Source organism: Cervus elaphus, chromosome 20 (assembly GCF_910594005.1).
Source record: "Cervus elaphus chromosome 20, mCerEla1.1, whole genome shotgun sequence".
Taxonomy (NCBI): Eukaryota; Metazoa; Chordata; class Mammalia; order Artiodactyla; family Cervidae; genus Cervus; species Cervus elaphus.
Window position 1 is genome coordinate 72,182,157 of NC_057834.1, and position 288,358 is coordinate 72,470,514.

A 288,358-nucleotide genomic window follows, 5' to 3' on the forward strand; every position below is an offset into this window, starting at 1 on the left:
TTTTTGCTCCTGTAAAATGGACTCTTTTAATCTACCTTCAATAAGGTACAGTTGTCAAGCTAATAGATACACTCAGTAAGAAGCAGTTTCACTGTCTTAAGTGCAACTAAGTGCTTATTTATAGAACTGAATTTCTGACTACAATGGTTAAAAAAATAAAAAACCTCCACTGGTATAAATTATAAAGTTATGAAAAGAGATGACAAGACTTTTTAACAGTTGTCCTATTAATAAACATAAACTTTTGTATTCCAAATGAAGACAGCTTCTTTCCAATATTTTCTGTAATAGGCAAAGGCTAGCAAATATATTTATATATTTTTATTTCAGGATTGAAGTTTTTACCAGTGACAGTCATCTGGATTGTACAAAGAAGATGCATAGAGACCTGTTTCTGAATCACGTGGTTTAGTTATATCTCGTTACTTAGGTTTTAAAATGTTAATAGTTTACCATTCAGCACTTGGGCTTTGATATATGTAAATTTTAAATTTTCAATTAGATTCAAGGTGGCAATAAATATTTTGTATAATGGTGAAAAAGTCCAGGACTGAGTTACATATTTAAAAAACAGAATGTACATAAAGGAAAGAAGAAATATTGGGAGAGGGATGAGTGTTTTAAAGCCATCAAACCACATTACAGATATTACTATTTCCTGAACTTCACAATTCAAAGACGAGATTACTTGCATTTTTTCATTGTAGAAGTACATGATATAGAACTGTCAATGACTAACATAGACACACTACTATGTATAAAATAAACAAGGACCTACTGTATAGCCCAGGGAACTATATTCAATATCCTGTATTAATAATAACTTAGAATGGAAAAGAAACTGAAAAAGAAAGTATATATATATAACTGAATCACCTTGCTGTACACCTGAAGCTCACACATTATAAATTAACTATATTTCAATTAAAAAAAATAAAACGGTCAACAACTGAAATATGGGCATAAAAATAAATAAAATACAGTTTTAAGCTTTTTCACAATTTTATAAGACGTTTAAAACTTTGTTATGCTCATATTTATGCATATAGATATATATAATACATAATTTTATTTTTTCATATGTGAACAGTGCACAGATTATTAACTAGTATAGAGATCAGGTTAATTTAAGCTTGTTTCTGATTAGTTGAGTAAGTCAAGTTATTTAGAATATGATATATGGCTTAGTTCAGACCACATCTGACTTGCCACATATTTTTGTTAATAAAATCTTATTGGGACCCAGTCATGTCCATTCATTTACACAGTGTCTGTGGCTGCTTTCCTTCAGAGTTGAATAGTTGGAGCAGAGACCCTACTGCCTGCAAAACCAAAAATATTTACTGTCTGTCCCTTTATAGAAAAAAACTTGCTGACCTCTGTATTTGGTGAATGAGTCAGATGGTGCACTAAATATTACACTTATTACAAAGTGTTTTACGTACAGGAATTCCCTCTTCTGCATTTTGACTAATGTGTCTAAAATAGAATATAAGACTGGCCAAGATAGCCTAAATGTCCATATTAGTACATGCATATTATATCTACCCATAGCAAATGTTTTGTATATATATATATATATATCTCATATATATGTAAACTCAGTATTTGTAACCTATTTCAAGGACTCATGGTTCCTCTGAAATTGTGATCTCTTAGACTTTATTCAAGTCTGAGCCACTCACATGGTTTTCAACATTTTGAATCATACTTCTTTTGGCTATGAGACAAAATAAATTTCATGGGAAGTTGTATTATAGTACTGAATGGCATTAAGAAGTAGAGGGAATATAAATAATCCACTGTCTTTGCCTTAATAGCTTTGTTTTTAGTCCTTAGTGCTTGAAATATAAAAGCATTGTATTGTTTATGGAAACCTAAAAGAAATCATGGTAACTATGGCATCACTGACACAGTGGACACAAGTTTGAGCAAACTTAGAGAGATAGAGAAGGACAAGGAAGGCTGGTGTGCAGCAGTTCATGGGGTCACAAAGAGTTGGACATGATTTAGCGACTGAACAAAAGTAACAACTTATTGAGCCTCCAACATGTCAGGCCCTGTTAGGCACTCTACACACATCTCATTTCATCCACATAAGTTTAAGAAATATGTTGGTGTATTATGCCTGTTTTACACATGAGGGCATGAAGGCTTAATTAAGACACTTGTCCAAGATCACACAACCAGTAATCGACAGAGCAAGGACTCACACATTGAACTGTCAGTTTACAAAATCAGGACTCTTGATCTTACCATTAAATAATAGGTGTTAGTATTTACGCACTTCAAAATACCTTCACATGTCTTTCAACATGTTGAAACAACCAAGTCAGAGAATATAATGGAATTACCTGGTAAACTGACATCTTCGTTTGCCCTCACTGGCAAACCTCCTTGGGAGTATCGTTTTCTGCTGTCATTTCTTCCTTCTTGGCTCATCTCCCTTTTCCATTCCCCAACACTTACCAACCTACATACATTGAAGTGAGTCAGGAAGTCCTGCTTCAGGGGTCTCAAGTATCTCATTCTATTTATAATCCTCAGCTTATAGACACTTTCCAGCTTCTGAAGCGTTAAACAAGAGAAGATGTTGCTATTTCTATTCTGGAAGTCACTAGTTTGAAAAGTGATTTATTACAAATGGGCAGAGATATCTGACTGATGGGAAAAGACAATAATAGCACTGAGTTTATAAGCCTACTGACTACCACGAGTCCTGGTAGCTAGTGTACTATGCCAGTGTAAAGGAGGTGGTGAACTCCTCTAGTTTAATCTGGCTTTATGACTAGAAGACTCAGTTACAAAGATGGGCAGACATTTGGAAATGTTTCTTATGGTGTGCATTTGGGCAATGAGTACAGAGATGGATAATGAGTGTTTCCTGTGATGAATTCTCTGAGATCTCAAAAGCAAATGGGATTAAATTCTTTCTACCTTGGTTCACTTACTTGAGAAATGGTACCATGACTTTATTAAGTATAATGCCTCTTATATTTGTAAGCACTGGAGTTTACTCCAGGAATGCATGGATGTTTCTGTAATTTAAAAATTATTGGGGGAGGAGCCAAGATGGCAGAGGAATAGGATGGGGAGACCACTTTCTCCCCTACAAATACATTGAAAGAACATTTGAACACTGAGCAAACTTCACAAAACAACTTCTGGCCGCTAGCAGAAGACATCAGGTGCCCAGAAAAGCAGCCCATCGTCTTCGAAAGGAGGTAGGACAAAAGATAAAAGATAAAAAGAGAGACAAAAGAGCTGGGGATGGAGACCCGTCCCGGGAAGGGAGTCGTAGTGGAGGAGGTTTCCAAACACCAGGAAACCCTCTCACTGGTGGGTCTGGGGGAAGTTTTCGAATCTCGGAGGGCAACCTAACTGGGAGGAAAAATAAATAAAACCCACAGATTACATGCCTAAAAGCAACTCCCAGCAGAAAAGTACCCCAGATGCCCGCATCCGCCACCAGCAAGTGGGGGCGGAATGGAGAGGAGCTGGCGGCATTGCTTAGGGTAAGGACTGGGCCCGAATGCCCTGAGGGCAATTGGAGAGAGCTAACGTGAGATAGCAACTTAAACTGTGGGATAGCAAGAGAGAGAGAAAATTAATCGGCCAGAACACACAGCTGGCCGTTCGCAGAACAAAGGGACTGAGCAATTCCAGAAAAGAGCTAGCCAGCGGCAGACCGGCCCATCCCCCACCGGAGGCAGGAGACGGGGAGAGGGGAAAGGGGCAAACTCAGTCCCAGAGACGGCACCCCCTACCAAACTGCAAACAGGCCTCCAGTTTCTAACCAAAGACTTCCTGAGATTCTGGAGGGTCGACATCCGCTGGGAGGGTCGCGGCTAGAGGCCAACTCAACAGACACAAGGCGCTCGCACCCAACTGGCGTGCGCGGAAACTGAGGCTGGAACCGCGGAGGGGATAAGGCGCACCGCACCCGGGGAGAGTGCGCTCGTCAAGCTCCTGGCTGCCTGAGCTGCTCGGGCGGGGAAGGCACAAAATGCAGGCCCAACAGAGTCCAGGCTTTTGTGGAGTACCCAAAAACTGGAACCACACGCAACGCAGGACACACTCCATATAGAGCAGCCGGGAGCCTGAGCAGTGTAGGCGGGGAGAGCACACACCCGTGGGCAGGGCAAACCCAGTGTGGCCGGAACACTGCGAGTGCTCCCCACACACAGGGCTATCTGTCTGCAGCGCCCCTCCCTCCCCGCAGCACGACTGAACCAGCAAACCTAAACAAGAGACCAATTCCGCCCGCCTGTGTCAGGGCGGAAGTTAGACACTGAAGAGACCGGCAAACAGAAGCCAAATAAACAAAGGGAACCGCTTCAGAAGGGACCAGTGCAACAGATTAAAATCCCTGTAGGTAACACCGACTACACTGGAAGGGGCCTATAGATATAGAGAAGTGTAATCTGGAACGAGGAGCTATCTGAAACTGAACCAAACCCACACTGACCGCGACAGCTCCAGAGAAATTCCTAGATATATTTTTACTTTGTTTTTAATTAAAAAATTTTTTTCTTTTCTTTTTTATTTTTTCTCTTTTATTTTCTTTTAAAATTCCCTATTACTCCTCCATTACACCTTAACATTAATTTTCATTTTCATATATTTTTACTATTTTTAAAATTAGATGTAGAAGATAAAATGGTGGAAATAAATGAAGCAGAGAGGAAAAAAGAAACAAGAATCAAAAGAAATGAGAACAACCTCAGGGACCTCTGGGACAGTGTGAAACACCCCAACATTCGAATCATAGGAATCCCGGAAGAAGAAGACAAAAAGAAAGGCCATGAGAAAATACTCGAGGAGATAATAGGTGAAAACTTCCCTAAAATGGGGAAGGAAATAGTTATACAGGTCCAAGAGACCCAGAGAGTCCCAAACAGGATAAACCCAAAGCGAAACACCCCAAGACACATATTAATCAAATTAACAAAAATCAAACACAAAGAACAAATATTAAAAGCAGTAAGGGAGAAACAACGAATAACACACAAAGGGATTCCCATAAGGATAACAGCTGATCTATCAATAGAAACCCTTCAGGCCAGAAGGGAATGGCAGGACATACTTCAAGTAATGAAAGAGAATAACCTACAACCTAGATTACTGTACCCAGCGAGGACCTCATTCAGATATGAAGGAGAATTCAAAAGCTTTACAGACAAGCAAAAGCTGAGAGAATTCAGCACCACCAAAACAGCTCTTCAACAAATGCTGAAGGGTCTTCTCTAGATAGGAAACACAGAAAGGTTGTATAAACGTGAACCCAAAACAACAAAGTAAATGGCAACGGGACCATACCTATCAATAATTACCTTAAATGTAAATGGGTTGAATGCCCCAACCAAAAGACAAAGACTGGCTGAATGGATACAAAAACAAAACCCCTATATATGCTGTCTGCAAGAGACCAACCTCAAAACAAGGGACACATACAGACTAAAAGTGAAGGGCTGGAAAAAAATATATCATGCAAATGGAGAACAAAAGAAAGCAGGAGTCGCAATACTCATATCAGATAAAATAGATTTCAAAATAAAGGCTGTGAAAAGAGACAAAGAAGGACACTACATAATGATCAAAGGATCAATCCAAGAAGAGATAACAATTACACATATATATGCACCCAACATAGGAGCACCGCAATATGTAAGGCAAACGCTAACGAGTATGAAAGAGGAAATTAATAGTAACACAATAATAGTGGGAGACTTTAATACCCCACTCACACCTATGGATAGGTCAACTAAACAGAAAATTAACAAGGAAACACAAACTTTAAATGACACAATGGACCAGCTAGACCTAATTGATATCTATAGGACATTTCACCCCCAAACAATCAATTTCACCTTTTTCTCAAGTGCACACGGAACCTTCTCCAGAATAGATCACATCCTGGGCCATAAATCTGGTCTTGGTAAATTCAAAAAAATTGAAATCATTCCAGTCATCTTTTCTGACCACAGTGCAGTAAGATTAGATCTCAATTACAGGAAAAAAACTATTAAAAATTCAAACATATGGAGGCTAAATAACACGCTTCTGAATAACCAACAAATCATAGAAGAAATCAAAAAAGAAATCAAAATATGCATAGAAACAAATGAAAATGAAAACACAACAACTCAAAACCTATGGGACACTGTAAAAGCAGTGCTAAGGGGAAGGTTCATAGTATTACAGGCTTACCTCAAGAAACAAGAAAAAAGTCAAATAAATAACCTAACTCTACACCTAAAGCAACTAGAGAAGGAAGAAATGAAGAACCCCAGGGTTAGTAGAAGGAAAGAAATGTTAAAAATTAGGGCAGAAATAAATGCAAAAGAAACTAAAGAGACCATAGCAAAAATCAACAAAGCTAAAAGCTGGTTTTTTGGAAAAATAAACAAAATTGACAAACAGTTAGCAAGAGTCATTAAGAAACAAAGGGAGAAGAACCAAATTAACAAAATTAGAAATGAAAATGGAGAGATCACAACAGACAACTCTGAAATACAAAGGATCATAAGAGACTACTACCAGCAGCTCTATGCCAATAAAATGGACAACTTGGAAGAAATGGACAAATTCTTAGACAAGTATAACTTTCCAAAACTGAGCCACAAAGAAATAGAAGATCTTAACAGACCCATCACAAGCATGGAAATCGAAACTGTAATCAGAAATCTTCCAGCAAACAAAAGCCCAGGACCAGATGGCTTCACAGCTGAATTCTACCAAAAATTTAGAGAAGAGCTAACACCTATCTTACTCAAACTCTTCCAGAAAATTGCAGAAGAAGGTAAACTTCCAAACTCATTCTATGAGGCCACCATCACCCTAATTCCAAAACCAGACAAAGATGGCACAAAAAAAGAAAACTACAGGCCAATATCACTGATGAACATAGATGCAAAAATCCTTAACAAAATTCTGGCAAACAGAATCCAACAACATATTAAAAAGATCATACATCATGACCAAGTGGGCTTTATCCCAGGAATGCAAGGATTCTTTAATATCTGCAAATCAATCAATGTAATACACCACATTAACAAATTGAAAGATAAAAACCATATGATTATCTCAATAGGTGCAGAAAAAGCCTTTGACAAAATTCAACATCCATTTATGATAAAAACTCTCCAGAAAGCAGGAACAGAAGGAATATACCTCAACATAATAAAACCCACAGCAAGCATTACCCTCAATGGTGAAAAACTGAAAGCATTTCCCCTAAAATCAGGAACAAGACAAGGGTGCCCACTCTCACCACTACTATTCAACATAGTTTTGGAAGTTTTGGCCACAGCAATCAGAGCAGAAAAAGAAGTAAAAGGAATCCAGATAGGAAAAGAAGAAGTGAAACTCTCGCTGTTTGCAGACGACATGATCCTCTACATAGAAAACCCAAAAGACTCTACCAGAAAATTACTAGAACTAATCAACGAATATAGTAAAGTTGCAGGATATAAAATTAACACACAGAAATCCCTTGCATTCCTATACACTAACAATGAGAAAACAGAAAGAGAAATTAAGGAAACAATACCATTCACCACTGCAACAAAAAGAATAAAATACTTAGGAGTATATCTACCTAAAGAAACAAAAGACCTATACATAGAAAACTATAAAACACTGATGAAAGAAATCAAAGAGGACACAAACAGATGGAGAAACATACCGTGTTCATGGATTGGAAGAATCAATATTGTCAAAATGGCTATACTACCCAAAGCAATCTATAGATTCAATGCAATCCCTATCAAGCTACCAACGGAATTTTTCACAGAACTAGAACAAATAATTTCACAATCTGTATGGAAATACAAAAAAACCTCGAATAGCCAAAGTAATCTTGAGAAAGAAGAATGGAACTGGAGGAATCAACCTGCCTGACTTCAGACTATACTACAAAGCCACAGTCATAAAGACAGTATGGTACTGGCACAAAGAGAAATATAGATCAATGGAACAGAATAGAAAGCCCAGAGATAAATCCATGAACCTATGGACACCTTATCTTCGACAAAGGAGGCAAGGATATACAATGGAAAAAAGACAACCTCTTTAACAAGTGGTGCTGGGAAAACTGGTCAACCACTTGTAAAAGAATGAAACTAGAACACTTTCTAACACCATACACAAAAATAAACTCAAAATGGATTAAAGATCTAAATGTGAGACCAGAAACTATAAAACTCCTAGAGGAGAACATAGGCAAACACTCTCCAACATAAATCACAGCAGGATCCTCTATGACCCACCTCCCAGAATATTGGAAATAAAAGCAAAAATGCACAAATGGGACCTAAAGAAACTTAAAAGCTTTTGCACAACAAAGGAAACTATAAGCAAGGTGAAAAGACAGCCCTCAGGTTGGAAGAAAATAATAGCTAACGAAGCAACAAAGGATTAATCTCAAAAATATACAAGCAACTCCTGAAGCTCAATTCCAGAAAAATACATGACCCAATCAAAAAATGGACCAAAGAACTAAACAGACATTTCTCCAAAGAAGACATACAGATGGCTAACAAACACATGAAAAGATGCTCAACATCACTCATTATCAGAGAAATGCAAATCAAAACCACAATGAAGTAGAATTACACGCCAGTCAGGATGGCTGCTATCCAAAAGTCTACAAGCAATAAGTGCTGGAGAGGGTGTGGAGAAAAGGGAACCCTCTTACACTGTTGGTGGGAATGCAAGTTAGTATAGCTGCTATGGAGAACAGTGTGGAGATGTCTTAAAAAACTGGAAATAGAACTGCCATATGACCCAGCAATACCACTTCTGGGCATACACACTGAGGAAACCAGATCTGAAAGAGACACATGCACCCCAGTGTTCATCACAGCACTGTTTATAATAGCCAGGACATGGAAGCAACCTAGATGCCCATCAGTAGACGAATGGATAAGGAAGCTGTGGTATGTATACACCATGGAATATTACTCAGCCGTTAAAAAGAATTCATTTGAATCAGTTCTAATGAGATGGATGAAACTAGAGCCCATTATACAGAGTGAAGTAAGCCAGAAAGATAAAGACCAATACAGTATACTAACACATATATATGGAATTTAGAAAGATGGTAATGATAATGCAATATGCAAAACAGAAAAAGAGACACAGATGTACAGAACAGACTTTTGGACTCTGTGGGAGAAGGCAAGGGTGGGATGTTTCAAGAGAACAGCATTGAAACATGTATATTATCTAGGGTGAAACAGATCACCAGCCCAGGTTGGACGCATGAGACAAGTGCTCGGGCCTGGTGCACTGGGAAGACCCAGAGGGATCGGGTGGAGAGGGAGGTGGGAGGGGGGATCGGGATGGGGAATACATGTATATCCATGGCTGATTCATGTCGATGTATGATGAAAACCACTACAATATTGTAAAGTAATTGGCCTCCAACTAATAAAAATTAATGGAAAAAAATAAAAATAAAATTATTAATATTATTTTATCTAGGGATGAAGTGGGGAAGTAGCCTAAAATATCAATATGCATTATACTTAGTGGATAAACAACACCAGAGACATCCTGATATAGAAAAACATAGCAAAAATACCTATCTCTACTATAATTTAACTACTATTCAATATTATACTAGAAATATTGGCTAGTACAGTTAAGCAAGAGAAGGAATGTAGAGGGAAAAAGCATGGAAACAACAAGATAAAACGACCACTATTTGTAGTTGAAACATGATTGTAAACCTAGAACCTCAAAGAGAATCACTGACAAACTGCAAATAATAAAAGACTTTGGCAAAATGGTTGAGTGTAATAAAATCCTAATTTAATAAAGTACACCTAATATCTATATTGAACTAGTATCACTGACACACCTATTGATATTGGTTTCTACAATAGAAATATTGTATTTCTACAATACAAAACTGACTATTTTGTTTGGATTTTCTGAAAAATCCTCAAGAAGATGTCCTCAAATCACCCAACAAAATCTTCCTGAACCAAAACAGAGACTATGATAAGCTAATTAAGCATTTTTTTCTAAGCAGCCTATTAAAAAAACTCAACGGAATTTTTGGTATTTTTATCATGTGAGGACTACCTTGGCTTGTTCCCACCCCTATAATAATAGTGGTCCTACCTGAAACTTTTCAATTTATGTGAATAGGGTCTTTTGAGCATTTTCAAAGAAAAAGCAAGGTTGTTGCAGCTGTTTCAATAATCATTGTGCATATGTCCACTTTAATAATACTTAAAATCAGATGATGCTGACCCAGTTAGAGCTAAGGATTAAAGAAATCTGCTTAGAACTGAATTGGATCCACTAGAGCAACTGCCAAGAGAAATGCATTCCACAGAATGCCCTTCAGAGAACCTCTCGTTAGCCAGACTGCAAACCTTTGATTTCTTTTCACTTGATATACAACTGCCTAGAATTCACTTAAACATGGATGTAATATATGTTCAAATACGTTCACAGCATATTGGTCTAGTCTTTCACTTTTTTTGTGGACAAAATATGTAGTCTCATGCAGAAATTAGTTATTTGCAGTTCTACCTTAAAATATAAAAATCATATAATTTTAATACAAATTGTATACACTCTAGGTATACCTTTTATGTAATTTTAATACAACTTCAAATACGTCAAATTCTGAAGATGTTAAAGCATTGCCTTTTAAACTAGAAGCACTTTTTCTGACTATAAACCTTTAATTTGAAATTCACACACAAAACAACAGTAACAACAGCAGAGTGTATTATTCTTCCCATAAACCAGATGTAATAGAACCTGCCCAGAAAAATCTCTGTGCTTTCCCTAACCTCTGACAATATTGTATTTATCCTTCCACCTATACATTTGTTTCTGCATTGGACTTGATGCTCTCTACCACTATTGTGTTTTGTCTAATAGGTATCCTTACTACTTGTCCTATAACAGATGTATTTACATCAATATTACCTATTATAGACTAAAATTCTTGGATGGGAGGATTTTTAACACCACAACTTTGAACCTTGGCTCTTCATTAAGACCACCTGGGAGGTTTATACATTCTGTCACAAGGATATTGCTTCTGATGAATCAGTAGATGTTGGGTGGGCCCCATACTTCAGTACTTTTAAAAAGTGTTATAGGTAATTCTGGTACATAGGTAAGATTCGGGAGGCACTCTTTTTAATATTATGCATAATTCCATCCATTGCACCCAGCATAACTGACCCACAGACAACCCTCAAAAACTGCTTATGATACAAACCCTTTTGAGCCAGGTTCCAACAAGGGTCCTCCTGTCCTGCATCACTCATACCAATAGAAGGAGACCGAGTTCAGTTTGGAAGCAAAGGAAAGCTTTGTTCTCCTTCTTTTCTAAAAATATTTATTTATTTGGCTATGGTGGGTGTGTCATGCCTTACTTGTGGCATGCCATTTCTTTCTTGCAGCAAGCGGGAACTTTAGTTGCAGTGTGCAGGATCTATTTCAGTTGTGGCACACAAACTCTTAGTTGAAGCATGTGGGATCTAGTTCCCTGACCAGGGATCAAACTTCACCCCCTGCGTTGGAAGCCTAGTGTCCGAGCCACTGGACTACCAGTGAAGTCCCAAGCTTTTATCAAAGACTGCAGAGGTGCAAGGTCTCACTCTAGTGTATACGCTCTCCAGAAAGACCGTTTGCACTGCTGCTTTATAGGGTTCTCCTTAGCGGGGCGGGGAGGTGATGGTGGTGCGGGGGAGAGAGGGACCGGCGGGAGTTCCTGCTGGTCCGGCGCAGGGGTGTTGCTCCCGGCACTCACGCCAGATGTCGCAGTGCCAGGCGCAGGGTCTCTGCACTCGGCCCGCGCGGCCACCGCCATCTTGAATTGAGGTGTCATGAGCACACACCTGCTGAGCTATGTCTGACGCAGCCATTTTGCACTTGGAACACTGGCTTGAAGCGGGACTCTGCATGCAGTACCCGGTGAGCAAGTGAAAGTAGAGGAAGCACAAAGAAAAAACAAAAGGTTAGACTTTATTACCCAGGTTCTGTTTTTATTTCCTGAAAATTGTTAATGGGTTTTGCCCGTGACAAGTCCCGCCTCTGCCATTTGTCCTCCTTATTCGCGAGGGGTGCTGAGAGGCACAGGTCCATCTTCTATAACCACTTTCTGCTGCTTTGGGCATCGTTAACCCAGTTGGAGGAGAAGAACTTCTCCCCAGCTACACTTTACTGTCACCAGACCTCAGTCCTGATGTTCCAATCTCTGAGCCATCACCAGTTGTCTAATCTTTTGGAGACGAAGGGCACCAGACAATTTAAGACACATGGTCAAATTGAGACACCAGACAATTTAAGACACATTAAGAATAATGCTCACATGTCAATTTTTTCCTGAAAGTGAAGGTGTCTAGGTCTTTTACCCATAGGCAAAAGTGTGCTCTGATGACAAGGCTCACTGCCGTGGCCCGAATCTTCCCAAATCACACTTTTCTTGTTTTCCAGAAGAGAAATTTCAGGTCAGAGAGAAGTTCCATGAGTAGTCAAGGAGGTTCATTGCCCCAGGTTGTGTCTCTGGAGGTTTGGGATTGCGGGCCCTCTTCACCTGAGTGTGATCCCTGCAAGTGCAGGGCAGAATAGGTGGTTAGGATCACCAAGCAGGATCTGTTCCACGTAGGAGTGAGCTGATCTTGTGAGCTTCTGGTTTTTCAGGTTTTTAGATAGACCCAGTTTCCTGGTCGGGTGCAGGCAGCATCTGGTTACCATATACCATGAGGGCTTTCATGGTTTCTCCTACCTGAAGGGCACACTTCAGTTGCTCTGTTTCAACTAGGGAGGTTAAGGGGATAAGATGGTTAAGGTGTCCCTTCTTTCAGGCTTGGGGAATGGGTCTGCCATACATGAGTTCACATGCACTTCACTTTAACTTATTCCTTGATGCTAACCACATGCAGAGCGGGGCTATCAGAAGCAACTTAAGGCAATTTTCTTGAGTCTCCTGACCTAGTCTGGCTGAGACTCTTGGCAAAGTCTGATTGAATCTCTACTTTACCTGACAATTGGGGTCTCCAGACTGAGGGGAAGGTCCATTTTTATGCCCAGGGCACTCATAATCCCCTTCATCACTTGAGACACAAATGCTAGACCATTACTGCTTTGGAGGGATATTGGGAACCCAAGCCTGGGGATTATTTCTTTTAGTAACACCTTAGCCATTTCAGCTGCCATTATGGTTCTAGCACAGAATACTTGTATCCACCCAGAAAATGTGTCTACTAGCACCCCAGGTGGCACTAGTGGTAAAGAACCCACCTACCAATGCCGGAGACATAAGAAACACAGGTTCGACCCCTGGGTCAGGAAGATCCTCTGGAGGAGGGCGTGGCAACCCACTCCAGTATTCTTGCCTGGAGAATCCCTCGGACAGAAGAGCCTGGCGGGCTACAGTCCATGGTGTCTCGAAGAGTCAGACACAACTGAAGCGACCTAGCACATGCACACAGCACCAAGAGAAATCTGAAATTTTCTGGTACTTGGCAATGACAGTGACATGTCTTAGCATGACAGTGAAATCAATCTGCCAGTCTTCTCCAGGATATGTCCCCCTGGTCTGAATGGGCCTTATCTGGAGGCCTCTGAGGAGTCTGGTTTTGAGGTTGTTCATTGCACAGGTGGGACAAATCTCAACTATCTGACTGATAATATTTTTCATGCCAGGAGTTATCATGACCTCAACTAACCAGTAATAAAGGGCTTGCCTCCAATAGTGAGTTCCTTGATGAGTTTCCCTGATGGCTTGACAAGTTGCACTTTGGGGAAAGAAATATTGCCCCTGTTCATTAACTAGTCACCCATGGCCTCCTAGATCTCCACTGAAGCCCCACTTCAGATGTCTAATTCTTGCTTTGTGTAGATTGGGGAGTAATTGGATGGATCTGGCCTGCTGGGTATGAGGAGAAATTGCCAAGTTGCTGGTTCTAGGGCCCACCCTTTTGGCAGTTGTGCCAACCTTTTGGTTCCCCTAATTACCTCCCCATCTCTCTTTTGGTGACTCCTCCCCATCCTTCTTTCGCTGCCACCTTTTGGGGAAGCTATACGGTTCCACAGTAGTTACTATGTATCCCACTGAGCACAGGTGGCTCCGAGTAAAGAATCTGCCTGCCAAGCAGGAGACCTGGGTTCAGTCCCTGGGTTGGGAAGATCCCCTGGAGAAGGAAATGGCAACCCACTCCAGTATTCTTGCCTGGAGAATCCTATGGACACAGGAGCCTGGCAGGCTATAATCCATGGGGTCATAAAGAGTCTGACAAGACTGAGCAACTTAACAGCAACAGCAGCATAGTGCTTCCAAGAGCTTCAATATGCTTAAGCCATGTTTCACCTGTTTATTCTCCACAGTAAATATACCCCCTTTATTTCCAAATAGCCCTGTGTCCATGTAGGATGCCAGATGCATATTCGGAATCTGTGTAAACATCTAAGATCATCCCTGTCCTGAGCTATATGGCTCAGATGAGGGCCATCAGCTCAGCCTTCAGGGCAGAAGTCCCAGGGGTAGGCATCTGGTTTCTATGACATGAGTCTGGGACGTTACTATGTATCCCACCAGCTTTTTCCTCTCCTGTGAAACTGCTCCCACCTGTGAACCATTCTTTGGAATTGGGAGAGGCTCACTTCTTAGGTTAGACTGACTAGAGTAGGTTGTTTTATAGACTCATGCTCCAGGGAGAGCAGAGTGGCAGGATTTAGCATGTAACAGGTATTTATAGCAGCCATTACTATTTAAAAGTCCAACATGAATTTGTATCTATCTTCTGAGGAATAGCCATTCTGTTCCCTTAGAACATACTAAGGCCTGAACCTGGTGTGGAGTCCATTATAGTGACTGGCTGACCAAATATCAACTTTCCAGCCTCCTTTAGCTGCTACTGGGCTTCCCTGGTGGCTCAGTGGTAAAGAATCTGCCTGCCAATGCAGTAGATGTGAGTTCAATCCCTGGGTCGGGAAGATCCTCTGGAGAAGGAAATGGCAATCCACTCCAGTATTCTTGCAGGGGAAATTCTGTGGATAGGGGAGCTTGGTGGGCTACAGTCCATGGGGCTGCAGAAATTGGATACAACTTAGCAACTACACAAGTAGCTGCTACAGCGCTTCTCTCTGAATGTAAAGGTCGAAATGATTAGCTAAATCTGGGAGGGCCCGGGCATGCGTCCGAAATCATTGTTTTTTCAATTATTGAAGGGCCCTTTTTGCTTTCTGAATTCCATTCAAAGGGATCATCATCTTTCAACTTTTCATATAGAGGCCTAGATCACACTCAAGGTTCCAGATGTGGCAAAACCTGGCCATCCCCAAGAAATCCCAAAGCTGTCTTCTGGTTTGAGAAGGGGTGAGGCTGCTAATGGCTTGTGACTCTGGGGCTAATGGAGTACAGAAAAAGGCATCTTTTAAATCTACTACATAATACCAGGTCCTGGTGGACAATAGAGTGACCAGCAGGGCTTAGGGATTAGGGACTACTGGATGCATTTTCTCAGTTGCTTCATTGACAGCCCTGAGATAGAATGGGGGTATTACAGCCCAATTGGCATGGTCTAACGAAGCCCTGGTCAATTAGACCCTGTATAACAGGGGTTATGCCCAATAAGGCCTCCCAACGGAGAGGGTACTGTTTTCCATTGAGTCATGTATGTCAGGGTTTTTTATGGACTATCACAGGACTGGCTTTTATAGCTCATCCCACCAGTCCCTGGGCACAGACCTCAGGATTTACTCTGGAGATATTGATTTATTCTGTCTAGAGAAGTTTATCTTTAGCCATTAATATTATCATCTTGTGCCCTTTGTCTAAGGGGATGCCAGTCTTCAGTTTGTCTCCCAATATGTGGATAGTAACCCCAAATTTATGCAAGACACCTCTTCCTAGCAGAGGTATAAGGCATTCAGGGACATACAGGAATGAATGAGTGATATGTATTGATCCAATTAACATTCTAATGGTTCTATGAATGCCCATTCTTAGACCTTCCCTGTTATCCCCCCTATTGTTTTATAACTCTTGTCACTGAGTTTGCCTGATCTGGTGTTCAGAATTGAGTAAGTGGCACTGGTGTTGACTAAGAATGCCTCTGTTTTTCCCACTATATCCATCAGCCAGGGCTCCTCAGGGTTCAGTTGGAATTTCAGCCTAAGAGTCTCCTGGCCCCATCATTCTTTATCTTTGTTGACTATCTACCTTCAAAGGTAGTGGTTGGGATCTACCATTTCTGTTCTCCTTCAGGAGTGGCAAGGGCATTCTTGTCCCTCTTATTTATATATGGTGAAGATTGGATCCTAGTTTCCTTGGCTTGCTAGCCCTCAGTGGGGCCCTGGAGTCACTCACAGGGGTTGAGAGTCTCCATGGGTGGTTAGTCCAGATTCCTGACATTGGAAGGCAACAGCCAGTAGGTGGGCTTGCCTCTGGGCCTTTTTATCCTCTGACTTCTCCTCTATGAAAAGTGAAAGTACAAGTCACTCAGCCATGTCCAGCTCTTTGCCATCCAATGGACTATATACAGTCCATGGAATTCTCTAGGCCAGAATACTGGGGGGTAGCCTTTCCCTTCTCCAGAGGAGTCTTCCTAACCCAGGGATCAAACCCAGGGTGTCTGGCTCTATTTCCAGTTTCTCAAGTTTATGTGCTTTGGAAAATGAAATATAACCTCAGGATTGCATTTGCTTCCAATGAAGGAAGGGTTAGTGATACTATAGATTTGGAGGCATCCCTTGAGATCCTTTAGGAATGCCAAAGAGTTTTCCATTGGCTACTGGTCGATTTCCTTTATCTTGTTCCAATTGACAGGATTTTTCCAGGATTTCCTTTAGGATCACATTTTTATAGTGGGTCAGACTCTGTCTTCCATTTCTTTCTTCATTATCTCAGTGGTCCCAGGTAAGTTCATTATCTGGGATCACTTGATTCCCTGGTCTGAAAATAGCATGACCAGTATTGTTTCTGTTCTGTATGTCTACTTCCTCTTGGGTTTTTGAGAAGACTATGGCATCTTCTTCCCCTCTTAGGAGTAAGTTGAGGAGATTAGCCCACCCATCATGGGGTGATGGATCTGAAAGATTCCCCTAATCACATTCAGGAACCCCTCTGGATCTTCTCTCAATGACTTCCTGTGACTTTTCCAGTTACATAGATCAGAAATGGTAAATGGAATGTATACTTAGATAAGCCCTCCTTCCCTATCAGGGACCTGCCTCAAATGCAGTACTTTTCCTGTTAATTAGCCCTGCTTCATATACTTGCTGGACCGGGTTCGGGGGGTTTGGGCCTGTAGCCCAAATTGGGATATATGAAGGGAAGAGTTTTGGGAGGGAGCAGTAGAAAGAGGTTAGAAAAGAGATCAAAAAGGTCCTCAGGGAGAGGGTCAAGGACTGGTATTACCTCAGTGGGGGAAGGCCCACATTCCCTTTGAAGGTCTTTGTTCTAAGGCTATAAAAAACTGGACATCCGATTTCTTTTGTCTCTGACGTAACAGGTCCAATTGTAAAATAATGTTGTAATTTAGAGACCTATCAGCAGACCAACTCCCAGTCAGTGTTTGGGGCCAGGCTGTATTACACGATTCATAGCTCAGGAAATTTTGGGAAGTAGCACCAAACTATTAATGGTTTCCTCAAAAGATCACAATAGGGGGTGTCCAAATGGTGTGGACGCTGATATAACTGGAGGTCCCCCTTGAGTTTGTAATGATCTGTACTTGGGTCAGAACATTCCTCAGAAGTTTCGATGGGACTAACTGCCCAGATCACTGAGGTGGTATTCTGTGCTGATAACAGGAGGAGTGCCCATGGAACACCAGTCAAGAATCACCCAATTTGCCTCATAAGCAGAGTGGGGAGAAGAGATTGAGGGTGGGTGTTCCCTGTTCTTGCCAGTAGCTCACAGGGCTTCCTGATCATGGGATTCCTGGTTCTGCGAGTGGCTCACATGCTCACCAGCTAGTTTCAGAGAAACTAACACTACCTGGAAGAGGCCAAGTCACAGTCCCTTACCTACCTTAGGACACTTTCACATTTGAGCATTGGATTGAGTGTCCTCATTCTGAGTTAGCAGGTGGTCCTTATTATCTGCTCCCTTTTCCAGTCTCACCTCTTGGCTCACAGGGCTGGCCACTTTCCCTAACCAAACCAAAAGTGACAATGGAGAATGCTACTGTTGACCCCCAGAGTTTGGCAAAGAAGCAGAAAGCCCTAGGGCAGCCACTATTGCCTTGTAGAGAGGTCAAGAGGACAGCATTACTGGCAAAGCATCAGACAAGACTGCCATGGTTCCCTCTCATCCACAGGTTCCCTTTGTCCCTGGGCTTCTGATACCATGAAAGGCCAGCCAGAGGCAGTAGACAGACAGGTGTGAGGTTTCAATCTCCAATCCCCAATGATTCTGTATTATGATCCCCTCAAGGGGGGCACAGTCCAGACTACTCTGGGAGCTACACTCTGTGTGTACCATATCGAAGTGTTGGGTTGCTGGGCTGAGTTGCTTTGAATTTGGCTGATGGCTGCCACTGTTCTACCCCATCAGGGTATACTGAAAGATCAGAGTCTGTCATCCTCACTGAACCTCCAAAGCCTCTGCAGTCCTCTGCAGGCAGTACCCCATGAGCAAGTGAGACAAGACTAAGTACAAAGGGAAGACAGGGATTAGACTTTATTACCCAGATTCTATTTTTATGTCCCGAAAATTGTTAATGGACTTTGCTGGTGATATTTACATAATTGGTGAACTGGTTTGACATAGAGCTTCACTTGAGAGGTAATTGGCAGTCCTAATATCAATTAAGTAAGTCAAGTAAGTCCAATGATCCCAAGTAAATAAAATACTGACAAAGCCATAACTGCACTTGTTTGAATGTGTCATTTGAGCCCACCAACTTATTGCCTTAACCTGGACAGACCTAACCTTTTGTAATTAAAAAAAAATTTTTTTTTTTGCAAGGAGATTCTGGTTGCCAGCAGTCTAAGTTTGCAGAAAGAATATGCCTTTGTTGTCATAAACAGTCTTTATGGAGTCCTTTTCTTTGAGCTAAAAATGAGTAAATAACCATGTGTTCAAAGAAGAGCTTCAAATAAAAGATCCCAGAGCTGAGTTATAACATTCCCAAAGATTTGCATGTGATTGAAAGTCAGTGTTACATTTTCTTAGTATAAACTAATTCCAGTTTTAAGTAGTTCCTACAACAGCAATTGGTTAGTAGTAATCCTAGTCATGAGACCAAATAAGACCTGGATGACAGTGTCTGAAGGCAAACCCTGGCACCCCAGTGAAAGGCTGGCCCATCTTTCTATTCTCTAGGTTGTTTCTCAAAGGCGAGGTGCATCAGAATCACCTGGAAACCTTGATAAACATACAGATTCCTGGGCCTTACCCCCAGAGATTCTGATTGAGTGGCTTAGCCACTAAGGCTGTGAATGTGTGTGTTTAACAGCTGTTGATTCTGATGCAGGGGGTGTGACGCCTATAGAAGGGTTGGATTGTGCTATTTTATTTTCTTGTTTTTTTTCTATTTCCAATATCTGATGGTAACTTGTGCAAGGGCTTAACAGACTATGCCATCTTGGGAGTTTTCCTGTGCTAGGCAGGTATTAAACTGTTTTTTGTTTTAATCTGTTTTTTAACAAATGTATTTGTATATATTCCTAGTTGAAATTCAGTCTTGAAGCCAATGTTTTCAAGTCTAGTGAATTAAACTGTCTCACCAAAGCAGTTGGGAATGTTTTACAAATCCTACCCTTTAATCCAAATGAAAATAGAACATATATGCTACTAAAACAACTACAAATATAATTCATAATCTATTCAAGAGAGAACACTGCTAAGTAATCTGACCCAATAGCAGTTCTCTAAAGTGCGGCAGCAGTTGGTAAACCATGTTGCAAAAGTACTCAGTTGTAATGATGATGATTTAGACTATGAAGCCTTTACAGTAGGAGAGGAAAGAAAAAAAGGAATAATGATACTTTCCAACTGTCTGAATACCGCTGGGATTTTCCCTATTTCGGGCTTAGGGACTGTGAGAGGGACCTGAGGTTAGCATGCTCCCCTTCTCTCTACCCTTAACTTTTCCTTTCTCCCTTGCTCTCTATTTTTGTTTTCCTTTCTTTTTTCTCTAGAGTGTGTGTGATGTCTGGGCCCTAGAGCCCATTGAAGGGGGTTATTTGACATTTTTAAAAGATGACTGGGTGATACATTGACCTGCAGGTTCTCAGTCAAAGGTCTCGTCTTCAGGATTGAAAGGGCACAACAGTTTGTAAAACCAACCCATTTTTTTCCTTTCTTTGAATGCCCACAGCAGTAATTAAAGTCTATTGTGATACTTTCTGAAACAGGGAGGAAATAGGAAATTAACATCCTGAAACTGAATTGGAATCCCAGACAAGTTGCCAACCTGTAGCTGAGTCACTAAATGATCTGGAAGCTATTTGCCATCTAGCGAGACAGAAGGAGGTTAGGATGGAAATCACTGAAAAACAGATGACTCAGTTTTCCTTTTTAGAAAACGTTCAATTCCAGCTGCCTGATTTCCCTGTTTAAATAAAAGGGATAAAACCCCAACAGGCCAATGGCATCTAGGATGGAGAGTAATAACTGCTACCTGCATCAGTATCAATCGAAAAGGCACTCATTGAGGCGTTGGGTAACTTTATGCAGAAGCTTATGACATTATGTTGGACTTCCCTGGTGGCTCAGATGGTAAAGAATCTGCCTGCAATTCTGGAGACCCAGGTTCAGTCCCTGAGTCAGAAAGATCCCCTGGAGAAGGGCATGGCAACCCACTCCAGTATTCTTGCCTGGAGAATCCATGGACAGACGAGCCCGGTAGGCTACAGTTCATGGATCCCAAAGAGACAGACCCAACTGAACAACTAACATACACACAATGATATTATCTACCAGCAAGAGGAGATATAAGTCAAAGGAAGATTCAACCACGTAGTTATTTCCTGCTTTGTCAGAGACTCATGTGGCAGGAAAGAATGAGAAGTCCTGTGTTTCCGTCCCAACTTTTCTATTTACACACTGTGTGACATTGGCAGGTCATCCAGCCCCTTTGAGAGTGTTGCTTCATCTGTGAAATGAGAATAATATCTGCATGAGAAGGCAATTGTGAAGGACAGGTGAGTTAGTATACTTGAGTTAATGTACATTTTCAGCCCTATAAAAATGTAAAGCATCTTTGTTGCTGTGATGGTATTTGGAGGGGTTGGCAATGGTTACTTGGTCACAGAAATAAGGTAAGAGAGAGGTCAGTGTACTGTTATTGCATTTAGAGAGGGAAATAGTGAGTGTTTGAATGAAGATACCCATTATCACAGATTTATTTTTATAAGTATGAAGATGACCTCCGTTTGAAAAGTTCAATTATATCACCTTTCATTTCAAAATATTAGGTAGCGAATGCATCAACAGTAGGCATTTCTTACTAAAGTAATAATAATAGCCATCATCTAATTTCTTTTTAGACTGAGCATAGTGATAACAAGCTCTTCCTTTTATACCATCAGACAGAGCCATAGCCCCAAGATGTAGGCATTCTCCCCAGCCACTGTAGACAGCAGCCCTACACCAATAGGTATTATTATGCCCACTTTAGGTATTATGAAACTGATCAAAATTAAATTTAAAAAAATTTCCCAGGGGCATATACCAAATAAGCAGAGAAGCAAAGTTTCAAACCCAAGTATATCTGACCCTAAAACATGTGTCCTTAACTACCAAAATCTTGGAGAAAATGGAAATCACACTGTTTTCCATTGAATTGGAACAGAAGTCTTGTCTCTGTGACAAGCTGACCTTGACTTAAGGTCCAGTCTTTGAAATTGGTACATGATGATGAGAGTAGCTTAGACACAGGCACACAAACACACACTCCTTCTTTATACCTGGCTCCTGTCAGCCATGAGTTTGTTATGAAGGAGACACGTGTTATAACTGACTGATAAAGAGCCAGAAAGCTTAGCTCATATTGCTGATTACCCATGTATCTTTGAATGAGTGATTTAAAATCCGAGCCCTAATATCTGCTTTGAGTGAAGGTCATAATGTTTATCTAACCTACCTCATAGGGAGTTGTGAGGGTCAAGTGGAATGGTGCACATAAAACTATGTTTAGATATTTAAGAAAGGGGAGGATGTTGTTAAGAGTTTCTCAACCGGTAAGAGATTGAAAGAAGGTTTGGTAAGTAATATATAGGGGAAAAAAAAAAAAAAGGAACCATTAATCCCCTGCAATAGTCACTCCTTTTATTTCCCATGCCACTTCCATCACCTCACAGAATGCTGCCTCAGTATATAATAGTCTGATTATCTAAAAAAACTGTCTCTCAAAGTATGGTGTGCCTACTGGTGGGACACAAGATTATTTTAAGAGGTACTTGAAAATGTATTTTAATAGTTCTGTTTACTAGAACAATATAGAATAGAAAAATATAAAAATACTGTGATTTCCCAAATTATTTTTGAGAATTCAGCTAAGTATAAAAAGTGAATCAATTTAAAATGAATTAAATATAATGAAGTACAAGTATTACACAGATCTAGCAAACATGGCAAAAGTAGAAGGCAGAAGATTTTAGGAAGCACTGACAAAAGTGCTCTATTTGAAAACAGTCTTATCTCAGAGGAGCTTGTTGGGGCTATTTCTGGTTGATCTCTGTTGATCTCTTGTCTTCAACAACAGTAAGAATAACAGTAAAGAGCTTTGTTGACATTCTCTCCAAAGCTCACCCCATATTCCCACCTTCCCTACTCTGGTTGAATGTACTTGCCCCACAAGGAAGGCAATTTGAGCCAAAGTATTGTTTTATTCCTTCTCCAAAAAATACACTTTTCACCCTACATTACACAGGATTCAAACCATGGGTGCACCTCTATACAGGGCATGAGTCTCTACTTTGAAAATAAGAATTTACTCTTAGTATCATAAACATACTTCAGAAAGAATGCCTAAGTGCTCTGTAAAGGTCTGTAACAGTCCTACTGGAACTGATTGCTCAGTGCAGGCCTTGAGTATTTGCCAGGCCCTAGCTGCATCTTAACTGCTAAAGGTTAAAAGCTAGTGACAACTCTTCTACTGCAAGGCTTATTTTGCAAGCCTTTGATGACAGGGCTTTCATTTAGGATGGCTTCTCCAGGCTTGTTGAGAAACCAATATTGACCTGATGTGACCTCAAAAGAAAGCAGCATAGTCTTCTATATTAAGGGAATTCAGTGAAACATGTTGGATTTTTCTCCAAATATAATCTAGTAACTTAAATAGCGATTGAAACTAAAATAAAAAAGCATCATTTATTAAGAAAAGAAAAATCCCTTCATGTATTTTCCTGAGAAGTTCCTGGTCTAATAGAGACATTTTCTCTCACCAGCAGTCATAGCTAAGGGCAGTCTGAGATCCAAACCAGGGTCTCTCTGGTTCCAAAGACGGGGACTTTTCCCCATACCACAGTCCTTTTACTCAAATCTTTATTGATTGATGTCAAAGAGTGGCACTTTGAAAATCATTTAATTTCATTAAGGAGAAAAGAGAATCAGAATTTAATTAAGCTATGGAGACGGAAATGCTTGCACAGCATTCATGGGGATTCCCGGGAGACTGTTGGGGAAATGCTGGGACCCCATCGCTGCCTTGGCTCTCTGTGTTAGATAAAATGACTAAGCCACATTCCCGCTGGGGCTGAGCTAGAAATGAGTCCAAAGCAGGGACGAAGGCTGACACACAATCTTTATCTCTGCGTGTGGATCTTTCCCCGTCCCCCGGCCCCGACAGATGTAAAGAGTGGAGGAGACGGAGGGCCAGGGGTGCCTTGAGTGCCTTGAATCATTAAGGCAGGGGGTGATATGGAGCTGTTTGAAGAGAGAGATTTCCCTCACCCGACAGAGGTTTTTCTCCCTTTGACAAATTTAGCTGAAGAAATCTGACAGCAAACCACAAGCTTTCTTTGTCAGGCTGAGCAGGCAAGAATCATGTGAAATATTTTCCCACGCCACTTCCACCACCTCATAGAACCCTGCATAAGTATTCAATAGTCTCCGTTTTCCTCCTGTTTTTCTATGCTCAAGGTCAAACAGTTACTGGAAAGCTGACATCGTTGTTGGCCGTTGCATGGTTTTGCCACTTGGCGGGTGAGTTGGAGCAAGCCCTTCCTCTTGGTTTGCCTGTGGTGAGTTGCCCGTTGCTGAGTTATGCAGACACTCTCGGCAGAATCTGCAGAGACTTGACTTGTTAACCTCCTGACAGCAAATTCCCAAGGAGGGGCACCAAGCCTTCCTTGGTGTTGTAAGGCAGACACATCTTCCACATGGGCACTCAAATTGTTGCTATTATCTGTCTCACGAAATGGATCACCACAAGGAACTTGTTCTGAACTAGTCCGGGTCCCTGAGTCTCAGTTATTTTTGGCACTGAAATACCTCTTTTCCTCTGTTCTTTAAGCTTATCCCTTGGTTGTGCTGCTTGCCTCTAGCTGGAGTCCTTCGGAATGTCTGGTTCTGGAAGCTGAGCTCATGATGCCCTGAGATTGCAGATTGGCAGGTCTGGCCCTGGGAGTGAGGTTACTCAGGTGTTATCAGACTCTGCCCACAGCCAGCAGCTCAAACCCCCACTGAGGCTCATGTGATAACATCCCAGACTAATGGTCTGCTATGAAACACTCCTCAGCATCCCCTAAAACTCTGTTATCTGACAAGCATTTTGTACTTAATTCCCAGAAAATGCGAAATCTCTGGGTTCTTGTGGGTTTTCTGAATGTCAAGTCAGCACAACTCTAAACAGCTTTTGAAGTAAGTGCATAGAATGTGCTTGGAATAGCAACCTGCCTCCTCATTTTTGATAACAGCTTGATTTAGTTTTACTTATTCTGTTAGAACAGAGTCCTTTATACTGGGGTAAGTGGGCTACCCCCCTCCCCCACCTCCAAGAGTCCTCAAAGACTTTCCAAAGATACCAGACCAAGATAGCTGACATGGATACATTTCCAGAGCTTCAGTTTCCACATGATAATTTCCGCAAATTGATCTGCCTTTGATGGAAATGAGGATGCCGGTCAGGCAGAAGAATGGGAAGAAACTCAGACCAACTCTACAAACATGGCTGGGGCTGGGTATCCAGGAAAGAGAGAAGGACTCTATGGAAGTCAGCGCGGCCTTGTGGAGCATGCCTTGAGGTAGAGGCGAGACCTAGGAACTCAGATCTTGTTTTCCCAGGGACAGCTGACCTTTCCTAGGGTCTTGCCCTCCTAGAGCAGAAGTAACTGTGACTGGAAAAGGAATTTCCAGAAAACACTTCAGTTGGTGCTGGTTATCGGTTTAAACCGTCAAGTTGAATTAATAACAAGACCCTACCTGTGACTTGCCAATTCATTAGGTGAATATAGTGACGAGTATGTTTGGGGAGGGGAGGGTTTCAATGAATAATTTCACCCCTAAGAGCTCTACACACTGTAGATCCGTTACTCTCCCTTTATAAATGGCTCAACATGCATTTTGCTTAACAAAAGCTTAAAGGAGGACAAAAGAAAGATGAGAAATAAACTTGCATGTTTGTCGCTCATTCAGTTCACAAGGTCTTTTCACATTATCTCATTTAATCCTTTTATTTTTCCTTTGCCGTGTTTAAGACAGACACCACTAGGGTGAGGTCCCTCAGCTCCTGGCCTCTAAGTGAATCTGCTCCTGTTCCTTGTGTATGGCAAAAACCACCACAATATTGTAAAGTAATTAGCCTCCAATTAAAATAAATTAAAAAAATTAAAGAATTGGAGAATAAAAAAGATCCTTCCCACAATGATTGTGGGATGCAAGGTGTCCCTGCCCCTGCCCAAGGCTAATTCTACTTCCTCCCCTTCCTTGGGGCCGCATTAATCATCCCCCCTAGCTTTAGCATCTTCCTTTCAAAGTACTCTTTTTCCCACATATTAACATGGTCAAATCTCTCCTGTCTTCAGGGAAAGAAAACCTGCCTAACCTGATGTCCCTCTGTCTCACGCCTCGGTCCTCTGCTGTCTGGTTTCTACCTCCTGTAAGACTGTTCTCTCAGAGGCCAGTCATCCAACCCAGTAGACAGCTTTCAGTCTTCATTCCACTCAACCTCCTTTCTTGAGCCATTTGGCACTTTGAACCAATTCCTCCTCCTTGAAACATCCTCTTTCCATGGCTTCCAGGGTATCCCTTTTTCCAGACCTTTTCCCATCATCTCTAGCTAATCCTGCTCAAGCACCTTTGTTGGGTTCTCTTTCTTCACCTGCTTTTTAAGAAACTATTATTATTGAAGTATAATATACACATAGAGAAGTGTACAAGTCCTAAGTTTACAGGCTAATAATTTCCAAAAACTGAACACACCAAAATAACTTGCACCCAGATCAAAACACTGTTTCCAGTGCCCCCAGAAATAGTGACAATCACCTTTGCAGCTGCCATGCAGCCAACTTGCCCCCTCAAAGAGTAGCCACCCTCCTGATTTTGAAAATCAAGTATGAGTTTTGCCTGGGCTTGAACTTTATGTAAATGTGAACTCTGAATGCTTTGTATCTGGCTTCTTTTGCTTATCATGTGTATATGGGAGAATTAGCCATCCCACTCGTTGCTGTATGAGCTTTGACTGAGAGAACACACCACAATTCATTTATCCATTCTTCTGTGATGGGTGTTTGGTGAATTTCCAAGGTTTTGCTACTAGAAGGCATGATAGCAGCAAAACACTCAGGTACCTGCTTTTAAATGGTGAATTCTCTAGATTCCCATCCTAAACCTCTCCCTATACCTTGTCCCCCAGAGAAGCTTGGAATATTTGAGGGGCAGATGGGCAAAGATGGCTTAGACATGAAAGCCAGTGTCCCCTCTCACTAAATAAGAAAAAAGCTGCCAGAAATATTTCACATAATTTTTTTCAATTATGATTTTTGAAAGTTTAAATTTATCAAGTTAGCCCAACAACAACCTGAATTCCAAAATTCTTATACCGGAGATTAAAGTAGTGCCGGGTAATGTGCAAGGGCTTCCCTGTTGGCTCAGATGGTAAAGAACCTGCCCGCAATGCAGCAGACCCGGGTTTGATGGAGAAGATCCTCTGAAGAAGGGAGTGGCTACCCACTCCAGTATTCTTGTCTGGAGAATTCCATGGACAGAGGAGCCTGGCAGGCTCCATGGGGTCGAAAAGAGTCGGACACGACTGAGCGACTAGGTACATAGGTAATGTGCAAGATTCTCATAGGAGAGATTAATTTAGAAAATATTATTTGCTTTTCAGCATATAGGGCCAGTGATTCCATAGTACTACTGAAAGCTTACATTCTGTTATTTTGGTCATTAGCTTCTACTCCACAAAAGTTAGCAGGCCTTGGACCTCTCGATGACACAGTGTAAATGTTCTAGCAAGGCACAGGAGACAGTGAGCATGGCGATCCTACTGCAGGAATCAACCAAGTCGAAGCAACATGTGACAGCTCCAAGTCACAAGGCTCACTGATAAGACCACGTCAAGGAAGAGTCAAATCGATTAATAGATGAAATTGAGCTGTAGATACTTTAGGTAAAACCAAAGTTCTGGGATTATACTTGCATCAAGTCTGTAACGGAATTTTTAATGTATTTTGCTACTGCTTTACTTGATAATTCAGAAATTATTTTTATTTTGATATAACCATTCTCCAAAAAAAGTCAGATCAAATCTAGTAGTATAATTAGCAATCCATAGAAAAAGATACTAATTTTATACTATCCTGAGGAGGTAGAAAAAAAAATCTCATTTTTCTCACTACCCAAAATTTCATGATTTGGTATTTTTATCCTCCAAATATAAGACATGTAGAGATTATTTTCTGAAGAAATTCTTTTACTCTGTGCCAAATGGTTTGGAAATAGTCATCGTTTCCCTCTGATGATAAACTATGTGGTATTGCTTCTACTTTTAAAAACAAAGAAAAAAATGTGTTTACAGTTTCCCTTTGAGGCTCTTTAGAAAGAATTCTTGTAACACTTAGTGAACAGTAAATAAATGTTAAAAAAAAAAAAAAGCTGGCTCAAAATTGGAAACAAATATCAATATCACACTTGATTCATTGGCCACCAAAGTATAATATGTAAAGAATCAGTTGACGTAATTTTCAGTTTAGATCAACTATGAAAGTATAGTCCCAGCTAAGAATTCACAATGGCTGATGTGCTTTGAACCTGCCACACATCTTCCCACTTGTTATGCCTGCACGCTGCTTAGCATGTTTTAAAAAATTGTCAACCTTTTCCTAATAGATAGAGGAACTGACAGTATTGAATATTTTGGAATTCCTTTGCTTTCTTAAAAGATCCTCATTACAATGTAGTTCTTTAAACTTGCTGCAATTCTGTTGAGTTTTCTGCTATATTAATATTGTAATCATGCACTAGCTAGGTACTTTATTCAGATACATCTCACAGGCTGCAAATCAGTTCTTGCCCTATGTCAGTGGTCCAGGTGATAACCTCTACTTGATTACGATAACTCATATTACTCAGGAGTTTTTTGGTTGCAAGTGATAGATGCCAAACTTGAGCTAAGTTAGGCAAAGTGGATTCTATTGGAAGGACTGGGGTGTCTTACAGCTAAATTGCCTGGAAGAAAAGCAGGAGAGCAGCTGTGTCCCGGGAACAGCTGGAAGCAGGGCCACAGCTGGAAGGAGGGCCACAGCTGCAGCTGAGACTGCTGCTCTCGGCCTCCGTCTCTCCTGTGCATTCCCGTCATTCCCTCTCACTACAGATCGGATTTCTGTCCGTGGTGGGGTGCACAGCCTTGAGGCCACTGCCAGTCCATGGCATGTGTATGTGCATGCAGGTGCCCACAGAGCCTCTCAGTTGTGTACGACTCTTTGCGACCCCATGGACTGTAGCCTGCCAGGCTCCTCTGTCCGTGGGATTCTCCAAGCAAGAATACTGGAGTGGGTTGCCATTACCTTCTCCAGGGGATCTTCCCAAGCCAGGGGTTGAACCCACGCCCTATAGCACTTTTGAACAAATTAGAAGGCGGAGACAGCTCCACAGTTGCATAGTTTGGTGAGAAGAGGCATCTTCGTGAATTGAAAAAGGCACACGTTTTTCTTGGATGCAACCAAACCAGGGCCCATGGTTTGGTCAGTAAAAGTAAGCGAGATTTCACCCACTCCACTCTTCACCTGCATAAAGTAGAAGCTGGATCTAATGACCTAGCATGGCCTCTAATTTCACTACCAACTTCTGTACTTCCGTAATGATAAACTCAAGCTTCTCTCAGGTTCACAATAAAACATTCTGTGACTAGGCTCTGACTGACCCAGTTAAGGTCGGAAAACCACTCGTGACCAATCAGCTCTGACCACGGACCCACAGCATTTCCTAGTCTACTGTACACCCTTTCCTTGGCATTAGGGTCACCCCCAGAAGAGAACAAGTCTGTGAGTCAGGCAGCCAATCTGTTGGCAGCTCCTACCCAGGTTTGGATATTTTTCTTTTTTTGGAGAAAGTTACATAAACTGAATTGTATTCATTTATTGCACTATTGGGGCTCCACAGGCAGTACTAGAAGTAAAGAACCCACCTTGGAGTGAGTTGACACGCCCCAATGCAGGAGAGTTAAGAGAACACAGGTTCAATCCCCGGGTCAGGAAGATCCCCTGGAGAAAGGCATGGCCACCCACTCCAGCATTCTTGCCTGGAGAATCCCATGAACACAGGAGTCTGGCGGGCTACAGTCTGCAGAGTCAGACTGGACTGAATCGACTGAGCATAGCACAGCACACTACACTATTACCTTATCAAATATTATTGAATAAGTTGAGGAAATGTTATTCATTACAATCGAAGGAGTTTGAGAATTTAACTGCCAATTATTTAGTTTTAAATCTGGTAGGAATAAACTCAAAGTTAGAAAGCAAGATATTTTCCCTTTTATCTTACACTGTGATGTCTCAAAACTATCTTTATGCTTATGACATAGATTCATACTACTTCCCACCCCACCTTTAATCGCTGTTTTCAAAGAAATATGTGTCCAATGATGGATTAGGGAAATATTCTATTTTCTTCAGCTTTTTTCAAATGAACGATTGTTTTCTATTGGTATTAGTTCATTATCAAATTTATCTCCACTCCAACATTACAGTGCTTCTGATTCATTTAGCTTACATATTTTCCTGAGTATTTTTTCCAAGAAGAAACTTCTTAAAATTATAAATTATTTTTCTCTGCTACAGAATTTTTGCAGAATCACTGGTACAAGTAATAAAATGTTTCTTTCTTGATGACATTGCATTTCAACCCTCAGAAATAGAAACAAAATCTTTAAAACTTCATCATTTGTCTTGAACTTCTATACTTCTGAAGATAAAATAGGTTGATATAGTTTGTCACTTAACTTCACAATTACCAAACCATGCACAATTCCCAATCCTCGTGTAGGGTCCTAGCATGAAACCATTGCATTCCCTACATTTACATCAACTCTAGATTTACCCCCAGTCAATTAGTGTTATTGGTGATAACTGTAAGATTAAAATGTGAAGCTATTAGCACCATTCTTGATTAACTAGGCATATTCTCAGTAGCATTTGAGAAAACTGAGAACATAGGATTTATTTTGACATAATTTTTAAACAACTATAGTTACCTGCAAGGAGTAAAGTGGGGGAATTACACCTAAATATAGCTATAATATTTAAAGAGTAAGTGTCCTCAATGTCACCAGTCGTTAGGGAAATACAAATCAAATCACAGGATACCATTTCATACCTGCTAGGATGGTTACTGGGCTTCTCATGTGGTGCTATTGGTAAAGAACCTGCCTGCCAATGCAGGAGATGTAAGAGACTTGGGTTCAATCCCTGAATCGGGAAGATTCCCTGGAGGAGGGCGTGTCAACTCACTCCAGTATATTTGCCTGGAGAATCCCATGGACAGAGGAGCCTAGCGGGCTACAGTCCATAGGGTTGCACAGAACCAGACATGACTGAGGCGACTTAGCACGCACACACAGGATGGCTATTATAAAACAAAACAGAAAATAGTAAATGTTGGTGAGAATATGGAAAAATTGAAACTCTTGTGCACTACAGATGGAATGTAAAATGACGCAGCTCTTATGGAAAACAGTCATTTTTAAGACAATTAAATGTAGATTTACCATTTGATCTAGCAATTTCACTTCTAGGTACGTATCCAAAAAAACTGAAGGCAGAGACTTGAACAGATATTTGTGCACCTATGTTCATAGCAACATTATTCACAATAGCCAAAATGTGGAAACAGCGCAAATTACTGTGGATCAATGAGTAATGAAATATTATTTTGCCTTGAGAAGGGAAGAAATTCTAACATAATGTTACAACATGGATGAACCTTAAAGATTATGCTAAGTAAAATAAGCCAGACACAAAGGACAAACACTATTTTTTACTTATAGTAGTGAAATTCATAAACACAGAAAATAGAATGGTGCTTGGCAGGGAAGGAAGGAACAGTGTTATTGTTTAATGAGTATAGAATTTCAGTTTGGTAAGATGAAACTCTTCTGTAAGTGTATAGTGGTAATGGTTGGACAACAATATAAATGTACTTGGCTCTACTGACCTATACACTTAAAAATGGTTAAAATGGTAAATTTTATGTTACATATATTTTGCCACAATAAAAGTAGTGTCAACATCAAAAAATATTTGTGTAGCCAAGAACATCAGTTACGTGGGAATAATGCCGCTGCAGTATCATCAGTTGACTTTAGCAAAGTGCTCAAAGTTTAACATTTTCTGTTGTAACTCAATGAAAAACAGAATATTTGTCTACTGTGACAAGACACAATTTACATAGCAGATATCTGATGACTACAACTTCTTCCCTTTGGGAATTTGAAAGGAGGCATGCTTCTTCACCAGCTGTAGCTCCCCACAGCAATTCCACACACTCTCCAAGTTTATCCTCCCTGGGGAATCTACTTAATCACTCCCAGGGCTTAATCTTCTGTTTATATGCTGATGAGTCCCAAATCTATGTCTCCATCTCAGAGCAGCCTGCTGAATACTTCCAGTCAGATACGGAGGTCATGGGGACCTCAAAGTTAATATGTCAAATCTGAACCCATCTTTTCTCCCACTTCCTCTTACTCCCCTAGGCCCTCCTCTGGCCTTCTCCTCCCAGTTACGGGCAACACCAGCTTCACTATACAGCCAGCCAAGCCCTAAATTTTAGTTACTCTTTCTTCTCCCTCCTTACCCACTTCCAATTAGCCACCCAGCCGTCTATGTCTCCCTTTTGTCTCTCCAGTCCCTCCCCTATTACCTGCTGCCTTTGCTCAGGCTTTTTATTTCCCCCACCACTCCCGCCCTACTGCCAGAGTGAATTTACCCCTCTTGGCAGCCACTGGATTAAAATCTGCAATAGCTTCCTGCATGATTAAACCCATACTCTGTAGCATGTAGCAATATCTTAATGATTCTGCACAGCGCCTGCTTCTGTTTGGGTGTGCCCTGCACCTGTGGACCACTGAAGGATCACTTCATGGGTGCTCAGGAAATCTCAGTCAAGTCAAAGGTACTCATCAATTTGTTGGTCTAGTTCCCTTTCTAGTTGCTTCTTTCAGCGTTTCTCCATCCACATCCTCCACTTCAGCCTATTGTACTTCTGGTTTTCCTGGGCAGGATTAAGCTAGTCCTGCCTCTCTGTCTTTGCATGGGGTTTAAATGAGATGTTCAGGAACCCAGCATTGTCCCTAAGCACAGTATTTAATCTTACTAGACTTCTTGTTCCTTGTCTCATAAACACCTACCATACAAAATTATAGTGAGGATATAATGAAATGACATATGCAAAAGTGGTCTGTAAACCGTAAAAATAAAATGTTATCTTGTAATTCATCAAAGCCTATCTTTAATGCTGCCACCTCCAAGAAACTTATTTGATATCCTAAGCAGAAACCAAAGAAATGATGCTTTTGTATTGTGGTGCAGGGGAAGACTCTTGAGAGTCCCTTGGACAGCAAGGAGATCAAACCAGTCAAACCTAAAAGGAAATCAACCCTGAATATTCATTGGAAGGACTGATGCTGAAACTGAAGCTCCAATACTTTGGCCACCTGATGCAAAAAGCCGACTCATTGGAAAAGACCCTGATGCTGGGAAAGATTAAGGGCAGGAGGAGAAGGGGATGACACAGGATGACAGTTGGATGACGTCATCAACTCAATGGACATGAGTCTGAGCAAGCTCTGGGAGATAGTGAAGGACAATGAAGCCTGGAGTGCTGCAGTCTGTGGGGTTACAAACAGTCAGACAGGACTTAGACTGAACAACAAACCAGAAACCATTCTCCTCTTCTTGGAAACCCCACCATACACAGCCTGTTTGTGTTGCTCATGGATTCCGTCACACTTCTTAACTTATCCAAGTTCATGTCTCATGTCTAACAACCAGATCATTAATTACATGAAGTCAGCAGCCATTCCTACTCTATGACTCTCCCTCCACCCTATCAAGGTCTCAAGGGTCTAGAGTCTTTAAAAAGAAAAAAGCAACTACTAAGATTTGAAACGGTGGAGAATAAAAGTTCCCAGTGGTGAAGTAGCAGAAAGTCTTCTGTGTGAAATGTTTGGGATCATGGATCCACCTGCAAATGACGAGTCCATCCACTGTGAGCTGGAATGATAGTAGCTTATCCACCCACTATCTCTTCTCAAGCCTAGACTGTGTCAGATATGACTGGCCAATCACAGCCTGTTCTGCTGAGCATGGAGTTTCCCAGCAACTTTTCCACCACAGCCCCAGGTAGCAACAACTAGTTGATCAATTTCAGCACAGGAGAAAAAAAACTTTACCATCCACTAAACTCAGAGATGCCTACAAATAGCTGACCTAAAGTCACTACAGAGCAAGATAAAGGTTTTTAAAAAGGAGAGATGACTTCAGATCTGGCAAGTGATCTGGCTGGGCTTTAAAGTAGTCGTCAGTCCTTGGGTGCTGGCTCAGGGCAAGCTATTTCAGAGGACACAGCCACCTTATACTTATGGGGAGAGATTCTGTTCCAAACCGAAAGGTCAGAGATTCCCAAAGGCATATCCCCTTCAGGAACTCTAGGAACCCCTTTGATGCACAGGGAGTCTGAGGGTCTTGGTTTCCCATGAAATGCCCCCACCTTGATTCACTTAGTGCTCAGTCACTCGTGTCTTCCCAAAAAGAAGCCAACAGAGTGTCAGCCTGCTTTCCTCCACGAAGGGCTTATGTGTAATTAAAAGGGATTATGCTTTGAAGAAAGTAGCCTTTAATCACCCAGTGAAGGACACAGCAGCCTAAGCTGGAGGTGCTCTGGGCACCATTTATGTCCATTGCTGCCTGTGAGCCCCTGTCATAGACGGAGGGCTGGGAGTGATCTCCAGTCTTCCGTGATCACCAGCATGGGCTTTGCCAGACAGATCAAGCTTCTGCTCTGGAAGAACTGGACCCTGCGGAAAAGGCAAAAGGTAAGAGAGGAGACTCTGTGGTCTCGGACTGAGGAGGTGTGGAGCAAATAGACAATGGAGAGAATGGGTAGGGTGGGAGCAGGGAGGGTGAGAAGCCAGTGCGTTGGTGGCTATTTGTCACCGAAGCAGCAAGTAATGTCTGGCTCCTCACTGTGCCTCTCTGACGAGTGTCCTTCCCAGGTGTGCTTCTCTGTCCTGAGGTAGCCGCCTTCCATCCACAGCCCAGCATGGCCGTACTACGAAGTCAGCTTTTGCCTGCCCTGCCTATGAATCCATTGCCTGCCCATCCCTCCCCTTCCCCTGGTTTTTAAGCCTGCCTCTCTGTCTGCATTCCCTTGTGCATTCATACTGTGTGGCAGAAAGAGTCCAAAGTCCTGAAAATCAGACTCAAAGGAAAACTACAGTTTCCAAGAGCTTCCCAAACCAATGATACTATATTTCATTGCTTCTAAATGGCAAACTTTTTTCACATTTCTGAAATCAAACTACAGCTCACAATCAAGTGATAGATTTCTTAGTGTGCAAAAATAACAACCCATCAAGAAAAGTAACAATGCATCTTAGAGTCGATGAGATATAATATCTTATCAGCACCAGAGATGTTTACTGAGCCTTCCAGTGAGCACGCATGGGACTGGGCTGGACCAGGGACTTAAAAGGCACAGATCCTACCCTGGACTCATTCCTAGTCTGGCTGAGAGAAACTGCAGTATGTTTTGAGACCAAGAGCAAGAAAAAGGAACACAGGCCAAATATCCCCTGAGAAGAACAGCCAACAGTCACAAGAGATCCGAGGACCCCAAGGGTGTACATGTAAATCCAACTGGCCTCTGTAAATTTTTCCTGGGAAAGGATACAGAGTGAATATAGAACTGTAAATACTGCACATTGCTGCGGCCTCAGAGTCATGGAAATGCTGGATGACCAAAGGAGTCAAGAGAAGAAGAAGCGGGGGAGGATTGAGTGGATAGGACAGAGAGAGAGCCAGGCGAGGTAGGGGGAGACAGCGAGGAAGATGGGCTGTGGGGAAGAAGATTATGGATCTGTTCCAAGCCTCGATTCAGAGTGGGTTTTTGTGGTCAGGACAGGGTTTTCGCGGGTATTGGAAAGGAGGCTGGAGAAGGAAGGGGCCAACAGATGGAACATCTGAGGACCCCTGATGAGTATCTCAGTCACAGTCCAGTCAGAGGGACTCTAATGGAAGGAGGCATTAGCTGGTAACCAAGCTGGTACCTGAGGATATAAAACAGCTCCAGGTGACATGGAGGTAGCAATTGCAGGATACAATTACCACCCCTACAGCCGAGAGAACCAGGGAGAAAGTGGGATTGCCAAGTCTTAGAAACACAGAGGTGTTGTCAGCAGAGCCGAAATGCAGATCTGTGAGGAAGGGACACAACAAGGCCTCAGGCTCAGACCCAAGAGGAGGAAGCCCTGGCTGACAAGAGGGTTTGGAGCTGAGAGATGACAGCTTAATAACTGGCACAAAAGGGAGCAGCAAGGGCCACGGTCAACCAGTGCCCCGATGATCCTTCCCATTTGTGTGTCTTGAACAGGCCTTAGGGAGACTGCAGGAGAAGCCAAGTTAGGACCCATTCCTACTGGGAGACACCACTGTCCTCAGGCTGCTTTCCTTTGTCAAAGCTGGTGTGATTTTCAAATTAGCACTGAAGTTATATGTTACCCCAAGAACCCTATGCTAAAAGTAATCAGTGGCTTAATCTCTATTTCCAGGAGCTTCCTTTGTAGAATGCAAATAGGCAAAACTGAAGCAGGCTCGTTATTAAATTCATTCATTTATTCATTTGCTCCTTCCGTTAACAAATACTTAGTAATCGACTCATTGGAAAAGACCCTGATGCTGGGAAAGATTGGGGGCAGGAGGAGAAGGGGGCGACAGAGGATGAGATGGCTGGATGGCATCACCGATTCAGTGGACCTGAATTTGAGCAAACTCAGGGAGATAGTGAAGGACTGGGAAGTCTGGCGTGCTGCAGTCCACAGGGTCGCAAAGAGTCAGACATGACTTAGTGACTAAACAACAACAGTAATAGCCAGGCACTTGGCCAGGTGCTGGGCACACAATAACAAACAAGACAACCACGGTCTCTGCCTACATGATGTTCAGTCTAGATTTTCACTCAATTTTACTCTCAATGTGCTCTTCATGGTCCTCAAAAAATGCACCCAGGGACAATAGCTGCTGGTCTGAAATGATTCCATTCCTGTGGCAAGTGTGTTGCTGTTACAGAGAATAACTCTATTCTCAAAAACCCTATCTTCAGTACCCTATTGGCCCAGAGGCCCTCACGGTCTCTGCTTGCTTTCCCTGGTGCTGGTGGTGGTCTCTGTTCAGGGATTCTATCTTCTCCCCAGTATGCTTCCTGGAGGTCACACTGCCAGCCCCTCTGTGGTGAGACAGGGCCTTTCAGGCTGAGGACCTTGGCTGGGGGAATCGCCCAGGATGCACATAGTCAGGCCTGACAGTCATTTGGTGCCATTGTGATGACGGAGATCGAAGTCTTTGTCTGGTGTGCCTCCAGCTAGCCTCTCCACTGCTACATTCCAGGAATTTCCAGGATGTCTGGGTATGATGGAGATATCTCCACAGCCCCCAGTAGCTCTGATAGGGACCTGTGGCCCCTTCTGTAAACTTTTTGGAAGCTTCTGCCTTCACAGAATGATGACTATAAGAAAGAAAAGAAAAAACTCACCCAGCCCAGAACCCAGCTCCTAGGTTTTTAATTCCTCAAACTTTCATGGTTTTGGATGTTTACTATTGTGGGCAGAGCAAGAGCAAAAACCAGAAACCACATTTCCCCCTTCCTCCTCTCTTTATCCCTTAAGGTCATAAAAGAAAAGTCTTCAGATCTCTGCTTCCCCCTCCCCCATCCCTTTGTTTTTCCTTCCTCTGTTGACATTTATCAAGTATTACTGAATGTCTGGCACCGCACTAAGTATCACCTCATTTAACCCTCACCTCAATTCTGTGACAGAGCCACCACTATTATCCACATGGGCATCAATGACGTCATTGAGTCTTTGGAGGTTAGTGACTGGTGGGGCTGGACCCAGGGCTCCAGGACAGGCAGACATGCCAGTTACCCCACACTGCCCCAGGTAGCAAGCCCTGTGTAGTAAGTTGGTCAGGAAGACAACAAAGATAGGGTGGCCATCTAGTTTATCATCCAGTCCAGGGTAGCTTTAAAAGTGAAAGGAGGCACTAATTATGGGTATACCTGAACAATTAGTGTAAAGTGATAACAGACCTGGGAAAGTGGGTTTTATGGTCACTATCTGTGACCTAGGGGCTTCCCTGGTGGTTGAAATGGTAAAGAATCTACTTGCAATGCAAGAGACTTAAGATCAATCCCTGGGTTGGGAAGATCACCTGGAGAAGGGGATGGCAATCCCCTCCAGTATTCTTGCCTGGAGAATTCCATGGACAGAGGAACCTGGCGACTACAGTCCATGGGGTCACAGAGTTGGACATGACTGAGTGCCTAACACTTTCACTTTCTGTGACCTATTTATCCAGTGAGTTAGATAACCCCTGTCCTCATGGAACTCAGAGCCAGGGGTCGAAGCAGGTGTCTGTGCACAACTACTGAGCAGAAAACCATGTGCAATAGTGGAGTGGAAGGTAGCATGGGGCAGGAGATGAAGATGAGCTCTGGGAGCTCAGAAGAGAGAATGGGGTTGGCAGGGATAAGAGCAGACTCCTCAAGGAGTTCATTCCCCAGAGTATGCATTTCCAGTGATAAGAGCTCTCCCAGTTCCCTAGCAAATACACACTTGTTCATATTTTCAATGGGGCAGGCACTGTGTTGAGTGAGTTTATAAAGACCATTAGGTGTGTCTCTTGCCCCTTAGAGCCCACAGTCTAGGGCCCCTTGGTGTCATCTCCCTGGTCCCAGCTTCCATATCAGGGCAGGATATTTGGGGAAGCCTGAGGGTTCATGGAGCTTCCCAGGTGGCTTGGTGGTAAAGAACCCGCTTGCCAATGCAGGAAACGCAGGTTTGATCCCCAGGTCCGTAAGATCCCCTGAAGAAGGATATGGCATCCCACTCAGCATTCTTTGCTGGGAAATTCCATGGACAGAGGAGCCTGATGGGCTACAGTCCATGGTGTTGCAGAGAGTCAGACATGACTGAGCGACTGAGCAGGCATGCAAGAGGATTCGTGAAAGTAGGGGGGTTATCATTTCCTGGACCCCAGACCTGGGCATCTGGTATATCCATGACCTTTGACCTAGGGTCCGGAATTAGGTGAGGAGAACCTGGCAGGTGTGGGGAGGCTGGGCAGCTAGTTCCAAAGCTCCTCAGGTCCTGGGGCCTACTCATTCAGGATGAGAATCCTGTCTCGACTCTCAGTGCAGAAGGGAAAATCATGCAGCTGTTTGGATCCTTGGCCACCCGCTTTCAAATTGAAAACAGAGTAGGAGGGAAGAAAACCTAACTGACCAAGATTTAAAACAACAAGCATGACTCTGCCCTTCCCTGTGACCCCCTCCTCCCCTAAGCAGATTGAGCGGTAAAGGGGGAGGATGGGGCCAAAAAAAAAAAAAAATAGAGAACAAGGAAATACCAGTTTGAGAAAAAAAATTTTCCACCAGCCCCTTCTGAGCTTCGGCTGGGCTTAATTAAAGTTACAGACATGTTTAAAGAGGAGGGGTGTGGGGAGCGAGAGCTGCTCTGAAAACATGTTTTTAATTACACTGTGGAATTTCTCCCTAGGGTATGCCCGTGCACAGCTGAGCATCAAGGACAAAGATGCCGCTCTGGGATGGGGGTGCTGAGCACATGTTCTGGGGTTCTGGGGGAGGGGACGAGGTTGTTGCGGGGACTTGTCAGGCTAGAAAGGCTAGAAAAGAATTGCCGGTGGTCTTTGTGCAGGAAGTGAAGTGTGAAATGCAGCCCTCCCTAAGCAAATGCTCGCAGAGTTGGAACAGTAACACTGACTTCTCCAAAAATGCTTTTCAAAGATTACCAACTACTACCTGGGCCAGTGGTTCTCAGTCCCAGCCACACACTGGAACTACCTGAGAAGTGTTAAAAAAACAAACAAACAAACAAATACCAAACTGATGTCCCATGCCAGGCACCCTGGTGTCACTGATGTGGGGCATGGCCCGAGCTCCCTCCAGATTCCTGCATTCAGCCATGTGAGAACGGCAGACCTAGGTTGATGAAGGTGATCGTTTGAGAGGCAGGGACTTTAGGTGGAAAATAGAGCCCCTAACTCAGAGATATGGTAAAGAGGAAAACCTGCAAAGCTGTACTAGTCCTCGCCCTCAGCAAAGGGTGAAGGAGGAAAGTAAAGTTCTGAACTGGCCTCCTCCAATGGGTGGACTTTCAAAGACCAGATATTTCAAAACTACAGGTGTGAGTGAGTAAGTAGGTAAGAGAATGTGTGACTTACATGACAAAGAGGGATGAGATGGACTAGCCTGGGTTTGGGAATTTTATCCATGGGACAGGTAGGCCAGGCTGGCTGACCCTCCCCTGGCCCAAGATCCTCCATGGAGTAGGGGACAGTGTGTGGTTAGTTTTCTCAGAAAGCCTCATGCTTCCAAACTGAAAACTGAGCAGTTTTGACTCCAGAAAGGGAGAAAAAGGAGGAAACGTGAATGTGAGCAGAGGGCAGACCTAGGACCTTGCAGATAATTTAAATTTTAACTCCTTGCTCTTCAGACTTTACAATGTGCTGTCACTTAAATGTCCCTGTGACCCTTGTGAGAAGTGAGGGTCAGTAATAAACGTCTCATGTCCATAGAATGTTTCTACATGCCAGACTCTGCTTCAGGTGTTTTACTCATTTCATTTCAACATTTACTCAACTCATTTCAGTCTCAGAACTGCTCTGAGGGGTAGGTCCTGACAGTACTCCCATTTTACAGATGAGACCCCAAGGCATGGGGAGGTCGAATCGGTTACCCGAGGTTGTACAGCTAATAGCAGAGTCAGCTAAGAACCCCTGGTGTTGATACACTTTAACCCTCAGTATAAGCTATAGGATAGAATAGGCCCATTTCACAGATGAGAAAACTGAGACTTGGAGATAAGTCAAGCCCCAAAGTGATTCCTAACCTTGGTCTCCCCATTCCCAAATCAGCATCAGTGTTTCATACACCAGCCTATTCCCAAGTAGGCATTGCTACATGGAAGGTGGCCGACTTACTAGATGAAAGACAACCAATGCTGCAAGTAGTTGTCTTAAGGAAGAGTCAAAGGTGTAGAATTTGGACTGGTTGTCTCATTTCCTTGGTGAGGACACCAGGAATAAGTTTTGGTTTCATAGCTTGCACCTGTCACTCGCATTACTATCTTGCAGAACTTGCTCTCCTTACCAACTGATGGGGACGGGTTGGAGAGTGGGTGGGATGGGGAAATTTGGGATGGAAGGTGTGAAGCCAGCATACTGTCAATGAGGGAAGCAGTTTGTTCAATTTGCAAACTGTTGTTTACCTGAGCCGCTGAGTCACCTCCACCTTTCCAGAGAAGGCTCCTAGATCAGTCTTGACAAAGATTCACTCATTCCACCAATATTTACTGGACACTTTTTATAAACTTGACCCTGTATTGAGTGTAGTGACAAGGATAGATGTGGTCCCTGCTCTCAGGGAGCTTATAGCTAGGGAGGGATCCACCTTCATGAAGGAGTAATGACGATGAGTGCCATGGGAAGCACTCTAGTGACCAGCAAGAATGGGTGAAACAGGGTCACTGTGGACAGTTTTTACCCCTCCACCCTTGATTTGTATGGCCTGGGGGAACTGCCAACATTTTTATGACTATCAAGTGTGCTTGGAGTCAGTCCTTTTAATACTGGGTGGAACTTGTCCGATTTGGTATTTTGCTCCCATTTGGGGGGAGAATGTATAGGAGAAATCTTGAAAACAAGTGGTTTAAGGAAGAATCTACTATTCTTTCTTCTTCCCATAATGTTTGTGTGAGTTTGTGTTCTAATACATCATCCCTAGACATATTTTGGATAAAAGGTTTTGTAAATGTTACAACAGCATAATCACCACCTATCCTGAACATTTTTTTTTTCTTCAATGTGTTATCTTTTTTCCCTCATTGACTTATGTTATGATTTGTAATAATCTGCTTGCCAGCAGACCTAACCAACAGAGAAGGAACAAAGATTTATTGAGCATCTGCTGTGTTGTCTACAATTCTCCTGAGAATTTAAGTACATTAGTCCTAACCAATAGAAAAGGAACAAAGGTTTATTGAGCACCTGCTACAGTGACCACCATTCTGCTGAGAATTTAAGTACATTTCTTTGGAAGGAACAATAAAGGGGTAAATTTAAAGCCACATGAATAGCCCCTAGCTGATCTATATAGGCTTACATTTCTATTCTCAGCCATCTGCTTAAATTCTGCTTTAAGTTTTAATGCGTTTCTGAATGGGGGTTGGGTGGAAGAACTATTACATTCCCCAATACATATCTCCCCCCACCAATAATCCCACACCTCCAACCACACCCCGACATGCTATGCCTTGGAGTGCACCTTTATTCATTCATTCAGTGACCACACATGCAAAGTCTAGTGGCACTATGAGAAGACAGGGCAGTGGGGAGGAGCAAAGCTCTGGGCCTGGAGACAGGAGGCTGGATTTTGGCTCCAATGCTGTACTGCCCATGAGTTACTGCACCAGTCACCTGCCCTTCCTGGGCCCCTGTTTCCTCATCTGCAGAAGGAGAGGTTATCAGGAGACCTTTACCACCTGCAGCATCAGCATTACCTGGGAGCTTGTTAGACATGTGAGATCTGATAGGGCCTTACAGAATCAGAATTTGCATTCATGTGCACAACAACATCCAAAAAGCACTGAAGCACTTATCCTGATGACTTTTGATGCACGTACTGTGCTAACAAAGTTTTCAATTGGGTTGGCCAAAATATTCAATTGGATTTGTCCATATTCTTACAGGAAAACCCGAATGAACTTTTTAGCCAATCCAATAAAATAGAGGCAAATTGGAACCCAGATGGACACCGAGTCTCGGGAGTCCAATGTATCAGAGTAGAGGCAGTATGGAAGGTAAGGTTTAAAAAAGGAAGTCCTGTAAGTATACTACAACCAAAGTCCTGTTGCAGAGACAGACAAGGAGATGAAGTGTGTCTGCTCGAGGTATGTTTCCTGTAATCACTTAGAATCACTGGTCTTTCTCACTTTGTGTTTTGTTTTTCCAGATTCGCTTTGTGGTGGAACTCGTGTGGCCTTTATCTTTATTTCTGGTCTTGATCTGGTTAAGGAATGTCAACCCCCTCTACAGCAAACATGAATGTAAGCATAACAGGGGTGGGGTAGGGGGAGCCTTGGTTTGCCCCGAGGTCCTATCACTTTGTTTAGAAAGGGTGTGGGGACTGTGGGCGCCAGGATCTGATCTGCTTGTCATCATTTCATGCCTAGAATGGAGAACACAGACGTTATGCAAACTAACTTTTAAATCCTGCACATTCTACGCAAATACTTACATGTGGTTACTAAAGAATTGTGTAATTACTTTTTGTTTGGTTGTTTTTTTCTACACCTGAACTCTTTGTACTTTTAAAGGGAACAGATTATAGATGAGTTCTTTGAACTATTAGATTGGCCAAAAAGTTCGTTCAATTAAGATGTAGATAAACCCGGACAAATTTTTTGGCCAGTCCTGTATTTTGAAGACAGTTTAGGGATATGTTAGGCATGGTGCCAAAGAAAAAATAAGAAGGGACATCGCCAGTCCAGGTTTGATGCATGAGACAGGGTGCTCAGGGCTGATACACTGGGATGACCTTGAGGGATGGGATGGGGAGGGAGGTAGGAGGGGGGTTCAGGATGGGGAACACATGTACACCCATGGCTGATCCATGTCAATGTATGGCAAAACCACTACAATATTGTAAAGTAATTAGCCTCCAATTAAATAAATAAATAAATAAAATAGAAGGAACAGAAAATAGTGTATTAATAATGTAGTATTTTTGGACCCCAGATGTGTCCTGGGACCGAGGATGAGCCTATGTGTGCCTCTGTTATACTATGCCCCCCAGAGAAAGCTTTCACCTGGTTTCTGGCCAGGATGACTTCTTCTGGCTCTTGGCAGCCGGTGCGGGATCCTCAGGAGTCATACCAGCTGCTCAGTCCCCTGTCCTGGCTTTCCATCCTCTTGTTGGTGAGTTTCAGGCCCCATATTCTGAATCAGCCTTCTGTTCATCAAACCCTTGCTTGTTTACCTCACCCCTCAAGGAGCCTATAACCTGCGCTCCCTCTTTAATGCTTGGGGGTAGATGCTCAATACACAGTTGTGGAAGGAATAGACAAACCTCTTCTCCTCCTTAAACATCAGCAACGCGTGGAGGCTTCTTGCACTAACATCACTCTACCCCTTCCATCTCCCCACGATACAGTGTCTTCTCCTCTGTTCCCCCGTCACACTTCCATCTATGCCTCTATTAGGATATGTTTCCATCTCACCGCTACACTGGAAGCTTGAGAAAAGAGACCCTATCTCCAGCACCACCACAGGGCCAGACATACATTAGATGCTTCTGCTTCTTAAATGTTGGTAAATGAAGGAAAGCACCAGAAGGATCAGGGTCCATCCTGCAGAGGCTCTGGCTCCTAGGACCTGCATCCTCCTTAGTGTCAATGACCAACTCCTTGTCTTCATTTCCTGTCTTAAAGGCCATTTTCCCAACAAGGCGATGCCCTCAGCAGGAATGTTGCCATGGCTCCAGGGAATTTTCTGCAATGTGAACAATCCTTGTTTTCAAAGTCCCACCGCAGGAGAATCTCCTGGAATTGTGTCGAACTATAACAACTCCATGTAAGTGCTGGGATTCCCACCGTACACCCTTTATTCTCCTCTTGCCTCGGGAGTTCGTGTATGTGCGCGCAGAGCATGTGCTGCTGAATAAGTGGTCTCATGGCTTGCAGAAACCTTAACTTCAAAGGAACAGGGCATGTTTCCACTCTGGAACATTCTATATCAGCTGTCAGGGCACTGGAGGCCAGAGGACAGAATTTCTTGGTCCTTATATCCCCAAGATATGACTAGGAGTCTGATGTCAGCAGCCTGCTGAAATGTGTCTACTGCCTCCAGCTCATCCATCTGCTCAAGCGGAGTCACTGGATGAGAAACACTCCATTCCCCTTCTGATTCCTCATGTCACTCTCCACCCTGGATCAACTCTGAGTGATCTCTGTTCTTTTAAAAGTTTTCTTGGACATCGAAAAGCTAAGAAAATTGTCAGGGGGACCTTTTGAGGGTGAATGAAACCAAGTTTACAGGGTGACATTTGCTTCTTGGAAGAAAGACAATTTCCAAATCCTCTGTCATAAATGCCATTAGTTCCCTTGGTTGGCCAAATCTTAGGATGTTGCTTGAGAGCAGTAGTTCTTAACTTGTAGGGCTGAAGACCGTTCCCAGAAGCTGATGAAAACTGATGGTCCCCTTCCCGAGAAAAACGAGGACACACACACCCACAGAACATTACACTGTGCAGATGATTTCAGAGCATTTGTGGACTCCAGGTTAATGACCTCTGTCCTGGGATTGAATTTCAAGTCAAATTCCATAAGAAGAGAGTCTGTATTTGGAATTCCCTTGAAGTAGATAGGGGGACTTGATGTAGCATGTTCTATAGTCAGAGGCTCAGGAATAAGGACACAGTTGTCCTTCAACCACTGGGCTGACCTCCAGCTGCAATTTGTGATGCTTACGCCCAAGGGTCACCAACAAGGGCTTGTTGGAGTGCAGGCTTCACCTACTTGTATAAACATCACGTCAGATGGAAACTGAGATATTGGGTTGCTCCAGTTCTTTCCTTAGAGGAGATCTGGATATAATTCCGCCGGGGCAAAACCACATTTTGACAAAAAGAAAAAGGACATTTGGTAATTCCACTTAATACTTAGAGGTAGCCATCCCCACTGGGAACAAAGTGTGACTGCTTTTGCCACACAAAGGCAAGAGTAGTTGTGACAGAGACTGCCTGGTCCACAAACCTATAACATGTTTGCTAACCTCTGGTTTATTGGAAGATAGAAGAGGGAACACAGAACACCCGTCTTCCTGGAAGACAGCATTTTAGCTGGGCTCCCCTGGCTGCAAACACCACCTGGAAGCTTTCATTTACAATTTGTACTTTCGGCTTGAGCCTCCTCGAGGTGCCTAAGAAGAAACACTTGCCTACCCAGAGAGATCCCATGGGTCGCATGACAGGATCAGGGGAGCTTTGGAGGTGTTTCAGTGGCAGCTCTGTGGAGCTTTGGTGGGACTGGCGCTGAGTGTCCACAGATCGAGAGGTGGAACTGGGGAGGGGAAGCGGCTTCGGACTCCAGCTGTGTTCCGCCTCTGAGCCAGGAAATCTGAGTTTCATGTTTCATGCACATAGTATGAGTGAAATGTTGGCTTACTCAAAATTCATTTGCTTGCAAGGCAGAGAAACACATTTAAACAAGTTTAAACCTCAGAGGGAAAGATATAACTTGGACACTCAGTTCAGTTCAGTTCAGTCGCTCAGTCGTGTCCGACTCTTTGCAACCCCATGAATTGCAACACGCCAGGCCTCCCTGTCCATCACCAACTCCTGGAGCTTACTCAAACTCATGTCCATCGAGTCGGTGATGCCATCGCATCCTCTGTTGTCCCCTTCTCCTCCTGCCCCCAATCCCTCCCAGCATCAGGGTCTTTTCCAATGAGTCAACTCTTCACATCAGGTGGCCAAATTATTGGGAGTTTCAGCTTCAGCATCAGTCCTTCCAATGAACACCCAGGACTGATTTCCTTTAGGATGGACTGGTTGGATCTCCTTGCAGTCCAAGGGACTCTCACCTTCTTAAAAGGCCAAGAACAGCAAGCAGTTCTCTGGGAGGGGGACAAGAACAGAAGAACCACCAGGAGCTGCTCCCTCCTGTCTGAGCCTACAAGGTCCAGCCTCTCCACCTCCATCTGGGGTTCTATTCCATCTGCCTCTCTCCACTGACCACTCTGCCCTGCTTCTCAATGCCTTGGCTGGTGCTAGTTGCCCAGTTCACGACACCTGGGCTTGGGCAGTCAGAAGAGCATCTCTGAGTACCATTCAAATTCTTGGGAGCAAATCTGTTTCCCCAGCTTTATTTCCCTTGTCCAATCAGCCTTGGCAGAGGTGTGTGTGTTCATGCATGCAAGGAGAGCTTTGTAGATTAAGTATGGCTCTTAGAACCTGAGCATATGAATGGCTGGAAGGGCAGGTCTCAGAGAAATGGGTACTGGCTGAAAAGAGCCCCTACTAATATCTCCTATAATCATCCTATCTAAGACTTCTTGGAGGAGAAAACACATAATGAAAAGAGTTGAGAAGTGACCCAGCCCTGCCAAAGTTGGAAGACTTTTGACAACAAATTGCTCAGAGCCCCTGTTATCTTATATGTATAAGGAAATAAAAATATCTCCTTTTGTCTTGGCAATATTGAGAGGATATATAATGTAGTTATAATGCAGCGGGGTCAAGCAGGTGGTATCTTAAAAAATTACACAACGTATTATAATGATGATGAAAATGACAGCTATGTCTTTAATGATGAGGCTCTTTCTTACAGCTTGGCAAGGGTGTATAGAGATTTTCAAGAACTCCTCATGGATGCACCAGAGAGCCAGCACCTTGGTCAGGTTTGGAGAGAACTCGGCACCTTGTCCCAGCTCATGAACACCCTCCGGACCCACCCCGAGAGGATTGCAGGTGAAGTGGGCTTCAGTGTTCTTAAGTATCACTTGCTTCTCATTTGCCTCCTCCACCAGACAAACTGAAAATATAGAATGGAATTAGAAGATTTGGTTGGAAAAGATACCAGAGGGTGTAGGAAGGAATCTAGAGACAGGAGGAGGCTTACCTTGGTGAGAACTCCTCTTTCTGCCAGGCCTGAAGGTGGGAAGTTAGGAAGGAGAGCAAGAAAGATCTCATCCTAGGTAAGTCATGAGATAGGAGAATGTGGAGAGAGATGTGCTCTGGAAGGTCTGAGGCCAGGTGAAGGGGGAGGAGTTCAAGGAGCCTGGAAGAGTTGTGGACCACATTCACAGAGTCCTAGAGAGAGAGCTACCCAGGACTGTGTAGAAGCAATGCCAAGTAGCAGTAAAGAGCCAGGAAGATCGGTGCACATGTTTGTTGTTGTTATATCTGTTGTTTAGTTGCTAAGTCATGTCTGACTCTTTCTGACCCCATAGGCTATAGCCAACCAGGCTCCTCTGTTCATGGGATTTCCCAGGCAAGAACACTGGAGTACGTTGCCATTTCCTCCTCCAGGGGATATTCCTTACCCAGGAATCAAACCCACATTTCCTGCATTAGCAGGTGGATTCTTTACCACAGAGCCACTGGAAGCCCAGAGCATGTGTTTATCACGACATAAATATCTATAGTCTTTCTCTTTCTTCTGGTAATATTCAGCACCCCAGGCCCTGAGGCAGAGCAGGTGCAAAGTTGGGGGAAGCAGGATTTGGGGTGGTAGGGCTGGTAGGGAGGTACCAGGGAAGGTCCAGGAGGCCAGGGGATTGAGGGCAGTGATCAGACTACACAGATAGGGTCCAGGCTGCACATGGATGAAGGAGAAGCCAGAAGGACTGGAATTGCCCAGGGGAAATGGAGAGGCAAAAGAATAGAGGCCTCAGAGGTTTCCATGACGCTGGTTACAGACTGAGAAAACAGCAGGATAGAAAGATTGACAGCTGTGGTCAGAATGTGAAATATGTGGATTCAGGATTTCAAAGGCATGCAGGACAAATGAGAACAAGCCCCCAGGTATGGCCATGGTGGTTGAAGTGGAGCAGAGGTGAAGGTTAGGTGATGGGAAGGCAAAGGAAAGCAGGCTGGATGGACACGGAGGTTGTGGGGGTAGGAGAGCCCGTGGAATCCAGGAGCGTGAGGAAGGAGGGGGAAGGAGCTCCCTCTCCCATGTTCCCCTCTCCAGGGGAAGAACTAGAAACAAGCAAAACCCAAACCCAGAAAGCTCCGAGGTCTCTTTTCAGAGCACAAGTGGATGTCGTATGTGGTTGTCACGTCCGCCAGAGGCTCCTCTGTAGGTTGTTGGAGTTACTGGCTATGGAGACAACCTGGGCGCCCGATGGACCACACCCCCTCTTCAGGGGTACATGAACAGCTGGAACGCAGCAGACTGGCCAGGACCCCAGGGGTCTGTGCAGTTGTGGGGGTGCAGAAAAGGCTGCCAGGGTGGGGAAGTTCGTTCAGGGATGGGCTCAGAGGCTATAAAGGAAGTGGTTTGTGGCTTCTGGGAAATGTCAGCTCTTAGAATGGAGATGAGGAACTGACTGTGAGGATGACCTTGCAGGATGACAAGGGTGAGGAAGGTGATGTCCAAAAAGACAGGAGGGGCTGGATAAAACAGCTTCTGCCTAGGGAGAATGGTACGAAACAGTCCGCCAGGGCTCCTCACCCATGCACGCCAGGCAGAGTGCTGGTCCCTGGTGAAGAGAGTCATCAGACCAGTGCCCTCCCCTGAGGGATCCCTGGGCAGAAGTGGAAGGCCCATGACCACACCCTGTGGGGGCTGCTGGAGGGAAGCAGGGGGTCAAAGAGCATAGGTGAGTCGGTCCAAAGAGAACCCGATCTTCCTCCCACTGGGCCACCTTCTCCCTTCTCTCCCCATTGGAGCAATAAAGCGCAGGAGTCTGGTCAGATGATGGTTAAGATTCCTTCATTACATTCTACTGCTTCCGAAATCAGTAATGCATATATGTTATGTCGTAAAACTAGATTACAGACACTACCTTCTTTGCTCCTCGGGAGTTTATTAAGAGTAAGGATTGAAAGAACCGCAGGGCCTCACAGGGTCTGAGCACAGTTGGCCTTTTAATATGAGGGAAATAAGGGGGAGAAGCACCAACAAGGCAGCAGTTTTTCCCAAGGTTAAGCAAGCAGATGAGAACATGGGCTTGTCCAACACCTGGAATGACTATCTGCCCTGTTCATCCAGAGCGCATTTCATTTTGTTTACTCATTGTCAGTTGGTCTGGCTGGAAGGAAGCAAAAAGGAAGTCATTTCAAACCACAATGTCTCTGTGGCCTTTCAAGCCTGTATATGAGAACCAAAATCACTGCGTACAAGCCAACACAATGCTAGTTTTGAATTGGCGTACAGGTGCTCCTTGTGCCAGCCTTCGGGCTATGGGGAACATTCCCTGCATGAGACCGGCTTCAGGGGAGTCTGGGAAAACAGCATTAGAGAAGGCCAGCTGAGACTGTCCAAAGGAATTTGGGGGCTGAGAACACAGATTCTGCAGAACCCCTGTCCTTGGGGGCCATGAGAGGAGAAAGCGGACCATCCCTAACAAAAAGGACATAGTGTCTGAAGGAATTTCTGGCCGAGCACTAAAGCCCACAGTCAGTAGTGAAGATAGTTTCAGAGTCTGTCCCCGGGCTCCCAGGACCTTGCTGGCTGTGAGCATTGAATCCTAAGCCCCAGGCTGCAGTGGAGGGTTAAGCCTCTGAAAGCGAGATGGGCGGCTGTCACTGGTGTGTGCTTTTGCCTGTCAGTTCCCCTAGTCACCTGGGAAAGTATGCCAACAGTGACCTAGGGCATTTTCCTTTCCTAGCAAACCTGTAGTACTGCATTCTCCACAGAGGAGGATTAATGGTAAAAAAAAAAAAAAAAAACTAGCTGTGAAGCCCCCTCCCCTCTCACCCCCGAGCAAGCTCTGCAGTCTCTCAGTCATCTTTAAACATTGCCCTCCTCTGAGCCTCACGCACGCATTTCCCTGGTCTCCCCACCCCCACCCCGGCCTCCTGAGCTCCAAGGGCCTCAGCGGCCCCCTCCCCCAGCCTCTAATCTTCCCAGGGAAGAGAACAAGAAGAACAACATTTTAAACTACATTTATTTTCTTTTCCTCAGGGCCCCCCAGTTCACATTTCTCCCTCGGGAATCCTGCTGTCTGGTATCGACCACTGCTTACATTCTGGGCCCCACATCTCCCTACAGGGCGGCCCCCACCCTTCCTCAGGTGTGCTGAACCAGCACGCTCCCTCCTGCGCCTTCTCCCTGGGGCCACTGCAGCCCAAGCACCTGGGTGGGAATCTGGGCCAGGGCAAAGTTGCTCCCAGTTCCCCTTGTTTTGTCCCTTTTCCCAAGCAAGATGTTTGTAGCTGTTTGTATGTAAGGTCAGGCGAGGGAGTTAAAGAATAATGAAGAGTTCAATAGTTAGATAGGGTCCTGACTCTCAGGTCAAGACAACAGTTATTTACTGGGTGTCTCCTATTACTCCACAGACATTCACCAAAGTCCTGATTCCATGTCAGGCTCTAGTGCTGGGTGTCACGTAGAGATGACTTGGAGGGCTTACATCTCTGTGCCCAGCTAGGTATGATGGGGAGTGTGATAAAAGCAGTATCTGTAGCTCTCTACTCTCAAGAGACTCTGTGTGTGTGTGTGTGTGTGTGTGTGTGTGTGTGTTTGGAGTTGTGTTGCTGGAGGTCAGAGGATATAGTATGATGCTGTATACAGAGAAATGATTTGGAGATGAACAGCCAAGCTGGAGCCCCAGGGGAAGAAAAAAAGGAAGCTGGGTTTGGAAGATAAGTTATTGAAAAGGAAAGAAACCAAGAAGAAAATAGAGCAGCCCCTCTCAGAACCACTCCTCTCTCCTGGGGTAGTGCCCCCTGTCCATGATTTCAGCTGCCTGTAGTCATCCAGTCTGAAAATATAAGTGAAAAATTCCAGAAATAATTAACTCATAAGTTTTAAATTGTGCGCCTTTCTGAGTAGCATGATGAAATCTTGCACTTACCTGCCTGGGATGGAAACCATCCCTTTATCCAGGTGTCCTGCCCATTAGTCACTTACTCCCTGGCTTTTCAGATAGACTATCAGAGTCGCAGTGTTTATGTGCAAGTAAGCCTTATTTGATTTAATAATGGCCCCAAAGTGCAAGACCAATGATGTTGTTCGGATATTCTCTTACTCTGCCTAGTTTATAAATTAAACCTCATCATAGGTATGTATGTATAGGGAAAAAACATAGTATATATAGGGTTTGGTACTATCTGCATCCACTGTGGGGGGGCGGCGATTCTTGGAATGTATCTACTGAAGATAAAGGGACTATTGTAGTCAGGTCCTCCTTAAGGATTTGGGTGACTCTGGGTTTCCTAGTGGTGCAACTGTCAGGGCCCTCCATGGTGGTGAGGGAGGTGTCTCTGTGATAGAACTTCAGGGTTGGTTCCCTGGCCCCAGTTGCATGGGCAGGCCTGTGGCTGGCCCATCCCCTTTCAAGAGGAAATTAGCAGAACATCAACCTGGAGGCGGCATATACAAAGGAAGTCACAACCTGAACATGAAGGGTGGCTGTCAAGCACTCTGGGAACTGGACCTCTTGGCTGCCTGGGGAAGGGAGGATTTGGGGAGAGAGCAGATGGGGCATTGTAGTATTAGAACCTGGAAGGAGCAGGGGCATTTGATGATTAAAGTTAAAGAAGAACTAAGAGATAAGCAGTCAACCAGGCTCCTGGCAAAGATAGGATGTAGAGATAAGCATTTTCATGCAACCCAAATACTTGAGTTCGACACAACTGAGCAACTGGAACTGAACTGAACTGAACTGAATGTTTTCATGATGATTTCATAAATATCTGGACCCTCTGCCATCTTCTCTGGCTGGTGCCTTCAGAACTGGAGCAGTGGCCAGCTTGAGACTGAAGGTTGGCCCAGGAAGCAGGCAGAGAAGGTGGGTGTGAATTCCCTGGAAGGGGTAAGAATAATATTAATGCATCAAGACAAGCAATTTTTTTTTTAAGTTGGGAGCTAAGCACTTTACATTCTTTATCCCAAGTCACCCCCACAACAATCCTAAGAGGCATATGTGGAAAATGCAGACCCAAAGAGGTTCAATCACCTGCCCCAAGGTCACTGTAATCGTTAGGAGTCCTTTTGGCCTCCTTATAAAGAAATTCTGCTTCCAGTAGGTTTGAGTGGAGTGGAAAGAATGTGACTGGGCTGATCAGGGCATGAAACTGCACGCCCAGGCAATAGACCCTCCCCTTTCCCCACCTGAAGATTTTCTTGCCCCAGACAGCCCCATCACTCTTAGTCCAAGCCCATACCCTGAGCTTAGAGCCATAGCTGATGTGAGAGAAACACCAGGAAGGGTCGTCTAGCCCTTGACAATGGCACTGTGGACAGAGCACGTGTCTCCTCCAATTCCACGTATCTAGGGTTTGAAATCAGTCCTGAATATTCATTGGAAGGACTGATGCTCAAGCTGAAACTCCAATATTTTGGCCACCTGATGTGAAGAACTGACTCATTTGAAAAGATCCTGATGCTGGGGAAGCTTGAAGGTGGGAGGAGAAGGGGATGACAGAGGATGGGATGGTTGGATGGCATCACTGACTCAGTGAGCATGCGTTTGAGTAAGCTCCAGGAGTTGGTGATGGACAGGGAGGCCTGGTGTGCTGCAGTCCACGGGGTCTCAATGAGTCAGACACAACTGAGCGACTGAACTGAAGGATTTTCAGCCTTAGCATTATTGACCTTTTGAACTGGATAGTTCTTTGTTTGGTCAGGGAAGCAGAGTTCTTCTGTGCATTGTGGGATGTTTAGTGGCATCCACTAGTACTTACCACCAGTATTTTCCAAGTTGTAACAACTAAAAATGTCTCCAGACATTGCCATATATTCCCAGGAGAACAAAACTACTCCTCACCCCACCCCATTGCCCAACACCAACTCTGCAAAGGATCTGATGACTCCACCACCACCTCCACCCCAACCTAGGTTTTTCCAGCTTGTGTGCCTTCTCACAAATTTTGCCAATCTGCTCCAGCAGTAAATGCTGTGACTGTGTTGGTGACAGGCCTGACCCTTAGGTGCTCCCATGGAGCCCCAAAACAGAGCCTTTCGCTGAGAGTCAAGTTAGAAATCACTTCTAAATATTTTCCCTTATTTGACCCATTTTCCCTTCAACACCCTGTTCTTTTTCTCTTTCATATGCAGGAAGAGGAATACGAATTCGGGATGTCCTAAAAGATGAGGAAACACTGACACTGTTTCTTGTGAAGAACATTGGTCTGTCTGACTCAGTCGTCTACCTTCTGGTCAACTCCCAAGTCCGTCCAGAGCAGGTAGGTGGATGTCATTGGTCCAGGGGTCCCTGGAGGGGAGGGGCAGGCACTGAGCCCGAGAAAGGAAAGGGAGACCTTGAGTTTCTTTTTTCTTTCGTGCTTTCACATTCAGAAGCATTCAGATTCATGCCACATGCTGAGGAGAACACCTCGGGTTCACTGAGATGATGCAGTCCCCATGATGGGATTCTGAAGTGGCACAGAAGCTGGCAGCACTTGAAACACCTCCGAGCTTTAAGACTGGAAGGAACCTAAGAGATCACATGGCTCAAACTCCTTTTATTGTTGAGGAAACTGAGGTTTACTCATGTAGTCATCAAATACATAGAGGCATTTTAGGTACCAGAATGCAGTGGGAACAATGTGAGGAAACCCCTGACTCCGGGAGCTCACATTCCAGTGGGGGCGACAGGCGATGGCCACGTAAGCCAAGTGCACCTACGTGCGTTCCCAGGTCGTGAGGAAGGTCCGGCAGGGTCTGAGTTAGGAAGGGATGGGCGGGCAGTTTTCAATGTAATCGTCAGGGAAGGCCTTCCTGAGGAGGTGCTATCTAAGCAGATCTTACTGAACAGTAGACCCGGTGCAAACGCCTGTGAGAGGAGAGTGCCAGCTGAGAAACAGGCAAAGCCAGGATCGAGTGTGCTGAGGTGACCTTCAAGGTCGTGGAGCCTGATAGCAGCTGCACGTAGAGCAGACCTCTGCTTTCCTCCTCAGTGCCAGGCCAGCTGCTTATAATCCCGCTAAACCTGTGTCATCTGTTTTCATAATCTCCTGTATTTGTTCAGAGCATTTTTACCACTAAAGTAAGACTTCCACATCTCTGAGCACCTGAGCTCCTCACACTAATCCCAAGATGGGTCAAACAGATGAAAAACTTGACATGCCTGGTGGCCGAGAGACTGGTGCCCAGCTATAGAGCTGGAATTGCTGGAGCTGGAGTGGAATCGGGGTCTTCTCATTCCTAGTCCTGGGCCCTTTCATTGGTTCTCAAGGTCCCCAGACCAGGAGCATCAGCAAGGACTGGGAGTAAATTCGCAGATCTCACCCCAGACTGACCAGCACTCTCCACTTTAACAAACCCTCTGGGTGGTTCTAACAGCTCAGCGGTGAGAACCATGGCTCTAATTTAGGGCTTCATGGGCTCCTGGCCCAGCATCCTGGGTGTGTGGGTTCCTAGTGTGATAAACACAGTGAGAATGCATGATAAGCAGGAGCCTTAGCACAGACATCCTGCCTGCCTCCCCTGGCCAGGATGGCACCTCCTCTAGACTCCAGAGGAGTTATTGTTGTTTAGTCACTAAGTCGTGTCTGACTCATCCTGACCCCATGACTGTAGCCCACCAGCCTCCTCCGTCCAAGGGATTTCCCAGTTAATACTGAAGTGGCTTGACATTTCATTCTCCGGGGATCAAACCCGCATCTCCTGCATTGGCGGGCGGATTCTTTACCTCTGAGCCACTAGGGGCTCCAGGGAAGACGGAGATGTAAACAGAGAAATTTCAGGGCCTGTGTCAGTCTTGAGGCAAAGGTCTGCACAGGCTGCCGTCTGAGCCCAGAGAGAGGAAGGGACTCACCCACCTGCCTGGTTGAGGTTGGTTCTATTGGGTGGGCTTTTCAAGATGGTTCCCAGTGCAGCAGTGAAGAAACCCAAACGTGCCTTTCTGGCTTCTCAGTCTATGAGGTTTTCATAGAAACTAGACAAGGGGAAATAAGGTTCAGCCCTGACACAGCACATCAGGGCACCTGGGGCGAGGGCAGTGCCCAGGCGTGGCCCCACTGCATGCCTGGGTGGGCCCTGGGGGGTGAGGCCTGGCTGGCTGCCCAGCCCTGCTTGGCTCCCCCTCCCCCTCCACCCCAATGGCAGGCAGCATGGATTGCCCACTTTCCCCTTTGCTTTCTCTTCAGCTCATAAAACTCAAGTCCTGGAAATGCCTGTGATGACTTCCAGTTGGTAAAACAAGGGAGATGGAGATAAGGGCAGGAATTTAGGGTAAATTTCTTTCCAGTTCCTCACCTCTGTGACATTTAGGTCTCTAGCTGCTGTGTTGCTAGCATCAGGGCAACAGCCTTTCATGTGGGGAGGAGACAGGGCCATTCGGGTGTACCTCTGTTTAGTGTTGCAGGCTCTGATTAGCTGAGGCTTCCCTGAGCTTAGGAAGGAGCTCAGCTCCTGTACTCCAGAGGCCAGATCCCTCCATGCCTCCTACCCACCCTGCTTCTCAGCCCCAGTGACCTGTGAGCCTTCCTCCTGACCTCTTTCTCCATCTCCAACCTGCTCTGTAACTCCTGGACAGAACCGTCCCCTGGAACTTTCCTCCATGCTGGCAAAGTTCTCTCTGTGCCATCTATAGGGTAACTGTAGCCATGTGTGGCTGGTGGGCATGTGAGATGAGTCTAGTACAAGTGAGGAAGTGAATTTTAAATGCCATTTAATTTTAATTATCTTAATCGGCCACATAGGGTGTGCCGCTCTCTAATGGATCATCATTATACATGGGATTTTGTTCTTGACTGTCAAGACTGGACATCCCTCTGCCTAGTATCTGAGCACAGCTCCAAAGGGAATAGCATCACCGCCCTTGCCCCATCTAGGGAATTATTAGCCGACTGAAGTAGCACAGTTCTCTGGCTTATCCCTCACCGCACCCCTTACCCACAGCCCAGGAAACTCCTGAACTTTCTTCAAGGCCCAGCTCAAATGTTACTTCCTCAATCATATGGTTCGTAAACCCTCCCTTCTTTGTCCCGCCCCTCCCCCTGCCCTACTTGTCAAGAGAATTAAGAGCTAAAGTTGTTCAAAATGGCTAAGCAAAAGCTCTGGGTTCAAATCTCAGCAAGGTCACACAGTTAACTGCAAGTTAATTAATCACTCTGTTTCCTCATGTGTAAAATGGAGACAATAAAATTTCCTACGTATACAGGGGTTGTGGGAGGTTAAAAGACTTAGTATCTATAAAGCACTTAATGCCTGGCACATAGTAAACACTTGATAAATACCAGCTACTTTTACTAGCGATTCTTAATGCTCCCTCTTCTGTGCTCTGGTTTCACCACGTTCAGTCCAACACTTACCACTATTTAAATGCCTGCATTTCCAGCTAGCCCATGAGCTTTCTGGAGGGCAGAAAATTTATCTCATTCTCTCTGCATCCCTGGTAACTGTCCTAGTCCCTGCAGAATGGAAACACAGTGAGTGAGCATTGAATGAATGAGTGACACTCATATGGTATCCCAGCTTCCCTCCAGCCTGTTGTATAACCCTATCAAGTCACCTAACCCCTTTGGCCTCACGTCTCTCCTCTGAGACACTAGAGGTTTGGACAAAACGAGTTCATTAATTCCTTCCCCTGTGTAGAACCCATGGGACTGTGGAGGCCAAGGAAGCCCATGAGCCTGTTCTGTTCCTGATATTTAAAGCTTTTGTCCACTGGGAGTCCAGGACTCCAGGAGGCCAGTTACTGTGCTGGGTAGAGAAGGGTCCCTGGCCGGGGTTGAGGCCGCCTTTGCCTCCAGAGGCCATCAGGGAGCTTGTGCTTTGAGAGTCACTGCCCACGGGAGGTTTCTGATGTGGGTGCTCCGGGGTTAACATCATTGGATAAAATACAGGGTGCCTAGTTAAATTTGAATTTTAAGTGAACAATAAATAATTTTTTCAGCATGAGGATGTTCTATGTGGACTCCATTTGGGACATACTTGTACCAAAAATTGTTCACTGTTTATCTGAAATTCAAATTTAACTGGGCATCCAGTATTTTTATATGTAAATCTGGTGAGACAGGAAGGGGGAGAGGTGGTCATTCACCATCACTCCAAAAGCCTTTAGCTGCTCGCCCACCGCAGCTTCACACAGTAGGTCCTGATGGTACCTTAGCATCATGTGCTAAGAAGGAGTGGCTCATATTGTAAAGACTCTCTGTTAAAATGAGGCTTGGGAGTGTTTTCATTTTCTGTGGCTGCTGTAACAAATTACCACAAACTTAGTGGCTTAAAACAACACTGATTTATTATTTTATAGTTCCAGAGATCAGATTCTGAAAGTCAAGGTGCCAGCAGAGCTGTGCTCCTTACTGGGCAGTCTAGAGGAAAGTTCATTTTCTTCCCTTTTCTAGCTTCCAGAGACTGTCTACATTCCTCAGCTAGTGGCCTCCCTTCATCTTCACGGCTAGCAGTGGCCTGTCCAGTCTTCCCCACATCAGATTGTCCTGACATTGTTTATTCTGCCATTCTCTTCCACATTTAAAGGACTCTTGTGATTACATTGGGCTCACCCAGATAATCCAAAATCATCTCCTTTTTTTAAAGTCAGATGATTAGCAACCTTAATTTCATCTGCAATCTTTAATTCCCCACATAACATATTCACAGGGTCTGTGGGTTAGGACGTGACATCACTGGGAGGCCAGTATTTTTCTACACAGGGAGGTTTCCATTGTTGCTTTTCCTTTCTGCAGTTTGCTCACGGAGTCCCAGACCTGATGCTGAAGGACATCGCCTGCAGTGAGGCCCTCCTGGAGCGTTTCCTGATCTTTCCCCAGCGCCGTGCAGCTCAGACAGTGCGTGGCAGCTTGTGCTCCCTCTCTCAGGGCACCCTGCAGTGGATGGAAGACACCCTGTACGCCAACGTGGACTTCTTCAAGCTCTTCCACGTGGTAAGGGAGGTGTTCAGCTGCTCGCCTCTTGGGAGGTAATTTCTGGAGGCAGTAGACCCTGGTGACGGGCCACTGGGGACTCATGAATGAACAGTCAGGGAAGGCATAAACTTGGTGTTCAAGACAATTCTTGTTCAGGACAAGACAGGCTCCAAAGGCCCCCAAACCAGCTGATAGTATTTCCAGAACATGGCCCAGACATCCAGCAGTCACCACTAGGTTCACCATTAGATGTGTGTTATGGCAGGTCTAAGTCCACCCCAAATGTGGGACCAGCCTGCTTCACCACCACTGGCAATATGGAAGGGAGGAGGCCTGGGGGGACCCCTGGTTTGGCTTCCTAGCTAGGTCATCATGGACATGATGGCTAACCATTCTTGGCCCCATCACTCATCTGTAAGACAAATGTAATACTTTGAAGAATAGTAGAAAAGATGCATTAAAAATATATGCAAAACATTTAATAAATGTCAGTGAATGAGAGCTTTACACTCCCTTCTCTGGGTCTGCTTTTGACCTCAGAGCTTACTGTTTATGGGTAGAAAAGAACAGAGAAAATGTCATAGAAAATTTGCAAAAATTTGGCATGCCTGATCTAGCACAACACTATGCTCAGAACGACATCCTTTGTAGTCTTGGGATTCGATTGTATCTCTTCTTTTGCTCGAAGGGGCCTCCCTGGTGGTTCTCAGATGGTAAAGAATCTGCCTGCAATGCGGGAGACCGAGGTTCAATACCTAGGTCAGGAAGATCCCCTGGAGATGGAAATGGCAACTCACTCCAATATTCTTGCATAGAGAATTCCATGGACAGAGGAGCCTGGTGCACTACAGTCCATGGCGTCTCAAAGAGTCAGACACAACTGAGTGACTAATACACACACACACACACACACACACGCACGCACACGCACACGCAAACGATGAGAAGGATAGGAGGCTTCAAGCATTTGTTCTCGCACTTCAGAGTGCCTGAAAATCTCAGGGAAGCTGGTAAAAGATGCAAGCTCTAAATTCCTTCCACCAGAGGTTGATTCAGGAGACCTGGGTCAGGCCGGAATCTGCTGTTAACATAGGTGATTCTGATAGAGATCTTTGTAGGCCACGCTTCAAGAAACATTCAAAATTAGAATTAGAATTTTCTAGCATTGAATTGTGTTTTCTCTTTTGCCTACATTTTAATATCTGGAACTATATTTCAGGGAGTGACAGTCAACTGAGAACTTGACGGAGGAATTTGTATTTTGTCTTTAAAAAAAAATACTGCTTCTTAGTATGTTTTTAAAAGAGTTATTTGTTTATTTATTTTTGGCTGTACTGGGTCTTCGTTGCTACTCGTGGACTTTCTCTAGTTGCAGCAAGTGAGGGCTACTCTCTAGTTGTGGTCTGTGGGCTTCTCATTGCAGTAGCTTCTCTTGTTTCAGAACACAGGCTCCGGGGCACGTGGGCTTCAGTAGTTGCGGCATACAGTCTTAGTTGTCCCGTGGCTTGTGGGATCTTCCCGGACCAGGGATCAAACCTGTGTCCCCTGCATTGGCAGGTGGATTCTTAACCACTGGACCACAAGCGAAGCACTGTGGATTTTTGTGTTGCTTTTTTTTTTTTAATTTGCTCTCTCAAGTAGAAAATTTGCCCTAGGCTTGTCTTTAAAAGCAAGGTGAAGGCCTTTAAAAACAAAGTAAAACAAGACCCCACAGTTGATGGCAGGGTTCACACTTCAGCCCTTTCAGTGTGACTTTTCCTTGAAATGTCACACCATAATTTTCCCAGTTCATTGGGGATCCAGAGTGGGTAAGAGGGGTCATATCTATGGATGCCACCAATACTGAGAGTCAAGTGCCCCAGAGAAGGTCTCTGCCAGGAGAATAAAAAGTCATGCATTTCTAACTTCTCTGTCCAAAGTGCCTCGACGAACCCAATTCTAGACAGTTCTCAGTTTTCAGACTCAGACAGGAGAGTGAGTAGGTGGTGAAGGTCCTTATTCTGGACAGCTGAACCCCAGCACCATGGGAGACCAGTGCCTGCATTTGTAGGTTTGTATTTGTAGAGCTGTGGGAGGTTCCCTGAGTGCCTGGGATATGCAATCCTCTGGGCGCTAGAAAAGGGGTAGGGACATGTGTCTCTTTTTGAAGCACCTTCATGGCAAATGTACCTTTGGGGCGTGAGGACAGACAGCCTGGATATAACAGGACAAAGGGCGACCTGGGCACAATGGTTCACTGGGGTCTGGACCCATAACTTAGGCTACTGACCTCAGATGTTTATTTATCATATAAGAAAGACCAGCATGCTTTTTCTTCTGTCCTTACATGCTGCTCTGGCATGTGTCAGCATTCAGAAACCAGAGAATTCAGAAACCACCTACCTGAGATGGACCCTGGGTGCTTGCCCACCACCCAGGTACATGTGTCCACGCACTCAAACCTGAATTGGACCAGGCATTGAGGCCAAGGGCCCAGCCATGGTCTTCACACCCTTACTGAATTCCCGTTACCCTGAGACAGACAAACAGGCCATGCCACAGCACTGAGGTTTAGGACATTCGGCCTCTAGAACAGTGGTTTCCCGCTTGGTTGCATAGTGGGTTACCTGCGGAGCTTTTAAAAATTACAAATACCACCTGTCCCCACATCTGATTGATTTTGATTCAATTGCTTTTAGCATTTTTAAAAAATAATTTATTTATTTTATTTTTGGTGTGCTGGGTCTTCATTGCTGTGTGGGCTTTCCTCTGGTTGTGGAGAGCGGGACTACTTCAGTTGCAGTGCACAGGCTTCTTATTGTGATGGCTTCTTTTGTTTCAGAGCACAGGCTCTAGGGAGCTCAGGCTTCAGTGGTGGCGGCTTGTGGGTTCAGTAGTAGAGGCGCCCAGGCTCTAGAGCCCAGGCTCAGTAGATGTGCACACAGGTTTAGTTGTTCTGCAGCATGTGGAATCTTTCTGGATCAGGGATTGAACACGTGTCTTCTGCATTTGGCCAGCAGATTCTTTACCACTGAGCCCCTAAGGAAGCTGTGTTTTAGCGTTTTTAAGAGCTTCCCAGATATTCTCATTCCAGCCAGGCTGAGAGTCGTGGACCTACGACATAGGAGTTTGATTTACAGACTTAATTTCTGTAGACCAAGCATGTGAATGAGTGCTAGTCACTCAGTCGTGTCTGACTGCAACCCATGGACTATAGCCCACCAGGCTACTCTGTTCCTGGGATCTTCCAGGCAAGCATACTGGAGTGGGTAGCCATTTTCTTCTCCAGGGGATCTTTCTGACCCAGGGATGGAACCGGGGTCTCCTGCATTGCAGGCAGATTCTTTACCAACGGAGCTATGAGAGAAGTGCAAGCATAATAATAATAGTACCCAAATGCCCCGAAGGCCTCAAAGCACTTTCACTTTTCACCCCTAAGACCGGGGTGCTGTGCAGAAGCATCCTCCCTGCTGTTCTCTTAACAAAGACGGTGAGTGACCCAGAGATTGCCAAGAAGAGAAAGCCCTAGAAGGAGATGGGCTAACCCTGCAGATAGGGTTGCCCTACCTCCCATCTTCTTGCTCCTGCTTGTCTCTGTGGGGGAAGACCTGACAAGACAGGACACATGGGCCCAAGCAAAGAGAACAAACACCTTAGGTGGTGACCTTGAAATGTGCTTTTCCAGCTGATAAACAGACTGAGTAACTAAACATCTTTTCAAAACTACAAAGAAGGAAACCTACATGGCTCAGTCGGTAAAGAATCCGTCTGTATTGCAGGCAGACGCAGATTCAATCCCTGGGTCAGGAAGATCTCCTGGAGAAGGGAATGGCAACCCACTCCAGTATGCTTGCCTGGAGAATCCCATGGACAGAGGAGCCTGACAGGCTACAGTCCATAGGGTTGCAGAGTTAGACATGACTGAGCGATTAACATGAACATGAAGAAGGAAACCTACAAGGAATTATTTGCAGTAAAATGGGACTTTTGCTCCTGTACCCACCCTATCAAGGTTTTTAGAAAAACAGTGATGAGACAGGCACAGAAAAGCTCAGGGCAGACCCTCCAACCTTCTCAGAGGGGCACGGGCCAGGCACGGCTGCTCTGAGGCAGGGGCAGAGGCCTCCCTGGGACAAGGCTGTTGCTGCAGCTGGTTGGCAAGCAGCCAGGCTTAGGTCCTGTGTGGGGAATGCTGTGTCTTCCGTTCTCCTGGGCTGTTTTTCACACGCATGTGTGTCAGTGTATAAATAAGCTTTCAGTAAGTGCCAAATTGGTGCTCACTAACAGAGAGGGGCCAACTCACTAAACCACTGCATGACACCTACCCCTGTTGTGTCAGGACCTGGGCGTGTGGGTGGAAGTTTAACCTCCAAACTAGCCGTAGAGCCAAGAGAACTAGGAGTGGGGGGCTGGGGACTCGGCACCAACTGGGGCCAGCTGTGTTTTTCCTCAGCCCCTTGGAGATCAGAAGTGAGTGTTGTCATCCTCAAATAATCCAAGTGCAGTACCCACGCCTTCCTCCACCCCACCCATCCCCAGATGTATGCTCGTGTACACACACACACACACACACAAACACACACTCTTCTCTCTCTCTGTCTCTCTCTCTCTCTCAATGCCCAGTAACCTAGGCAGACTGGGGAAAAAACAGCAGCCAGCTTGCTGGATTTACTCCAAGAAGAATTAGCCCTTCTTGCTTTCACCTGGGTTGAGATGGTTTGAAAGAGCTTGCCTTCACCTGTGGCCTTTTCAGACCTAACGCCCCCAGATTGAAACCCAGCAGCTCAGACCTGGGCCGAGGTACTGAGCCTGCCAACACTACCTGAAACGTCTTGCACCTCATAAAAAACGGTGTGTCAGTTTCGGGTGAGGGGTTGGGCCGTTTCCCATCTGATCTGGCCCAAGGCGTGTGTGTCCCTCCCCCTCCTCCTCCTTCCTCTTCGATCCTTCCTGTTTTCTCCCTGACTCCTGGTGCACAGCTTTGAAATCTTGCTGAGAAGCAAATCTGTCCCCTCGGCTCCGGCTCCGCATGTTTATTTGTGGAAGTTCGGCAGGGGAACCGAGGCGGGTGCCAAGACCTGCCACGCTGCTGGGAAATCTGCGTTTCCCTCCCTTCCCCCTTGTCGATGGACATTGACAGAGGAAATTGGCCTCCCCGGCATTTTGGCCCGCGGTTTTCCCCTTTGCAGTCGCTTCCAGTGTGACATGATTCAGCTTTCTTTCCTTTCTCTCAACTACTACTCTGTCACATTTTTACTTTTCTGACTTCATTTTCCCTGTGTCTTTGTGACTATGGGGTGGCTGAACGCTGAGTTCCACAGGAGAAAGGCCAATCTTGGGGATGCTTGCTACATGCTCTTTTCAATGTCCTGCTTTGTTCTTGGCTCTGCTCCCTAAATTCCTGAATCACTGGGAATAAGTGTGGGTGGACTGCCCCTGCTCAGTGTGAGCTGGCCATGGTTTCTGCTCTCTTGGATCATTCGTTGCAGTTTGTTAAATTTCAACTATGCGTTTCAGTTTTCAGGTGACGTTGCCGCCTCAAAATTCTCTGGAAAAGCCCCATGTCTCCAGGATTTTGCGATGGTTTCTCCCATTAGTGACTTTACTTCATGATCTCTCTCCTCCCATCTTTGAATCTTTGGGCTGTCAACATTCTCCCATTTTTGCGGGGTGTTTGGGGAGAAGGAGGAGAAAGGAGTGGTGCTCGGTGTTAGCAATGTGGAGGGAAGTGCAGCAGGCTGAGCGAAAAGAAAACCACGTTAGAAAATAGACTTTTTAGTTTTTTGAAAATTAGTTAACCACAGCAAATACAGCTGATTTACAGCATTAGTATTCTTTCTACAGCTACAAAACTATGTGTCTATTATAATTCAAAATTTTGGCAAACTGATTTTAATAAAAAAGAAATGAAATGGAAGAGAGAGGGACATTAATGTATGTTAAATGTATATTAGGCTTATGGGCTTGATTGGCATTGGCCTGCAATGGTTTCTTTTAGGCTCCAGGCACCAGTAGGCCAGGGCTTATTTTCTTACTGGATGAGTTGTAGTTTTATGAATTTAAAAAGGAAAAAAAAGACTGAGAGGTCAAAACTAAAGTCACTTAGGACACAAACAGTCCCCTGCAAAGACTGCTCTTAGGATAAAGCGTCCTGGGGTTCTGGCCTTTATTCAGTAGCTGTAGATAGAGCACCAACGTGTTAGGCATCCGGTTTTCTCCAAGGTAAACTGGTTTAAAGAAGGAGTTCGGCCTCTGAGTTTTCTTATCTCTCCAGAACAGTAGTTCTTAATCTTTTTATAGATTAGGACTGCCTTTGAGAACGTGACAACAGCTCTAAGTCTTTTTCCTACAGAAATGTAAGTTCACACAGACACAGCAGGTGGGGGCGCTTGAAGCCTCTGAAGTCAGACCCCCAAGTTAACAGCTTTTGCATTAAAATTTCTTTCCTACTTACCATTAATGTATATCCTTTCCAAAAGATTTGAAATACAGCCACAAATTCTTCCTTAATTCTCTGTATGAAGTAATCAGCTTCTCCCCTGAGCACAGGATCTGAGAGAGAGAGAGAGGTCCAGAAGGCCGGCAGCCCACTGCCTGGTCCTGGCTCTGCCCTGGCCTCTTCCCTGCTGTCATTTGAAAGGAACTCAGCCTCCCCGTGTGTCAAATTGAGACAGCAAAACCTATTCCATGGATCTCATAGGATTCAGTGGTGAAATTTACACTAGAGGTAGAAAAGCACTTTGAAACAAAAAGCATTTTTGCTCTTACAAAAATAAGAATGTAGCTGCTTTGTGGGGGCCTGCCTCATTGCTCCACTCCCAGAAGTGTCCTCCTCAAACACTTAGGGGGGACATTCTTCCTCCCCAGACCCCCAGACCCTCAGACTAGGAAGAGGACTATTTCAAGGGGTGGTCTTTTGGCTGCCCCTAGATTCCAAACTCAGTTTTGCTTTCATCAGCCACAAATACTGAAAACAAAACTGAAGTCACCGCGGAAAGAAAAAGGCCCAGTTTCTGTCGAGCCAGAGTCCCATTACTTGTCTGTTCAAGAGCCCACCCTCTCATTCAGACCCTCTGCCCGCCCCCTCCCTAGTTCTGGGAGACAGCTTGTCTCTGTGACCTCTCCCGGTAGAGACGGTTTGGCATTTCCCCACTGCTCTGAGTGATTTAGTCTGAATTCTCTACTCATGACGCATTTCCTGGTACTCAGGGTGTCCCCTCCTGGTTGCCCCCTCACCACTTAAGCTGGTTTCCTCTCTTTTCATCTGATGCTTCACAACTGTCAGGTTGCAACAAACATGCTTCAAATCTACATTCCTCCAGTTGCCTAGCAACAACTTCCCTCCCGGATAAATCTGGATTTCCTGTAGCGGCCCACAATTAAACACAGTGGGCCCCTCACTGTCTGTCTACCGTTTCGTCTGCTTTTCACCTCTGTCTGGGTGCTTTAAAGACAGCAGCTTATCCCTTACTCCAGAGCCCTCCACCAGTTCCCAGAGGCCGCGTTATCCTTGTAAGGACACTTTTAATCCAAGGCTACCTCTTCACCCCTGTGTTAGATCCTCAACTTAGAAATCAATACTGTTTTCCAGATGCCCTTCTTTGAATCAGAGAAGGTAAAACAAAAATTTCAACTCATAAAACATGCATTTTTTGTGCTGACAGCGTGGCATCTGTTTGATTAACCCATTGGATCCAAAGTGTCAGCAAGAATCGCTCAAATGAGACTTTTTTAGTAGGGAATATGCTTTATTCTGCCTCAAGAAAAAATATTACACAGTCCCAAAGGACAGGCATGTACCTCGTTCCTTGAGAACCCAGAGACCTCATGTAACCAGAATTTTCTTGGCTACTGGGTAGGACCTTGTATCCATTTTTCAAGTTCTGGACCAAGGCCCAGGAACCCCTCAGACCTCCCATAGCTGAGGGAAGATGATAGAGATGTACTTTTCTATAGCCCTATTTGTATATCCAATCTTCCTTATGAGATCTAATCAGGTCTTGAACTTGGGTTGAATTCAACTTGAGTGCTGAGAACAGTCATGACATAGAAGGGTTACTTGTTTGGGAAATTAAGATAACTTATTTGGCATAGGAAACAGTGGTGTGCGTGTGTATGTGTGTGTGAGAGAGAGAGAGATGATGATACTTGCCATTTTGGTTTGTGACCTTTTTTTCCAGAAATGTTTTCACATTTCCATTCAAATAAATTTACAGTCCCTTCCGGTTCTTTTGGCAGGAACAATCCATGCAAATTTGAATAGATACTGGGGAAGGGAGCCTGGGAAAGTTATTTTATAATTCATGGCAACATCAATCAGACAATTGGTGACCAGACACATATGAAGTGTTCCCTGGGGAGACGGGATGGGGGAGCACTGAGATGTAGGTGGGATGTAAAACGGAGGTTCAAGTACAAGATCCTCATTATTTACTATCTCCACTGGAAAGAGCTAGGAAAGGCATTGCAGCTGTGGTACCAGGGACACAACTGGAACTCAGTAAATATTTATATTGGCATAGTGAATATTATTAAATTATTTTTAATGGGATGTAGCTGCTTTATAATATTGTTAGTTTCTGCTGTGCAACAACATGAATCAGCTATATTCACACATATATCCCCTCTCTCCTGAGCCTCCCTCCCACCCTATACCCATGTAGGTCATCACAGAGCAGCGAGCTGAATTCCCTGTGCTATATGGCAGGTTCCCACTAGCTATCTATTTTACACATGGCCGTGTATACATGTCAGTCCCAATCTCTCAGTTCATCCACACCACACCACCCCACCATGTCCATACATCTATTCTATACATCTGTATCTCTATTCCTGCCCAGAAAATAGTGTACCATTTTCTTAGATTCCACATATATATGCACTAATATAAAATATTTGTTTTTCTCTTTCTGATTTATTTCACTCTATATAACAGACAAGACTGAAAAGGAAAATGTTAACCAAACACAAAAATGTTCCTCCAGCAGTTGTTCCTCCTGTCCCCCTTCCCCAAATTTCTGGTCTTATTCTTACTGGCTGGCCCTCGAGTCTCTCTTGCCACCTCTCCTTACATTCCTCCTCCACCTGGAATTCTTGGCCCTCCTGTTCTGTCCGTAAACACTGCCCTCATTCTCATGATCATCACCTTGTCTTCTTTCAAAGAGTAACCAAGTGCTACCTCCCCCCATCCCTAGGCAGAGCCAACCACACCTTTTCTGTAAGTCACCATTGTATCTTGTAAAAACATCTCTCATGGAAGCTAAAATCACAATGGATTCTGTCTCTTATCCACTAGATTGTGTTTATTTTCTCATTAAGTAATACAGTACACATTTACTGCACATTTACTATGTACCATACTCTGAAGATATTAAAAAAAAAATAAAGTGTATTCCTATGCTTAATGAATTTACAGTATAGTAGAAAGACAGAGGGGCTTCCCAGGTGGCTCAGCGATAAAGAATCCACCTGCCAATGTAGGAGACACAGGTTCAATCTCTGGGTCAGGAAGATCCTCTGGATCTCCAACCCGCTCCAGTATTCTTGCTTGAGAAATCCCATGGACAGAGGAGCCTGATGGGCTACAGTCCACAGGGTCACAAGAGAGTCAGACACGACTTAGCAACTAAACCAACAACAGAAAGAGAGATGACTTAAAAAAAAAAAATAGTGAACCAGTGTAAAAGTGATAAATGGACAGAGGATTTAGGAGCAACTAGAGGGGACACATTAACTCATGGGGAAGGAGGGCAAGAAGAGCATGATGGTGGAGGGGAAGAAAGCTTTCTGGAGAAGGCGAGGTGGTTTTACATGTGCTGACTCTGGCCAGTAGGGTGAGGATGGGGTGAGATGGAGTGGGTAGGTTGTTTTATTAGGCCCTAAAATGATAACCTAGCAACTAAGGGCAACAGGGTTTGCAGAGGCCTACAAAAACGTTTGAGATCTAAAAGTAAAAAATTAATCATACTCTGGTTTCTCTTCAGATCACATAAATCTTTCACCTTTTACTAAAAATGAAAATTATGGCTTCAAAATACAAAGAAAAAGCTTTAGAATTAAAGTTAATAAACATTAAATTGAATCCTTAAGAAAGGTAATATTCAACCTTATGGTTAAGTTTAATATTCATGAAATTCTAAATTTAAAAAACTGGTTTATAGTTCAGAGTCTTCCCCTTTACAAAGATTAGTGAGTATTTGCAATGATTGCTTAGACATTGTACCAGATCATTCATTAAATGAGTTAGTCAAGGTCAAATTTCAAAAGTAAGATTAAGAGCCTTAAAAAATGTGTATCTGTCTGTATCAATATAGCTATAGCAGAGACACAGATGCTTTAAATATGTGAATTTGAGGCAGGATCGAGTTTTAAGATCAGAGTGTGCCTAGAGCCTGTGGAGATGAAGGAGAGAGGATGGAAAGAAGCGGTCCACTGAGGCGAAGCACAGGCATAGATAGTATCTAGTCCACAGTTAAGTGAGGGAAACACACAGCAAACTCACAGAGAAGAGAGAGTACTTAAAAGTGATAGGAGCTGTGACTGACTGACTGCTGTCTGGTCTCTCTGGATGCATGAATGTGACAGTTGCTTATCCTCTGTGCCTCTGGGCTTCTTGTCTCTCTTAGGTGCCTCCCATCATCTAGCACCCTGCTTGTTTTCCTCTGCACAGCTTCTTTAGTCTCCATCCCTTGATTCCAGCCTCTTTCTAAGGCTGTCTTCCCTATTTCTCTTTGCTCCCGTCTCTGCATTTTGATGGCTCATCCTGGCCCACACTCAGACCCAGCACCAGCTTTAGATCTTCAGGCTGGGATTTTGAGAATGGAATGGGGAACAATCACCCATGACTCCCAGGCTTCCAGCTCTGGTGATGGGTGGGAGGCAGTGCCACCAACTGAGGAAGGGCATCCCAGAACAGAAGCTGGTTTGGGAGAAGATAATGAGATCAGTTTAGGACAAATTGGATTTGAGCAAATATCCAACAAACAGTTGAAAGTTGGAGATGCAGATTTAGAAGTCATCAACAAAAATGTAGCAGATTAAATGATAAAGGGAATGAAAAAACCCAGAGAGAGTGTGTGGAGTAAGAAGAGCGAGGGTGTGGAGGTCCTCAGGAACCTCAGCACATATGCAGAAGGTGGAAGCAGAAGAGCTTGTGGGACAGGCAGAGAGGGAACAGAGGAAACCAGGCAAGATGAGTGTCGTGGAGGAAAAGAACATGACCAAATTGTCAAGAGCAGAGAGGACTGAAAAGACCAGAACTGAAAGCATCCCTTAGACTCTAAAACTGGGGATTCTAGTGAAAGCATCTTGGTAGGATGATGAAGGTAGGAGACTGGGAAGTGCTGGTGAGGGAATGAATCACTGAATGTGAATTGTTCTTCTAAGAAATGTGGGAATAAAGGGTGGAGCAGGGAAGACCTTCCCCCAAGTAAGAGAGAATTCTTCCTGCCTTACTGGCTTTGAAATGGGACACTGATGCTTTTTCTGCCTTTGAACTCGAACTGAAACATCAACTCTTTGTGGGTCTCCGGCCTGCTTGGGCTTCCCTGGTGGCTCAGATGGTAAAGAATCTACCTGCAGTGGAGAAGACCCAGGTTCAGTCCCTGTGTTTGGAAGATCCCCTGGAGAAGGGAATGGCTAACCACTCCAGTAGTCTTGCCTAGAGAATTCCATGGACAGAGGAGTCTAACAAGCTACAATCCATGGGGTGGCAAAGAGTTGGATGTGACTGAGCGACTAATACACACTTAGCCTACCAACTCATGCTGAAGATTTTGTGATTGGCCAGCCTCCATAATTTCATGAGCCAATTCCTTATAGTAAATCTCTTCCTATCTATCCATCTATCTTCCTATCTACCTATGCACTGCCCCTAGTGAGCGTACCATTTCATGAAGTATCAGGCATAGAAACAGCCACCTGCTTGTTGCTATGAGCATTCATTCATCATATTTGATATGTGCCTGAATGTCTACTGTGTGGCCAACACACAGACATACTTCCTGTCTACATGGAGCTTAGAGTATAATAAGAGAGATAACATGTGATCAGTAGAATGATTACCTGTGAAGAAGAGTGCAAGGAAGGAAATAAACGGGGCACCTTAAAAGAACGTAACAGAGCAAGGGTGAGTGAAGAAGCATATAAAAAGAAGCATCATCTAAATCTACCATGAGAACACTGTCTTTCATATAGATAGTGGTCTTAGGAATCAGACTTGAAGAATGAGGAAAACTTTACCAAGCAGAGAAAGGAGGTGGACAATGTGCACAAGCCAGGAAGCATGAGAAAGGGACCAGCACCTCAGGGACTGTAGAATGAAGTCTGGACACTGAAGGAAAAGTAAGAAAGAAGGCTTGAGAGGGAGCCACGCACCAGCTCACGAGAAGTCATGTGTGTCCAGCATGGGTACTGACCTCTCCTGGAGACAGTATGGACCCACGAGGATCTTTGTGCGGAAGAAGTAACATGATTGTATTGGCATGTTAGGTAACTCAGGCTATAGTGTGGCGGGTGCATTTGAAGGAAGGAGATTAGGGTCAAGAGGCCAGCAAGAAGGTTGTTCTGATAAGGTGTTCTGAGAAAGAAGCAAGGAGAACTTGAGCAAAACAGCTTAGTGAGGAAAGAACAAAGAGAGGAGAGTATTGATGCAATGCTCATTGATTTATGCACACAAAACCTTTTTATTTTTAGAATTTTATTATAAAAATAACTATAAAAGAGAAAATGATATCATAAACTCCCATGTGCCTGTCACCCAGCTTCAACTATTATCAACATTTGGCTGCTCTTGTTTTATCTGTTCCTTTTTTCCCTGAAGTCTTTTAAAGCAAATCACACACAACATTTCACCCTTACATATTTCCCTATGTATCTCTAACATAAAAACTTAGTTGTTTTAACAAAACCACAGTTCTATGATCACTCCCAACAAAATTAATTCCTCAATAATACCTAATACCCTATTATGTTAACTTTCCCTTTGCTTGTTACAGGTGCTTTGTTCAGATCAAAATCAAAATAAGATTCACAATAGCATTGTAATTGGTTATGTCTAATATCCCCTTTCATCTGTAATAGTTCTTATTGGAGGTAGTTTGGAAGGCGAGTCAGCAGGACTGAGTGACATCTTACCATTGGCATACGTTTTTACCTGCTGGCTTCCTCCCTTCCTACCTACTCTTCTCAGCCCCACCCTCTTATGGGAAAACAGGAATTAAAGTACTTTGCCCAACACTGAAGCTATTTTCAAGGAGTTTGCAAAGTAGTTATGGCAAGACCAAAGTCTGGGATCAGTGTTAAGGTTAAGGAGAAGAGACTTTTCTCAAGGTTATAGTTTCAATGGTGGCTTTACTGCTCCTTAGTCTAGAAAATTCTCCTCCTGCTGCTTTGTAGCTCTCATGCATAAGAAGGTCTTTCATACTGCAGTTATAAAGTAAGCATGAAATGCTAATGCTCCATAAGTGTACATACACTTATTCTTCAGTTCAGAGTTAGAAATATGAGGACTCCTGGACCTACAGCCAGGAGGAGGAGGACCTACAGAGGGGGAGCAGGACCACAGCTAGAAATAGCCCAGGCTGCTCAAAGCCTAACTCCACCTGCTTCTCTGCTTTGCTGCAGCTGGATCAGTACCCCCAGCATTTAGGAGAGCGGTACTGACAAATGAGAAGGCAAGGCTTGTGGCTTGTGGTCCACAAATATATGAATGAGAATTACATGTTGAGCTTGTTAAAATGCAGATCCCCTCCAGGCCTACTCAAGGGGCACACTTGAGTCTGAATCACCATCTCAAAAGTTAGAATTCAGTCCTAAAAAATAGAGAACTGGTGATTCAGTCATTTTGAAACTATGAAGAATGAAGTCATTCATTCAGGACTTGAACTCGATTTCTGGGAAACAAGGTGTTCACATCAGGCTCTGGGACTCAGAGCCAGAAAACTCATCAACTTCCACATTCCCCACCGCGGTGGAAAACACGCAAACAGCTCTGTGTTGCTGCACAGGCCTGGGATCACCAGAACGCTAGCATCAGACAGAGACTCTGAGAGGGAACTCCTGTCTCTATTCATGGCTGCAAGCAGCTGCTTTGAAAAGAAAGGTGCTGGAGTTGGCCAACTCGTCCATAAGAGGTTGGTGCTGAACAGAGGAAGAAACACAACCTGTCTGGAAAGGACATAAAGGGACAACAATGACAAGGAAGCCTGCGAGAGTCCACAAAGCCCGAGGTGAACAGATGGGCACCCTCCGCACGCGGCCTTCCTTTCCACCCCAGCAGCTGTGCTGTTTTCCTTCCTCCAGGAGTCTTGTTTGGTGTCACTAAACCAGCAATCAGAATCACTTTGGTGCATTTAATGTCACCATGAAACTATTTGTGATTGACTAGTTCAGCAGGGTTGAGAATAAGAACCTTTGATTTTCTCAATTAGACAAAAACTTGTTTTTGAAAACAATCTTGCAGAAGAGGTCCTGTGATCAGAAAGAAGGTAGGAAATGTTTTTCCAGCATACCAGAGATCAGATAGCACCAATGTGCATATGTAGAACTACACATATATATGTTTTTAAAATATTTTTTCCTATCAATTACAGTTTCCCAGACTCCTAGACAGCAGTTCTCAAGGTATCAATCTGAGATCCTGGGGAAGAATATTATCTGATATGTCACCAAGAATTCAAGAAGTAAGTGACTTGATGATAGTAATATAATTCCATTATATCTTTCCACTGTTTTATCACACTTAATATATCAAATAATTGTACCTCAGACCCGTTCAAGGAGAAATACATTTGATTTTTCCATCTAGCAATTTCGAAACACCTGTTCATATCCTTAATTACCCATGCTCCTGAGTTGGGGGCAGACAGAAAGGAACCATTTGTCTAATTTCACACCCAGAAGGAAACAACAGTTTGTCTGGTGTAATGGATTATCAGGGGACTGACAACTGAATTCAAGTCTTTTCACTCTTTCTGACATGATCCAATATTCCCTTATGCCCTTAAAATCCACATAAATCTATACCATTAATAGTAATATCATATACTTTCAGAATCTAAGTGTCTTTTTACTTTACTCATTTCATCACAAAGAGAGTGACTTTTTGGTGTTGTTTTATAAAAGATGTGCACATTTTAACCAAATATACAAGCCTTTGCCCATATATAAGTGATTTTCCACTCAACAGATGAGAGGTGCTGGGGTCACAATGATGAAGAGACAGATATATGGTCACTGCCTTGTGAAATGTATAGTCCAACAGGGAGGAGAGCTGTGAAATAAACAATTAGCTTCAAGTGTAGTGAATATTATGAAAGAGAAGCAAAGGGGAAACATATTTTTCCCCAAACTTTTTTTCCCTCCAGTATTCTCAGCTGACTTGGGCTTTGCCAACCTTGAAAATTGCATGGTTAGAATCTGTCCTCATAAAACTAAGCTCGCCTGGGCAGAGTGCTGTGCAGGGCAAGTTAGAAAAGGCTCCATTGTACTGATGGCCACCTGCTGGGGTGGGAGTCTCTATTTAACATTCTTCTCCTCATAAGCATTTTAAAAATGTATATCAGTATAATAGGGTTGCAGTTGATAGAGAATATTTTTTTAAATCTCCAAAGCAATTCAACACTCTTAATTCCATGTGGGAGTTCCAGAAAGTTTCTTGCCTGACTAGATAACAAGTCTAGCATTCGTGAACTGCACTGAAGCAGATGGCCCTGTTTATATTAACTGATACTAGACCATTTGACCCTGGAACAGCCTCTTCATCTCTGAGCGCTTTGATTAAATGAGCAACATAATAATGGTAATAACCTCTTACAAGACTGTCATAAGGCTTACTGCTGTTAAAGCAATTTGCGGTTCCATTTTTATTATTGAAGCCGAGACTGTGACTATAGGCATGACTCACTATGTGGATTCTCCACGGTCCTCAACAGTTTCAGAGGGCAAGTGTTGGCATGTGGACAGAGAGGAGATGACAGGTAAACATCACTTATTGCAGTAGGAGAACGCTTTTCAGTCTCACCTGATTGAGTGGTTTTTTAAGATCTCCATATGCCTTTGAAAACAGGTAACCAAGTGTGTTTGGGGAATAAAAGCAGCATGGTTTTTATTTTGTATTTTCCTTTAAAGTCAAATGGTAGTATGGAAACTGATATCTTAGCAACTCTGGCAGCCCTTAACTTAGTTCTCAGCATTATAGATTCACCTTCAAAAAATGAGGCCAGTGAGTGCCACCAGTACCCATATGGAGAGAGGACCACCAGCCTCTTCTTAGTTTGGTGCAGAATGTAAAGAGTTTTTCCAGGAGTGGAGAGTTCATTTGTTCTATATTTGCTTAGATCTTAAAATACACACACACACACACACACACACACACAGACTGAAAGAAACCACAAGCCACACATTTCAGGGAAATGGAACAGTCCACATTTGGTAAAGCTAAGCTAATAAGAAGATAACTTTCCAAATACAAGAAACTAATTTCTAAACTATTTGGCCAAAGACCAAATTTGCCCTGACTTTGCCTCTCTGAGACTACTCCTCGTCCTCCATTTCATTTCCCAATTTTTTCCAGTAGCTCCATCTTGGTGAGAATAACAGAACCAAAGAACTGACTTACAAAGAAATATTCTCTACATTTTGCTAAGGATACATTCCCAGGGAATTCACACTAAACAGACTGGAAAAGAGAAGTAATATTAAAATGCTTTTGGAAGTTAACTCTTTTATTTTCTTTAAGGCTCATCCTAGTTTCCTCCTAGGGCCTGAGTGGATGGCAGTAGCTTTTATTTCACACCTGGATTAAAGATCACCAAGAATATTTGTTTTCTTTTAAATGTGGAACTCAAACACATATGGTGAGATCTCCCTAAACTTTGGAGCTTTGGCTTCACAGTGGGTTGTGACTCTGACTGCCTTAGAATAACCTGAAGCCTTTGCCTTGCCACAGTTCATCCACCGGCCAAGTGTTCAAGACTTGCTATGGGTGACCAGGCCACTCGTGCAGACTGGAGGCCCAGAGACCTTCACGCAGCTGATGGGCATCCTGTCTGACCTCTTGTGTGGCTACCCAGAGGGAGGAGGATCTCGGGTGTTCTCCTTCAACTGGTACGAAGACAATAACTATAAGGCCTTTCTGGGGATCGACTCCACAAGGAAAGATCCTATCTATTCTTATGACGAAAGAACAAGTAAGTTTTCCAAGCCCTGCATATAAATTGGCTTCTAATGTTGGGTTAAGCCGATAGGGTAACACTTGCAGGTGAAATTAATCCTGGTGTTGACTTACCGTGGGTCTTGTTGATCAGCTTTGGGCAAAGAGGCTTCTCCTTGCGCAGAGTCCATTTCCTCACAGAGGAAGAGGGGCAGTGCTCAGAAGGAAATCTGGAAGTGAGTCAAGGAAAGAACTGAGACCCGCTTGGAAAGGGAACAGAGGGGACATTTCCTACTGATCTGATTGAACTAGGGTTAAGTTCTAGAGGAAGAGAAAGATAAATGAGGAGGCAACCCAGAGTTGCAAGCAGAGCTGGGGTCAGAAGGGCTCTGGCAAATAAACATGGCTGTGGGATGTTTTTACAAACACAATGCAGTGAAAATCTGTGTGAATAGTATTGAATTGTGTTCCAAATGGCAAGTTGCTTGCAAGTTATCTTTCCCACCTTTCACTATTTTTTTTGGCTCCTGTGGGGTAAAGGAGGGTGGGGTATGGACGAAATGCAACCTAGTAACCCACTAGTTAAAAATTGAAGAGGCAGTGAGGCACGCACCCAAAGCACTTGGGCCCCAAGATAGCCACACATAACAAAGAAGTTAAGCGGCTAATTGAAGGGAAATTATTGAAACTAAAGCTGAGATTTCAAGTGAAGGCCTCGTTTGGCCTCTCGGTCCCTTTCATCTGAGAATGTCCTCTGTTCCTTTTAATAATCGCAAGCAGGCTTCTCAACCTTCTTCTAAAGCAGGAAAAAAAAAAAAAAAACGAAACCCAGGGCAAGCCCCATCCTTTGTTTCTCTGATGAGGCCTTTATTGAGATGCACTGTGGCATTTTGTTACTTACTAATGATGAGCTTGTTATTGGTGGAGTGCAGCCTATTAATTTAGGTTATTTGTCAAATCCTCCAGCATATAGTTGAATGAAACATGTGATTTGAACACACTAATGACTATGTTTAGCTGAGCAACAGGGAGTTTCTATAAAATCCGTCCCTTCTCTCCTGACAGCGACCTTTTGTAACGCATTGATCCAGAGCCTGGAGTCAAACCCTCTCACCAAAATAGCCTGGAGGGCAGCAAAGCCTTTGCTGATGGGGAAAATCCTCTTCACTCCAGATTCCCCTGCAACACGCAGGATACTGAAGAATGTAAGGTCCCAGCTGGCCTTGTCCCTTCTGCCTTCTGCCCCTGGCTGTCCAGTAGAATGAGAGTGTATGTGCATGCGCGTGTGTGTGTGTGAATGAGTGTGTGTGTTTTACTGTGCCCTCCTGGGGGTGAGCCTTGTGTTTTATGCTCTGTGGACACTTGGTTCCTCCCGTTGGAAGGCTTTGCACCGGTGCCCCTGCCTGGACCCTCCCTTCTCTATGGAGCCTGCAATGACATTTTCTTCCTCATTGCCTAAATTCTATCCCTCAGAGAGAGGTTCACAGTGCTCTGAAGCCTGCTACCGGGAATAGACAAAGATAGGCAGGAAAGGGAGGGAGAGCATTTGCTCACCGGGAGTCCAAGTCTAGCTTTAATGAGAGTCTGAGCCAATAACATCATCAATATTAAGGAATACCTCTGAGACACTGAGAAATGAGATTCTGTCAATCCTGGAGGCTGGGAAATAGCCGATTGTTCTGGGAAGTATCAGTTGACTGAGAAAATAAAGACACTTCCTTGAAAACCCTTTCCTAAACATTGAAGATTAGTGACAGGAAAGGTACAACCAAAGATTCTCTCTTACTTTTTCTCTCTCCATTCTTTTGCTGTCTCTGTCTGATTTTAGGCTAATTCGACGTTTGAAGAGCTGGAGCGTGTCCAGAAGTTGGTCAAAGTCTGGGAAGAAGTAGGGCCCCAGATCTGGTACTTCTTTGACAAGAGCACACAGATGACCATGATCAGAGTACGGATGGCATTAGAGGTCGGGAGGGGGAGGGGAGGAGAAAGGCCAGGAAAGTTCCATTTGTTTCCTCTTCCCATAACTTTCCCTGGAATTAGATCAAAATATAACAGGCACCAGTTTTTGAAGCTGTCCTCAAGTGGAATCACTGACTTTGCATGGGACCTAGGACTTTGCTAGTGGCTCAGATGGTAAAGAATCTGCCTGCAATGCAGGAGACCTGGGTTCTATCCTTAGGTTGGGATGATCCCCTGGAGGAGGGCATGGCAACCCACTCCAGTATTCTTGCCTGGAGAATCCCATGGACAGAGGAGCCTGGCAGGCTACAGTCCATGGGGTCACAAAGAGTTGGAAACAACTGAGTGACTAAGCACAGCACAGGTTTCTGAAACTGGGGAAGTACAAGAACCATCATAAGATGGGTGACCTCCTGAGGTTCTTCACTGTTATGTGTATACACGAGGGCCTCCGATTCAAAGGGGCATCTCCACAAGGGGCCAGTTCTGTAACTGCAAAGATAGTCAAATGTGTCTCTCTGGTCACATTTTCAGTTTTGCAAAACCAGGAGATAAGAGTCCTGTGTAGCAGAGATAATTTAAAAGAAACCAAAGAAAATCCTTAAGAAAAAGAAAGCTTCCAATATACCATGTCCCTGCCCCTCTCCCCCATTCTCACATCCCTCCTTTACTATAGAGACCTATGTATTGGGGAGAAATGGGATATAGCTAGATATGCTTTATGATAGAGGAAAACCCACTAGATTTTTAGGGAACCTTGGAGTCTATCCTATTTGTTAAAGATTGGCAATGGCCTAAAAACAAGACCAGAGATCCTGTGGAATTCTAAATGCTGTAATTGTTTTGCTTCTTCCCAAGGACACTCTGGAGAACCCAACAGTAAAAGCTTTTTGGAATAGGCAGCTTGGTGAGGAAGGCATCACTGCTGAAGCTGTTCTGAGCTTCCTCTATAAGGGGCCTCGAGAGGGCCAGGCTGACGATGTGGACAACTTCAACTGGAGGGATATATTTAACATCACCGATCGCGCCCTACGCCTGGCTAATCAATATCTGGAGGTAAGGGTAGCAAGTCACCTGAGGGCCACCCAGGACCCCTTCAGGACAGCCCTGTACATGGAGCCAGAGATTCCTTAGCAAGTCAAGTGGTCTTGGGTTTCAAATCTCATTTTCCTCACTGAAAGGTTCCCACAGTCCCCAAACAGAGATGAATCCCGTTCTCTATCAGCTTATCCACAATTAAAACAGTTCCCTCTTCACATCTCCTGCCTCCTAACAGCTCCCTAACTCCTTCTTGGCTGTTCCTTCTCCCTTGTAGCCCACATGGTGTCATGTCTGTCCTTAGCCATCTCTTGTCTGCATTGCCTCAGTGGCTGTCCACTGCTAGTGTCCACCAAACCTCAAGTTATGAGGTCCCCCTGCTTGTTAGACACTCCCACCCCCAGGTTCTACAGGCACATCAGACTCAACATGTCCCAAAATAAATTTGCGTTCACCCTCCCTGTAAAATGCATCCTCCTTCAGCATTTCCTACCCTGATCAAGTCCTCTGCATTTTTCCAGATTCTTAAATTAGAGGTTTTAGGGTCACCCTTAAATTACCCTCCACACAACACTCCTCATTAATTGTGTAACTTTGTGCCAAACTCTGTGCTAAGTGCTTTTACGTACCTTAGTCCCTTCAGTCCTCCGATAGCTCCATCAAGTGTTGGCTGTCATCATTCCCACTTTACAGATGTAAAAGCTGAGGCTTAAAGAGTTTAGGTAAGATCCCCATTAGCTATTAGGTGGAGCAGACAGGAGGTAGATCTGGTGTGCCTGAATTTGGAGCTGCTGTCCAGACTCCTCCACTGCCTCTGTCATGCCCAGTCACTGAGCTTTGTCTTCTCATCTCTTAGTATTTCTCAGCTCATCCTCTTACTTTCTAGGCTCTCTGAACCCCAGAGGCCTCCTCATCTCTCTACCAGTCCTTTCTAAATCCTCCCTCCCTGGACTCCAGGGTCCATTCTCTGTTGGTTCAGGTTCTTCTCCATGATGACACCAGAGTTACATTCCAAACTCACATCTGCTGATATCACTCTCACACTTACAGTCTTAATGACCCACGCACCAGGAACACAAGTCTCTTCCAAACCTGCCTCAGCCCGCCTTCCCAGCCTCTGCTTGTTCACACATCCTCAGTTCTGCCCCAATGGCCCTGCCACCACCCTGAAGTGCACCCTGGCTTCTCATGGTGTCATCCTTTGCAAATGGCTGTTTCTCTGCCAATTTTTTGGAGGTTTTTTACCTAAATAAAGAAAATTTATTGGTTGACATAACCTGGAAATTCAGGGGACCTAGGACACTGTGTCCTTCCCTCTTAACCTTGCTGTTTGCCTTGGCCCAACTCTGATCTCAGCCAGATCCTCTCCACTGGGTAGTGAGTCAGCTGCTTGCAGCCCTCAGCAGTCATCCTTATTCCAAAATCTCTGCAGAAAGAGGGAGTGGCTTTCCCACAGCATACATAATCCTCCTGGACAGTGTTGGCCTGGCCACTCTACCTATCACCAGCCCCTTAGGGGACTGTGTACCACCACGGGGTAAGGGAGGCAGCGTTAGCTTCATCTGAGTCTCATGGACTGATGAGCAGGGTTACTGTAAAGTGGGGTAAGGTCTTTCCCCAAGGCAGAGAAGTCCAAAAGGGCTTTCCCTTCCCCGTTGATTGAGCGACTGTTCACTCATTTTTTGAGACTTAGCTCTCAAATGTCACTTCTGCTGCAACGTAGGGTTAGTCATTCACTCCTCTGTGCTTCCCTGGCCCTCTCTCTGCATCTCTCTTAGACCTTGTTCCAGTTAGATTCGTGTCAGCTATTAACATGTCCATCTCCGGCTGATCAGCAGACTGGAGTTACCAGAGTCAGGGAACATATCCTAGTTATGTTCAAATTCTCAACCTCAGACTCACAGGGAACATCTCTGTCTGGGAGCTTATTGCACCTTCCAATGGGCCTCCTGTCATATAGCACATTAACACAGAGAAGATGCTCAAGGAAATAGGAGAGGAAATTAAACCAGTGGCCCCCAAGAGCAAGCCCGTCTCCCCTATACTCTGTGGTCCTAAGGATAACTGACTAGTGAGAAAAAAGCCCACCTTCATCTGTCACCACAGCGTTCTTAAAGACTCCCTGCTGCTCTTGGAGCCACCAGAATTCTCCCAGTGTGTGTGCCACTTCCTCCCCAGAACCGTGCACATGTCAGCACAGGCTTCCTCGGTGGCCTTTCAGAAGGGGCCAGGCATGGCAGCAACACAACCAGAGTTCAGGTCATTCAGAGTGATTCCCACTTGTCTGAAGGCAACAGTGACCATAGGTGCTTTCTACAAAACTGATTTCTGGACACAAACCCAGATCGATTGACTCAGAATTACCAGGGAAGAGGCCTAGTAATCTGTATTTTCACAGACCTATTAGATTGGTGGAACCTTGGAGTCCCCTCATACAGTTACTCAGTGGCTATTGTCTTCTTGCAATGCCTCTGCCAGCCAAGCCCCCATTCCTGGCCATGCCCATCCCCATCCGCCACTGTGGTTATAATATAGGCAGGATTTGGGGATGGGTTATGGACAGAGGCACTCTATTCGTTTATTCTTGCTGAATGGAGTTCAGTGGGTCTCACAGTGTTTTTTGTGAGGTCCTATCAGAATACCTCTTATCTTTTGTTTGACTTGATATTTGCATAGTGATGGAAAGGGCTTGTTTTCTTGAAAGATCAGTTTTTCCACATATCTTGTGCTTAATATAGTACCAGGTACCAAATAGATACTTAATATATATTAGATGGTTAAGAATTTAGTTTCTAGAACCAGACCACCTGGTTTCATATCCCTGCTAATTGTGCCTTAGTTTCTGCATCTGTGAAATGGATATATTGATACTTATCTAATAGGCTTGTTATGAGAATTAACTGGGTTAATTCTTGCAAAACACTTAAGACAGTGCCTGGCAATTAGTAAGCACTTAATATTAACTTTTTAGTAAAGAAACTACTGCTTGGGAGGAGGCGAGTGGAATTAGTGAAATCAGGCCCAGCCACTGAGCCCCTCCTGCTGCTCCTCCAGGGATTACAAAACTGTAATCTCATCTAACATCAGCCACCAGCATGTCCCCAGGGACTTGCAATCCCATTAGCCCAGCCAAGTGTTCCTAAGCAAAGACTAGGATAGCCACCAGTTAGTGGTCTGCCCCAGGGGTTCCTAACAGGGGTTTTGATGGTGGCAGAAACCCAGCAGGTAATTGTGCTGAGGTTTCTGACCTCCCTGCCCTCAGGAGTGGTGGGGGGAGGAAAAGTGAGGACCAGTGACCTGAAAAGAGAAGAGGGGGGTGAAGAGTAGTGAGGAAGAATCTGATCCTTGCAACTGGTCCTGGGATGTTCCATTTTTGTCCTTGTGTTTTGGGAAGTCAGGAAGAGCCTTGGAATTGGGAAGTCTGGCAGAGCCTTGGAAACTCCCCAGTTCTTATCCTCAGGAGCAGATAGGGCATGAAAACCCCTTCACAATGGCTGCAGGACTTCTCCAGGACAGGGCAGCAAGCGTGTTCCTGCACAGGCTGTTGAAGCTTGGCTGAGCCTCTCCCCTCTTCAGTAATATGACTTTCATTAAAGAGCTTTGAGAACTTCTGGGCCAGACTCAAAGCCTACTTCCCTGCCTATTCCAAAAAAGTAAAGAAAAGAAAAAAAATCATTTCAGGAAAATTCAGCAAAAATACTCTAAAACGTAAATTATGTTGATCCAGTTCAGCTTCCCTGGTAGCTCAGCTGGTAAAGAATCTGCCTGCAATGAGGGAGACCTGGGTTTGATCCCTGAGTTGGGAAGATCACCTGGAGAAGGGAAAGGCTCCCCACTTCAGTATTCTGGCCTGGAGAATTCCATGGACTCTTATAGTCCATGGGGTCGCAAAGAGTCAGACATGACTGAGCGACTTTCACAGGTCAGTGTGGCATTCAGAAGTGATATTGAACAACAGCAGCTTCAAGAACTAAGAGCAAATTTTTATACATTTTGTCATTATAGGAAAGGGGAGTGATTCAGTAGGTTCTCTCCTCACCTCGTAGAAGGGCTAAATCTTCTTTTTCTCTGCTTCGGGTAATGCCTCAGTTACTGGATGTTCCATGGAGTAGGCTGGAGAGCGTACCTTTCCCCTGGAGCCGCCTTGCTGGGTCATTGTATACCATGTTAGGTCACTGCTTGGGGAAGCTTCTCACCCACCAGTGAGGATAAACACCTTGGATCTTGCTTATAAGCTGTATCCCTCTGGGAAATCTACTTTGCCTGCCAAGGCTCAATTTTGTCATGTGTAAAATATAGGTAATAACACAACAGATCTCACAGAATCGCTGTTGAGGATGAAGTGAGTGAAGTGTGCAAGGTAGTTAGAACGATGGCACTCACTCAGTGCCATCAATTAGTTAAGCCTGTGTGTAAATTCTCTGCCCTTGATTCCTCACATCTTAGGTCGGGCTGACAGTGCTCTCCTTTCCAAGTGGCTGTGAGGATGAGACTGGAGAGGGTTGGGCACCTAGCCATGTGAAGCATGGCAGCTCTTGCTGTGAACCACAAGGATGTCTACCCTTGAACCACAGGCCATGTGAGGAATGTCCCTTTTTCTCATTTCGTGTAAGCATTAACCAGGGATGTGAAGCCACTCTTCATATTAACCTTGTGAATTGGTTTAGAATCAGGACTGTCAGATTATTCCAGAAGGGTACAAAAGTCTACACCATGAAAGCATATTATTTCAAGAGCCATGAACTGGATCACAAGCAGCTTATGGACAATGATCTTATTTTATGTCTCATCAGTCTTTCAGAAACATAGAACTGGATCGAGGAAGGAGAATACAGGTCGGGGGCAGGGAAGGCTTGAGTCATAGCTGGAAGGAAGGAAGAAAGGTGCTCTTGAGCCTGTTGTGACCAGCCACTGGTCACAGTCCTACACGTCATCTCGTGCAACACTCCTGCCTGCCCAGCAGGCATAATTGTTACCATTTTATAGAATTAAAAACCTAGTTGCCTAATACACCACAGCAGATAAGAGATGGCTTCAGAATTCTAACCCACAACTGTCTGGCTGTGAAGAGGAAATTTTTTCTTCTACCATAGGGGCCACATTAGTAGGGAGCTCAATAAGTTTGGATAAATTATATAATGAGTTGGATGTGTGCTTCAGTCGTGTCCAACTCTTTGCAACCCTGTGGACCATAACCTGCCAGGCTCCTCTTCTGTGGGATTCTCCAGGCAAGAATATTGTAGTGGGTTGCCATTTCCCCCTCCAGGGGATCTTTGTGACACAGGGATCGAACTCTAGTTCTTTACCTCTAGCACCACCTGGGAAGCCCATTTAATAAATTGGATAAGGACAGTAATTATTTTGTAAAGTTCAGGATAGCAGATACTATGCTTTTTCAGTCTTCTCTGCTTGGAAGTAGCTAGGTTTAGAGGCTTCCCGGGTGGCACCAGTGGTAAAGAACCCACCTGCCAGGGGTCGAACCTGGGTCGAACCTCTTTACCGACTGAGCTTCCAAGGCCTCAGTAGTGGTAGTGTCTCAGAGAACTGCTACAATTCAATCTAATGGAGGAGAAACAAGTTGCACAAATCCAAAATGTCACAGATCCTCCAAGCACTGTCAATTATCCTCCAAACTGTCTCTGAAATCCCCTTTCCTCACTCTCTCCATGTACAGCCTCTGTTTTCAGGGACCGGTACCAACTCTCCTAGCTGGTTTCTGGGCCTCTGGTCTCTCACTGCTTCTGTTCAGTTCCCACACTGCCCAGTGAGATTTTTCTGAAACTCATCTTGCCATCACTTACTGGTTCGGTGATTTCAGGCAATATTGTTCCCCGGCCTGCTGAAAATAAGGATGATAAGTGAAGTTACAGCGACGGCAGTGTTTACCAATGTGGCTGGACTGGGTGTTTGTGATTGGAATGTGCTTTCAACAGTCAGTGCCCGGCTCTGTTGCTTATTAAACATTTTAAGTATGATAACACTCCCCTCCCAAAGTTGTTGGAATGATTAAACAAGAAAGCTTTGAGAGCTAAAGTGCCCTGCAGTCAGCCGGACTATTCTCTTTCCCTGGACCCAACTACACAGGAAGCATCACCTGGAGGCTTTGCCCGAGTGTGAGTCTTCATGCTCCAACGTGACCTTTTTATTTGTTTCATTACTGTATTTATTTTAGAAACAGACATTTTTAAACAACTGTGCATTTCCTCTCCCTTTGTTTTCCAGTCATGGTGCATTTCCTCACTTTTTACAGTTGAACATTTCAGATGTCTGTTCATGGTGCCCAGTGTGTTAGATAAAATTTATTGCAGTGCCTTTGGCCTGTACTCCACCATATCAACCAACACAAACAGCCCAAAGCTATTTTATCCAGTGGCTTTTTCCATGTGGGGAGAAACAAATCTTGAGTGTTAAGGTTTAGATCTGCCAGGAAATTCATTCTGGGATGTTTGCCCACATCCATTGGCATTTTTCAAAAGGAACCCCAGGTGTCTACATTAACACCAGCAGGACCACTTGAGGCATTCATCAGCCACTTTGTTCTCAGTCTGAGTGTGGAAGTTAAAGATGTAAGAGACAAGGTTGTAGAGCCAACGTCTCTAAGGGTGCAGTGCTTTTCTTATCCCTGAAGATTTATCCCTCCCATGGCCTGAATGTATTAGTCAAAAAAGGTCAGCACAGAGTACCAGTCCCCTTTGATTATCAAGTTCAAGCTAAGAGAATGATTCTTTCTTTCTTTGCCTCTACTGGATATAGTTTTCCACTTAAGAGATAATTTAATTTATTTATTACTTAATGTGTTTGAATTAGCATTGGAGGGGTCACAGTTGAAGAAGTAAGCCTGCTGCTACTGCAGCTTCTTCTCCCAAGGTGGTGTTTGACTTAGCTGTATAAACAAATGACTGCATTCTCCAGAGGTCCTGAGCACAGCTGTCTGCCCTGGAGAGGGCCACACCTCTTCCGGCAGGGTGAACTCTGCTTCCTGCTGAGAATCAGCAAAACAACCAACAACCATCTTGTATAGACTTCAGATGGCAATGACCCTGCCACCCAGATTTTGGCCACAGCAGTTGGAAACTGAATAAGACAAGGAAACCTCTTCTCTTGCTTTACTGCCCTTGGCTATCACAGGGCATTCTAACAACTCTCTTTGAGATGCTCAACTCTGGTTGCAAAATTTGTCTTGACTATAGCCATGAGACCCTGGAAGCACTGTCTTTTTAATCAGTGAAGATGCCCTTTGAATTTTTTTTATAGTCGTGATGCTATCTTTCTGCTGAGCCTCTCGCAGTAGCCAGTTCTTATCTACCTACAGTATTCTTCCCAAATCCATGATCACACTGTTTCTCTCTGTTTAGAACCAAAGAGCTTTTATAAACAGATTCTGTGGCCTCAGTCTCATTAGAATCTACTATGTTTTAACTTACAAGCCAACCAGATCAGACTAGATGAGTCAAAATTCATGACCTTGGTTAAGGGTTTAGTCATTCACCATTGCTCCCCAAACACACTCATGCACCTACTCACATGAGTATACATGTTCATTAGCCAAGATCTTAACTTCAGGGACCTAGAGTAAGTACCATTAGGGAATGAGGTCACTTGCTGTGAGGCAGGTGGCCTCCCCATGAGAATGCAAGGATACATTATGAATCATACCTCAGGGTATGACCTAGGGACTTCTGACTCATGTCCAAACCAGCTTCCACAGCTGCTCTGCCTTGACCTCTGGATTAGCTTCATAAGACCTTCCTCTGGATAGAGTTGTCTGACTTTCAACTAATGGCCAATGAGCAAGCTAGTGAACACCAGTGGCTTAAGACCCATCCCACTGCCGCCCCTGTTGCCCAGGTGGAAGTTTTGGCTTCTGTTCATAGCATACTTCTAACCAGATGGGGTGCTGCAGATAAGTTTGGGATGGGTTGTGTTCCCAGCAATATTTTTTTTTTTTAAATATAACTGCCTTCTCCCCTAGACAAATAGCTATTATAAATGGCTGGGCTTAAATGCCACTAGACTCTTTTAACTTTGAAGATATTTTGCAACAGTGATTAAAATGGTATTGATCAAGTCCTCATTATTTGTGAAATAGTTTAGTATCCTACAGGCTTCCTGGGTCAGAAAGATCCCCTGGAGAAGGGAATAGCAACCAACTCCAGTATTCTTGCCTGGAGAATCCCATGGACAGAGTAGCCTAGTGGGCTACATCCATGGGGTCACACAGAGTCGGGCATGACTGAACAACTAATACTCACTCACTCTTAGGATCCTACATAGTTAAAACACAGGTTCTGTCCAGAGGAAGTTTGCTTGTTTGTCTCATAAGAGAGTGTGGAGTGCTCATCATAAAGTGGTTGGGAGGATTCAAGGGGTTAATACAAGCAAAGCCCGTGGACCAGTTTTGGGTACATAGTAAGCCTTCATTAAGCATCAACTTTTATTCTTACCAGAAGGCAGTGGTTGGCCCTTCCCAAACACACTCATGTGATCCTTAGAACATACCTATAAGGTAGGCACATCTCCATTTTGCAAACAGAGAAAGAGAGGCCACATGGTTAGCAAACAGCAAAGTAGGGGTGGCGTTCAAACACTACCCTGTACCGTCTTTCTAGAGATGATAATTTAACTTTGAAAATGGGTCAGATGTTTCAGGGTAAGAATGAGTGAGAACCATTTAGGTTTTGTTTTTCTAGAGAGTATCAGAGTACCAACCTAGAGAGACACAGCAGGAAACATGACTGTGAATCAGCTGCCTGATAAAACAGCCAGGATGGAGCCCAGGTCATTGCAGGACTTAACAATATCACTGAAAAACCAGCACTTACTCTACTGTAGATTTCCCTTAAGACATGAAAGAAGAATTCAAAGAGAATGGGTTAGATTGCTCAGAAAGTCATATTATTAAAATGTTTTTATTGGTTTTTTTTTTTTTTTTGCTTTAATGAGAGTTATACTCTTGTTAACATTATACCAAAAATTCACCTTTCACTAATTTCTCCTAGTTTATCATCTGATTTCGGGTGCATAGGATTATGTTCAAAACGCACAGTAGTAAAGTTGTATTTCTTGCAGCATTTGGGACTTCTAAATTTAACTCAATTCAGTATACATTTATTAAGCCCCTTTCATGAGGAAATACTGTTACAGAGACTTAGCAAACAAGACATGGCCCCTGACCTCCGGAAATTTACTATCTTTAGAGCTGTGCTAACAATACAATAACCAGCAGTCACATGTGACTATTTAAATTTAAATAAAGTGAAAAGGCCAGTGCCTCAGATGCATTAGCCTCATTTCAAGTGCAAAATAGCAATGTGTGCTTCCTGGCTACCATGTTGGATAGGGCAGAAGTAGAACATTTCCATCATTGTGGAAAGTTCTACTGGACAGTGCTGGTCTATTGACCAGAAGGAAGAGATCTTGTTCAGGAATTCTGTTGCTCCCACTTTGCAATTGCTCTTAGAGGAATGTGAGGGAACAGCACCACCTTTCAGGCTTAACACTTGAAGACATGGATCCATAGTCTGCCTCTGACCCATATTGACCTTAGACAAGGACCTTTGCACATTGGATTCCAGTTTCTCATCAGTAAAGCAAGGACATCAGATCATAAGACCTCTGTGACTCCTCTGTCCAAGTGCCTTGTGATACTATGAGGGAATTGATAGACTGTTCTCTGTGTGTGTGTCACAGCTACAAGAAGCTGCAAAGTATTCCCATCTCCCCAATAATATTCTTTTTTATTTTGGAAGTTTAATTTCAAGTTCACTCTATTTGTCAATACTAAAACTATATGTGCCGTCCTAAACTTGACAAACTGATTTTTTTTTTTAAAAAGATACTATTATTTTAAAATAGAGAGATAAGTAATAGTTATACTCTCTTTATTTTTTTACCTTTTTGTTTTGTATTGGGTTGATTGATTGATCCCTGTAGCTCAGATGGTAAAGAATCTGCCTGTGATGCAGGAGACCTGGGTTCAATCCCTGGGTCAGGAAGATCCTCTGGAGAAGGAAATGGCAACCCACTCCAGTATTCTTACCTGGAGAATCCCATGGACAGAAGAGTCTGGTGGACTACAGTCCATGGGGTCACAAAGAGTCAGACATGACTGAGCAACTAACACACACATAGATGATTAACAATGTTGTGATAGCTTCAGGTGAGCAGCAAAGGGACTCAGCCATACGTATGTTATACATTCTCCTCCTAACCCTCCCCATCCAGGCATGATCTCTTACTTTCTGAGACAATCGTAGCACATGGAGAGCCCGTAGATTGGGCTTTACCAATGGCTCCTGGTGTGGAAAGAAGTCTGGACCTAGAGTTGAAAAATGGGGAGAGAATCCAGACTCTGCCACCGTCTAGCTATGTGACCTCTGTCAGGTCTCCTCCTCAATAAAACTAGGGTTCCAGGTCACTCACGAGGTTCTGTGGGAGAGTTAATGTGTTCCTTCAAGCCTGTGTTACATCAACAGCCTTCTAACTAGGCTTCTAGCTTCCCCTTCCCACCACCAGTGTACTTTGAGAAACACGATCTAATCTCCTATGTCATACCTCTGCTTAGAGCCCCACAGTGGTTTCTTGTGTCTTTTCAGGGTTTTGCCAGGAAAACTCCTGACTTGAGCATGGAAAACTCTGCATCCCATGAAACCTCTCAGTTGGCCAATCACCCTGCAAACCCAGCAGAGCAACTGACCTGCTTCCCACCTGCCTTTTTACTGCACACCTCTCACCACTCACCTCTTCTCACCTACGTTCTTCTCTATACCCTAGGACAACCTGGGTGTGGATGTTTGACAAAATACTGATGCCTTGGTCCTGCCTCTTGAGAATCTGACTTCATTGTTTGGAATGGGGCTTGAGTATAGTTGTCTTTTAAAAATCTCCATAGTGGTTTGAAAGCACCAGGGAAAGGGATCTCTATTCTGTTCTCGCAGGTCTCCAGAAATCCATGCCTGAGTTGACCTTTCCTTTGCTTTCTTCCCTTGGCTAATTCCTGCTTATTCTCATCCTACTCAAGAGTCTGTTCCTCCAGGCAGCCCTCTAGGACCCCTTCCAGGTAGACTTAGCCTCATTTCACCACCAGGCTGCTTGACTACCCCAGGCTTGCTTTCACCAGAACCTGCATTCTGATTGTTGGCTTACACCAAGTCTCTCCCTCATTAGATCTGGAGTTTCTTTCAGGAAGAGATTTTATCTTTCTTCCTTGTATCCCTGGAGCCAAACAGGCTCTGGCACTTTGCAGGCTCTCAGTAAGTATTCCGTGAACAGATTAATCAAAGCAAGGCCAGCTGACCTCTTGTGAGTTACATTCTAAGAAAGAAACATCGCACAATAACCCCAGTGTATTATAGAAACAGGAGATTAAGGAAAAAACACATCCAAGTACAATACAATACAAGCTTTAACAAATCTATAAAAGTGGACAGCACCCAATATTCAAATTAAAAGAAATTCTTAGTTCTGCTCTTTTCTAGGTAATGATTTTTTTTCTCTTCCAGGGGAGAAAAGAAAAAGACAGGTTAGGAGATTCCTTCTCTATCCTCATTACCTGTCATAGAATTGTAACTGGAAATGATCTCTCTGACGAAATCCCTTTGGTTTTCTGTTATTTTCTCTCTTCCTCCTCATTCTTCCCTCAGCTGGCCATCCTTGTGTGTTTGCAGAGAGGCAGGAAGGTTCACCGCTGGGACTGTTTCTGTCTCTCTTTAAAACTCTTTTATCGGCAGGCTTTCTGATCTTCAAAGCAGCTTGTATCTGATGTGACCCCACTCCCTAGACTCCATGTACTGGGGAGTGAGAGCTGGGAGTATTTTTGTCATTTTGATGACTTGCATGTTTGGACAGCCTGGGACAGCCCAATTGTGCAGTCCTTACTAAACCTGCAGGGATGAGAGCAAGTCAGTGTTTCTAAGTCCCCTTTCACCCCCAAATCTACACCAACACTACAAGTTGAAAACTTGACACCAGAGCCCAGAGTTAAGCAAACGGCAAGTTTATAAGTCTTCTCACCTTTGACCCATCCACTGAGGCCGCAGCCCTGAGCCTCTGCCCTGTTTTGCCGTCGAGTGTTCGTGCTTGGTGTTCCTCAGACTCTCAGCCTTTGTGATTATCCACAGTGCTTGATCCTGGATAAGTTTGAAAGCTACGATGATGAATTTCAACTCACTCAGCGAGCCCTGTCCCTGCTGGAGGAAAACAGGTTCTGGGCTGGAGTGGTATTTCCAGACATGCACCCCTGGACCAGCTCCCTACCACCCCATGTGAAGTACAAGATCCGAATGGACATAGATGTGGTGGAGAAAACCAATAAGATCAAAGACAGGTGATGTTTCAGGAGATCTCAGAAGGCCCTGGGTATCCCCAGTGATGTATGAGGCAAGGAAAGGGGGCTCCTGTGGGCTCAGGCCACTCATCTCCTCCTGAGACAGAAGGGTCACTCGGAAAGGCACAGAAAAGCACTTTGGTATCAAAGAACTAAGTTAGACAGTTGACCCTGCTAGTTGGTGGGACCAGGCGAATGCAGCTACGTATGTTTACTTCCTCACCTCAGCACTTGTCCTTGGCTGGCCTTCAAGCAATTTGGAGATGAAAATCTCTAGGTATTGGGTTATCTTCACAGAGATCCTGCAAATGAGGTTTCACCAGAGTCACTGGGAAATTACATTTGTTACAGAGTAAGGGATTGAAACTGGGCTCAGCCTATACATTAATAAAATTAAGTTAAATCAGAGGAAGTAAGATAATTTGTAAAGCTCAAAGTAGAGTCCTTGAATGAAAGCCATTACAAATCATGCTGAGGCTAATATTCATCCCTGAGATTTAAACTGTGACCTAGAAAACAGAATCAGAGAGTGTGGAAAAGTTCAGGAGAGAGTTTCAGGAGAGTGAATGCCCAGTCCCCTCGTGCTTATAATGAATGAGTTGTCCTGTCCATTCCCATCCACATCCCTTGTCCCTGTCTCTGGTTTCTTCCCAGGTACTGGGATTCTGGCCCCAGAGCTGATCCTGTGGAAGACTTCCGATACATCTGGGGAGGGTTTGCCTATCTGCAGGACATGGTTGAACAGGGGATCACGAGGAGTCAGGCCCGGGAGGAGGTTCCTGTTGGAATCTATCTCCAGCAGATGCCTTACCCCTGCTTCGTGGATGACTCGTGAGTCGGAGGTCCCAGGCCCCCTCCAGGACAAGCTAATCAGGTTTCTGGGGTGGGGTGAAGGGGAGGTGCTCCCCAGGCTTCAATCTCTTTGGAGAAAAATCTTTTTGGGGTCCTGGGGCCAGCTCGGGGAGAACAGAGCTCTGATTGAGGAGCCTGCCCTGCCCCCTCAGCTGCAGGCAGGGCCAGATGGATAAGTAAAGTGGGAGAAAGGAGCTGGTGTTATGGGTAGAAAAGGGAAGGTGAAGAGTAAAGCAGGGAAAGTGAGGTTGGGGGAGGGAACACAGGCTTTTAAAAGTTCCACGACGTAATATGTTTGGTATGTGGAAGAGTTCAGGTCAGAGTGTTTGCCCAGTGATTGCCAAAACAGCAAATTAGGATTCTGCATCACAAGTAGGTCCGGTTCCTAGGAGCCCTGGAATAATGCAGCTCCTTCCCTAATTAACATTCCCATGATGTGTGCTTAATGAAAAGGTAGAGGGGTGTGTTAGATGAGCTTGGACCCCCTTTCCTGTCCACCCCCATCCCCAAGCCTGTACATTTGCTGGCCAGGAGCAAGACATGCAAGTATCCTACTGTTTTCTGAACATGCATGTGGGGGTGGAGTGGTAGAGGGTGGGACAAAGAGGGAGAAGGGGCTGGGAGGGCTCATTTACTGTGGTGGATTGGGGCAGAAACGTCCCAGGACGGGAGCAGAGATCTGCAATTGGCTTAGGGATTCGCCTCCTAGGAAAAAAAACTGGCAAGTTCACCATAGTGTGTATGTGGGTCTACGGGGTTCAGGGAGGAGAGAGATGTGCACAGCCTGAAGAAAAGAAGAGTCAAATTGCCAGCTGGCCAGGTTGTAAAAATAAAACCCAGTATGGGTGTAACACCTTAGTCCAATCAGTTCTTCTTGCTCAGCTCTGCAAAAGACTGAAAGAGATAACAGGGGCTGTTCCAAAGTCAGTTTAGGGTTGGACAATAGGCAGAGATGATAAATGGAACCAGGAGCAAAAGCCCAGGTCCACTTTTAAGATTAGAACAGGAGTGAGTGGCAGGGAACTGAGGTAGACAGTGAGGAGGCAGAAATTCTGGCCATTCAATGTGGGAGAGCCCTCTGGTGGCAGGTCTCAGAAGGGCAGACTTTATGAGTTTGATTCTCTTCTAGGGCCATCTTAGTGAAACTCTCCCACCCTGGAATTGGGCCCTTACTGTGTTACCCAGCAGCTTTCAATAGATAATAACCTCAAGGGCTTTACTAGCAAGGTCAAGTGTAGGGAAAACATATGTAAATTTCACACTAGAGTAATTCCAGAATACCAAATTTGCCCTGCTTGCTGGAATGAATATCCATGAATGTACTCCATGAGTATAGGCTGGTGGAATCAGTGACCATTGAATCACTGATTGATTTGTAAATGGGTCAGTTGCCTTCTAAAAGTGCCACAGTGACTAGTTATTTTGTGCCTCTTCCTGTATAACTGAGGTTTGATCCTCCAGGGTAGGCAGTGCTTCACTGGCTGACCCCTTGTGAGCTCAATTAATGATCTCACCACAACCAAGTTCCCTTGGTCCACCTTCTTGGACTTCAATATCAGTTAGCATGTATCTCTTCCAGTCACATCCTATCTTATCAGTCCTTTCCTGGGAGAAGAAGCTTCTTATAAGAAGCTATATAACATTTATAGTATGATTTAATTTACATGTTTTATGTATAGAGAGAACTCATCTATACTAACCAAAAAGCTAACTGAGATCTTATAAATAATGCTGTGTAATACATATACTATGTAATATACATAGTACAATTTTATTTACACATTTTACTCACAGAGTTTTCATCAGGGCTAACCAAAAGGCTACCAACTTGCTCTAAGGAAAAAAGTAATCCTTTGGGGCTACCCTAGTAGCTCAGATGGTAAAGAATCCATCTGCCAATGCAGGAGACCCAGATTCCATCCCTGGGTCGGGAAGATCCCCTGAAGGAGGAAATGGCAACCCACTCTAATATTCTTGCCTGGAAGATACCATGGACAGAGGACCCTGGTGGGCTACAGTCCATGGGGTTGCAAAGAATTGGACACAACTGAACAACTAACATACAATTTTGGGGGAGCAGAGTGCAATATATTAAAAGATTCAAGTCCATTGAATGCCCAGTGGAGATTTTTCTGCCTTTTCTCTCCACCTAGGCTTCATTCTCAATACATTACTTCATTACTCAAACATTTACTCCACCAGGTTCAGGGCAATCTACTATTCTGCTTCTCTCCTCTTGCTTTAGTTTTATGATCATCCTGAACCGCTGTTTCCCTATCTTCATGGTGCTGGCCTGGATCTACTCTGTCTCCATGACTGTAAAGAGCATCGTCTTGGAGAAGGAGTTGAGACTGAAGGAAACCTTGAAAAATCAGGGTGTCTCCAACAGGGTGATTTGGTGTACCTGGTTCCTGGACAGCTTCTCCATCATGTTGATGAGCATCTGCCTGCTGACGATATTCATCATGGTAAGCCAGATGGAGAAGGTCCAGAAAACCTTGAGTAGTTTTGTTCCTCTTACTTTCCTTCCTGTTAATGAACTTGTACCTAGATTAGTCATCTCACCAACAATGATAGCATGACATGTAGTTGTCTTGCCATTTAGGCCAAAGTGGAAGACAGAGAGACAAATTCTTCCCCAAGGAGCCGCTGTATCAGAGCATCTTCCCTGCCCCCACTTCCTGCCTGAGGAGCCACAATCTATTAATAGATTAGCCAACCCCATTACATGAACTATCTGGAAAAGCTGCTGTTAGCAGATCCCAGACTCTGCTAACTGGGTGGTTGTATGTACAAAGGGTTCTATCTTTTCAAACACAGAAGAAATGAATCTAAGGAGTGTTTTCTTGGGATTACTGTCCCATCCACTAGCTGGAGTGGGGATGTGGAGAGCCTTTTCAGTATATTAGGAGAGGAGATCTGGACTGTTTTTTAATGACCATCATGGTCACTCCATTCATTGCTTGACCAAAGAACATTCTGATGCCTACAAAATCTTGGATAGAATTTGGAGTCCATCCTTTCTCAGTGACAGATATTTTATCAGCACAGACAGCATGCATAGGTCATTGTCCACAAATTTACAGCTCCCATGCAAGCTAAACTTGTATATAAAACTTTATTTCATAATACCCTTTTGTGCTTCATGTTTAACTCCTCCACAATAGATGACCTTTTGTACTTGTTAAGTGATGGGACATAAATTTAGGTAGTTTTTCACATTTATTTGTTGGGATTTAGTATAAGGCTTAGACTTCAGGCTTTGCAAGCTTCTGATAACTTGTTGTGCCTCTTTGCCATCATGCTATTAAGAGCTCCTTGCGCTAAGCAGTATGTGTGCTGATGCATAGGCTCCGGCTAAGCGTGTCCCTTGTTATGCTGGACCATACCTGGTGGTTGCTTGATCCAAGAATATTCCATCACATATCTTGGCCAACCAACACATATCCAGTTAAACCAAATCCTGTCCCTTCTCTTTGCAGTAAAATGTACTAAGTCTGAATGGTTTCGGTGTAAGTGTTACATTGAGATTCAGTGAGCAGTGACCTTAGCCAAACCCTGGGCTAGAGCCCTATCAGAACCAATGCTGATTTTGAAGTCAGCCTGCTCAGTCTGACCAGACCCAGATGTAGCATTAAATATCCAAAGGGTCCTGGAGTTCCACAGAGAGGAGGGGAGAAGCTGAGTCACTTGTCTTCCTCTAGGTATCTTTGTTCCTTCCCACCCTTTAGTCTATTCTTTTCCTCACTACTAAGACATTTAGTGTCCTCGGAATCAAAGGAGTCAAAATACGTGAGCATCTGACTCTTGCAAAATGCATAAACATGCATGACACCTTGTAATGGCCCTGAGACTTGTTGCTGATAAGTGACATTGAGATTTGCCTCCCTAAGAATGGGCATTAGGACTTCAAAGCTTTTTGGACGTGAGGTAAAGAATGTTTATGAAGACTTTCTTCTACAAAAGGGTTTCTCCTTGTGGGAACCAGGACATTGTTCCAGTGATGGCGGAAACAGAGCTTTCCACAACAAAATAGGATTTTCCTTTGAATGACGTTCTCATCTTTCCCCTGTCCTTACTTCCCACCTCAACTAAGCAGGAAAGAAGCTGGAAGCTGGGACAATGGAAGGGTTCCATTGTTATTCAAGCTATTAAACAAAAAAGAAAAGTGGTCATAAGAAAAAGCCAAGGCCAACCACTTTCATCTCTATCTTAAGTCAATGAGAAATTATATAGCCTAGAAGTTTGTAGGACCTTACTTTGATCTGAGATAAGAAATTGATTTCATTCTTTTGAGATTAACAACCATCTTAAAGGTCTTCCAGCCAAAAGCCACGTGTTCAGTCAGGGACTTGCTTTTATTGAGTTGCATGGCATTAAGGATAAGGAGATTTCCAGGGTAAAGCTCTTTCATATAAAATCAGGCCTCTGAGTCTTAATCATGATTTTATTTAGATTTCCTCAAAGTTTGCTTTTAGTTAAAAACATGGCTCTTTTCCACCTTCTTTGCCATTTGTTTTATTCCATTTTTCAATCTGTTCTGTCAGTGCCCAGCAGGCACGACAGCATGAAGGAAGAAGAAATGGTAGTAGCAGGAGGTAAGTGGCACATTTTTTTTGTATTCAGATCTTGCATGCCCATTACTGATATTGCTCTAGAGGAGAAAATGGCAACCCACTCTGTTATTCTTGCCTTGAAAATTCCATGGACAGAGGAGCCTAGTGGACTGCAGTCCATGGGGTCACAAAGAGTTGGACATGACTGAGAGTACAAACATCAGTTTCAGTTCAATTCAGTCGCTCAGTCATGTCCGACTCTGCAACCCCATGAACCGCAGCACGCCAGGCCTCCCTGTCCATCACCAACTCCCGGAGTCCATCCAAACTCATGTCCATTGAGTTGGTGATGCCATCTAACCATCTCATCCTCTGTCGTCCCCTTCTCCTCCTGCCTTCAATCTTTCCCAGCATCAGGGTCTTTTCAAATGAGTCAGCTCTTCACATCAGGTGGCCAAAATATTGGAGTTTCAGCTTCAACATCAGTCCTTCCAATGAACACCCAGAACGGATGGGCTGGTTGGATCTCCTTGCAGTCCAAGGGACTCTCAAGAGTCTTCTTCAACTCCGCAGTTCAAAGCATCAATTCTTTGGCACTCAGCTTTCTTCACAGTCCAACTCTCATATCCATACATGACCACTGGAAAAACCATAGCCTTGACTAGACGGACCTTTGTTGACAAAATGATGTCTCTGCTTTTTAATATGCTGTCTAGGTTGGTCATACTTTCCTTCCAAGGAGTAAGGGTCTTTTAATTTCATAGCTGCAATCACCATCTGCAGTGATTTTGGAGCCCAGAAAAATAAAGTCTGACACTGCTTCCACTGATTCTCCATCTATTTGCCATGAAGTGATGGGACCAGATGCCATGATCTTAGTTTTCTGAATGTTGAGCTTTAAGCCAACTTTTTCACTCTCCTCTTTTACTTTCATCAAGAGGCTCTTTAGTTCTTCTTCACTTTCTGCCATAAGGGTGGTGTCATCTGCATATCTGAGGTTATTGATATTTCTCCCAGGTTCCTTGATTCCAGCTTGTGCTTCTTCTAGCCCAGCGTTTCTCATGATGTACTCTGCATATAAGTTAAATAAGCAGAGTGACAATATACAGCCTTGACGTACTCCTTTTCCTATTTGGAACCAGCTGTTGTTCCATGTCCAGTTCTAACTGTTGCTTCCTGACCTGCATACAGGTTTCTCAAGAGGCAGGTCAGGTGGTCTGGTATTCCCATCTCTTTCAGAATTTTCCACAGTTTATCGTGATCCACACAAAGTCAAAGGCTTTGGCATAATCAATAAAGCAGAAATAGTTGTTTTTCTGGAACTCCCTTGCTTTTTCTATGATCCAGCGGATGTTGGCAATTTGATCTCTGGTTCCTCTGCCCTTTCTAAAACCAGCTTAAACCTCTGGAAATTCATGGTTCACATATTGCTGAAGCCTGGCTTGGAGAATTTTGAGCATTACTTTATTAGCATGTGAGATGAGTGCAATTGTGCAGTAGTTTGAGCATTCTTTGACATTGCCTTTCTTTAGTATTGGAATGAAAACGGACCTTTTGCAGTCCTGTGGCCACTGCTGAGTTTTCCAAATTTGCTGACATATTGAGTGCAGCACTTGCACAGCATCATCTTTCAGGATTTGAAATAGCTCAACTGGAATTCCATCACCTCCACGAGCTTTGTTCATAGTGATGCTTCCTAAGGCCCACTTGACTTCACATTCCAGGATGTCTGGCTCTAGGTGAGTGATCACACCATCATAATTATCTGGGTCGTGAAGATCTTTTTTGTACAGTTTTTCTGTGTATTCTTGCCACCTCTTCTTAATATCTTCTGTTTCTGTTAGGTCCCTATAATTTCTGTCCTTTAGTGAGCCCATCTTTGTATGAAGTGTTCCCTTGGTATCTCTACTTTTCTTGAGGAGATCTCTAGTCTTTCCCATTCTATTATTTTCCTCTATTTCTTTGCACTGATCACTGAGGAAGGTTTTCTTCTCTCTCCTTGCTGTTCTTTGGAACTCTGCATTCAAATGGGTATATCTTTCCTTTTCTCCTTTGTTTTTTGCTTCTCTTCACAGCTATTTGTAAGGCCTCCTCAGACAGCCATTTTGCTTTTTGGCATTTCTTTTTCTTGGGAATGGTCTTAATCCCTGTCTCCTGTACAGTGTCACGAACCTCCGTCCATAGTTCATCAGGCACTCTGTCTATCAGATCTAGTCCCTTAAATCTATTTCTCACTTCCACTGTATAATCCTAAGGGATTGATTTAGGTCATACCTGAATGGTCTAGTGATTTCCCCCACTTTCTTCAATTTAAGTCTGAATTTGACAATAAGGAGTTCATAATCTGAGCCACAGTCAGCTCCCGGTCTTGTTTTCGCTGACTGTATAGAGCTTCTCCATCTTTGGCTGCAAAGAATATAATCAATCTGATTTTGGTGTTGACCATCTGGTGATGTCTATGTGTAGAGTCTTCTCTTGTGTTGTTGGAAGAGGGCGTTTGCTATGACCAGTGCCTTCTCTTGGCAAAACTCTATTAGCCTTTGCCCTGCTTCATTCTGTACTCCAAGGCCAAATTTGCCTGTTACTCCAGGTATTTCTTGACTTTCTACTTTTGCATTCCAGTCCCCTATAACGAAAAGGACATCTTTTTGGGGTATTAGTTCTAAAGGGTCTTGTAGGTCTTCATAGAACCATTCAACTTCAGCTTTCTTCAGCGTTACTGGTCGGGGCATAGACTTGGATTACTGTGATATTGAATGGTTTGCCTTGGAAATGAACAGAGATCATTCTGTCATTTTTGAGATTGCATCCAAGTACTGCATTTCGGACTCTTTTGTTGACTATGATGGCTACTCCATTTCTTCTAAGGGATTCCTGCCCCACAGTAGAAGATATAATGGTCATCTGAGTTAAATTCACCCATTCCAGTCCATCTTAGTTCACTGATTCCTAGAAGGCCAACATTCACTCTTGCCATCTCCTGTTTGACCACTTCCAATTTGCCTTGATTCATGGTCCTAACATTCCAGGTTCCTATGCAGTATTGCTCTTCACAGCGTTGGACTGTGCTTCTATAACCAGTTCCATCCACAACTGGGTGTTGTTTTTGCTTTGGCTCCATCCCTTCATTCTTTCTGGAGTTATTTCTCCACTGATCTCCCATAGCATATTGGGCACCTACCGACCTAGGGAGTTCATCTTTCAGTGTCCTATCTTTTTGCCTTTTCATACTGTTCATGGGGTTCTCAAGGCAAGAATACTGAAGTGGTTTGCCATCCCCTTCTCCAGTGGACCACATTCTGTCAGTACACACATACACACTCACATACACACACACAAATATTGCTACTTGGTTTCTCTTCTCTACTTAGAGAAACCCAGTGCTTTTGGGTACCCCTACCAAATAATCAGAACCAATTCAAGAGGTAAAGCAATCTGTACCTTTATGTTCCCAAGAAAATAACAGGATGATCTATATGTATTTGGAGTTATGTGCAAATGGTAAAAATCCTCATAGGAGGCCTATAGCAAAAGACAAACAAGTAGGCTTGATCAATGATGTAATTGGATAGTAGCTCACTTATTAAAAATAGCTAGTTTTGTCCTATTTTCTACATAGCCAGTGATTGACCCATTAATTAACATGAAAGGTACTGAGTATTGTCCACAGGTTCTATGAAATGTATTTCTATAATATCATGTGCTGCAAGGATTAAACCACTTTCAAGTGATGTGGATGAACTATAGACATTTTCACCAATGTGAGAGGCAAATCTCAGATTCTAAGTAAAAATGATTAAGTCAGCAGACCAGGTGGTGGTGGTTTAGTCTCTAAGTCGTGTCCAACTCTTGCAACCCCATGGACTATAGCCTGCTAGGTTCCTCTGTCCATGGAATTTTCCAGGAAAGGATGCTGGAGTGGGTTGCCATTTCCCAGGACCAAAGCAAAATGTTAAAGCTTGTTGGGTGGTCTCCCACCTCCCTGTTTTGTTCCTTATCAATTCAGTATATCACAGGAACTACTGATGCTCCAAGACCCCCTTTGCAGATCTCCCTCCCTGCTCGAGGCTTCTTCCTCCACACTTTTGTCTTCCCAAGGATTTCATCACTGAACCATAATTACTCAGTACTGATAGGTAGCTTAATACGTTACCCTCCTAGGAGAAAATGACAGAATTAGAATTAAAGGACCTCAACATATTGAGTATTAAGTGTGGAAAATTAGACACTAACAGGGCTTCCCTGGTGGCATAGACGGTAAAGAATCTGCCTGAGATGCAGAAAACTGGGGTTCAATTCCTGGATCAGGAAGATCCCCTGGAGAAGGGACTAGATACCCACCCCATTATTCTTGTCTGGAGAATTCCATGGACAGAGGGGTGTGGTGGGCTACAGTCCATGGTATCACAAAGAGTCAAATACAACTGAGCGACTAACACACAGTGGGCTCATGGGAGAGATCCCTTTGGGACAGAGGGCTTCTGAACACATAGAGATCACTTCCTAAAGGGGTGGGGCTCCTGGGTATGGGTGGAAATTACTGACTCAAGTGGCCGCTTTGGTTTCAGCATGGAAGGATCCTACATTACAGCAATCCGTTCGTCCTCTTCCTGTTCCTGTTGGCTTTCTCCACGGCTACGATCATGCAGTGCTTCCTGCTCAGCACCTTCTTCTCCAGGGCCAATCTGGCAGCAGCCTGTAGTGGCGTCATCTACTTCACCCTCTACCTGCCACATGTTCTCTGCTTCGCTTGGCAGGACCGAATTACAGCCGACATGAAGATGGCTGTGGTAAGGGACCCTGGGCTTACACCCAGAATATGATGCGTTCCATTTGTAGGGTATGTAGCAGTCTGAGAGGACTGGCTCTCCCTTTAGGGGGCCACTTTGCCTTTTGGCAGAAATGAACATAAGGTTTAAAGGCACAGGTACAAAAGTGGGAGTAGTCTTCATCTTGAGCAACCTAACAGTTCCTCCTCTACAAATCTTCCCTGGGAAGTAATTGAAAACCAGTTCAGCTCATGGGTCCCTTTGTGTATCCATAAGAGGAGAACAGTGAGGCCCATTTAACTCAGTTCTTTTTTTTCCCCTAGCATTTGAGAAGATTCATAAGGGAGGGAGCTTCTCCCTTACCATTCTGCCCAGAAAGATGTTTTCATAAATTAAAAGTTTTTGTTTCTCTGTAAAAGAACTTGAATCAGAGTAGCTCTAATGTGTCTTTGTCATGTTCTACTAGGGCACTCAGAGAGGGGTGCACAAATGAGCCAGCTGGGCCCTCTTCCCAGGAGAGGTCTCCAGAAATTGACTCTGGATTGCCTGAGAGACCTCTTCACAATGCCCAAACAACATGTTTTTCTTTTTTTTTTTTTCTCTAATTGTTTTCAAATGATCTATGTCCACTCTCTCATTAACCAGACTAAACAGCTTCTAAGCCCTGTAAGGGTGCAAATTTCTTTGTCCTCCAAAATCTCACTATCTGTGGTTCTTTGTACACTGCAGTAGAGAAAGGACTGTCACCTGCATCTCACGGGAAAATTTAAGTTGAACTTGTTCTCATGACTCAAGATTATTTGGCTCAAGTGCTGCCAGGGCAGCTGCCTTTTATTTCTCATGTTGAATAAGAATTAACTACTGTCGTTTATGGCACCTAATTTTCTAACATGATCACAGTGGGCAAGAAATTTTTATGATTCTGCCTGTTGGCCAAGCTGGGCTATCTTGGCATACTGTGTAGACAGTTGGTACTTAGAAGCCACAACTAGTTCCTTGCATGTGTGGATCTACCAGGAAGTTATAGTTCTGGCTGCTCTGTGGACCAGGGCTGGGCTGAGATTTTTTAAATGGTTTTTGTGAAGATATAGCTAGGGAATCCCTTCCTTCTTCAGAGAGACGCTCTGAACCCCATCTTGTGTCCTGCAAACTAGAGGTAGGCCTCCCAGCAGAGCAAGTGGGAATAGTTCATCCCTCTGTGTGTGCTTTCTGCCATGCCAGGGAGCAACCGTGGGGATGTGGCTGGGGGACTTTCTCTTTAGACTTTCTGCATACCACCTATTCAGTTACTTGTGCTCTTCAAGGAGATTCTAAGGAAAAGATTTTCCCTAGTCTGGAAATGAGAAAAGGTGATAGTCATTATAACCTGAGGGTTTTTGGCCTAACATTGCTCAGGAGGTCATGAGACAATATCCTGTCTAGCCTTCTAGTCTGCCCTAGAACACTGATGACTTTATGGACACTTCTATTGGGATTCTCACAAAGCAGCTCAAGTTAGCTTCTTTGTTGTACCAAAAACTGTGAGATTTTATGAAAGAGGTAGGTAGAAGCAGGGAAGGGTAGGAAGACAAGCTTGAGGACCTTTGGTCCTTTGCTGTGTTGTGCCATGTTGTGTTGTCTTTGCTAGTGCACTACTGTGATCCATTGGACAGGTGAAAGGTGGCCAAGTAGGTATTGGGCAGGGGTCCCTGAGGCCTGAGAAGTACTCCCAGAACTCTCTTCCTGTGGGAAGACTGCCTTAACCCCTCCCTGGGGTGGTCTTACACCAGAATACATTATAGACCCTCCATTGGCCTTCCTCCCTACCTTGTGGGTTCTGTTGGGTTGGGTTAAAGATCCTCTGCTCATCTTTCATGCCTTCTTTGCCCCACTGCAGAGCCTGCTGTCTCCTGTGGCATTTGGGTTTGGCACTGAGTACCTGGCTCGTTTTGAAGAGCAAGGTGTGGGGCTGCAGTGGAGCAATATTGGGAATAGTCCCATGGAAGGGGATGAATTCAGTTTTCTGATGTCCATGAAGATGATGCTCCTTGATGCTGCTCTGTATGGCTTGCTTGCCTGGTATCTTGACCAGGTGTTTCCAGGTAAGGGTCCTCTTCCATAGGATAAAGGTAATTATATTCTTTAGTTCCTCTGCCTTTTCACTCTAGTTTAAATCTTAATCAAATATCCCATGCTTTTGGATTGGAAGAATTAATATTGTTCAAATGGCCATACTTCCCAAAGCAATCTACAGATTTAATGGGATCCCTATTGAATTACTCCAGTATTCTCGCATGGAGAATTCCATGGACTGTATAGTCCATGGGGTCGCAAATAGTCAGACATGACTGAGTGACTTTCACTTACTCACTCACTCACTATCAAATTACTCAAGATATTTTTCACAGAACTAGAACAAATAATCCTAAAATTTATATGGAACCATGAAAGACGCAAAATTGCCAAAGTAATCCTGAGGAAAAAGAACAAAGCTGGAAGCATAACCTCCCAGACTTCAGACAACACTACAAAACTATAGGAATCAAAACAGCATGGTATTGGAGCAAAAACAGACAAATGGATCAGTGAAACAGAATATAGAGCCCATGATTAAATCCACACACCTACACCCAATTAATCTTTGGTAAAGGAGGTAAGGATGTACAATAGAGAAAATACAGTCTCTTTAGCAAGTGATGTTGGGAAAGCTGGACAGCTACATGTAAATCAATGAAATTAGAACACAGCCTCACCTTTAACACAAAAATAAACTCAAAATGGTTTAAAGACTTAAAATATAAGACATGATACCATAAAACTCCTAGAAAGGGATATAGGCAAAACACTCTTGAACATAATTATAGAAATGCTTTCCCAGGTCAGTCTCCTAAGGCAAAAGAAATAAAAGCAAAAATAAACAAATGGAACATAATTAAACTTCTTAGATTTTGCACAGCAAAAAAGGCATAAAGCAAAAAGACAGTCTATGGACTAGAAGAAAATGATTGCAAACAATGCAATAGGCAAGGGATTAATTTCCAAAACATACAAACAGCTTACACAACTCAACAGCAAAAAACAACAACCAAATCAAAAAATGGGCAGAAGACATTTATTCAAAGAAGAATAGACATTTATTCAAAGAAGACATACAGATGATCAATGAGCTCATGAAAAGATGCTCAACACTGCTAACTATTAAAGAAATGCAAATCAAAAATATAGTGAGGTACTAGTTAGAATGGCCATCATTAATAAGTCTGCAAATAACAAATGCTGGAGAGGGTGTGGAGAAAAGGGACCCCTCCTATACTATTGGTGGGAATGTAAATTCATACAGCCACTATGGAAGGTAGTCTGGAGGTTCCTTAAAAAAATTAAAAATAGAGCTGCCATATAATTCATCTCATTCCTGGGCATATATCCAGAGAAAACTGTAATTTGAAAAGATACATGCACCTGAATATTCAAAGCAGCACTATTTATAATAACCAAGGAATAGAAGCAAACTATGTGTCCACTGACAGAGGAATGGATAAAGAATATATATACAATGGAATACTACTCAGCCTTAAAAAGAATGAAATAATGCCATTTGCAGTGATGTGGGTGCACCTAGATATTGTCAAACTGAGTGAAGTAAGTCAGATACAGAAAGACAGAAATCACATGATGTCACTTATATGTGAAATCTAAAAACATGGTGCAAATGTTTTGTTATTTACAAAAGAGAAAGACTCACAGACATGGAAAAGAAACTTATAGAGACTTTCCTGATGGTCCAGGAACTAAGAATTTGCACTCCCAATGCAGGGGGCCTGGGTTCAATCCCTGGTCCAGGAACCAGATCCCACACACCACAACTAGAAAAATAGGTCCTGCATCCCACATGTTAGAATGAAGACTGAAGATCCTGCATGCCACAACAAAGACCTAGAGCAGCAAAATAAATAAATATAAATAAATATTTTTAAAAAGAAGAAAAAAAAGAAAATGAACTTATGGTTACTAAAGGTGATAGCAGAGTTGTTGCTGCTGCTGCTAAGTCGCATCAGTCGTGTCCGACTCTGTGCAACCCCATAGACGGCAGCCCACCAGGATCCCCCGTCTCCAGGCAAGAACACTGGAGTGGGTTGCCATTTCCTTCTCCAGTGCATGAAAGTGAAAAGTGAAAATGAAGTCGCTCAGTCGTGTCCGACTCTTAGTGACCCCATGGACCGCAGCCTACCAGACTCCTCCATCCATGGGATTTTCCAGGCAAGAGTACTGGAGTGGGTTGCCATTGCCTTCTCCAATAGCAGGGTAGGGGGGATAAATTAGGAGTTTGTGATTAACATATGCACAGTACTATATATAATGTAGATAAACAACGGAGACCTGCTGTACAGCACAGGGAACTATATTCAATATCTTATAACAACCTATAATGGGAAAGAATCTAAAAAAGGAATAGGTATGGTGTACAGCAAAGTAATTCTACCAAACCTAATACAACATTTTATATCAACTATACTTCAATTTTTTCAAAATCTTATTCTTTCTGAAGTCTTTCAGCTTGAACTCTCAGAACCCATATTTAAATCTTAAATCGAGGAACCAAAAATCCATCAGTGAATGCTTGACTCACCTTTAGAAATAGATTCCGAATCTGATCCATTGTTACCACCTCTACACAACCTTCTCAGTCCAAGCCTCCTCCTTCCATCATCATCTCTTACCAGTCTGTTCTCCACACTGTGTTCAGAGAGATCATTTCGGAATCTAGGTCACGTGGTATCAATCCTCTCTTCAAATTCTTCAGAAGATGTCAGTGTAAGAAGATGCTGAACTCACCTTCCCTCATAGAGAACTGAGTCTTCAGCTTCATATGGAACCATTTCCTCTTTAAAAAAAACCTAAAGTCCGGCTGAGTGATAACTACACATCAGGCAAAGCAAGCCCCCACCCTTGGCACAGTGATCCACAACCAGGAGGGATCTCAGAACCCAACACCCATTTGCTACTTGTATTCATCATAATATTGGAAGTCCTAGCCACAGCAGTCAGACAAGAAAAAGAAATTAAACACATCCAAATCAGAAAAGAGGTACATTTATACATAGTAACATTTGTAGATGACATTATTTTAGGTATAGAAAACTCTAAAGACTCCATCAAAAAAAAAAAAAAAAAACCTGTTAGAACTAATTTAAAAATTCAGTAAAATTACAGGATACAAATTCCATACACAAAAATCTCTGAGCACCAAAGAATTGATGCTTTTGAACTGTGGTGTTGGAAAAGACTCTTGAGAGTCCCTTGGACTGCAAGGAGATCAAACCGGTCCATCCTAAAGGAAATCAGTCCTGAATATTCATTAGAAGGACTGATGCTTAAGCTGAAGCTCCAATACTTTGGCCACCTGATGCAAAGAACTGGTTCATTGGAAAAGACCATGATGCTGGTAAAGACTGAAGGCAGGAAGAGAAGGGGACGACAGAGGATGAGATGGTTGTATGGTATCACTGACTTGATGGACATGAGTTTGAACAAGCTCGGGGAGTTGGTGATGGACAGGGAAGCCTGGTGTGCTGCAGTCCATGGGGTCACAAAGAGTTGGACACAACTGAGCAACTGAACTGAACTGATGAATAACAAGGGCACTTCTATCATTCTGAACACTCCAAAGGTTTTAAGAGCTCTGTACCAGGAACTGTGGACAAAGATCAAGTATTACTTTGTATTCTATACACACTGCAATATATCTCATTTGGGGGGAAGAGAGAGTCAATGGACATAATTCAACTTTATAACAGTGAATTCAAAGAAATATACTTGACTTTCTCAGCCTCCATTATTTCCATCTCACTTGGCCATTAGAGAGAGGTATAATAAATGAAAATTAATTAGATTAAAAATAAAATTTGTGCATATTTCAAGAGCTTTCTTTTAGCCAAGCTAAAGCTTTAATGTGTTCAACCACTATGTACTAAGCAGCACCAGTGTATTAGGCTCAGTAGCACAGGTACTCAGAAAAGAAGGAGTGGAAAAAACTGACACAAGCCTGTCCTTGAGGGATTACAGTCTAGCATTGCCATAAAGCACAGGGTAACTATTAAATAAGCAAAGATAATATTCTCACAAAATCAACATTTATAGGCAGCAAGCTAAGAGAACTGGACTAGAAACTTGGTAGTTTATTCTTTGAAACTCAAGTGGATCCAGTAGGATGGTATGGTTAAGATTAGTGGTGTTGGGCTTCCCTGGTAGCTCAATGATGAAGAATCCACCTGCCAATGTAGGAGACACAGGTTTGATCCCTGGTCCTGGAAGATCCCACATGCCATACAACAACTAAACTCATGTGCCAAAACTATTGAGCCTTTGCTCTGGAGCCTGGGAGCTGAAATTACTGAGCCCACAGACTGCAACCCCTGGAGGCTGTGAGCTCCAGAGCCTGTGTTTTGCAACAAGAGCAGCCCCCGCAATGAGAAGCCCATGCACCACAACTAGAGAGTAGCCCCCACTCACTGCAACTAGAGAAAAGCCCATGCAGCAGTAAAGAACCAGCGCAGCCAAAAATAATTAATTTTTTTTTTAAAAGATCAGTGGTATTAGAACCAGACTACCAGTGTTGGAATTCTTACACCTCTATTAAATTAGCTGTGACATTGGACAGAAGCTTCAAATTCCATGTGCCTTAATTTCCTTATCCACAAGAATAGTAATACTACCTATCCCTTTGTGTTATTTAGCACATTGATTAAATTATTTAGCACATTGAAGGGGCTCACAGTTATGTTTGACACAGAAAGAACATTCAACAAATGTTAATGATTATCATCACTATTATTATCTGGTAACTGTTGAAAAGAGCATGCTTAAATTCTTTAATTAAATGGTTTCTTGGAAAACTCATGTTAGCTAAGATCATCAGTCTTAGTGTTGCTGATTTCACCCCTGAAACATGACCTTTTGAATTGAAGCATATTAGAAGTAGTAGTAGTCTTAGAGGAAGCATGCGGATAGCCATGTAATGCTTATGAACTATAAATATATATAGTTACAACCTGAGGTTCAGGTAGATAAATTCTAGATCTTATAGAACAATGGTAAGATTGAACTGCTTAGACTTTTTCTCTTTATTTGCCTATCTATCTTTAGGGGACTATGGAACCCCACTTCCTTGGTACTTCCTTCTACAAGAGTCTTACTGGCTAGGTGGTGAAGGTGAGTTGTTTAAATTTTTTTTTTAATTAAGAAAGAAAAACAAATGTTTGAAATTAACTCCTTTGGTTCTGTATGAGATATGTGTGCATTGTAGAGGTGGTTCTTACATGAAGTGTGAGATTCCTGATTAGTTAGCTGTCTGCTGCGGGCTCTGTTCCTTGGTGCATCATTATGGCCTCTGGGAACCCCTATTTTGTGAGTGACTGGACCAGGGAGATGGCTGAGCATTGATAAGCCTTTGCATCCTGGTTGTGCCCAGTGGATTAAAGTACACGCTTAAAAGAAAGCCAGACCACTTGAGGGTGCAAACGAGGTTTGCAACTTCTCAATTTAAAGCAAACAGATCTAGAGAATCTGGAAATGAAAGTTGTGGTATATATACACAATGAAATATTACTCAGCTATTAAAAAGAACACATTTGAGTCAGTTTTTTCTAATGAGGTGGATGAAACAGGAGCCTATTATACAGAGTGAAGTAAGTCAGAAAGAAAAACACCAATACAGTATATTAATGCATATATATGGGATTTAGAAAGATGGTAACGACAACCTTATGTACAAGACAGCAAAACAGACACAGATATAAAGAACAGACATTTGGACTCTGTGGGAGAAGGCGAGGGTGGGATGATTTGAGAGAATAGCACTGAAGCATGTGTATTACCATATGTGAAACAGATAACCAGTTCAAGTTCAATGCATGAAACAGGGCAGTCAAAGCCGGTACACTAGGACAACCCAGAGGGATGGGGTGGCGAAGGGGTAGGAGGGGGGTTCAGGACCAGGGAACACATGTACACCTGTGGCTGATTCAGATCAATGTACGGCAAAAACCACCACAATATTGTAATGTAATTAACCTCCAATTAAAATAAATAAATTAATTTAAAAAAATAAAGCAGACAGATCTAGAAAATCACAAAGGAATCCATCTTCTGCTGTGTCCCCTCGTGTGTTTTTTTATTCCTCTCCACTTTTTCAAATATAAATAAATTTATTTTCCCAAAGCAATAAGTTTATTTTCCTGGCATCCAGAGGCTGGGGCAGACTCCCAGATTCCCTTAGTGTTGGTCTTTCTTGTGATTGGGAAAGAGGGTTAAAAGGACATTTGCCCAGAATGCATCATAGGTAAAATTTACCTTTCTTCCTGAACAGGACAGAAGCCCAGGGAGAGTTCTAGAAGTAGGGGGTAGAGAGGGGAGCTGTGGACTATAGACTCCTGTGAGGGATGAGGAGATAGAGAAATTCCAGAGCTGAGAGTGGGTGCACCCCTGGAGCTAGGAGTCTCTGGAAGCAAAGGAGATGCTTTCCAATCTATTTGTTCTTTACCTACTTGCTCTTTACTTTGTATTACTGGGCCTGGGCCAGGATTTAGCCTTTAAGTGCTAAGATAGATGTTTGTTTTCTCTAGGGGATTAGTCTAGGACCTTTAAAAGGTTTGCAGTGGGGGTTGCCTTTTTTTTAATGATTCAAACAAACAACGTTTCAACAGCTCAGTGTTTTCCCCCCCTCCATTATGTTGCCTTGTCTGGCTTTCTTGTCTATCTAGTAAACTTCTAAATTTCTACTATAATAGAGTTATAACCTATCATAAATGGGAATTTTCAACACAGAAGTCTGTTCATGAAATGTTTCTAATTTCAGTGAGTATCAGGACTTTGTGGGCTGGTTTTTCCCTCTATAATCTCAACAGATAGGCTGCCTCTAAAAAGGAAAATCTTAAGACAAATGTGCTCCTTCAAAAATGAGTCACATGTATTTTTGCCAACAGAAGCTAAATATTTTTCACCTGTCTCACAGGCTAGACTGAAATAGATTCCTAAATTTCTCTAAAATTAGAAAAGAGCTGAGTTTTTCCACCTAATCCCCTCCTTTCACAGATGAAAACATGGAGCCCAAGAGACATCTAATGTCTAACCCAGTTCCTGTTGGCCATTTTGGACAAAATCTGGAATTGGGACATGCATTTCCTGGCAAGGAACTCAATCCGGTGACTAGGAGAATATTTTCTCCTGCTATTTTATTATTATACATTTAATGCAGTATGATGGCTAGTAAAGTGATCAAAGGGATTGTGGGCAATAGATTTAAAAGTCCTTCAGAAAACAGAAGTACCAGAGGGGGCCGGTCCCTGACCAGGGCCCAGTATGTGTCACTCCACCACACAGCCTGCGATCTACAGACAGCAGTGTGGACAGAAGAGGCCTTGGCTGACTGCAGCATTAGAACATTCACCCTGCTCATGTATGTGCACTTGTAGCCAGAGCCTTTAGATGCTTGGCAACAATGGTTTCCTCCTGCCTCTGCTTTCTTCTCTGTCTGGCTTGTTTTTCTGCTTCTCTTCCCCTTTCAGGATGTTGTGATGTCCTTTTTTTTTTCAGTTAATGAATTTATTTTTTGTATTGGAGAATAGTTGTTCTACAGTGTTGTGTTCGTTTCTAAGTACAGCAAAGCAAGTCTGCCACATGTATATATATCCCTTCTTCCTTGGATTTCCTTCCCGTTTAAATTACCACAGAGCATTGAGTAGAGTTCCCTGTGCTATATAATCTGTTCTCATCATTAGTTATCTATTTGTCCTTTGAAACCAAATGTAAAGTTTACAAAAAGTGCCTCTGTGAGGGCTAGGGGTATGGGTGTTGTGTGTGTCAGAGTATGTGTGAGTGTGAGAATATGTGTGTGAGTGTTTACACCACAATTTGTGCAAGCCTGTACAACAGCCAGGCTCAACCCTGGTGTTAATCCCCAAATACTTGAATGCCCACAAAAGTATAGATAGATTTCTCAGGTAAACAATGTCTCAGTCTGCCTGCCCATCATATCAGCTTGAATGGAATTTTACTGAAGATTCACCATGATTTTGACATGTTTTGGATTGGAGTGAAAAGTACAGTTAGTGAGCTGAAAAAAATTAACCCATTTTAAAGTCAATCCTGATTTTAATTTTTTTTTTTTAATCACAATTTCTGACATTGTGGGCTCCACCTGAGGATAAGTGAAACTCCTAGTACAAAAGTCCCTCTGTGCTCACCAGCGGTTGCCAAATCAGACCTCTGGGAGGCAACCCCTCTCCCCAGAACCTGTTGGAACTTCACAGCCCCACAGGTCAGAGGTTGGCAGAGCCCTCCTCGTGGCTGGTCCTGGCAATGTCCACCTGACCTTCTGAGGGAACTGTGCTTTCCAGCTATGGTAGGAGACTCTGATCCCCTCTTCTTCTCTTGTTTCCTGTCTTTCCTGATTCTCAGCCTTTACCAGGAGAGTAACAGTGGCTTCTGGTTTGTGCAGGGTGTTCAACCAGAGAAGAAAGAGCCTGGGAAAAGACAGAACCCATAACAGAGGAAATGGAGGACCCAGAACACCCAGAAGGGATAAATGGTAAAAAAAAAAAAAAAAAAAAAAAAAAAAACAACCCTCAATAAAGAATGCAGAACAGAGGCAAGAGAAGGTTCAGAATACTGCAAAGGGCAAGAGCAGAACAGCTCATGAGTGGGGTGAAATGGAACTCAGGAAGCTGACTGTCTCTCTTGACAGGGGTTAAACCTGATACCTTCTCTAGGGTCCAGCTGCCCATGTGTGGAATGAATGGTCCAGCCAGACATTAACACATATTTCCTGGAGAAAGCAAATCCCAAGTATATGGTGTGTTTGTGCCCTTGTTAGGCAAACCCCCAGTGATTTGCACAAATGTGCTGACTTCCGAGGATTTAGCAAGAACAATAACTTGGGTCACTGGAACTTCAAGCGGATATGAGCTATAAGGAAAGACAAAAATAAATGCTCCTGTGCACAGGGGGAAAGAGTCTAGAGGAGCTGACTACACTTCATCTGTGATTTACAAATCTAGAGGTCCATTCATTCAAGCCATCAAAAGCCTTTCCTGACCCTGGAAGTTACTTAATAATTCCTCAATTCATACACCAAGTTTGCAAATGTTCTCTTGGCCTTTACCTCCCTTACCTTCCCTCTTGAACCAGTTCTGTCCCGGTTCCCCCACCTGCACCATGTTCTTCATTCCTTAAGCACAGGGATTTCTCTAGAATTTCTCTGTGGATTCAATGCTCTGCTGTTGTCACCCTGGGTGCAGAGAGGCAGCATGGCCTCTGGACCTCACCTGATGTTTTGGGAGAAGGTCCAGCCTCCGTGTGTCTGACCCACACCAGGTGCCATTTCACAAAGCTGAGGTTGGAAACCTGTGGCTCCTGCAGTTTCCAGTCAGCAGAACCTTTGGGAAGACCCTCCTCCCAGAGTGAAATTCCAAGGCCAAAATCAGGGGGTGGGGGTCCAGTCCCACCTCAATTGTCAGCAAGGCCAGAGGAGGCACAGAGAGAAGAAGCATTGGGATTTCCCACTCCCCCCCTTTCTTTGGCAGGGGAGTAAGTGCTCAGAATTACAATATTAGGGTGACAAATTAAGTAACACATATAAATGAAAAGTGTTAGTCACTCCGTCATGTCTGACTCTTTGTGACCCCATGGACTATAGCCCATCAGGCTCCTCTGCTGATGGAATTTTCCAGTCAAGAATACTGGAGTGGGTAGCCATTCCCTTCTCCAGGGGATGTTCCCAACCCAGGGATGCAACCCAGGTCTCCTGCATTGCAGGCAGATTCTTTACCATCTGAGCCACCAGGGAAGCCCCATCACTGTATTGTATGAACTAAAGCAGAGAGAGACTCGAAGCCAGGGAAAAGTGGACACCAAGTGGACCTCATACCGGAGGGGGATATGGAGTTTAAAAGTGGAGGGACAGAGTTTGAGGGGCAGTGGTGAGAAAGAGGGGACCGTCCTACCCTAATTGGAGAAACGAGCTCTGAAAAGTCAGCTTTAGTAGAGTTGACTCAAAGATGTGAGCCAAGGCGACTAGGAGAATGGACATAAGATAGTCTGAAGGAAAACACTGTTTGGGAAAGAGAATGAGGAGCCTGAGTTTTTCCAAGAAGTTCCTGAGGAAATCCCATGCAGACTCTCAGAAATGAGGGCCTGGGACTAAAGGCTGAACTTAGGGCTAACTCTCCATATAGACAATGAGCACATCTGCATTCAAATCCCAGCTCTGCCACTCATAAACCATGTGACCTTGATTGGACTCTTGATATCTCTGTGTCTTAGGTTTCCTCATCTGTAGAAATGGCACGGTAATATCTGTTCTCCTAAGACTGTTTTAAGGGTGAAATGAGGAAATCCATACAAAGCACTTGAAACAATGCCTGGCACAGAGTAACAGCTCAACAAATGTTAGACACTATTATTACCATTATTATTCTGTAGTCACTGTTATAAAGTTATAGTTAAAGCCATAAGTACAAAAGACAATGGTCTCAACAAGGAACCTTGGGTTGTGTGTACATGAAGGCATTGTGACATCATGTTCATTTTTTCCAACAAGACTGCTTCTTTGAACGTGAGCTTCCAGGCTTGGTTCCCGGAGTATGTGTGAAGAATCTAGTGAAGATATTTGAGCCCTATGGCAGGCCAGCCGTGGACCGTCTGAACATAACCTTCTACGAAAGTCAGATTACCGCATTCCTCGGTCACAATGGAGCAGGGAAAACCACTACCTTGTAAGTCTTTGGTCATTTTCTGGGTCTCTTCTTCCTCTGTTAGCTTCAGTCTATTCTTTCTCACTCCAGGGCTTCCCTGGTGGCTCAGGTAAAGAGGCTGCCTGCAGTGTGGGAGACCCGGGTTCAAGCCCTGGGTCGGGAAGATCTCCTGAAGAAGAAAATGGCAGCCCTCTCCAATATTCCTGCCTGGAGAATCCCATGGACAGAGGAGCCTGGCAGGCTATAGTCCACGGGTTTGCAAAGAGTCGGACATGATTAAGCAACTTCTCATTCTTTCCCACAGAAGTTTAGTGAGAAAAATGTGTTCTATATAAGTGTGTCCCAGAAAAGTGTAAAGTATACTGCAGTTTTCAAAGCTTGCTCACATTTATCATTTTATTAGATCATGAAGTTGGAGAGAGGTGGAGTAGTAAGTTCATTGCCCCCTTGGTGCCAAGGAAGGGGACATCCAGAAAGCCGAAGCGACTTTCCAAGGAAACCAAGTTGTGGAGATTCCATGTGTGCAAGAACCAGATCGTCTCTTGTCTTTGATGCTGTGAGCTGGTCCCCCTATCCCCAACATCCCCAGCATTTCTATCATGATGGTGGTGATAAAGTCATGACCACTACCATCACATGCCCTCCATCTTGCATGCTAAGTCATTTTGGTTCAATTCAGTCACTTAGTCGAGTCTGACTCTTTGCAACCCCATGGACTGCAGGACACCAGGCTTCCCTGTCCATCACCAACTCCCGGAGCTTGCTCAAACTCACATCCATCGAGTTGATGATGCCATCCAACCATCTCATCCTCTGTTGTCCCCTTCTCCTCGTGCCTTCAATCTTTCCCAGCACAGGGTCTTTTCCAATGAGTCAGTTCTTTGCATCAGGTGGCCAAAGTATCAGAGTTTCATCTTCAGCATCAGGTGTTCCAATGAATATTCAGGACTGATTTCCCTTTAGGATGAATTGGTTGGATCTCCTTGCAGTTCAAGGGACTCTCAAGAGTCTTCTCCAACACCACAGTTCAAAAGCATCAATTCTTCAGTTCTCAACTTTCTTTATAGTCCAACTTTCACATCCATACATGACTACTGGAAAAACCACAGCTTTGACTAGACAGACCTTAGTTGGCAGAGTAATATGCTTTTTAATATGCTGTCTAGATTGTTCATAACTTTTCTTCCAAGGAGCAAGCATCTTTCAATTTCATGGTAGCAGTCACCATCTGCAGTGATTTTGGAACCCAGAAAAATAAATCCTCTCACTGTTTCCTTTTTTCCCCATCTATTTGCCATGAGGTGATGGGACCAGATGCCATGATCTTAGTTTTCTGAATGTTGAGCTTTAAGCCAACTTTTTCACTCTCCTCTTTCACTTTCATCAAGAGGCTCTTTAGTTCTTCTTCGCTTTCTGCCATAAGGGTGGTGTCATCTGCATATCTGAGGTTACTGATATTTCTCCCAGCAATCTTGATTCCAGCTTGTGCTTCATCCAGTCTGGCATTTCACATGATGTACCCTGCATATGTTAAATAAGCAGGGTGACAATATACAGCCTTGACATACTCCTTCTCCTATTTGGTACCAGTCTGTTGTTCCATGTCCAGTTCTGTTACCTCTTGACCTGCATACAGATTTCTCAGGAGGCAGGTCAGGTGGTCTGGTATTCCCATCTCTTTAAGAATTTCCCACAGTTTGTTGTAATCCACACAGTCGAAGGCTTTGGCATAGTCAATAAAGCAGAAATAGATGTTTTTCTGGAACTCTCTTGCTTTTTTGATGATCCAGTGAATGTTGGCTGTTGGTCTCTGGTTCCTCTGCCTTTTCTAAATCTAGTTTGAACATCTGGAAGACTAGCTTGGAGAATTTTGAGCGTAACTTTAGTAGTGTGTGAGATGAGTGCAATTGTGCAGTAGGTTGAACATTCTTTGGCTTTGTCTTTCTTTGGGATTGGAATGAAAACTGACCTTTTCCAGTCCTGTGGCCACTGCTGAGTTTTCCATATTTGCTATCACATTGAGTGCAGCACTTTCACAGCATCATCTTTTAGGATTTAAAATAGCTCAACTGGAATTACATCACCTCCACTAGCTTTGTTTGTAGTGATGCTTCCTAAGGCTCACTTGACTTTGCATTCCAGTGATCACACCATTGTGTTTATCTGGATCATGAAGATCTTTTTTGTATAGTTCTTCTGTGTATTCTTGCCACCTCTTCTTAATATCTTCTGCTTCTGTTAGGCCCCTACGATTTCTGTCCTTTATTGTGCCCATCTTTGCATGAAGTGTTCCCTTGGTATCTAATTTTCTTGAGGAGATCTCTAGTCTTTCCCATTCTATTGTTTCCCTCTATTTCTTTGCACTGATCCCTGAGGAAGGCTCTTTGCTATTCTTTGGAACTCTGCATTCAAATGTGTATATCTTTCCTTTTCTCCTTTGCCTTTAGTTTCTGTTTTCTTCTCAGCTATTTGTTAGGCCTCCTCAGGCAACCATTTTGCCTTTTTCCATTTCTTTTTCTTGGGGATGGTCTTGATCACTGCCTCCTGTACACTGTCACAAACCTCTACCCATAGTTCTTCAGACACTGTGTCTATCAGATCTAATCCCTTGAATCTACTTGTTACTTCCACTGTATAATCATAAGGGATTTGATTTAGATCATACATGAATGGTCTAGTGGTTTTCCCTACTTTCTTCAGTTTAAGTCTGAATTTGGCAATAAGGAGTTCATGATCTGAGCCACAGTCAGCTCCCGGTCTTGTTTTTGCTGACTGTATAGAGCTTCTCCATCTTTGGCTGCAAAGAATATAATCAATCTGATTTCACTGTTGACCATCTGGTGATGTCCATGTGTAGAGCCTCCTCTTGTGTTGTTGGAAGAAGGTGTTTGCTATGACCAGTGTGTTCTCTTGGCAAAACTCTCTTAGACTTTGACCTGCTTCATTTTGTACTCCAAGGCCAAATTTGCCTGTTACTCCAGGTATTTCTTGACTTCCTACTTTTGCATTCCAGTCCCCTATAATAAAAAAGGACATCTTTTGTGGTGTTAGTTCTAGAAGATCTTGTAGGTCTTCATAGAACCGTTCAACTTCAGCTTCTTCGGGATTGCTGGTTGGGGCACAGACTTGGATTACTCTGATATTGAATGGTTTGCCTTAGAAAGGAACAGAGATCATTCTGTCATTTTTGAGATTGCATCCAAGTACTGCATTTCAGACTCTTTTGTTGACTATGATGGCTACTCCATTTCTTCTAAGGGATTCCTGCCCCACAGTAGAAGATATAATGGTCACCTGAGTTAAATTCACCCATTCCAGTCCATTTTAGTTCACTGATTCCTAAAATGTCAGTGTTCACTCTTGCCATCTCCTGTTTGACCACTTCCAATTTGCCTTGATTCATGGACCTAACATTCTAGGTTCCTATGCAGTATTGCTCTTTACAGCATTGTACTTTACTTCCATCACCAGTCACATCCACAACTGGGTGTTGTTTTTGTTTAGGCTCCATCTCTTCATTCTTTCTGGAGTTATTTCTCCACTGATCTCCCATAGCATACTGGGCACCTACCGACCTGGGGAGTTCATCTTTCAGTGTCCTATCTTTTTGCCTTTTCATGCTGTTCATGGGGTTCTCAAGGCAGGAATACTGAAGTGGTTTGCCGTTCCCTTCTCCAGTGGACCATGTTTTGTCAGAACTCTCCACCACGCCCCGTCCACCTTCGGTGGCCCTACATGGCATTGCTTATAGTTGCATTGAGTTAGACAAGACGGTGGTCCATGTGATCAGTTTGGCTTGTTTTCTGTGATTGTGGTTTTCATTCTGTCTTCCCTCTGATGAATAAGGATAAGAGGCTTATGGAAGTTTCCTGATGGGAGCGACTGACTGAGGGGGAAACTGGGTCTTGTTCTGATGGGCAGGGCCATGCTCAGTAAATCTTTAATCCAATTGTCTGTTGAGGGCTATGTTCCCTCCCTGTTGTTTCACCTGAGGCCAAACTATGGTGGAGGTAATGAAGATAATGGAAACCTTCTTCGAAAGGTCCCATACAAGGTCTCAGTGCCCCCAACCCTGCAGCAGGCCACTGTTGACCCACGCCTCTGCTGGAGACTCCCAGACACTCACGGGCAAGTCTGGGTCAGTCTCTTGTGTGGTCACTGCTCCTTTCTCCTGGGTCCTGGTGCACATAAGGTTCTGTTTGTGCCCTCTAAGTGTCTGTTTCCCCAGTCCTGTGTAAGTTCTGGGGGCTCTATGGCAGGGTTAATGGCAACCTCCTCCAAGAGGGTTTATGCCATACCCAACTCTGCTGCACCCAGAGCCCCTGCCCCCTGCGGCAGGCCACTGCTCACCTGTACCTTTGCAGGAGACACTCAAACACAGTTCTGGCTCAGTCTCTGTGGGGTCTCTGGGACCTAGTGCACATAAGGGTTTTTTGAGCCCTCTGAGCATCTCTGGCCAGTAAGGGGTTTGATTCTAAGCGTGATTTCACCCCTCCTGCCATCTTACTGGTGCTGCTCCTTTGCCCTTGGACGTGGGGTATCTTTTTTTGGTGGGATCCAACATTCTCCAGTCGACAGTTGTTCAGCAGCGAGTTGTAGTTTTGGAGTTCTCGCAGGAGGAGATGAGCGCACATCCTTCTACTCTGCCATCTTACACTGCCAGATTTTTCTCTATCCCTCATTAAGAAATATCCCTCATGGTTTCTCAGTGACTCTTCTGAGAAAAATATTCCCCAGTCCCATTAGAGGCTAAGTTACAGCATCAACTTCTCCACACAGGGATAATGTGCCCGTCCATGTGCAAACCAAGGCAATGATGGAGCGGATTCCTTACATCTGGTTTCCATGGTCTTCTGATAGATGGCTACCCTCTGAATGCCTTAGTCGTTTCAGTTGTGTCCAAGTCTGTGTGACCCTATGGAATGTAGCCTCCTAGGCTCTTTGCCCATGGGATTCTCCAGGCAAGAATACTGGAATGGGTTGCCATGCTCTTCTCTAGGGGATCTTCCAACCCAGGGGTCAAACCCACATCTGTTAAGTCTCCTGCATTGGCAGGCAGGTTCTTAACCACTTGCATTACCTGAGAAGCCTGTAGAGTACTACTTACTTTCAAAGAGCATTCCTTTTCCTACCTATGAGGGTTGGTGGTAGCTCTGGAGAAAAGGATACATAAAGAATGCTCACTTACAGCCAGAGATCCCTCTGCAACTCAGTCATCACAGCTCCTGGTGCTGTAGTGAAAGTGTTAGTTGCTTGGTCATGTCCGACTCATTGCAACCCCATGGACTATAGCCCACCAGGCCCATCTGTCCATGGGCTTCTCCAGGTAAGAATACTGGAGTAGGTAGTCATTCCAGTCTCCAGGGGATCTTCCTGACCAAGGGGCTCGAACCCCGGTCTCCCACACGACAGGAAGATTGTTTACTGTCTGAGCCACCAGGAAGCCCATCGCTCCAGGGGCTCAGTTAAAGGTATTCAGCACATGGGCCCATGTTTTGTCTGATGTCACCATCACAAAGGGCAGGGTCTTGGTGAGAAGCCCAAGCATTAGCACGTGTTTGTTAATTAACTGATTGAACCCATTCCTGGGAATTATCACCACAATTTTGGATCCAAAATAATAAAAAGGGGAGCAACTGAAAACCCAGTTCAGGGAAGATGAAGGCTCTTCATGGAGGCCTCAGCTCAGGACACTCCCCTGACTTTTCTAAGGGACCCAGGCACCATCTGCAGTAAAGAGAACATGGCCAACTATAGTTCCCCAAGGAAGAGCAGGGGCGGCCCTTTCAAGGGGCAGGGAACCCATGTGAATGCACTCATCAAGTCCTTCGGCTTTTTGCTGAGCCCCAGGAAGGAACAGCCGTGTACACCCTGCATTGGAATGTTCTCTGAGGGCGGGTTCAGTGCCAGTGGAATGTGGGGCTGGTGCCATTCCACTTGGTTCTGTTTCCCTCTAGTGGTTGATCAACAGACAAGTTCAGAGAGTCTGAGATTGTATCTGACTCAGGGACAAAGCTGGGAGGAGCGGCACTGACCCATCTTATTTCTCTCCGTGTTAACTAATATGGTCAGAGGACCCCGAACACAACCATATTACTTCATGCATGAGAAACGCAGCATCACCTGGGGGCTGGAACACAATGCTTAATAAAAGTAGTATAACTTTTTTGACTCTTCCTTTATGCTAGCACTGTTCTAAGCGTTTTAGAGGCAATAATTGTATTTAATCCTCACAAAATACCCCATGAAGTGAGAGTCATCATTTCCCATTTTACAAAAATAAGTTAACGGTGCTGATGGGCTTGTTCTTAATTTGGATCCAAAATTGTTGTGAGAATTCCCAGGCCTGAGTTCAATCAACTAATTAACAAATACTTGTTGAATGCTTGGGCTTCTCACCAAGACTTTGCACTTTGTGATGGTGATATCAGGCAAAACTCAACCCATGTGCTGAATACCTTTAACTGAGCCTCCACAGCGCCAGGAGCTGTGATGGCTGAGTCAGGGAGGGATCTCTGGCTGTAAGCGCGCATTCTGCAGCTGGAAATCCCAGAGGCCCATCGGCACCTGCCTGTGAGTACTGGGATGTAAGAGAAGCCCAGAAGGAAGGCAGATGTACTCATCCTCCTGGGGGTCTTGAGTACACACTGGTGCTAAGCCCTATCTGGGAAACTGTTGGTTCCTGCCGCTAGTGATGGTTTGGGTTTAACTGAAAGGCACAGGTAGAATTACTGAGAGTCCTCATTGACCTTGGGATGGAGGCTGCTGTCCTAAGGTGTTCCTAAAGGCCAGGCTCTCAGCCACTGACTCCTGCTTTTGGCAGATCCATCGTGACCGGTCTGTTGCCACCGACATCCGGGACTGTGCTTGTTGGGGGAAAGGACATTGAAACCAACCTGGATGCTATCCGGCAGAGCCTTGGCATGTGTCCACAGCACAACATCCTGTTCCACCAGTAAGCAGAACAGGAACCGAGACCCTCCCGGTGCCCTAACCTCACCCTGCCCTCCCCTAACATGTTCTCTAGAGCGCAGCTGAGGGATGCTGGCTCTGGGGCCAGAGGCCATACTCTTCAGTGGCTTCCCCCACAGTTGGGGTCCTCTGTCCTGTTGGCACTGAGAAGGGCCCTCAGAACATGAGACTGTGCCTCTCCTGCTCAGTGCTGAGGTCTTCCTGCTCAGGAGGCCGGCGCTGCCTTCTCTCTGTCAGGGTGGCTGGTCCTGGGGCCCCTTGCTTAGAACTTGCCCAGAAGTCTGGTCGTTCTCAGGGACCATGAGGGGACCATGAGGGGACACACAGAGGGGACCATGGCTCCTGTTTTCCTCTTCAGCCGGCATTAAAAGCTGACTTTTGAGGAAGCTTTTCAGTTGTTTTTTTTCCCAAACTTTTCTTATATAAAAAATTATATGTAGTCATTGAATAAAGGAAGGAGAGATCACAGGAAGGAAGGCAATATAGATTGAAACTAAAAATCACCTGTAATTTTACCACCCATAGGAAACCACTGTTAACACTTTGATATATAATTTTTCAAACCTTTCTCTTATGCATCTATAGCTATACATATATTTGAAATTATAAAAGAATAAAACTCTGCTTACCATTTAGTAACCTGCTATTTTAATGCTTTTTTAAACCTAAGATATCATGATCATTTTTTCATGCTGTTATGTATTCTTCTATAAAATAATTTTTAATGTATAGGTACTATTCCATTGTATAATGTGCTATTTAAGCTGTCAGATATTTTGGTAGGATCAGTATCTTGTCTCATTTTTCTGTTATGAACACCACCACGATGAGCACTGTGACTGCTAAATCTCTGTGCTCATCTTTAATTATCTCTATGAGGTAAATTGTTACAAGTGGAAATGCTGAGTGCATTGTGTTTCTCACTGCGCCATCCCCATAGCCTCACTGTGGCTGAACACATCCTGTTCTACGCACAGCTGAAAGGGAGGTCCTGGGACGAGGCCCAGCTAGAGATGGAAGCCATGCTGGAGGACACAGGCCTCCACCACAAGAGGAACGAAGAGGCCCAGGATCTATCAGGTGCTTGGTATCGGAAAAAGGGCTTCAGATGGCCAATCCATGGTTTCCCAGTGCACGGGGCCTTGTATATGTGTGTGTGTGTGTGTGTGCGCGTGTGCGCACGTATATTCTTAGACTTGTAACAGGAGAGCTCCTAAGGGTTGGAATAATCTATAAAGTTATTCTGAGCATGTAAGAGAAACCAACCTCTGGATTACTTTCTACATAGAACACTATCTTGCAGCAGCCGGGGCTGCATGTGCCCTGAGGTTTATGTGTTTGAACTAAAAATGTGGGAACAGTCTTCACATGGTCTGATCCTGGGAGGCAGGGATTTTCTGTTCTGCATCATAAGGCCTGAACCACTAGTGTTCTGAACACTGTGGACATCTAAGGAGGCAGCTTGAAGCTGCTGCTGGATCTAAGGTACCTTCCTTATGTGGTCAGCCCTGGGCCCTTCCTTCACATCGTCCACAGCTCCCGTGACCCCGCCACCTTGTCCGTCTAGGTGGCGTGCAGAGGAAGCTGTCCGTGGCCATTGCCTTCGTGGGAGATGCCAAGGTGGTGGTTCTGGATGAGCCCACCTCTGGGGTGGACCCCTACTCACGTCGCTCAATCTGGGACCTGCTCCTGAAGTATCGCTCAGGTAATGGCCACTGCACATCACGTGCTCTCGCTGAGGCTGAATGTGTGCGCTCCACTCTCTTACACCTGGCATCTTGCAACTCAGTGTAGTAACAGCCACTACTACACTCAGATGTGGCATTATCACTGGCTTGGGGAGTCTAAGTTCCAGGTGAAGCCTCCTGAGATTTTTTTTACCCCAAATATAAGCAGGGAATTACTGATGAAGCAGCCTACTTCCCAAAATGCTCTAGAAAGTTCTCTCAACCCAAAACCCTTCTGCCTGGAACAATGGGAGCAGCTCTAAGTAAAATTCCCCCTTGACAAAGGGACCCGAATTATCTACAAAAACCACCCTGTGAGGGTGATGAGCCTATATTCAGTGCTGTGGATGGAAATATCTCAAAATGGGACGGTCCCTCCTCTGTCATGGCACCTGAAACCAGATGCACAGACCCAGACAAGACAGCAAGCAGAGGCGTCGTAAAAGTAACGGTGTGGTTTAAGCCTGTGGTGTATTTGCCTTCCTGGAATCCTCAATACCATTTTATTTTAAGGACATCTCATATCTAGTAGGAAAGAGTGTAAGTGTGAGTGTGTGTGTGTATGTGTGTGTGTCTGTGTGTGTGTTCTTTGCGGAGATGAAAAATGTAGCACTTAATGATCCAGAGAATATACTATAAACTCAATAGATACTCACTGACAGTGGTAAATATGTCCCATACATAGTGGTTTATTCACATCAGGTCCTATGCTAAGGAAGAAATACTCTATAAAATAGTGCTTTAAAATATCAGGATGCTATAAAATCGTAGCTATTGTTATTTTTTATTCTAATATTCCAGACTGTATTGCAGAATACTTCTTTTTATTTATTAACTCCCAGTTTTGTAACCCATGGAATATGGAGTTTGCTATACACCTTCTCCCATCCATACCCAGGCCTGCCTGATAATTCCCCTGACCCCTGACCTTGCAGGCAGAACCATCATCATGTCCACTCACCACATGGACGAGGCTGACATCCTTGGGGACCGCATTGCCATCATATCCCAAGGACGGCTTTACTGCTCTGGAACCCCACTGTTTCTGAAGAACTGCTTTGGCACAGGCTTCTACTTAACCTTGGTGCGCAAGATGAAGACCATTCAGAGCCAAGGAAGAGGCTGTGAGGTTTGTGTCTGTCCAGGGAAAGAGCCTGTCCTGGGTGAGAAAGAACGTCATTCCAGACACTTCTACCCAAATCAGACTCTAGTCAGCAGAACTGACCTCTTTGTTTCTGGAACCATTTGTAGATTTTGATAAAAGAACATTCTGAACTCTCCTACAGAAATGCTTTAACCAACTAGCTTAAAGGACCTGAAATTATTACAGGCCAGAATCCTAAACTACACATGTGGTTTCGTGCAACATAGAAGGAAGGGAATGACTTATTCTGCAGGGTTACACTGTTTAAAAGACAGTGGTTATTCAAGCTTCCTTTTTTCATTCAAACATTTATGTTCGCTAATTAAACCCAAATTTCATTGGCAAATGAAAGCTAAGAAAAAACTTCCCTGGTAACTGTAACCTGAGAATGGTGATGCGAAAAAATGCCAACCAGCAGAAACCACCTCAGCATGTCAAGAATCCCAGGTTCAAGTGTGGGCTTCAAGGTGAACAGACTGTGTCGCCTTAAGCAGATTCCTTAATTCCTCATTGTTGTTGGGTTTTTTCCACATAGAAAGTGAAGCTGATAATTGCCCACTCTGTTTCCCGGGGATGTGGTAAAGATAAATGAGATAAAGTATGATAAATGTGCTTTGGGCTCCTAAAAAGGCGCTGCTCACCTTCCAGTTGTCCTGTCATGCTGGTTTTATTGTATTATAGCATTATTTACACCTTCAGCCCTGTAGTTTAGGTGTCTGGCTGCTTCTGGGTTTTCCAGTCCTGGGTAGATTTCCACAGCCCAGTGTGCATCCCTGGAGAGGGAGAAGCAGAAAGTCTTGCATGGGCTGACCTACAGCTGTCACATAAGTGATGACAAGCCAAAGGAATCCTTCAGTGTTGTCTCCGTGCCCGATTCACACACTCTCAGAACAAAATCAGACAGCCACACCCTCAGAATGCTCAGATGAAGTAATAGATTAAAACAGTGAAGAGGAATGTGCTGACCACACAAGATGTGAGAAACGCAGCGTGGCGGTGACAGCAGTGGGCATGGGGGACGTCAGGGGGGTGCTGTAGAAATGACTGACGTCCGTCTGTTGCAGGGGGCCTGCAGCTGTGCGTCTAAGGGCTTCTCCATCAGGTGTCCAGCCTGTGCTGAGGCGGTAACTCCAGAACAAGTCTTGGACGGTAAGGACTCAAGCAGGCGGTACCTTGGTCCTGGTCTGGCAATCATCTCCGGGTATTGTTGGTGTGTCCAGCTGTCGAGCATTTCAATGGGAGCAAAGAGAACAGTCTGTGTGCTTCTCAGGCTCACGGTCATGCAGTTGCTCATCTTCTTTGAGTTTTTGTCTCCTCCTCCATTCCCAAAGAAAGTTGAAGTCTTGGGCTTACAGGCCCTCTCCCTTTAATGAGGAACCCAGTCTTTGTTTACTCCTCGCCCTTGCCCATACTAAGCCTGCATTTCTGGGGTCCGCCTGCCTGGATCCAAGCCACTTTCCTCAGTATCTGGAGAGGAGGTCTTCCAAAGGTGCCAGCTGGAGCCCTGTGAGCCTCGGCGATGCACAGCCCTCACAGTGAACTTCCCCAGAGAGTCGGGTTACATGGTGTAGATGCCAAATCTGTGGGTTAAGGCATAGCCCTGTTACACTCCCAGATTTTCTCTCAGTTTCCTAATTTTGAGTGCTTCTTCCTTGGATTAGATACAGTGTGTTAAACCTTATAAGGGGCACCTCCACCTCCAGAAAGATGCAAAACAGAGACTCTCACTGTGGAAGCACTCGTGATGTAGGACCTGACTTCCTGGCCCCAGAGTGCTTGTCAATAGCTCTTTCTATTCTCCAAGCTCTTTCTGTTCTCTGCTAATGCCTGCCTCTCATCCTTCCCTGGTTGGGGTGGGGGGTGGGGGGTGCTGGGTGGGAGAGAAGGGAGGGGGAGGGGGTTGTCCTCACAATTGGAACACCATATTCCCCATATTCCTAAGTAGGAACAAAACTAAACCTATGTGCTGGTCCAAGTTAATGAAGGGGAAAGTATTTGCTTATTAAAGAAAAGACAAAGTTTCCTAAGCACAGATATTTTTCTAACTAAAATCTGAAACAAGAAAACAAGGCAGTATTTATGCACTATGCTTAAAAGCTGAGGGAAAATGCCCAGAGTTGCATCATATTTACTCTCTCACCCTCTCTTGCGCTGACAGAACCTGTGGTGAACACGAACATATCTTCTGAGAACATTTCTGTGTCTTTTTCCTAGTCTGCCTGGCTGTAGGCCCCTCCCTGCTTTCCAAACAATTTTTTTGAAATGAATATGTTTAATTACTGGGGCTTCCCAGGTGGCTCTAGGGGTAAAGAACCTGCCTGCCAAAGCAGGAAACATAAGAGGCATGGGTTGGATCCCTCGATTGGGAAGATCCTCTGGAGGAGGGCATGGCAACCCACTCAAGTATTCTTGCCTGGAGAATCCCATGAACAGAGGAGCCTTGCAGGCTATAGTCCATGGGGTTGCAAAGAGTCAGACACAACTGAAGTGAAACACACACACCCCCCAAAGTCAATATGGAAACAGAGCCTGCAGGGTGGGGTAAATTTTTTAACTATTACTTTATTTCTAAATAAAGGTTTATTTTCTTTGAATAGAAGAGGGATGCTGTGAATAGTGGGAAGGAAGCACAGTAAGTTGTTGTGCCCCAAATAAGAGAAGGAAGATCATTTCAATTCCCATTAGCTCCTTGGGAGGCTTTCCACTCATACAGACTCGCAAACCACACAAACTGGCAGACCCCCTTGCCAGACGCTGAAAGCCCTGCCGCCCTGAAGGACCACTTCTGGAAAGGCTGACACACACATCTAAGACACAATTCCTGGGAATCCAGCAGCTTCAGGTTCGATTTCCTTCCTCAGAGAACAATGAACGTGACCCCCAGAGAGCGGTTAGGGCAGAGCTGCTTCCTCCCACAAGGAGCCCTCCAGCCCCTGCATGAAGTCATCTGGAACTGTAGACAATTGAGTCTCATTTACATGTTTGACATAAAACAAGCCTTCCAGTCCAGCTAGGCAGAAGGATTTGGGTTGAAAGCCACGAAATCCCTCCACATGAGTCATTTCTGAAACAGAGGAAGAAGAGAACTCACTGGGTGATCCTGACTCTGAGAGGGTTGCTTGCAAAACACAGAAGAGCTAGGCTCTGGGTGGCCAGAATCCCTTACCCTTTGACCTGCTTCTCAGAACAGTATGCTAGGGAACTGTCTCTTTAAATGCATGCTTTAAATGTTTTAATTAGATTTTTAACAAGTTTTTTTATTTGTTTATTTTAATTTGGGGCCGTCCCCTGCAGCATGTGGGATATTACTCCATGACCAGGATTCAAACCTGTGCCCCCTGCATTGGAAGGCAGAGTCTTAACTACTGGACTGTTGGGGAAACCCCTAGAGTTTTAATTTTAAAGTAACATATGCTCATGCATAAAATTCAATTCTGATTGCATGAGTATGTCAGGTAAATACCTGGTACTGGATACTTCCCTTTACCCCATGCTGTGCTTCCTGCACTCCATCCCCTGGTCCTTCTCCACAGCTTCTCAATCTCCTTCTGCATTTCCTGTGAGCTGGGATTTTTTATTTGAGAAGGCAGATGCAATCAAGGGAAGTGGTGCAGTCCTCCAAAAAGTTAGGCCAGGCCTGGGTGTGTGATGTAGGAAGTGGGGTTCTCATCTAGCTTGGTCACCAGGTCCGGGTTTACTTCTTGGTCAAGTCCCATATACCTCGGGGCTTCCCAGGTGGCGCTAGTGGTAAAGAATCTGCCTGCCAGTGCAGGAGACATAAGAGAAGTGAGTTCAGTCCCTGACGCGGGAGGATCCCCTGGAAGAGGGCGTGGCAACACAGTTGCCTGGAGAATCCCATGGACAGAGGAGCCTGTCAGGCCACAGTCCTTAGGGTCGCAAAGAGTCAGACACTACTGAAGCAACTTTACGCACACACACACACACACACCCCTTTGGCCAGACCAGAAAAATGAAAGCAATTTTGACTGAGGTTTGTGGTGATTAAGAATGAGCAACACTGATGACAAGAGCTTTCTTACTTGAGATGATGTTCATGATAAGAAGAGCAGCTATCACTCATCTATGGGCCAGACACAGCATTCTGAGTGGTTTCTGTAAATTAACTCATCCAAGCCTCACACATAACAATAATATGGGTACCACTATTTTTCTCTTATGCAGATGAAGAAACTATGGTATGACCTGCCTGATGTTCCATGGCTAGTAAAGAACAGAACATTTGATCAAACAAGGGAGAAAACTGGCACAGGAATGTTATGCGAGCTCCCCAAGGTTACACAGCTGATTTGGGGGGAGTTGGCTTCCATCTCCACCTCCCTTTCGGTGCCTGTCACAGGGTCAACTAAGTTAAAAATAGACATGATGGAGCATTATTCCTCCACAAGAGTCACTACTGATGAAGGAGATGGGCCTTCCTCAAACGCAAAACAGAAGAAAGTAGGGGACCTGGGTAAGCTCCCTGTCTTCCAGCTTCTGGAAAACAGAATTGATGTCAGCCTTTTTCTTGTCTTAGGGGATGTGAATGAACTGACGGATATGGTTTGCCACCACGTTCCAGAGGCGAAGCTGGTGGAATGCATTGGTCAAGAACTTATCTTCCTTCTTCCAAATAAGAATTTCAAACAAAGAGCATATGCTAGCCTTTTCAGAGAGCTGGAGGAGACGCTGGCTGACCTGGGACTCAGCAGTTTTGGAATTTCTGACACTCCCCTGGAAGAGGTGAGGCAGAGACTCCCGCTGGTTTCTGTCAGGCATCAGAGAAGTAGCTCCTTGCCAAAGTCTAACACAAAAGTCTAGAAGGGAAATTTTGTGAAAGCAAAAAGCCATAATTCCTTGCCCAAGCATAGCAGCTGTCTTCACTTTTGGCTTATTTCCTCCTGCCTTCATCCATACTCACGCATATTTTACATAGCTATGGTCACCATGTGCACACACTTCTATATTTACAGAAGAATATGTTTTTAGATAAAGAGTCATAATATATTCTCTTCCCATTATGAAGCAATACCCAACAGAACTGAGCTTGGGTTAGGTTTTTTGGAGACTGGGAATGCCTAAACCAAATTCTCTTTTTCCTTCTGGACAGATTTTCCTGAAGGTCACAGAGGATTTGGATTCAGGACATCTGTTTGCTGGTATGGTGCCCCCAAGTGTGTAGTTTGTCCCCTCACCAAACCCTCATGCTCTATCTTGAAAGCTAAGGAAAAACTCATGAAACAACAGAGTAGACAAACACTCCTCCATCCTATTTATCTGACCCCCAAATAACAGGCCTTTTGAGTTCTTGCTTTTATGACACAGGAAAGGGAAGTGGAATTGGATCCAGGTGGGAAGATGCTAGATGAATCAGGAGTCTTAAGAAGGTCAGGCTGGGAGCTCTACCACCTCCAAGCTTCTCATCCCACTTCCTGGTCTCCTGTTCCTTCCACATCACCATCCTCATCTTCTCCTCTTCTCTCTACCAGGCCTCTGATCCACTCCTGCCTGCAAGAGTGACAGCTCACAGAGTTCTTAGAGATCATGGGGACAATAAATACAATCCAGATGCCAGCTAGGACACCCTGGCCTCTGTGGGATGGAGATAAAATGGTTCTGAGCCCTGATTTAGTGCCCCGAGGAATTTTGAAACTGGGGGGACCATAAATGTTGTGGGTTTTGGGGGTTTCTCTTCCATATGTGTGAGCCTGGACACCAGTTATCCCCTTCCACAATTTCTACTAAATCTCAGAGCCACAAAAAGCACTCATGACTTACGTGGTCTTTACTGTGGAGGATGGAGAATGGGGGATGGACATGCAGGAGGCCTTACCTGCCACAACACAGGCCACTTCTGATAGAAAAACAGGCATCCGCCCACTCTGATAAAATCCTCTCCCTGGCTTCTCTCTTCTTGTTCCATTTCCCTCTCCCTGGCCATGGGTGGAGCTCTGAAGCAATTCACCTTTGCTGACTTGGGCACCTGCCACTGGTTACCTCTTCCTCCCCAGTGTGACATACCACAGGATCTTCCTGTTCAAAGATTGTTTCCTCTCTGTTTCTGGTGCCTGCTCTTAAGTCATGGTTTTCATCTTGCTTTGTAAGTGATCCCAGCTATGTCTAGAACTATCAATGGTCCAATATATCAGCCCACATGTGTGCCAGGATCCAGGTAGGTTGTGTGGTGGCCATCCGGGCAGCGTGGGGAGTAAAGAGCAGTGCTCTGGAGGGAGCGAGAGCAGCTCACCACAGGGCCCAGGTCTTCTTTCCAGCTTTTCAGACACAGGAATTAAATTCCCTCCACTCACCCAAGGGCAAAAACTTCCATTAACCAAGACCAGAATGAAAACATGATAATTTATATTAGAAGCTATGATGAACTCAAGGATTGGGGCCTTTAATCTGCACAGAATGCTTCTGCTTAATAATTAGGTCCTCTTAGAAGAATAAATTATGCATCAGAAGAGTGGTCATTCTGGATATAGTAATAGATTAGGATGTTCCAAAGAGACAGACGGGGGTAGGAGTTGAGTGTAGCCTCTACAGTGAAGCAGGCCAAACACCAAACCTGAATTCTATAATTTGTTGACTGAGTGGCTTTGAGTAGATGCATGTGTGCTAAGTTGCTTCAGTCACATCTGACTCTTTACGATGCTATGGACTATAACCTGCTAGTCTACTCTGTCCATGGGATTCTCCAGGCAAGAATACCAGAGAAGGGTTGACATGCCCTCCTCCAGGGGATCTTCCCAACCTAGGTAGGGATCTAAGCCGCATCTCTTATGTCTCCTACATTGGCAGACGGGTTCTTTACCACTGGTGCCACCTGGGAAGCCCCTTTGGATAGATACTTAGCCTCTTTTTTTGTTTATGAACACTCTTAAGATTCATTCCCTTAATAACATATAGCTGTGTTAATTAAATTTATCATGCTGTACATTATATCCCTAGTACTTATTAATATTTAGTTTCTTTGTACCTCAGTTTCCTCATATGCCAAATGGGGATGATAATAATATCTACCTTTGAAGGCTGTTGTTATTCACTCGCTCAGTCGTGTCCAACTCTTTGTGACCCCATGGACTGCAGCACGCCAGGCCTCCCTGTCCTTCGCCATCTCCTGGAGCTTGCTCAAACTCATGTCCATTGAGTCAGTGATGCCATCCAACCATCTCATCCTCTGTCATCCCCTTCTCCTCCTGCCTTCAATCTTTCCCAGCATCGGGGTCTTTTCTAACAAGTTGGCTCTTCACATCAGGTGGTCAAAGTATTGGAGCTTCAGCTTTAGCATCAGTCCTTCCAATGAATATTCAGGACTAATTTCCTTTAGGATGGACTGGTTGGATCTCCTTGCAGTCCAAAGGACTCTCAAGAGTCTCTCCAACACCACAGTTCAAAAGCATCAATTCTTCAGCACTCAGCCTTCTTTATGGTCCAACTCTCACATCCATACATGACTACTGGAAAAACCATAGCTTTGACTAGACGGACCTTTGTTGGCAAAGTGATGTCTCTGCTTTTTAATACACTGTCTAGCTTTGTCATAGCTAGGTTATTGAGAGAATTAAATGAGTTAAAACATGCCAAGTCTTAACACAGTATGCAATTTCTGGTAACGATTCAGCAATACCCTCATCTCAGCATTTACAAATATCTCTTACCTCAATCTCAGCCATAACTTATACTTTACAGAAAACTAAATACCCATTGTTTTATTTGATTGTCACTATAACCTTATGAGGCTGGTAGGGCAGGGATTGGCCCCATCTGGGGAAAGGAAAGTAAAAGTGTTAGTCACTCAGTTGTGTCTATCTCTTTGCAACTCCATGGACTGTGGCCAACCAGGTTCCTCTGTCCACGGGATTCTCCAGGCAAGAACATCTGGGGAAATAGCGCTTATAAATTGGATGACTTGCCTTAAAGTCATACAGGCTTCTGAGTCTTATTCCTTGGTCTCAGTTCTCAAATCTAGGGCCCTCGATTACACACTCCTACTGTCTCCCATTTTTCAGATTGCTAATTGCATTTGTTTGAAAGGGCTCTGTTTTAGCGCATGGCGTTTTCCTGATCTTGTCTTCAGAGTCTGAAGGAGTCTGTGGCCATCCATGGAGTCATTGCATGGTACCAAGAGGCTCCAGGCCATTTCTGAAGGATGTCTCATTACCAGTGGCCTCTAGAGGGTAGCAGAGAGCCAGGGACAAACAGGCCTGAAGCCCTCAACTCTGATCTGAGCAGTGGACTCCAGCCTGGGTGGGGTTTCAGGGAGAGAGCAAAGCTCAGAGGATAGACATGAAGACAGGCAGCAGAGGAGGGCTGCTGCCCTCCTACCAGAGGGAGGGCCAGCCACAGCAAAGACATCAAATCTGAGTCCAGATAAGGAGAAAGGAGGCAGAACTGGGACACTGATGCTGAGTGGTCAATGATGAGCCTACAGATGTTCACCCTCTGAGTAGTGAGCCTGGTACGCTGCAGGTGCCTGTGAACATTAGCTGAAAGAATGGCTCAGCTGACCCAGCTCTCTTTGCAGTTGTTCTTGTCCTGGAGGGCTTTAGGAGAAAGAAGTGGGGGGCCAACCAGCCATCTTCTAGGCTCTCTAGGTCCAGCAGCACATTCTGCAAATAAATTTTAATCAGGGATGATACACTCTAGCTTCAAAATAGCTGATGACTTGCGATGGTTTATAAAGCACATTCAAATATGTTAGCTCATTTAATCTTCATAATAATCCTTTTCTTGTTTTCATTTTACAGATGAGAAAACTCAGATTCAGACAGATTGAGTCATTTAGACAAATTTGCACATCTAGTTAGTTAGAGTCAGGATTCACACCCAGGTCTCCCAACTCCTAGTTTATTGGTCTTTCCACTTTCTACTTCTTGGTGACCTCTAGAAATATAGGAAGAACCAAGCTGACTCTTTTTTTCATGTACACAGGTTATACATGAATATATTTAGCTGTTAAATTCAAATAATACAAAAAGGCTAACCCTTCCCACTTCATCCCCTGCCCTGTCCAGCTCTGCCCCTGAAGTGATCTTTTAACAATTAACAGGTATTCTTTCAGAACTTTGCACATGTGTACACATCATGAGTGTATGTGTATACATAAAACATGTTTCTGTCCATATGACACGTGCTCTCTAACATAAATATGGTCTTATTAGACGTATTGTTCTGCAACTTTTCTTTTTTTTTTTTTGCTTATATGTTTTGAACCTCTCTGTCTTATCCTCTTTAACTGTATAGAGAATTTTTAAGCACTTTCAGGCATTTTTGTCTATAGATGATTTATATCAGAAAGTAGAATTTTAAAAATTTTATTAACCTTCCTGACAGATATTTTGTTTCTAACTTAAATGAAGGGAAAACTAACACAGTAAGAAAAAAGTTGACCTTGTGAATGTTTTTCTAAGTTACTCATTCCGTCTTCCAAACCAGGAGGGATTCAGCAGAAAAGAGAAAACATCAACCTTCGACAGCCCTGTTTGGGTCCTAGCGAGAAGGCCAGACAGACTTCCCAGGGCTCCAGCAGCTGCCCCAGGGAACCAGCGGCTCACCCGGAGGGCCAGCCTCCACCCGAGCGGGAGGGACACCGCCGACTGAACTCAGGAGTGCGGCTTGTCGTCCAGCACGTGCAGGCACTGCTGGTCAAGAGGTTCCAGCACACCATCCGCAGCCACAAGGACTTCCTGGCCCAGGTATTACTGCAGTCTTTGGCTGTGCTTGTTTGCTGGTGGCCTCCCCAGCCTCCCCATCCTCTCCCAGGCTTTCTTGTGCATGTGGGGTCAGACATCGCCACGGGTACCACCTTTGGGTTCTGTCAGCTTTGTTTTCTCCCTGCCAAACTTTGCTTCTTCTTGGTAACATGAAGCTTCTTTGCAAGTATTCTAGTACACTTAGCAGAGAAAAATAGCATAATAATGAATATATTAATATTGGTTTTATTTTTATAGGGGAAGGTAAAATCACGTTTTTATTCATTTTCTGCAGACCCTACGTCATTGTCTGCTTTTTCTCTTTAGATTTTTTGTTCAGAAGCAGATACTCTGGTTCACCTCTGGCTGAGCATTGGCCTACTTTAGGGTTCATTACTGGCCTGGTTCAACCACCCTTCAAAGGGTGGAATGTCCTCTGTTCTCCTTTACAACTTGCCTTTGCACATCCTCCCATCATGTTCATCTCTATTAGGAGCTAGGTATGAGGCTGCCGGATGAATGTTTAAAAGACTCTGTGTGTGTGTGTGTGTGTGTGTATGTAACATACCACAGCCTAAGTTATGTTTATTTTCCCACAGCCTAAGTTATGTTTATTTTCCCACAGATTGTGCTCCCGGCCACTTTTGTGTTTTTGGCTCTAATGCTTTCCCTCATCATCCCTCCTTTTGGTGAATATCCTGCTTTGACCCTTCACCCCTGGATGTATGGACAGCAGTACACCTTCTTCAGGTGTGTAGACTCGTCTCCAAAGGTCATCATTCACCTCCTTGGGTTGTGGGGCCCCTGGGGCCCCTGCTGCTTGGTGGGGCCCTGAACTTCCCACTCTCTGGGACAGTCACCAGTGTGATAGGGGTCCTCAGGCTGCCCTCAGAGAGGAAGATAATTTACCTGCCACTTGGGAAAGGTGACCGTCATGTGGACACCCAAGACTGCCAGGAGTAAGGAAAGAGAAGGAAGACAGTGGGTGAGTGGGTTTAAGCTCCCTTGTTTTGAATTGCAGACATGATACGGCATCAGATTACTGAGTGTGTTCAGGCAGCCTACCTACCCCCTTCTCAGGAGACCCAGAGCCACATCAAGGCAGCGTCCCAGGCCCTGTGTACATGCCTGGCACACAGTACCCATTCAGTAGACATTTGCTGAGTTGCATGTTGGTGGCTTTGTTCCTCTGTCCCAGTCACGTGTCCATTGACTATGCCCCTCTCACTCTGTCTAGCATGGACCAGCCAGACAGTGAATGGCTCTCGGCACTTGCAGATGTCCTTGTGAATAAGCCAGGCTTTGGCAACCGCTGCCTGAAGGAAGAGTGGCTTCCGTAAGTCCCTATGCGCCCCTGCTGTAACACCAACAGCTGCCCTGGGAGACCCCAATAGTGGGGGCCCAGGATGGCATGGTTGGCAAGACCCCATCTATATTACTCAGACACTTCCATCCCCCTGAGCAGCACTCACCTGGCCTCTCCTTCAACACCTGTGTGCAAGGGTGTTCACTAGCTTTCAGGAAGCCTCTGCATCACTGGATAAGTCTCTATTTCTATAATTCTCAGTATTAAGTTACAAACTGAGTTGACATATGCTACTCACAACTTATTCGAAAGGAATCTAAAGGAGGAAGGAAAGAGATGGGGGTCTGCTCTTGTGTAATTGGACCTAGAATGGCACTGCTTACATATATGGCCAACTTTCAATATTGCTTTCAGTGTAGAGAAGAGAGTTCTAGAGGAAAAGTCATGCTTTCATTCATTGGTGGTTGAAATACACCAAGAATTTTAAATGTTCAGTATAATTTTAGATGCTTTTTTCATCTAGTCTTTTTCAGAGTTATTTGTGAGGACCAAAATAGACTAATTTCAAAGTCTTGTATTTGTTCCCTCAACAGAGCTGCCAGCAGATAAAAGGGAAATTAAATCATTCTAGACAATCTTTGCTCAGACCCACAGTCAATCAACAAAATCCTAGTCTTGATTTTTCTTGAGCAGAAACCTTCAAGAGTAGAAGAAAATGCATGGTTCTGAGGAAAGGGGAAAAAATGGCTAAGAAGGAAAGGGCTGGGTGCTATTTCTCATTTTTAGGAGTTTTTATAAACTTTGGATCTGAGTGTGGAATATGCTCTTGTCTTCCATGAGGGAGCTCCCCTGTGGAAATTCAAGCCCCTGGAAGACTCCATCCGTGTCCCCGGACGTCACCCACTTGCTCCAACAGCAGAAATGGACAGCGGACCAGCCTTCGCCTTCCTGCAGGTGCAGCACCAGAGAGAAGCTCACCATGCTCCCCGAGTGCCCTGAGGGCGCGGGGGGCCTCCCGCCCCCTCAGGTACCTCCCCCCGGGGCTAACAGCTAAGTGAAGGACTGAGTGAGGCTCTGGGTCCTCACCAACCGAAGGAAGTCCCTGACCAAAAGTTTCATTTCCATTAAACCCTCCCGTTCAATCTAGTAAGAAAATATATTCAAGTATTTAGAAAATAATACATCATACATGCTTAGTATAGAAAAATTAGAAAATACAGATAGGTCAGAACAAAAAGATATCACCCTATCCCTTGGCAATAACCACCAATAACATTTAGTTTTTATTTGTTCAAACGGGGTTATATTCAAAATGTTGTCCTGAAACCTGCTATCAATAACATATCGTGAACATACGTCCACATCAGTAAATATACATCTACCTCATCATAACATGCCTGCACACTATCCTACTGTTTGGATTTGCTTTAATTTATTTCATCTCTCATTGGAGAAGGAAATGGCAACCCACTCCAGTTCTCTTGCCTGGAAAATCCCATGGACGGAGGAGCCTGGTAGGCTACAGTCTATGGAGTTGCAAACGGTCGGACACGACTGAGCGACTTCACTTCACTCACTTCGCTCACTTCATACTTTATCACTGGAGAAGGAAATGGCAACCCACTCCGGTATTTTTGCCTGGAAAATCCCATGGACAGGAGAGCCTGGCGGGCCGTGTTCCATGGGGTCGCAGAGAATCAGACATGACTGAAGTGACTGAGCAAGCAAGCAAGCAAGCATCTCTCACTGCTGATAGGAGCTTTCCCGATAGCTCAGTTGGTAAAGAATCCGCCTGCAGTGCAGAAGACCCCAGTTCGATTCCTAGGTCAGGAAGATCCCCTGGAGAAGGGAAAGGCTACCCACTCCAGTATTCTGGCCTGGAGAATTCCATGGACTATGTCCATGGAGTTGCAAAGAGTTGGACATGAATGAGCAACTTTCACTCGTTGCTGAACATGTGGGTTTTCAATTTTTCTCTGTTATAAACAATGTTGTAGGGTCCATCCAAGTGCGCACTTATTAACAATCTTAAGGAGTCTGCCATGTGCTGTGTGATTGACATGCATACACAGACACACACATGCACACCACAGAGTTAGCAATCTGTGTTTTTCAAGGATATCAGCAATCTTGGCTCTGAGTGGCATCCTCATGGGGTTCTAAACGCCATAATTTATCACAGTGAGCTTCTCCATGGGGTTTCAGAGACAGTGAGCTGGGCCAGAGAAGTCTTACTTTGTCTAAGGTTGATAACAGGCCTTCAAGCTGACTAGGACAGAGCTGGGTCCTATATGGTCATCTCTCATGGTTTGCCAATGAATGAATGAACAAATCCCCAAGAGGCAGTGGGATGAGCACCATCATCATTGGCATCAGAGAGCCATGGATGGGTTACTTGGCCTCTCTAATAAATGGGAGATAATTTCCTCACTTATAAATTGAAGATAACTACACTTTCTTAGGGGTCCCAGATGGCTCAGCTGGTAAAAGAACCTGCCTGCCAATGCAGGAGACATAAGAGACGTGAGTTCAATCCCTGGGTCAGAAAGATCCCCTGGAGGAGGGCACAGCAACCCACTCCAGTATTCCTGCCTGGAGAATCCTTATGGACAGAGGAGCCTGGCAGACTACAGTCCATAGGGTCACAAAGGGTCAAACATGACTGAGGCGACTTACCATGCACACATGTACTTTCTTAACATTATTATGAGAATTAAATGAGGTAAAGTGGATAAGGAAACTATTGTTTAGAAATATATTCAACTCAAGTGATGACAGCCTCCAACAGTGGGATAAAATTAGACACAGCTTGCCTCTCTTGTGTAAAAGTTTATGTGGGTGGTCCATGGTATTCTGTTTTGTCACTCCTTTATAGTAAACAGGCTTCAACCTCATTGGCCAAGATGGCAGAATCACCTTTCCAGGCACCAGTTGGAAGAAGGGATTAAAAAAAAAAGAAAGGGCAATATGTGTGAACACACAATCTTTAAAGGAAGGTTTCCAGAGGCGACCACACAGCACTTTCAAGTGCACATCATTGGCCTGAACTGAACGTCAAGGGAGACAGAGAACTATAGTCTTTGCTCTGAGTGGCCTTGTACCCAACCTATGCCATATGACAGAAAGGCAGAGCAGTAATGGGGGACAACTGCATTTTGCCATAGCATCCATCACAGTTTCTGGCTTATAAATAATTCTGTGTTTGTGAACATCCTACGTTCCTCTCTTTTTATACTAAAAGCATAAACCTTTCTATTTCCCAAGCAATATATTTTCCTTGTGAATCATAACTTAGCCACTATAGGATCATGTGCATGTGTGTGTGTGTTTAGTCTCTCAGTCGTGTCCAACTCTTTGTGACCCCATGGTCTATAGCCCACCAGGCTCCTCCATCCATGGGATTTTTCAGACAAGCATATTGTAGTGGATTGCCATTTCCTCCTCCAGGGGATCTTCCCCACCCAGGTACTGAACCCGCATCTCCTGTGTCTCTTGCATTGCAGGCAGATTTTTACCCACTGAACCACCAGGGAATCCAGGGATCCCAAACTCAAGGGCCTGTCCCACTTCTTGGTACCCCGGAGGAAGCTTTGCTTCTGTTGGGTTTGCTGAGGGGCCCTGTGGCTGCTTCTACTCAAATTCATTCATTGTCAGGGCACTGAGCCTGTGACCCTGTGCAGTGGTTAGTCCTCGGTCCTTGAGAAAAAAAGTTCAGAGCCAAAGTCTGATAAAAAGCAAATCAGTTCCTGTGGTTTCCTATGACTCTTGCTTTTCCTCACCATCATTCATGCTTCTCTTAGGAGCACCTGTATCAGGGATCTGCATAGAGGCTGCTCTGTGTGTGTGTGTTCACACCCACTCACGACACTCATTCACACACTCTCCCCCATTCAGCCCAGAGTAAGACCAGAGTATGGGCTTGATTCAGAGGTCGTAAATTGTCCCCAAATGGAAAATGGGGTGGTGGATGTGTTCTTCTCTAGGGTCCTTTCCTTCTCTAAAATTCTTTGAATGGTGTTGGGTCCTGAGTAGGAGGGGCTCCATCCGTGACTTCTGGAATGCACAGAGGTAAAATTGTAGGAGTATTGCATTTGACAGAATTTTTAGAAAATATTTTGTCTTAAATTTCCAGTCACCAGCCATTGTTCCAACCTAGATTCCACCCGGGGAGCCTAGCAGTTCACCCAAGTGCCATTTGCAGCTCTAGAAGCAGGTGATGGAGTAAAAAGAGCAGGGCTATGGAGTCAGAGAGATGCAGATTCAAGTCCTAGAACAGCCACCCACAAGTTCTATAACATGGTACAAGTTAGCTGACCTTTCTGAACCTTAGTTTCTGTCTGTAAATTAGAGCAACCCTTCTTTCACAAGGATGTGAGGATTGAGATGATGTATGTAGAGCATTTAACACGATTCCTGGCACACAGTAAGCATTCAGCCTATGCTAGTTCTCCTAGAGTTAGAGAGTAACAAGGTGAAGAAAGTGAATTGGAGAAGGGAGTAAAATGGGAAAGGGGCGGGAAAGACAAAAACCATGGAAAAATGAAAAGAATGATGATGTATATTGATGGTGGTTTACCCTGCCAGGAATTTCCTCGTCTGCCTCTGGGTGGCACTCTTGACACCCCAGGTTCATGACTGACCAGAAATTAAATGCTATGTAGGGGGCAGGAGGAGAAGGGGACGACAGAGGATGAGATGGCTGGATGGCATCACCGACTCGATGGGCATGAGTTTGAGTAAACTCCCGGAGTTGGTGATGGACGGGGAGGCCTGGCGTGCTGCGATTCATGGGGTCGCAAAGAGTCGGACACGACTGAGTGACTGAACTGACTGATTCTCACATTTAAAGTGCCCCCTGGTGGTCAAACTTTTGAATTCTCGAAAATCTTTTGATTACCTCAGAGTTCTAGGTGAATTTTCAGGGATGTCAATTGTAAGGCACTGTTTGAGTTCTTTCATTCACATCACAATTTATTGTGTCAGCTCTGTGCCAGATACTATTCTGGGTGCTGGGGACACAATAGCTAAAAAGTCAGAAAAAGTCCTGGCTCTCATAGAATTTGTATCCTATCCTACAGACAAAAGCAAGTAAACAGATGGATTGGAAAGAAAATTTCAGATAGACATGAAGGTGTGAAGACAATACTACCATGTGTGACTGGATACAGAAAATACTTCTCTGAGGAATAAACTTTGGGCTGAGATTTGAACGATGACAAGTTAGCCATGAGAGGTTGTCCAGGGAGAGGGAGGGGATGAGAGGTGTGCATTAAAGAAAGAGGAGAAGTGGGGGGGACGGGGAGTGAGGGGGTACCTACAGATGAACTCAGCCTTGGTAATGAATTTGGATCTGGTCCTGGGGCTTATTGGAGTGTGGTAAGCAAGGCAAATGCTATATTCTAATTGATTATTTTTTTAAGCTCAGTCTGGCTACTGAAAGGAGAATGGATTGTGGAGGGCCAGGGAGGAAGCAGAGACCCGTCTGTAGAGGTCCAGGTGATGCCTGGGTGGAGACTTGGTTTAGGGTGATAGTGGTAGAGCTGGAGACATGCAGATGGATTGGAGATTGATTCTGAAGTGAAAACTATCCTGGGTCGTCAGTGGAATAAAGAAAAAAGAGGGTTTGAAAGTGACTTTCACATCATTGCTGTGGGAACTAGGGAGACACCAATCCTTTACTGTTTTCCCAGTAGTTGAGTCTACAAATAATTTTTGGAAAAGAACAAGTAGTTTCACCTCAAATTCAGAAGTAATTAATGCAGATATGTCCTTGCTTCAGAGAATACAACGCAGCACTGAAATTCTGCAGGACCTTACAGACAGGAATGTCTCCGACTTCCTGGTAAAGACATATCCTGCTCTTATCCGAAGCAGGTAAGATACTTTTTTATACTTTTCATCCTGGCTCCCTTGGGAAAATATTAACTAGGATCAGAAGATAATTTCCTCTCATGACTTTTCAACAATCAGGGCAGTGGAATTTTTTCTTTTTCTTAATTTGAAAGTCTCAACTGATAGAAAAGGCAATTGGGGCATATACCAGTCAAATGCAACTTATGATGATTAATTTTGTTTTGTTTTTGGTTTTGTTTGGGCCGAGCAAAGTTTAACCCATGCACTACTACAAGTAAAATAAGAAAGTATAGAATTTTTCCAAAATACAGTCTCATATTTTAAGTAGTTCAAAAAGAGAGGTGAAGTTTGGAGGAAGGAGGGAGAGTAAGGGGGACAGGGAGACGGCAAAGAGAGAATCCAAAAGGAAAAGAAGCAACAAGGCGAAGGGAAACAATGAGACCAAGGTAGGAGCGAAGCAGCGGGAGAGAGTCCACGCGAGCCCGCAGGCTGTCCAGGGTGACGGTACCTGGAGTACTCTAACTGTGAATTGTCCCCTGTATCACTGCCCGTTCCAATGCCAGTGCCCTCCTCTCAGCTCAGCAGCTGTTCTCACCGAGCTCCACCCAGGATGGACCAACTTCGGCAGCCCCGTCACAGCGAACAGTGAGACAGGAGCATGCTATGGAGAGAGGATTAGAGGGGACCCTGGGCTCAGCCCCACGTTCTCCGGAATTTTAAAATAAAACATACTGTCTAACTTTAGTCATAGTTTCAGTTGCTTCCTCTTCCAGTCCCTAAGCAAAGGATTAATGGACTCAGTTAACTACAACACACTGCAGATGGTGAAAGCAGCTGCTGAGAAAGGAGTGCCAAGCTAGCAGTTAGCAAATGAGGAATACCATTCCAGCACGAAAATGCAAGCAGAGTGCATAGAATTTATTCAATAATGCAGTAAACAATGACCCCATCCCACCCTTTGTTCTCATCAGCACATTTGCAGTGTGGAATTTTGGATTTTGTGCTTTGTGGCGAAGACAGTTTGTGAGCCTGAACTATGAGGACTAGAGCTGGTTCTGTGTTTCCTATCTTGTAATTTTGTCCCTTGTTGGCTGGAAGTCAGTCCCTTAAACTCTGCACTAGGAGTAATTCAGAACTTCCTCCAAGCGTGCAGGTGATTATGAGAGTCTCGTTCTTGCCAGGTGGAAGAGGGGAGGGCTGCAGCCTTCATTCCACACTGGCATGGTCATCGTCATATTTTCTGGGTCCAGATCATCTGACAGATGACCTTACAACAGGGCCAGCCAGAAGGCCCAGCAGTCAGGATGTGACGGGAGGGCAAGGGATAGAAAACAGTCTTTTCTCCACAGATTTTTTTCAGGCTCAGCCCTTGGCCTGTGAAGGGCTATCAGGAAATACAAAAAATGCCCCTGAAGACTGGGACACCCCAGTGGGCATTTGGGGAAGAAAGTTAACACTCCTGTATATTTGTTGTATTCACTGTATGATTTGTTTTGGCTTTCAGTTTGAAGAGCAAATTCTGGGTCAATGAACAGAGGTAAGAAACTATTTTTGTAAGAAATTAAAATCTCAGAGTGATCTATTTTAAATTATTGCACATTTAAAAAGTCACACCTCAAAGTTAATGGATGAGCTGTTCCGAATGTGCTCAGGAATTTATAAGTTATGTCTTAAGGGATATGTGGCTACAGACACCCTGCACCCAGAAGATGCTCAGCAGTAAATCTTCTCGGAGGACATAAATGAGAGGGGATACTTCCTGAAGAGGAGTTCCGGAGCACTGTCCTTCAGGGAGGTTCTAAAACCTCCAAGCAAATAACAGTTTATAGCAAGAGCACAAGTATCCTTCGCCCTGGCATTCCTTGGCCCATTCCATTTAAGACTCAGGGAGTCTGGCCCAGCCCCAAACTCACCCTGTTCCTGAGGTATCCAGGAGGTTCATGTGGTTCCTCAGGTTTGAGAATCTTCCAGAGACAGTCTATGAGTGACTGGCCTCCCTAAGCTCCCTCAGGAACAGGGCCTCTGGAATGAATGTGGAGCTGATGTTGACTTGATTTCCTGGACAGGCTCTAGGCCATGAAAGTAAAATTCAGCTTTTAGAATCATTCCCTAGAGAGTAGTGAGGGGCCTCAACTGAAGCAGAAAGGTGGGGAGGTGAGGAGGACAAGTTGAGTCTCTAAGAAATGAAGTTCTCCTCCTTTGCCTCCCCCACTCAATAAGTTAATTTTGTTTGTTGAGAAGTTTGGCTTTTATGCTGCCATTGAAGAGTTTTAAGCCAGAGAGTGACACGCCCAGGCCAGTGTTAGGGCACCAGTGTGGAGGATGTGTTAGACAGGCAGAGACCCAAGGCTAGGATCGCAGTTGAAGACCAGATAGGAGTCAAGGCAGGGAGTGGTGAGGGACTCCCTGACGCAGGGATGGGTGAGAGGCACAAAGAGAGGATGGCCCAGTGGGCCAGGTTCAGTGGTGAGTCCAGCACACTAGAGGTACCTGCAAAGTATAGAAGCGGCACAAAAGAGGAACCACTCGTAGGGGTGGGGGAAAGTCAGGGAAGACCTCAAAGAGAAGACAACACGGGACAGATGAGTTGGAAAGGCATCCAGAGAAACTAGCAGCCCTGCAAAGGCAAAGAGACCTCTCGGAGCTTGTGGTATGACTGGATGGCCGGAATGGGCCACTGGAGGTCAGGCATGAGGAGGGTGAAGTTGGAGAGGTTGGCAGACACCAAGCTCAGAAGGAGTCAGGACTGCATTCTGGAGATAAGGAAGAAGCTGTGAAAAGTTAGTTTGTAAAGTGAAGCCATGTTTCCCGCTAGTCCAGACAATTCCTACAAAAATGCACCTTTTCCTATAGAAACTGAGAGCTATGACAGCCATGAGGTGCACCCACATGGTCACATGGTTCATGACACAGAACTGAGGGCTTCTTGTTCCCTTGTCAGGTATGGAGGAATTTCTATTGGAGGAAAGCTCCCAGCTCCCCCCATCACTGGAGAAGCGCTTGTCGGATTTTTAAGCGACCTTGGCCAGTTAATGAATGTGAGCGGGGTATGTAAACAGACTGAAGATTTGGTGGGACTTTCAACTTGCCACCTATGAAATAGAAATGATCACGAGTGCTAAGAAGATGTGGTGAGGGGGAGTGGGAGAAACCCTCTTGTTTGTTTTTTATGGCTTTCTAGGGCCCTATCACCAGAGAGGCGGCTAAAGAAATGCCTGCTTTCCTTAAACAACTAGAAACTGAAGACAACATTAAGGTATTGGCCCTGCATGATCTGCCTAGAGCTAAAAACTCACATGAGCTGGTGGTGGTTTTATTTTTATTTTCCCAGCTTAATTAAATTCCACCCCTCCTCCTGTTGAAATCTGGCATGAAATGTCTCCCAGCTGCCAAAACCTTCCTCCTGCTCACATTCTTTTTCCTGCAGCTCATTTTTTTTTCTTTAAACAGCTGCCGTTAAACAGCTCTGTTTAAACAGCAGAGTGTCCTGTGGAGGAGAGCCTAACGAAACCACCTTTCTGCCCTCTAGGTGTGGTTTAACAACAAAGGTTGGCATGCTCTGGTCAGCTTCCTCAACGTGGCCCACAACGCCATCTTACGGGCTAGCCTGCACAAGGACAAGAACCCCGAGGAGTATGGCATCACCATCATAAGCCAGCCCTTGAACCTGACCAAGGAGCAGCTCTCTGAGATCACAGTGTAAGCCACCGTGCCCCCAGCCTCACAGAGTTCTTGTCGCCTTCTCCACTCTGACTGCCGCAGGAGGGTTTTCACCAGCAGGAGCTGCCAGACTGGATGGCAAGCTTGTTTAATCAGGCGCACAGAAACATGAGATTCCTTGCACCAAACTGCTTGGCCATTCTTTCTCCTCCCTTATTTGGAAAATAAGCATATGTTTGGTTCCATTCCCTTTTGGCTTTTGGTAACATATTGCTCCTGGAACTTACACAAATCGTCTCCTTTCCAATATCCAAAATGACTGCCAGGAACTGGGAAGTTCAGTAAATCTTTCATCGCCCCAGCAGTAATTATCTTAGATTCCAGTAATTTCCCCCAGACAGTCAGGCTTTGGACCTGTCAACATATCCTTACCTTCCTAAAGCATAGGCTCAGCTTCAAGAAGTAAAAACATCACTCTTTTGCAATTTGTAGCATGTTTGCCTTATCAAAGGCCCATATTTGGTGAGAATGCCTTTGTTAGTATGAATTCCTTCTGGAAGGCAGTAAGGGGGCCCTGTATACTCCAAGTGCCCTGACCATGCTCAAGGTCATGGCTAAACTTGGATCTGAAGCCCTAGGGACCTTCCTTGGGACACCCACTGAGGCCCTAGACTGAGGGAAAATAGTCTTATGTCCATTCCCACTTAACCTAAGTTTCTGTACTTTCTGCCAAGCCTTTTGAATATGAAATATGAGATAGGAGTCTTGTGATTATAAGAATAGTATATAAAATAGTATATGCTCATCAAATAAGGTTTATAGAAGAGAGTTTTAAGGACTAAGTTTCTACAACCCAACAATTTCGGGTATTTCCTCTAACAATTTTTTGGTGTTTCCTTCTGATCATTTGTTCTAATCTTACTATATGTGTGGATCAGGCTATCTGTCATTTTAACAGGGGCATCGACCAGCACATATAGTGCTTTTGTGGGAATTAGTGAAAGGTGCTTCAGGTGGCGCTGGTGGTAAAGAACCCGCCTGCAATGCAGGAGATGTAAAGAGACCCGGGTTCGATCCCTGGGTTGGAAAGATCCCCTGGAGGAGAGCGCATGGCAAACTACTCCAGTATTCTTGCCTGGAGAATTTCTCGGACAGAGGAGCCTGGCGGGCTACAGTTCATAGGGTCGCAAAGGGTTGGACTCGACGGAAGCAACATAGTATGAAAACATGTTCCTTTGTCAAGGTGGGCACTGGCCCACACCAGAGTTCATGGCTCGTATGTGAAGGCTGGGTTAGATTTCAGCCCACACTTGCCCCCTCAGGCAGATGCTTTCTACCTGATCCAGGAAAGAGTGAATATTGCCAAGTGCCCGCATAACCAGCCTATTCCCTTCTCACTTAAACTTACATTATAGTGTAACATTTCTCTGTGTTCTGATATGTTTCTTAAATGCATGATTTAATAATTTATTGCTTTTAAAACGTATTTCTTTTCACAAACCATATATCTATCTACATAAAAATTCAAGAGTATCTATAGACAAATTATTAGAACTAATAAAAGCATTATAGTGCATGATATTTTTGAGGTAAAAATCCATTCCTATACACAATCAACAAATAATTAGAAAACATAATACAAAGAGAATGTGTCTAGACTTTCATATTAACAGGGAACAGTGTATGATATTACATACATTGGTTATATATTACATAACTTTAACATTCAACATCAGCCTAGAACAGGAAACACACAAATCTCCACTTCACCTTCACCTTGACCCAGTTTGATTTAGACAGTCAAGTGGGATGACAAGCTTCAGGTTAAGAGAGGGGTTCTGGAGGCTGCTCCCTAGGGTGGGGCGAGGACTTTGCAGAGCCTGATCTTTTCCTTCCGCTTCTACTCCTCCTCCTTCACCTACCTCTCTCTCCCCGTGTCTCCCATCCTTCTGCAGATTGACCACTTCGGTGGACGCTGTAGTGGCCATCTGCGTGATTTTTGCCATGTCCTTCGTCCCTGCCAGCTTTGTCCTTTATTTGATCCAGGAGAGGGTGAACAAGGCCAAGCACCTCCAGTTTGTCAGTGGAGTGAGCCCCACCACCTACTGGCTGACCAACTTCCTCTGGGACATGGTAAGTCTCAGGTCACGGCACCCTGGGCCCAAGGTGGTGGGTGTTTGTGTCTGTTCTGACTGAAGGAACCCAGCAGGGTGGGGCTCTCATATGGCCAGGGCTGCCAGAAGGTGCCATGCCCAGGGCCCAAGCTGGGGAAAGATGCAGGGCGCAGCTTAGCAACTGAGGTGGGGGGTGCTCCAAATGTCCTGCACAAGGGGCCTTCTGACCCACCAAAAAATTACTGCTCAGCAGGCCTGAAGCTGGCCTTCCTGGGAATAATCTGGAGCTGAAGAGGTAATATAAAGAGGTCCTTCACTCTACACACTCTTCTTAAATCTCAGCCCACCCTCAAAGTGGGTAAAATGGAACCTCCACTGTGGTTGAGTCACCAGATAAACATAGGATATCCAGTTAAATTTAAATTTCAGATAAAACAATGAATAATTTTTAGTATAGTTTATCCTGACTCCCCCTCAAATATTGCATTCTTACCCAAAAACATTTATCAGTTTTTGACCTGAAATTCAAGTTTTATTGCATGTTCTACATTTTTATTTGCTAAATCTGGAAACCCTTATCCAGTGGCCTTATTTTGCTTTCCCAACCAGATCTTCATTATATTAGATGAGCTACCACTTCAGAGAACATGAAGAAAAAGCTATTTATCAAATCAGAAGCAGACTACTACCTCAGAATCAGAATTGGTGGGGGAAGAAAGGGGTCAGGATGGGCTACTTTACTACAGGTCACAGGGTCCAAATGACTTGACAGCAAAGATCTGGTTATAACCTGGGAGTTGTTCTGACACCAATTCCAGTCTATTCCAGGCATCTTGGGTAACAAAATACTTTGTTTTATCTCAACATTCTAAGACTAACATGAAGATGTTAGTCTTCCACTTCATGTGGAGATAGAATATATCATGATGGAGACCAACACAACCTTTCCCACTATGATTTTTAATAATGATGACAGATTTAGGGTTTATGAAGACACGATCTCTTCTCTCTCACTCAACTTACTAAGCAGCCATCACTTAACAGTATAAAACTGGTAATCACCAGTAGCAACTAATCTTTCCTCTAGCTTCTGTCTACCTGAGGAAACACTTATGAACTCACGGGGAGGAGGTCAGAGACAACAAGCCTCCCTTTGAACAAGAACATCACTTGTAGTCACTCATGACGGCCTGTGCTTTAAACATGAGAGAAGCTAGGCTCTCCTGCACTGAAAAGCTATTAAAGTGCTGGTTTTGCATCCTATTTTTTTTTTCAAAGACAAGGAATAGAATTACATTTGAGGCTGACCCACACATGTGCCTGGCTATAGACAGAGATCTCTGAGCCTAAGGAGAAATTTGTGGATGGAAAGACAAAGTGAGTGTCTGAATGGGAGATGATTCTAGCGAAGTAGACCCTTGGCAGTCTAACAAAGAGCCTGGAAATGGTGACTATGATGCCAGCAGGCTTCCTGATGCTCTAGAGTTTTAAGAATGGCCTGGAGTCAATTCAAGGAGCTATATTATTGGAACTAAGCACCCTCGTTGGCCAATGGTAAAAAGATAACCTGAGGTCATTGTTGAATAAATGAACAAACACATTGTTTATATCATTCACTCAGCACATATGTGATGTTGTAAGTTCTTATTTTTAATATATCATCTGGTTTTCTTTTCTTTTAAATTTTGAAATAACCACAAACATAACAACATTGAAAATACAGTTTGAAACTTTTTTCTGAGCCATTTGAGAGTAACTTCCTCATAAGATACACACATACACACACACACACACACACACACACACACACACTGCATTGCATTGCCCTGTCTCTTCAATCTCTCAGCCTGGGATGGATCCTCCCTTTCCTTGACACTCATGACTTGACACTTTTGAAGATCGTAGACCAGTTGTTTTGCACAATGTCCATTAGTTGGGGTTTGCCTAATGTTTCCTCATGATTGGATTCAGGTCATAGCAGCAGTTTCATGAATGGATGCTCTATTCTGCTCACTACATCCTATCAGGTAGCTTCTAATTTCAATTTGTCCTATTACTGATGATCACTTTTGCCACTTGATTAAGATGGTGTCTGCTGAGCTTGTCCACTGTAAAGTTACTCTTTTCCCCTTATAATTAATCAGGATTTGGAGAGCGGTACTTTGAAGCTAGGGCTTCCCTGGTGGCTCAGTGGTAAAGAATCTACCTGCCAATCCAGGAGACATGGGTTCGATCTCTAGGTGAGGAAGATCCCTTAGAAAAGGAAATGGCAACCCACTCCAGTATTCTTGCCTAGGAAATCCTATGGACAGAGAAGCCTGGCAGGCTACAGTCTGTGGTCTCACAAAGAGTTGGATACCACTGAGCGCGCGCACACACACACACAGAAGTCTGATGGGCTAAAGTCCATGGGGTCGCAAAAGAGTTGGACATGACTAAGTGACTAAACAACAACAACAGACATTTAAAAATTATTTCTTCATCTCCTTTCTCTTTCCAGGGTTTGAAACCTAAATTACCATTAAATGAAAGAATTAAGTAAGTTCTAATTTCATATCAATTTTCCAGGTTACTAAATATTTTTCATTTGGGGTATCAATGATATTTTTAGATGGCCTCCACAATAAGATGAGAGGAGTTATTTAGAAACTTAAAACTTCCACTAAAGAAAACACAATTTTTAAAGTTTTCTAGCCTCATGGAGTCCTACTGAAACAGAGTAAGCTCCCCAACCACAAAGTAATCTTTTAAATTTCATCCAACACAAAAGTAAAACTGTAACAATCCTCAAGAGATTGCTTTACCTCAAAGAAAAAAAGATCTGTAAGGCAGCTGAGAGGTCACTTTCTTCAAGTCTGTTTCTGGGACGTGGACATCAACCATACACAGACACCTCCTTCCCCAGGACATGACTCAGTGACTAAACAACAACTTTGAAGTTATGTAAATATCCTGGTTTTTTAAAATCAAACTTTCCATTTGTTCGTATGTTTACTTATGCTTTTATGGAGTCATGGTTCCTGTGTTAATCCACAGATTACAATCTGATACCATTCTTACTGATTTTGGTGCTCAGATTATCCCCCATTTGGCCAATAGGAACTCCTCCAAGCCAGCTCTCATGCCCTTTTGACTTATGTCTGCATGTTCCTTGAATTCATCCAAGTTCTCTGCCCAGTCCTACCCTGGAGTCAGTCATCTCCCCAAGGAGTTCTGGTTCCCTCCAGTGGAAAATGTCCTTCAAAACCAAGATCTTGGTGGTGAACATATTCATTGCCCCTGGGGTATCAATGGTCCCAGGCCTTCACAGTGGAGACAGCTAGGTGAGATACACATGTATATACACAGACATACACACATGTGCATCTGTATTTCATCTATGTGCTGAACTAAACTGAACAATTGTTGTTGTTCTTGCTGTTGAGTCACTAAGTTGTGTCCAACTCTTTTGCAACCCTACGGACTGTAGCCTGCCAGAGTCCTCTGTTCATGGGATTTCCCTGGAAAGAATACTGGAGTAGGGGTGCCATTTCCTTCTCCAGTGGATCTTCCCAACCCAGCGATTGAACCTGCCTCCACCATTGGCAGGAGGATTCTTTACCACTGAGGGACCTGGGAATCCAACAAAACTGAACCGAACATTCACTAAAAAACACCACTAGTTCCAATCTAGCACTACAGGTTCACTCTGGTTTCTGTCTTTCCATGTTTGTAACTCCCTTCTCCAAAAATGAAAAACTGGTTGCTATTGCCCCTGACTCATTTACCTGCCTGAGCAACACACCTGTATGTATTAAGTTCCCCGTCTCTGCCTTCATCCTCTCCACTGTGTGGACACCCTCCTCTCCCTCCTCCAGCCACCCGCCTTATTGTGCAGGTCTCTCCATTCTGCTCTGGCTCTGATACCCCACACCAGATCAGCCCCCTGTAAGGACACCATCCTGACCCCCCCTGGGGTTCCAACACCCCGTACCAGGTCACCTCCATGGAGCCCTTCTTAGGTTCTCATTCTGCTTGGGGCCATCCTGACTCCTCCCCAACCCTCACCGTGACTGCCCACCTTTCCCTGGCCAGCCTGATGGACTAAATTCTGTTAAGAAGAGAGGGAAGGAAGTGATGTGAGACCAAGGATTTTTCTATAAATTTTTCTCAATTCTGGAGACATGCTTAGAAAGTAGAATCAACAGAAATTTGAGGCTGATTAGAAAGAGGAGAAATCAGGTGGAATTTTATAATTCGTTGTTTCAAAAGATACAACTGAAGGTTCCCTGTGCAGGGAGGTGGGGGTGAGGTAGGGTAGGAGGACGAAGGACACCTTTACATACGTTTGCTAGCCAAGAACTGTTTATACAAATAGAATCAGAATCCCAAACTGTAAGTCCTGGAGGAGCCTGGCCCAGCCCTTGTCTTACTGAATGAGAAACAGAGGTGCAGAGATTAAGTGCCTTGCTCCCCTCTTCTCTTCAAGATGAATTACACTGTAAGTGCTGCACTGGTGGTGGGCATCTTCATCGGGTTTCAGAAGAAAGCCTACACTTCCTCAGACAACCTTCCAGCCCTTGTTGCACTGCTGATGCTGTATGGGTGAGTTCTGTGGGCCGTTAGCTAATGGGAAGGGAAGCCAGGGGAGAAGCTTGCTCTTCTGACAGAAAACCTGGGTTTCCAGTGTCAAGATCAGCTTCTAGTTCCTGGCAGGGTCTGCGGCTGCTGATCAGGAATCTGGCTGGCTTCTCTTTCTGACTCCACACACGGAGGTGTTCCTGCAGCCCAGTGCACTCAGGAACAATGGAGACACCCCCTATGGTTTGAATCTTAATCTTCCTCCACTCAAACTATGGCCTGACCAAAGTCTGAGAATCCATCACTGCCCAGTTCCTCACTCAGCTCTGACTCATTCATCTGTGGTCAATCTGTCCATCCCAGTGTCTCCTGTACCAGCCAAAAGTTACTTGTACATAGTACAAGTAGAATAGAAGAATGTAAAGTCATTCCTGGGTCAGGACCAGAAAATAACACAAGGATTAAATCCAATAGAATTACAGAGCATATGACTTTATATCCAAGCCCACCACTTACTATACATATAACTGTGGACAAGTAATTCACCCCACTGGGGCCTGAGTTTCCCCATCTGCAAAATGGAGATCAGGATACCTGGCCCTTCCTACAGGGGCCAGCAGTGTCTTGCCAGAGCAATGGCCTCTATTCATCTCTCTTAGAGAATTCAGGAACAAGTGTGAGTGTGACATATCCGCTCCAGTGAACTATGAATATTAGCCTGTGGGAATCTCAGCCCAACTTTGCTGACCCAGACTAGAATCAGAAGTGTTGCAGGGTAGAGAATGCTCCTATATATTGTGTAAGGTTTTATAATTTACAAGGCACATTCACAGCTACTATCTCATTGCTCCTCACAAAAACTCCACGAGGTGGTCAGGAAAGGCATTGTTGTCTCCATTCAAAGATGAAGAGCAAAGACCAAGGAAGGGAATATCTCTTTGGTTCCCCTGGACTCTTCATCAGGTCAAACATATGACCCCGTGTGAGAGGGGAATGAATTATATCTAGTTGTGTCATTTCACACAGGTGGGCAGTCATTCCCATGATGTACCCGGCATCCTTCCTGTTTGATATCCCCAGCACTGCCTATGTGGCCTTATCTTGTGCTAACCTGTTCATTGGCATCAATAGCAGTGCCATCACTTTCGTCCTGGAATTATTTGAGAATAACCGGGTAAGTGTGCCTTTCTCGGCTTCTTCGTTTGATTGTTAGGACACTAGAGACAGTGTGATGGTCAGGCAGAGCCAGGGGCAAACTCCACTCTGTACATTCTTAGTGTGTAAATGAATGTTGCTTCCTCCTTTCCTTTATCCCTCCCCTCTTCCCTTCCTTTCTTTGTTTCTTTAAGCTCTTTGTTCATTCATATGCTCTGAATGTCATGGTTTTCTGGACCCTTTCTGCAGGTTATAAAGGACCTTTCATAATTCTAAGCTTTTAGATCTTACTTCTTCAAGAAAATATCCTCGGGGACTTTGGGTCTTAGGTTTTACACACACATGTACACAAGGTAATGCATTCATGTAATTTCAGAATTTAAAAAGAACAGAAAGGCATACATGGAAAGTCTCCTCCTTACACCTGTTTCCCACTTGCCTAGCTCCATTCTCCAGAGGCAACGTTTTGTTTGAATTTCTTATGTATTCTGGAGTGCGTGCATGGGTGTTCAGTATGCTGACATATAAACAAATACGTATATGATCTTTCTCCCAATTTCATATACGTATCGTAACAGAATAATATGAAAATTAATCCTGAGATTAGGGTCAGGAATTTGTAGTGCTGAATGACCCATTTTTATGAGCTATGCAGTCCAGTTGTCACATGCACACCCCCAGACTGCTCCTTGCCCAGAAGGAACTGGCCAGAATGAATACTGAAACAATGGCAGTGCTCCAGGGCTGTCTTTGCTCTGCACTTGCTCCCCCAGCCCTCTGTGTCTGAGCCCTGGCGGTCCTGGAAACACTCCCAAGGAGCAGTGGGCCCTCCCGTGTGCCTGAGTCCCCAGCACCTCTCTTGCCCTTCTCTCTCTCAGAGGGTCTTTGCAGTTGAGAGGGCGGGCACCAGCCAGCACATCTGCACACCTCTCCTGTGGCCCCTCTCCCCACTCTTGCTTCCAGGCCTTGCTGGGAGGACCCAAGGCAAACCTGCATTAACCACCCAGTCCCATGGCTTCCTGAGAGCAACTCTTTCCCTGACCTCATCAGGCTTTCTATGGCCACTAAGCAAGAAGCAAAACCCCAGCTGTCCCATGACTGATAAAAAAATGTACCACATCACAGTCAGACCCCAGAAAGGAGGTGGATGAGAACACAGACTCCACCAATGACCAGAGCATCCTGGAAGACTGAATATGCTGCTCTTTAGAGTTGCTTTTGTCACAGGCTCACAGCTCACCATGTCTTAATAGAGTGTGTTACTTCAAAATAAAGAGCTTAAACCAACTCAAAACATCTTCCCTCCTGCAGGCTGCACTCATTTAGCCAACAATTACTGAGTGCATACCCCTCCCCTGCATAAAAAAAGCTGGTTGCTTTCCCCTAACTTGTGGAATAGAAGGATGCTGCAGAAATTCCCAGGATCCCACAGGAGGCTCCCCAGGTCACAGAGACATCCACTAGGAGAGCAGTGTGATGAAGGTGCCAATATAAACCAGTGTGGCCCCAGGAACTCCCTTCCGGTGAGGAAAGGACCTGCACACCAAACTAGGAACTGATATAAACGGCGGTACATAACCTTCCATGAGACAGTGTGTGACGGAACATCACAGGAGCAAGACTGATAAAGCCCCACAGACCAGAGTGGGCCAAAAGAGCTGGACTGTGGGGTCAGGAGGACCTTGATAGAGGAATTCAATTCAAACCTGGCTTGGAATAAGTAGTATTTTATTATCCCACTTAATAAACAATGAAGTACCTACAATGAGCTAATCAGGTGTTGGGTGTTTAGGAAGGACACCAAAACAATTTGGACCCAGTTCCGGCTCTCTGGGCACCAGTAAGTAGTGCAGAAAATATGCAGGTAAAAAAAAATTAATCATGGTGATGTGATAAGTCCTGTAAGAGAGGGTTTGACGTTTTCCCATGGGAATCTGGAAAGGTTTAGGTGAGAAGAGAGTATTTGAGCTAGGTTTCTGAAGAAGAGCAGAGCAGGAATCTGCCAGCGAGCAGGAGGGGAAAGAGCATTCTTTTCACTAATAGCAATGGTTAATAGAAGTTACAAGTGCAAGGGCCTAGAGATAAGAAGGTAGTGCCTTCCAGGAAGAGTTTGGGGGAATGGTGGGGAGGGATACATAGAAGGAGATGAGGTGATGTAAGCAAAAGTGAAGAGGCCAGAGAGGAAGGAGGTTGTACGGCAGGGATGGGCCAGAAACGTATGTCAGCCTCAGCCCCTTGGTGTCCCCTCTGCCCGACACTGACGCTTGAGGCTCACACAACAAATACTGAAAATAAGTCCCCCCAGCACAACCCAGATACCAGGGAGGATGTCCGGCCATCTTTTCTGCTGGTGACAGTTGCAGACAGCTGTTGCTGTCCTATCGGAGCTGAGAGGCAGAGCTGGAAGATGCTCAGGGGCCTCTCCTCTTTGGTACAAGCTAGGCTGCAACACGGCCAGTGACAGAGCCTGAGCCCCAATGCAGCCCGCAGCTGTACCAAGAGGGAGAGTTCAGGCCACGGGCCCAGCAGCTGCTGCATCTCCTGGTAACAAAAGCCTGGGAGCCTTCCTGTGTAATTTCAAAGTGAGTCTGCAGTGAAAGCTCCCCAAGCAGGCTGCCAGCTAGGGACACCTCCTGTGAGTATTCCCAAGCCTCCTACCTGCTTGACAGATCCCTCCAGCAGCCAGGCCCCTCTGGCTGCACACCATCCCCTGGCCCTGCTCCACTCAGGAGAGGGCAGACAGGCTTGGCCCCATCACTGACTGTCCTGCTTCTCTATATTTCAGACGCTGCTCAGGATCAATGCCATGCTGAGGAAGCTACTCATTATCTTCCCCCACTTCTGCCTGGGCCGGGGTCTCATTGACCTGGCACTGAGCCAGGCAGTGACAGACGTCTATGCCCGGTTTGGTGGGTAGCAGTCACGTGGCCCTGGATCCTCCAAGACTGGGAGGGCTCCAGTGGGAGTTTCTATGACCAACCTGCAGCCTGGACTGGGGCTGGGGGCACCTGGTTGGTCTGGGATTTTTTCCTGATACTAGAAGGAATCAGGGTGCTTCTGTGTCCATGGCTGAGGAGCATAGGTGAGGTCAGGGACAGTTCCTACTCTGACTTGAGCCGACATGAGACTTTCCTACTCTGACTTGAGCCAACACGAGACTTCGGTGATGGCTCAGATGGTAAAGAATCCACCTGCATTGCAGGAAACTTGGTTCAATCCCTGGGTTGGGAAGATCCCCTGGAAAAGGTCATGGCCACCACTCCAGTATTCTCGCCTGGAGAATCTTATGGACAGAGGAGCCTGGTGGGCTGTATGCTGTCCATGGGGTCGAAAAGAGTCAGACACAACTGAGCAACTAAACACAACACAGAGACTTGGGTTTGTCATGACTTAATCCCTTGCAAAAGGCATGTCTAGCTGAGCCTAGTGTTGTAGCTAGGTATTTCGGGACAGCTGGGACAGCAGGACTTCATTCCTGTCATTTTCTGGTGGTCTGCATCCCCAGGTGAGGAGCACTCTTCAAATCCATTCCAGTGGGACCTGATTGGGAAGAACTTGGTTGCCATGGCAGTAGAAGGTGTGGTGTACTTCCTCCTGACGCTCCTCATCCAATACCAGTTCTTCTTCGGCCGATGGTATGCTCCGCCACTGCCCTGAGGGTACCAAGGCCAGCCCCTCGCCTCTGTCAGTCAGGGAACTTGATTTTACATCCATGTGGTCATCTCTTTCCTCATGAGCCCCACTCCATAAAGATTGTTATGCTCTCAAAGCCTGGCATGTTCTGAATAATGCAAGGAGAGACACATTAAAATAGTCACATTAGAATTTGTGAAAATTTTAAAGTGTTTAGAATATAATGCAATTAGTTTCAATCACTAGTATTTAATTCCATTTAATAAACAGATAATCATATTAAATTGGATCATAGCCTCACAAATGATAATGATTAATTGATATCCAGAGTACTAGGAAATCAATACATGCATTCATGAGGAAATAGACAAATCAGGCCCCTTTGCTAATTAGAGATTTGAGAGTGGGTACAGGGCAGAGGGGGAGGAGAGTAATATGGGGGGTGATATTTGAGGTGAAGGCAGCCAGGTGCAGTGTGGAGGGGGTGGAGCGGTGATCATGCCCCCCTGGTTGGGGAACAAGAGGGTTGTCTGCCAACCCTGACCCAGCCCAGCCGTGCCTTTCTTCCCATTCTCTTGCTCAAGGCCCTGCCTCATTCTGAAGTGGATGCTCAGGTTTCCAGAAGGCAGCCGTCTCTGCAACCCAAGTTGATATTTACTGGCCTTGGCTCAGAGGCCTGAACAGCAAGTCCCTGGGCACTCAGAACAAGCTTTCCTGGACAGTGATTGTCCCTTACTCTCTTATCCTCTCAGGCCCAATGTGGTCACGTATAAATAAAGACTCGGAGGACTTGTCTTTAGCTTTTAATCCTCAGGGAATTGAGTTATTGGAAAGGGATTGAATAAGATAATGAATGTCAACACACTTAGAATAAAAAAATGTGACCAGAAAGTGGTTCTAGCATGAGGATTTGCCCATGGGACCCTCAGTCCTTGCAGGGCCCCCTCTGCAGTTTTGGTCACCTCTTTTTTTTTGGCTACCTCTTTAAGAGGCCTTGGGTAGGAGAGAAGCAAGAGCTATGTACTAAAACAGACACGTTAGCTTCAAACTCTGGTGTCAACACATCAAGTGTGTCCTTCTGTATTAGACCAGAAAGAGGACCAGAGAAGTGTTCAGAATCTCTGGCTTCAAGAGGACAACAGTGCCCATCCTGAGAAGCCCAGAAAAGAGAGAAAGGAGAGGAGGGAAGAACGGGCGCTCTTGCTAGTGGATATGCCCACATGTGGGGAGTTCAGGATGGCTGTGAAAGGAGAGAGGGTTGGGGTGGGGGTGGTAAGAGATGAGTCTGGAGAAGAAGGCAGAGTCAGGTGATGAAATGCCCCCTCACCTTGGTGAGGACTTAGAATTTAAGCCTGAGGACAGCAAAAAGTTGTTGGGGTGTTTTAACCAGGGAAATGGCATGATCTGCCAGCATTAGAAGCAGAGAGATCAGGCAGGAGGCTGCTTTGTTACCTAGGCAAGAGACAGGGGTAGCCTGGAAAGGAGTGTTAGGAGATGGAGCAAAAGAAGTTGATTGAGTAAATAGTAAGAAGTTTGTTAGACAAAACTTAGTAATGAACTGGATGTGGCCAGGGACGGAGGGAGGAGAGCATGTAGGTCAGGGTATTCAGGGTGTTCAGAGAAGAGGCTGTGTTGTTAAGGATGGTGAGGATTTTGCTTGGCAGGGCAGGAGAACAGGAACACTGAGCCACTGGAAATGCCTGCAGAGGCTGGGAGCTGGGAAAGCCTAACCTGGGCTGGGAGCTATGGGTAAATGGGTAGATGGAGCTATGGTTGGTGGAGGAGTCAGTCCAAGAGATAAATGGGTAAGATCTCACATGCCACATGACATGGCCAAAAAAAAGAAAAATACTTTTTGAAGTGTGGGGAGAAAATTTAGGTATCTACTTAAAGCTTTTCAAAACTATGTTGAGTATACATATTCAAATGGGTTTGAGTATTACTGAATTAATTATTGGAGAGTAATTATGCTGCAAGAGAACCATCCAGTGCAAGGAGGCAGGGCTCTGAGCTGTAGGACCTGACCTGACAGAAGTGCCTGCCCCTCTGTGAACCTGTTTCCTCAAATGGACAATAAGGAGATCAGATATAATTCTGCTGCTCTCTGTTTATTGAGTCACTAACTGGGTGGGCCAGGCCGTTTGGAATGTAATTTCTCTACCAGTCTTGTTGTTCAGTCACTAATTCATGTCCAACTCTTTGTGACCCCATGGACTGCAGCATGCCAGGCTTTTCTGTCCTTCCCCATCTCCCAGAGTTTGCTCAAACTCATGTCCATTGAGTCAGTGATGCCATCCAACCATCTCATTCTCTGTTGCCCCCTTCTCCTCCTGCCTTCAGCCTTTCCCAGCATCACTGCTCTTTTCCAGTTAGTCAGCTCTTCTCATTAGGTGGCCAAAATATTGACGCTTCAGCTTCAGGATCAGTCCTTCCCATGAATATTCAGGGTTGATTTCCTTTAGGATTGACTGATTTGATCTCAGTGCTGTCCAAGGGACTCTACCAATAATAACACCATTAACTGCAATAATAAAACCCTCTACAATTTTTTGAATGAAAAAAAAAAGGAGGAAGATTAATGGGAGGATGAGTGGGAAGGGTATGTGGGGCCTGACTGCAGGTCTCTGGGATTTCAGCTGAGGAGTTAGGGTTTTAACTTACAGCTGATGGAAAACTATAGTTTGGGACAGGAGATAATCTGATGGACTAAAAGAAGTAGAAGGCTTGGTTGCTAGTAACTATCATTTGTTGAGTGCCTACTATAGATAAAGGGTTCTATCATGCTAGCAGCTACCAGGTTTTGAGTCTTGACTCTATGCCAGACACTGTGCCAAGTTTATCTTTACCACAATCCCATGAGGTAGACACTCTTACCACCCCCTCCCTGTCTTATGGTTGAAGGAGGCGAGGTTTGGAGAGGTTTAGCAACATCCCCACAGTCACACACAGGGAGGCCAGGACTGGAGACCAGGGCAGACTCTGGTCGCGAGCACTTGCCTTCTCTGCCTAATGCCTGACACTTTTCCTGTGCAGTCCCTTTGAGAGTCAGGCCTTAGGGGTGGAAGGCTAGGCTGGGGTAGAGGCCAATGAATAAGCAGAGGGTATGATGAAAGGACAGCGCCAAGGACACTGTGCATCAGCCCACTCTGTCCTCTTTTCTTCCCCTAGGATTACTGAGCCTGCGAAGGAGCCCATCATAGATGAAGATGATGATGTAGCTGAAGAAAGGCAGAGAATTATTAGTGGAGGAAATAAAACTGATATCTTAAGGCTAAATGAACTCACCAAGGTAAGGGAATAGATACAGGAATGTTAGTTTGGAGGTGCCAGTTGGACTAAGATGGCACGATGCTGTAATTTACCTTCTGTAGAATAGGCAATATGCTAATGCAAGCAATTTCTTTCCCCAATTTTATGTGAGATTGTTATCTTTGTTATAACTAGTCTTCCAAGAACTTTCAGTGTACTTTCCCTAGCATTCATCTTGGGCACTGACCCAGGGCCTCAGCAAGAGCCGCTGCAACTGAGCCCTGCTGATGAATCTTCCTGCACCCCATTTCTGCACAGGGCTCAGCTTCAACACTCTCAGTGCTCACGGCACCTCTATGCACATCCGTGTCAATGTGTAACCTTCACCTAAGCCATCGTTTGCTCTCTTGCCCTCCCCCATTTAACCCTCTGTTAGTCCTCAGTCCACTTTCTCTGATCTTGCAGGTTTATTCAGGCTCCTCCAGCCCAGCAGTGGACAGGCTGTGTGTGGGAGTCCGCCCCGGAGAGGTGGGTACTCTATGGGCCACATGTGAAAGAACCTCAGAAAACCAGCTCCCATGCACGTCTCTGGTCTCCTCTGAAACAGAGCTGATCAATAGACATAGAATACAAGCCACATAGGTCATTCTAATCGTCTAGTAGACATGGGGGAAAAGCAGGTGAAATTAGTCTTAATCATTAATCTTGCCCAATATATCTGAAGTAGTATCACTTCAACATGTAAGTCATATAAAATGTTATTTATGAGATATTTTACAATCTTTTTTGTTACTGTTCTAGGTATTCAAAGTCTAGTGTGCATTTAAGCTCATGGGACATGTAGATGCATTTCAAGTGCTCAGCCGTCAGTGTCAAGGAGGAACATTCTGCTTCCTACTACCCTCTTAGGTTCTGGAGCCAGGGCTCTGTCAATTGGACTGATAAAAGATGGAGTAACGAGAGAAAAACAAAGAGAAAGTTTGTTAGCATGTGCTCTGTACATGTGCAGGAGAGATGACTACCCCAACGGGGTGGTTAGAACTTGGGCTCATGTAGCACCTTAGCAAAGGAACAATACATTTTTAGGGAAGTTACAAGACAAAGGAAATGGACTTGCAGTTTCTAGAGGAGTGGATTGTAGGCAAGTGTATGGGTAAAGTGTTTGTGACCCCATGAACTGTAGCCTGTCAGGCTCCTCTGTCCATGGAATTCTCCAGAATACTGGAGTGGGTAGCCACTCCTTCTTCAAGGGATCTTCCCGACCCAGGGATCAGACCCACATCTCCTGTGTCTCCTGCATTGCAGTCAGGTCCACCATCTGAGCCATCAGAGAAGCCCCGTGTGTGTAAATAATGGCAGATAAAGGCTAGTTATTAAAGCTGGTGATATAGATTCCTCTAGTGTCATCTCCAGGCTAGTAGGAGTCTAAAGTTGTCTCCAGTGGTTACTTTTGTCCATCTTGGTAGAGAGAAAAGGGGAACACCTTGTAAAGTTACGCCCTGCTTTGGGGCAAATAAGGGGAGGGCAGAGAGCTTTTCTTATATCTGCTTCTTCCCATCTGCCTTCAGCTCACAATCACCCCCATTCCAAACGACATATTCTGCTACCATACGCCATAAATGGCTAATCACCTTTATGTGGCAGCATGGGTCCAACATGCCTCCCTTCACCACGTACACTTGCCCTGGGGCCTGACACTCTGACCTTCTTGGGCTCCAGGGCGAGGCCAATTCTGTGTGTTCTCCCTCAGTGCTTTGGACTCCTGGGAGTGAACGGAGCTGGCAAAACAACCACATTCAAGATGCTCACTGGGGACACCGCAGTGACCTCAGGCGATGCCACTGTTGCAGGCAAGAGGTGAGTATCCGGTTATCCTGTCTCAGGGTGTTTTTCCCAGGTCCTGAGGCATGGCCTTGTCCCCACCCTGTATCTGAGGATGACTGTGAGAGCCTGAAAGATCTGTGTGGAGGTACAGACCTCCCAGTAAACATGGTCTGAAAAGTCTAAGACTATCTGGAGAATTGAATTGAATTGTGATTGTTAAAAGATTCCTCCATTAGCATGAATTCTCAGAAAATTCTGAAAGCACCAAATCAGTGGTTTTTGGTCTTTTGTGGGTCATTAGCCTCTGACCCTTTGATTATGTGATGAACACATGTACCTTTAAAAATTGCTTCCCATTACCTCTCTTCATACGTTCTTTACAAACAGTTTCAGGGAATTAACTGAGCCCCGAAGCACAGTTATGACCCCATAGGAACCCCTGGGTCCCAGATTAAGAACGTCTGTGATGAAGCACCCTTTCTGTGGGTTGAGTTTCTACATGGGGCTTGTTCAGGAGTCCTCGGAAGCTTTAATCTGCATTGGCTATTTCTGTGCCAACACTTGTCTTTGCCAGCCAAGATTCTTTTATAGAGGAAGAGCTGGCATGTGCCCTTGGATTCTGGGAGAGTGCCTGCTGCTCTCTGAAATAAGGAGCATGGAAACAGACTAGTCTTGGACAGGACAGGACAGAAAACATGAGCTGGCACTTGTCTGCCTCTTTACAAGCTGCTCCTTGAATAGCAGAGCTCACACATATTAGTTGTGCCCAGAGAAACTCTCTGTCCTGGTTTATGAGTGGAGTTAGGCGCTGCTGGGAGAAGGCAATGGCACCCCACTCCAGTACTCTTGCCTGGAAAATCCTATGGACGGAGGAGCCTGGTAGGCTGCAGTCCATGGGGTCGCGAAGAGTCGGACACGACTGAGCGACTTCACTTTCACTTTTCACTTTCATGCATTGGAGAAGGAAATGGCAACCCACTCCAGTGTTCTTGCCTGGAGAATCCCAGGCACGGGGGAGCCTGGTGGGCTGCTGTCTGTGGGGTCGCACAGAGTCAGACACGACTGAAGTGACTTAGCAGCAGCAGCAGCTTAGCAACAGGCACTGCTGACATCAAACCAACTTCTGCTTGCCTGGGGAGAGCCATCAGCAACGTGGCCCCATGCTCCCTGGGTGAGGAGAGGCCTAAGCATTCTTCACTGGCTCAGACAGGATGAATGTGGTTCCCTAGCCTTCGCAGCCTTGCTGTTGGGTCTAGAGCAAAGAGAATGGCAGAGGTGGAGCCAGGCCATGACTGGTCCATCTCATCTTCAGATCTAGCTTGGCCTACAACCAAGCAAATGACTTCATGATGGGAAACAAAAGGGGAGAGGGCAGAGAGAGAAGAGCAAGGGGATGAAATAAGATTTACCATGAGACATCAAAATGAGACAGGTAAAATCAAGACAGAAGCTAGAAAGAAACTATAGGTTTAAGACACAGGACTGGGGCTCTTAAATGTAGTAGTTCCTGTGGTTTTGGTGAAGTACCCTCCTTGCTTCCCTGGGCGATTTTAATTGGCCATACCTAAGTAGTTTTGTCATAGTAGGGAAGTACATGGCCTCTCTCTGTCCCATACCATTGCATCTATCCTTCATTCTTAGACCCTAAGCTATGAGAGAAGGAGGAAGAAAATTAGACCAGCCTGTGGTCAGTTTGTTTTTTCATCAAGGCAATATATTTTTTAGTGGAGGAGAATATATTGATTAGAGGGAGTTGATAGAACTCATTTCATCTCTTCATCTCTTCTACCAGTCTCTTGCTCTGGGTGGTGATCTGATTGGTTCCCCTTTCATTGACAGTATCTCTGTCAGTAAATACAAGTTGAAAAGTTCACTTCCATTGGGAAGCATGCATCTTCTCTAGCTATTCCCAAATATTTGAAAAGGATCAAAAAACATTGGACATTTTCTTAAGTTTGATCTTCCCTTTGTTTTTAAACTCACACATGAGGTGATCCAATCTAAAAGCACAGCTGACTTCGGGTAACAGGTATTCAGTTTATCCTAGATAGGGAAATCTTGGAGAATCCAACTGGATTCAAAGCTCAGAACTCCTGGAGTTTATCAGTTTCTAACCAAAGAGCCCCTACTTTGATTCCTAAATGTTGTGCCTACTTTTAAAGCAAAAATGGGAAAAGAGGAGAGGAAGCTTTATTATCGTTTTGGCAGAAACTCCTCCAGTCCCAGATTTCTGGTCACCCATTTTGTGAAGGAAACCTACTAATTGTTTTTTCTTCTTGCAGTATTTTGACCAATATTTCTGACGTCCATCAAAGTATGGGCTACTGTCCTCAGTTTGATGCAATCGATGACCTGCTTACAGGGCGAGAACATCTTTACCTTTATGCCCGGCTTCGAGGTGTACCAGCAGAGGAAATTGAGAGGGTAAATTAACATGGTTTATTTATTGTGTCCACTTAATAGTTTGGTAAACCATGAACCTGTTTCATGAGAATGCATTTATTTAAAGATGGGAGAACTAGAACATGCTATCCATTAATTCATTCAACAAATGCTCAAGTGAGTGTCTGCTGTGTGCCAAGTACTTTTCTGGAAAAGAAGGGTATAGCAGTCAACAAAACAGATGAAAAAAAATTCCCACCTTCCTATTTAACAAAATGATATATGCATTTACCCTTTGATCCAGCCATCCCACTTCTGGGCATTTACCCTGAAGACACACATCCCACAGTACAAAAATACATATTCAAAAATGCATATTCACTATACTTTAGTCATAAAATATTGGAAATAGCTAAATGTTCAGGCATATAGGAAATTGACTGATTAATTTATTCCATAAATACATGCAACAAGGTCTTATGCAGCTATAAAAAAAAAAAAAACAAAACCAGAATTTCCCTGGTGGTCCAGCAATTAAGCCCCTGTGCTTCCACTGCCGGGGGCATGGGTTGATCCCTGGTTGGGGAACTAAGATCCCACATGCCGTGCCTGGTGTGGCCAAAACGAAAAATCAAAACCAAAAAAATTGCCCTGTGAATGATACCGACTTTTTTTTTCAAGGAGTTACTGTTAAACGAAGAAAGCAAAGTGCAAAAGAGCACATGCAGAATGCTACTTTTTCATGTAAGAAAGCAGGACAAATAAGAAAGCATAAATATGTCTGCTTACCTTTACAAATAAAGATACAGGAAGGATAAACTGGAAAACAATGAATGTGGTGATCAGCAAGAGGGAAATAAGGTGAAAGGGAAATGGGAGGGAATAACACTTCTCTCAGTATATTTTTTTGTATAGTTTTAACTTTTGGAATCAGACTAACATTCTACATATTCAAAAAATAGAACTAAGTCAGTAGGAATGAGATAGAGGTAAAAGTGAAAACAAAAAAAAATCCTAACACTGAAAGCAAACTAAAACCAATTAATCCAATTTTATTTAAAATGAATATAATAATCATACAGAAGGGGAGGAAAAGAACTAATACAAATAACTGATGACACAATATTTGACTGTATATCCTCAGTCTTGGGCAGGCAGAGTGGAAAGAAAGAACTACAAACAAACTATGAGCTCTTCTTAGTCAATTTGTTTTTTATACAGGCATGGGAAAAGCACTCCTGAAACAATTTTACATGTTTTATAGGACTAAGTAAATGATTAAGTGGGTTTATGTCATTTGGAGCCAGAGTTCTTCCTCTTCCACTCCTAACCATAGTCCAGGACACTGGATAAGAAACGTTGTCCTGCTCTGGAAAGGCTGAAGACTGTTTCTCAGGGAGTTGCATCCAATGGGTGTGAAGCAGACCAAACTGTACTGGGATCTAAGGATCTGAGAGTGGATAGGAGACGCCTGGCCCTTGAAGGCCATGAGCCACTCCATTAGTCATCATGTTGCGGCCTCTCTGGGTCTGTCATCCTGGAGGAGTGAGATCTAGGAGCCCAAGACTTTGCATTGGCGAGGTGTTTGCTTGTTTGTTTTTCCCAAATGGGATTTCTTCCTCCTCCCTAGGTGACAAACTGGAGTATTCAGAGCCTGGGCCTGTCTCTCTACGCAGACTGCCTGGCCGGCACCTACAGTGGAGGAAATAAGCGGAAACTCTCCACAGCCATTGCGCTCATAGGCTGCCCACCATTGGTGCTGCTGGTGAGGACCCTGGAGACCACCTGAGGGCTCGCGAGAGCCGAGGGCCGCATCTCTGTGGTTGAGCCAGTGGATTTAGGAACTGCAGTCGTCTGTGTTTGTCTGGGTTGTTCCTATACTGCTCATGTTGAGTGAATCAGTCCAATGTTTGATTCACAGCTCTTGGGGGAAACCAGAGTCAAAGCACATTATTACTCTGAGTTCCTAGGAAGCCTCTAGTGGGGCTTCAGGCTCAGAGCAGGGAAATTCAGCCCTTCTGCAGAATGTCAGTGACTGGTCAAACTTACTTCTGCCTGAGGAGGCCTGTGAAGCTGAAGGTGAAAGTCGCTCAGTCATGTCCAACTCTTTGTGACACTGTGGACTGTAGCCTGCCAGGCTCTTCTGTCCATGGAATTCTCCAGGCAAGAGGACTGGAGTGGGTTGCCTCTTTGAGGTCCTAATTGGACAGGAGCACTGGCCTGGAACAAAGGCTCATGTGGTTCTCACCAAAGCTGGACCAGGCCCAAGGCCCTGTTCCCAGGTAGTCTGGGGTTCATGAGGGCATGGGTCACAGGACTTGAAAGGGACCCTGAAAAGTCACCAGAGGTTTCTTCCTGCCGCCTTGCAAGCACATGTAGAGAATTTTCTTTCTTAAAGATAGTTCTATCATGTTTTAATGAATTTTAACTCATTCACGGGCTAAAGCAGATCTAGAGGCGTGCTGATGTTTCTTCATGCTCCTGATTCACCCCCTGCTTTCCATGCCCTGTGCTGCCTTCCCCGGCTCTTGCTCACTGGGGAGCGTCTTTGTGCACTGTCTGCCAGAGAGCAACGTTGCTCAGAGAGAGGAAGGTGCAGCCAAGGAGGGTGCAGGAACCGGGGGAGGCTGGCTCCCAGCCTGACCCTCTGCCCTCTGCCTCCCCACAGGATGAGCCCACCACAGGCATGGACCCCCAGGCACGCCGCATGCTGTGGAACACTATCATGGGCATCATCAGAGAGGGGAGAGCCGTGGTCCTCACCTCCCACAGGCAAGAGATTCCCAGGGGCTGAGGTGGGGCAGGCGGGTGATGGAGTCCAGTCCTCTCAGCCCTCACCTGCTCTCTCCCTGCCCCCAGCATGGAAGAGTGCGAGGCCCTGTGTACCCGGCTGGCCATCATGGTGAGGGGCGCCTTTCAGTGTCTGGGCACCATCCAGCACCTCAAGTCCAAGTAAGGATATGGTGGGGGGTTGCCTTTGTTACCTTCGGGGAAGAAGCGGGGAGTCAACAAGGGCCCGTGCTCTTTTCTGACATGTGAGAGAGGCTTGCTGCTCCCTCATGCCACGGGCAGAGGTATCTGAGCCTGATTCTGCAGCAGCAGGTGGAGAAAACCGGTGTGCTGAATGTAGCTTTTCTTTACTGGGCTAATGGCCTGTGGCTGAAGGCTTGCCGAGGCTCCAGATGGGGATTCTGAAAGGGGCAGGTGCAGAGCCCAGTTGGGATGAGAGGGGGTCATTACCACTGCCTCGTTATTCCACCACTTATCCCAACAATCCAGAACCCGTGACCTATTTAATGAGTCCACAACCAACATAGGAGCAATCCAGAGACCAAACAGCCTGAACAGTCAGTTTCTTTCTGGCATGTCATATGCTTTTTTTTCTCTTTCTTTTTTATTTTTTAAATTATGAAAGTTTTATAACACATTTACAGGAGACTTGGAAAATACAGAATCATATACTTTTGAGTTTGGGAAATGACCATGTTTTATATGACAAACCAGCAATGCCAGTAATCCTTAGCAAGATTATCCTGTCCTGATAAATTGTAAACTGCTGTAAATAATGTGTTATTAATAACAGTTTGTGTGCCAAAGTGGACAATCACTTAAAATAAGATTTGGATAATAATGCCATACTCCCTTGCCTTCTGATATGTTTTATAAACTAGGAAGGGTGGACTTTAAATTATTACTTGTTTATCAAACACATTTTGAGAGCCCAGAGTAGAAAAAGTCACCGTGCCAGTTGGTGAAACATAACCCACTGCATCTGGGCCAAGACACTTCATCTCGATGTTCCAAGGGAGCGTCTTGCATAGCACATCATATGCAACAACAATTGAGAGGAAGGTCTAATGGGTTAGCTGCATCTGGGCACTAGACCCATAATGTCTTGAGTAACTACAGCTTGGACACTATACAGGGACTTCAGCATGTGAGGTCACCAGACTCATGTCAGCAGCTTCCAGTGTCCACCTGCGGGAGAACGGATGCTCCCTACCCCCTTTCCCTCTCAGTCCTCAGTTTCCTGTGGGAGAGCAGGTGAGCGGGAACATTCCTGGGTGAAGGATGGTCACTTTTCCGGGGCTGAGAGGTAAAGGCATTTTATTGTAAAGGGAAACAACCCTGGATCCTGGACGGAGCACTGAAATAAGTATATTATGAGGTAAGCGTGAAGGGATGCCATCTGGCCCTGCTGATGCTGCTGCTGCTGCTAAGTCGCTTCAGTCGTGTCCGACTCTGCGCGACCCCATAGACGGCAGCCCACCAGGCTCCCCTATCCCTGGGATTCTCCAGGCAAGAACACTGGAGGCACTCACTCTCTAGTGGACCATTTATCCACATGCGAGTGACCTGGTGAGTGAAGGAGGGAGGCACCCGTGGCCCTGGGCCTGGCAGCTCCATTTGTTCTGGAAGCTTCCCCAGGGAAGCACTGCCTTCCCAAGCCTTTTCTCCCACCAGGCCAGTCTCTTAAAGGCCCAGGCAGTCTTTCCACCTCTGAGGAAGCCCTGGGCAGCCTGTGAACTCTGCACAGGGCTCAAACAAACTTTGACTTCAGCACATACATTAAAGCGAACAGAGCAGGGAACACCTGTGTCTCCAGAAGGTGGACACAGGAAGGTGTGACAGAGACCTGGAGACCCACTTCACCACATGAGGCATTAAGACCTCTAGAAACTAGTGTCAAACCACCTCTCCAGGAACCATCATGGCCCTTTATGTCCTAGTTTTAAACAAGCACACAAGATCTATTTTGGTTTAGTTGCTAAGTTGTGTCTGACTCTTTTGTGACCCCATCAGGCTCCTCTGTCCATGAGATTTTCCAGGCAAGAATGCTGGAGTGGGTAGCCGCTTCCTTCTCTTCTTGAGATGTAGTAGTATGGGCCTTTAGTCCCCAATATTTGTGATAAGTCTAGTCCTCATTTCAGAATTTCCTTAGATCCAGCTGCTAACAGGCCTGTTCCACACTGCCATGTGCATCCCCCAGGTTTGGAGACGGCTACATTGTCACGATGAAAATCAAATCCCCAAAGGATGACTTGCTTCCTGACCTTGGCCCCGTGGAGCAATTCTTCCAGGGGAACTTCCCGGGCAGCGTCCAGAGGGAGAGGCACTACAACATGCTGCAGTTCCAGGTCTCCTCCTCCTCCCTGGCCAGGATCTTCCGGCTGCTCGTCTCCCACAAGGACAGCCTGCTCATCGAGGAGTACTCGGTCACGCAGACCACACTGGACCAGGCAAGGCTGTGGGGTGCCCAGCTGGGCAAAGCCTGGGCTGCAGTGCCCAGCTTGGCTGGAATCTACATGTGGGCGAGGGAGGACGTGCCCAAGTGCCAAGTCCCTCTGTCCATTGGGGCAAAACTTGGAAAATCAGAAATCGTTTTCTCAGAGTATTTCAATCATCAGCAGACTTCACTGACTCTTTTACAGCATTCTTCCTTACAACACTATGACGTTTTTTTCTCCTTCCCAGTTTGTGGCGATAGCCCTTTCTTCCTTTCAAATCATCTCTGCTGCTGCTTAATTTAAATGCAATAGAATGCACCTATTTAAAGTGTACAATTCAGTGAGTTTTGATAAATGTATGTGCCATGTGTAAGGTTTTTTTTAACATGATCATTTTTTATTGTGGTAAAATATATATATAAAATATATGTAATTATAATTTTCAAGTGGTATTACACTTCAGCAGCATTAAGTATGTTCACATTGTTGTACAACCATCATCACCATCCATCTCCATAAATTTTTCATCTTCCCAAACTGAAACTCTGTACTCATCAAGCAGTAACTCCCCAGGAATCACTCCCCTGCCACTATTTTACATTCTCTTGACTACTCCACATACCTCAAAGAAGTGGAATCACACAGTATTAGTCCTTTTGCATCTAGCGTTATTAACATAATGCCCTCAAGGTAAATCCATATGGGAGCCTGTGTCAGAATATCCTCCCTTTTTAAGGTTGAATAATATTCAATTGTGTGTATATACCATGTTTTGTTTATCCATTCATCCATATGGACATTTGTTTCTGGGTTTCATTGGTTTTTATTTGTTTTTCTTTTTAAATAAATATCCCTAAAGACTACTCAGCGTAGCAGTAGAAATAGGCAAGTTTCTGCTTACTCTCTGAGGAGCTGGCTCCCAGGACCTTCTTGCCAGCATAAGTAGATGGAGGCAGGGACAAGAGTTGGTCACACTGCACATTGAATTGAGAATAGAAAACTGGAGTGATCAGCTCCTGTCTTCCTGGTTTTGATTTTTTAGTTATTCCTGTAGAGGTTTAGGAGGCTACCACTAGCTGAGACTCTGACTCGTTTACCCATAGACCTCTTGTGGGCACTCCTTTGGCTTAGCTCACAAGTCTAAGAAGAAGCCCCGTGCCCTGGGCAGGACACAGGCTGCTCCAGCAGGACTGTACATTAACTGTGGCAAACAACAAAGTGCGTAGGTGGGAGGCGGGGGAGGGTGCCCTGTTCTGGAAATATCTACCTATTCTTGCCCTTCTCTTGCCTCCAGGTATTTGTGAACTTTGCTAAACAGCAGAATGAAACTTACGACCTCCCTTTGCACCCTCGAGCTGCAGGAGCCAGCCGACAGGCCAAGGTACCCCTGCCACCCCTTCCCTGTCCACTGCTTGAGGCAGATTCTCGGCTCAGGGACCCAGCTGACTCACTGGGCCTGCAGGGGCCCCAGACGTGCCTCCTGCAGATATTCCCACCCACACCAGCCCTCACCTCCTCCCTGCCACTCCTCACTTGTCTGGGCCGAAGGTAGCTGTGTACCTTCCTTTTATAATCAGGAAACTTTTGGATGGTATCAGAGAACATTTTTGAAAAGAACTTTCTCATATATTTTTGCTTATAGCAAAAAAAAAATGGATTTTTGAAATAAGCAGGGAAGATAGAGAAGATTAAAACCAGTTGTTGGGATACTTGACATACACATCTGGTCATGTGTTTGAGTTTCAACGTAAGGAAATTAACTGGCACTCATTTCACTGGTGTTCTCATTTGGCTAGAGTAAAGGTTATTCTCTGTTTTATGAAGAGGACTCTTTGCTCTTTATAAAAATTTCAAGATGATGAAGGAAGTAACAATAAAAGGTATATATCCTGGCCTGTCATAACTCTTGGGATATGTGCCTCCACATTCCTTCCCTGACACAGCACCCACGGAAGGAACACATTTATCCCAGCTCCCCAGAAAGAGAACAAAAGAGAGCTGGAGAAAGTCCTGGAGGAGGCAACCTAAGCCTGGGGTGTTAAAGGATCAAATTAATTCAGCCATCCTCTCCTGACTTACCTGGAGAGTAAATCAAATAAAATCAAAGTACTTTTTTCAATAAGCAAAGAGTGCAAAGCCTAATTTCCCATAAAGTTCTCATTCCTCCCAGTTTCCTGATTGTGAGAAAAACCAGGTGCAGGTAATGATTGAAATTCTCCTTTCCAAGCCACTATTTGTGGTGCATTTTCCCCATTTCTCTCGACCAGCAGAGACCTAATGGCTACTTGTCAAGGCTGACTTTGCCCAGAAATACCTAAGTAAAGGCATCTGTCCAGGGGAAATTAGTTTTGCTGAGATTTTCCAGCCATTGTTTCTCATTTATAAATCTTATATTTGCTGTTTACACCAGCAGAAAATTATTCTTTGAAAGCAGTTGCAGTTACAAATTCCTTTTGTAACTCAGAATACATAATTTGGTTTCAAAAGTTTTTCCTAAAACTCTCAGTGGTCTCCCCACCCCCAGCTGGCATAGGCCCTCTTAAAGGGGTAACACCAGGTCATCTCTGGACCTGACAAGGGGCATTCATGGTCTGTGATCTGCAGCAGTTAACTCCAAACTTTCCCTCTTACTGGATGTGATCGTTTTCTATTTTGCCTGTCACATTTTAGCATACAGATACTTAAAAACGTACTGCAGCATATTTATTAAATCGGCATTTTTCTATAATAAATGTGTGGTTCAAAACCTAACTCTGACTCTGTGACATACAACCTTTATAAAGGTTTGCAAAAACCCACCTGCAGAGCATTGTACATAAGTAAATGTCATGAAACAAATAGTAATTATGTTTTTGTTTACATTATCCCATTTTAAAACTATTTTCTTCTATAGGAAGTGGACAAAGGGAATTCTGCACCTCAAGGATGACCTTAATTATGATTTCTTGGCTTTTAAGACAGTAAGGACATGATAAATTCCTTGGGCTAAAAAAACAAACCAAAAGGCACCATAAGAAATGTTTCAGAGGGTGTGGCTAACATACATGTCAACATGTACGTGCATGGTAGGGCATGAATCTTTAAAACATCTGGATCGTAGAGTCAGAAGAACCTGCAGGATCATCGGCTCCAAACATTACAGACAAGGAAACAAACATAAACTGTAAACTTGGATGGTCTGATAGACTTCAGTGCCCTCAGCTGAGCTTCCTTCAGAGCTTGACCAACGGCTATTTAACTTAAAGTCTAAAAGCCATCAAACCATCTCTTCAGAAAACTGAGATGAAGAGAGTCCATCTGATCTCCTTCCACACTGCCCAGGTTTTCTGCTGCAGCTTACAAAGAACTCTGGGCAGCTGAAAGTGCAGGAGCCTTTGCCATATGGTCATTCAATCACACCAGCCAGCATAAGCAGTCCCTTGGCAGCAGAAACGAACACAGAGGAGGCACACAGTAGACTCCAAATGGAGGCTTTTTCAGAAGGAAACAGGAACTGACTCGCTCACCTGAAACAGCTGATGGGGAAACTTACCCAACCAAATGAGTACAAGACGCATTTCATCCAGACCACAGAAGGAGAAGACTTGGTCCATCTTCCTCCTGGTTGTGGCCTCCATACTGCTCTCATTTCAAGTGGATCTGCTTTTTGTGTGTGTGTATGTGTGTGTGTGTGATTTTTAAAGAGAAAATAAAATGCAAACATACTTACAACAAACTATCCCAATTCCCTCCTCTCCCTGAGTGCACCATCTGGTGTAGTTTTGGACATTCTCTATACCCATATGGCTTGCCATCATTGCATCAGCTTGTGCGAGAGTAATTGCCCCAAGGAGTACCAGTCACAGCAAGATTCTGTAATGAGCTAGTCTTGATCTTCCATGTCAAGTCAGCTTCACAGGGTTTGAGACAACACCCAACTGGCAATACATGTAGACATTATCCACTGTCAGCTGGGTATTATTTGCATCTAGGTTTAGTTCCCTGGTCTGGGAACTAAATCCCACAAACCACAAGGTACCACAAAAAATAAATAAATAAAAATTTTGAAATACTAGTCGCGAAACATAAGCAGGGAAACCTCGAGAGGGAGGAGGCATGCACATACTTAGCCTGAGTTTGAGGAAAATTCATGTTGGAAATTAGACCCAAATCTCCTGAGAACATGTTTAATTTATTGAAAAATTTCCCAGTCTAGTTTAATAAGAGAGATTTACAAAGAAGAGGAGGAGAAAATGGAAAGAGTCAGTTTAGAAAACAAGACCACTTGGGAGGTGTTCCAGGAGTATGACTTGCCGCCATATTTTCTAATTTCCTGTTCCTCTTTGGGGAGCTCAAGGTTTTAGAACAGCTGGGATCAAAAGAGGATCTCTTTCACTCTAAGTAAAGAGCTCATAGAGAGCTTGATTTGTTCCTGCTACTCTAGTTCTCCTAGAGAAAGAAGAAGAGGAAAGTGGGGCAGAAGACAGGTCAGCAGAGCTCTGGGCTTGGAAGAAAGGGTCTCTGTGGCAGCCTGAGTATTTGCACCAGGACCAGTGAAGAGGAAGTTAGCACCAGCAGCCTGCGGGGCTTGTGGAGAAAGGGAAAAGGTTTTCCCCTAGAAGGACAGCAGTATCACCTTCCTGAAACAGGCCCCAGACGCTCTCAGCCCTCTGGACCCGGGCTATTTGGGGCCTGGTCTCCTCAGTATGGTACCTCAGTGCCTCAGCAGATCCTCTGAGACGAACATGACTCCTGGAGTCCACAGGGCCTACCTGCTGCCACATTTGTCCAAGGTGTCTGTCAAGCTCAAGAAAGCAGAGGCACTAGAAGTTTCCGATTCAGAGACTTACAGGCTTGTAGAGCTTAAAAAAAAAAAAAAAAAAAAAAGCTTAGTTTTCAAAAACTAAATCCTTATGTAATTGTTTGATTTACACTGTTTTGACAGAAAAGGAAACCAAGTCCCAGAAGGATTCAATTACTTGGCCGGCCATGCAGGCTTCCCTTCAGGCCTCACTCTGGTCCTCCTCTGGTTACTTCACTCGCATGTCTGAAGACACATGCCCATTAGACCCAGAATTCCCTGCCCAGCTAATGTAAAATCTGCCTCTAGGGCCTGGTGGGCCTCTTTCCTGGGTCATAGGTGGTGCTTGATCTCTCAGGCTCAAGTCTGCTCCTGGCACATGAGGGCCCTTGGGAAAGCAGGAAAGCGATGAAAAGAGGGGTAAGCCATGGGGCAGCTGGCTCTGCACCACCATCGTCCAACACGGGACTCCAAGGAATCCAAGAAGTTGATAGTTGAGCCTGCCTCACCAAGGAGGTCATTATTTAGCAGTTTCTTTGCTTAGTTTATTATTTCAAGAATTGAGACATACATGATATGAGAATCCCCCAAAGCTACTCTCCTCAGAACCTTTCCCAAAGCTCACCATGACACATACTCAGCTTTTCAAGCAGCTGTCTGATATCAAGGCTCAGACATGTGTGACTCATGAGTCAAGCTTTGGCCAAACCAGTCATCCTCTTGGTTCAGCACATTAGGAGCTTTCCTAAGGGACCACAGCACCTTGTAGCCAAATGCCTTAGTCCTGGGTTGTGGTGACTTTCAGGAAGGACACGTCACCTACAAAGCACTGCATACACAGCACCCAGTTGACAGGATCCCTGGCACATAGTTCTGCAATTGTGCTATTCTCACTTTTCCCCAGAGCTTGGCAGTCTCTCTGGTCTTGAATGATACTGACTGCTGAGTCCATCCTCTTATGCCAGCTAGAGAAGGAAAAGAGAAGAGAGGAGGGGAGAAGAGGGCAGGAAGCATCCAATGCTCCACGTCCTGGGTCTAAAGCAGTGTACAAGACACAGCCAGTGTCTCTATGGTATTAATATTCTCATGTGTTGTTCAGTTGATGAACAATGCCCAACTCTTTGGGACCCTATGGTCTGCAGCATGCCAGGCACTTCTGTTCCCCCTTATCTCCCGGAGTTTGCTCAGACTCATGTCCATTGAGTCAGTGATGGTATTTAACCATCTCATCCTCTGCCGCCCCCTTCTCCTTTTGCCTTCAGTCTTTCACAGCATCACGGTCTTTCCAATGAGCCAGCTCTTCACATCAGGTGACCAGAGTATTGAAGCTTCAGCTTCAGCATCAGTCCTTCCAATGAATACTCAGGGTTAATTTCCTTTAGAATTGACTGGTTTGATTTCCTTGCAGTCCAAGGGACTCTCAAGAGTCATCTCCAGCACCAGTTTGAAATCATCAATTCTTCAGCGCTCAGCCTTCTTTATGGTCCAACACTCACATTCCCACATTCTCATATGGGGGTCATCAAACTTTCTGAAGGGGCCAGAGAGTATGCATACATCCATGCATCCAATTCATGCAATGGATGCTATATAGCAGTGGAAATGAATTAATTAAAAATATGTATTTCAAAATAGATAAATCTCAAAACTTAATGATTACCAAAATAGCCAATGGCAGCAGGATAGAAATAGCAAGTCCTTCTCTGGCTACTCAATCTAAATTTTCAACTGTCCCATCCCCATCCTGACATCATATCCACTTCTGTGCTTTTTCTTAAATCCTTGGAAGTTATATTATCAAACATACTGTATGTTTTTACTTTCTCTTCTTGTTTATTGTTTCTCTGCTCCCCTAAAAACAAACTCCATGAGGGAAGAAATTTTTGTTTAGTTTCTTATTTTTTCTGGTTGTTGTCAACCAAACCATTTTTAAATTTTAAATTCTTGGCATTATAGAACTAAACTGAAATGTAACATTCTGCTCTTACATTTCTTATCAACAAACATAACTATAATTCGTGAGCCAAAAAGCCCAAAACAAAACTAAAAACAGAAAAGCTTGTAAAACTAAATATGAATCACAGCATTGACAGCTGAACAGAAAATGTGATTTTTAAATTTTTAGCAAATGATAAACGGTTGTATAGACACTGAACACTTAGAAATAATTTAAAACCTGGAGATCACTGACCAGAAATCACACAATTTGATTATGTGGACACAGGATAAAAAGTTTATGAGTAAAAAAAAAAAAAAAAAGTTTATGAGTGAACCTACATTGTTCTAGCTACAGCACCTGCCCTTCTCAGAGGAAAACCTGGCACTGATTAGATTCTGGGCCACACTAACTCTGGCCACAGAATCAGTGATAGCAATCTGCCTTCCAGGACCGCCTTCCATTGGGTCAGCAGTTTTGATCTGGGCCCTGGACATCTGGCAGATCTCATTAATGTTGGTGCCTTGGCCCCTGACTACATAACCAATTAAGCTATTTAGAATGGTGAGTTCGTGGGTGGTTTGACTAAAGGCATCCAAACTTGCCCAATAGCCTTTTATCTCTGGAAAGCTGGAGTCAATTCTGGTAAATCCAGTCTCACCATGCATCACAGCAAAGTGATGCCATCTGGTTCAATTTAGCCATATGGAGTGGAGAAATGGTGTGTTTCCCTTGAACTGAGTAAGCATGCAGTGGTGGTTCCTCTGGGTCATGGGTGGTGTAGGAGTACCTTGCAGCGTCACTGCACCCACCTTGACAGCCCTCACAGATGACAGAGAGCTATCTGGCATGGGCTGGTACAAATGGTCATGACTCTTCATTGTGGGGACCCAGAGAGCATCTCCAGCATGCCCAGGCAGAGCTGCTTGGCACACTCGGTAATAGGGCACAGCACACCAGCGATGATGACAGCCCACTCGGTGAAGCTGCCTGGCGTATTTCCCATCCCCACTGTTAAAAACAGTGCCTAGCCATAGTAGCCACTCAGTAAGTATCAATATTTGTTGAATTAATGACTAAATAGTGTACCCTGACATTTTTATAAAATCTAAAACATGTGAAAGCACTAAAGATTATTTATAGATACATGTATATGCAGTGAAAAATATTATGCTTGAGGATTATGAACACCAAGTTCAGGATGTGACTGCTTCTAGGTGTGAGGGAGGGGAATGACATCCAGGGTGAGATGCAAGGAAGGTCTAACTGTATGTGTAATATTCAAATTTCTTAAAAATATCTGAAGCAAGCATGGTCGTATGTCAAGAGTTGATGAAACCAAGTGGTGGATACATAGGTATTTTTAAGATTCCTCTCTCTACTTTTTGTAGGCTTGAAATAGTTGATTTAAAAACTACCGTATCCACGGGACTTCCCTGTTGGTCCAGTGGTAAAGAATCTGCCTTGCGGTGCAAGGGACACAGATTTGATATCTGATCGGGGAGCTAAGATCCTACATGCTGTGGAGCAGCTAAGCCTGCGTGCCACAACTGCTAAGCCTGTGCACCGCAGCTAGAGAGTCCACGCACCACATTTGGAGAGATCCCGCATGGTGCAACGGAGATCTTGCATGCTGCAATTAAGACTCCAGGCAGCCAAATAAATAAAAACAAATTAAAAAAAAAACAGTCCTATTCAGAACTAATATCTTACACCACCACCCACTACCCCTAACAACAACACCGCCTCTATTAGAGGCCACCCTTTGCTCCCAGGAATATTCACAGTGTGTTGAGGGCTCTTCTGAATGACAGCTACTCCACTTCTCCCACCCCTGCTGCTGGGTCAGAAGATGCCAGATATTGACTCTCACTTGCCTTTGCATCCCATCCCTCCTATGATGTTCACAATTGTCTTACTATAAAATGGATTTTTGGTTAATATTGAACTAAGTAGAATGAGAATGCTAATTTGGGAAACAGCAGGCAGGATCAGCTACATAATTTTGGAGGCCCAGTGCAGAATGAAAGCTTATTAGAAAATTATTTAGAATTTCAAGATGGCAGTTGTGCTCAGATGCTCAGTGTTGTCCAACTCTTTGCAGCTCTCAGCAAAAATACTGGAGTGGGTAGTACCTCCTCCACGGCATCTTCCCCACCCAGGGATTGAACCTACATCTCTTACAGCTTCTGCATTGACAGGTGGATTCTTTTTTTTTTTTCTGGGTACTCATTAAGCAAGGACAGGAATAATTTTATTCAAATCACATATTCTTCCTCCAAAAATATGCCAAAGCATATTCACAACTGCTTACATTTTGAAACAACTTTTACTTTATTTATATATTTGTGTTTGCTTATTTATTTATTTTTATAATATCATTGGCCCCATTTCCCATGCTGTACATTTCAGCCCCATGACTCATTCACTCTGTAACTGGAAATATGTACCTCTTAATCTCCCTTATCTGTTTCCCTCATTCCACCACCCCTAAATCCTTTGGAACCACCTGTTTTTTTCACTGAATCTATGTGTCCATTTATGTTTTTGTTGTGTTTGTTCATTTGGTTTTTGTTTGGGGAAGATAACCTGGAGAAGAAAATGGCCACCCACTCCAGTATTCTTACCTGGAGAATTCCATGGACAGAGAAGCTTGGTGGTCTACAGTCTTTGGAGTCACAAAGAGTTGGATGTGACTGAGGGGCTAACACTTTCACTTGTTTTGTCTTTATATTTCACATACAAGTGAAATCATATGATAAATGATTATTTACAATATGATTGTTTCACCATGATTATTTACCATGGCTTATTTCACTCTAGGGCCATCCATATTATCCTAAATGGCAAGATATCATTATTTTTTATGGCTGAGTAATATTAAATTGTGAATAGACATACCCCTCCTCCTCACCCATTCATCTATTCATGGACACATGGGTTGCTTCCATGTCTTGGCTATCCTAACTAATGTGGCAGGTGGACTCTTTACCACTAGTGCCACCCTTAGCAGAGCATTAAATCAAGCACAAGTGCACAGGCCTCGCACTCATGAATGTGGCCCTGAGGCCAAGCTTTGAACACAGAACTCATTAAGTAGCTGAATGACTTAAAAGAATAGCCTATGGAGAGGCTCTTAACTATGCACCACATCCACTCATTTCTTCCACAATAACAGAGCAGTGACTTGGAGCCGAACTGCCCAGGCAGAGTCAGCACTTCTCAAGCCTTGTGGTAAGTGTGGCCCGGTCACTAAGCTCTCTTCAGCAGAATGGAATGGAAGTGACAGGCATGACATGGGAGTAGGAGTGCCCCTCCATGCACTTCCCCAACTCTGCTGACTGGAACCTGGTTTTGTGGTAACCATGGAGACAAGTTCAAGGATTCAGGATGGCAGAGCCAGAGATAGAAGGCCCCGAGCATGTGTGTGGAGCAGAACCGCCTAGCAGTGCAACCCACTCCCCTACATCATTAGGGGAGTCTGCATCTTTGTTACATTACAGCAGCCTAGTTCAATTGACTTAAGTGGTGTGATAGAAATACCATTTTTGATTCACCCAACAATCAAAAATAGACTCTTACAGACAGATCCAATGTTATAACAACCCCCTAGGACCTATAAACTGGCAGCAATAGGCCCTGGGCCAGCCCCAAAGAAACAACCTGGCTTAGAGGGGAAGTAATACATACATTCCCTCCAAAAAACTCAAGCAGCTGCTTAGGATGTTAAAGTTCCTTAACAGAGAAAGCCTATAAACCCCAGTATAGAAGAATAGATGTACTCACAAGTGCCGGAAACCCTCCCAGCAAGCCTGGGATGAGCTGCCATGAGCTCCGCTCCTCACTGATCATTCAGAGCCATTTCTCTAGAGACACAGTAGGCAAGACTGCTGGCCCTGCAATCCAGCTTGGCAGTAAACTGTTCCCAAAGCACATAAGGACCCAAATCCAACCAGCTAGCATCCAGATAACATCTAGAGGAAAAGGATCAGGTGTTATACAACACAGCACATGGGCCAGAGCACACACACACACACACACACATTTTTTTGGCAACGGACCTTGGCTTTCATAACCACATTCTACTTGAATTTGCTCAGGAGATTTTTTGGTTTTTTTTTTTTTTAATAGCTACAAGTAATGAATGCCCATGCCTGATATTCCTGTTTTGGTGAAAAATGGGTCAGCCATCTGATGGTGCTCAAGCAGAGGGTATCTGACCCTGGACTTGCAAAACAGAAATTTGTAATTTGCCAAAGGATACAGCTATGCCGTTGAGAGGGTATTTTCAATAATTAGTATTTTTCAACAATATTTAGCATATTCCCCAAGAAACTTCTGGACCTCTCATTAGAGACTTCATTCAAAATTTAAAGAAGGCCAGAGGGAGACTTCACGTCAGAGGTTGGATCAGGCTCAGGTCTCGATGATCCCAGTCCTGTCTGCAGCCTGCACTCACACCTCCTACTCTTCATTTAAAAAAGCACCAGAGAGACAGACCAGTCTCAAGAAAAGGCCAAAAACTGCATGTATATATTTGTCACACCCTCTTCTCAAAACATGGTAGATCTATAATAACCACCAAAGAGCCCTGCAGTGCTGAAAACACCAGGAGAAACAAACTTTGGGCTTGAAACAGCAGGGTTGGCTAGAGACGAGATTGAAATGATGATGAAACTGTGTGTAGTAGGACTGGGGTAAGGGTGGCCATACCCACCTGGAGACAGGGACATGCCCAAGGTCATGCCACAGCCAAGCAGGGAGAACCAGGGCCCAGGGCAGAGGCTGGAGGACACAGAAACGATTTGCCTCTCTGATGCTCTCCAACAGCATGGTTCCCTGGGATATCCCGTGAACAAACATTGTTCATTCAACCTTTTGAGGAGGTGAAAAGAATGGCAGATACAGGCCAAACTGGAAATAAGACAAAAGAACTTACGAAAGCTAAAGAAGCCATTCAGAATAAAACTCCAGTGCTGACACTCCCTGGAGCTCTGGGAAGAGACTCGGTTAATCCAAGGAGGCCAAACATGAGCTTTCCATCAGGCCAAGGTTGAAAAACAAAGTGTGCAGAGATAAAACAGGCAGCATTGTTCAGGGACCCGTAACTGTAAAGAGGCGCACAGTTTTCAGAGTGTGACTAAAACTTCAAACATGCAAACCTGGAGGCTCACCATTTCACGAAATGACTTCATTTTGGAGAACATTGATGAAAATGTCACTATTTATGTATAGCCAGAGCAGGAAAAGGGATGGTGGCCTTTTCTAAAACCACTGAAGCTGTGGTCAGTGCCAGAGTCAGAGAGAGAACAAAAAAATTTCACTTCCCCTCACAGCCTGGGCCCCCACTCTCACAGATGCCAGGCGTTTGCTTTTTTAACCTGGAATCTGAGAATTTTAAGATCTTCAAACTGATGGAACTGGAGGTTACCAGGACCTTAAGAGTTGTAGATTCTTGGACATCCTATAACCATGAAATTCCAGAATCTCAGAGTCAGAATTATTGTGTCCAGGGAAGAGACAGTTTCCACCACTTCCTAGCTGTGTGACTTTGGGCAAGATGTTTAACATCTCTATACCTGCATTTCTTCATCTACAAAGCAGAGTAATAATTGTACGTATTCCCTTCTCTGCTCTCAGCCACACGAAAATACAGTAAGTCAACAGTACACAACCCAGAAGAGGATCCTCACCAGAACTCTCCCGTGCTGACATCCTGATCACAGACCATCCAGACTCTAGAACTGTGAAAAATAAACAGAAAATTTTTTTTGAAGTTATATATATATATATTTCCATTTATTTTTATTTGCTGGAGGCTAATTACTTTACAATATTGTAGTGGTTTTTGCCATACATTGACATGAATCAGCCATGGATTTACATGTATTCCCCATCCCGATCCCCCCTCCCACCTCCCTCTCCACCCGATCCCTCTGGGTCTTCCCAGTGCACCAGGCCCAAGCACTTGTCTCATGCATCCAATCTGGGCTGGTGGTCTGTTTCACCCTTGATAATATACATGTTTCAATGCTGTTCTCTAGAAACATCCCACCCTCGCCTTCTCCCACAGAGTCCAAAAGTCTGTTCTGTACATCTGTGTCTCTTTTTCTGTTTTGCATATAGGGTTATCGTTACCATCTTTCTAAATTCCATATATATGCATTAGTATACTGTATTGGTCTTCATCTTTCTGGCTTACTTCACTCTGTATAATGGGCTCCAGTTTCATCCATCTCATTAGAACTGATTCAAATGAATTCTTTTTAATGGCTGAGTAATATTCCATGCTATATATGTACCACAGCTTCCTTATCCATTCGTCTGCTGATGGGCATCTAGGTTGCTTCCATGTCCTGGCAATTATAAACAGTGCTGTGATGAACACTGGGGTGCACGTGTCTCTTTCAGATCTGGTTTCCTCTGTGTGTATGCCCAGAAGTGGGATTGCTGGGTCATATGGCAGTTCTATTTCCAGTTTTTTAAGAAATCTCCACACTGTTCTCCATAGCGGCTGTACTAGTTTGCATTACCACCAACCGTGTAAGAGGGTTCCCTTTTCTCCACACCCTCTCCAGCATTTATTGCTTGTAGACTTTTGGACAGTAGCCATCCTGACTGGCGTGTAATGGTACCTCATTGTGGTTTTGATTTGCATTTCTCTGATAATGAGTGATGCTGAGCATCTTTTCATGTGTTTGTTAGCCATCTGTATGTCTTCTTTGGAGAAATGTTTGTTTAGTTCTTTGGCCCATTTTTTGATTGGGTCATTTATTTTTCTGGAATTGAGCTGCAGGATTTGCTTGTATATTTTTCAGATTAATCCTTTGTCTGTTGCTTCGTTTGCTATTATTTTCCCAATCTGAGGGCTGTCTTTTCACCTTGCTTATAGTTTCCTTTGTTGTGCAAAAGCTTTTAAGTTTCATTAGGTCCCATTTGTTTATTTTTGCTTTTATTTCCAATATTCTGGGAGGTTGGTCATAGAGGATCCTGCTGTGATTTATGTCAGAGAGTGTTTTGCCTATGTTCTCCTCTAGGAGTGAAGTTATATTTTTAAAGGGAAGAGGGAAGAAGGCTGGTAAGAGTTTTATCAGGGCTACCTGACCATCCTGTCCAGATGCCCACCTTCCTCTAGGTGTCATGTTCCCATGAACCCATGTCTAGGTCCCACAGCTACCTCCAGTTGACCTTCTTAAAGCAGTTGACCTTCACTATAAAGCCCCATCCCAGAGACCACCACACAGTTCCAAGGGCTCCTGGAGACCAGTGCCAACCTGCCTTTTCCAGACTCTTCACCATCCTTGGCCCACTTTTCATCCAGCTCCTGATTCTTGATAATGGTGGTGTTCGTGGCTCTATAAACTGCTGCTTTCAGGACTTGGTAAGGATACTTAATCTTGGAAGCCACTACCCTCGGTATGCCTGCTAGTGCTGACCCAGACCTCTGACTCCTTTCTCCTTGGAGGTCCTGACTCCTATACTAGTTTCAGCCCTGGGTTCCTCAGCTCCCAGCAGTAGCCCACCTATTCAACACCGTCATCATCTAACTCTGGCCCCCTGAATGCAATTTTGCACAGATGGGACATAACAAAATTGTGATTGTACCCCCATCTGAAATTTGTTGCATATATAATGCCTAACAATTTATAGTGAAGTGTACATGGTTAATCTCATAGCTCGAGTTTATTACTTATTTATTATTCCCATTGCTGTCTTTTTAAAAAATGTTTATTTGGCTGCACCATGTCTTAGTTGCAGCACACAGGATCTGGGGATCTTCATTGTGGTATGCATGATCTTTAGTTGCAGTTGCAGCATGTGGGATCTAGTTCCCTGAGCAGAAATTGAACCAAGGACCTCTGCAATGGCAGCATGGAGTCTTAGCCACTGGACCACCAGGGAAGTCCCTCCATTGTTGTCTTTAAAAGACCATAATTTAAAAATAACTAGCACCACCAATATTTGGGTTTTGTTAAGAAGATGTGCTCAACTCAAGTAGACCCACGCCTGCGGTGCCTCTAACTTGAAAATCTGATTTATTCTCAACTGTTTCTGAGCTTCTACTAAGGGCCAGGGAACATAGCACACACAGGGAAACCAGGGCAAGACACCATCCCAACTTGTGGAGCTCAGAGTTCAGTGGGAAGAAAGACAAGTCCCACATGGTTATAGTCAGTGTGGACACCACTGAGAGGTACGTAGAGGAGGCACATCTAGTCCAGAGGAGACAGCAGCTGAGCTAATTGTTAAGAATAAAAGAGTAACAAGGAGGAAGGGAAGGTAGTGGGAGGCAGGGTGTTTTAAGCAATAGGAGCATTATGTGGAGGAGGGAGACCCTAATTCTGTGCATCAGTTTGTCTAGACATGGTGGTGTGGGATGAATAGGTGCTTCCAGGAGGGGTGAGAAGATAGAGGCAGGCATACCCACATTTTGGTGGGCTTTGTCTTCCTGGCTAAGCAGTTTGGACTTTATCCTGTAATGTACTTTGATTCTTGGTGTACATAAGAATCAGTGAGGGAGCCCATTTTTGACTGTGCCTCCTGAACCTTGCACATAGAACGTTGGATTCAACAGGTCAGGCAGTGGACCCAGGAATCTGCATTTTAATAATCTCTCCCTCTGCTGAGTAAATCTGATGCAGAGTATGCTTGGGCAGTACTTTTCCAAATACAGTTACAGGAGACATGGAGTCATAGAGGGCTGGCATGATCAAATCTGTTTCAGAAAAGTTGCTCTAGCAGAAAGTACGCATACATGCTCACTCAGCAAAGGCCCCTAATCCTTCGATAATCCCCTAGTAACCTTCTGTTGCCCAGGGCTGGGAGCACTCAGAGTTGGCTCTGAAAGAGACAGTCTTCTGAGAAGGGAGTCCACTGGGAAAGTTATGCCTGAGTGCTCCTGGCCTATTGTTCTGAACATTTTGTACCTCCAAACCCAGGGTAACAAGAAGTGCTGGTTGTAAAAGCAGGAAAGCCTTGGGGATCCAGGTCCACTGATGAACTCCTGAATGCTGGAGGACAAAGGTTCTTAAAGGGGCGGACGCCTGGAGCAGACCCATGTCTAGTCTTGCTGGTGCTACAGGAGCTCCTGACAGGACAGAACCTGTGCTCATTTGGTTAATAAAGACCCAGGGGGATTTGGGTGCAGGCCACATCAGCTATTTTCCCCTGGAATGCCAATAATGTCACCTCAGAGAGCTGAACCAATCCTGATTAGCATGGCCTAGTTTCTTGCGGCCAATGGCAATAAATACACTGATAAATATTTTGTGATGGCTACAACAATGACATTCCAACTAAAAGCCACACTCATTTCCTGGAACTGCTGAATCAGTCGAGTGGCAGTTCTGCAAAAACTGCCTTCTTATAACCTGGTGATTCTGACCATGGTAAAACATTCAGGCGGACTGATGCCGGCTGACAGCATAGGAGGCTGGGTGATGTTCACCCCAACTCACCACCCACACGCATCCCCAGATCCAAGCCCCGTGAGCCTTTAGTCCCAGAACCTGTCCACCTTCCCATGCCTCTTTCAGAGCAAAAGTCACATCTCTTCCAAAGCTGGACCATGCTGTGATCTGTAACATTTTGTTTCATATTCTACCATCTCAGAGGGCAAGAACCCAGTCTTGGGCTTCTTCTGGCTCCCTGTGCCAAGCAGCTACTCCAATGAGCAGGTCTGAAATGACCAAGAGACCTCCACGTGGTAGGGCTGGCCCCACTCTTAGCCCCAGCCAAAGTCCTCCCAGCTCAGCTCTGCCGCCGCCCAGGCACCAGACTCTAGCCTGGGACATTTGTTTCCCAAATGCTCCCCGAATAATGCTGTTGGCTTATGCTTACAGGATTGCCCCTTTGCCAGCTGAATCCTGACTAGTATTTTCTAGGATGGAGCCTCAAAAATAGTCTTGTTCAGGTACTTTAGGTAGCCATTGGAAGGTGATTCCATTTAGATCAGGGGGCCTCCCTCAAATATTTTGGCTTTTCTGTGTTAACTTGTCAGTCAGATTCTTGTCTGTAAATATTTATTTATCTTAAGTTTATTTATTTATTTTTGGCTGCTCTGGGTCTTCGTTGCTGTGCTCAGACTTTCTGTATGTGCAGTGAGTGGGGGCTACTCTCTAGTTGAGGAGTGCGGGCTTCTTTCTCCTTGTTGTGGCTTCTCTTTTTGGGAACAGGCTTTAAAGTGCCTGGGCTCAGTAGTTGTGGGGTGCATGGGTTTAGTTGCCCCGCAGCATGTGGAATCTTCCCGGACCACGGATTGAACCTGTGTCCTCTGGCAGACTCTTCACCACTGGGCCACCGGGGAAATCTGCCAAACACATTTAAATATCATTTGTGTGCGTGTGTGTGTGTGTGTGTGTGTATGTGCACATGAGAGAGAGATCTAATGACTTTTGTGAGTATGTAACTGGTACCCAAAAAGATCTAATCTAATATCTAACTTGATATTATTACTCAAAGGGTAAGTTTCCACATAGGTATCAAAAATATTTATAATTAATGAGTTGCTAGAAAATTGAGTTTGCTGCCTTGTCTGGAAGACACAGCTGTTTTAGAATTTCTACCTGGCAAAAACAAAAATTTTACAACAAAAACTCTACCTATTGGTCCTGTGTGGCCTACTGGCCTAGGATGACCCACAGCATGTTTATATAGTGCCATTAAGGTGGGAATCCAAGATGAGGGGCCCCACTGCCACCCCTCCCAAGTACCTTCAGCTCAGAGATCCTCCTCAAAGATGCACAACCAGTTTTCAGACACCAAATGAAAAAAGTGAGTTTCAGGAGACCAGTATTTACACACACACACATAGCTGGGCCGCCCTTCATCTTAAGAGCTATAGAAAAGGTTTTGTGTGCACCAGCATGGTCACTCTTAGAGACTGTATTTCAGATGGACTGGGCTGAGTTCTCCCCATTCTCAAATTATCAGCTTAGTTCATAACCTCCAACTATCTAAGCTATAATAACCACATGGCAAAGCCTGTGACTCTGCAACCCACCCATGGTAAATAGAGAAGGCTGGAAAGACTTAATAGGTTTGGGAGGAGCACTAACATTTGTCAAGTTGCCACTACAAAAAAAAGCTTTCAAGATAGTCCTGTGAAGTATTTACTCTTACCCCCACTTTTTAGATGAGCCCACTCAAGCTCTAGGAGATTAATCTGCCAAATCCATATAGCTAATGAGAGGCAGAGTAGGATTTGAGCTAAAGTCTGCCTCTCTTAACACCCACATGTTATCTCATCTATTTCATTTAATGTAATTCGCTCTTCTTCACATTATGATGACAATATTATTAGCACTACTTTCCAGGTGAAGAAACTGAGGTTGTTTCTGAAATGAGTTTCCCCTCTGGAACACTCAAGCATTTTTCCACACTGTCACATAGAAGTATTTTTAATATACAAGTCAAGACTCTTAACAGAACACAAAAGAAAAGTTTTTTGAGAATAAGTCCCTCACAGTGATTGCTCAATCTCATTATAGTTCCAAGTAGACTGTCTTCATATAAACCCTCATGATTTAATATTATAACCAAAATGGTAATGATGTAATAGCATACAACAAAAGAACCGTGACTTCTAAACCTAAAATTCATGTCTGAAAGAAACTGCCCTCAGCTCCTAAGATTCCTGGCTAAGACGTCTTGGTTGCAAATAACAGAAACCAATCTGACTTAGCATAAATAAAATGTGGTTTATTGAAAGCATGAAATTCAATAACTAGGGCAAGACAGCTTGCAGGACCTCAGTATGTTCTTAGTTGCTCAGTCGTGTCTAACTCTTTGTGACCCTATGGTCTGTAGCCTGCCAGATTCCTCTGTCCATGGGGATTCTCCAGGCAAGAATATTGGAGTGGGTTGCCATGCCCTCCACCAGGGGATCTTCCCAACCCAGGAGTTGAACGCAGATCTCCCACATCGCAGGTGAATTCTTTACCATCTGAGCCACCAGGGAAGCCCAAGAATACTGGAGTGGGTAGCCTATCCTTCTCCAGGGGATCTTCCTGACCCTGGAATCAAACCAAGGTCTCCTGCATTGCAGGCAGATTCTCTACCAGCTGAGCTACCAGGGAAACCTGTAGGGGCTTCAGTAAGGGAGTTTAAAAACCTTCCTTCTACAGCTGAGGCAGCTTACATGACTCAATTCCCAACTTCAGGACTCAGGCCAAATTATCAGAATGAGAAGTGAATGTTTCCAACTAATTCAGCCAGTTATGGAGCTGGATTACCTGATAGAAACATGGCTGCCAGGACTCACCCATATAAGGGGCAGAGTTTTTACCAAAGGAAAAGTAGTCATTCCTAATATTTATTCATAAAAATACACATATAACTAACTCCAAATTCTAAGCCCAAAATGGATAGAACAATAGGATGGGGAAAACACTATATAAGAAGTTAGGCAATGTGATTCCTGTTAATTCTCTGCAATGTCTTTGGGCAGTTCCTGTATCTATAAAATCAGGAGTTGAAGTAAATGACCAAGGGTCTTCTAAATCCACCTCAGGTCTAGGTTTCTGTAGATGGTTGGTATAACAGTCATTTCAAGGAGACTTTAATACAGCTATCTGAGGAATGCATATGTTTTGATGAAGTCCAGACTTTGTTTGAAGCTTTTTCCTACAGAAACAAATGAGTGCAATATCTCAAGAATGTCAACATCCAGCCCTATGAAGGGGGAAGAAAAGATTAACTAAAGTCTACGACTTTAGTGCTGGCCCCTCAGACCCCATTTCTAAAGGAGCTTCTTTCACGCCTATCTGGTTAATGTTCTATCTGTACTTGGCTCAGCAAGCAGAACACATGACCGCAATATCACATTTCTTGCTGGATTTTAGTCAGTACTGTAAGTTTGCCTCAAATTAGCTGGGAACCTGATTCAGAGTTGGTGCTGACATTACCCTTGCCTTATGCTGGCCCCCAAACTGAGTTCAGCTCCTTATCAATAGAGAGAATAATAAATCAAGGCAATTTGTTTTGACCACATGCTTTATTCCCTACTGTGCCCTCCATGTCCCTTCTTTCAGCCATTCTGTTCTGCTACAACCACAGAACTTGGGTGTTTGTCTAAAACTAAATTAGTTTTCAGCAGAAACATTTTTAAAATTGTAACATACTTGCCACCCCTACTCACCTGCACTCCAAACCCCCTTTATTCTGCTCTGTCTTTTTTTCCCCAAAGCATTTATCACCTTCCAACATATCATACAACTTATTGTGTATATTCTCCCATCAGACTATAAGCCCCCATAAGGAAGATATCTTATTGTGGTACATATATAACTGGACTTTGTCCCTGGTCCCTGGCACAGAGCACCTAAACCCCTGGAATTTCCTGAGTCATAGGACTGTATTTTGTTACTCATAGTGAGCTTCTTTCTGATCATAGTTGAATTTATGCTGATAAGGTGACTAGTGGTGAGGTCCTAGATAGTTTCAGGATGGAGGTTAATGGCCAGAGACACCAACTGTATGATTAAAGGTTTAGAACTTTTAGCCCCACACTCAACCTCCAGGAGAGGAAAAGGGATGAAATTTGAGTTCAGTCACAATGGCCAATGATTTAATCAATTGTGCCTATGTAATGAGACCCCCTATACAAACTCTAAACAAAAGAGCTTCCCTGGTGGCTCAGAGGTAATGAATCTGCCTGCAAGGCAGGATACCTAGGCTCAATCTCTGGGGAAGATCTCCTGAAGAAGGGAATGGCTACCCACTCCAGTAATCTTGCATGGAGAATTTCATGGACAGAGGAGCCTGGCAGGCTATAGCCCATGGGGTCTCAAAGACTTGGACACAATTGAGTGAATAGCACTTTGATTTTCATACAAACTCTAAGCAACAGGTTCAGGGCACTTTTCAGTTTGTTGAACAAAACTGCATGCCTGGAGCATGATGTACCCTGACTCCACCAAGACAAAAATTCTTGCAGTTGAGACCCTTGTGGATCTTGTCTTATGTGCCATTTCATCTGGCTGCTCATTTTTATCCTTTATGTGTTAGTCGCTCAGTCGTGTCCGACTCTTTGTGACCCCTTGGACTGTAGCCCATCAGGCTCCTCTCTCCATGGGATTTTCCAAGCAAGAATATTGGAGTGGGTTGCCGTTTCCTTCTCCAAGGGATCTTCCTGACCGAGGGATCGAACCCAGATCTTGCATATTGCAGGCAGATTCTTTACCATTTGAGCTACCCAGGGATGCCCTCATTCTTTATAGTAATCCATAATCATCAGTATAAACTCCTGAGTTATGTATGTCACTCTAGTAAATTATCAAACCCGAGGGGGGAGTGTCATGGAGACCTCAATTTTCTAGACAGCCAGGCAGAAGTGTGGGTAACCTGGGGCCCCATTTTGGCTGGCATCTGAAGCTGGGCAGTCTTGTGGAACCAAGCCCCTCACCTGTGGAAAGTGAGTGTTACTCGCTCAGTCATATCCAACTCTTTGTGACCCCATGGACTGTAGTCTGCCAGGCTTCTCTGTCCATGGAACTCTCCAGGCAAGGATGCTGGAGTGGGTTGTCATTCCCTTCTCCCAGGGCTCTTCAAGACTCAAGGAGAGAAGCCAGGTTCCCTGCATTGCAGGAGGATTCTTTACCATCTGAGCTGCCAGGGAAGCCCTAACCTATGGAGTCTGCGATAACTCTAAGCAATTAGTGTCCGAATTGAACTGTGAACACCCAGATGGTGCTAGAGAAGGAGAGAATTGGTTGTTATTTTAAAAATGACACACCCAACCTCTTAGAAAAGTGTCTGGTACATAGTAGGCATTCACCTAATATTTACTGAATGAGCAAATGGATAGATGTCATCCAATATAAGACTGCCATTAAAGTTCTCCTGTTTCAACCATCATCTCCTTGGGAATCCTATTCCTTCCTAATGGATTTTTAACAGTTCAACAAATAAATATTTTGAGGTCCCAAACATGCCAGGCACTGAGGACCCAACAATAATAAAGTTAGCTAGGAGGTAGCAAGCATGCCACTTGATGCCAAAGGTCTTGGAGCTATTCAAGAATTCATGGTTCTTTGCCCACCCAACTAGGATGGAGCCAGACCTTGTGGACAGAAGAGTTCTGGCCCTCTCTGAAACTCAGTCCTCATGGTCTACAGTGATTCTTCAGCTTGCCCTCACAATCAACAGAATGCAGTCCTGAACATATTCCTCTCAACCTCTGAAGTCTGGATTAAAATCACACATGGAAGACTGGCTCTAAAGTCACAAGGTTTGAGAGTCATTCTCAGCAGGAAACAGATGGAACTCCAAGCCAGCCAAGAGCACAATTCTCTGTGTTTTCAGCAAACAAGCTCCCCCAGGGCATCCAAGAGCCAGCTGAGTTGCTCCCTCCATTTCTTCTTTTAGTTTTTAGCCTCTACACCCAACTCTATGGAGAATTTTAAAATTCCACTCTATATATGACATTCACAAAAACAAATCCAGATAGATGAAAGTGTTTAACTTAAATATACAATCCCTACATTGCTACGAAAGAATCTTAACCTTTAATCTTGGACTGGAGCAGTCCTTTATAAGCAGAACAGAAAACACAGGAGTAATAAAGGAAAAATTAGAGGGTTTAATTTAAAAACTTTTGAAACTTCTTAAGAAAAAATAACAAGACTAACAATGTTAAATATAAACTGACATAAATATTTCAATATAGATCAACAAGAAGGTTAATAGTGATAATACATAAAGAGCTTCTACAAATTATTTGAAGATAAAGGACAGGAGAGCAGAGCTTTCTTTTTGAGGGTGGGCAGAGGTGGAAAAACGGGAAAAGAGCAATGAGGGAGAAGAGAATCCCCCCTTCCACTTGCCCCTCAGACTGAATTTGAGGCCCCCACAAGAGTCTTTAGCAAAGAAGCTCATGAAGCCATTCAGTAGAGATGTTTGGAGTCTGGGGATCTAAGCAGAACAGCCTTGGGGACCCCAGCGACAGGGAGTGCTTGGCAAACAGTGAGCAAGTGGCCCTTTTCCCACGTCTGCCTGAAGCTCAACATCCCAACTCTGCCAAACAAGAACTGGAAACTTCGGAGCACCAGCACTGGAGGGACCGTCCTTCCCTGTACTCCCTGCTCCCACAGGCTCCTCCTGAGGTAACCCAGCACCAAGGCCTACATTGCTGCCTGGGAGAGCAGCCCGACATTGTGCAGCTGCTGAGCCAGGGACTGCAAGCTCCAGGTGGTGGGCGTGACCATGCGGGACGTGGACAACCCGTGCACGGCCCACGCTGGCTGGCAGGCCTGCAAGCGCGCCCTGTGTGTGGAGCCCACAGCCTTCGCACTGCTGAGCCACTCTTTGCTCATGGTGCTGGGCTCGCACCTGCAGGGCAAGCTCCCAGCCTGGGATAACCTCCTGACAGGCCAGGCAGTGGTGCTGATGGAGAAGTCCCACTGAGTTCCCTGCCCTGCAGGCCCAGGTCTGCACCTGTCCGTGAATAGACCTCAAAAGACTGGACGATGTTTTTTAAAAAATGGACACTTCGGAGACATCTGGAAATAGCCCCACATGGCATGGACTTTGACAGTTGGTTTCTGTTAACTTCTCCAAGCTTCCGGGCAGATACACAAGAAGCAGAGGCAAAGGGAAACTGAGAAATTACCATATGGAGACAGAACCGGCAGACAGGTTTATGGACAGAGGTGAGACACCCTTTGGAGACTTCCAGAAAGAACTGGAGGACATTGTGAGGGCCCTGAGAGCCTGGTTTTACTTGGGATACTACAACAGAAAATGTCTGAACATACATATATACATACATTTCTTTTAAGTCTGGAGGGATAATGATTTCTTGGAGAAATGGAATTATGAGAGGAGACAGGAAATTCTACCTTCTATTGTATACATTTCTGGGATGTTTCATTTTTTATAAGAAACATATATTACTTTCACAATAGTAACATACAAAAAGATAGTCCCACTTAGAAAAACAAAACAAAAAATACACAGGATATGGCATTTGCCTTTCAAGGATGGCACCCTGCTCTAGAGCATGGCTGGTAACAGTACAAGTCCGCAGTTAGTCATCCCCGTGTATTGTGACCTGTGACAGGGATGCATAGGAGCTTCCCAGGCCTCAGTGTCTGGAACTGAACCATGTCTAGGGGCAAAAGTTGGTTTGGTGGCCAGCATGGAGTGTCAGGGTTAATGACTACCGCTGGCATAGAGGCCCTAACTTGTTCTGCCTCGAGATCTCTTAGAAAAACTCATTGTTTGGGGGGCAGTCACCACAGGGTTCAGAGGGTTTCTCTCTCACACACGCTAGTTGCAAGTGAGAGATGGAACCAAAGTCTCATGATCTGCTGCTCTTGTGCAAACGTCCAGGACCTTCATCCAAATTCACAAGACCTGGCCCCTGCCTTCCTCTCTAGCCTCATCTATCTCCTCTTCAAGCTTTAAACATACCAAACCAGGTGTGGTCCCCAGAGTGGGCTCCTCTTTCTACCCTTCACCTGCCCCTTCCCTCACTCTTCCATTCCCAGTTGCATTATTACCCCTTGCAGAATCCTCCCTGAGGGCCCCCCCAGGGCCCCCTACCCTGGGTGAGACACCAGCAGCTCTGCTCCTGACACCCTGAAACATCACCACTCTGTAGAATGGTTGCCTGATTACATGTCCGCAGCCCCCAGCTGACTGGTAGTTTTTTGTCTGGCAAGAGTGAGAGTGTTACCACCATGGCCTCCAGTTCTGGTCATGAGGCTCCATAAACATTTGCTAAATAAAGAAGAACGTGCTGGCCTGGCCTCACACTGCAGGCATCCTCATGGGAGGACCGTGCATGTTCACTGACTCACCTGTAGGCTCTTCACAGTTCCTGAGGGAAGGATGGTGGCAAAACACCAAGAAATAACCATACTTACTATAATGTCTCTTTGTGGAAGAGAACACAAAGAGAGAGTTAAATGCTCACAGAGGGAATGAGAAAAACAAGTATCGATATTAACGCATATATATATATATATATAGAGAGAGAGAGAGAGAGAGAGAGAGAGAATCTAGAAAGATGGTATTGATGAACCTGTTTGCAGGGCAGCAAAGGAGACACAGCCATAGAGAACAGGCTTGTGGATGGAGGGTGGGACGAATGGAGAGAGTAGCATGGAAACATATACACTGCCATATGTAAAATAGATGGCCAGTGGAAATTTGTTGTTTGACTCAGGAAACTCAAACCAAGGCTCTGTGACAACCTAGAAGGGTGGGAGTGAGGGTCACGAGGGAGAGGAAGACATACGTATATCTATGGCTGATTCATGTTGCTGTATGGCAGAAACCATCACAATAATGTAAAGCAATTATCCTTCAATTACAAATAAATAAATTTTTAAAAATGCTCACAGAGGGAAGTGGGCCTGTAGGCCTCCCACACAAAGTTCTTGGTATGTCAATTTACCAGGAACAAGTGGGAGTCTCAGGCCTGGCAGGGCAGAGAACAGCACCGTGGGACTGGAGTTCTCACTGTGACTGTGGGCACATACCTTCACCTCTCAGGCCTGGCAGCCCCTGTGTCCGCCCCAGGGTCGGTGGAGTAAAGGCTGGGTCAGGTACTGGCTAAACCCTGGGGGGTGGAAGGAGAAGAGCTGACCAATCTGAAAGGCACATCAGTTGGGCTCCACCCAAACTTGACCTCAGCCCTGGATACAGACCAACCCAAATCCTCCTGCCTTGTACAAATGCTCCTCACAGCAGACATTCAGTCTGGGTCACGGGGCAAGAATCTTACCAAGGCCTTTGCAGCTGGTGCTTTGTACAAACAAGCAAATCTAGACTGAACCAGCACCTTTCCTTTGAGGGGAAGGACACAGGCCTCCTTGCACCCCATTTCTCAGGGTATAAGTTTTACTCGGACTTTATTTCTTCCAAGACCAGGCAGTCACTGGCCCCACAGTGCTGGGCTCTGTCACCAGCCTGAGCCTCCCTCCCTGAGGCAACTCCAGAGCCAAATCCACAGCCAACATCTACCCTGTTTCCAAGGTGCTAGACGTGGGAAGCTACTGACTATGGTACAAGGTAGAGCGTGCATGTCCTAAGTCGCTTCAGTTACGTCCGACTCTTTGCAACCCTATTGACTGTAACTGCCAGGCTCCTCTGTCCATGAGATTTCCAGGCAAGAATATTGGAGTGGGTTGCCATGCCCTCCTCCAGGGGATCTTCCTGACCCAGGGATAGAATTGAGTCTTTTATGTCTCCTGCATTGGTAGGTGTGTTCTTCACCACTAGTGTCACCTGGGAAGTGCTATAAGGTAGAGTGGAACACATCTATTCCCACTGACTCCACTGAACTGGGGGACAGGAGAGTTCGTTGATATTTTTCTTCTATTCTGCTACATGCACAGGCTTGGGCATCAGTCAGACCTGGCTTCCGGTCTGCCTCTTTCTAATGATTTGACTTTGGGCCAGTTACCTACCTCTCTGCCACTCAGTTTGAATCTGCCGAGTGCAGACAGAAGGCCTACCTTGGAGGCTTACAAGGCAGAGTTGTTATGAGAATTAAATGAAGCGACATCTGTCAACCATACAGCACAGGGCCTATCTAGTTGCTTAGCAAATGTCAGCGTCTTAACAGCCTGGAAATGTCTGCCAAGAGCAGTGGGATGTTTTTAAAAGAATTTCCCTATGAGTCATGGTCAGAATTGAATCCTGATCCCACAGCCCATAAGTCAGGTCTCTTCATGCCACCTCACTCACCGTCCCAAAGTTCCAGCTACTTTTGATTAAACAACTGCCGCTGCTGCTGCTGCTGCTAAGTCACTTCCATCGTGTCTGACTCCGTGTGACCCCATAGATGGCAGCCCACCAGGCTCCGCCGTCCCTGGGGTTCTCCAGGCTAGAACACTGGAGTGGGTTGCCATTTCCTTCTCCAACACATGAAAGTGAAAAGTGAAAGTGAAGCCGCTCAGTCGTGTCCAATTCTTAGCGACCCCGTGGGCTGCAGCCCACCAGGCTCCTCTGTCCATGGGATTTCCCAGGCAAGAGTACTGGAGTGGGGTGCCGTTGCCTTCTCTGTATTAAACAACTGAGAACTGTAAAAATGGAAACGCACAGCCAAAGACCCAGCCTATTTCTGACCCTCACAGCAGACCCAAACCCCAGGAATCCCCTCAGCTCAGACCTGCTATCTCTTTCTGCCCTGGCAGCACAGCACTGAGGTCACGATGCCCAAAGGCAAGTTTCTGACTTGGAGGCTATGGTGCCTCCTCCCCAGTGAGCTTTTCTTCACTCACACTGGGACCTTCCGCATAGTTACTTTTTAATCTCATGAAAAATCCCCACAGCCTGCTTTGCAAAGGGGTAACCACCTGGAAGTAGGGCACGTATTCAGGATACATGATAACAGACGGCACCTGGAACTGAGAAGCAGGCCCCCAGGTGTCTCTGCCAGCTCTGGAGCAATAAACCTTTCTGTCTCTTTGGGTTAGCTTCAGTTTCTTTTTTTTCTTTCTGTCCTTTTTTTTTTTTTTTTAAGTCAAACCAAAGGATCAAAATGAGACAGGCAATAGAGTTAATAAAGACTAACGCCCCAAATCTAAGTTAGCTTTCTCAGCCAAACTCTCCCTGAGCTGGTTAATAAACAAGCCAGTGATTAAGCTGCTCTAGCACATTCCATTCTGTAGCCCAGAAGGGATCTTTCCTGCGTGGAGGGACAAAGACACTAGATTTGTAGCTTCTGTCCCTGTTCAGCTTCCCTGCTCCTGTGTCTGTGGTGTGGTGGGTGATGGGACCGCCTCCAACCCCAGGTCATTTCTGGGACACCCCCAGGACCAAAGAGGAGGACCCAGAGACGAAGAGACTGGCCGATGAGGGGATGGTACATGCCTCACACCACATCTCTGTGGTGTGAGATGGTAATTAATTAATCCTCCTAGTCACCCTGTACTACAGGAGCGGTCATTAGTGTGAAGGCTCAGAGGGGTTGGTGGCATGCTCAAAAAGCTGGCAGAAGCAGATCCTAAGCCCCACAGCCTGATGTAGGAGAGTATCAGGTAATGCTGCCTTTACCTTTTTACTACCAAGCACAAATGTAGTATTTCCAAAAATTGAGAGATTAATGAGCAGTGCAGTTACGCGGGAAGGTTCAGTGGAAAGGGGGAGGATTTGGAGAGGTCCCGGGCAAGGGGCCAGGCACCCACGTGCTGGGAAGGAGTCTGGTGGGTACAGGAAGTGGGGGCAAGACCAAGCATAGACTTCATTAAGGCAAATTTTTTTTGCATTCCTGCTGTAATTTATCTAATCTCTAATTTAAAACACGCCTGAACTTGTATAAATGAGTGCTGTTAAAACACCTGTTAATTTTAGTAGCTAGCACTCAGGATGAGAGAGGTATGAGCAGGCAGGGATGGTCCTCCCAGCCAACCTGTGCTGACACCCTGTTCCCTCCACATACTTGCGGTTCTGTGAACAGTGGAGGGTCAGGATAGCTTCCACCACGCAAGCTGTTTAGGCTCCATATCCTTCTAAAAAGAAAATTGCTATTTCCTTCTGCTTTGGAAATTCTGCTGTGCAGATGGTTCCTGCAAGTTTAATTTTTTTTTTTCTGGTTGGCATTGAGAGAAAATTTTTTGTTGTTGGTTGTCCATTTTAATTGAAGGATAATTGTTTTACAATATTGTGTTGGTTTCTGCCATACATCAACATGAGTCAGCCATAGGCGTACCTACATCCCCTCCCTCTTGAACCTCCGTCCCACCTCCCAACCCATCCCACCCTTCTAGGTTGTTACAGAGCTCCAGTTTGAGTTCCCTGAGTCATAGAGCACTTTCCCATTGGGTATCTATTTTACATATGGTAGTATATTTGTTTTTTAATGATTTCTACAAATCAAATATATAATATTTCTCTTGAAATTGAAGTCATCTGGTGACTAGTTCAAGGTTCAGAACAAGACAGTCCCAGGTTGTCTGGACAAACCAGAAAGGGCAGTCACTGCCTGGCAGAGCCCCGGCGGCTCCCTGTGGGAGAACACTGAGCCTGCATGGTCAGTCCCCAGCTCCCAGACAGCAGGAGTTGCTCCCTCTCCATCACATCCTCAGCCCTGGGTCTATAGCATTCCTGAAATTTCTGCCCTACCCTCAAGTTAGTGCTCTCAATGACCAGGCCAACAAAGCAGGAAGTGCCTGGAGGTGAGGGTCATGCTTCATCCTCTCTTCCAAAAGGAAGTGCCTTAATGTCTTCTACATGCCAAGCAAATTGCTGGGCCCTGGGTTACACCTGCAAGCAAGAGTGTCCTGGCATCATGCTTAGGATTATAGACTCTGGAGCTAGACTGCCTGGATTAGAATCCCAGCTCTGCCATATATTAGCTACTATTGCCCTGGGCAAGTCACTTAGCCCCTGTGTATCTTAGTTTCCTCAAGTGTACAGTGGTGATGGTGGTGACCTACCTCAGTGATGAGAGGATTAAGTGAATTCATATATTGTTAAGTGTGTTTACACTTCAGTTCAGTTCAGTTCAGTCGCTCAGTCGTGTCCGACTCTTTGCGACCCCATGAATCGCAGCACACCAGGCCTCCCTGTCCATCACAATCTCCCAGAGTTTACTCAAACTCATGCCCATTGAGTCGGTGATGCCATCCAGCCATCTCATCCTCTATCATCCCCTTCTCCTCCTGCCCCCAATCCCTCCCAGCATCAGGGTCTTTTCCAGTGAGTCAACTCTTCACATGAGGTGGCCAAAGTATTGAAGTTTCAGCTTCAACATCAGTCCTTCCAATGAAGACCCAGGACTGATCTCCTTCAGGATGGACTGGCTGTATCTCCTTGCAGTCCAAGGGACTCTCAAGAGTCTTCTTCAACACCACAGTTCAAAAGCATCAATTTTTCGGCACTCAGCTTTCTTCATAGTCCAAATCTCACATCCAAACATGACCACTGGAAAAACCATAGCCTTGACTAGACAGACCTTTGTTGGCCAAGTAATGTCTCTGCTTTTTAATATGCTATCCAGGTTGGTCATAACTTTCCTTCCAAGGAGTAAGCGTCTTTTAATTTCATGGCTGCTGTCACCATCTGCAGTGATTTTGGAGCCCAGAAAAATAAAGTTCGACACTGTTTCCACTGTCTCCCCATCTATTTCCCATTAGGTGATAGGATCAGATGCCATGATCTTAGTTTTCTGAATGTTGAGCTTTAAGACAATTTTTCCACTCTCCTCTTTCACTTTCATCAAGAGGCTTTTTAGTTCCTCTTCACTTTCTGCCATAAGGATGGTGTCATCTGCATATCTGAGGTTATTGATATTTCTCCCGGCAATCTTGATTCCAGCTTGTGCTTCTTCCAGCCCAGCGATTCTCATGATGTACTCTGCATAGAAGTTAAATAAGCAGGGTGACAATATACAGCCTTGACGTACTCCTTTTCCTATTTGGAACCAGTCTGTTTTTCCATGTCCAGTTCTAGCTGTTGCTTCCTGACCTGCATACAGGTTTCTCAAGAGGCAGGTCAGGTGGTCTGGTATTCCCATCTCTTTCAGAATTTTCCACAGTTTATTGTGATCTACATAGTCAAAGGCTTTGGCATAGTCAGTACCCAGTAAGTCCTACAAAGAAGTTAATGTTACAGACTATAGTGATAATGAATTAGACTGCTACAGTAAAATACAAGTGTTCTCTATACCAAGGGTAAGTACAAGATGATCTTGGAGCACACCAAAAGGGTGCATAAACCCAGACTTGGGATGGCTTCCAAAGATGTGCTGCTGTGTGCTGTCATCTCCCACTCTTTGCAGCCTCATGGACTGTAGCCCACCAGGCACCTCTGTCCATGTGATTCTCCCAGCAAGAACACTGGAATGGATTGCTATTTCCTTCTCCAGGGGATCTCCCCGACCCAAGGATAGAACCCAAGGGAGAGGGATAGAACTCTTGTGTCTCCTGTATTGGCAGGCGGATTCTTTACCACTAGTGCTCCCTGGGAAGCCACACTCTAAGCAGAGACTTAAGCCATAGGAAGGAGATTTGAGGATAAGGAGAAGAATGTTCCAGATTGAGTGACTTCATGTGGAAAAGTGTGAAGGCAAAAGTCCACACTTTCTTTGATGAGTTTGCTTCATTTAAAAAAATGAAACAAACAGTAGGTCAGTCACTGAGTAACAGCTATCACAGAGTTTGTAACATGCCTTCTGTCTGTTGAAACATTAATGAACAAACAGAAAATTCAGGTTCTGATCCCCCACAGCAAGTCTGAACTTAAGGCATCTTTGAAGGTCATACCAACAAGGTCACAATATCTCACAAGTTCTCTTTTTATTTTCAGTAGGAAACAAACAGGAACCTCAAATCTTTAGGTTAATTGAATTATTTCTTGAATGATTTCTGGTCTATAGACTCCCTAAAAGAAGACATTACTGTTTTCACTCCCCACATCACCCCCAGCATACCTTCCACACGGTAGGTATCCAGCAAAAGCCTTTTTTTCTGTTATACTTGAATGCGTTGAATTTTAATTTGCATCTCAATATTTTTTAATAAATGCTTTTTAAATGCTGAGAGTTAAAATGAATTCTGCCAATGCCCAATGCTGCTCTTTCCACTCAACTCACAGGAAAGCAAGTTTGGGCCTGCCTCTCATCTCTTAGAGCAGAAAGTTAATCTCCAGGGTGACCTCACCGCAGAGTTGTGTTTTATAGTCAACTGGCAAATCTCAGCATGAACTGAGAACAAAGGTTGGAAAGACAATAAACATACAAATAAGTCAGGATTGTACAAATCAAGTCAGTTCAGAGAACCAGCTGGACTTATGGCTAGTTTGCAATTTTAAGAAAACTACAAAGGGAGAAATCTTCCTGGCCAATAATAATCCTTTTCAGAAGACCAGGATGGTCTTTCTCTTATTAGCAAATGAGGAAGTCTGGATAATAGAAGGAGGAAAAGGATTTTAAATTAATCTATACCAGGGATTTTCAAACATGTTTTGACTGAGGAGCACTTTGTTCAAACTAAATATTACTAATATATATGAGCAAATAAAAACACATCAAGACAGAGCTTGAAGGCAGGATCCAGACCCCAGTTCTAGCTGTTGCTCTCTTCCCTTCAGTTCAGATCAGTTGCTCAGTCGTGTCCAACACTTTGTGACCCCATGGACTGCAGCACACCAGGCCTCCCTGTCCATCACCAACTCCTGGAGCCTGCTCAAACTCATGTGCATTGAGTCAGTCATGCCATCCAAACATCTCATCCTCTGTCGTCCCCTTCTCCTCTCACCTTCAATCTTTCCCAGCATCAGGGTCTTTTCCAATGAGTCAGTTCTTCACATCAGGTGGCCAAAGTATTGGAGTTTCAGCTTCAACATTGGTCCTTCCAATGAATGTTCAGGACTGATTTCCTTTAGGATGGACTGGTTGGATCTCCTTGCAGTCCAAGGGACTCTCGTGTCTTCTCCAACACCACAGTTCAAAAGCATTAATTCTTCGGCGCTCAGCTTTCTTTATAGTCTGACTCTCACATCCATACTTGACTACTGGAAAAGCCATAGCTTTGACTAGATGGACCTTTGTCAGCAAAGTAATGTCTCTGCTTTTTAATATGCTGTCTAGGTGGGTCATAGCTTTTCTTTCAAGGAGTAACTGTCTTTTAATTTCATGGCTGTAGTCACCATCTGCAGTGATTTTGGTGCCCAAGAAAATAAAGTCTGTCACTGTTTCCATTGTTTCCCCATCTATTTGCCATGAAGTGATGGTATGCCATGATCTTCTTTTTTTGAATTTTGAGTTTTAAGCCAACTTTTTCACTCTCCTCTTTCACTTTCATCAAGAGGCTCTTTAGTTCCTCTTCACTTTCTGCCATAAGGGTAGTTATCATCAGCGTATCCGAGGTTATTGATATTTTTCCCGGCAATCTTGATTCCAGCTTGTGTTTCATCCAGTCCAGCATTTCTCCTGATGTACTCTGCATATAAGTTAAATAAGCAGAGTGACAATATACAGCTTTGACGTACTCCTTTCCCAATTTGGAACTAGTCCGTTGTTCCATGTCCGGTTCTAACTGTTGCTTCTTGACCTGCATACAGATTTCTTAGGAGGCAGGTAAGGTGGTCTGGTATTCCCAACTCTTGAAGAATTTTTCCACAGTTTGTTGTGATCTACAAAGTCAAAGAAGTGCTGTCTACCCATGAGCACTTCTAAAACTTCCCATTGTGGTCAAACTTCACTGGCCCTGCCATTGTGCAGTAGGAAGACCTGAGACTGAGAAAAAACACTTGACTTGTCCAAGGCCACACGGAGGCACCAGGATGAGTTCCTGGGTCGACTTAATCCAAGTTCAGTGACCCTTCCCCTGCACCATGCAGAGGGTAGGGAAAATTTGGTTCTAAATGCAGAGGGGTGGCTGATGGGAAGGAGATGGAGCACGAGAGGAGAAGGAGTGCCCTGTCAGATGCACAGAGCAAGAGAGTGGGGCGAAGCCATGCAGCAGCTCCTGGCTGTTTGGAGGCTCCAAGATACCTGCTGAAATGAGAAGACACCACATCCTGTCTTTTGGCTGGGGCACTAGCCTGTGATGATTTACTCACATGGTCAAGTCAACAGACGTTAACTGAGCATCTGCTATCAGGTGCTGAGAAACCTGCTGAATACAGTGATACAAAGACAATTAAGTCTGTCATGCCACAAAAATGAGTAAGTCACCTCTACATCCCAGATACTCATGGTCGAGTACAGAAAACAGATTGGAAACCCTAACTAGAGTGTGAGACTGCTGCGTGGACCTACAGGGTAGCTACACAAGGGAAGGGGAGAGAGAATTCACTGGGAGAATCAAAGATGCCCAGCAGAATAGACAGCCACGCAGGCTTTCCAAGGATGAGTTTGTCTGCAGGTGGACAGGCGAGGAGACACATCTGGTTCAGAACAGAGAGAACAGAGAAATAGGCACAGTGGCAAAGATGCTCATTTGCAGTTGAGAAAGATCACTGAGGTGGCACTGTGGAAATTCACAGCATGAAGAGGCTCTGCACTGGTTGAACTGAGGGGACTCAGAGTAGGAATGGAAAACAATGGTGGTTTTCACAAGGAAACTCAGCATAAGGAGTAGCAGTGATAAAAATGACAGGAGGGTTCCCTAGCTCCCATGGTTCCTGAGAACCTGAAGGTGGTACCGGTACCATCACAGATAAAGAGTTTCAGAGAGGAAATAAGGAGCCAGCTTCAGTGGGCAGGAGTTCAAGGTGCTGGTGGGCCCACCAAGTGAAGATATCCAATGGGGAGATAGGTGTAGGGGTCTGATGGTACACACAGCACAGACTGGGTTCGTTCCTCAGCTTAAACTTCTAAAGGAAAAGGTGTCACCTATTTCCCCTACATGGGGCTTCCGAGGTGGCTGAGTGGTAAAGAATCTGCCTGCCAATGCAGGGGATATGGGTCCCATCCCTGGGTCAGGAAGATCCCCGGGAGAAGGAAATGGCAACCCACTTCCAGGATTCTTGCCTGGAGAATCCCACGGACAGAGGAGTCTGACAGGCTATAATCCATGGGATTGCAGAACAGTCAGACACAACTTAGTGACTAAAACAATGACAAAAGCATTTCCTCTGTATGCCACAGAGCTTGTTTTAGCCCTCTGCTCTGAGGGCTTTTCATAAGTAGAATTTTCTGAAGTTCTGTGTTGGTTGTTTCCTTTTTCCCTAAGCTATCTAGTTGAATCCAAACCCTATCAGCTTTTACCACAAGTTAGCTGGGGAATGCAGCCACACCCCAGAGATACTGGCTTCCTCTATTACATCTGAATTAGGAAGCAACTTTATTTTAAGCAATAATAAAAATATACAACACTGAAAAATACACAGTATATATCCAGTTTAGCTTTGTCCCACCCATTCCTTTATGGAATAAAATTATCACCATTTTCAAGCAAGAAAAGAAATATATGAAGCAGGTAAATGTACAGGTCCCAAGCCAGGGAACCCTGCAATTACTCAGAACTGAGTTAGGTACTTCGTTAACTTTCAATCAATATATCTGTACCAAGTAACTTAAGGTGCTGAGACACAATACCCAAAACCATGGGAGATACTAAAAATAGAGAAAGCCTAAGAAATAGAACATCAGCTCCAGGAGTTGATAATTAATTGACTAGATAATCAAGTACCAAAATGAAAATGTAAGGATAAATGGAACAAATGTCAATAGAAATTAAATGCCACAAAAGTTCAGAGGTAGGAAATAGAAAGTTTAATCAGAGTAATGAGGAAACATTTCACAGAGGAGAGGTGCGATCTCAACTTAGTGTTGAAGGATGAGCTGAGTTTGAACAAGCTTGGTGGCTCAGACAGTAAAGTGTCTGCCTACAGTGTGGGAGACCTGACTTCGATCCCTGGGTCAGGAAGATCCTCTGGAGAAGGAAATGGCAACCCACTCCAGTACTCTTGCCTGGAAAATTCCATGGACGGAGGAGCCTGGCAGGCTACAGTCCATGGGGTCGCAGAGTTGGACACAACTGAGAGACTAAACTAAACTAAATAAAGGAGACGGCCACTAGGATGGAGGGAGGGAATGGACTGAAGGTGCAGCATGGGTACCACCAAGTGTTTCAAGACCAGAGAATAAGTGATTCTGGTCAGAGCAGAGTGTCCACACATAGGAGCGACCTAAGTGGGACTGGAGGGGGTCTGAGGGCCCTGACTCCAGATGGAGGAGATCATGGGAAATCCTAGAAGGGACTCTAAGCAGAAAAGGACATGGGGCATCAGAAAGGTGGGAATGGGGACAACCAGAAGGATGGCAAACTGATCACACCTGAGGGAGAAGAGCATGAGGGTGTGACAGCAGCAGAGCAGAACAGAGGTGAGGGTGGCTTTGTGAGGAAGAGAGTGTGTGAGGTAGGTCTGGAAGACCTATTTGAGATGTTGAGATGGAAGAACAAAACCAAAGAGGCTGAAAAATGTAGTCCGTATGAGGAAAAGCATAAAGTGCAGCTGCCTTCGTTGTAGGGCACGACTAGGAAGTCAGCAGCATGAGACAAAAGGCAGACTGGACCTGGGAGTTGCTGGCCTACAGAGAATTGGACTTTGTTCAGAGGGCAGTGAGAGTCCCTGGCAGTGGTTGATAAGGGGACGTACTGGATCAGAAGCTGTGTGTGAGGAATGCTAGGTGATGATAGATAGCTTCACAGCTTAACAGCCAGCAATATTCATAGCATTTCGATTGATAGCAAAGGTCAAGATAGATGAGGGAGAGCTACTGAAGCTACCCAGATGGGGAACCAGGCACAGGCTGAGCTGACCTCAACAGGAATGCTGGTGCTGAGAAGAGTGAGAGGGAGGGATGTGAAGGACGTTTGGAGGCCTTACCTGAAAGTCTGAACATGTTATGGGAGAGAAGGTTTGAAACAAACATCCTGACAGACCTGCTTCCATGAGCTGTGAACTATGCCAAAATAATGTTCATATCAATGATATCTGAACTTTCCAAGTATAAGCATCCAAATCTGGCTATTTTTTAAATCCTCCCTACACACATGCTTGAAAGGTACTCTGAGTATAGTAAGAATTTCTAAAACACTCTTATACTGTGAGACTTATCTTTATAGAAAAATCAAGTAAAACATATTGGTGCAGCTTAAAGAATTATTATAAGGTGAACCCCTGTGTAATCTCTCCCAGGTCAGGAAATAAAATGTACGCAGCACCCCGGAAACCAGCTGTATGCACCTCCCAATTGGAAACCCCACCTTCACTTTCCTAAATTTTGTGACTACCATTTCCTTCCTTTACTTTCTACTTCCAACATATGCATATGCATCTTCGACTGCATGGTATATTGTAGTTTTGTCTTCCATCAGTGGAAGAGAATAGAAAGAGTAGGAGCAGACCTAATCTACAATGATCAAAACACTATGGTATTAGCATAAAAGCAGACACATAGACTAATGGAATAGATTAGAAAGTCCATAAATAAACCCATATGTACATGATCAATTAATTTACAACAGAGGGGCCAAGAATATATAATGGAGAAAAGAGAGTAGTCAACAAATGATGTTGGGAAAACTGCACAAGCAAAAGAATGAAACTGGACTGCACTTTTACACCATATGCAAAAATTACTCAAAATGGATTAAAGAGTTGAAAGAAAGACCTGAAACCATAAAACTCCTAGAAGAAAACAGGCACTGATATCAGGCAACAAGACAAAAAAATCAACAGTTGAGACTACATCAAACTAAAAAGCTTGACAAAGGAAAGCATCAATAAAATGAAGTCAGCCTACTGAATGAAAGTAAATATTTGCAAATCACATACCCAATTAGGGGTTAACATCCAAAATATGTGACGAATTCAATCGACTCAACCGCAAAATAGCAAAGAATCCAATTAAAAAATGGGCAGGGACTTCCCTGGCAGTCCAGTGGTTAAGACTCTGTGATTCTTCTGCAGGATGGCACAGATTTGATCCCTGGTTGATGAACTAAATAATTCGTTAATTAATCAATCATTTAAGTGGACAAAAGATCTGAATGGACAGCTTTCTAGAGGAGACACACAGTTGGCCAACGGACACATGAAAAGATACTCAATATTACTAATTAGCAAGGAAATGTAAATCAAAACCACAATGAGATATCACCTATACCTGTTAGAATGTCTATTATCAAAAATCCCCAAAATGACAAGTATTGGTGAGGATGTGGAAGAAAAGGAACACTTGGGTACTGTTAGTGAGAATGTAATTGGTTCAGGCACTATGGAAAATATTATGAAGTTTCTTCAAAAAGTTAAAAATATAAATATCATATGATTTAGCAACTCTACTTCTGAGTATTTGTCCAAAGAAAACAGAAACAGTAACTTGAAAAGATATATGCACCCCTCTTCTCATTGCAACATTATTTACAGTCACCAAGATATGGAAATACTCTGTGTTGTCGATCGTGGATGAATAGATATAGAAAATGTAATATGTATATACAACAGAATATTTTTCAGTAATGAGAAAAGAATGAAGTTTTGGCACTGTGACAACATAAATGGACCTCAAGAGTATTATGTAAGTGGAATAAGGTAGAAAAAGACCAACAAATACCATATCATCTCCTTATATGTGGAATCTAAAAAGAACAAGGGAAAACTCAGGCTAGTAGGTTCAGAGCATGTTGCCAGAGGCAGGGGATGGGGAATGAGTGAAATGGGAGAAGGGGGTTAAAAGATACACACTTCCAGTCTTGGGTCTTGGGCTCTCAAGGAGGAGATAAGGGTCTGAAATTCTCAAGGAGGAGATCAGTCAGTTCAGTTCAGTTCAGTCACTCAGTCGTGTCCGACTCTTTGCGACCCCATGAATCGCAGCACGCCAGGCCTCCCTGTCCATCACCAACTCCCGGAGTCTACTGAAACCCATGTCCATCAAGTCAGTGATGCCATCCAACCATCTCATCCTCTGTCATCCCCTTCTCCTCCTGCCCCCAATCCGTCCCAGCATCAGGGTCTTTTCCAATGAGTCAACTCTTCACATGAGGTGGCCAAAGTACTGGAGTTTCAGCTTCAGCATCAGTCCTTCCTAGGAGGAGATAGGGGTATGGAATTCTCAAGGAAGAGGAAAGGACAAACATCTTCTTTTCCTCTACATTCCTTAGTCTTAGTTACATAAAACATTCTTTTCTTTAAAGTGATGATTACAACAGAGGATGAGATGGTTGGATGGCATCACCGACTCAATGGGCATGAATTTGAGTAAACTCCAGGAGTTGGTAATGGACAGGGAGGCCTGACGTGCTGCAGTCCATGGGGTCACAAAGACATGACTGAGCCACTGAACTGAACTGAACTGATGATTACACAACAAACAACTCAGTTTAAACTCTGTACCAAGGATTATATAACAACAATGTGTCCTGCTTGAGGACAATTTCTCCTTCCTGAAAACCTCTGGCTAATCCTGTTATCTTAAAATGTAAATTATGGGAGTGGGTCTGGTAAGATCTTTACAACCTTGAGACATTCTTTTGATTTATTGTAATAACTAATTAAAAAATATATAACTCCCTTGCTAAAGACTATCAGGGGGGCACTCTCCATCCCCCTTCTGATGTTTATGTCAGAAGCTTCCCCTGTCCCTTTTCATACTTTAATAAAACTCTGCTACACAAAAGCTCTTGAGTGATCAAGCCTGGTTCCTGGTCCCAAACCTAAATCTTCTTTGGAGGTCAAGAATGCAACACTGTTCACCATAAGCTATCATTAATAATACTACATTGCATATTTGAAAGTTGATAAAACACTAGATCTTAAAAGTCCTCATTGAAAAAATTATAATTATTTATGGTAACAGACCATCCCAAAGAAAAAGAAATGCAAAAAAGCAAAATGGCTGAGAAGGCCTTACAAATAGCTGTGAAAAGAAGAGAAGGGAAAAGCAAGGGAGAAAAGGAAAGATATACCCATTTGAATGCAGAGTTCCAAAGAATAGCAAGGAGAGAGAAGAAAACCTTCCTCAGTGATCAGTGCAAAGAAACAGAGGAAAACAATAGGATGGGAAAGACTAGAGATCTCTTCAAGAAAATTAGAGATACAAAGGGAATATTTCATACAAAGATGGGCTCAATAAAGGACAGAAATTATAGGGACCTAACAGAAGCAGAAGATATTAAGAAGAGGTGGCAAGAATACATAGAAGAACTGTACAAAAAAGATCTTCACGACCCAGATAATCACGATGGTGTGATCACTCACCTAGGGCCAGACATCCTGGAATGTAAAGTCAAGTGGGCCTTAGAAAGCATCACTACGAACAAAGCTAGTGGAGATGATGGAATTCCAGCTTAGCTATTTAAAATCCTAAAAGATGATGCTGTGAAAGTGCTGCACTCAATATGTCAGCAAATTTGGAAAACTCAGCAGTGGCCACAGGACTGCAAAAGGTCAGTTTTCATTCCAATCCCTAAGAAAGGCAATCCCAAAGAATGCTCAAACTACTGCACAATTGCACTCATCTCACATGCTAGCAAAGTAATGCTCAAAATTCTCCAAGCCAGGCTTCAACAATACGTGAACCGTGAACTTCCAGATGTTCAACCTGGTTTTAGGAAAGGCAGAGGAACCAGAGATCAAATTGCCAACATCTGCTGGATCACTGAAAAAGCAAGAGAGTTCCAGAAAAACATTTATTTCTGCTTTATTGATTATGCCAAAGCCTTTGACTGTGTGGATCACAATAAACTATGGAAAATTCTTAAAGAGATGGGAATACCAGACCACCTGACCTGCCTCTTGAGAAACCTGTATGCAGGTCAGGAAGCAACAGCTAGAACTGGACATGGAACAACAGACTGGTTCCAAATAGGAAAAGGAGTATGTCAAGGCTGTATATTGTCACTCTGCTTATTTAACTTATATGCAGAGTACATCATGAGAAAACGCTAGGCTGGAGGAAGCACAAGCTGGAATCAAGATTGCTGGGAGAAATATCAATAACCTCAGATATGCAGATGACACCACCCTTATGGCAGAAAGTGAAGAAGAACTAAAGAGCCTCTTGATGAAAGTGAAAGAGGAGAGTGAAAAAGTTGGCTTAAAACTCAACACTCGGAAAACTAAGATCATGGCATCTGGTCTCATCACTTTATGGCAAATAGATGGAGAAACAGTGGAAACAGTGGCAGACTCTATTTTTGGGGGCTCCAAAATCACTGCAGATGGTGACTGAAGTCATGAAATAAAAAGACACTCCTTGGAAGAAAAGCTATGATCAACTTAGACAGTGTATTAAAAAGCAGAGACATTACTTTGCCAATAAAGGTCCGTCTAGTCAAAGCTATGGTGTTTCCAGTAGTCATGTATGGATGTGAGAGTTGGACTATAAAGGAAGCTGAGCACTGAATAATTAATGCTTTTGAACTGCGGTGTTGGAGAAGACTCTTGAGAGTCCCTTGGACTGCAAGGAGATCTAACCAGTGAATCCTGAAGGAAATCAGTCCTGAATATTCATTGGAAGGACTGATGTTGAAGCTGAAACTCCCATACTTTGGCCACCTGATGCAAAGAGCTGACTCATTTGAAAAGACCCTGATGCTAGGAAAGATTGAAGGCGAGAGGAGCAGGGGATGATAGAGGATGAGATGTTTGGATGGCATCACTGACTCAATGGACACGAGTTTGAGCAAACTCCAGGAGTTGGTGATGAACAGGGAGGCCTGGCATGCTGCAGTCCATTGGGTTGCAAAGAGTCGGACACGACTGAGTGGCTGAACTGAACTGAACTGATGGTGACAAACATTAACTAGACTTATTGTAATGATCATTTCACACTATATACAAACACTGAATCATTATGTTGTACACCTGAAATTCAATTCTATCTCAATTTTAAAAAACCAGATCCAAATATGTGTATGAATTAGATGATACCTATTTCATATCATTTATCAAAATAAATTATAAATGCACTAAAGATTTAGTATAAAAACCAGAGCAAGAAAAGTACTAGAAGAAAACAGAGGGAGATATTTATGTTATCTTGAAAGGCCTTTCTAAGGATAATACCAAAGGCTGAGACCATAAAGGAAAAGAATGCCAGATTTGTCTATTAGAAAAAAGTAAAAATCTTCAGTAAATCAACAAGCACAGTAACCAATACTAAAAAGAAAATGCCCAAAGGGAAAATTATATGTGACATCATACTAGCAAAGCAGTTGTGTCCATAGTTCTTACAAATCAGTAAGAAAATAAAACAGTGGGGAAAGTAGCTAGGGCAATGTCTAGGTTAGCTGTGTGTGCCATGTGTGAAGTCGCTTCAGTCATAATCTGACTCTCTGCGATCCTATGGACTGTAGCCTACCAGGCTGCTCTGTCCATGGAATTCTCTGGGCAAGAATAGTGTAGTAGGTTGCCATTTCCTCCTCCAGGGGATCTTCCCAGGGATCAAACCTGCATCTCTTAGGTCTCCTGCATTGGCAGGCAGGTTCTTTGCTGCTGGAACCACCTGGGAAGGCCTTCTAGGTTAGCTATTGCCACAAAAATGATTAATAATAAAGAGGCCCAGAATACAGTGGTGTAAAATAACATTTATTCTCACTTATGACAAGCAGGTCAACTAAGGTTGTCTGGGCACTGGGCTGAGTACAGGCAGAGTCCAGGCGCATGCCTTTTGTTTCTCATGCTTCTGGCAGCAGGCTGGCCAGGGCGTGTTCTTCTCGAAGAAATGGCAGAAGACCAACAAGCATTCCCCACCACCCAAGAACAGTTTAGACCTTTAGTCACATATCTCCTGCTAACATTTTGTTAGCAAGTCAGATGGCAAAGCCTAACCTTAATTGGTTGTGTAAATAGACTCCACTGCAGTGGGAGGGTGGATAATCAATATTTGATGATGGCAAGTGCCATAGACTGAATGCTTGTGTCCCCGCTCTCCAATTCATATGATGAAATCTAATCCCAATGTGATGGTATTAGGAGGCGGGGCTTTGGGGCTCCACCTTTATAAAAGACACCCCTGGGAGTGCTCTTGCCCCTCTGCCATGTGAGAACACAGGGACAAGAGGGTATCTACAACTAGGAAGCAGATCCTAAATCTGCCAGTGCCTTGATCTTGGACTTCCTAGTTTCCAGAACTGTGAGAAATAAACTTCTGTCATGATAACTAATTCCAACAGCCCAAATGGTCTAAGACAGCAGGTATCAACAGGTTATTACTGGAAAAACATGGACAAATGACCAATTAGTATGTGAAAGAGCAAGCAACATTATTCATATGGAAAAATACAACTCTTAAAAAATATATAATTTGTGGCTTATCAGATTGGCAATTACAAATTGACAACATCTAACATGAGTGATGATGATCCCTCAGTACTCTTTTGGTGAGACTGTAAATTGGTATCATCCTTTATATCAACATTTATAATATATACTCCTATGATTTGCAATCTTACTTTTAGAAAACTATTCTACATATTTAACAGTACAACAGCCTAACAATGTATCACAAGAATATTCAATATAAAGTAGTTTGTAATAGCAAAAAATTAGAAATAGTCCTAAGCCCAAAAATAAGGGATATTAACAGGACATTGAATTACATGAGAAAGCAGAATTTAGGAGACCATTTTTTAAATGGAGATAATAAAAGAAATGCTACTAACCAGCATTGTCAGGAATATATATAATACATTTTATGTTGTGCATATTTGTTAACATAAAAATATTCACAATATAGTAAATAGAAATAGATTATAAAACAATTCAAACAGTATGATCATGTTTTAAAAATGAAGATATATAAATATGCAAAAAACATCTAGCCAGTGACATATAGTAATGGTGATTTGGGGTGGTAAGATTATGGATTTTATTCCTTTTTTCTTTGTATATTTTAATCTTTTATAATAAACAGGTATTAATTTTATCATAAGAAATGTAGGTTAAGATGCTAACAATGCTTTAAAATAATTTTAATAACACTGGAGAATGTTTGCTATGATGTTAAGGTGAAAAAAGATATATTTGTTGAGACGAAATGAGTAATAGTCATGTAAAAATATGTGTTTAAAAACCAATGTAGATATGTTTGAGTAGTATAAATTATTTTTTCTACTTTTCTGCATATTATAAATGTTCTGTGCTAAAATACATTCTAATTATAATGAAAAAATATTTTTAAAGACAATTTAAAGACAAAATAATTTAGGATCCCTTAACAAATTGAATTGTATCTGCAGTCAGATGTCAAAAAAAGATACATATACAAGTCCAATGGTTTTCAAGTTGTAGTGACCATAGGAGACACCTGGAAGCCTTGTTTAAAAGGCAGATTTCCTTCCCTTGCATTCCTATATGCTAACAATGAGAAAACAGAAAGAGAAATTAAGGAAGCAATACCATTCACCATTGCAACAAAAAGAATAAAATACTTAGGTGTATATCTACCTAAAGAAATGAAAGACCTATATATAGAAAACTATAAAACACTGATGAAAGAAATCAAAGAGGACACAAATAGATGGAGAAATATACCGTGTTCATGGATTGGAAGACTCAATATTGTGAAAATGGCTATACTACCCAAAGCAATCTATAGATTCAATGCAATCCCTATCAAGCTACCAATGGTATTTTTCACAGAACTAGAACAAATAATTTCACAATTTGTATGGAAATACAAAAAACCTCGAATAGCCAAAGCAATCTTGAGAAAGAAGAATGGAACTGGAGGAATCAACCTGCCTGACTTCAGGCTCTACTACAAAGCCACAGTCATCAAGACAGTATGGTACTGGCACAAAGACAGAAATATAGATCAATGGAACAGAATTGAAAGCCCAGAGATAAATCCATGTACCTACGGACACCTTATCTTTGACAAAGGAGGCAAGGATATACAATGGAAAAAGACAACCTCTTTAACAAGTGGTGCTGGGAAAACTGGTCAACCACTTGTAAAAGAATGAAACTAGAACACCTTCTAACACCATACACAAAAATAAACTCAAAATGGATTAAAGATCTAAATGTAAGACCAGAAACTATTAAACTCCTAGAGAACATAGGCAAAACACTCTCTGACATAAATCACAGCAGGATCCTCTATGACCCACCTCCCAGAATATTGGAAATAAAAGCAAAAATAAACAAATGGGACCTAATTAAACTTAAAAGCTTTTGCACTACAAAGGAAACTATAAGCAAGGTGAAAAGACAGCCCTCAGATTGGGAAAATAATAGCAAACGAAGCAACAGACAAAGGATTAATCTGAAAAATATACAAGCAGCTCCTGAAGCTCAATTCCAGAAAAATAAATGACCCAATCAAAAAATGGGCCAAAGAACTAAACAGACATTTCTCCAAAGAAGACACACAGATGGCTAACAAACACACGAAAAGATGCTCAGCATCACTCATTATCAGAGAAATGCAAATCAAAACCACAATGAGGTACCATTACACGCCAGTCAGGATGGCTGCTATCCAAAAGTCTACAAGCAATAAATGCTGGAGAGGGTGTGGAGAAAAGGGAACCCTCTTACACGGTTGGTGGTAATGCAAACTAGTACAGCCGCTATGGAGAACAGTGTGGAGATTTCTTAAAAAACTGGAAATAGAACTGCCATATGACCCAGCAATCCCACTTCTGGGCATACACACAGAGGAAACCAGATCTGAAAGAGACACGTGCACCCCAGTGTTCATCGCAGCACTGTTTATAATTGCCAGGACATGGAAGCAACCTAGATGTCCCTCAGCAGACGAATGGATAAGGAAGCTGTGGTACGTATACACCATGGAATATTACTCAGCCATTAAAAAGAATTTTTAAAAAGAATTTGAATCAGTTCTAATGAGATGGATGAAACTGGAGCCCATTATACAGAGTGAAGTAAGCCAGAAAGATAAAGACCAATACAGTATACTAATGCATATATATGGAATTTAGAAAGATGGTAATGATAACCCTATATGCAAAACAGAAAAAGAGACACAGATGTACAGAAAAGACTTTGGGACTCAGTGGGAGAAGGCGAGGGTGGGATGTTCAGAGAGAATAGCATTGAAACAAGTATACTACCAAGGGTGAAACAGACTACCAGCCCAGGTTGGATGCATGAGACAAGTGCTCAGGGCTCATGCACTGGAAGACCCAGAGGGATGGGATGGAGAGGGAGGTGGGAGGGGGGATCAGGATGGGGAACACATGTAAATCCATGGCTGATTCATGTCAATGTATGGCAAAAACCACTACAATATTGTAAAGTAATTAGCCTCCAACTAATAAAAATAAATGAAAAGAAAAAAAAAAAAGAAAATGACAATCAAAATAAATAAATAAATAAATAAAAGGCAGATTTCCTGTTCTCATCCCCTAAACCTGCCAGTCTTTGATTCCTACTATATAATGGTATTTGACAGTCCCAAATAGTGTTGGGACTTCCAGATGGCTCAGTGGAAAAGAATCCTACTGCCAATGCAGGAGCCAGAGGACACTTGGGTTCTATCCTTAGGTCAGGAAGACCCCCTGGGGGAGGAAACAGCAACCCACTTCAGTATTCTTAGCTGGATAATCCCATGAACAGAAGAAGCCTGGCGGGCTACAGTCCACTGGGTCGCAAACAATCAGACTATACTGAGCATACAGATGCACACACACAAATAGTGTAATATGAATATCTTAACTCAGTCTCTTCTTTTTTTATGTGTTTTTAAATTTTATTAAACGTATTTTCAGTATTTACAAAATAAGTATCTGATTTTCAATTTAAAACTATTAACATGATGATTTATATTGGTAGAATTTCTTTTTTAAAGTATTTATTTATCTACTTTTGGCTGTGCTGGGTCTTCATTGCTGCCTAGGCTTTTTTCTAGTTGTGACAAGCAGGGACTACTCTTCATCTCAGCGTGTGTTCTTTTTATCGCTGTGGTTTCTCTTGTCTTAGAGCACAGGCTCTAGGGCACATGGGCTTCAGTAGCTGCAGCGTGTTGGCTCGGTAGTCGTGGCTCACAGGCTCTAGAGTGAGGGCTCAACAGCTGTGGCACATGGGCTTACTCGCTCCATGGCCCTGCTGCCTTGCTCCCTGGGCACCTGATTCCCCAGCAGCGCAGAGTTTTCTCCAAGCCCTTCAGTTTGTTAGTAGTAATTTGTCATTTAATGACAAACATGCTTATCTTGGGCTGGAGGCATCATTGAGAACACTTAAGACAGGATCTAGGTTTCCACATTTCACCACGCACTGATGCTTGGACTTGCTGCAAATGACCACCAATCCCCAAACCAATAAGCCACAATTTAATGAAAGCCCAAAGTTGGCTCAACACTAGTCAGATTTCACATATAACTTGTACAGAGTTAGCAAGTATTAGCAAGTTTCAAAGACGTTTAAAGTTTGTTCTTTCATCATGGAGTATTTCCTCAGGGATTTTGGATGATTCTTTGAAGAAGGTAGTCAACACATCACAGAGAATATAAAATGATACATAGAAATAACTATAACTAGAAACCAATAAGTACAGTATCTTTGCCAGAAACTCTTAGAATCCTTGTCCCAATAGTCTTGTATTTTCTAAGTAAATCATGCCAAAAAAAAGTAACTTATTTGTATGATAGATAACATTTATTGAGCTACACATGCCAAAACATTATGCTAAGAATTTCATATTATTCTCTCATTTGCTTAACAACTGCGTGAGTTGGGTGCTAGGATTACCCCCACCCCATTTTATAGATGAGAAAACGGAGGCTTCAAGAGAGTAAAAAGCTTACGCAAACACATGCTTCTGGCAAGTGTCAGAGCAAATGTTTGAACTAAGGTCATCTGATGCAGCTTTCCTGCTCTCCTAACCATTCCTGTATATGCTTCTCTGGTTAGCATTGTCTATTATTCATCTATCAGTGAATATCATCCTCAGAAATGCATATCAGAATTTAGTTTTTCCCTGTTTTTAATCTTCCTAGAACTGTTCTATTTTCATGTAATAATTTTAAAATATGTATATCATACTCATGAGTGTGATTTTGTGGGTATAACTGCAAACTAAAGTTAGCACTTTGCCCAAATGTATAAACATTTGTATCAATGTATACTTAAAAATTATAGAGTGATATGTGTTTGCTAGAGATGGGAAGAAATGTATATTTCATCTTAAATATAACAGTACTTTTTTCCCATAGTAGTAACATATTTTAAATGAAATTATAGGAACAGAAATGGTATCAGTCAGGGTTCAATTGGGATAAACAGAAACTACTCTGTTAAAGCAGAAGATAATATTTAATTCAGGAAATAATTGAAGGTTATACAAACAAACTCTGGACCAGGTCTCTAGAAATAATGCCCACGGTGACACTGTTCAACTTGTCCCTTCAGGAGAGCTTCCCCTAGGACACAATAAGAAGGATGAGCAACCAGGAGGTTGCCATGGAATCATCATTGCTGCAATCCAGGGATCAGAAAGTGGTTCTAACTGCCTCCATGACATCTGCAAAGCTGGGGGTAGGACATCAGACCATGGCTGCAGCAAAATGCAACAGCTGATGATGCAAAAAGATGCCCTCCATTGAACTTCTACTTTGAAATCCAAACCCAGTACATGGAATTTATATAATCGAATTTGTACCTAGAACAAGAGCGTGTAAGGGATTCTGAGAATTAATTAGCGAAAGAGCTTGCAGGCTGTATCATACAGGAAAGCACCCTAGAAGGAATTTGGGGATTGAGTGGCAATTTAAGATTTTCACCACAAACATATTATCAAATAAGGTAGCACTGAATTCCTATAGCTATGAGGCACTGTGGTTTGTGTCCCATGGGCAAACTGCCCAGTCAGTAACTGGATGGCAGTTTCCAATGCTTTATGAAGAGGTATGCAGTGTTATCTAACACGCTCCATTGGAATTGCTATAGAAACAGGAACCAAGAGAGAAGAAACTTGACTTGTGGATTGTTTTTTTTTTAACTGTCTACATCACTTCTTGTTAAAAGCTTGTTTGTCTCAAGAAGTTGTTGTTGTTCAGTCGCTCAGTTATGTCCAATCTTTGGACCCCATGGACTGCAGCACTCCAGGCTTCCCTGTCCTTTACCAACTCCCGGAGCTTGCTCAAACTCATGTCCATTGAGTCGGTGATACCATCCAACCATCTCATCCTCTGTCAACCCCTTCTCTTCCTGCCTTCAATCTTTCCCAGCATCAGGGTCTTTTCTAATGAGTCGGCTATTCGTTTCAGGTGGCCAAAGTATTGAAGCTTCAGCTTTTCAGCATCAGTCCTTCTAATGAATATTCAGGATTGATTTCCTTTAGGATTGACTGGTTTGATCTCCTTGCTGTCCAAGGGACTCTCAAGAGACTTCTCCAATACCACAGTTCAAAAGCATCATTTCTTCAGTGTTCAGCCTTCTTTATGGTCTAACTCTCACATCCATACATGACTACTGGAAAAACCATAGCCTTGACTAAACGGACCTTCACGGCAAAGTAATGTCTCTGCTTTTTAATACACTGTCTAGGTTTGTTATAGCTTTTCCTCCAAGGAGCAGCCATCTTTTCATTTAATGGTTGCAGTCACTGTCTGCAGTGATTTTGGAGCCCAAGGAAAAAAAGTGTGTCACTATTTCCATTGTTTCCCCATCTATTTGCCATGAAGAGATGGGACCAGATGTCATGATCTTTGTTTTTTTAATGCTGACTTTTAAGTCAACTTTTTCACTCTCTTCTTTCACCTTCATCAAGAGGCTCTTTAGTTCCTTTTTGCTTTCTGCCATAAGGGTGGTGTCATCTGTATATCTGAGGTTATTGATATTTCTCCCAGCAATCTTGATTCCAGCTTGTGCTTCATCCAGCCCGGCATGTCTCATGACGGACTCTGCACAGAAGTTAAATAAGCAGGGTGACAATATACAGCCTTGACATACTCCTTTCCCAATTTGGAACCAGTCCGTAGTTCCATGTCCAGTTCTAACTGTTGCTTCTTGACCTGCATACAGATTTCTCAGGAGGCAGGTAAGGTGGTCTGGTGTTCCCATCTCTTTAAGAATTATCCACAGTTTGTTGTGATTCACACAGTCAAATGCTTTAGCATAGCCAATGAAGCAGAAGTAGATGTTTTTCTGGAATTTCCTTGATTTTTCTATGATCCAGCAGATGTTGGCAATTTGATCTCTGATGGCTTCCCTTGTGGCTCAGCTGGTAAAGAACCTGCCTGCAATTTGGGAGACCTGGGTTCAATCCCTGGGTTGGGAAGATCCCTTGGAGAAGGGAAAGGCTACCCACTTCAGTATTCTGGCCTGGAGAATTCCATGGACAGTCCATGGAGTTGCAAAAAGTCGAACAGGACTGAGTGACTTTCACTTTTCATTTCCTCTGCCTTTTCTAAATCCAGCTTGAACATCTGGAAGTTCTTGGTTCATGTACTATTGAGGCATAGCTTGGAGAATTTTGAGCATTACTTTGTTAGCATGTGAGATGAGTGCAATTGTGTGGTAACTTGAACATTCTTTGGCATTACTTTTCTTTGGGATTGGAATGAAAACTGACCTGCCGGGAGCCGTTATGGGGGGTCCCGCCCGTGACGAGGTCATGAAGAAAATACCGGGCAGGCAAGGCCGTCCGGGACGCCATCCATGACGAGGTCATGAGGAAAAAACCTGACAGGCAAGGCCGTCTAGGATAAGGGACCCTCCAGGTTGGCCTCGGCCTCTACCCCACCCTGTATCCTCCCCCCTTTTTCTGCTGTTGTTCTTGCTTGCCCTATTGCAGATTCTTGTGTTGCCTGCCTAGAGCTCTCCTGCTCCTCTTTCACTGAATGAGGACCAACTTAAAACCCTAATTAATAAATCTTCTGGACGCTGGTACCCTATGAAGGGGCCAGAGATGAAGGAAATGCTTCAATTCAAACCCTTTTGCTGGCATTCTGGCTTGTTTGATAAATATGTGCTCTCATTGCAAAAAATGCTCACGATTATTCTAAACATCCTAAGCACAGTATGCTAACAAAAACTATTAAACATAGGTCCCTCCGCGGGGTGAGAAAAGCTCCACAAATATGATAGCCACAAATGTGCCTAATAGAAAATACTTTAGATAGAGATTAGCTGGCGACTTCTTGCAGGTGATTAACTTTTAGACTAAGAGCCTGTTTTGTGCCATATCTGCTGTTTCTACAGTCCTTCGCATTTCTGTTCTGTAAAAATGTAATCCTATCTAGTTCCCATAGAGATGACGCTTATTAGAAAGAAAATAGATTAATTATAAGAAAAACAGGGTCGGCTATTGAAGTTGCTTGAGTCACACCAGGTGGAAGCCATAAAATGTTAGCAGGCCTGAAGGCCAAATGATAAGAAAGACTCTTGTGAACGAAAAAATATGTGGGTGACATCCAGTTTCTGTTGAAGGTCAAGTTGCTGTAATGTTTTCAGATGACCTGTGTGTAAGCAATATGCACTTCCCCCAAAGATGTTGTTAAGGGTATAAAGGGGCAGTACAAAAATAAACTTCAGACTCAGCCCCGAGCTTTGTCTCACTCTCTCTCTCATTCGCCGACGCCGTTCATCCTGAGGGTTCCCCTGGATCCTGCTGGGGCTGGACCCCGGCACTGACCTTTTCCAGTCCTGTGGCCACTGCAGAGTCTTCCATATTTGCTGGCATACTGAGTGCAGCACTTCATCAGCATCATCTTTTAGGATTTGAAATAGCTCAGCTGGAATTCCATCACCTCCACTAGCTTTGTTCATAATGATGCTTCCTAAGGCCCACTTGACTCAGCACTCCAAGATGTCTGGCTCTAGATGAGTGATTACACCATTGTGGTTATCTGGGTCATGGAGATTTTTTTTGTACAGTTCTTCTGTGTATTCTTGCCACTTCTTCTTAATATCTTCTGCTTCTGTTAGGTCCATACCGTTTCTGTCCTTTACTGTGCCCATCTTTGCACGAAATGTTCCCTTAGTATCTCTACTTTTCTTGAAGAGATCTCTACTCTTTCCCATTCTATTGTTTTCCTCTATTTCTTTGCATTGTTCACTTAGGAAGGCTTTCTTATCTCTCCTTTCTATTCTTTGGAACTCTGCATTCAGATGTGTTTATCTTTCCTTTTCTCCTTTGCCTTTCACTTCTCTTCTTTTCTCAGCTATTTGTAAGGCCTCCTCAGACAGCCATTTTGCCTTTTGCATTTCTTTTTCTTGGGGTGCAAACTTGTATGGAGTATGATCACAGTATATCATAAAACAACAAAAATCTTAAAAGTCTTCTTTATAATCAAGGAATAATGGGATACCATTTATTACTCAATTGGCAAAAGTTGAAAAGACTGATAATATCTAATATTGAGAATTATGGGAGGAAATGAGTAGTCTTATGCAATTTAGATTTGAGTATAAATTAGTTCAGTGGTAGCTATTAAAGTAGAAAATATATACACCTTCAGGACAACAATACTACACTTAGTTATCATACAGGAAAAATGTCCCCCAACATATAAAGAGGCAAGTACTAAGAAGGCCTATGGCCACATTGTTTATTCTACCAAAAACCCGAAAACAACCTACCTGGTCATCACTACTGAGAATAAATAAATTATAGTATATTTATATAATATAATACTAGGTTTCTAAAATATACAAGAAATAGAAATCTATGTATTGACCTACACACATATATATGTATATATAATTAAATTATACATGTAATATGTAATTAAATTTAAAATAAATTGCATAAAAATAATAGTGTATTCACATTATGTTAAACACACAAAAACACATATATAACTAACATTTGTTGAACATGTTTCAGACACTATTCTAAGAGATTTAAGGGTTTTGACTCATTTTAATTCTCATAGCACCAACATGAGCAAGAATACTATAATTATACCCATTTTACAGAAGAAGAAATCAAGATACAGAATGTTAAGTCACTTGGCCAAGTGCAAATGGCCACTAAGAGGTGGAACTGAGATTCTGACCCAGGCAGTCTTTCTCTAGAGTCCATCCCTTAAAAAAGGAAGAGATAGGACAGGAAGCTAAACCTAGTTCTGAATGACTCCAAAGCCCAGAATTTCATTTAAACTTCATTTTTAGATAACATCATGCTTGGATTTTCCAGAAGATGGTTGGTCATTTTACCATGGTGGTCTGTGGGTGTTGTATCCTACTCAGGGTGAAATATTGGAATTTCAGGAGCCTGCTGTCCAGAATTCTTGCCAAGTCGTCTGGTATCCGGAGAATGGGTCTGACCTGCTTTACGGAGGTGAAACAGGCCTACCTGAAAACCAGAAGGACTCTCAGCAAAGTGCTGCCTTCTGACCTTCTGAAAACTCTACACAGGCTTATTAAAAATCTGCTCACTCTTCTTGGTAGAAGTAACTCAACCCTAGATATCCTCTTCCCAGTATTGGAAAAATATAACAGCTGAAGCTATAATGGTACAACTCACGTGCACAGGGCTTGGGCTTAACAATGAATAGATTGTAGGCATTGTTATAAAGATTGCCAATTTCCCTTACACTCCATCACAATCTCCTTTTATTTTCTTCATAGCCTTAAATATTATTTGAAATCATTTTAAAGTCTAATTTTGTTTATCTGTGTACTAAAATTAAGGAACATGTCTATCTTGAAGAGCCAGTCCAAATCTCTTAGAAAAGTTCTTAGATGACACATGAAGTATTCAATAAGATTTCCTGAATTATTAAATAAATGCTATTTACGCCACTTACTTTCCTGAAATGTTGTGGTCCTGTGTGTGCTAAGGCCTGTGAATGACTGATTCTACTTCCCTTTTCCTAACAGGCGTAACCCATTTGAAATCACCCTCCCTGCCTGCTCTCTTAGAAAGGGCTGCTTTCCCTTCCTTTGCCTGGACTCCACAGCAGTGTTATGAGGCAGGGGGAAGTGAGGCCAGGGTGGGAGGATGGGGAAGAAGGGATCGTCGGGGCCTTTTGTTTCCCCTAAGTTCCAGATGCTACAGTAATAGTTCAGCATCGGCAGAATGAAGATGATTCATCTGGATGATTGTGACCTCAGAGAATAACCAATATGCAAATACTCATCCCAGGTCTGAAACAAATCATCAGAAATGGCATTCTTTCATTCATTCACTCATTCAGTCAGCAAATACTTATTGAGCTACCACATGCCAGGCACTTGATTTGTACTAACAGGAATACTGTCTACATGAGCAAATAGATCATTCCTGAGGATCCCCGTCTATAATTCCCAATCTGCTAAGTAATAGATAATTATCACAAACTGACTTCAGCCCACTGTACACACTCAAACACTGGATGTGATAAATGAGATGCAGATGGTGTTAGGATTTAATCAGTTTTTCTGTGCTCTTATCAATATGGATAAGGCTTCCCTGGTGGCTTGGACGGTAAAGAATCTGCCTGCAATGCAGGAGACCCAGGTTCAATCTGTGGATCAGGAAGATCCCCTGGAAAAGGAAATGGCAACCCACTCCAGTATTCGTGCCTAGAGAATCCCTTGGACAGAGGAGCCTGGTGAGATACAGTCCACGGGATCACAAAGAGTTGGACACAACAGATCAACTAACACTTTCACTTTCTTCCACTTTATTGATATGGAAAAACAACATTAAAGGCTAATTGATACGTTTCGGTTCTCTCACTTTTCTCTGAGCCCCATTTTCTCTTTTGCTTACTTTAAGTAAATCTTATCAGTTTTTCTAACCCCACCAAGGCAACCTAATTTCTCTCCAGTAACTAGGGCAAATGAAGGCAAATCTATTTGTGTTTTTTTTTGGTTGGTTGGTTGGTTTTTGTTTTCGCCCGCACCACAGGCATGTAGTTCCCCTACCAGGGATTGAAACCACGTCCCCTGCATTGGAAACTCGGAGTCTTAATCATTGAACCACCAGGGAAGTCCCACATCTAATCTGTTTCAATGCATCTTCACAGCCTTCATTCACTGTGGGCCAAGTTTACACTAACCTATGTCTAGGTGACTACCAGTCTTCGAACTGGTCTCTTGGCATTGAATCATTCCCACTACAATTTTATATACCACTTGTAGATTTATAATATTGGTACCCCTTCTTCATAGTAACAGCCACAGTAGAATTTTACATTTACTTATATGACTAAAGTGGCCTCCTTTACTGGATTGTAAATTATGTGGGGACAGGGATAAAGTAACACTTTGCTCACCCTAAATCTATAGTGCCTAGTCCAGCATCTGACAAGTATTAGACATGTAAGAAATACCTGTTGAGTAGATTAATACTACTTTAAACATAGATTTTCTTTTCCTTATTTATTTCCTGGAGTCAAGACTTTGTTTTACTCAAGGTCAAAGTCTTCCTAACCCAAATCCAAAAACTCCAGCTTGCTGATAATGGTCTTCCATTAATCACACTCTCACTGCCTTCACCTTTAAGGGGTGCTCCTACTCAAAGTGGGCACCTCTCTTTCCTATTTTCAAAAAATGCTGTGGGTGTTTCCACTGCTCTGTACTTACTCATGTTCTTTCTATTCCAAGCCACCAGTCTGTTCTTCCAAATTGTGTGACAGTGACAGTTGTATTATCCCCAAATCATCTGGGTTTCAGAAATATCCTAGAGAAATCTTTTTATACTTTGTTGTATTTATTTTTGGCTATGCTGGGTCTTCATTGCTGCGTGGGCTTTTCTCTGGTTGCAGTGCACGGGCTTCTCATTTCGGTGGCTTCTCTTGTTGCTAAGCACGGGCTTAAGGGCACAGAGGGTTCAGCAGTTGCGGCTCCTGGGTTCTAGAGCACAGGCTCAATAGTTGTGGTACACCTGCTTAGTTGCTTTGCGGCATGTGCAACCTTCTCAAATGAGGGATCAAACCTATATCTCCTGCACTGGCTGGCAGATTCTTTACCACTGAGCCACCCGGGTCTGAGAAATCCTTTTAAAAACCTTCACTCCTAAAGTGGCCATGATTGCTTCTCAGCCTTTTGGCTAAGATCAAGTGTAAAGTGGCCATGACCAAGCTAGTTACTCCTGAATGTGGTAACATTAATTTTGGGAATTAAAACAAAATTCAAGAATTTAAATCAGTTTTAACTGATTAAGCATAAAATGTACCAAGTGGTCTCTTAATAAGGTGAAATAAATTTAATTTTCATATTTTGTTTGTTCTTACATAAAACAAAAGCAGACTATGAATGAAAAATGTAATCACTTCCTACAATAATTTATTTGTGAGACCATTTTTGCTGTCTGCTTTAACATAAACATTTACAGCTCACGAGCCTCTGTTGGACTTCCAACAACACATTATAATTTTTAAAAGTGTTCTGTGATCAAATATGGTGAGGAAACTCTCACAAGTAGTGTAGTTTATTTCAAGCCAAGCGAGGAGAGTAGTTTTTAAAGGAGAGCCTGGACAGTAGTATCAGATCCTGGAAAAGTCAAGGAGAATGAAAAAAGGGCAGTCAATATTAGTGACTCTTTATCCCTGGTGGCTCAGATGCTAAAGTGTCTACCTACAATGCAGGAGACCCGCGTTCAATGCCTGGGTCAGGAAGATCTCCTGGACAAGGAAATGGCAACCCACTCCAGTATTCTTGCCTGGAAAATCCCATGGACGGAGCAACCTGGTAGGCTACAGTCCATGGGATCGCGAAGAGTCGAACATGATTGAGCGACTTCACTTTATACTTACACACATTTGCAGAATTTTAAAGTATCTAAAACCAAAATTTATACCATTCCCAAAGATGAATATGTCAGTATTTTTTCCTCTTCCATAGACTGGGGGGGGAGGACACGCATTCAAAATAACTGTATATAGCAAAATACTTCTGATTTTGCATTTCCTGTTTTTGTCACCAAATAAACTTAGAAGATTAAGCTTTTTTCCTTCCAAAATTATGATGCCAGGGCAAGGGTATCATTCAGTATAATATACTGTAAAATAAAGCTGAACAAGCACAGAAATCATTTAAATCATGCTCATACACATTTAAGAATTAAAATTACCTCAATAAATACGCTTTATGTAGCATAAATTGTAGTATGGAAGAGTAAGGAGTTTGAAAATGAAGGATCTAGGTTTTGATGGAGGCCCCAAAACTTAGTACTACCTAAGATTTTTAACAAATCACCTATCTGAGTTGCTGTGAAGAGTAGTTTGGTGGTGGTTTAGTCATTAGGTCTTACCTGATTCTGTGCGACCCCATGGACTGTAGCCTGCCAGACTCCTCTGTCCATGGGATTCTCCAGGCAAGAATACTGGAATGGGTTGCCATTTCCTTCTCCAGGGGATCCAGGGATTGAACCCAGGTCTCCTGCATTGTAGGCAGACTCTACCCACTGAGCTACAGGGGAAGCCCAAAGGGGCTTACACATGTGAATTTTTGTTGTTTTGGCCATGCTCCATGGCCAACAAGATCTTAGTTCCTCCACCAGGGACTGAACCGTGTCCCCACATTGAAAGTGCCAAGTCCTAACCAGCAGACCACCAGGGAATTCCCCTATAAATGTAAATTTTAAAAACATGACAGTGATGTTGCTGTGAATTACATCATGAACTTGCCAGTGTTGTGAGAAGTGGGTTGTAAGGGGGAAAGAGAAGAGTCAGTATTTCTAAGTGATCTCACCTACTGGACATTCACTATGAGCCAAGTACTGTATTGAGAGCTGTCATAAATTCTCTCATTAAGTCCTCACACTTACCCAATGTAGTAGTGTTGTATTAGGTGGAACCATGAGAACTAGCCATTTCGGTAGCTCAAAAATAGTCAATAATCAGCAGTATCACGAAGTTTAAACTATCATCCACAGAAACGGGAGAAAGTGAAACACAGGGACTGACTTGTCTAAGTTAAAATAACTAGTACCTGATAAAGTCAGATTTGCAAGCCACACAGGTTGATAGTTTTGCTTTTTAGTATATCTGATTACTGTCAACAAAAGCAAAAATATGTTGAGGAAAGCTCAATAAATATTAAATTCGCGGTTCCTACCAAGTCTACTACATATGAAATTTAAAGTGAAAGTGAAGTTGCTCAGTCGTGTCCGACTCTCTGCCACCCCATGGACTGTAGCCCACCAGGCTCCTCCGTCCATGGAATTTTCCAGGCAAGAGTACTGGAGTGGGGTGCCATTTCCTTCTCCGGGGGATCTTCCCAATCCAGGAATTGAACCTGGGTCTCCCGCACTGCGGGCAGACGCTTTACCGTCTAAGCCACCAGGGAAGCAGCAAAGAATCATAACCTCTAAGAACAGTTCATATCTTCGCTGATCTCACCAGCTTAAGCATTCTCTTTAATCTCATCTGGAAACTATGATATTTTTATAGTGTTTCATATGCTTAAATCGTATCTGGAACTACAGTTTAAGAATCTCAAGGACAGAGATTAAGTCTTACTCTTTGACGTCACACACTGCCCAGCAAATAGAGTAAATCAATAGACCTTTAATCAGTGGACGTGAAGAAAACTGAGCAGTTTGGGGGAAAGCCCTTAAGAAGGGAAACGAACTGCTTCTGAGAATTGAAAACGGCGGGCATTTCAATGCCTCGGTACTTTTCTCTTTTTAAAGCGGTATCTTAGGGCTATCACCAGCGTGGTAGCCCATTGGCTGGGAGGTGGGTGAGACTGCGAGCGCAGCCGATGGAGGTGGAGCGGGCCGCCGCACCGCCCTCTGGCCGGCAGGGGGAGCCCTGCCGAGCGCCGGGCCCCGCGCCGGGCCCCGCGCCGTGCCGCCCCGCCCCGCGTGCCCCGCGATCTCTGCGCCGCGCGCCCGCCTGCCGCCCGGCGCCACGCCCGCCGCAGGCCGAGGGCCAGTCACCCACGGGCCGACGCCCCGCAGCCCGCTCGCCGCCCCGCCCCGCCCGGCGCTGCCGCGGGACGGGTAACGGTTACGAAGCACTTTCTCCGCCGCGATTTCTGCTTAGTCATTGTCTTCCAGGAAACGGCTCCTCAGTTGGGAGTCCACTCTCCCGCGGCGGCCGCTGTAGCAGAGAGCCGCAGCCATCAGCGCGTCTTTCCTGGCCGCAGCTCCGCCGCCACCCGGTCGTCCTTGGGCCCGAGCGCAGGCCGGGGTCTCGCCGCGCGGGGCGAGTAGCCTCGCGCTTTGCTCTCCGGCCTCGGGCACCGCGTCTTACGGGCGGCCTCCTTCCCCGCCTGCGGCCCCGTCGCCGCCGGGCCCGCTCCGTCGGCTGCTGTCATGGGCACCGACAGCCGCGCGGCCGGAGCGCTCCTGGCGCGGGCCAGCACCCTGCACCTGCAGACGGGGAACCTGCTGAACTGGGGCCGCCTGCGGAAGAAGTGCCCGTCCACGCACAGCGAGGAGGTGAGGGCGGCGAGCGCGCCTGCGAGACCGGCTCCAGGGACAGGCCGCGGGCCGGGGCGGGCGGCTGGTTGGGCTCCTGGCGCCGCGGGGGACGTGGGCGAGGCGCGCACCTGGGCTCCGCTTGCGAGAGGAAGCCGGGGCTGCTGTCTGCTCGATGTCGCGTCCGAACCTGCTGTTGGGGGGCACTGCGTCTTTACAAATTGGGCAGGTGCAACTTGATGAGGGGTGACGCCTCTTGTCAGTGCTCCCGGCTGATGACCAAACTCTCCAACCTATTGGATCGCTCTCCCAGGCGAGGGGGTCAGAGGGGGCCGATCCCGCGCTTTGTCCCCCTCCCTAGCTCACTCCCTTTCTCCCACGGTGTCCAGGTAAAGAAAAATCTGGGGGATTAGCTTGCCGAAGACTCAGATGAGGTAGTAGTAATAATCCACTTAGCTTTTAGGGTGTTGACTGTAGTTTCTGTCTGGCTGTGAGGCAAATGACTGAACACTCAAATTCGGCTTTGGAAAAAGGTATGTATTTCTCTTGCTGAAGATTAATTTGGCTAAAGACTGACCACTATTTTGAAGTGGCAGGGAATAATCTGGAGTTATATTCTCGTTGCATATTTGTTACGTCGCTGGTCCTTCCTGAAGGGAAGAGTCGATCATTAGGCACAGTTAATTGCTGAGGCGTATTGGTGGTATAGGACGGGTTTTAGTGTTAAAAAATAACAATAAAACTTTTAATTTAAGAGCTCTGTGACTTTGGGAAAGTTACCCTCGCGAGCCTATTTCCATGACTTAAAAGTTGGATTATATCATCATCAGGTCACGGTGAGGAATAAAAATCCTTTATGAAACACCATGCAAGCGTTTATCTCCCTTGCCATCTGGTTCAGAGAGGTAAAACAAATCTTGATTAAAAGAAAAAATTCCTAAGCTATGTCAATTATGATGTTATCAACTGTGTTCCTAATCAGTTTTAAATAAGATGTTGGTGTTACACTAGGTAGTAGCAGTAGCATCCCTCTGAGTATGAGTTGGCCTGTGCCCAGGCCTCTTGTCAGCAGTGAGGACCCCGGGATGAGAACTCTTGGTTGCAACTTTAATAGGAATCAGAATCCATACCATATTCTGTGTCCAGGATGCAGCTCAGCTTGTCTCTCCTTGTTGTTTTTTTTTTGTTTTGTTGTTTTTAAAAAACACCCTCACTTGTGCTATTTCTCCCAAAGATAGACACTTCTGTGTTTTTTACTAGACCTTTAAGTTCTCCAGGGTTGATGGTTCAATACAGCATTTTGCACATAGATAATGCTGGGTGACATTTTCTCTCTCTTATCTCACTCAACACATGCTAAAGTAGTAGTTTGCAGTGTGACTGCAAACCCAGTTAAAAAAAAGCATTTTGCCTTGACACTCCATTTCATGGTTTGCACGTGCGCGCGCGCGCGCGCGCACACACACACACACACACACACACACACACACATATCTTATGAAAAGATTTTACTATATACTGTGTATTCTAATTTTTTCTCTCTTATTTTAATTTTTAAAAACGTGATTTGTTAATGCAGTAATGAGTTACACCCCACAGTTTGAAAAACGTTGTTCAAAAGACTGTCTTTTATTTTGGGTGACATGAAAGAGGGACAAAATTAAGAAATTTGAAAACTTTTGAGGAAAGCTTGGTGCTAGCATTTATAGAGAAAACGTGACAGCTTGATTAGAATAGGAGAGGTGTGTTTTGTTTCTATGTAAAGAACTTTGCAGCAACCAGAGCTGTAAAGTGGGATATACTACTTGAAACAGTTCAACCTCATTGAATAAAGAAACTAAATAAATCACTCATTATTGAGAAAATTTACACATTAGGTAGAGATTATTGAATTTCCTAAAAGGTCTTTTCTAGTCTAATGTTTTGTTTTTTAATTATTCTGTAATCTCTGCCCAGATTTTTTTTTCACTGTAATTTTCTGAAATAAAATCTTGTGTTTTAAATGGACTATTATTGGACTGTTTTGAACAGTTATTTGTTGTTAAGGTATTTGATCATGTAGCATTTTTAAAAAACTCTTATACAACTCCAGATCTAATGATACACTAAATTATGATGATGCTCATCTTCCATGTTACTATGTGTGGTAAGAATGAAGAGAGCAGAGAACAAAAAAGTACAAGGTTAATGTTCATTCAGTATAGATAACATATAAAAGATTAAAAATCACCCAGTTTGTGATAGTGAATTTCTCATGTTATTGTAACACTGGACTGTTCCATAATTTGTCCTGACAGAAGGGAGAGAACACTCTGAAAATATACTTATCTTCATGAATTGAGAAATTCATCTGGAAAGCCTTCTGCCAGTTAATCATCCCACCAGAGGAGAATTTCTAAAATTTTTCCCATGTCTTGAGCCACAGCACTCCTGATCGAATTGTTGTTCCTGCTACCTCAATTTTTATTAATTTTTCAGAAAATATTGACTTGTAATTCTGTCTAAAATGATTATCAACTAATCATTTTTTATTTAATGACTTCAATTTGATTATAAGTATATACACTCTGTAAACTGAATTATGTGGGTTATTGTGACTAGCACATGAATTACTGTTGTATATTGTAAATCTTAAATAGGTGATTCTGAGCTCTTAATTGATAAACCAGTTGTCCCTTGTAATTATCCAAACTGAAATATAAGCAATAACGTTCTTGTGTCGGTTTTTATCCTAAGCACTCAGAGATCAGATAGTGAATTCAGAAGTTTAATCTCTGTTGTTGGTATTAGGAAAGTGCTTTTGCAATTCAGGGATGTGCTTCTAGTTACTCATTTATTTTTTCATTGATTGCCCACAGAATGCAAAGTACTGTGCCCTTTGTATTTATAAGGCAGTGATTGCTGCTAGTGTGGGCCCAAACTGCTAGTGTTGGCCCATTTGTGGCCAGAAGTCAGTTCAGTGATTCATGGAGCAACATAGTTTTTTCTAACTCATAGAAGTCACCAGACTACCTGGTATATAGTAAGCATAAATATTACTTTGTGAATTTTTGTTGTTATATATATATACGTCTGTACTCACTGTGTTAGTGTATGTCGTATTTTGGACCACTATTAAATAAGTTGGAAATACACTGTCATAAGAGATAAAAGATAACTAGACACTTGAGTGAATTTACAGAATACTACAGTGTTAGTGTAAGAAAATTGTATAAGAAAACATTGATGACAGGTCTAAGGTCTACCTGCCTGTTAAGAACTGACTTATATGAACTGACTGTATGCAAGCTGACTTCTGCGAGATAGGACTATGGTGATTTCTAGACTTGAGAGTACATTTTGATTACTTGGATGCTTCTTAAAATGAAAGTTCTGCTGCCCTTAGAAAGTGATTCAACAGATCTAGGATGGTGCTCAGGAATTTAAACATTTATTGAACACCACAGGTGATTCTCATGTAGTTGCATAGTGGTTAAGGTTCATTCTAGTCAGGCTGCCTGGGCTTGATTACAGTTCCATTTATAAATTTCCTTATTCTTGAAATTTTGTTCCTTTATGAATGCTTTTACATCTCAAAAGTTTACTTAAATTTTCATTGGTACAAAAATACTTTTTAAATGATTAGATTACTGCTTTAGGTCAAGAACATTTGAGAATTAAGAGTAGGATAAAAACAGATCTAAGTTGATCTTTGTTAAAGAAACAAAACCTTGTAGAATTAAAATTTTGTTTTGTATCGTATTTCCTATGGATATCTTCTTTTTCCTATTTATCAGACTAATACAGTCCTTTAAAAAAAAAAAAACTTTAGGTGAAGGTTTATTTCAACCTTTTTTCATTGTAGAAGTACATAAAAAGTGTAGTGTATGGTTAACAGTTACAAAATGCATTTCTTTTGCAGCTTCGAGATTGTATTCAAAAGACCTTAAATGAATGGAGTTCCCAAATCAGCCCAGATTTGGTCAGGGTGAGTGAACTGTGAATGAAGAAATCATGTAATAAGCAGGAAATTAATTTTCTCAGGTTTGATCGGGAAGTCAGATAGGCAACTAGCATGAAAATCACTGTGGTCCATTTGCTGAAATGGCAGTCTGACCCAGTAGGCTTAAGCATGAAAGAGAAAATCCAACTCTGTAGTCAACTCTTCAGTAAGACAAGCTTCTAAGATTCCACAGTCTTCTCAGAGTGTATTTAGTTCCAGTTTATATTTGGTCTAGTAGAGGAATGACTATCAAACAGTTCTGGTTTCTAGATTGCTTTGGTAGACTATAAGCAAAACATAGTTACTAAAAATAATTTTGTAAGTGTCACTTATGAAACAGTAAGGAAGTGTTTCATTGAATGTCAGTATATGGCTATTATAAAAAATGTTAATATACAAAACACAGTCTATAAACCACTCTTTGGGATCCAGCTTAGCCAAAGGCTGGCTTGTCACAAACTACAGAGACTACTTAAAAAGTATGAAAGAAGACATGCACTATCAATAATTGTTTCCCTAAGCATACTGCAAGTTTGTAACTAAAGGTGCTAGGCAGACATTCATTAATGTCTTCTATCAGTCTCATTTCTCTGAAGTGACCATTCACTCTGTGCTTGACTTGGAAATACTTAACATGTGGTCAGACATTCTATGTTCAAGAATTATGGGAAAATCCTGTTTACTTTGTTTTAACTTTATAAATGTTAGTATGTTACTGATTTTTATGTACCAATATTTTATCATTTCACTTATTAACTACTTGTTTTTATGCATTGGAATTGCCTTTGTTTCCATTGCATTCAGAAAAAAATACATTTTGGGTTAAAATATTTGGGATTGATACATGGGAAGTTTTTAACATGTCAATATCCAGAAGGAAAATACTACTTTTCATTGATTTCTGAGTAGAAGTATTGACTGTGTTAATGGTTCTCACTCCTCACATACTGCCCAGTTTGCTTGCTGGTTTGTTCATTTGTTTTTGGTCATACATCCTTCCCCTACCCCCGCCCTGAGTATCTCATCAAAATAAGACACTTTTTCCCGGAAAATGGACACACACACAGCCCTTTACCTCTATTTCAGGGCTTTATAAACTTTCTGAAGCCCATCAGGTAAAGAACTTTATTGTCTTATGGATTCTCTGGTTCTAAAGAGTGTTATGGACAATAGAAAATATATAGCTAAGTAAAAACATTAATTTTATTTTTATTGTAAATATCATGTGTTTATTACAGGAGTTTCCAGATGTCTTGGAATGTACTGTATCTCATGCAGTAGAAAAGATAAATCCTGATGAAAGAGAAGAAATGAAAGTTTCTGGTAAAGTCCAGCCTTTACAGTTCATTTTGTTTTACAGTGGATAATGGGTTTTGTTAGGCATGGGGATAAGCCTTTCTTTGATTCTGGTAATAAGTAACTCGATCACTCAGTGTCGGAAATATAGAGATTCCTTATAACATAATTTTATAGCCAGCTTTAAAGGAGTTATAGGTCACTGTTGGCTACTTCAGTGAAGGCAGAATAGAACTTCACCTCTTCATTTTGTTCTCACTAATTTATGTGAGACATTATTAATCAGAGCAGTAAAGGGTGTAGGAAAGAATGAAGGGAAGGCTTAAGAGCAGTGTCCACCCGAAGCCAGCATAAGTCCTCCCTTCCTGTTGTGACACTACTAAGCAATGACTGAGGTCACCTGGGAGCAGAGAAACAAGTCTGGGCAACAAGCCGCATGGAAGAAAAATAAAATACATACTGTACCCATTCAACAAAGGTGGAGGGACTGCTACTACTTTCCAGAGATAGTGTTAAGTTCAAGGAATGACAGCTGTTCTTGTCCTCGGCTTACAGTCAGCATAACATAGTCACTAAATACTTGAGCTTAACTAGACTGAAATCCCTGGATGTGCAGATTACTGACTGACATCATCTAGTGCTAACAAATGATGTAACGTCTCTGAGCTCAGTTTCCTTATCTATAAAACGGGGATACACCTGTTTTGCAAGCTTCCTTGTAAGTTAGATGGAATAACAAAAGAAGCACTTAGCATGGTTCTTGGCACAAAGTAAGTGCCAGGTAACTGTTATTTATTACTATTTGCGGCTGTGTTGTAGTTGTTGTCATTTTATTATTACTCTTATTAGAATGAACACGTAAGATGAATTAGAGCATTGACTCTAATAATTATAACTACCATTTGTTGAATCTCACTTTATACCAGAGACTGTACTTGCCACATTATGGTTATATTTATTCTATAGAGTTTTCAAAACAATTCTGCAAGGTAGGTTTATTATCCCCATTACACAAGTGACATTAAATATCTTGAAAGCTGTCATGTAGCAAGTAAATGGTTGAACCAGAAATCCATCAAGGTATGCCTGACTACAGAACTCATTTCTTTTTGTTAATTTCACATTGCTATTTGTGTTGAAAAGGACATCAGAGCAGCATTTCTCTGTGGTATATTGCAGTTCATCATGGTGTAGATCCAACTTGGAACAAGTTGTCCTTGATTCCTGGAAGGCTTGAGATTTTTGATAAGCATCAAGAGCTTCTCTCTCTTCACCTACCTAAAAATGCCTCCTCTTTTGGAAAGAGACCATCTCAAATGACACCCAATTCATAGCCAGTGGGGTAATGATGGGGAAGGTTTTCACAGAATATAATTACAGAGCTGAGTTGGAGCAAAGTGGTGAAGATTGACTCAGCTGGTAAGGATGGCTTTTAGATAGAGAAGTAACATGAGGAAAGCAGTATTTTAGGACAATTATCCAGCAGTAGAAAGGAAATGACAACAAGAAATGTTGTACAAAGAAAATTTATTGTATACATTGAATGCCAGGCACTTTACATACAGGTATTTCATTAACCCTGTTTTCTCTCTGTTACCCTTTATGATTTTCTCTCTTCTTGCTTTCCTATTACTCTACCTATTTGTTGAGTAAATTTAGATTTTTGAACAGTGAGTTTATTACATAAAGTAAATATATACAATATATATATAATGTTGAGTCAAATCAAGCCAAAGCTTCAATTTCATAAGTATGAAAAACTACTCAACTTTCCTAATAAGCAAAGAAATGCCAATTAATATGGTTCTGGGCAGGTATATTTTGTACCTATCAAATTAGCAAAAATATATATCTTTTTTTAAATAGCATCCTATATTGTTAGGGAAGCAACTTCTAACTTTTAATGGTCTGGTAACCTGGGACAGTTTTTTTAAAAGTAAGAGATAAGTAAAGCAAGACTGATGAAAGAATCATATCCTTTGACTCATAATTACATTTATGATCTTCAGAAATGCTTGAGGCATAAAGTTGAACAGAGTCACCATGGATGTTGTTCATTAAGAATACAGAGTGCAGGGAACTCCCTGGAAGTCTAGTAGTTTCCACTCAGCTTTCACTGCCAAGGACCTAAGTGTGACCCTTGGTCAGGGAACTAAAATCCCACAAGCTTCAGAGCCAAAAAAAAGCAAAAGAAAAATACACAGTACATAAAAATCAAACAGTAATTGCTTTTGGAGATGAGACTACTGGCAGTTTACCTAAATACTGCATAGAAATATGAAAAAGTGTTTGCTACATAAGAGTAATAAACCAAATACATAGAAGTAAAAAATATATACTGTGTTTCATGTAACCAAGAACTTGAAAGTAACAGTTTTTGTCTAAAATTGAAAATGATTGTATTAAGAAAGTAGAATTGTGGGATATTTGTTTGCTTGGGTTTTCTGGTTTTGTTTTTTCAATTTTCTTCTCATTACAAGCAATTTAATTTAATCTTTATATAGACTTTATTGGAGAAAGTATATCATGTGGGGGTGGTTTAGTCACTAAGTCATGTCTGACTCTTGCAACCTCATGGACTATAGTCTACCAGGCTGCTCTGTCCATGGGATTTCCCAAGCAAAACTACTGGAGTGGGTTACCATCTCCTTCTCCAGGGGATCTTCCCAACCCAGGGATGGAACGCAGGTCTCCTGCATTGCAGGCAGATTCTTTACTGTTTAAGCTACCAGGAAATCCCAAGTATATAATATGCTCCATTAATGTTTAATTCATAAAAACATATATTTTGAATGCTGCTATATTTATCTGCCCTGCTTTCCAATAAAGGGGAATTAATATTTGCCTTTTTGTTTTGACAATCAGATACTTGTTGGCAACTAGCATATCTTCTTAAAATTACCATGGAAATATACTTTTAGGTCTTAAAAATCAAAACTATAAAACAATGCAGCTAGGGAAGGAAAAAATCCATTCAGGATTATCTATTCTTAGTATTTTGGCAGTGTTACTACTGTGTAGTAGAATGTTACTCAAATATAAAAATCCGTTTTGTTGTTTTTGTCACTCAGCAAAACTGTTCATTGTAGGATCAAACTCTTCATCATCAACTAGAAACGCAGTCGACATGGGTAAGCAAAATTTTAACTTTTATTTTCATGGTGAACTTTAAAATTACTGTATTAATTATATCTTGTATTCAGGTCTAGTTAAAAAAATAAATGAGCTCATTGCAATTTTACCTTTTCAAGTTCTAGCCTAATTTCTTAAGGCTTCTGTGGAAATCACATCAACAAATGTAAGGTCATATTTTGATATATATAAGAAGAATGTAAAAGATGTAACATAATTACATGTTAACTATATGTTTGGAGATAGAAATTCTCCTTAATCATATTCTTAACTTTTTTAGTACTACAGGTGAAATATCAAAAGAATAACAACAAAAACAAGCATTTTAATCTATTTTCATCTCATGGTGAGGTTACTATATAGCATTATAATTAATTAGTATTTTTTTCTTTTCAAACATTCTTCTACTATTTACATACATGGAACAGTTAAATAACTAGCTCTTTAATATAACTACGGAAGGAACAAAAATTGTTAAAACTAAAGTCATTTTTATAAAAACTAAGAAGTTATCTACATCTATTGTTGTTTAGTTGCTAAGTCGTATCTGACTCTTTTGCAGTCCCTTAAACTGTATAGCCCGACAGGCTCTTCTGTCCATGGAGTTTCCCAGGCAAGAATACTGGAGTGAGTTGTCATTTCCTTCTCCAGGGGATCTACCTGACCCAGGGATCGAACCTGCATCTCCTGCTTGGGAGACAGTTTCTTTATCACTGAGCCACCTAGATTAATGTGTAAGTTAAGACCATAAATTCAGTTTTTCATAGTCTCAAGCTTAGTCTTTGCTATGATTACCAGTTGTAGGGTTTCCCAGGTGGCACTAGTGGTAAAGAACCCACCGCCAATGCAGGAGACGTAAGAGACTTGGGTTCGATCCCTGGGTTGGAAAGTCGCGTGGAGGAGGGCATGGCAACCCACTCTTGCTTGTATTCTTGCCTGGAGAAGCCCATGGACAGAGGAACCTGGCGGTCCATAGCATCCCAAAGGTCAGACACAACTGAAGCAATTTAGCATGCATGCACAGCACACCCAACAATTACAGACTATTAGGTCAGAAGCTGCCAGAACGTCCTGGGGCCTAGGAAACAAGGAGCCTGTAGTAGTTGTGAGTTTCCCCAGGAATGAGGCAGGTCAAGGAAACCCACATGTCTGCCACACAGACCAAGTAGATGAATGGACACTTACTCTTTTGAAGAAGATGGAAATGTTCTACATGACAGGTAAATTATGAAACCTAATGAAATAACCTGTTACATAGAATACTAGTGAACTGTATGGACAGAATTCAGTGGGGGAGCAAAGGACTTTAGAAACAACTTGCCTTTGTTGTGTACAAACGTTTGTCTTTGTGTTTTCCCTTTGTGTCTTCCGTCACATCAGCCTGTTCAGTCCTTGGCGTTGCACAGCTGGATTCTGTGATCATCGCTTCACCTCCTATTGAGGATGGAGTTAATCTTTCCTTGGAGCATTTGCAGCCTTACTGGGAAGAATTACAAAACTTAGTTCAGAGCAAAAAGATTGTTGCTATTGGTACCTCTGATCTGGACAAAACCCAGTTGGAGCAGCTGTATCAGTGGGCACAGGTAAAGGACATCTGCATCCCGAGCGCTCCAGGAGTGCCCTGTCTTCTGCAGGCTTCACTGCACCCCATTAAACATCATGCACATAGCAGACGCCACTGTGGGGAGCCTGTTCCAAATATGGGGATTTTGAGGCAGACTTTGACAAAAAACTGTAGAAAATGTGTGTTGAAACATTCATAGCCAAATGAATTAAGGCTCTTTCCTTCAGTTTTAACTATGTGGTAAAAATATTATGTTTTCCTTTAGGTATTATTAGACCATGGTTCTAATTTCCTAAGTAAGAGAATATCATATATAACATATATTTTGCTCTGTTATTTAAAGACATGTAAGACCTTCATTTCACATAACTTGATATGGAGTAGGAGTCATAAATTAATCCCTGCCACTCTCTGGCCTAATAACCTACAAAATTATTAGGGAAGTTGTTTACAAGTAGTTTACCTTTACTGTCTCTATTTTTCTTTATTCCTTTTACTTCATCCCCAGCCTTTTAATTTTCTTCTGGGCAGGAAAACCCTAGAGAAAAGTTGCCTCCTTGTCCCTTTGACTTGGTGATAGCCAGAATGTGGCTAAGATTCTGCTGAATCGCTAAGATCACTTGGGTGATCTGAATCTGTAAATTAACCACAGCATCTATTAGAAATTATCTAATTCTTCTCTTTTTCAAATGCATCTGATTAATAACCATATCATATACTTCAGCACTAAATATACTAATCATTTGTATTTGATCCTCTGTCTCTAAGATATCTCCTTTCTAGTTGGAACCATCACACTTAGAATCATGTTTGTTTTCAAGGCAGATGTATTAGATGGCAGGTTCTAGTATGAGACTTTTTAATAGTGTAGTAATATATTGGCTTATTCCCCTCTCCTTAGAGCTATTTTTCCCTTTCCTGTTACCAGTACCATTAGTCAGAAAAGCATATATTAATAAACATATTCAAATCAAAACTATAATGAGGTATCACCTCAAACCAATCAGAATGGCTATCATCAAAAAAACCTACAAACAATAAATGCCAGAGAGGATGTGAGAAAAGGGAACTCTCTTGCACTGTTGGTAAGAATGTAAATTGATACAGCCACGATGGACAACAGTATGGAGATTCCTTAAAAACTAGGAATAAAACTACTGTATGACACAGCAATCCCACTACTGGGCATATACCCTGAGAAAACCACAATTCAAAAAGGCACATGGACCCGCAATGTTCATTGCAGAAGTATTTACAATAGATAGGACATGGAAGCAATCTAGATGTCTATTGACAAATGAATGGTTAAAGAAGTTGTGGTATGTATATACAATGGGATATTACTCAGCCATAAAAAGAAATGAATTTGAGTTAGTTATAGTTAGGTGGATGAACCTAGAACTGTTATACAGAGTGAAGTAAGTCAGAAAGAGAAAAACAATATCATATACTAATGCATATATATACATATACACACATACATTTGTATATATATATGGAATCTAGAAAAATGGTACTGATGAGTGTATTTGCAGGGAAGGGATGGAGATACAAATGTAGAGAATGGATTTGTGGACGCAGCCGGGGAAGGAGAGGGTGGGATGAATTGAGAAAGTGACATTGACATATAAACACTGCTCCTGCTGCTATTTAGTCCCTAAGTCATGTCCAGCTCCTCATGACCCCATGGGCTGTAGTCCACCGAGCTCCGCTGTCCGTGGAATTTCCCCCGCAAGAATACTGGGGTGGGTTGCCATTTCCTTCTACAGGGGATCTTCCTGACCTAGGGATCGAATCTGCATCTCCTGCTTGGCAGGTGGATTCTTTACCACTTAGCCACCTGGGAAGCATATATACACTGCCATGTGTAAAATAGATAACTAGTGGGAAGCTACTTTATGACACAAGAAGACCAACCTGGCGCTCTGTGACAACCTAGAGGGGTGGGATGGAGAGGTGGGGTGGGAGGGACGCTCAAGCGGGAAGGGATACTTACATAGTCATGACTGATCTGCATTGTTTTATGTAAGGCAGAAACCAACACAACATTGTAGAGCAATTATCCTCCAATTAAAAAACAAATTTAAAAAAATCTGGCACAAGTATAAGTAAAAGTAAAAAATAAATTCATATAAAAGTAAACTTGAAGCATGGTAGGATGTGATATTTCATATGTTCTAAAATTGAGTCCTTTTATTGCTTTCTACTTTTTGAAGTACTTAATTTAAAGGAGATGTCACGATTTTTCTTTTTCACTTCTAGGTAAAACCAAATAGTAACCAAGTTAATCTTGCCTCCTGCTGTGTGATGCCACCTGATCTGACTGCATTTGCTAAACAGTTTGACATACAGCTATTGACTCATAATGATCCAAAAGGTAAGACTGAGATTTTCATTTGTAGAGATTGATCAGGTGCTTTTATTTTATAAGAAACTACTTGCTAAAATTTAATTTTTAATTGTACATTGATAAAGGTACAATGCTGTCACCTAGAACTATTCTTAATAGTTAAAAACACATACACCTTTATTTTAGTTTCAAAATGCTTTAATTTTGTGTTTGTACCAATGGGAAAAGAAATGAAGGGATCATTTCCTGAACATCCAGTCTGCTCAGATTTATAAATAGTAAGCTACACAGAGAAGATCTTGTAAGATGCTCTAAGTAGTGTCACATATAAGATTGTCTAGTACAGCAGAGATTGCACCAAAAGGCCACTTAATTAAAGAGGATAAATATCTGGAAAAAGCAGCAGATAAAATTTAATTTGAAACTTAAGCATCTTAGGATGGGTATTTGATTAGGTATTTTATTAATCATTACTATCAATACATATATGTTTGATGTTAATCAGAAATGTTATTTGATTAATGAGAATGGCTTGCCTGCCTTTTGTAGGATAAGTTTTTATCGACATTTTACAAGATAAGTTGGAAAGCTGGGAAGGTAGTGTTTTACACTTTAGTTACTAGCAGTCTGCTCCATTTTCATTGTTTCAGTTTCATAGCGAGCAGAGGTGGGTTTTCCTTGGTAAATATACAGGCTCTATGAAATAGTTCTTTTTGGTATAGTCAAGTGAGAGCTATCTTGTGAAAGTTTCAGATTTCCATGACACTTCTATAGAAGTTCTAGTTTAATAAAAATTGGAGGAAATTTTATTTTATAGATGATTCCTAAAGAAAAAAATTTCAGTTTTTACTTTCATTTCTAAAAAGATGGCATTTGTATAGGAGGTGTGATTCCATTTATTTTTAGGATGCTTATGGATAACTTCTTAAACCTTATTATAAACAGTCTCCCCCATTCTCATTTTTTTTTTTTTTACTGTTTTATAGGAAGTGGAGGTGGAGTTTTAATAGTTATTCTTTCTCAAATGCTAGGCATCTTGCTAAATGCCTCAGAGATTGTAACTCTCACAACTGAAACTGGACATTTTATGGATGAGGAAATAGAACCTTAGAGTTTAAGAAACTCCTCAAGGTCACCCAGCTGGCCTAGCGTGAAGTCTGAACTTAGACCTAGGTCCTGAGTGAATTTGGAGCCTTTTCCCCACTCTCTCTCTGATTTGAAACATTAGTATTGTAGTATTTCAGGTCCGAAACTTTACTTTCTTATCAGCCTCCATTTAAATCATACCAGAATAGGACATAGTTACTTTTACCTCCCCTCTCCAGCAGAGCTTTCACGCATAAGTAATTAGATTCATTTTTTTTTTTAAAAAAAGTCATTTTGGTGAAAATCCAACAAAGAATTGCTGTGCTGATTTGTTCTGAAATATAAGCTATTAAAATTTTAAATTCCTGTATGTTGGCATATATTATATAATTTTTCTATTTACTTTGTGGAGGCTCTTCCAACTGTAATTATTACCAACAATAGTTGTTACAAATAGCTGATCGGTGAGCCTGTACCCCATTTGAGCTTCACTTGAAAAACACGCAATTCTTTTTCCAGTGGGAAAGGAAATAGGAAAAGTCTAAGGTATCTAGTGTTTTATTTCCATATATCTAAATGTGGGCATGTGGATTATGTGCTAATACATCATTGTCATGGAAAAATATATTACATATGTATAGGAGAAGAGAAATTTAATCCTTTTGGGAAGAGTATGTTTTTGTTTTACCGGTGTAATTTGACAGTTGGATGTCTTTTTAATTTAATTCTAAAGCCTTTAGGTAGAATTTATAGTCTGATCCTGCATATACTGTAAATGGATCTTCAGACACTTTGATCTGTAATGAAGCAGTTCCCTTAAAAGTTTTGTCATGTCTACTGATTCTAAAGATTTAACATTAGTTGAATTAAAAGAATGTAGTTAGTGAATAACATAGTCTTCTGATTTTGTGTAAGATTTATTTTTTAAGCAAGCAAGTTGTAAAACATTTAACTCTATTTGTCATCTAAAATAGAATCTTGTTTATAAGTCAACTAAAGGCCTTCCTCTCTTCTATAATTACCTTATAATTACCCTTTCCTCAGAAAGGTTTATTTTCCATTATTCTTTGTCCTAGAAGTTGTGGTAACAGTTTAACTACAGTCAGAGTACAATTGTGAAGTATGTGATTCTGACTTAAGAGCTTTCCTTCTTTTATTGGCCTTACTCCTCTCCTCACTCCCATTAAGTCTAATCTATAGTATGCCTCATTCCCTTAGGGTTCCTCAATTAGACAATCTGAAAAACAGATCCACAAACAGAGATATTTGGAAAATTACCATTTTATTTATGAAAACTACCGTTTACTAGCTGTGTGACCTTGGGCAAGTTATCTAATGTCTCTGCATCGATTTCCCCCTGCAAAGGAAAATAATATCCATCTCTTGGGGTTAACATATGGATTAAAAGAGTTAATACATGTGAAGTACTTAGAAAAGTGCCTGGCACATGACAGTAGCTAATATTTACTGAAATATTTATTGGTGTTATTCAACTATCACAGTAGTTCATTTTGGGACAGGCAGGTTCTTTGACATTCCCAAATCATATTGCATAGATGGTCCTCTAAGCCCTATCTGTAGGATTGGTTCTGACCCTAGTGGAATCTTTCCATATTGATTGATTTCTTCAGTAGACTATGTGCCAGGCATTCTAAGTACTAGAAGTACAAGACCAAGTCAGGAAAATCTCAGCTGTCATGGAATTTGTATTCGTATGGGAGGAGACACAAATAAGATAAATGTTGAATGTGATAAATGGTGGTGTGTGCCATGGAGAAAAGTTGGCTGAGGAAGAAAAGAGTGCCCAGGTTAGGGGGGGTTGTTTTATATAGGATGGGTGGGGAGGCCTCTGTGCTAGGGTACAGTAATCAGAGACCTCCAAAAAGTGGGAGAGCCACGTGGGTATCTTGAAGAAGAGTGCTCAGGGAAGAGGAAGCAGCTAAGTCAAAGGCCCCGAGGTAGAAACATGTTTGAGGATTTCAGGCTACAGCTGTGAGGCCAGTGTGACTAGAGAGGAGGAAGTGAGGAGGGGAGTTGTAAATCGGAGCAGTGGTGGAAGTCTTAGACATAAATGTGGAATTAGAAGATAATGATTTCATCAAAGAGATGCAGATTAAAAGAGAACCGCTGGGAAAGACTTTGTAAATGACTGCTGGTGCTGGTGAGGATATGGTAAGATTGGCACTCCAGTGTCACGTGTGAAGCACAGTCTTTCTGAAAAGCAAATTGGCAATACACCATGTATCAAACCTTCCAAAGGTACTTGTACTTTGACCTTATTATTCCATAGCCAGGCATGCATTTTAAGGATGTTCATCAAGCTTTATTTTTATTAGGAAAATATGAGGAAAAACCTAATTTTTTGCCAACAATAAGAAAATGTATAAATTATATCTATAAAATATAATATTGGGAGAATTATGAAAAATGCTTTCACAGAATAATTATATGGGAAAATATTCATAATATATGTGAAAAATAAATTAGGCTATAACTACAGTACGATTTCTGGTTTTTAAGATATGGGTACATACATACATATAAAGTAAATATATACAGAAAAAATAGTTGGATGGAAATACATGGTAGTGGAAATGGTCCATATTTTTTCCTTTTGTCCTTTCCTTTATTGTCCCTGACTACATTGGGATCACCTGGAGATCGTCAAAAAAACACAAGTATTCAGGCTCCTCTCACCAGAAATTATGAGTTAAACTGGCTGGGTTACAGGTATAGATACTTTCTAAAGAACTACCTGGGTTTTTCTGATATTCTGATTCATATTTGTAGCACACATTAAGGATAAATATTCAGTTTTGAGGTGTTTCTTTTGTTGTATTTAAATGCTTACCTACATAGTAAAGTGCTTTGATTTCAAGTTTAACAATCTGGGTTTTTATTTGTTGTTTGTTTTAAGAACTGCTTTCTGAAGCAAGTTTCCAAGAAGCACTTCAGGAGAGCATCCCTGACATTCGAGCACATGAGTGGGTGCCTCTATGGCTACTGCGGTACTCGGTCATTGTTAAAAGTAGAGGAATTATCAAATCAAAAGGCTACATCTTACAAGCTAAAAGAAAGGGTTCCTAACTGCAGCTTAGGGTCATAACCTACTGACCTGTATTTTCCTTGAATATAAGATAAAATTGAGATGTGTAAAAATCTAATTACTGCCTCTAAGTGTGTCATGGAGGCAGATATTCTTTAGTTATATTTGACAATATATTATCTGTCAAGTTTGAATACTTCTCTTGCTTCCATATCAGTTCACTCACATGAACCACTGTATTGTTTTCATTAAACTATTGTTTTCTAATTGAAATCGTCTATAAAGAATATACTTGCAATATATTTTTCCTTTATTTTTATGACAATAGCAATCAAGAAAATTTGTCATTAGATATATTTTGGCCTAGGCATCAGGGTAATGTATATACATATTTTTTATTTCTAAAAAATTCATTAATTGCTTCTTACTCTATAGTATAACTAAGCAATTTAATTACAATTGTTACAACTGAAATACTGGAAGATATTTTTCCTGTCATTGATAAGATGATTGTATCTCAGACTAACTGGAGTAGCTGGGATCTACTAATAGTGTAAATAAAAGTCCTTTCTTCACTACATGAATGGAAACTTAAATTTTTTTTATGTGTCCTTGCTTGTAGTTTACCTGCAATGATTTAACCTTGTATTCTGTGCCATAATTGCTCTTGCTTTTATTACAAGGACAAACCAAAGTAAATATGTAAAGGAGACTAGGAGCTTTGATCTTATTGTTTGGGGGCTTTTTAAAAGCAGCTATTGTCACATCCAGATTCTTTTTAATTCTCATTCTGTCCTTAGTATCTTTCTACTCATTCAAGAATATTCAGTAAGTATTGAGCGATTACCGTGTGCTGGGCACTGTGGGCTCTGGAAGGAGGGAGTACAGGGATGAAGAATCAATTAAGTAAAATACGCAATACTCGTTCCCTTCTAGTAACCGACTACGAGGGACTAAGAGCCAGAAAAGAGGTGAAAAAAATCTTTAGTTCAGGGTCAGTGTTGTCTATTTAGATAACTTTGTTTGAGATACGGTCTTAACTATTTAAAAACAGGACAGTATAACCAAAACTTTAAAGCTAAAAGAGACTGTGTATCATTCAATATGATTCCTCATTAGATTAAGAACCAGAAAATAGCCAATAAGTAAGTTGTGACCTTTGGTATATACTATTGGTCTCTGTAACTCTATAAATTTGTATCTGTGACCCAAATAGTTTGAAAATTTTTTTAAAAATCTCTTGTATCTCAATTAATACTTTTAAACCATGTATTTTAACATATGGTTTGTAAAACTAAGCTAATGATAATATATATATTTATACATACACACATATATACATACACACACATATACATATACACACATGTATGTAACTCATATAAAACTAATTTGCCCAAGTTTTTTCAGCTTAGGGAAAAGAGCTATGATTCCATATTCAAAATAAACACATTAAAAATCAATATTATATAAACAAACAAGACTCTTCTATCATAAGTAAGGTTTTGTGGTTTACTAGTTGGATAATTTGATTAGAACTGTAATGTGAAATCAGCTGGTTTACCTGCTAAAACTTGTTTAGACTTTCAGCTTCCTAAAGCCTTCTGTAGCCTTTATATTAATTGTATGTAATGTTATTAAGTATACATAGTTAACTTTTTAATTTGGAAAAGTACATTTTTTCGTAAAATATAAGTCTTAAACAAATGCTCATTTTAATTTAAGCCTATAGAGTGAATTGGCCAAGATATTTAAGAGGGTACGTAAATATCACATTTATTACTTTTTAAAACCCTAGGCTTACAAAAGCAGATTTTTAAAAGGTTATTTTGAAAATAGGAAAAAAACATATATTGCCAATATATCTAGACTTCAGGGGGATCTTTTTGTGTGTTTTTTCATCAACTCTTGATAAGGAACCAAGATTATAGATTGATTTCATGAAGGGGATCATGTATGGCTTTTTTTAAATGTGTTTTTTGTTTTGCTTCTATACCTTTAATTTCTGTTCTTAAATAACCTTTCTTTAAAAAACTGATTTTTTAAGGCTTCATCTTTTCTAAGCTGATATTCACTTCTTTATTTGGTGAATTATCAGAATATAGTGAATGCTTTTCAAATATTGAAGGATTTAATGTTTAAAAAGCCATAAAATAAAGAGTGATGATACTACCAAATAACTGCTTAAAACTGAAAGCTAAGTGAGCAATAGTGTATATAACAGATTTGTTTTTCTGGGGGGATGTGTATCCAGTGACCCAAGGTATAAAGAATTTGTATAACTTTTTTTCCAGTAAACATGACAAGAAGCTGCAGCTTATTATTATATGTCCAAAATACACTGGAGCCTTATTTTAACACAATGTACTGTAACTTGTAATTTGTTCTGTAATGAGTCTGTTTTGAATTCTCATCTAAGAAACTGTAGTCAAAAAAAGGACCCAGGTGTCTTATAAAATGTGTTTTCATGTAGTGTGAATTCTGAAGACCACATTGTGCCAGTATGATAATCGAGTATCCAACAACCAGTGCTAGAAATTGAATCACGAATAATACTAATAATTTTTCCATTCAAAGGAACATTTAGACAGCTGTGTGAAATGGAAAGTGAGGTTATTCTGTTTTGAATGAATGATACAGACTTTTCCCTACCAGAGCCTAGTAGTAACTGAAATAGGATCTTGATTTTCAGTGATAAAGGTCTAAGGCTCATTTAATTGTGTCTTTTTTTAGAACCTAAAAAGTTCAAGTTTAGAACTTCCTAAGTTTAAACTTAAGAAAGTTTAGAAATCTTTCTAACTTTTCCACCCAGTTTCAATATTTAGGAATGTAAGCAGTTGATATATATATATATATATATATATATATTGTGTGTATGTGTATATATATATACACACACAATATGTGAGTTTTATTTTTTAAAAATATGTACTATAACTTTTATTAATTTTTTTATAGTTTTCAGAGTGAGAAATAGGAGGGGGAAGTGTTTTAATTAGATAATTCTACTTTTATGTGTCTTTAGTAGTATACTATAAAGGCAAAATATAAAGCATCATTAAATATTTATAATAGTTTTTAATTTTAACTATATTATGAACTTAAAGTATGAGTTGTATATTTTTTAATTGAGTTGTTGCAATAATTGTAAGCATCTTGAAACATTGATTTTGAACTGTTTAAATTCAAAATGAGTATGATTTGAAAATAAATTATGATAAAAATTTAAACATCCAAGCCATAAAGTTATTCATACATTCATTCAATAAAGATGTATGGAATGCCTGCTGTGTGCCAGGCACTGTGCAAGGTGTTGGCAGAAAGACACAGAGACGAAAACAGCCCTGTCTTCAGAGAGTAGATAAGTATATTTGAGGGGCGAGAGAGATCTCAATGTGAACAAGAGCAATAAAGGGCTGCACGTGTTGTTAATGATAAAAGCTGTGAAAGGGGAGTAGGGTCATATGGAAGGACTGCTGGGAAGCAGAGTGAGGACATGTAAGAAAAGTTCCCTGAAGAAACTAGCCTTAGAGTTAGGATCATAGAGTGGGATGAGGGGCGTGCCTGGTTTGTATTCAATAAATACACCTATACTGAATGATGAAACAGTTTAACTTCAGAAATTCAGTGAAAACACTTTCTTCAAGAACTTTTTCTTATCAGATAGAAAGGAATGGCTTCTAGTGAGACAGGAATAGGTAAGGTTTGAAAAGTGACATTTTACATAAGACAAAAACTTGCCCCAGTCCCCTAGACATGTTAGGGTATGTCTTATATAGTTTCACTACCAGAAACGTCAGACAAAACCTTGATATGTATCTCTCAGCAATGAATAAATGTATAAAATGTTCTACAAGATTTTGGTCTGTGTTTTGGTTCATTATCTTAAGGTTCGTGTTTTACAATAAGCATTACTTATTTGGACTTGGCTTTGTTTTCTCTGTTTCTTTGCTCACTGTTGATTCTTGCATCCTATTCCATTCACATTTACTTTGTTCTTAATTATATCCTTAGTAATTCTTTCACTAAAGGTGTTTGGGCAGTAAACCTCCTAGGTTTTGTTTGTCTTAAAATGTCTTTGTTAATGATCTTAAATGATCATTTGACATTATAGAATTCTAAGTTTCCAAACACTTTCCCTCAGCATCTTGAAGATAATATTCCATTGACTTCCAGCATTTATACTCTTGCTAATGAGAATCTGGATTTTCTTCCCTAGAAATAATCTGTTTTTCCCTCTGGTCTCTTTTTTCATTTGAAATACTTGATTCATTTTGATATGTGTGGAATTAGAATAAAGCAAAAAAATGAAAACTGGCTTCTGAGTTTTCTAATAACACCAAAAAAATAACCATAAAGGAAAATATCAATAACCAGATTTAATCAAAATTAAAATCTTATGTTGTTAAAAATATACTGTCAAGAAAATGAAAATGTGAGCCACAGACTCAATGAAATATGTGCAATAAATATCTTATGAAAAATAAATTGGACATAAATGTTTTTAAATTGAACTTCAAAAACACCATTCAAGATAAGCCATAATGGAAAAGAATATGAAAAAGAATGTGTGTGTGTGTGTGTGTGTGTGTGTGTATAACTGAATCACTTTGCTGTATAGTAAAAATTAATACAAAATTGTAAAGCTACTACACTTCAATAAATTTTTTTAAAAACTTCAAACCTCCATCAAGAAAGTCAAAACACCATCAAGAAAGTCAAAAGGCAACCTAAAAACAGGATAAGATACTTGAAAATCATACATCTGATAAGGATCTTGTATCCAGAGTGTTTAAAGAACTTCTTACAGCTTAAGACAACCCAAGAAAAATTAGGCAAAATTTAGGACAGATTTTTTTTTTTCCCAAAGAAGACATAATAGTAAGAATACTCATATAAGATGTTCAACATCATTAGTCATCAGGGAAATGCCAATTAAACCCATAATGAAATATCACCAAAGTAGCTAAAATTTTTAAAGACTGACAGTAGCAAGTGGTGGCAAGGATGTAGAGGAAGCAACTCTCACATAGTCCAGTAAAATGGTACAACTACTATGAAAAAGAACTTGAGATTTCTTACAAAATGTACCATGTGACCCAGCAACTCCACTCCTAGGTATTTACTCAAGAGAAATCATATATCTGAAAAAGACATATACCAATATCTATAGTACTTTGGAATTCCGTGGTGGCTCAGCAGTAAAGAATGCCCCTGCCAATGCAGGAGATGCAGGTTTGATCTCTGGGTCAGGAAAATCCCCTGGAGGAGGAAATCACAACTCACTCCAGTATTCTTGCCTGGAAAATCCCATGGACAGAGAACCTTGGTAGGCTACAGTCCACGGGGTGGCAGAGAGCTGGACATGACTTAGCAACTAAACAACAACATAGCACTTTACTCATAACACCTGGAAACAACCCAGATGTTTAGCAGTAGTTGAATGGATAGATGAATTGTAGTATGCATGCTAAATAGTAGTGCTAATTTGCCTCAGTCATGTCCGACTCTTTGTGACTCTATGGACTGTGGCCCACCAGGCTCCTCTGTCCCTGGGATTCTCCAAGCAAGAATACTGGAGTGGGTTGATATGCCCTCCTCCAGGGGATCTTTCAGACCCAGGGATTGAACCTGTGTCTTCTATGTCTCCTTCATGGGCAGGCGGGTTTTTTTTTACCACTAGCACCACCTGAGAAGTCTGAATTGTAGTATAATCAGCAATTAAAAAAAATAACTACTGGTATACACAATATATATTACTGCTGGTTTATATAGTAATAATATATATTACTACACTGGTTTCCCTGGTAGCTCAGATGGTAAAGTGTCTGCCTGCAATGAGGGAGACCTGGGTTTGATCCCTGGGTCGGGAAGATCCCCTAGAGAAGGAAATGGCAACCCACTCCAGTACTCTTGCCTGGAAAATCCCATGGACTGAAGAGCCTGGTAGGCTACAGTCCATGGGGTCGTGAAGAGTCAGACACGACTGAGTGACTTCACTTTCACTTTCATACACAGTAATATGGATGAGTCTCAGAAATAGGCTGAGTGAAAGAAGCTTGACATGAAAATACATTATTTCCTTTACATGAAATTTTTAGGACAGACAGAATTAGTATTGACTGTATTATCTATTGCTGCACCTGGATACCTCAGGGCGCCTCAAAATGTGGCAATCATGGTCATCTGGGACTCCAGTCTCCTTTGTGTGCTTGACTGAGGTTGGTCTCCTTCCAAGCTTGCTCATGAGGTTGTTGACTGGACTCAGTTTCCTTTTTGGCCAGGGGCCTTCCTCACTTCCTTGTCACATGGCCATCTCTATAGGGCAGCTCATAGCAAGCAATTACTAGCTTCCCACAGAATGAATGAGAAAGTACAAGAGAGAAGCCAGCCTTTTTTGTAATCTCATCTTGAAAGTGACACCCATCACTTCTGTTACGTTTTTTTCATTACAAGAAACTAGGTCTAGCCATACTCAAGAGTATGAAGAGGATAGGATCAATGGAGACCATCTTACCAGTCAAACTTAATTTAAAAGTAATATTTTGTTTGTAGTAATGTAAAGTGACCATGAATAGTATGCATTTTTAGGCATATGCACTAAAACTCTCATTTGAAAAGACCCTGATGCTGGGAAAATTGAGGGTAGGAGGAGAAGGGGACAACAGAGGATGAGATGGTTGGATGGCATCACTGACTTAATGGACATGAGTTTGGGTAAACTCCGGGAGTTGGTAATGGACAGGGAGGTCTGGTGTGCTGCAGTCCATGGCGTTGCAAAGAGTCGGACACGACTGAGCGACTGAACTGAATTGAACTAAAACTGTCATCTTTTGGTTAAAATTCCTGCGAGAGATTCAACCCTATAATTTAAGATTTTTAGTTAGTAAAATAGACTATTATGGGAGAGTTTCCCTTTAGGCCTGAGTAATAATTACTGTGTTTTTATATTTACTCTCTCTTCCCAAAATCCACTTTGGGTAAAGAAGAGAGCAGGTAAAGAAGGCAGAGATGGGGAAACATGGCAGACCTGTTCAGTTCAAAAAGAACACTTCACAGTTTTGCCCCTGATCAGCAGACCAGTCCAGTCTTCTTATATTATTAATATGTACTAACATTTTAATCTTAGTATTTTATTTTTGTTCTTGAACTTTTTAGATTATAAATACTTGGGAGTGTTTTGTTGCTGCTGCTGTTTCATTTTAAAGGAGTCATACTTGTAAGTGAATAGTACACACTGGTTTTATATTAATAATACTCTCCTGATTTTCTACACAACTCCTGTAATCTTAATTTCTATTTTCATGCATTTGTTCATGTTAAAGTGGTCATATATATTAAATGTTATACATAAGTTTATATTAAATGAGTTAATGCATGTAAAGCACTTAGTAACAGCATATAGTAAGTGCTCTACTGGTTACTATGATTGAAGCTGTTGTCTGCTGCTTTGATCTCCATTACCCACTTTGTTGCTTCACCTTCCTTCCTCTACCCCATCCCATCACCTCTTCAAATTTTAAATGTCTTCTGTTCTTTCTTACCTACTCCAACTTACATAGATTGATGTTCTCTCAGATCCCCTCCTCTTCTCTCCACTTTAATTCCCCTGCATTTACAGTCTCCTCTCTGCTTCAATTATCTTTTCCCTCTTGCCTCAAAGGAAGGAGCATTCCTCTGTAGCTCCATCTCCATTTTTTTAAAAAAAATTCCATTCTTTAGCTAGGATTAGGCTCAGCTGCAAAACTCAGAAAATACCCAAATAACAGTGATTTAAAGTGAGAGATGTTTCTCTCAGGTGAAACAGCTCTAAAATTAAGTCTGTTTAGAACAAGACACTTGCTCCTTGGAAGAAAAGCTATGACAAACCTAGACAGTATATTAAAAAGCAGAGGTACAACTTTGCCAGCAAAGGTCTGTATAGTCAAATCTATGGTTTTTCCAGTAGTCATGTACAAGATGTGAGAGTTGGACCATAAAGTCCGAGCACTGAAGAACTGATGCTTTCAAACTTCAGTACTGAGAAGGCTCGAGAGTCCCTTGGACAGCAAGGAGATCCAACCAGTCCATCCTAAAGATCAGTCCTGGGCGTTCATCGGAATGACTGATGCTGAAGCTGAAACTCCAGTACTTTGGCCACCTGATGCAAAGAGCTGACTTACTGGAAAAGACCCTGATGCTGGGAAAGATTGAGGGCAGGAGGAGAACGGGATGACAGAATGAGACGACTGGATGGCATCTCCGGATGTGAGTTTGTGCAAACTGGGAGACAGTAGTGAAAGGGAAGCCTGGCGTGCTCCAATTCGTGGGGTCACAAAGTGACTGCAATAACAACTGATATGGCAGTTCCCCAATTTGTCAGAAACTTCTTTGTCACTGCTCTGCGATCCTTAAAGCATGGCTCTCCTCTTCATGGCACAAGATTGCCGCTTGAAAACCAGGGAACATGACTCTCCAGGGAGTGGAATGAAGTCAAAGGCAAGGAGAACCTCTTTTAAGAGGTCTCTAGAGAACTACCCAACACTTAATGATCTGTAATTAGCTCAAACAGCCGTATCTGTCTGCAAGGAAAACTATGAGAGGAGTTATTTAGCTGAGGGCAGTGTGCCCACTGAAAATTCTGTACTTTGTGACTTTAAGGCAAAAAAAAAAAAAAGTTTTCTGTTATAAAGTAGGAGAGAAAAGATACGATGAGGCGCGCGTTCTCATCTCCAACGTCTGTTTACTTCTTCAGTCCATTGCTCTCAAACATATTCTAGCTCTTCTCTCTTCATTCTGAAGGAAAAATCAAAAAGCTTTTCTTGATTCTGGTCATTCTTTTCCTTTCACTGAAAAAAAAAAAAAAAACCTTTTTAAAAAAGCTCTCTCCTTTGTAATTTAACATTCCTCTATTCTGCTTTTTCCCCATCCCTACTCACGATCTCACCTTTAAATTATATAGCTTCCTTCCTAAGTAGTCGAGTTCCTGGGCATTTAGCAAACACGTCTTTTACTCTAACTAGGGCTTTTATTTATGTTTAACTTCACACATAATACAAGAGTGTGTGTGTGGGAGGGGCATTTAAGGTGTTGGGATAGATAATGCAAACGTCTCCTTTGACCATAACCATGGCTACATTAAGACTTTTGCTGAACAAATGAGAGGATACATGTAGTGGGGCACATGATGCTAATTTCGAATTCATTCGGGTGTAATGAGGACAAGGGCCCTAGATCATTGCGGGAAGGTCTCTCCCTGCACCAGCCTGGTCTGTCTTCTACCGCACTGTGAGTGAATCCAAGTGAAGTCGCTCAATCCGACTCTTTGCGACCCCATGGACTGTAGCCTACCAGGCTCCTCCGTTCATGGGATTTTCCAGGCAAGAATACTGGAGTGGGTTGCCATTTCCTTCTCCAGGAGATCTTCGCGACCCAGGGACTGAACCCAGGGCTCCCGCATTGTAGGTAGACGCTTTACCGTCTGCCACCAGGGAAGTCCCGCACTGTACTGAACTCTAAAACCGGAGCCCTTCGGAAGCCCGGCTCGGATTGCCTCGACCTAGGTCTGAGGGGCGGAGACGGCACGAGATTCTCTTGAGTTCCGAGATTCTCGCGGCAAACGCGAGTGAGGCGCATCTCTGACGTACTTCCGGGGCGTCGGAACAGGGCGGCCGCGGGAGCCGCACGCCTGGAAGATGGTGGTTACTAGATCTTCGCGGCCTCGGGCCGGGAACCAAGCCACGTCAGTTGAAAGCTCGCGGAAGAAGGTAGGAGAACTCGAAAGTCTCTCTCATTTCTTTTAACTGCTTCGCAGAGCGGTGCTGAGGAAGGTGGGCGGTGGTGGAGCCTGGGGAAGGAACGGCAGAAAAGCCAGAACTGGCGGCGTGCTTCTGCGTACCAGGCTCCCCTCTAAGCCTGTAGCTTCTAAAGACCACATTGGAATCTTTTAAGGTAATCCTTGGCAGGTAATAGGTAACTTGATGTGCGTAGTTCAGCTCCGTAATGCAGATGCAGTGCTCGCTTTTTAACCTTACTTTAAAGGAGAATTAATTTCGGCCGCCAAGCGTGAGCCAAGCGTGGATTGGAGAAGGCACCGTTTTCACGTGGGAAGACTGACTGTGCCCTGACAGCATTTCCTTCTGGAGTGGAGAGGACTGCGGTGACGTCACCTCGTAATTCAGTGGTGCTAGTTGTCTGCTGTCTCTGATGCTGCGATGAAGGGAAGGGAGCATTAGTATTAGTACACGTAGATATGAAAAGTAAGGACAGCGACCGATTCCATTGGCGTGTTTTCCTGAACACATCGTTGGGTTCTTTGTTCTTTTCCTGTGTGTGTGTCGGAATGTAAGGCCACCAAGCATTTGTGACCTTGCGTGAGGAAAATTTTTATTTGCAGTTGTTTTGTTTCCTAAAGTCAGGACTGAGGTGACGCTAGTGAGGCAGAGCCTGCAAATGCGAAGTCAGATCCAGTATCTGGCTGTTGATTTTTTAAATTGTGGGTGGTGATGGTAGTTATTGTTTTGCATTATTTTTGTTTACTGAGTTTTTCCAGTGCCCCCTTAAAATTTGCTTTTGAAGGGAGTGCCTCATTCGCTTTGCCCTTGTCCCAGCCCTACCTAAATTACAATCTATTTGGCTTACAGAATTCTGTTGTCACAAGACTTCAAGTGCACCCAAAAGGCAGGAAGGGGTCTTCACCTGATAACCCAAATACTGCTGAATCACAGACCACTCCAGAACGAAGTCCGACTCCTAAAACCAGGAAGAGTGGAACTACAGGCTCATTACCAGAAATGAACAAACCTTCGACAGATGGCGAGATCTCTGAAGCAGAGTCAAATTGTTCTGTGTCTGAGGTCCAGGATCCTATTTTCAGAGTAACTAGGAGAAGACAGATCTTAGTTGCAGGCACCCCAGTTTCTAGTGTAAGGAAAAGGCTGAAAATAACTCGGGTAAGTGAGTCTCATACTGAAGAAGAAGTCTCTGAAGCAGAATCACATGTTTCAGGTATTTCTAGAATTATACCTGGCACAGAAATGACAACCAGAAGAAGTAAGGCTAAATCCCAAAGAGAGCCAAAGCAAGAATGCCATGTGGAAGTTATTTCTGACACTGAGTCATCGTGCTCAGACATTTCTTCATTTAATGGAATTGCAACTAGGAGAACAACAAGGAGTATGCAAAGGAAATTACAGGCACAAACTGAGGAGAATGATACTAAGATTGTACTAGAAAATGAGAAGGAAATCACACATACACCTGTGAATTTAGAGGATTCAGTTAACAGACGAACTTCTCGTTTACCAGCAAGATCACTTTCTCAGATAAATAAGCCAAATTTCTCTAATAATGAAATTTATAATGACCCTGATGATGATTCCGTCTTTGGAATTTCAGAAAAAAAACTAGCAGTGAAAAAAACCCGAAATTTTACCATAAGAGAGGAAAAGCAGGACAGTATTTCACCTCTCAAAGAAATATCAAAGCAGAATTGTAAAAGTTTAGATGAAGAAGCCAAAAAAATAATAGTTGGGGGAAAAGAAGGTAATGAAAAGAACTCTCAGTTGAAGAATCTTTCTGAACTTCAGGACACTGGCCTTCAGCAGTTAGTTTCTCAAAGGCATTCAACCCCTGAAAGTAACAAAACCACATCAGAGTCCACAACTCTGAACTGTGAGGCTGTGATGAAATCGTTAGCCCAAACATTTGCTGTTGTGAAAATGGACAGATGGAATGGAGAGAGAAAGAATGCCATAAAAACAAGTGACAGTTCAGAACCTGGTGATGATAGTGATAGTGATGAGGAAGAGTGCACAGTTATAGGTGTCAGTGAAGACATGAGCGAAGAAAAGGAGGTAGATTCTGAGAGTGTTACCAAACCAAGTAAACTTGAGTTCAACACAACTCAGGATAAAGATGATTCTGTTTTGTTAGTTCTCAGCAGTGATGAAAGCCAGCAGTCTGAACACAGTGAGAATGAAGAGGACACTGTGTGTTTTGTTGAAAATAAGGGTAACAAAGAGTCCCTAAATGGAGACTCAGAAAGTCTGTCACGTGACAATGCATTGTTTGTGATTGACACTACTCCCGGATTGAGTGCTGATAAAAATTTTTACTTGGATGAAGAAGACAAGGCAAGTGAGGTTGCCATTGAGGAGGAGGAGGAGGAGGAGGAAGAAGAAGAGGAAGAAAGTGAAGAAGAACTATCAGACCATGACAGAAATAAAGATAATGAGTTTAGTGATGAAGACAACTTGCTAAGTAACACAAAATCTAAACTGTAAGTTTTATCTTTTATTTTTTTAAAGTAAGCTTTTGATACGTGCTTCAAGTGGCAATAATTTACCATAGAAATATTACAAAGCATAGAACTGAAAAAAATTACTGCTTTGGGTTCTTTATAAAAGAGCTTTGTTATCTGTCAGGGTTTCCCTTGTTTATTTGGGTGCCTTTGTTAGTCATATTTTTCCCACTGGTGAGAGCTAAAAGTACCCTGTTTGATGGTGTATTAAAAATGATCTGTTAAGATTTTCTTGCATGATTATGAAGAGCAACATACAAAAGGGAAGGAAGGTAACTTGGCTTTTTTATACATGTTGATTGTAGAGAAATTGAAAAATAGAGGAAAAATGAGAAAAATAGTAACCTATAATCCCATCTACTGCCATTTAAAAGCACTCTTTGGGGGCGGTTTCTTTAGTTTTTCTGTTTTCCAAATTTGTTTTTCCCAGGCACAGGCCTTTGGTGGCAGTGGATCCACTGAAAATACAGGTATCCTTGGTTAAGGAACTGTACATTAACAGATGTCTTCACTCTAGTGTCTTTAGTCTTCACTCTAAACCAATGAAATCTCTGAGACTAGTCTCAGTGTACTTATTTTAACAAGCCACACCCTTTCCCAGGATAACTGTAACATACACTCAGGGTTGATAATCACTGCCAAGGCACTGTAATTGAGTGCCTTGTTGGTTGTTTATGGAAACTTTAAACTGCTCAGTTTATATGAATAATTAGGGAAGAAACTAAGTCCAAGTGTTTATAAGTATACTTATAAGAAAGACTTTAGTAGTTACATAAATACAGCAGAAGCCCAAGCCAACTGCTAAAGATTCTGATTTGGTGAGTCTAGGGTATGACAGTTAAATTTTTTTTAAGCTCTGATGGAGAATACAGATGCTCACTGTTGTTTAAAACTCACTGATTTAGAGGCACTACTAAATGTCTTTAAATACTCAGGAAAACATTCCAAGTTTGGATAACTTAGAAGTACAGAGAAGGCCGTGTCTGTCTCATTGGCTTTTGAGATGGAAGAATATGGATGTTTATTAATTTACTACCTACATATGAAATTGAGCTAAATGCCAGATTATTTCCTCCTTTTTTCTGTAATTCTTTCCTTGTAAAATACGTGTATGATGTCTGTTGACTTATAATATGGCCTTAATCCTCTTTTAAGAAAATTTGGGGAATAAATTTGGATGTGCTCTCCAAAGACTTAATTCATTATTTATCCTATAATTTCTTCTAAATGAAAAGTCTCAGTTTTCATTTTGAATTGCTAAACGATCTAAAGATTATTTCTTAATCACTTAAAAAGTGATCATTTCTCTTTCAGTCTGAAGTTGACGAGCAGCAGCATAGATCCTGGACTGAATATTAAGGAACTGGGTGGTTTGTATATTAATTTCAATGCAGACAAGCTACAGTTGAACAAGAGAACCCTAACACAGATAAAAGAGAAAAGGAAAGATGAGGTAAGCTGCACAGAGTAGCCCACTGGTTTTCATAGAACTCACCAGTCACTTCTAGAAATGATTTGTCCTTGGTAAGAGACTAGTTTTCTTACAGTGAAACCACATTAGCCTACTGTGCTACTTTTTTCTCTCTTTTCAGGAGAGTCATTTCTTTTTTATCATAAAATCCCAGCTAAAGGTGACATTTGAAAACTAATGTAGGATCAGTATTCCTCTTCTGGCGAGCACCAGTTATGATCCCAGAGTTTTTTTGTTTTTTCTTGCTATACTTTTCATTCTTCACTGCGTTGGACTCTGTTGAAAATCTGAAAGCTGTGAGTACCCATTAACCCCACCAGGAAAAAGCATATGTACTCATAGACATAAAATTGTAGATACATTTTTAGAAGGAAATTACATGTTAGGTAACCTTATATAAGCCCTTGGTTTCTGCTGCCACCTTGAATGGCTTCCTCCTAAATCTGTCGTATTTTCTAGTCTTGCAGCCTACACAGGTCTTTAAACTCAGGTGCCTATTCTTTGTTCATTCAGATGTGCTCAGGCACTTGACTTCACTAATTGCCCTTCTCTTCTTCCTTGCCTGAACCAGCTCCTCCTCTTGTATTATTTATCCTGGTTAATGACACCAAAATCTATTTCTCTTTTGTAATCAGTAACTAAGCCCGAAGGACAGTGCTTCTTGTATACTTTCTATTAATATTCCACTCCCTCCTTTCCACCCCACTGTCACTGACTAGTGACATCTGTTTTACTTTTTCTAGACCACTGCATTGGCCTCCTCTTCTTCAAGCCGTCCTCAACGGTCTTGCTAGATTTCTCATTCTGAAAACACAAAATACCATCTGACCATGACATTCTCCTGTTTAAGTCCTTGAATGGTTCCCCAGAGCATTTCAAGGTGCCTCTGTTGATCTGGCTCTGTCTACCTGCTGTGTTCTTAGCACTGAAAAAACAGGATTTCTCAACCTCAGCAAAGCTGATGTTTGGACTGGATAATTACTTGTTGTGGGCAGATGTCCTGTGCATTACAGAATGTTGAGCAGCATCCCAGCCTCTACCCCGTAGGTGCAGTAGCATTCATCTCTGCCAGTTCATGCCCCCACCTCAATGTCTTCAAACATGGCCAGTTGCTCTCAGTTGGGAACCACTCTAAACCCCACTATAGTACTTGATACACAACCAGCTCTTAATAACCTGTAAAATAAATGTCTTACACTCTTCTCTGACTGCTAGGAAAGTCTAGACCACTACCGTGCTACCCAGCAACTTCTAGTCCTAAATTTGAATTGAGGATTTAATAATTGCAAATGTTATTTACCACGTTAATATTTGCTGCGTTCCTGTGAACTGTTCCTGCCAGCTAACGGTTTTGTGAACTGTCTTTAGTTCTTGTACCAGGGAAATGACTAATGAGTCTGAGGTTCCTTTTAGTCACATACACAGTATTAAGACAGTATTTAATTACCCTAGGCAAGTAATCAAAAAATGCAGAAGACATTTAGGAAAAGATTAACAGACTTGACTACATAAAATTTTCAAACTTAGGCAATTAAAAACATCAAACAAAGATAAGTAAAAGGCCATGGGTTTAATACCACTAAGATACAGAATATAATTCTTCAGATTAATAACACAACCTTGTATAAAAATGAAAAAGAACACCGCCCTCCCACCCCAAACAAATGCAGGTCTTCTCCACGGAAAAAGACTTATACACAGCTAAAAAAAAATACGCAAAAAGATGATCAGCAGCAAATGGAAACATTCATGAGGTACCACTGACAAAACAGAGATAATCACCAGTGTTAGCTATGTTAAAAAAAAAAAAAGGTACCAATTAACTTCTGGTAGGAGTTTGTACTACTTGGATTCAAGGCAATTTAGTGGTACCTATCAAAATTTAAATGACACATTTTGGAATCTGTTTTACAGAAATAAGTATTCAGAGATGATGTTTACAATGTTTAATGGAAAAAATTTAATGGAGACTGTTAAACTAAATATCAAGAAAAATTGTGCATAACTGCTATGAAGTTGATCTTTGTATGAATTGACATTGAAAGAACATCTCTGATGGGTTGTTGAGTTGCAAAAGGCAGATTTGCTTGATGGCATGATTTAATTGGTTACCATGAAAAGCTTGTGTAGTCTAGCTGGTCTCAGATCACATAAAGCTGTTTTGTCAACATCAAAAGAACTTAGCCTAGTCAGGTGTTTGTTTGTTTGGTTTTTTGGGGAAGTTCCAGAACACTATAGCATTGTTTCTGTTGTCTTTGTTTTCCAGTTGGTTGGTGCAGGTGGCTGGTTGCAAACCAATGAAATGCGAGTGGACACATTAATGTATGTCTGGTGTGTGCAAATTCAAATTAGAAAAAAAATTTGAGATGAATATTAATTTTATAGATACCCTAAAATAACCCTTCAGTAAAGCATTTTTATTTTTATATAATTTACAGATTTAAGGACAGGAACAACTTTGCAGTAGTACGTCTATCTATAAAGGTTAATGTATCTGGAGTCATCAGTGTGGGAGATGTTTCCTTTTAAAGGCAAAGATGTTGAAAAAAATACATTTTGACATTATTTTAAAACCAGTTTAATATTTTTGTAGCTTCTGCATAAAACTGTCATTACTCCTGAATTTGAAAAAAACTACTGTGTCCCACCATATAGTGAATCAAAATATAAACTTCAGAAAAAACGCAGAGTAAGTACAGTGATTGTTATTTAGAACATTTAATGTGTTTGACTATATATATATTCAGCTTGTCTAATGTGGTTGTACAATTAAAATGTTTCCAAAGAAAATTATCACAGATGTCTAAGAGCCCATAAAATATGGTTTCATAAACACATTTCATATAAATTTTCACAAAGTAAAAGTATACCAATAGGCACATTTGGATACAGTCTTTTTTCCCTTTATTAAAAACAGTGGCAGCCAGCATATGAGGTCACTGTCCACACCGTACTATGTTGCGGCTTATAGATACTGTTCACAGAAGGCTGGGAACTCTGTTGTTAGCTCTTGAAGTAATGTAACCAGCTAAAAACACCAGCCTATTTAGTCTGCCAAATGAAAGCAAGGAATTTCTTGAGTAAAATACATGGGACTACTTCCATTTCAACTAATAAGCATAAAGAAATTATGAATGGTACATGAGGAAATTTGAGGATGGTGCGCCAGTTATGTCACTGATATGACCAGAGCACCCTGGCGGGTGGTAGACACTAATATTTGCTGATGAACAAAAAAATGAAATTAAGCAAATAACTTGCTGTAAGTTTTCCAAAAAATAGAAATATTTTGAATTTTAGAAATAATACAAATTCCGGGCTTGTTGGAGAGAGTAACTCTTAAGAGACAACTGGGTGACCGAATAAAAGTGTTAAAAGTTTACAGAAAGGCTCCAGAAGTAAGAATGTTTTTATACTTTACATCTTGTAGGATATCTCAGACAGTAAAAAATCGACATTGTCGACTATTCTCCCAACAAGTCAGCAGTTCTTACTGAGATACAAAATAAATTTTAAGGAGCCTTCATTTATGACACTGATAGTGCTCTAACTTATCAAGAGAAATGGATTTTTGTCATTTAATTCATTTAATGAAAGGTGTATCTGGAGACTAATACTTACATTCCTGTAAAGTAACCTTGTTTTTAATTCATGAAATTTTCTTCATAATATTGAAATGGGGTGTCGTTATACACTACTTATTAAAAATTAGAATTTTCTAATTGTTTTTGGAATTTTTAATTTCAGCAAGAGCGACAAAAAACAGCAGGTGATGGATGGTTTGGTATGAAAGCGCCAGAACTGACAGACGAACTGAAAAATGATCTCAAAGCACTGAAGATGAGAGCTAGCATGGACCCAAAAAGGTTTTACAAGAAAAATGATAGAGATGGCTTCCCTAAGTACTTCCAGGTATGAAGCAAACAGAATAATGGTAGTGATGTTCTGAGGATTTTCGTCTGGAAAACACTGTAGTGACTTGTTTTCTCTTAAATGTGTATTTACAGTGTATATCTACTCAGACCATATAATAATGGCCAGAACCCAGTTCAGATAACCATCAGCCTGTAATGGCTTTCCTCATCAAAAGACATGTTCTGAATGGTAACTAGGTTTCCAGATGAGCTCTGTAAATATGGAACCTGTAAGATGGGTGTGCCATATATTAATGATACACCTCTGTGGTATCAAGATAATCAGTTAATACCACCAGTGATTCTTTATAACCTTTAGGATAGACTCTCTACCCTGTGATGTAGCCTTTCACAATCTGCACCCACACCAGTTCACTAACCCTTATTTTGGTCACGTGGCCCTCTAAGCTCCAACACACTCGGCTGCTCAGTCTTCTCAGGATGTGCACAGACTGGTCTAGTCATTCTGACTTTAGTGTTTGGCTCTGCCATGTTTGCTTGGTGAAATTTTACCCATACAAATCCAAGTGAAAATGTCATCCTTGTGAAACCTTCTTTACCTCCATTTGGTAGAATTGGCCACTTAGTTTTCAGAGAATCTAGAGTGTTTTGTTCAACATAATATTAGGTTACACTTTCATTTTTAGCCGTGTCTCTTTGGATCTTCTATAAAACTGGCCATTCACTGGCAGGGACCAGATACTCTCTGTTTCCCTAACCATGGCACAGTTCCTGGCACATAGACATTGTATATTTTACTTGGTTGAATGTATGAACAAATGCCAAGTGTTCAGTAAGAAGGTTCTAAGCTGGCAGCATTTATGATAACCTAGGAGATCTAACAGGTATATAGTAGAATGTGTGTACCAATCTTGTTCAATTGGAAAACTAAAAAGGTGTTACTTTTATCTGTCCTACTTTTCCTCTATTTAGACTATTCATCAAGAATTTATAGTCTAGCACTTACATAGAAGGAATTTTAGTTTTACTCAAAAATTTTAATGAAGAAATGTCACTAGTAGGACCCAGTGCAGGTTGAATAAGTGATTTTTTTAAGAAATGGCAAAAATTAAATTACTGACTTTAATATTGGTAAAATATAAGCTGTGTTTTCCATTCCTTTCTATAAATGTTCTTTGTTAGAGCTCCCCTGAGGTATGAAAACAGCTTGGCTTTCAGGTATTGCATGACTTATTTCAATCATTCATTCATAGATTGGAACCATAGTTGACAATCCTGCTGACTTCTACCATTCACGAGTTCCCAAGAAACAAAGGAAGAGAACTATTGTGGAGGAACTGCTGGCCGATTCTGAGTTCAGAAGGTAAAGGAATTTATGTTTCACTTTATAATATATGTTTTCCTTTAGAATGTGCAAAAACTTTAAATTCAAGATAATTTTTAAATGCTTTAGCATAGTTTCTCAACAGAACTATTAGGTATATTGGATGGGATAATTCTTTCTTAGGGAGGACTGTACACTGTAGGATCTTTAACAGCATTCCTGGTGTCTGCCCATTAGATGCTGGTAGCGTACTCCCCTCCCTCCCAATTCATGACATTCAAAAAATGTCTTCAAATGTTTTCAGATGTTCCCTGGCATGCATAAGCATTCTCGATTCAGAACCACTGCTTTAGAAGGAAATGAGACTAACTAGAGGAGGAGCCCACAAAGGAGACCAGGAAAGAAGTGAGGCAGAAAGAAAACCCGGAGAGCAGTGTCCTAGAAGTCAAGGAAAGAGTGTTACAGGCAGGTAGAAGCCAGAGCGAGTGGTTAACAGGAATAAATGCTGCTGAGAATGCAAGTGAGCTGAGAACTAAGGTCTTCCTCTGGATTTAGTACATGGACGTCACAGTAACCTTGTCAGGAGTTTTTAGGGGAGTGATGGGGAGGAAACCAGGCTGGACGATACTTGAGAGGGAATTGACGAAATAAGAGATGTGAGCAATACGAGAGAGGCACAGCTAGTGAATGGAGCTGGATTTTTTTTTCCCCCTGAGATGGGGGCAGTTAAGTATGTTTAAATGTCCTTGAAGCAGGTATGTGTATAGCATAGATTTAAAAGCATGCCTTATATAGAAACTTCTGCTGAACTTCCAGACTGGTTTAATAGTAAAAGTGATCATATTTATGAGGTTTTAATGATTCTGGGTAATGGTGAAACTTTTAGAAATAAGCAATGCTCTTTTCTTGCTTATTTCTCTCTCCCTGGAAATCTCATCCCCACAAAGTTGTATTAATCTGTATACTGTTGACTTTCAAATGTATGTATAGTCTGAATCTCTTCTGAGTCCAGAGCCACATAACCTGCTGCTGCCTCAGGAACAATAGTGAATATCTCATTAGCCCCTCTGAGAGCTGACTGGGGCCTCCCGACTTGGTCCTTCTATACATCCTAGTCCTCTCCCAGTGACCTGTTTGTCATGACTGAACAGCATTGCCCTCAATCCCTTAGGGCACGTCCTTATACCACCACCTCCCTTTAGTCCCATGTTCAGACTGTCAGATTTCCTCCCATTTTCCTATCTCTTAATCCTGTCTCTTTCTATCCCACAGAGGTGTTGGGTACAAGGTGATTGAGTCTTTGCTTACTTCATATATTGACCTACATTTTGTAATCTTCATGATAGCAGTCTCAGAAATTACAGCATGGGTCTCTAGTAGTTGAAAGTTTCCAAAAGCCTGCCTCTACCATGGCCACTTTTTTCTTACTAGACTACAAGCTCTGAGGGCAGGGACTGTGGCTGACTCGTTCACTGCTTTGTCTCCAGCTCCTAGTATGGCTTCTTATTCATGATGGAACTTGGTACAGATGTGATGGATAGTGAAAATGCAAAACAAAAAAAAAATTTAGAAGCACCTGCCCATCACCCCCACCCCCAACTGCCCCCCAAACTCCACCAAAAGGTTACATTAACTTCTAATGTCTGGTGTGTCATACTTTAGAACTTAAAGGTTTGGTTTTTTTTTTAGATACAACCGAAGGAAGTACTCAGAGATAATGGCTGAAAAGGCAGCAAATGCAGCAGGAAAGAAGTTTCGAAAGAAGAAGAAGTTCCGTAATTAAGATTCACCAAGCAAATCACAAAATTGTACATCTCCTCTTTATTTATTTACTAAAGATAATTTAAAAATTATCAAGACCGTCACATAAAGTAACATAGACTGGCACTATTGGGGGGATTTCTCTTTAAAAAATTGATTTGAGAGAGAATCAGTCACTTGCCACATGGAATAAAAATAGGTGTGTCTACAAAAGATCCACTTATGTTTAGACCCTTTGAGGAGGGAAAAAAGGAAAAGAACGTCAATCAAAATATTTAGAAAATATAAAGTTTGCTGACATTCAAAAAATTTAAAGTAGTATTTTCAAAGAGACATAAGCAAAACTGTAATTATTATGTAGAGATGTACATAGGGAGGAGATGATGCCCTATGTCCGTTGCACATTCAAATCCAGAACTGGTAAAGCTGTGATACAGAGATCTTGTTGCAAGTATAAAAGTCACAGTTGAAATCAAAGAAATGTTACAAGTGTTGGAGCATGTTTATGTTAATATATGACCAAAGAACTAAATGAAGCTATGAAAAGGACTTAAAAGATAGACTACTTGGAAAGTTTGGGTTAAAGGTAGAAACAGGAAAGGTAGAAACAGGTTAAAGGTAGAAACAGGAAAGAAACAGTTTCTTTCCTTAGCAACTGAAACAGGAAGATAGATAGATTTTTATCCATATTCAATGTTGTATTCCAGTGAATAGTATTCAAATTCCAGTGACTAGTATTCAAATAATTTTAACTTGGCCAGGAGGTAAAGTCTCCAGTGACAGAAATATGCATCCTGGCTAAGCAACTCATGACACCCAAGGAACACTAGTCATTTCTATTCATGCTTCTTGGTGGCTTATTGCTTCCTTTATGTCGTTATTCACAGGACCTCTATTTTCTACCGTACTGCTTTCTTGGGATTTCAGTAAATAAGAAACTTCCTATTTTGTGTTTATTGCTCAGGATCACAATCAGCCTAGTAATAAAACTAAATGACATTTATAGGCAGAGTGAGGGAAGCATCTGTATCTGTTCATTTTTATAGTAAAACTTTTATTTCAAGAGTATTAAGTTTTACATTAAGGATCTGCTATAAGAGAATTAGCTATCAAAACAAGAAGCATTTACCTCATACACGTTCTTCCAGGAGACATTGTTAGCGGAATGTTTCTTCAACTCACGCTACTGGCGTTTTAGAACACTCAAAACTGGTGGCCCTTTTGTATTGTGTTTCTCTGTGCAACTGAGAATTTACCCAGTTTTTTCTCAGGCTCAAGGGAATGGGTCAACTTTTTATCTATTTGTAACTTGCCTGCTGGTTTCTGACTCATGAATGCTAGAATAGGTTGAATTATCTGGTATTCAAAACTGCAGTTATGACAGATAATTGGGACACTATAGTGCATTTACAGGGAACACAAAATTGGAAATCTCCAGTCCTTCCCACACAGGGCAGCATTTGAGCTTTCTAGATTGGGAAGCAGTGATAAGGAAGAGAATTGAACCTAGTTGCCAACCTCGCTAACCTGCCTTAGAGGTGCTCACCAAGTGTATTCTGATAGCTGATCCTTGAACAAAGGGGTGAGGGGCTCTGACCCCCAAGCAGCTGAAGGTCAGAAACTTAAAGCAGGCCCTCTGTGTCCACAGCTCCGCGTCAGAGCCGCCTGGTCAGCCCCTGCAGAACATGCGGTACTTTAGTGTGGATTTATTGGAAAATCTGTATAAGTGGACCCACCCAGTTCAAACCTGTGTTGTACAGGGGTCCACTGTATTTACTTACGGTTATGTTGTAACACGCGCTTTTTTGTCTCCACTGATTATTTTATATGTATTATCTTTACGTTTATACTTTATTCAGATTTTCTTAGTTTTTTACCTAATACTCTTTCTTTTCCAGGATACTGCAGTCTTTTTTTTTTGGCTGCACTGCAAATTATACAGAATCTTAGTTGCCTGACCGGGTTTTGAACCTGCACCCTCTGCAGTGGGAGCATGGAGTCTTTGCCATTGGACCACCAGGGAAGTCCCTTCATGTATTTTTTTAAGTCACATAAATAACTTGGAACAAAGTAGAGATTTATTAACAAATGTAAAATACCTTATTCAGTGAAATACTGAAATAAACTGAAATACTTCAACTAAAAATTTAAGTCACCTCTATTAACTTTAAGGGATTAAAACTGGTAAGATGCATAGCTGTATCTCAGATATGATCTTCACAAGTTTAAATCTTCAAAACAGAGTATCAAAGTTTATCTAGGTAAAGATGAGAAGGAAGTCTCTTAGTGCCCTTAGGCTTCTACAAAAATCTATATTTGAATAATGGATGTATTTGTCTTGTGTTTTTTTGTTGTTTTTTTTTAAGCAAAGCAACCATTAAGAAACAGGTTTAGTGACTTTGGCTTATGTCAACTAAACTCAGTTCACTTACTGGAGCTATTTGAAGGCTAATGACTGTCAGAAGTACCACGACTTCTCAACTGAAAAGCATTATAGAGTGTACCAAGTGCTGATACAGTGGAATGAAAGAAGAGCCTTCAGAGTACCTTAAGGAGCTCTTGAAAGATACCCAAAATGCTTTTAAGACAACTTAAAAATAGTTTGCAATGCTAGTTTTGGTTGTTTTGTTGTTGGTTATTTTTTGGGCAGGGGGGGGTTGTTTTTCTTAAAGTAAGGAAATTAGGGAAAGGAAAATGAAGATGGAAGAAATTAGAAAACTAGCAGTTGATGAAGGCAAGTTCTCAGCTTCCTAGAATCTTAACACAAAAATCAGCTCTGTTCAGTGTTCTGCCATGAGATTAAAAACAACTGCTTTAGAGAAACACCATTATACCTGTTTTTAAGACCTGAGGAAATGTCTCATGGGTTCCCTAACAAGGCTGTCAGACTACAAGCCATGCTTGGCTGTTCAGAAAATAAATAGCAGGCTTTTAAAAGGAAGAAAGGCTGTACAGAAATATTTAATGAAACTTTGAGCAATTGGGATAAATTCAAGGGGTTGCATTCTAAATCTAGCAAATACAAGAAAAACGCACATGAAAAAATTTTCAGTACCATCTCTGGAATATGTGCAGGTGCCGGTTCAGTTCAGTCTCAAGTAATGACAACTACTGTTTACAATAACCATCTACAACATCTTATTGGAAGCATGCAGTTAGGATTGAAACAAAATGATTTACAAACTCCCAAAGCATCTGACTAGAACGTAAAATTCAGGTCTCATTGTTTAAAAGTGAAGACGGAATGCATTCAAATTATAATTTCCCTGAAGCAAGGTCAGTAGCATGACTTGTCTTAAGCAGATCAGTGTTTTATCAGAGTTGGAATGTTTCAAACTATGAAATGTGAGTTATCTAAACTCATAGTTATCTAAACTGTGGAGGTGGTTTTGAAATGTAAAGTTACCAATAAACACTGAACACCGCTGTGAGAAAGGGGAAGCTTACAGGTTCAGGTGACAGGTGTTCATTCCTTATCACTGTGTAACAAACTGCCCCAAGACGCACTGATTCAAAACAGCCACTGTTTACTCAATCTCATGATTCAGTGGGACAGGGCTGGGCTAGATGGCTTGTACTCCACATGGTATCAAATGAGGTCCTTCAGCTGGCTGCTGAGCAGATCTCGAAGGCCTAACACATTCTTGAAATTTTTCATCTTCAGTTTAATGGTAGTACAGTATAGAAGGGCTTCCCCAGTGGCTCATCAGTAAAGAACCCGCCTCCCGCCTGCAGGAGACACATGGGTTCGATCCTTGGGTCAAGAGATCCACTGGAGTAAGAAATGGCAACCCACTCCAATATTCTTGCCTGGAGAATCCCATGAATGGAGGAGCCTGGTGGGCTACAGTCCATGGGGTCGCAAGAGAGTGGAACACGACTTAGCAACTAAACAACAGCATAGAAATCGGCTAAAAAACCAAAACATGACCCACACTTGTGTGTGGCACTGCACAGTATTTAGGAAGTCCTGCTCTTCTCCATCTGCCTTCTTCCTAGTTACCCCTCCTAAGGGAAGAGGAGTTGCTAACCAGATAGGTGAGCCCAAGATACCCATTAGGCTATACTTTCACAAATAAACAGGGCTGATGTATTAACAGGTCAGAAACCATCTGCAATTGGTCACTTGCCCTGTTAGGGGCAGGCCTATCATTCTCTCTTCCAAATGAGGTGGGAAATCAGAATTTGGGCTTTCCTGAGCCAGGCTTTCTCTATGAAAGGTAAGGGATGACAGGGGCATAAGTCATTTAATCACAGCCTACCTGAGAAGTCTGCAGTCACAGTGCTCTTCTAAAGCTATTACATGAGTGGTATACTTTGTTTTCCATTGATTCATCTTCCTTATGGTTACAACCTCCTGGGCAGAATTGCAAAGCAGAGGCTGGTATGGTTCAGGTGCCAAAATCTTGACCTCAGATCCCATGCAATGTACTCAAATTCTGAGGTCTTGTTCATTAAGGGAAGAAAAGGGAAACATGGATTATGAAAACTATAATTAGATTTAGTTCAATTTCCAAATTACCATATGAACTTTAGCTCCCCAAAGCAGTGAGGACTATTACAAATGACTGAGGGGTGTTCCTCAACCTTTGTCAGTGGCAGGAAAGAAAGATGTGCATGCAGTCATCTATATGAAGAAATGTTTATATGAAGTTTTGTTCAGTCCCTCCCTCCTACATGCATTCCTCCACCCCCATAACTCAGGGAAGTTTGCAGGAGTAATTTACTAAGAGAACAAAAAACAACGTACACACTGTAGTTAATAAAACTTTTCTATATGTTAAAGTTTTACCAGGAAGACCTATTTTTTCCCTTAAATGTATGTGTATACATTTTTATGTGTACATAAATCAAAATGGCTGGCTCTGAAACAGCTAGCTAGGAGAACAAGTCATGGCTTAATTCTGTAACGTAAAGCTCATCCAAACTTTGGCTGATGTAGCTGTAACATCTGCCCTTCCAGCCAAGTCTCCCACTTAACCTGCTTCAGCTGTCACCTGCCCCCACCTGCCAGGAGGGAGATGGATGTCCAAGTGAGGTGAAAAGATAGTACACAACTGGCCCAGTGCCTCTTCTCATGCTGTGGTAACTGCTGAATCAAGACTTAAACCCTTTCACATATTTTACCTGACTATAGTCCTTTAAGGTTGACTCTTCGTTTTTCCTTTTGTGAACATCATTATCCTGATCTGTCCAAAGGCAACTGAACCAAGACAAGCCTGCGGTTTCTCAGGCTCGGCCTCATCAATTCTAGTCACCCTATTTCCACTCCACCTCAGTCAGTCGCCATCATGGACTTAGACTCACTGCTTGAAACTGTTCAGTGGTCAAGATTCTGGACTTTGACTATCCCAGTCTGTTCTCCTGTTAGCCTTCCCTCCAGTTCGCTCTAACCCAACCTTGACCTGCACTTTGGAATTATCTGAGGTGGCCCCAAAATCCTGTAGACTCCAAAGACTATAAACTCCTGATCTCGAGTATTTCAGCCCCTCCCAGTCCTCCACCCCCATCAGGATACATTTTCCTCCCTAGTCAATCTGGATCCATTGGTGAGACGTTTCTTTATCTCTTTTTTTTTTTCTCTGTTACTCGCACCTGCCACTTCCAGCCAAGGAAATACCCACTGTTCCTTCTGTGACCTAATCCATCAAGAAACCATTCCTCCATGCATCCAGCTGTTGTATTCAATAGCTTTTATCTTGGTCGTCATCTCTTCTGGCCAGGAAATATTATTTGACATTACTGACCCTTCCCTCTTGAAGCTCCAGCCTCTCTTGGCGACTGCAGGAAGGTAAACTTTCTGCTTCTGTCTCTCTGCTCTTTTTCTCTTCGCTGGTTTTCTTACTCTGCCCACTGCTTGCTAGTCTCCCATAATGCCTGTGCTCTTATCTTCTTCCTCTATACTGTCTAACTTGAATGTCTTATTCTCCCTCTCCTGCTTTGCTCTCACTTCTCTGCAGAAAACACCAATGTCTCCATCCTTACATCTCTTTTTTTAAAATAATTTGTTTTTGGTTGCTTTTAGTTTTGTTACTGCATATGGGTTTTCTCTAGTTGCAGACAGCAGGCTTGTCAGCGTGGCTTCTTTTGTTGTGGAGCACAGGCTCTAGGTGTGTACTTCAGTAATTGCAGCATTTGAGCTCAGTAGTGGCTCATGGACCCTAGAGCACGCAGGCTTCAGTAGTTGTGGTGTATGGGCTTAGTTGCTCACGACATGTGGAATCTTCCTGGACCAGGGATCGAACCCATGTCTCCTGCATCAACAGGCAGATTCTTACTCATTACACCCCCACGGAGGTCCAACCACCCTTACATCTCTACACCTCTGCTCCAGATGCAAATTTCCTATTAACTCTGTAACATGCCCATCCATGTTATTGTGAAGTCCTAACTCAGCATATCCAGAACCAGACACATCATCTTTCTGAGATAAATGCTTAGCGCCATACCTGGCACATGACAGGTACTCAAAGGGAAGGTACTGTTCCCCTGTTCTCCATCTTCCCCATTGGGGAAGTCTTCCTAAAATGGTTTTAACAATGTCTTTCTGCTTTTTTATGTTCTATGGCCCACCTCTGCCTAACAAAACATGAGGCAACCCCTACATTCAAGATCTGACATTCAAGACTCCATAAAAGGACACCACCACAGGCTTATGTTCATCACTCCCCTGCTTATGCTCCAAACTGCCTTTTTGCTGGTCATCTGCCTGTTTCTCTCACTGCTCTGCTCTGGACTTCAAGAAGTGATATTTCCGAGATGCCAAATTGACTTTCCAGTGAGTCACTGACCTGAGATGAGGACAGAAAAAGGGAAGAGGGTATTTCTCTCCCTGTCTGGCTTGGGTTGGGTTGCAGCTCTGCCATTTCCCAGCTCCCACCAGGCAATCCCCCACCACTGGATACCTCAGGATTCTGGGTTCTGGGAACACCACCTCCTCTCCTGTCCCACTGGCACTAGGAGTGATAAGAGGTTTCCTACTGTTGGAATTTCTGGGTTACCTATACTTTGATCACCTATGTGACAGTTCCCCATATTACATTCCCTAAAGTGATGTGTCTTTCTGCCTGGACCCAACTGACAGACTTCAGCCAAAACCAAACTAGCTGATATTGAATGTTACTCAACATAATACCACATTCTATGCACGCTAGCTACTGTGCTGGATACAGTAAGTTTTCACCTTTTATTTCTGTTCATATGGTTAACTCCCCCTAGAGTATTCTCCTTGCCTCCAACCCACCTAACAAACTACTACTAACCTTTCAAATCCATTCAGAAACCAGTACTTGGAGCATCTTCTCTGTGCAAGGCAATAGGCCAGGGGCTTGGGGTGCCCAGGGAAGGAATAAGACCATCCCAGGCATCAATGAGCTGATGCTCTACATTTCTTCATAAAACATTTTTTGTTTTTTCCCCCCCAATACGTGCATCCTTGGAATTCCCATTTGACTCTTATTTTTACTTTGTTTTTAATAAACACTATAGCACTTACTATCCTGCACTCAATATGCCAGCAAATTTGGAAAACTCAGCAGTGGCCACAGGACTAGAAAAGGTCAGTTTTCATTCCAATCCCTAAGAAAGGCAATCCCAAAGAATGCTCAAACTACTGCACAATTGCACTCATCTCACACGCTAGTAAAGTAATGCTCAAAATTCTCCAAGCCAGGCTTCAGCAATATGTGAACCGTAAATTTCCAGATATTCAAGCTGGTTTTAGAAAAGGCAGAGGAACCAGAGATCAAATTGCCAATATCCGCTGGATCATCAAAAAAGCAAGAGAGTTCCAGAAAAACATCTATTTCTGCTTTATTGACTATGCCAAAGCCTTTGACTGTGTGGATCACAATAAACTATGGAAAATTCTGAAAGAGATGGGAATACCAGACCACCTGACCTGCCTCTTGAGAAACCTATACACAGGTCAGGAAGCAACAGTTAGAACTGAACACGGAACAACAGACTGGTTCCAAATAGGAAAAGGAGTATGTCAAGGCTGTATATTGTCACCCTGCTTATTTAACTTCTATGCAGAGTACATCATGAGAAACGCTAGGCTGGAGGAAGCACAAGCTGGAATCAAGATTGCCAGGAGAAACATCAATAACCTCAGATATGCAGATGACACCACCCTTATGGCAGAAAGTGAAGAGGAAATAAAAAGCCTCTTGATGAAAGTGAAGGAGGAGTGTGAAAAGGTTGGCTTAAAGCTCAACATTCAGAAAACTAAGATCATGGCATCTGGTCCCATCACTTCATGGGAAATAGATGGGGAAACAGTGTCAGACTTTATTTTTGGGGGCTCCAAAATCACTGTAGATGGTGATTGCAGCCATGAAATTAAAAGACGCTTACTCCTTGGAAGGAAAGTTATGACCAACCTAGATAGCATATTAAAAAGCAGAGACATTACTTTGCCAACAAAGGTCCATCTAGTCGAGGCTATGGTTTTTCCAGGGGTCATGTATGGATGTGAGAGTTGGACTGTGAAGAAAGCTGAGTGCCAAAAAATTGATGATTCTGAACTGTGTTGTTGGAGAAGACTTGAGAGTCCCTTGGACTGCAAGGAGATTCAGCCAGTCCATCCTAAAGGAGATCAGTCCTGGGTGATCACTGGAAGGACTGATGCTGAAGCTGAAACTCCAATACTTTGGCCACCTCATGCGAAGAGTTGACTCATTGGAAAAGACCCTGATGCTGGGAGGGATTGGGGGCAAGAGGAGAAGGGGACGACAGAGGATGAGAGGGCTGGATGGTATCATCGACTCGATGGACATGAGTTTGAGTAAACTCTGGGAGTTGGTGATGGACAGGGAGGCCTGGTGTGCTGCGATTCATGGGGTCACAAAGAGTCAGACATGACTGAGTGACTGAACTGATAGCACTTGCTAAGTGTCAGGCACTTTAAGGACTTACAACTTATTTTATGTAACCATTATGTACATATGTATGTATGTATGTATGAAATGTACATACATATATAACAATTTAGGTAACCTTTAGGTAAACCTAGGAGATAAGTTCTACTATTATCCTCATCATTTTATTAATGAAACCAAGGCACAGAGAAATTAAGTAACCTGCCTAAAGTCACAGAGCTAATATGTATAATTCTGTTCCACTTTCATTTTAGCTAAGCACTATAGCTATGTGCATACCTATTTCTGCATCAACAGCAGAAACTGCTGGATTTTTTCCTTTTCTTTTACAGTTACAGAACATACGATTTTTAGCTGGGAATGGTCCCACCTTTCCATGGGATGTGAATGAACGTGGTTTGTGCAACTTCTGGGAGGTGTCCTCAAAGAAAGGTGAGCTTGAAATGAGGCTCCGTCCCTTTACCTTCTCCCCACTAACTAGTATGCTCACCTGATGGCAGGGGCAGCAGCAATCATCTTGGACCATGAGGTGGAAGTTGCATTTTGAAGATGGAAGAATGAGGAGCCTGGGTCTCCTGATCAAGTAGCTGCCATAGAAGGTAGATGAAGTTGTAAAATATTTTTTAAATTTTTTGATACAGAAAGCCTCAGATAAGAGGAAGCTGGAATGAAACCTCCCTGAGTCCCTGGTCTTTTAAGGTCTGTACTGGCTATAGGTGGCATTAAGATAGGAATGTCTCCACCTTTGGGGCAGAGCTCCCCCTTTGTCAATACCTTCCTGAATTCTGAGTGTGTGAGGCAGAGCAGTGAAAGAGGGCACAGAGGAAACAGGTCCTCAAACATGGAAACCTATAATTTTCCCTTCTCCATCTTCATGCTGTAAGCTCTGCCCTCTTCCCGCTTGCCTCAGAAAAGCAGATACTCTTCCATCATGCTTAGGCTAATCCTTTCACCTTACCCCCATAACATTTTTGCACCTCAATTTTCTCATCTGTAAAATGAGATTTTGTACTTCTTAGGATTGAGGGGATAATTTTAATGGCAAGGGTTAAATAAAGTTGCTGTCATGAAGCGGGTGTTTAGAAAAATGTGAGATATCTTCCTTTGCCTCTTGACTCTGGTCCTCCTCAAGAGGAAACTTACTCCGTCAGTTTTTGGAGATAATGCTTCTTCTTGGATTTCTTGCTATTAATACCTCCCTGGCTACTCTTTTTGTTCCCTCTGAAGAACTCATTCTTTGACTATCCTTCAACTGTCTATGCTCTGGGTTTTTGTCTTCAACCCTCATCTCTCTATACACCATCTACACTCCCCCTGCATGACCTCACATGGTCCAGAGCTTCAAGTGTCTTTTGTAGGTGAACGAATTTTAAATCTCAAGCCTAGATCAGCCTCCTGGGCTCTAGACCTTCTCTTTCTTCCCTCTTTCCCTAAATACCTACTTTCCTTTTAGTCCTTTCATTCAGTAAGTATTTACTGACAGCTTGCTATGTACTTGGCATTGCATATCAACTGCCACTGTACATCTTCTCCAGGATGTTCCACAGAGACCTCAGGCTCAACACATGCAAGTATGAACTTGACCCACTTCTCTGTCTATCTCCTTCATGACTGTTTCAGCATCCACCCATAGTCCCTGGTTAGAAATGGGAGTTTTTTTCTGACTTCCCCTGCTTCTCTACATATCACTTAGTTCATCAAGTCCCATCAATTTGGCTTCCTTTAATATCTCTCAATTTGTATACTTATCCCTCTCTCCAAACCACCTCCCTAGGTCCAGCCCTCATCATTTTCTTACCTAGATGACCTCAACAGCCCTGAACTGGTCATCCAGCCTCCCATCTTGTGCTGTTCCAGCTTGGGATCCATAATTCAGATGGCTGACACAACACACACATCTGCACACACATCCAAGCCCACAGCTAATATCCTCACTGATGAAAAGCTGAAAGCATTCCAAGATCCAAGAACAAGACAAGGATGCCCACTCTTGCCACTTTTATTCAACATACTAATAGTTCTGGACATCCTAGATACAGCTATCAGAGAAGGAAAGGAAATAAAAGGAATCCAAATTGGAAAGGAAGAACTAATACTGTCACTGTTTGCAGGTGACATGATACTATACACAGAAAACCCTAAAGGTGCCACAAGACCACTACCAGAGCTCATCAATGAATCAGTAAAGTTGCAAGATACACAATTAATATCTAGAAACCTGTTCCATTTCTATACACTTAACAATGAAATAGCAGAAAGAGAAATTAAGGAAACAATCCCATTTACCATCACATCAAAAATAATAAAATACCTGGCAATAAACTTACCAAAGGAGGCAAAAACCAATACTCCAAAAACTATAGATGTAGATGGATGAAAAGATGTACCATGTTCTTGGATTGGAAGAATCAATACTGTTAAAGTGGCTCTATAACCCAAGGCAACCTACAGATTCAATGTGATCCCTATCAAATTACCAATGGCATTTTTCACAGATCTGGAACAAAAAATTTTTAAATTTCTAGGAAACACAAAAGACCCCTAATAGCCAAAACAATCTTAAGAAAGAAGAACATAGCTGGAGGAGTCAGGCTCCTTGACCTGAGACTATACTTCAAAGCTACAGTAATCAAAACAGTATGATACTGGCACAAGAACAGACACTAGATCAGTGAAACAGAACAGAAAGCCCAGAAGTAAATTCACTCACTTATGGTCAAAATTAATCTACAACAAAGGAAGCAAGAATATTCAGTGAAGAAAAGACAGTCTCTTGTCAATAAATGGTGCTGGGAAAACAAGGCCGCTACCTGTAAAAGAATGAAATTAGAACATCTTGAACACCATATAAAAAACTCAAGATGGATTAAAGACCTAAATGTAAGACCAGATACCATAAAACTCCTAGAGGAAAAGATAGGGCTTTTTGGACATAAATTACAGTAGTATGTTTTTGGACCTGTCTCCTGGAGTAATGAAAATAAAAACAAAAATAAACAAATGGGGCCTAATTAAACTTAAAAGCTTTTGCAAAGCAAAGGAAACCATAAAAGGACAACCGACAGAGTATAAAAAATATTTGCAATGTTACCAAGAGATTAATTTCCAAAATATACAAACAGCTCATACAGATTAAGAAGATCAAAAAAACAACCCAATCAGTATATGGGCAGAAGGCCTAAACAGACATTTCTCCAAAGAGGACATACAGATGGCCAACAGTCACATGAAAAGATGCTTAACATGGTTAACTATTAGTAAAAGCAAATCAAAACTACAGTGAGGTATCACCTCACACCAGTCAAAATAGCCATCATTAAAAAGTCTACAAATAATAAATGTTGGAGAGTGTGTGCAGAAAAATGAATTCTCCTACACAATGCGGGGAATGTAGATTTGTGTAGCCACTGTGGAGACCACTAAAGAGGTTCCTTAAGAACTAAAATTAGAGTTGTCATATGATCCAGCAACCCCACTGCTGGGCATATAACTGAAGAAAACTCTAACTTGAATTAACATACATGCATCCAAATGTTCACTAGTGCCGTTTACAATAGCCAAGACATGGAAGCAACCTAAATGTCCATTGACAGATGAATGGATAAAGAAGATGTGGTATTCACATACACACACATGATGGAATATTACTCAGCCATAAAAAAGAATGAAATTATGCCATTTGCAGCAACATGGATGGACCTAGAGATTATATTAAATCAGAGAAAGACAAATAGCACATGATATCACTTATATGCATCTTTAAAAATGATACAAATGAACTTATTTACAAAACAGAAATATACTCACAGCCAAAGAAAACAAATTTATGGTTACCAAAAAGGTAAGGGGGGACGAGAAACTTGGGATTAACCAATACAGACCTCTATATACAAAATAACAGTAGACATAGAACTATACTCATATTTTATAATAACCTACACTGGAAGAGTATGTAAAAAAAAGAATATTTTTATATAAAACTGAATCACTATACTGTACACAACATTGTAAATCAACTATTTCAATTAACATTTTTTTAAATAAAAATGTTAAGAAAGGTAGGTGAGTACTTTAGTGCAACTAATAAATAGCACAGGAATCTTGGTTGTCTATAAAACTATCAGATTTAACTTTAAAAAAAGAAGTTAAAGCCAAAATATAATGCCTATTTAAAAGAAAACAAACCCAAATATATTTTCTAGATACCTACTGTGTGTGTGGTGGGTTTGGTCATTTTTCTATTCCATCATTGGTCATTTTCTTATTGATTTGAAGTTCTTTACACACTAAGGAAACCAGCCCTTTTTTGTGATATGTATTATAATTGTTATTTTCCAGTTTGTCTTGATTTTGTTTATGGTATTTTATTTTTTGTTTTACAGAAATCCATATATTTGGATTTATTGATTTTTTAGTGGCTTCTAGGTTTGGAGTTATACTGCTTCAAGTTATTAAATAACTTCATTACATTTTATTTTAGTGCTTTTGATGGTCATATTATTTGTATTTTCTTCATCTGAAATGTACCTCTGTAAAAGGACTGAAGTGGGAATTTTGTCTCAGAATCACTAACAATGAACATTCCTCCTCTTCTAAGCAAATTTGAAATGCCACTTTTATCACTGTTAGGGACAGTAAAATGGATACAATCTCTATGAAAGCAGTTTGGTAATATCTATCAAAGAATGCACGAACAAGCCTTTGACCCAGCAATTCAATTTCCTAGGAATCTATCCTACAGATAAATCTGCACTTGTGTACAGTAATATAAGAATAAGGATGTTCACTGAAACACTAGGAAAATACAGAACAGTGATATGGCCAACTATTGGGGACTATTAAATCATTGTGATACTTAAGTACAATGGAACAAGGCAGTTCTATTGCATTAATAAGTGAGTTAGCAAGCATAGTATACCACCAATGGCATGCAAAACCACCTACATTAATAACATCAACAAACATAAAGAGGGTAGATGCAGAAATGCTGACATGTGCATAAGACAAATCTGAAAATATTTCCAAGAAACCATTTTCACTGATGGCTTATAGAGTTGAAGGGTTGGGAAATAGGAAAAACAAAGATGTTTACTTTTCCCTGTACTTTTTTGACAATTTGGGATTTTGTATTTTTTGCATGAATTGTTTGTTGCAGCATTGTTAAAATTTCACTCACTCACTGATTTCTTCGCATTCATCGAGGTAGAACCCTAATCTCATGCAAAGATATGAATTGTCAGAAGGGTTCACCGGTAGCTCAGTCGGTCAAGAATCTGTCAGAAGAGGTACAAGATAGCCATGGCTAGAGGAGCTACAGGCAGAGTCTCTTTGCACCGGAATCATGGAGGAGAGGAGCAGGCGTTCTTATTCGAAAGTCATTTTCCTGGGCCTCACTGGAGTGACGCCCAGAAGGCCTTGCCTCGCTGCCGCCCGGGCTGCTTTTCCCAGTTCCCGGATCAGGCTCCGGAGTCGGCAGGGCCCTGGACCGGAGCCACCGAGCCAGGGAAGCAGGAGGAGGGATAGACTAGAGGAGCGAGCGACTAGAAGGAAAAGAGCTGCAGAAAGCCGAAGACAGTAGGGAGAGCGGGCAGAAAATGCGAGGCGAGTGTACACCCTTTAAGAAAAGGAGAGAAATGACTGGTGTAGAAAATAAAACAAGGGGTGGGGAAAAAAACCTCCGACTCCGCCGGGACTCGAACCCGGAACCTTTGAATGCCTTCAGCCTCTAGAAGTCCAATGCGCTATCCATTGCGCCACGGAGCCACCTGTTGGAGTTTCCGCGCATCTGCTCTGTTAAGCCAGAGGCGACGGCCCCGCGCCCTTCCCACCGCCCCCATAACTGTTGGTCTGTATGGCTGAGGCCTGGGCACTTCCAAACATCGGCCGCTAGCGCCCGTCCTCATTCGGCAACCGCCTTTTAATAAAGTCGGCTTAGCCTTGCAAGAGAAGGGGGTTGCGAGGGCGCCGGGCGCTGGCTGGTGAGTCTGAGCGCAGCCGCAGGCCGGTCTCCCGCCCGCCCTGGGCGCCGCCGTACCTGGCCGAGCAGGACAAATCACGCCCGCGCTCTTCCTCCCCGGCTATTTTCCTTTCCGATCTCCCCCGCCTGCCCGCTCTCCCGCGGCCGGTTCCGCCCGGCCTGGCCCCGCCCCGGCGTTGCAGGCCTCCGGCTGGCAGTTGCGCCTTTAAGCCGGGCCGGTAACGCCGGGCACTTACGTCGCACCGTTTAGCGGCCGGTCCCGAGCAGCGACCCCTCCCGGGTCCCGACCTCTTGCCTGGCCGCACGCGGCCGGGATCCGCCGCGGCGGGCGCGGGTCGCGGCGACGTCTGTGTGAATGCTTGTGTGTGTTTATTTGCGCGGGGTTCGGCAAAATGGAGTTTGGGTTGCATTTCGCTCCCCACAGACCCAGAGCCGAATTTCTTAGGTATCCGGGCTCTGGTGGACTGAGGGGGACGACGCGCCCCGCGCTGCAGCATCCTCCGAGACCTCGTCCCAGCGCCGGCAGCTGGCTTGGTGGGCGCAGCGTAGCCGCCGACTCCGCGCGGCCAGAGCACGCGGCTGCGTGGGCGGCGGCGGCGAAGGGCCTGCGCGCGTGGGAGCGCGGGGAGCATGCGTGAGCGGTCGCGAGCGGTCGGGGGGCGCGCTCCCGAGAGCAGCCGCGGGGTTTCCGGGAGGCGGCGCAGCCAAAGGCTGGGTAAGCTCCCGCCGCTCCAATGGGCGCGGTCGCCACGAATCCAGGGGTTTGTCTGAGGGGACCTGGGGTTTCAGTGCTCCCTGTAATTCCTATTAGTACGACCCGAAAGCCACTTGAAATAGACGAGCCAAGTAAAAACCGCGTGGTTGCCCTGCAAACGCCTCTGCATACAAAACCCTTGAACCCCGCTCCAATCAGCTTGCGGTTTTCTGAGCCCGCCTACTTAGAAATTGCGGGGCTGCTGCTGTGCTATCTCTTCAGGCTCGTTTGCTGCCTACCCTGTGGTCCACTCCGCTCCACTCTGCCCAGCTACATCGTGCCTTCCGCACCCTATCCCAGTGCTAGAGAGGGAAGAAGCACCCAGGAAGGGTCGAGTAGAGTAGGGATCAGTGCGTTCTTATTTAACTTCACTCCGCTTTGATTAAGCCAAAGTCTTTGTGTAGATCACAACAAACTGTGGAAAATTCTTTAAGAGATGGGAATACCAGACCACCTTACCTGCCTCCTGGGAAATCTGTATGGAGGTCAAGAAGCAACAGTTAGAACGGGACATGCAACAACAGACTGGTTTCAAATAGGAAAAGGAGTCAAGGCTGTATATTGTCACCCTGCTTATTTAACTTATATGCGGAGTACGTCATGCGAAATTTCGGGCTGGATTAAACACAAGCTGGGATCAAGATTGCCGGGAGAAATATCAATGACCTCAGATACGCAGATGATACCACCCTTATGGCAGAAAGTGAAGAGGAGCTAGAGTCTCTTAATGAAAGTGAAAGAGGAGAATGAAAAGCTGGCCTAAAACTCAACATTCAAAAAACTAAGATCATGGCATCCAGTCCCATCACTTCATGGCAAATAGATGGGGAAACAATGGAAACAATGACAGAGTTTATTTTCTTAGGCTCCAAAATCACTGCAGATGGTGACTGCAGCCATGAAATTAGAAGGTGCTTGCTCCTTGGAAGAAAAGCTATGACCAACCTAGACAACATATTAAAAAGCAGGGACATTACTTTGCCAAAAAAAGTCCATCAAGTCAAAGCTATGGCTTTTCCAATAATCTTGTGAGCTGTACCATAAAGAAAGCTGAGTGTGGAAAAATTGATGCACTTGAATTGTGGTGTTGGAGAAGACTCTTGAGAGTCTCTTGGACTGCAGGATCAAACCAGTCAATCTTAAAGGAAATCAGTCCTGAATATTCATTGGAAGTTCTGATTCTGAAGCTAAAGCTCCAATACTTTGGCCACTTGATGCAAAGAACTGACTCCTTGGAAAAGACCCTGATGCTGGGAAAGATTAAAGGCAGTAGGAGAAGAGGATGACAGAAGATGAGATGTTTGGATGGCATCACTAACTTGATGGACATGAGTTTGAGCAGGCTCCAGGAGTTGGTGATGGACAGGCAAGCCTGGCATGCTGCAGTCCATGGGGTCACAAAGAGCTGGACACGACTGAGCAGCTGAACTGAACTGAACCACTACAATGTTATGAGCCAGATACTATCATCCTCTTTATAAGGAAGGGAAACTGCAGCTAAAGAGTTTGAATGACTTGTGTAGAGAGGCCCCGCTGGAGTGTGACAAGAACTTTGAAGAATCGTGTATTTTACCCTACTTGCCAGTTATGACCTCTTGCCAGTTTCATGGATGTTGACAGAACACATAGGACTCCTGGGTCAGAGATGAAAGACTATCACCGTAGCCAGAGTGTTAACATGATTGTATCAGTTCTCTGAACCCCACTTCTCACAGGAAAGAAGCAGGTGGGCTCAGATGGAAGACTGCACACAAAATGGGTTGCATTACATAAGAGGAATGCTGATCTTGGGGAACCTACCATTTCATAGCACGCAGTAAGCAAGCCGGCTCTTTGTCCCATAGACATTCCCTAATCCTTCAAGGTTGCTCACTGCAAACACAGCCTGTAAGAATGACCCAAGTGAGCAGGGTCTTACATTCATAGCACATTCAGCAAGAACGTGCAAGGATGCTAAGGGCCTGTGTGCATTGCCTCTCCAAACAATGCCAGAGCCCAGACTGATGCCAGGCCTGTATGTTTCATTTTACCGCAATACATTAAGTTTCTTGATAGTAAGCACTTTATGTAAAACATCATTATGCCCCCTTTAAGATTAATGAAATAAATATCCTCACATGCAGGAAGGAGAAATTCTGACATATACAAAATTAACTCTTAAAATAACAAATGACTTCAGAATGTTTCTGTTTAATCTTTTTTGAACTTGGAAATGTGCCGGGCATTAGTGGCATCTTAGAGTCTTCACTAGTCCTTGGAATTGCAATGCCTTAATGTTTCCTTGGAATACCATACAGAGGAATTCTGGGAGCATTGGAGCCAAATTACAAATGATGAATCATTGACATGATTAACAGTTCAGACTCATACATGAAAGGTCTGGGAACGGGGAATAGAAAAAGAAATCACATGTTAAGGAAAGATGTGTTTGTCCTTAATTCCATTTAATAAATCAAGCGAATAATTTTTAGATATTTGATTGCTTTTGGTAGTTGAGATCAAAACCCCTTGTCTTTGTCATGGAAAACATTACCAACATACAAGGTTACCAGACAGTGTGGGAAAACCAGGGCTTGTATGACCAACTCTGTGAGCAATCAAGGTGTGCTTTTTTACATCTTACAATTAGATGCCTGGGAAAGCCATGGCAGAACAAGTGCTGTGTATGTTCTCTGACAATAAGTGGTTTGTAGTGAGTCTGGTTTTAGAGGCAGCAATGTTAGCATGTAAAAGGAATGAAAACCTGTATTTAGTTTCCATCTAAGGAGAAAGATCTAGTAGGTTTTCTCATCCCCTTTCCTAAATCTAAGAGCTGAATTTTCTCAGGCAATAGTACATGCAGTTAACAGCCATCACATAACTTGCACCAAGAATTCCTACAGGTGAAAACAGACAAACCTCTTCCTTTCTGCCGACAGAGGGAGACAAAGCATGGACTATATAACCACCTGTGAGCCGACTGATCTTCACCCAGCTGCAATTTGAGTTCCCTGGGCAGCAAAACCCTACTTCATCTTGGTGTCTTATTTTTAAGTTCAGATCATTATACCCCTCTGGGAGTCTGAAGTAACATTTCTCATGCTTGTATAGAAGGATTATTTTTAAGTTACAGAGTTCTATTTGCAGTGCTTAGAAGCAGCTTCAGCCTTCCCCAGAATCTCTAGAAATCCACTGTATTTCTATTTATTTTCACTAGCTTTGCTTTGCTTCAGAGGGAGAAGGTCATTGGAGTACCAGTGTAATTCAATTCAAGGAGTATTTAGGGAGGATACAGTTGGGCCTACTGTGGGAGCTAGAATAGAAGTTTAAGACACAATCCCTACCTTTAAGGACACTTCAGATTCCTTGGGAGAAATACCTGTGACTATGAAACAAGGAGCAAACTAATGCAAGATGGCATATGAAAAAGTGGCAAAATGTGATTGGGTATCCCTACCAGTAAACTGTTTTTGAGTTTGAATTTCCAAATAAAAAGCATATACTCTATATTAATTATCTTTTTTAAAAGAAAAAATGTAAAGGAAGAGATTTTTTAAAAAATCAAACACTCCAAGAAGTTACGAACATAGGCTGTGAAGTCAGACTCCTGGTGTTCACGTCTTGGTTGTGCCTCTAATTTGTAAGACATCAGCTTTAACTTTTCTGAGCCTTCTCCTCCACCTCTGAAAAATCCTAAAGTTGTGAGGATTATGGGGGTTAATCCTTGCAAGGGTTTCTCTCTGTCCTGGCACATGGTAAGTGTGTAGCAACTGTTTGCTGTTATTATTAGCAAGCAGCTTTCAATAAAGAAATCTCATACATTCTGCAGGAACAAACCAACCTCAGATACAGGGTCAGCTAAATTTGTTGCAACTCAAGAAACATTCTCAACCTCCCTACTGGACTCCTACTCAGCTGTTGACATCACATTTACATGATATACCAAACAGAACACTCAGCTTCTCCAACTAGAACATCTACCTTCAGCTCCGTGGTTTCCTTATAATTCTCCCCCAAGAACCTTGTGTGGATTCTTATCTTCCTGAGTGCAACCACATGGTTTCCCAAAACAAGAGAAAAACAATGCATCCCTGAAGGATTTATGAAGACTCTTCTCTTGCCAGACAAAATCTGCTCACAACATTTAAATGATTGCTTTTTTCATCCTAATAATCATTAAGCAAGCTATTTAATACACTAGGTGGCAAGGTGGAATAGAAGAAAGAAAAGAAAAAGTGCCAGGATGAAGAAATTTAGATATTAACGTAGAAAAGAGACACAAGAGTCCTTATGAATGTACAGCTAGAGTGAGGGTTTGCAGCATCAGGACGCTGGGCAAGTAGGATAGAGGCCAGATGTGGCAAAGGGGCTGGGGGCAAGCTTGGTTCAGGATGAAGAACATGGATTTCATGCAGTAGGCCGTTTCTTTTGGCATGAGAATGGCTATGGAAGTGTTTTAAAGTGGTTAATTTAGGAGGTAATACACAGGCTGATCATCGAAAAAGCAAGAGAGTTCCAGAAAAACATCTATTTCTGCTTTATTGACTATGCCAAAGCCTTTGACTGTGTGGATCACAATAAACTGTGGAAAATTCTGAAAGAGATGGGAATACCAGACCACCTGACCTGCCTCTTGAGAAACCTATACACAGGTCAGGAAGCAACAGTTAGAACTGGACATGGAACAACAGACTGGTTCCAAATTGGAAAAGGAGTACGTCAAGGCTGTATATTGTCACCCTGCTTATTTAACTTCTATGCAGAGTACATCATGAGAAACGCTAGGCTGGAGGAAGCACAAGCTGGAATCAAGATTGCCAGGAGAAACATCAATAACCTCAGATATGCAGATGACACCACCCTTATGGCAGAAAGTGAAGAGGAAATAAAAAACCTATTGAAGAAAGTGAAGGAGGAGTGTGAAAAGGTTGGCTTAAAGCTCAACATTCAGAAAACTAAGATCATGGCATCTGGTCCCATCACTTCATGGGAAAAAGATGGGGAAACAGTGGAAACCGTGGCTGATTTATTTTTGGGGGCTCCAAAATCACTGTAGATGGTGATTGCAGCCATGAAATTAAAAGACGCTTACTCCTTGGAAGGAAAGTTATGACCAACCTAGATAGCATATTAAAAAGCAGAGACATTACTTTGCCAACAAAGGTCTGTCTGGTCAAGGCTATGGTTTTTCCAGTGATCATGTATGGATGTGAGAATTGGACTGTGAAGAAAGCTGAGTGCTGAAAAATTGATGATTCTGAACTGTGTTGTTGGAGAAGACTTGAGAGTCCTTTGGTCTGCAAGGAGATCCAACCAGTCCATCCTGAAGGAGATCAGTCCTGGGTGTTCATTGGAAGGACTGATGTTGAAGCTGAAACTCCAATACTTTGGCCACCTCATGAGAAGAGTTGACTCATTGGAAAAGACCCTGATGCTGGGAGGAATTGGGGGCAGGAGGAGAAAGGGACAACAGAGGATGAGATGGCTAGATGGCATCACCAACTCAATGGACATGAGTTTGAGTAAGCTCCGGGAGTTGGTGATGGACAGGGAGGCCTGGTGTGCTGCGATTCATGGGGTCGCAAAGAGTCGGACACGACTGAGCGACTGAACTGAAGTGACACAGGCTGAATGGAATGGGGTGCAAGGGTCAAGGAAAATTGGATCCCATTTGATTTGTGCTTAGTGTTATCTTATAACTTCCATCTCTTCAACAAGCAATAGTTGAGTGTCTCATTGACATACAAAGGAAAAAGACGTGTGCCTGGCTTACTGTCTAGAAGATGTGATGAAAGGTACACAGCTGTGATGCAAGGTAAAACAGTGTCCAAGTGAGTCAGATGCAGTGGTCTGGGGCTTCAAGGGGGGAGACTGAGATTACATCCTGAAAGGGCAAAGCAGGCAGGAAGCTGTATTTGGAAAGGGCTACCTAACCTAGGGCCGACTTGCCTGCAAGGAAGGCAGGGTTAGCAAACAGACTGTGGAGGATGGAGGAAAAAGATAGGTCAGGGCTGGGGAAATGGCAGTGGCTGAGCAGTCCAGTGTCTGAATGGGTCCAGCTAACTTGGCCTTGGCTGCAGCAGGTGCTGGTGGAGAAGGTCACCGAGGTTCAAGGCACTGGTGACCAAGTCAGGTTTGGGCCAGTTCCATGGTTCTGTGCCATCAGCGGATTCACAGGAGGACAGGAATCACAGCTGAGGATAAAAGGAACATGATCCAGCCCCCAAAGGGAAGGTTTTGGAAAGAACTGGTTGATCGTCTCGGGCCAGTAGGCTGGTGTTCAGAGAAGGAGTCTAGTCTCAAAGGGACACTAAGGCAGAAGCAGGTATACTGTGTCTGAGGCAGGCAGCACCATGTGTGGGATTCCAGACCTCGTGGCTGCCAACCAGGCTTCCAAGCCTGGAAGAGCTCAGGAAGAATGTAGAACCTTCCTGTAGGTGGTAGTCACTCCCTGCTGTCGGGATAGCTAGACAAAGGCCAAGCCTGACCTGGGTCTTCAAACCTGCTCCAGCTTTGAGCCGGCAAAACCCACACTTATTCACTTAAGCACTGAGCACAGCTAAATGCCAGGGTGCTCCGCTGGTCTCTGGGGACACCGTAGTGAGGAACACAAGTGCTTTCCTTGCTCCCATGTACTTTGCAGTCTTGAGCAAAGTCAGACAGGAGAGCATGGATGGATACCGGAAGATAGTTTGACTTGTCAGGAGACAAAGATCCTGAAGCCCTTTGAAGGCAAGGCTACAGGGCCTGAAATTGATGAGCCCGTGTCACCTCCTCCACAAACTGTCCCAGACCTTCTTCTTCAGCCAAGTCTGCTGGTGGGGATGGGCTCCTCTTCTAGGTTGGAGGTGGGAGTCGTATTGTTTTCTATCTTATTTCTGTATCCTCTCTGAGACTATCAGCATCTTGAGGGGAAGGAACCACACTTTCTTGTCGCTAGATCACCCATGTCACACAGCTTGTGGGATCTTAGTTGCCCAGCCAGAGATCAAACCTGGGCCCACAGCAGTGAAAGCTTGAAGCCCTAACCAGTGGACCACCACAGAATTCCTTAGCTTGTCTTCTTTTTAAACCAGAAGCTCTAGAAAGTTAAACATCCTTGCTTTCTAATTTAGGCAGTTCTCCCCAAGGTTTACTTAGCACCAGGCCCTGTCACTCCAGAGATGTTGCGTGAATGATCTTGGGAGTAGAACCTGATCTTCAGTGTCCTAATTCTGCCTTCAGTCTTGAAGTTTGTGGGAGTGGGTCTTGAATCCCATCCCTTCAGATCCACTTCTCTTTCTTCCATATTAGGAAACAAAGGCACTCTCCACTCCTGGCCCGCAAAGGATAACCATCTATTAAAACTTAACGAATCTTAGGTCTTTAGCAATTGAGAGTAATCATGAAGTCATAATGCATTGTGCCAGGCATTACACTAAATTCTCTGTGAATACGTGAATGTGCTCCATACTTCTTTTGACTCAGTCATTGCCCCCATCCCCGGATGAGAAGGGGAGCCATGGAGAGAGCAGCAGGATGGATCAGGCACCTGCCCCCAGCTGCCAGTTACCTTGAACTGTAGCTGCTTCTCCCAGGAAGAGGATCAGGAGGGAACCAGCAAACCACTGGAAATGGCCTTGTTAGACCAGTGTCCGCAGATTCTGCCACACACTAGAACCCTAATGCCCAGAATGCACGTGAGACCAATTAAAGCAGACTTTCTGGGGGTAGGACCCTGGCATCTATAGCTTTTTAAACTTCCCAGGTGATTCTCATAAGCACCCAAGTTTGAGAATGATTGCTTTCTGCTCTTCCTGTTAAAATGCTGAACATGGGCTAGGAGCATCAGCTTCACCTGGGAGCCCTATCCCAGCCCTGCTGCAGCCAAATCTCTGTATTTCAATAGATGTCCCAGGTGATTCATTTGCATTAAAGTTTGAGAAGCACTGGTTTAGGGCTTAGGTAGCAAACTCTTATTAACCCACTTGGCTTCTTTTATTGGCATTAAGTCCTTAATAAGCAGACCTCAAAATTCCATTGAAAAGCTCTGAATCAATCTGATTTATTAATTCAAAAAGTGACCTCAGAAAACTATGCTGTTTTACTTCCCACTGCGTGGGGAACTGGGGAAGAAAAGTTCAATTGCTAGTTATGCCCAACAGAACCTAGGTCGAGTCCATTCCAGAACTGGCAGAAGAATCACTCCTGGCTGTCTTTCTCCTTCTGAGATAGACTCAAGGACACAGGTAGGTGATGAGCACACCTGGGCCGCCAAGGCGGCTGATAAAATCCTCCAGCCAGCGGTGTCCACACTTTGATGGCTTCAGCTATTTCTCCATGGTGTATATGTGTCATAGCTCCACAAATGATACCAACAATTCTTCGTCCCAGCAGAGGTCTTGTTATTTGTCATCAGCTTTCTGATTTCAACTAGAAACACTGTCCATTTTTTTAGTTGTTTCTTTGTCATTACTTTAGAATGCTGTTTGCTTCACCTCATCTCTGCCAAGTCCTTGAAGCTGCTTCACAAGGTCTGTAAGAATACAATTTTTGCAGGCAGTGGTAGTTTGAAAACAATCATATATGAGTCATATAATTTCAGCCTTAAACCTGAGACCACTGTCAGAGCAACCAGGCTTATCTTTGTAAGTCGGTCAGAGGAGGAGGAGAAAGTCTCAGAGAGGCATGACTGTGTAGGGCAGCATGGTTTAGAAGGATTTGTGGGCAGGTGTATGACCTGGGAAATTACTTAGACTCTCTGAACCCATTTCACACCTCTGAAGTGGAGAAAGTTATTTCCTCTTTTGTTTGTTTTTTTTTTTTTTTTAGAAAGTTATTTCTATTTCACAGGATTGTGGTAACAGTAAGGGGAGTAATAGTTATCTTTGTTGCCTTTAGTCGCTAAGTTGTGTTGCAACCCCATGGACTGTAGCCCTCCAGGATCCTCAACCCTCATGGGATTCCCCAGGCAAGAATAATGAAGTGGGCTGCCATTTGCTCCGCTGGGGGCATCTTTCGGACTCAGGGATTGAACCCGAGTCTCCTGCATTGGCAGGCAAATTCTTTACCCCTGAGCCACCAGGGAAGCCCAGTAATTATCTAGGGCTGTGTTAACCAGTTATCTCAGACCTTAGCAGCTCAAAACAATAAAATTATCT

At 43.1% G+C, this 288,358-nt stretch overlaps 4 protein-coding genes, 1 long non-coding RNA gene, 1 other non-coding gene and 1 pseudogene across 6 annotated transcripts; 3 read left to right on the plus strand and 4 right to left on the minus strand.

Annotated features, from left to right (window-relative positions):
* The first annotated feature begins 21,051 nt into the window (after positions 1 to 21,051).
* On the plus strand, positions 21,052 to 171,773 carry ABCA4 (ATP binding cassette subfamily A member 4). The gene is made up of 50 exons (XM_043878203.1): positions 21,052 to 21,132; positions 42,674 to 42,767; positions 44,151 to 44,292; positions 47,049 to 47,188; positions 53,448 to 53,575; positions 58,028 to 58,225; positions 72,778 to 72,867; positions 75,135 to 75,375; positions 76,404 to 76,543; positions 77,167 to 77,283; positions 78,156 to 78,353; positions 90,455 to 90,660; positions 91,315 to 91,491; positions 93,758 to 93,980; positions 100,637 to 100,858; positions 102,714 to 102,918; positions 107,960 to 108,025; positions 111,312 to 111,401; positions 113,412 to 113,586; positions 120,389 to 120,520; positions 121,478 to 121,617; positions 122,105 to 122,242; positions 123,200 to 123,393; positions 124,473 to 124,557; positions 127,943 to 128,148; positions 128,516 to 128,564; positions 132,844 to 133,103; positions 133,726 to 133,850; positions 134,338 to 134,436; positions 135,247 to 135,433; positions 140,186 to 140,280; positions 141,764 to 141,796; positions 143,201 to 143,306; positions 143,441 to 143,515; positions 143,789 to 143,958; positions 145,875 to 146,052; positions 150,502 to 150,617; positions 151,620 to 151,767; positions 154,534 to 154,657; positions 155,254 to 155,383; positions 158,550 to 158,670; positions 159,096 to 159,158; positions 160,381 to 160,487; positions 162,737 to 162,878; positions 164,467 to 164,601; positions 165,505 to 165,608; positions 165,696 to 165,788; positions 167,827 to 168,076; positions 169,359 to 169,445; positions 170,958 to 171,773. Exons 3-50 carry the CDS (start codon positions 44,171 to 44,173, stop codon positions 170,991 to 170,993), a joined length of 6,666 nt encoding a protein of 2,221 aa, XP_043734138.1. The 5' UTR covers positions 21,052 to 21,132; positions 42,674 to 42,767; positions 44,151 to 44,170; the 3' UTR covers positions 170,994 to 171,773.
* Positions 62,033 to 90,000, minus strand: LOC122677893. Its single transcript, XR_006335948.1, has 4 exons — positions 89,887 to 90,000; positions 75,474 to 75,568; positions 64,641 to 64,738; positions 62,033 to 63,924 (listed from the first exon to the last, which is right to left on the minus strand). It is a non-coding gene; the product is annotated as an uncharacterized LOC122677893 (long non-coding RNA).
* A 3,354-nt stretch (positions 171,774 to 175,127) lies between the features above and the next one.
* Positions 175,128 to 175,786, minus strand: LOC122676755 (annotated as a pseudogene).
* A 50,135-nt stretch (positions 175,787 to 225,921) lies between these two features.
* GCLM (glutamate-cysteine ligase modifier subunit) lies at positions 225,922 to 246,145 on the plus strand. The gene is made up of 7 exons (XM_043877299.1): positions 225,922 to 226,480; positions 230,361 to 230,426; positions 231,680 to 231,764; positions 234,809 to 234,868; positions 236,250 to 236,452; positions 238,696 to 238,810; positions 242,787 to 246,145. The coding sequence occupies exons 1-7, from the start codon at positions 226,355 to 226,357 to the stop codon at positions 242,954 to 242,956; spliced, it is 825 nt and encodes a 274-aa protein (XP_043733234.1). The 5' UTR covers positions 225,922 to 226,354; the 3' UTR covers positions 242,957 to 246,145.
* A 6,361-nt stretch (positions 246,146 to 252,506) lies between these two features.
* DNTTIP2 (deoxynucleotidyltransferase terminal interacting protein 2) lies at positions 252,507 to 265,772 on the plus strand. The gene is made up of 8 exons (XM_043876850.1): positions 252,507 to 252,661; positions 253,538 to 255,174; positions 256,510 to 256,648; positions 259,260 to 259,355; positions 260,414 to 260,578; positions 261,795 to 261,904; positions 263,555 to 263,673; positions 265,525 to 265,772. Exons 1-7 carry the CDS (start codon positions 252,590 to 252,592, stop codon positions 263,646 to 263,648), a joined length of 2,313 nt encoding a protein of 770 aa, XP_043732785.1. The 5' UTR covers positions 252,507 to 252,589; the 3' UTR covers positions 263,649 to 263,673; positions 265,525 to 265,772.
* Positions 265,773 to 278,186: 12,414 nt separating this feature from the next.
* TRNAR-UCU lies at positions 278,187 to 278,271 on the minus strand. The gene is given in 2 exon segments: positions 278,187 to 278,222; positions 278,235 to 278,271. It is a non-coding gene; the product is annotated as a tRNA-Arg (tRNA).
* Positions 278,272 to 278,572: 301 nt separating this feature from the next.
* LOC122676756 lies at positions 278,573 to 281,087 on the minus strand. Its single transcript, XM_043876336.1, has 2 exons — positions 281,040 to 281,087; positions 278,573 to 279,419 (listed from the first exon to the last, which is right to left on the minus strand). Exons 1-2 carry the CDS (start codon positions 281,085 to 281,087, stop codon positions 278,718 to 278,720), a joined length of 750 nt encoding a protein of 249 aa, XP_043732271.1. The 3' UTR covers positions 278,573 to 278,717.
* Between the last annotated feature and the right edge of the window lie 7,271 nt (positions 281,088 to 288,358).

Bases quoted from the DNA above. Each gene is read 5' to 3' on its own strand.
- ABCA4 (XM_043878203.1), top strand. From the start codon at position 44,171: ATGCCCTCAGCAGGAATGTTGCCATGGCTCCAGGGAATTTTCTGCAAT. The intron at 72,868-75,134 runs GTAAGTGACTTG...GCCTTGCCACAG, and splicing joins TGTCACCAAGAATTCAAGAA to TTCATCCACCGGCCAAGTGT. The intron at 160,488-162,736 runs GTGAGTATCCGG...TTCTTCTTGCAG, and splicing joins GCCACTGTTGCAGGCAAGAG to TATTTTGACCAATATTTCTG.
- GCLM (XM_043877299.1), top strand. From the start codon at position 226,355: ATGGGCACCGACAGCCGCGCGGCCGGAGCGCTCCTGGCGCGGGCCAGC. The intron at 226,481-230,360 runs GTGAGGGCGGCG...TTTCTTTTGCAG, and splicing joins CGTCCACGCACAGCGAGGAG to CTTCGAGATTGTATTCAAAA. The intron at 236,453-238,695 runs GTAAAGGACATC...TTTCACTTCTAG, and splicing joins AGCTGTATCAGTGGGCACAG to GTAAAACCAAATAGTAACCA.
- DNTTIP2 (XM_043876850.1), top strand. From the start codon at position 252,590: ATGGTGGTTACTAGATCTTCGCGGCCTCGGGCCGGGAACCAAGCCACG. The intron at 252,662-253,537 runs GTAGGAGAACTC...TTTGGCTTACAG, and splicing joins TTGAAAGCTCGCGGAAGAAG to AATTCTGTTGTCACAAGACT. The intron at 256,649-259,259 runs GTAAGCTGCACA...ATATTTTTGTAG, and splicing joins AAGAGAAAAGGAAAGATGAG to CTTCTGCATAAAACTGTCAT.
- LOC122676756 (XM_043876336.1), bottom strand. From the start codon at position 281,087: ATGTCTATGGGACAAAGAGCCGGCTTGCTTACTGCGTGCTATGAAATG. The intron at 279,420-281,039 runs GTAGGTTCCCCA...ATTTCTAAGTAG, and splicing joins TTACTGCGTGCTATGAAATG to GCGGGCTCAGAAAACCGCAA.